The 234,500-nt window shown below is 40.1% G+C and overlaps 7 protein-coding genes across 37 annotated transcripts in view; 3 read left to right on the forward strand and 4 right to left on the reverse strand.

Annotated features, from left to right (window-relative positions):
* The window catches only part of CSTA (cystatin A), a 16,641-nt gene extending 14,216 nt beyond the window's left edge, over positions 1-2,425 (forward strand). Inside the window, exon 3 of the mRNA XM_004036170.5 lies at positions 2,194-2,425. Within this exon, the coding sequence (XP_004036218.1) occupies positions 2,194-2,322 (129 nt within the window). The 3' untranslated portion in view covers positions 2,323-2,425. The remainder of the gene's footprint in view (positions 1-2,193) is intronic.
* A 13,021-nt stretch (positions 2,426-15,446) lies between these two features.
* On the reverse strand, positions 15,447-41,517 carry MIX23 (mitochondrial matrix import factor 23). 9 transcript variants are annotated; one of them, XR_008678680.1, is made up of 6 exons: positions 28,772-28,840; positions 27,465-27,590; positions 23,975-24,121; positions 21,412-21,480; positions 21,183-21,313; positions 18,814-18,875 (listed from the first exon to the last, which is right to left on the reverse strand). XR_008678680.1 is itself a non-coding variant. In XM_004036172.4 (5 exons), exons 1-5 carry the CDS (start codon positions 41,471-41,473, stop codon positions 15,714-15,716), a joined length of 435 nt encoding a protein of 144 aa, XP_004036220.1. In that variant the 5' UTR covers positions 41,474-41,517; the 3' UTR covers positions 15,447-15,713. The 9 variants fall into 9 exon arrangements, 8 of the variants coding, with proteins under 8 accessions (XP_004036220.1, XP_018880308.1, XP_055239763.1 ...); XM_004036172.4 differs by lacking the exons at positions 21,183-21,313; positions 21,412-21,480; positions 28,772-28,840 and adding exons at positions 15,447-15,764; positions 41,423-41,517 and having other exon boundaries at positions 18,816-18,875; XM_019024763.3 differs by lacking the exons at positions 21,183-21,313; positions 21,412-21,480; positions 28,772-28,840 and adding exons at positions 15,447-15,764; positions 41,397-41,480 and having other exon boundaries at positions 18,816-18,875.
* Positions 41,518-42,066: 549 nt separating this feature from the next.
* Positions 42,067-70,478, forward strand: FAM162A (family with sequence similarity 162 member A). Its single transcript, XM_004036175.4, has 5 exons — positions 42,067-42,548; positions 60,986-61,108; positions 62,417-62,522; positions 65,449-65,557; positions 67,893-70,478. The coding sequence occupies exons 1-5, from the start codon at positions 42,515-42,517 to the stop codon at positions 67,983-67,985; spliced, it is 465 nt and encodes a 154-aa protein (XP_004036223.1). The 5' UTR covers positions 42,067-42,514; the 3' UTR covers positions 67,986-70,478.
* Positions 70,479-72,164: 1,686 nt separating this feature from the next.
* Positions 72,165-75,178, reverse strand: WDR5B (WD repeat domain 5B). Its single transcript, XM_055383803.2, has one exon. It carries the CDS (start codon positions 73,678-73,680, stop codon positions 72,688-72,690), a length of 993 nt encoding a protein of 330 aa, XP_055239778.1. The 5' UTR covers positions 73,681-75,178; the 3' UTR covers positions 72,165-72,687.
* A 7,441-nt stretch (positions 75,179-82,619) lies between these two features.
* Positions 82,620-172,360, reverse strand: KPNA1 (karyopherin subunit alpha 1). Of its 6 annotated transcripts, none has more exons than XM_055383801.2 (14): positions 172,264-172,360; positions 153,792-153,925; positions 124,977-125,084; positions 121,613-121,712; positions 118,895-118,989; positions 111,536-111,667; positions 109,751-109,839; positions 109,311-109,410; positions 107,346-107,509; positions 99,815-99,893; positions 94,959-95,084; positions 91,431-91,558; positions 85,327-85,505; positions 82,620-84,964 (listed from the first exon to the last, which is right to left on the reverse strand). In XM_055383801.2, the coding sequence occupies exons 2-14, from the start codon at positions 153,918-153,920 to the stop codon at positions 84,777-84,779; spliced, it is 1,617 nt and encodes a 538-aa protein (XP_055239776.1). In that variant the 5' UTR covers positions 153,921-153,925; positions 172,264-172,360; the 3' UTR covers positions 82,620-84,776. The 6 variants fall into 6 exon arrangements, with proteins under 6 accessions (XP_055239776.1, XP_004036221.1, XP_018879118.1 ...); XM_004036173.5 differs by having other exon boundaries at positions 172,146-172,323; XM_019023573.3 differs by lacking the exon at positions 172,264-172,360 and adding an exon at positions 171,848-171,861.
* Positions 172,361-172,452: 92 nt separating this feature from the next.
* On the forward strand, positions 172,453-232,868 carry DTX3L (deltex E3 ubiquitin ligase 3L). 4 transcript variants are annotated; one of them, XM_055383800.2, is made up of 9 exons: positions 172,453-172,517; positions 183,989-184,076; positions 185,156-185,249; positions 217,592-217,862; positions 220,879-220,995; positions 223,539-223,750; positions 226,152-227,687; positions 228,118-228,335; positions 229,341-232,868. In XM_055383800.2, the coding sequence occupies exons 6-9, from the start codon at positions 223,697-223,699 to the stop codon at positions 229,408-229,410; spliced, it is 1,878 nt and encodes a 625-aa protein (XP_055239775.1). In that variant the 5' UTR covers positions 172,453-172,517; positions 183,989-184,076; positions 185,156-185,249; positions 217,592-217,862; positions 220,879-220,995; positions 223,539-223,696; the 3' UTR covers positions 229,411-232,868. The 4 variants fall into 4 exon arrangements, with proteins under 4 accessions (XP_055239775.1, XP_055239774.1, XP_055239773.1 ...); XM_055383799.2 differs by lacking the exon at positions 220,879-220,995; XM_055383798.2 differs by lacking the exons at positions 172,453-172,517; positions 183,989-184,076; positions 185,156-185,249; positions 217,592-217,862; positions 220,879-220,995 and adding an exon at positions 221,221-221,270.
* PARP9 (poly(ADP-ribose) polymerase family member 9) lies at positions 185,382-222,143 on the reverse strand. 15 transcript variants are annotated; one of them, XM_063704105.1, is made up of 12 exons: positions 221,921-222,143; positions 217,308-217,408; positions 216,136-216,169; positions 212,979-213,814; positions 210,108-210,329; positions 208,254-208,472; positions 202,845-202,902; positions 197,888-198,268; positions 194,420-194,559; positions 193,646-193,820; positions 188,406-188,435; positions 185,382-186,201 (listed from the first exon to the last, which is right to left on the reverse strand). In XM_063704105.1, the coding sequence occupies exons 2-12, from the start codon at positions 217,320-217,322 to the stop codon at positions 185,822-185,824; spliced, it is 2,490 nt and encodes an 829-aa protein (XP_063560175.1). In that variant the 5' UTR covers positions 217,323-217,408; positions 221,921-222,143; the 3' UTR covers positions 185,382-185,821. The 15 variants fall into 15 exon arrangements, with proteins under 15 accessions (XP_063560175.1, XP_063560178.1, XP_063560174.1 ...); XM_063704108.1 differs by having other exon boundaries at positions 217,308-217,411; positions 221,921-222,111; XM_063704104.1 differs by having other exon boundaries at positions 216,028-216,169; positions 217,308-217,411; positions 221,921-221,976.
* Positions 232,869-234,500: the final 1,632 nt, after the last annotated feature.

Below are 234,500 nucleotides of genomic sequence, written 5' to 3' on the forward strand. Positions count from 1 at the left end.
TACTTCGCAGCGTGTTGTGAGGAATAAATAAGCTGGAAATTTATTGAGCACTTACAATTCACGATGCACTATTCTATGAACAGGGCTTGTATTATCTCATTTAATCCTCACAACAAATCTATGAGATAAGTACAATCACTTCTCTTGGGTTACCGACGAAAAAACTGAGCTCCAGGGTGGTGAAGAAACTAAAAAGATCACACAACTATAACAGCAGAGTCAGGATTTGAACCCAGATAGACTGAGCTTAACTACTGGCTGTGCTGCCTCTAATATAAAGCACAAAATAAGAGCTTTTACAAGGTTACACTGGCCTGGCGTGGTGGCTTATACCTGTAATCCGAACACTTTGGGAGGCCAAGGTGGGAGGATAGCTTGAAGCCAGGAGTTTGAGATCATTCTGGGCAACATAGCAAGACCCTGTCTCTACAAAGAAAATGTTTTAATTACCTAGGCATGGTGATGCACACCAGTAGTCCTAGCTACTTGGGAAGCTGAGGTAGGAGGATTACTTGAGCCGAGGCGTTTGAGGTTGCAGTGAGCTGTGATCGCACCACTGCACTGTGAGCCAGGCCTCATTCCCCGATCAGTACCCCCCAAAAATGTTACATTGTAGAGTGAAAAGAATGTAGATGCTAGAGGCTAACAGATCTGGGTTTGAATATTGGCTGTGCCACTGACTAGCTGAGAGATTTATGGAAAATCACTTAATCTCTCCTACTCTGCTTCCACGTCTGTAAAAATTTCATTGCTCCACTTTTCTTCAGGCCTATAATATAGGTTAATATAATCATTTATATAAAATGTTCATCATAGTGTCTGGCTCACAGTAAACATTTCATATATGGCATTTGTTAAAATTAGGATAGGAAGTGACATCAGAAGCACAATAAATATTTTTATAAGACAAAGCATTTATTGTCTCCAGCAAGAACCAAAGTAAAAATTCTTACCATAATTTTCCAGGTCTCAGATTCATGTCCAAACTACTGCTTCTGCTTCAACCTTCATACCAATGACTTCCTAGTAAAACCCCTTAGCTTTTTTTTTTCTTTTCTTCTCCTTTTTGAGACGGAGTTTCACTCTGTCACTCAGGCTGGAGTGCAGTGGCACAATCTCGGCTCTCTGCAACCTCCACCTCCCGGATTCAAGAGATTCTCCTGCTTCAGCCTCCCAAGTAGCTGGGATTACAGATGTGCACCACCACACCCAGCTAATTTTGTATTTTTAGTAGAGACCAGATTTCACCATGTTGGCCAGGTTTGTCTCAAACTCCTGACCTCAGGTGATCCACCCACCTTGGCCTCCCAAAGTGCTGGGATTATAGGCGTGAGCCACAGTGCCCGGCTGGCCCCTTCACTTTAGAAGGGAGGGTGTCCGCGCCCTGGGCTCTGCTCAATCCTACCAGTGGGTGTTTATAAAGTAGGTTCTGATATAGGTATGGGAACGCTGCATCCCAAATTTTCTAGGGCAATTCTGATTTTCTTCTCCCTTATCAGACTGTATGGCAAACAAAATGTCCCAAGTTGAGAGTCAGAAAACAGCATCACCAAAAATATAGGCTATCACTTGTTTTCTTGCTCCATGCATCTTTGAAAATAAAATGCTGTCCTTTGTGCCCAGATTATACTAAAAAAAAATAAATAACAAAATAAACCTAGGACCTATGCCTCTTGCCATGCCATTGGTCTACAATTTTTTTTTTTTTTTTTTTAAGACAGACTCTTGCTCTATCACCCAGGCTGGAGTACAGTGGCATGATCTCGGCTCACTGCAACCTTCTCCTCCTGGGTTCAAGTGATTCTCCTGCCTCAGCCTCTAGAGTAGCTGGGATTACAGGCATGCACCACCATACCCGGCTAATTTTTTGTATTTTTAGTAGAGACGGGATTTCACCGTGCTGGCCAGGCTTGTCTTGAACTCCTGACCTCGTGATCCCCCTGCCTCAGCCTCCCAAAGTGCTAGGATTACAGGTAGGAGCCACGGCACTCAGCCTAGTCTGCTCTTTTTCTCCTAAAATAAGGTGGTGGATTTATGAATACAAAGAGTCTAAGAATGGTGGACTAGGTCTAGCAATGCTGTTCCTCAGCAGCTTTTTGGACAGAAGTCTTTATAGACCTGTGGCTCTCTCACTTGATGTAGACCCATCTGAATGAATCTCCTTTTGCTTTCTCTTTCTTTAATATTTTTCAGGTACGAGCAGGTGATAATAAATATATGCACTTGAAAGTATTCAAAAGTCTTCCCGGACAAAATGAGGACTTGGTACTTACTGGATACCAGGTTGACAAAAACAAGGACGACGAGCTGACGGGCTTTTAGTAGCATGTACCCAAAGTGTTCTGATTCCTTCAACTGGCTACTGAGTCATGATCCTTGCTGATAAATATAACCATCAATAAAGAAGCATTCTTTTCCAAAGAAATTATTTCTTCAATTATTTCTCATTTATTGTATTAAGCAGAAATTACCTTTTCTTTCTCAAAATTAGTGTTATTGCTTTAGAGTATAAACTCCATATAAATTGATGGCAATTGGAAATCTTATAAAAACTAGTCAAGCCTAATGCAACTGGCTAAAGGATAGTACCACCCTTACCCCCACTATAGGCAGGCCGGATCGTGGACTATCAATTCACCAGCCTCCTTGTTCCCTGTGGCTGCTGATAACCCAACATTCCATCTCTACCCTCATACTTCAAAATTAAATCAAGTATTTTACAAAGTGTGTGTGTGTGTGTGTGTATATATATATACTTATTTTTTTTTTTTTTTTTTAGACAGAGTCTTGTTCTGTCACCCAGCCTAGAGTGCAATGGCGCGATCTCGGCTCACTGCAACCTCCGCCTCCCAGGTTTAAGCGATTCTCCCATCTCAGCCTCCGAAGTAGCTGGGATTACAGGCACCTACCACTGCGCCTAGCTAATTTTTGTATTTTTAGTAGAGACAGGGTTTTGCCATGTTGGCCAGGCTGGTTTCGAACTCCTGACCCTAGGTGATCTGCTCACCTTGGCTTCCCAAAGTGCTGGGATTACAGGTGTGAGCCACCGTGCCCAGCCTATATTTTTATTCTGAAACAAACTTAAACATAGAGAAAAGTTGCAAAAAAAAAAAAAACCCACTTTTTTTCCTGGACATTTGAGACTAAGTTACTTACCATGATGCCCCATCATCAACAAATACTTCAGTGTGCATTTCCTACAAACAAGGATATTCTCCTGCAAAACTGAAATACAACCATCAAAATCAGGAAATTGCCAGGTCACAGTGGCTCACGCCTGTAATCCCAGCACTTTGGTAGGCCAAGGCAGCAGGATTGCTTGAGGACAGGAGTTTAAGACAAACCTGGGCAACATAGCGAGACCATTTCTCTACAAAAAGAAATTAGAAATTAGCTGGGCATGATGGTATGCACCTGTAGTCCTAGCTACTTGGGAGGCTGACGTGGGGGGATGGCCTGAGCCCAGGAATTCGAGGCTACAGTGAGCTATACTCATGCCACTGCACTCCAGCCTGGGTGACAAAGAGAGACCGTGTCTCTAAAAAAAAAAAAATTAAAAATAAAATTAAACAATTAAGAAATTAACACTGATACACTGGTAGCATCTAATCCCCAGACACCATTCAAATTACCCCAATTGTCCCAATAATGTCATTTATTACAAAAAGATCCAAGCCAGGTGAGGTGGCAAGCACCTGTAGTCCTAGCTACTCAGGTGGCAGAGGCAGGAGGACCTCTAGAGGCCAGGAGTTCAAGGCTATGGTGTGCAATGATCGTGCCCATGAGTAGCCACTGCATGCCAGCCTGGGCAACATAGCAAGACCCCATCCCAAAAAAAAGATCCAATCCAAAATAACTTGCTCCATTTAATTGCCATTTTCCTCTTATTTAATACCTTTATTGAGACATAAATTGAAACATACAACTTACCCATTTAAAGTGTACAAGTGAATAGTTTTATACCACATTCACAAATGCGTGCAGACCTCACAAAATTTTAGAACATTTTCGTCACCTCAAAAAGAAGTCTCATACCTGTCAGCTCTCACTTCCCCAGCCTCCTCCACACATAAGCAACAACTCAACCCCTAAGCAACAACTAATTTACTGTCTAGATTTGCCTGGTCTGGACATTCATACATGTGGAATTATATAATATGTGGTCCTTTGTAACTGCCTTCCTTCACTTAACATAGTTTTCAAAATTCATCAATGTTGTAGCACGTCTCAGTATTTTATCCTTTTTATGGACAAATATTCCATTTTATCAATATATCACACGTTGTTTATTAACTAATCAGTTGACAGATATTTAAGTTGACAGATATTTAAGTTGCTTTCACCTTTTGACTATCAGGAACACTGCTACTATAAATATTTGTGTACAAGGTTTTGTGTGTACATAGGTTTTCATTTCTCTTGGGTATATACCTAGGAGTAGAATTGCTGGTTCTTACGGTAACTAACTCTATGTTTAATTGTTTGAGAAACTTACAGATGGTTTTCTGAAGTGGTCACACCATTTTACATTCTCACCAACAGTGGATGAGAGTTCCATTTTCTCCATATCCTCACCCACACTTGTTATTATCTGAATTTTTTTAAGGTTAGCCATCTTAGTGGATGTGAAATAATAGCTCATTGTGGTTTTGATTTGTATTTCCCTGATGACTAATGCTATTGAACATCTTTTCATGAGATGATTAGCCATTTGTATTAGGTTGATGCAAAAGTTAGTGTAGTTTTTGCCATTTAAAAATAATAACAAAAAATACAATTACCTGTCTTAGTCCATTTTCTGTTGCTTATAACAGAATATCTGAAACTGGGTACTTTATAAAGAAAATGAGTTTATTTATTACAGTTATGGAGGCTGAGAAGTCCAAAGCTGAGGGCCAGGCACAGTGGCACATGCCTGTAATCCCAGCACTTTGGGAGGCCAAGGTGGGTGGATCACCTGAGGTCAGGAGTTTGAGACCAGTTTGACTAACATGGTGAAATTCCATCTCTACTAAATACAAAAAATTAGCCAGGAGTGGTGGTGCATGCCTGTAATCCCAGCTACTTGGGAGGCTGAGGCAGGAGAATCACTTGAACCCAGGAGGCAGAGGTTGCAGTGAGCTAAGATCGTGCCATTGCACTCCAGCCTGGGCAACAAGTGTGAAACCCTGTCTCAAAAAAAAAGAAGTGCAAAGTTGAGGGACCACATCTGGTGAGAGCCTTCTTGCAGGTGGCGACTCTCTGCAGAGTCCTGTACTGAGGCAGCACATAGCATCATCACATGGCGAGGGGGCTGAGCATGATAGATCAGGTCTCTCTTCCTCTTCTTACAAAGCCACCCGCCCCACTCCCATGATAACCCATTAATCCGTTAATCCATGAATGGATTAAGCCATTCATGAGGGCAGAGCCCTTATTACTCCATCATCTTTTAAGGGCCCCACCTCTCAATAGTACCACATTGGGGATTAAGTTTCAACATCAGTTTTGAAGGAGTCAAATATTCAAACCACAGCATATATTCTGAATACAGGCCCCTTATCTGATATATGATTTGCAAATATTTTCTTCTCATTTTGTGGTTATCTTTTCAATCTCTTGATGGCATTCTCTGAAGCACAACAGTTTTTAATTTTAATGAGGTCCAAATTATCTATTTATCTTTTTGCTCCTCATGCTCTTGGTATCATAACTAAGGATCCTTTGCCAAATCCAAACTCATAGTGATTTACTCCTCTGTTTTCTTCTAAGTGATATCACCTAGAAGACCTAGTGACATACGATATCACCTAGTGACATCGTAGCCATAGTAAAAACTTAATGCAATACATTACTCACATGTTTTTGGTGATGCTGGTGTAAACAAACCTACCTTGCCGCCAGTCATATAAAAGTATAGTGCATACAATTATGTACAGTACAGTACATAACACTTGATAATGATAATAAACAGCTATGTTATTGGCTTATGTATTTACTGTACTATACTTTTTATCATTATTTTAGAATATACTCCTTGTACTTTTTTTTTTTAAGTTAACTGTAAAACAGGCTCTGGCAAATGCTTCGGGGGATATTCTAGAAGAAGGCATTGTTATCGCAGGAGATAACTCTATGTGTGTTATTGTCTCTGAAGACCTCGCAGTGGGATAAGATGTGGAGGTTGAAAATAGTAATATTCGGCCAGGCGCAGTGGTTCACGCCTGTAATCCCATCACTTTGGAAGGCCAAGGCAGGCAGATCACCTGAGTTCGGGAGTTTGAGACCAGCCTGACCAACATGGAGAAACCTGGTCCATACTGAAAATACAAAATTAGCCGGGCATGGTGGCACATGCCTGTAATCCCAGCTACTTGGGAGGCTGAGGCAGGAGAATCACTTGAACCCAGGAGGCTGAGGTTGTGGTGAGCTGAGATCGTGCCACTGCACTCCAGCCTGGGCAACAAGGGCAAAACTCCGTCTCAAAAAAAAAAAAGAAAAGAAAAAAAGAAAATAGTAATATTGATCATCCTGACCCTGTGTAGGTCTAGGCTAATCTCTGTGTTTGTGTCTTCATTTTTAATAAGAATCTCAAAAAGTAAAAATATTAAATATAGAAAAAAGCTTCTAGAATAAGGATATAAAGGAAAAATATTTTTGTACAGCTGTGCAATGTTTCTCTTTTAAGTTAAGTGTTATTATAAGAGCCAAAAAATTTTAAAAGTTTATAAAGTAAAATTTTGCAGTAAGCTAAGGCTAATTTATTGTTGAAGAAAGAAAAAATTTAAAATAAATGTAGTGTAGCCTAAGTGTACAGTGTTTATAAAGTCTACAGGAGTGCACAGTGAGTCTCAGGCCTTCACATTCACTCACCACACACTCACTGACTCACCCAGAGCAGCTTCCACTCCTGCAAGTTCTGTTTATTACACCATTTAAAAATCTTTTATACTGATTTTTACTGTACCCTTCTATGTGTTTTTTGTTTGTTTTTTGCTTTCTTTCTTTTTTTTTTTTTTTTTAGGAGACAGAGTCTCACTTTATTACTCAGGCTGGAGTACAGTGGCATGATCATAGCTCACTGCAACCTCAAACTCCTGGACTCAAGAGATCCTTCTCTTTCAGCCTTCCAAGTACCTTAGACTACAGGCACATGCCACCGTGCCTGGCTGATTTTTTTCCTTTTCTTTCTTTTTTTTTTTTTTTGAGACGGAGTCTCACTCTGTCGCCCAGGCTAGAGTGCAGTGGCGTGGTCTCAGCTCACTGCAAGCTCCACCTCCTGGGTTCACACCATTCTCCTGCCTCAGCCTCCCGAGTAGCTGGGGCTATAGGCGCCCACCACCATACCTGGCCAATTTTTTATATTTTTTAATAGAGACAGGGTTTCACCGTTTTAGCCGGGATGGTCTCGATCTCCTGACCTCGTGATCCACCCGCCTCGGCCTCCCAAAGGGCTGGGATTACAGGCGTGAGCCACCGCGCCGGGCCAATTTTTTTCTTTCTTTTTTTTTTTTTTTTGGTAGAGATAGGGTCTCACTATATTGCCCAGGCTGGTCTCAAACTCCTGGGCTCCTGCCTTGGTATCCCAGAGTGCCTGTTCTATGTTTACATAGATACACAAATACTCACCACTGTGTTATGATTGCGTACTGTACTGTGTTCAGTATGGTAACAGGCTATACAGGTTAGTAGCCTAGGAGCAATAGGCTATACCATATAGCCTAGGTGTATAGTAGTCTGTACAATCTAGGTTTGTGTAAGTATAGTCTATGATGTTTGCACAATGACAAAATTGTTTAATGGCATATTTCTCAGAATGTGTCCCCATTGTTCAGTAACATGTGACTCTACAACAATTCACTGTCCAAAATAAAAGACTTGAACAAATAGATAAACATATCCTGTTGCTGGTTAGGTACACTTCATGTTAAAGAGAACGTAACAATACATAAAAATAAATAGGAAAAAATATCAAGTAATGTGTGCAGGGATTCTTGATCTTGCCTGCATATTAGAGTCTCTTAACTTATAAACTAACACCAAAAATTCCAAGGTAGGGTACCACTGCAGATCGATTAAAAAAGAATCTCTGGAAAATAGTCCAGGTGATTCTGATGTCAACAAGGGTTGAGTGCTACTGTGATATAAAGGGAAAAGGTGTAGTGGAAATACTAGCTGTAATGGAATTAAAAATATATCTTAAAGTATAAAATGTATTACAAAATATTCCACTGAGCCAGGCCAGGCATGGTGGCTCACACCTGTAACCCCAGCACTTTAGGAGGCCGAGGTGGGCAGATCACTTGAGGTCAGGAGTTAAGAGACCAGCCTGGATAACATGGTGAAACCCCATCCTACTAAAAGTACAAAAATTAGATGGGTGTGGTGGTGCATGCTTGTAATCCCAGCTACTCAGGAGGCTGAGGCAGGAACCTCCCCTGAACCCGGGAGGCAGAGGTTGCAGTGAGCTGAGATTGTGCCACTGCACTCCAACCTGGGTGACAGAGCAAGGCTTTTCCCCCAAAAGGAAAAAAAATGTGAGCCAAATTTGTTTAAGCCAGATGGAACAAAAGCAATGTAAAAATATTTTTTTATTTACTAAATGCTGTTGAAATACTGCATTTTATTTTGGAATATAATCAAAAATTTGGATACAAATTTCATATATACCATAACAAATTACAAATTGGTTAAAAAGTGAAAAATTGGAATAATTTAAAAACAACTTTATTGCAGAAGATGACTATTTTTTTTAAAGCTTATTTTAAAGGGTTAGGAAGTGGTGTTTGAATTAGACTTATTCTCCAAGAATTGTTGGGATTCTCAGAGTAATGAGAATAAGAGACCTGCAACTGGATAAACTGCTGATGGAAAGAGTGTTTGGAAGTTTCTTGGTCATTAACAGCTGTTAAAGGAACAAGTTTCCCCTCAAAAAAGACTGATCTTCCCTCAGCAGTACTCTTGCAACCAAAGGAAAAATTACATCTCTGAAATATTTTCCCCACCAAATTTGAAATGGAATCTGGAAGCAAGAATTTGTACTCTCTTGCAAATATTATTTTGCCTGACCCCAAAGGGAGAGACAGAGAATGTACTCTTGCCTTGCAAGGGTGACTCAACCCGTACTCTGGCAGGCACTCCTAGAATTTTCTGCCACAGACTGTGTTTTTGGCACAGTGTGTGGCCACTGGTATTGGGCCAAGTGAAGATTCAGAGGGTATGACCGTGCCCAGGGCTGTGGGCAGGGCTTATTCTGTTCTCTCTGGGAAACAGATTTCCTCCCCTACCTGAGGGAGAGAATCAATCATTATCTGTCTAGTTTCTCATTTGGAGAGTTCCAGAGACCCATCCTGGGCCCTGGAGGCTCAGAGGCTTACCTTGTTGGACTTGAAGTTCAGACGCAGTGACGAGTTTCACCCAAGGAGCTACCCAAGCCCATCCCTGCTGCTCTAAACAATATGAGAAGTATTTCGTGAGGAAAATAATGTGCTAATGTCAGTGGATTATTTAAACAGGGAGATACTGCTTGGACACTGGCTCACTGGGAATGTTTTAGATAGGCTCTTTTGGTTCAAGAGAATTTATTTTATGTAACAGGGATTCTTTATAAAGATGCATTTGCTTAGAAATCTAGAAAATGCCAAATAGCCAGGCTTCATAGAGGAAAGGGGCCCACACAGAACTGGGTCTTATAGCCTGAATCAGAATCCAGGCAGCTCTAAGAACCTGAGGAACTGTGGTAATGGGTTTTTGTTCTAGGGCTCCATCATTAATGGGTCTCAGCTGTTCCCCAAGCAGCTGTCTGTACTTCTCTTTGTGTCTACTTTTCTGCCAGCTTCCGCCGGTGTTCTTTCTTCTACTCTATATAACTCTTCTCTTCCTTGCGGTGTACATCCTTGTTACAGCTTCTGCTTTCTCAGAACATTGAGCTTCCATGGCCCCTGTTGTGCCTTATCACCCTGCTCCTTCAGGCCTTACTTCCCACCGCTCACTACATAATTCTCTCGTATTTCTCAGTTCAAAGCTGTGAAAAATTTGATTGCCCAGATCCTCTTTTTGCCCCAAGTCATGTCATAGGACACTGGCCAACTTAAGGTTTGGCAGTTCTTGGGTGAGCTGCCCAACCTTAGTCTAATCAACCTAATGCAGAATGGGTCAGCTGGGGGCACTCTTTCAGTAGGAGCTGTGGGTCAGTCTTCCTTAGAAAGGGCTCTGATGTGGCAGGCATCTGATCCACATGACAAATGGATGAATGGATGGATAGGTAGATAAAAAGCAGAAACGTATATTAGATAGAGAGAGAGAGAGAGATAGACAGATAGATAAATAGATAGACAGACAGAGATACTTAGATAAATAGACTGATCAGCATATTTGTCCTTAGAGAAGTAGGGAGAGATTGTGGGCTGAACAACTGAGCAAGGGGGGAACGGCATTCACGTGTTGAAATATTTTATTTTATTTTTATTATTATTATTTTTGAGATGGAGTCTTACTCTTTCGCCCGGGCTAGAGTTCAGTGGTGTGATCACGCCTCACTGCAACCTCCGCCTCCTGGGCTCAAGCAATCCTCCCATCTCAGCCTCCGGAGTAGCTGGGACCACAGGCACACACCACCACACCTGGCTAATTTTTTTGTATTGTTGGTAGAGATGGGGTTTCACCATGTTGCCCAGGCTGGCCTTAAACTCCTGAGCTCAAGCAACCTGCCTGCCTTGGCCTCCCAAAGTGTTGAGATTATAGGTGTGAGCCACCGCACCCAGCCAACATGTTGCAATATGTTAAAGAGATCTGATCCCCACCCTTAGGAACCAAGTAATGGACAGGTCCTGGTTGGGCCAGCGATTAATGCTAAGTTTCCTTTTAGAGAAATAAGATAGATTTCTCCCAAATTCTTCCACACAATTCTGCCTATTTCTTCATGTAGGGCTTAGTATTCTCCAGAATTTTCCTATTAGAATCTGCCATAAAGTACTTAGAATGGAGCCTAATTTGTGGTAAGCACTCAGCAAATGAGCGATTATTATTATAATCTTCATTAATTGAACAAATATTTGAGCAGCGTATTACTTGTGGGCTACATTTGGCTGCATGTAATAGAATCCCAAATACAGAGGTTTAACCAAATAGGGTAACCACCCCTGTTACATCCCCAAATGAACAGATAATAACATCTCACATATCTCACCACCTTCATATAATAACAAGTTTGAAGGCAGGTAGCCCAGGGCTGGAATGACAACACACAATTCCTTCTCCTTCTTTCTGTTCAGCCATGTTCAGGCATGGTTTTCGTCTTCATCTTTCGTCTTTGTCACCACATAGGCAAATAGCCCTAATCCTTGTCACTTCTAGCCACCCTAACCACATTCGAGGTAGGAAGAAGGAGGAAAAGAGGAGGAAGGGACAGTTCTCTTCGCACTGTAAACGTTTCTCAAAAATGCCCTAGCCTATCTCATTGGCCAGGATTGTCTGGCTGATACTTGGAGCTGCAGGGGAAGCTGGGCACAATGCTACCCTAAACAAAACCAGGATTCTATTGGTAAGGAAGAGAAAAATGGATATAGGGTAGGAAACTAGCAGTGTCTCATCCAGCTCAGACACTGAGAAGCACAGTGCCAGCCCTCAAAAACGGGTGGAGGAAAGAGATAAGCGAGGAACTGTAATAGTGTGATAAAGATCGTGATGGAGGTGTTATCGTGGATGTGCATAAAAGGGACACGTAACTTGTATTTGAGAGATCAGGAAAGCCTTGCTGAAGGAAATGATAGCTGAGACCTGAAGCATGGTTAGGAGTTGGCCAGGGAAGAGAGAGAATGCACAGATGTTCAGAGGTGAGACTGGGTCTTTTCTTGCAGCACAAAGAAATTTAGTGGGGAACAGAGTGCACCATAGCGAGCAGTGAGGTTGGAGGTGAGCAGAAGACAGAGCATGGACTTCCTAAGCCACTTTAAGGAATTTGTACCTGTCTTCAAGGCACTAAGAAGCCACTGGGGGTGCTTTTTTTTTTTTTTTTTTTTTTTTTTTTGAGACAGAGTCTCAAATCTGTCAAAAATCTGTCGCCTAGGCTGGAGTGCAGTGGCGCGATCTCAGCTCACTGCAACCTCCACCTTCTGGGTTTAAGCAATTCTCCTGCCTCAGCCCCCTGAGTAGCTTGGATTACAGGCGCCTGCCATCACGCCCAGCTAATTTTTGTATTTTTAGTAGAGACTGGGTTTCACCATGTTGGCCAGGCTGGTCTTGAACTCCTGACCTCAAGTGATCCACCCACCTTGGCCTCCCAAAGTGCTGGCATTACAGGCGTAAGCCACTGCGCCCGGCCAGCCACTGGCGGCTTTTAAGCAGGAGAAATTTTGCTTGCTGGTTTTTAAAACTGGAGTGGGAAAATCATTCAATCACAGCAATTATCTTTAAGTTCCAGTAGATTACCTATCCCTTCTTAATGCACCAGGAGATACACAAATGCACCTCAGCCAAGTCCTCTTCCCTTGGACAGGGGTGCCCCCAGCTGGCCATTGCATTCAGAAGCTGGAAGCCATGTTTGTCTAAACCTCTTTAGAGGTTGGGAATTTCCTTCCCAACGTAATTCTGTGGGATAAAATTAGGCTTGTCCTGGAAATGTTACCCCAATCAGGAGTGGTCACTTTCTATCTTCTTTATTCTTCAATGTTTGTGCTCAATAATAAAGATTCTTTTTTAAGGGCCAATCAAGTTCATCAAGGGTATTCTACAAGGCTAAATACACAGAAATCATGAGTAACCTAAGTGATCTCTAATATGTTTGAGTAGATCACCTAACTCTAGATAGAATGTTCATTTTTCTTGATTTAAAAAGGGCTCACACATTTGATTAATCTCCCATTTTACAAGATGACAAGTTTATCACTCCTGGACATTGGCACATTAGCAGGGACTACTATAGCAGCACTGGGTACATTATCACTACATTTCCCAAACTGGTATCTTCAGTGTACAACTTATTATTAAAACAGGATCTTGCTCTGCCACCAAGGCTGGAAGGCAGTGGCACAATCATAGTTCACTGGAGCCTCACCCTCCTGGGTTCAAGAGATCTTCCCGTCTCAGCCTCATGAGTAGCTGGGACTACAGACAAGCACCATTTAACATTTTTTTTTAAGAGACTGGGTCTCACTATGTTGCCTGGGCTGGTCTCGAACTCCTGGGCTCTTGATGTTTCCAACAGCCTCCCAAAGTACTGGGATTGCAGACATGAACCACCACACTTAGTTCGGAGCACAACTTATAAAAGAATGACATATTAGAAAACACCCTTTTTATTACTGCACTTACTTGGTACATTTCAATCTCAAGTTAAAGCAACTTTTCAAAGACAAGAGCATTATATTTTCCAGTCAGCTGAAAACAGTCATTTGCAACCCACTCTCCATCCCATTCCTGATTTCCTTCTCTATTTTTTTCATAGAACTTTATCACATTTTAGCATACCATATAACTTACTACTGTCTTCCTTCACCAAATATAAGCTCTTTAAAACCAGGTATTTTTGTTTTGCTGGGTGATGCAACAATAGTGGTTAATAGTGCCCAGGAAGGCATTTAAATATTTGTTAAAAGAATTTGCAAATGTATCATCATAGGTGTTTCTTCGTATGGCTGTCTTCTGTTCTGCCAAGGAAGGGCCAAACTCATCTGTGAATTTTCGCACCTTCTACTTCTTTTGTGTGTGTGTGAGTTGCTGAATCCTACCTTTCAGGCAACAAAAGCAAATCAACAAATTGTTCTAAGGCAGTAATCACACACAGGACACTTTTTCAGCAGGCAAATCAACTTTCAAAAGCAATGTCATCCATCTTCCTTCATTAGTTGAGGCTTTAAATGCCATTCATCACACTAAACCTATTCATTTATACTGTCACTCCACGCTGCCATCATTGCACATTTTTCATGTTACACTGGAATGATTCAGGCACTCTACTAACATAATTGGATTAGCTAGATGGTATTTTGGCAGACCTGAAATTCTGGAAAGACTGTTAATGAATCCTTTCCAAGGATCTGAATTCCCTCCTGAGCAGCAGAATCAGGGAGATCTTTGTCTTTCTATTCTTGCATCCATCCTTTCAACTCACTTATCTACCCAAAAATTACTTACTCAACTTTATATATAAAGGCATTTTTTACTGCAGACCTCTAGGAAATTTTTGTTGAGACTAGATTATAATCTCCACAAAAAGTGTCTGACCTACAGTAAATGCTCTACGTTTTGTTGAAAGAATGGTGGGCACTTTATATCTTTATCACTCATTTCCAAATGCATAATCTGATGGTGGTCAATGTACACAGGCCCACCAGAGACCTAGCTGGCTAATCTAACTGGGCCAGAGCCAGGTGGCTTGTTTAAATCACTGTGGTGGGCAGAGTCCTAAATTGGCTCCCCAAGATATCCCTCAGACCATGAAACTTGGTGTCTGTGGTTATTACATAATCTGGCAAGAGATTTGCAGATGTAATTATGATTCTCATCAGTTGACTTTGAGTCAAGCAAAAAGATGTGGTAGGCCTAATCACACAAGCCCTTTAAAATCATTTTGTCTGGTTTGTAGCAGAAAGGGAAGTCAGATAGATTCCAAGTATGAGAAGAACTGAATGCACCACGGCCAGCTTAAAGATGGAAGAAGCCATGTGTCAAGAAATGTGGGTAGCTTCCTGGAGCTGAGAGTGGTACCTGACAGTCAGCAAGGAAATGGGGACCTCAGGACCATGATGCAACAATCTGGCAACTCAATGAGCTTAGCAGCAGACTCTTCCCCTAGACTCCAGACCAAAGCCCAGCCTGGGACTCAGCTTGATTTCAGCTTTGAGACCCTAAACAAAAAAAATTCCAGTCAAATCTGCCCATCTGGCCTACAGAACTGTAAGATACTGTTTGTGGTAATTTGTTAAGCAGCAATAGAAAACTAGTAACATAACCACTCCATACTAGAAAGTGTTTTTTTTTGCAAGGACCAAATCCTGTAATTACAGCAGGTTTGTTACTAACTCATTTGCTGTCATGCAAGCTCTTCCCTGCTTTTCCCTTTCCTGAATTTCTGCTTTCCTTTTCCATGACCATGGAAATACTGTCCAGGAAAGAATTCCACCAAAAATTAGTTTTTATATCTGAAAATAAGATCAGTTAAGGTACTAAAAGAAAACTTCTTTGGACATTGTCCAGCTTATAATACTGCCCTTTTATAATCAACCCAGAAAGATAAATCAAGGAATAAACTTATCAATAACCAAAAAGGTCCACATCCATGCCAATAAATTTATAAAAATTAAAAAATACAATACAAATCAGATATTGAAAGTGCATGCAAATTCTCTTATGAGAACTGTCTTACAACCTGACAGGATATTAAAAAAATAAAAACTAAAAATTCAATAAATAAATAAAAAGAGAACTGTCTCAACATAGAAAACAATCAAATAAATATGTACACTGAGTCAGAAAATTATTTTAATAGTTACAAAACTTTTTTTTTTTTTTTTTTTACAGAATCAGTATAAAATAGCAGTTGATTTCTCCATAATTATCAGAATTATTTATACTTGAGGTCTTGGCTAAGTGGGGCTGAAATCAACAAAAGGTCTTGGACTGTTGGCTCAGAAATCATCCTAGAAAGCCCGCCCTGTTGACATCTGTCATGCTTAGCTCTTATGAGATGACCCAGTCCTTAAAAAAAAAAAAAAAAAAAAAAAAAGAATCTCTCTTTATTCATTCTTTGGAGGCTTGAAGTGAATTCGGCAGCGTTCATTAAACACCTAAAATATTGAAACAGAAACAAAAGTCATTGAGTTATCCTGCATAAATCAGGCCTAGAACTAAATTCAATTTAGTAGGCTTCAAAAGGCTATTACCATTTTTGTCCTAAGTCAACAGATTTAGGAAACAGAAGAGTTTCCTCAGCAGTTCAAACTGACTTATGAGGTGCCAAATGCACAGAAGGCCTTGACATCCATTTACAAGACAATTCTAATATTTTAATAAAATTTAAGTTACTTCGGGAAAAAATCATCAAGAGCCAGGTAATTTAGTTACTAGCAAACATTTCAATTTCATATTCTGGACATTTTTAAACAACAACACAAAAATATCTAAAATAAGTTAAATAAAGAATGCTCAATAACTAAATGTCCACATGGAACTGTGTTAAATAAAAATTTGGTATGGTTATTCAATGGAATACATGCAAGGTTAAAAATAATTTATGTTCTGATTTAAAAAGATCTCCAAGATTATCAAGGGAAAAAAACAAAGTGTGAATAGTACAGTTTCACTTGTGTAACAAAGGTAGAAAAATACACACACACATAAAATTAGAAAAGGTGTGAATATCTGAAAGCATATACCATCTTTCAGAGGGAAGGGAAAGTAGGAGGTAGCTGAAGGAGAGGGACAGAAGGCAGAATTTTTACTGTATATTACTATTTTTAAAATTTTTAAAACATTTTTAATATTAAAAAAATTTAAATCATGTCAAAAATTTTAAGTGTCCAATTATAACAATTCTGAAATTGAAAAGAATTTCTTCTCAGAATTTACCCCCATACATCATTAATGTAAAGAACAAATCACTTTTTAGGTTAAAAAAAAACAAACTACCTATGTTGGCTGCCATTGACTATTATAAAAATAAAAGAAAAATCTAAACACAGAGGTTGTGAGGTACTGTTACTCTATTTCTTTTTATTTATTTATTTTTTTGAGACGGAGTTTCGCTCTTGTCGCCCAGGCTGGAGTGCAATGGTGTGATCTCGGCTCACTGCAACCTCCACCTCCTGGGTTCAAGCAATTCTCCCGCCTCAGCCTCCCGAGTAGCTGGGACTACAGGCACCCGCCACCATGCCCAGCTAATTTTTTGTATTTTTAGTAGAGACGGGGTTTCACCCTGTTGGTCAGGCTGGTATCGAACTCCTGACCTCAAGAGACCCACTCACCTCGGCCTCCCAAAGTGCTGGGATTACAGGCGTGAGCCAGTAAAGTGCTGCGCCTGACCTATTATTCAATTTCTTAAGCTGAGTGGTAGATACATGAATATTCATTTTATTAATATTCATTAAATTCTACATGTCACATAATCTTTCACATATGCATCTCACAATTAATAGAAAATATGTAGAAATTATACAGACTCTGTCTAGCCCTTTTGTCTTACAATTCATCTCACCCATTTCCAGCCCCGACATTTCCCTGAAATTCCCAATCAGACAAGAGGGAGGCTTCAGTTTAGTGGCCTTGACACACTGGTTGGGGTGATATATACAACTTGGCTGAGCTTCTCCAAATCCTTTTCCCAAATGATTTCCTATCCACTTCTGCTGGCCCACTGCACCAGAGCACCATGGCTACATTTTCTTCTTTTTAAAACAAGTAGGGGCCTCATCTTCAGTGGAGTGGATAGAACATATTTTCTTTAAAACTAATATTAAATTCAAAATAGTTCACTCTTCCCACTACATTTTACATATATCATAAACTTCTGCACTTGTTTTTTCAAGCCAGATGTTTCATTGTACCCCTTCCCCATCCAATCTCAAGAGTAAACATTATTTTTCCAGAGAATATAAATGGGAAATATTGCCAAATCCTCTCAAGTGACAGACACCTCATCATGTTGGTGGAAAGGGCAGGAATAGGAAACCTTGGCAAAGAGGATAAGATAGAGAAATGTGATAAAGCAAAGAAAGCCAATTTGTATTTTGCAATGTGTTCATGTCTCAGCAAGCTGGTACATTCTGGTTTTGGTTCAGCTAACCTCTCTTATAAGCACACAGTTTAACAACATTCCAGTAGTTAAATTCAAATGATAAAACAGAATTTTCAGTACATTTTCTCAGATTTAATAGATTTTTGCCCTTCATAAATCTTTTAGAGTTTTAGAGAGGGGTAAATGGATATACTTTTTCAGAAAACTAAAGTCAGAGTTTCATGAATTTTGACTATATGTAAGTTTCTGGGATCTGGTCCCTTAATCTAGTTCCTAACAAGAACTATGCAATGATAATAAGGAGCTTGTAAATCTATGAGCAATAAAAAGCCTTATCAGATACCAGTAAAACTACATATAATAACAAGTTTTATGATCAGGTAAGTTAGAAGACAAGCAACCGTATAGGTTACCTAATGATAGGAAAACTTACGGAAAGTAACTGAGCTCAAAAAGGCTAATTTGAACAAATAGCCTCCTTGAAGGTTCTGAGTAGTAACTCTAAATAGCAACCATGCCTGTAATTAGTGTTAGGAGACATAGAGAATGTCTCTAATGCTGTTATGATGGCAGCTCATTCAGTTCTATCATATGCTTATAAAGCTAATTTTGTTTTGTTTTGTTTTGGTTTTTTTTTTGGAGATGGAGTCTCATTCTGTTGCCCAGGCTGGAGTGCAATGGCTTGATCTCAGCTCACTCCAACCTCTGCCTCCTGGGTTCGAGCGATTCTCCTGCCTCAGCCTCCCGAGTAGCTGGGATTACAGGCTCATGCCACCACGCTAATTTTTGTATTTAGTAGACACCTGACTTCAGGTGACCCACCCACCTTGGCCTCCCAAAGTGTTGGGATTACAGGTGTGAGCCACCTCGCCTGGCCCTGTAAAGCTAATTGTTATAAAATGGCTCTAATTAGATGCTAACTGCATCCTGCTCTCCCTACCCTCCCCCCGCCCCCAAAAGGTTACAATCCTCAATTGTAAATGTAAACGAGTGATCTCTACTTTCCTTACAGCCTCAAGGCACTCTTTACTCCCCCTCCCTTGGTTTCCCTTTGCTAGTTCAGTTTCCCTCCTACTTCTTTCCAAACACCAACGTTATTTTATACCTTCCAGCTCCTGTCATTTACCACTTCTTCAACATTCAGTTCTGACTGCATCCATTTCAACTGCAAGAAAAAAAAATTGAAGTTATAAAATTTAAAGAGCAAGAAAAAAATTGAAGTTATAAAATTTAAAGAGCTAAAACCACACTCATGTTTACCCAACAAAACCTGCTACTGCTCTAGTATTTTTGTCTGTTAATGGCAGACTTTGGAAGCTTCTTTGACACAATCAGCTTTCCCCATATCTAATCAATTGCTAATCTCAAACTTTGCTGCATATCCTAATCACCTTGAGAGCTTAAAAAAAAAAATATCCCAAGGCCAGTCAATTCACAGAAGACATACAAAAGGCCAGTAAACATAACAAAATGCCAATCTTACGCCAGTATAAAGAAATGCAAATTAAGCCATAACATGGCAGAATGAATAAGTTTGATAAAACCTAACATTAGTGAAGGTATGTGAAAAGATATACTCATATATTCTTAGTAAGAGTATAAATTGTTACAAATTCTATGGAGGGCAATGTGGCAAGACTCATAGGAAATGTACATTCTCATGTCCTTGAACCCAGTGATTCCAGTTCTAGAGATTGATCATACAACTACAGACTTGCAAAGATAGCACAGAGGAAGAAAAGGACAAGGAAGTGCAAACCTGACCTGAATAGAGAATTAAGAAAAAAAACCCTCAGGGAGGAAAGAGAATATACATGGAAGTGATCTAGAAAGGCATGCGTTTCCTCACACCTTAACCATACAGTCAGAGGTCTCAGGCTAAAAATGCCAAGTCTTTTTAGCTTTCTTTATAACTGCCAACCTAATTACTCCAACAGAAAAGTAGCCAATTCCATTGCCAGGCCCTGAGAGCAGGACTCACCATACTCCCAGTAGCATTTTGTTAGAGGACTTGAAGGGGAAAAAGCTGGCTAGTTCCAGGCAGAAGGCTTGAAAATATTCAGGAAAATGAGGAGAAAAAAGCATGAACTATAGGTTGATGCCAACTAAGAGGTTAACACCAGGATGATTTCCTCAGGCCAAAGTGAAGAACCCAGACCAGATCTGGGAACAAAATGTCAGAAAGCTCAACAAGATCTGGGCAAGCATGAATCTGACACCTAGGCCAAAGACCCTGGCCAACCAGGAGCGCAGTTCAGGCAGGAGGTTTGAGAAATTTGTGGCAACAACGATAAGAATGGAACTTGGGACAGATCCAATGGCTCCTTGCAAACTCCCTTCTTAGATTCAGAACTGGTGTCAACGCGTAGGCCTGTACATATGGCTAGAACTGTGGAACAAGGAGAAGGACTGCATTCTGACAATTAGTCCTGTGCTGTGCAGTAGTAACAAGCCTGAAGAAGCCCACCAATGCAACCTAAGTTCCCATTTTAATCAGCCATACAGACCAAAATCATTAAAGCTCCACTTGTCTGACAAAGCCTGGACTGACTGCCAAAGAAATAATTTCAGTTGAAGAACAGTGTGAAAGTCACTAAGATAGTCTTCAAAACTGCTCTCAAATATTTAAAGGGATACTATGTAGAAAAGGGTTCAGAATTATCCTGGGTAACTCCAGAGAGAAGATTAAGAAGCAGTACTTATATATCATGGGAGCAGAATTTCACAATATGAAAATCTTCGAACATTAGAACTGTCCAAAAGAGAATACACTGACACTGAGACAGGGAATCCTCCCCTGTCACAACACCCTGCCCTTAAGCAGTAGTGAAACAAAAGCTAGAAACCACTGGTTGGTGATATGACAAAGAGGATTAATGCAACAAATATGGAGTCCCAGAGACTCATAAAGGAAAGAAACTGCTACTTTGTTAGCAGCCAATATGCTAGCTCTTACTTACATCCTTGAATCCTCCCCGCACATGCCCCTCAAAAATAAGAAGTTATTAGGTATCAACTCCATTTTACAGATTCAAAATCAGACTTTTCAGAACAATTAATACACAAGGTTACAAAGCCACCAAGGTAGGTGGCATTTATTTCCTCAGAGCTGTCTGCCTTTGGATTATTTTTTAAAATTCTACAACATTGCAGATATTACAGCCAACTTCTAATACAATTTTATCAGTGCTACCAACAAACTGTCACCTTTGAGACAGTTGTCTTTGAGACTGTAGGTCTTCAACAGGTAAACTTAAGGCCACTAACATGTGACAGCAGTTATAGAGGTCCAGCAATGAAGGTGCTTTTTTTGAGTTAAATATTCAGGTAAACTAGTGGGGATTTTTTGACTGGCATCTGTCTATAAATAAAATATACTCACTAAAGTATCTGACTATTAGTCACAACTTAAAGAAACTGACTGAATGCAGGGTCAGAAGAGATGGGTTAAAGTCCCAGTTCTACCACTTACTAGCTTGTGGCTTTGGGGGTGTCAGTTAGTATCTCAAGTATCTCTGAGTCTTTTTCCTCAGATAGAAAATGAAGAGGTAGAGCTGTACCATCTCCAAGAGCTCTCTCTGATTCCATAATCTTCATAGCAAACTTGAAAATTGAAAAAAAAAATTCACGTTTCCTTATTTGCTTATGTACTACCCCATGGTTACCCCCAACCCTATATGTTATCAAGCTAGAAAGCAAACCTCATGCAATTCACTGATTGGTTTCTAAACCCTCCTTGCAGTGGTCATCCTGGTGATTCTATCTGGGCCCTAAAGACACAAGGGCAGATCTCAAGGCTGAGCAAATTGTGTGTCACAATCATTCCCAAACACTCAGTAGAGTTTTGAACTTTGCTCTCCACTAATGAGTCACTCTGTTGTTTGACTTGATCTGCAAACAGTGACTTTTCAGTTTCCAATTTAACAGCCTTTGCCCTGCAGTTTCCTTTGTCAACACCTTCAAGAGCACTGAAATACAAACTCCAAAATTACTAGACTTTCACCAGTTTTATATAAATTATCTATATGCCGGCTGGACACGGTGGCTCATGCCTGTAATCCCAGCAGTTTGGGAAGCTGAGACGGGCAGATCACAAGGTCAGGAGTTCGAGACCAGTCTGGCCAACATGGTGAAACCCTGTCTCTACTAAAAATACAAAAAAAAAATTAGCTGGACGTGGTGGCAGGCACCTGTAACCCCAGCTACTAGGGAGGCTGAGGCAGGAGAATCTCTTGAACCTGGGAGCGGAGGTTTCAGTGAGCCAAGACTGCACCACTGCACTCCAGCCCAGGCGATAGTGTGAGACTCCATCTCAAAAATAAATAAATAAATAAATAATCTATATGCCTTCATGAACAGCAAGGGGAGTAAGATCAACATCACCGCATAAGGTCACTGTCCAAGGGATCCACCAGTGCCTGTGGCATGAGCAGGTATGGAATACAGACCTGATGCAGTAGTCATGAACAAAGAGAGCAGCAAAGACAGTGGCTGAGTCCTGGATCCAGTGAGACATCCTGAATTGGCGGAATGATCGAAAAAGTGCAGCAGCCTGGCCTACTCACCTTGTGTGCAGCCAGCTACAAGGAAAGAGGTTTCTTTTCTTTTCTACTAATAGTTTTCAATAGATGACGAGGTCCCCTTTTCAAAGTTCAGCTACATCTACTAAACAAAGGGCAAACTTCATGACTGTGCAGTATGAAAAGCATGACTCAATCCCACAAGGATCCGTAAGTCACCTATTATGCCATCTTAAAATACAAACATGAAGTCAGGTGTGATGGCTCACACCTATAATCCTAGCACTTTGGGAGGCTGAGGAAGGTGGATCACTTTGAGCTCAGGAGTTTGAGATAAACCTGTGTGACATGGTGAGACTCCATCTCTACCCAAAATACAAAAAATGAGCTGGGTGTGGTGGTTCGCGCCTGTAGTCCCAGCTACTGGGGAGGCCGAGGCAGGATTGCTTGAGCCCCAGAACCAGAGGTTGCAGTAAGCTGAGATTGCAACACTGCACTCCAGCCTAGGTGACAGAGTGAGACCCCGTCTCAAAAAACAACAAAAAAAAAACCATGATTTTGATAATTGTACACTGGTCCTGTAGGAAAAGTCCCTGTTCTTAGAAATAACTAATGAGTTTAAGGGTAAAGTGGTACAATGTGTATAACATAGTCTCAAAATGGTTCATGAAAAAACTGTATTTATGCATACAGGTGTGTGGGGAGACAGGGAGAGGGAGGAAGGCAGGGAAGGATGAAGAGAAGGAGAGAGGGAGGGTGAAGAGAATGAACTGTAAAGCAGGTGGGGCAACATATAAACAATAAGTGAATATAGGTAAAGGGCACATGGGAGTTCCTTACACTATTCTTACAACTTTTTGGTAAGTTTGAAATTATACAAGATAAAAAGTTACCCCCTAAGAGTCCCCTCAAAAGAAAGACAGCAATAAATCCCACATAATAAAATATGCTGTATTTTTCTATTGTTTCCTTGACACGTCACATACAAGTGCTGTAAAGAAACAGTTCTGCTGCATTAACTGTATTCTGAAGCCTACACCCTATCTACATTATAGCTGATTTGGGAAAATAAGGCTTCCTCTGACACATCCCTAGGTAGGTACTTGCTGTTTTCTTAAAAGTAAAAACACTGCAGGGATAGGGGAGGAAATGGGAAAAAGTCATGTCCAAGAAAAAGCCAAAGATCCCTAGCAACTTTTACACAGTAGGGAAATAAATTATAATGAGGTAGAAGTAAATCTGGTTATATTTAAATCATACTATATTTTTATGGCTAACGAGGGTAATATCCTGAAGTTAAATAGTCTATATTACATTTCAGCAGATTTCTACAGAATGAAACTGGAGCTATTTCCAAAATATATTAGAGATGTTTTTCTCAGGTTATGTCTCAAAAGGCAGATACTGTACAGATGTGATTTCCCCAGAATTTCTGATGTGGTACTTCACCTGTAGTGATCCCTTGTCTTTAATAGTGGGAAAGAAACAAAGAAATGAAAATAAATTATGACTGTGCTTATTTTAGACAAAGCTGCTATGCTGCATTTGTTCAAGAAGTGCACATTAATTTACCAATTAATTAACTAAACATAATAAAGCTCACTAAAAATGAAGCACTAATCTCTTGATCATTTTTTTAAGTAACTGCCATATTATATGCCAAAATTTTCATATTAAAAATTTTACTTTGAAGGCTACAGTTGGAAAAACTTTGCCTGAGAAATGTTAATTCTGTTCAACTTACCTTTGTCTGCTCTTTTCTAAGTTGCTTTAATAACGTTAAATCGTCCAAATTCTTTTCTCTCTCTTCTCGGAGGTTTTTTACTACTGCTGAAGTCTGGGCTATACAATTTTTTATGACTCTGTCTCTACTGGCATGAGCTGCCATCAACTAAAAGAACAAAGGAATGAAAGGAGAAAAAAAACTGCATAAATTTATCACATTTTAGTGTTTTTCAAAAAAATCCTTGAGACTATAGAAATTCAATACTTTCTAAAACAATTTCTGACGACTGAAACCATGAAAGAGAAGATTGTGTTGAATCAGCTACCTCATCTAAAAACATAACTGGCAGCATCTCTGAGGGTGGAAGGTATGAGGTCTGGGGCTGTCCTCTTCCTCAATATGCTCCTGGTATTGACTTCGGCTTTCCTTCTGCATTCCCCAAGCTGGGCTATTCTCACTTCAGTTTCCTCTGCCCTACACCACTGACTTTCCCTGTGATTCCATTCATGTGTTCCTCTATTCTACAACCACCCGCACACACCTGGCCACTTAAACGGCTATTCTTCCTCTCTTTGTCCTTTCATATTTTTTCCTGTCTCACATTGTCAACAAGTGAAAGAAATTACAAACTAAGTCATGTATAGAAGATTTCATTACAATAAATAACAAAGAATGCTACCTTTACCTTCGCAAGACAGAGCCCTTTTCAAGATTATAAAATATAAGTATTGATAAGGAAAACTTATATATGAAGCACAGATTAGTGGTTGCATCAATTGTGTGTGCTGATTGAAATTAAGGATGTCTGACAGAACAACTCTTGATAACCTCCATCTTAATGCAACAAATTAATAAAAACAGTTCTCATTTATTTCCCATCTTGATTCTAAAGTATCATGGTCATGTTTCAAACATACTTCCATAATCATAGCCACATTTTGATAATACCCCAAAATCTGCATTTGTTAAACATTGTTTCAAGTTCATAGACTTTATTGTTCAGTATTGATTTTTATGTTTACCATGGGAATAAACAATGTAAAGCTAGAAAAATGTCATAGATTGAAGGGAATATGCTCTAATAAGATCTCATTGAAATTTACAAGTTTTACCTTGAGTATACTCTTGAGATTTGAAATTTCTAAAATGAGTGCTTCATAATAACCTTACTGATCATCTCCTAGGAAGAAGCGTTATTTGAAAAGGCAAATATCCCTTCTTCAGCTATAGAAGGAAGCTGGGTCAGGGATTAAAGTCAGAGTGAACATGAGCAACTTGGATATTTCATAGAGTTCTGCTTCTTGATTGACATAATACTTAAGGGAACTCAGTGGTACTTATTGGTATGGGCACTCTGCTGCAGACTTGATCCCTGGCACAAAGCTACTTGAAAAATTAAGCTTTACTTGATATACATGTTGCTGAATCCTTCCAGGATATAGATACAGAGAAAAACTCAAACACACACACAGGATTTCCAAAACAGAAGAGTTCTAAATTTAGTATGCAAGCTTATCCTGATTCAACAAGGAGATAAAAAACAACAACTTGTGATTCTCACAGGGCCTGTTTAAAAAAAAATGATAGCAGTAGCAGCAAACATTTTTTTGAGACAGGGTCTTGCTCTGTCACTCAGGCTGGACTGCGGTGGTGTGATCTTGGCTCACTGCAACCTCTGCCTTCTGGGCTCAAGCAATCCTCCTGCCTTAGCCTCCCAGGTAGCTGGGACTGTAGGTGCACACCACTACGTCCAGCTAAATTTTTGTATTTTTTGTGGAGATGTGGTTTCGCCATCTCACCCAGGCTTGTCTTGAACTCCTGGACTCAAGTGATCCTCTCACCTCAGCCTCCCAAAGTGTTGGGATTACAGGTGTGAGCCACCGCACCTGGCCAGCAATATTTGTATACAAAACACTTAGTACTGTAAGCACTTTATAATTCAATGCGCCAACAACTCTATGAACTAGGTACTATTATTATACTATTTTACAAATATTAAAACTGAGGCAGACAGCCGGGCATGTTGGCTCACGCCTGTAATCCCAGCACTTTGGGAGGCCAAGGCGGGTGGATCACTTGAGGTCAGCAGTTCGAGACCAGACTGGCCAACAGGGTGAAAACCCTATCTCTACCAAAAAATACAAAAAAAATCAGCCAGGTATGGTAGCGTGTGCCTGTAGTCCCAGCTACTTGGGAGGCTGAGGTGCAAGAATCATTTGAACCCAGGAGGTGGAGGCTGCACTGAGCTGAGATTCTGCCACTGTACTCCAGCCTGGGTGACAAAGTGAGACACTGTCTCAAAAAAAAAAAAAAAAACTGAGGCAGAGGTTATGTGACATAATCAAGGTTACCCAGCTAGGAGGTAGCAGATGTGAGATTAATCTAGATCTAGAGTCCGTATTGTTAATCACTATACTATAAACGTCTAGGTTAACAGGAAGATTGTAAATGGAAACAATTTTATAGCTTATGGAGATTATATGAGTAGTGAGGTGAGAGAGGGAGTATCACCAAAGTGACCATAAATTCCAGTTCTTCAGACAGAGGTACCCAAAGAAAGTGAACTGTCAAACAACCTCATAGCCAATTAGGACTAGGTCCCATCCTGTCGACTCCCAATACTGAATTCTACTCATTAAAGTCCACAATCTTATGATTTTCTCAAAGAAGACTTACCTGCTTATTTAAAATAACATACTTTAACACAGAACAAAAATATCAGTAGTTAATGCTCTGAATTTAACTGACATGGATAAGCTTGTCCAAAACTGATCTGAGAAAGGCAGTTTAGGTTTTAAGGATGCCTTCTTTATGACTATGAATCCAAACAGTAACCTTGTGGTAGAGCTTAAAATAGCAAGTGTCATTTGAACTTTAGCTTCCAAATTACTAAAAGAATATAGGTAAATAAACTATAAAAAAGATTTTGCTGCATCATTATTTCCTTCTGCTTTTGGAGATTAAAAAAGAGAAACAAAGGGGGGCAATGAAAAATATATACTTGAGAAACCAAAGCCTCAGGAAAGGACAATTGATCCACTGGCTTTCCTTCTCTCCCAGCTGCCAAATGCTTCTATTCCCCTTCCTGAGGAGTGAGAAAAAGAAGATTTAAAGGTGTGAAGGGTTTTAATTCCTCCTTGTACCAGCTGCCTGGCTTTTTAGGACTGACATGCTCACAGTCCTTGCTCTTGTTACTGTTTTACTTCACTGTTTCACTCTCCTCCTTTCTTTCCTTTGTACATAGGCCTCCTTGAGTTAAAGGCTACAAAACAACTGCTCCCATTCTTTAGAACCATTTCTTCCCAGGTTTGGTAAGATTTCACAAGCGTAAGGTCACACATTTTCTTTAATGTGTAGTAACCAGATCAAAACTTATATACACCATCAGGTATAGGCAAAGAAAAGATGTCATTCCTTTAGTCACAGTCGAGTTACAAGATAACTGATTTCTTATTCAGCCTGCAAAGAAAGGCATGAAAGAAGCAAAAGACTCAAAAAATACACTTACAGACTCATAAAGTTGTTTACAGGTTTGGCTGGCATCAATTTTCCCTGCAAAGGAAGCTGTTGGAACCGTAGTGTTTAATTCATGTACTATTCTGTCATCAATTGTCCTCATCACCTTGAGTAATTCCTATATGTATTTAAAATAAAAGAATATAACCCAAATGGAAAGTTAGTGATAAAAAATAAGCATTTAAGTAAAAAATAAAGCTCTTGGATATTTTACAATCCTTTAAGTCAGGAGTGAGGAAACCAAGCCAAATACATGCAACCATAAGAAAATGTTCAAGGACGATAGGTAGGTTAAGTAATGGTAATCCTAACCGTGGGCACCAACTCTGTCTCCTTGGCTCAAATGTGATTGTCTTAAGGGTTAAGACTGTTTTACTCATGTTGAAATCCCATTTGCTGGCACGGTGTTTAGCAAACAGTGTATGCTCCTTCCACCTCCAGCATACAGCCAATAAAGTGTACTACTAGTTTTTACTTTTTCTTAGTAACCATAGCTCATATGTTCCAAGGATCCCTCTTACCTCAGAAAGCCTCCAACTCTCAAAAAAAAAAAAAAAAACCAACAGAAAAATAATATCAAAAGGGCAGGGAACTTAAAAAGACTGGTAGTAAGTACCTACACAGCACAACCCCTCCTACCCACATATGATCAGTGTATTTCTTTTCACTTGTCACTAGAGAAAGGCTGGACATCAGCTACATCTCGTCTTCAGTTAAACTCCGGGAGAAGTTTCTGGCAGTATATCTTTCTCTTTCTTTTTAGTTTCTCAAATTTACAAAATATTCAAACAAGAACAACAACAACAACAAAACACAGCCACTTAAAAAGCATCAAGAAAATGGCTGGGCACAGTGGCTCACACCTGTAATCCCAACACTTTAGGAGGCTGAGGCAGGAGTATCACTTGAACCCAGAAATCTGAGACCAGCCTTAATGACAGACATAGTGAGACCCTGTCTCTACAAAAAAAAAAATTTTTTTAATTAGCCAGACATGGTGACTCACGCCTACAATCCTAGCTACCTGGGAGGCTGGGGCAGGAAGATCACTGAACCCAGGAGTACAAGGCTGCAGTGAGCTATGATCACACCACTGTACTCCTGCCTGGGCAATAGTAAGACCCTGTCTCTTAAAAAAAGATCTCTTAAAAAAAGAAAGAACGAATGAAAATAAAACAGAATTATATAATACTAGGAATATACTTATTATTGAAAACATCCAAGTTAATATTCAATATTAATATGTATTAAAAGCAACGTTTGATTCTTTTTCCCTCAATATACTATGCTACTTCTTACCTTTGCCAAACTTAAATCCATGACTGAAACCAACTCCTTTCTTTCCTCGTCCATTTGTTAAAATAAAAATTATTATTATTATTACTTTCATTTTAGAAAAGTTAGAAAAAAACTTTAAATAAAAATCATCCATAGTTAACCATTATCAACATTTTAATATGTCCCTTTGGTCTTTTTTCTACACATACCTATTAATGTTTTTATACAACTGAGGTACTATGTAACATTTTAAAATCTGGCTTCAAGACGTTATATTATGAGCATAATATAATGTTGCTAGAAATGTCTTGAAAGTTTTTTTTTTTTTTGAGACAGGGTCTCACTCTGTTGCTCAGGCTGGAGTGCAGTGGCGCGATCTTGGCTCACTGCAACCTCTGCCTCCTGGGCTCAGGTGATCCTCCCACCTCAGCCCCTCAAATAGCTGCGACCACAGGCATGTGCGATACACCTTGCTAATTTTTTTGGATATTTTTGTAGAGAGAGGGTTTCACTACATGGCCCAGGCTGGTCTTGAACTCCTGGACTCAAGCGATCCACCCGCCTCAGCCTCCCAAAGTGCTGGGATTACAGGCAAAAGCCACCGCACCCAGCCCTGAAGATATTTTAAATAGTTGCGTTTAAGTATTCTATCCTGTTCAAGCACAACTCATTTGGCCACTTTCTCATTAACAAACATTTAGGTTGTTTCCAATTATAAACCATTTAGTCCATTCAATCTAAGTCTGTAGTCTAGATTCTGTTCTATCATTCCACTAATTTTTAATTAGTGAATTTAATGGCCTTTTCTATACCTCAATCTAGAAGTGAAACGGCTTGCAGAAGGCTCATAATTCAGACTAATAAAACACTAGCAAATATCAGGTCTAAAACCAAGTTCATTATCTTCTCGTCCTGTATCTTTCTATTTTTTTTAATAGTATTCTCTGTAAACTGGAATTCTTAAGGAATAATCTCAATGTATTCATTGGGCAACCACCACACATAGTGAAGGATATATGTATTGTGCTTAAGTGGTAAATTCCAAACAAATGATGGCAGTACTATTTGGGGAGTCCAAAAAAAAAAAAAATAGGTAAGTAGAAGACAGGGACCCACCTTGCCACTTTACCTCCTATGACTGGCCTATTTTTTTTTTTTTTTTAAAGCCCCTTTAAATTCTCTTTCAAAACCTTCCTTTTCGCTATCTAAACTGAACTGATCTTCTGAGGCCAAGGGTTAAGTTGTGCCTTTTGGATAGAGGTTTTCTTGGTTATGAAAGCCCTCAGCAATATTTGTCTTTAAATAATGCAGCAGTAAGAGACAGTATCACAGAGCTCATTATTTATTAACTCATTCTTCATACAATTACTGTCATCCCTTAGTATCCATGGGGGTTTGGTTCCAGGTCCTCCTATGGTTAACAAAATCCAAGGATGCTCAAGTCCCTGATATAAAATGGCACAATATTTGTATATAACCTATGCACATCCTTCCATATACTTTAAATAATCTCTAGATTACTTATATCTAATACAATATAAATGCTATGTAAATAGGTGTTAGTTACACTGTATTGTGTAGGGTATGATAACAAGAAAAATGTCTGTACATGTTCAGTATGGATGCAACTTTTTTTTCAACTATCTTCGATCCACGGTTGATTGAATACATGGATGTAAAACCCATAGATGTAGGAGGGCCAACTGTCCTATGTCTAGCATGTGTCAGGCACCATTCAAAACATCAAGGCTACAGTAGCGAATAAAAGAGGTCCTTGCTCTTATAGAGCAAAATTCCTGAAGGGGGAGATAGAAATTAAACAAGTGTCCTATAAACAAGATAATCTCAGATACTAAAAAGTACTATGAAAAAGAAAACAAACTAAGGTGATGAGATGAAGAGTGACTGAGTGGTGCTTGGGGGCTACTTCAGATAAACATCAAAAAAGGCTTTTCTGAGGATGTAACATTTGAGCTAAAATCTAAATGACATGATTGAACCAACGATAGGAACATCTGGGCTGGGGGTGGTGGCTCATGCCTGTAATCCCAGCAATTTGAGAGGCTGAGGCAAGGTAGGAGGATTGCTTGAGCTGAGGAGGTTGAGGCACTGGTGAGCCATGATTGCACCACTGCACTCCAGCCTGGGCAACACAGCGAGACTCTGTCTAAAACAAACAAACAAAAAAACTGGTAGCAGTAGAATTAAGGAGAGGTGGTTGGACTTAGGATATATTTTGAAGATAGAGCTAACAGAAATTGCTGAATTGGTGGTCAGGGACAAGAAAATAAAATAGCATGACTTTCAGGCTTGGGGCCTAAGCATCTAATTGTATGGAAGTGCCATTAACTTATGGTGGGGGGAGACTGGGGAAGGAAGAGAGTTGGAAAGAGTAGGAACATCAAGAGTTGTATTCTGACTCAGGCTATCTGGTGATTACTGTTCATTGTCTGTATGTGGCAATAGTATGGTGTTAGAAAGTTGTAATCTTTTGGAGATATAGACAGAAATTTTACAGAAAAAAATGATATGGTATTTGGGATGACCTCAAAATGATCGGATTAGGGTGGGATAAGTGGTAGTAGCGAACAGATGAAACAAGAGTAGCCATGAATTAGTTAGTTGTTGGAGTTGGGGGATGGGTACATGAGTGTTTGTGGTACAGCCTTCTCCTTTTGTGTTATGTTTAAAATCTTGTATAATAAAACTTTTTTTTTAAAGTTTTGTCATGGCAACAGATATTGGTAAGCATGCAGAGAAAAGGGAACGCTTATACACTGTTGACGGAAATGTAAATTAGTACAACCTCTATGGAATATGTGGAGATTTCTCAGAGAACCAACAACAGAACTACCATTTGACCCAGCAGTCCCACTACTGGGTACTTACCCAAAGGAAAATAAATCATTATATAAAAAACACACCTAGAGGATGGGCGCAGTGGCTCACGCCTGACTTTGGGAGGCCGAGGTGGGTGGATCATGAGGTCAGGAGTTCGAGATCAGCCTGACCAACATGGTGAAACCCCATCTCTACTAAAAATACAAAAATTAGACTGGCATGGTGGCGCGCACCTGTAATCCCAGCTACTTGGGGAGGCTGAGGCAGGAAAATCACTTGAACAAGAGAGGCAGAGGTTGCAGTGAGCCGAGATCATGCCACTGCATTCCAGCCTGCCTGGGCAACAGAGAGAGACTCCGTCTCAAAAAAAAAAAAAAAAAAAAAAGACACCTGTACTTATATGTTGATCACAGCACTATTCACAGCAGCAAGCTAAGTGTCCATCAACGGTTGACTGGATAAAGAAAATATGGTGTACGTATACACACACATATATATAGAATACCATGCAGCCACAGAAAAGAATGAAATCATCCAGGCGTGGTGGCTCACGTCTGTAATCCAGCACTTTGGGAGGCTGAGGTGGGTGGATTACCTGAGGTCAGGAGTTCAAGACCAGCTTGGACAACACGGTGAAACCCCATCTCTACTAAAAATACAAAAAAATAGCTGGGTGTGGTGGTAGGTGCCTGTAATCCTAACTATTTGGGACTCTGAGGCAGGAGAATAGCTTGAACCCAGGAGGTGGAGGTTGCAGTGAACCAAGATTGCACCATTGCACTCCAGCCTGGGAAACAAGAACGAAACTCTGTCTCCAAGTCTCCAAAAAAAGAAGAAAAATTATGAAATCATGTCCTTTGCAGCAACATGGATGGAGCTGGAGGCCATTAAGTGAAATAACTCAAAACAGAAAATCAAATACCAAATGTGCTTGCTTATAAATGGTAGCTAAACAATGGGTACATATAGACATAAAGATGGAAAGAATAGACACTGGGGACTCCAAAGGGCAAGGGTAAGGAGGAAGGTGAGGGGTGAAAAATTACCTGTTGGGTACAATGTTCATAATTTGTGTGATGGGTAAATTAGAGCAGGTGCAGTGGCTCACGCCTGTAATTCCAGCACTTTGGGAGGCTGAGGTGGATGGATCACGAGGTCAGGAGTTTGAGACCAGTTTGGCCATGGCAAAACCCCGTCTTTACCAAAAATACAAAAAATTAGCCGGGCATGGTGGTGCACACCTGTAGTCTCAGCTACTTAGGAGGCTAAGGCAGGAGAATTGCTTGAACCTAGCAGGCAGAGGTTGCAGTGGGCTGAGATCGCGCCACTGTACTCCAGCCTGGGTGACAAAGCGAGACTCCATCTCAAAAAAGAAACCTGTATATGTACCCCCAAATCTAAAATTTTTAAAATTAGAAAAAACAAAAAACAAAAAACAAAGCTCTGTTTTGGACTTGTTAACGTTTGAGATGCCTATTAGATATCTGAGTAGAAGAGTGGAATAGAAAGTAGAGTATGCCAGTCTGACACTGATCGGGGTGGAGTTATATTAATAAACTGATGTTCTTTAAAACCATGAAACTAGAAGAGATCACTGGAGGAGACTGTAGAAAGCGAAGGGGGCCAATGATTAAGGAATTCTTACATCTAAAAGTAAAGGAAAAATTCTGTGATGTCACGGAAGTCAGAAGAAAGGTTTAACGGAGGGATTGGTCATTTGTGTTGAATGTTACTAACTCAAGAATTATATGGGGCCAGGTGTGGTAGCTCACATCTGTAATCCCAGCTCTTCGGTAGATTCAGGCGGGAGGACTGCTTACGGCTAGGAGTTCAAGACCAGCCTGGGCAACACAGTGGGACTCTGTCTCCACAAAAGTAAAAAATTTAGCCAAGCATGGTGGCATGTGCCTGCAGTCCTAGCTACTTGGGATGCTGGGGCAGAAGGATCACTTGAGCCCAGGAGTTCAAGGTTACGGTTACCTATGATGTGCCACTGTCCTCCAGCCTTGGTGACTATGTCTCAAAAAAATTTTAAATGAATAAATAAATGATTATATGAACAGAAATTAAACTTTTAAACTTAGCAGGATGGAAATCATGGGTGACCTTAAAGAGAGCCATATAAATAGAGTGTTTAATGGACTGAAAAGGTAATGTGGCTTAAGTACACAGAGAAAGATAAAACATGGTGTAACATGAGGTCCATTATTAGAGGTCATATGATAGGATTTTAGTCTTTTCTGAGACCCACAGGGAACCAAACATGTGTTTTCTGTTGTGATTAAGGTTACATGATCAGATCTGTGTTCTAAAATGACTGCTTAGATTAAAGTGGACTGCAGAGGAACTAGAGTAGGTGTCAAAAGATCAGTTAGACGACTGCAGCAATCCACGTGAAAGATTACATCGTTTGACATTTCCTGGGGTTTTTATTGACTCTGAACTTTAACCAGTTTTGAGTTTGAACACTTTAGCCCGATTCATCTCCAATAAAACAATTTGGACATACTACTAAATTCCTTACATAGCAATGGGAATCTATCCACATTAACTATGTAATGAGTCCATCAATTTTATTGTCTTACCAGTGGAACCTATGGATTATCAAATAGTCATGTAGTGCTTAATGACAAGGAAACATTCTGAGAAACGTGTCATTGGGTGATTCTGTTGTGTGAACATCATAGAGTGTACTTACACAAACCTAGATGGTATGGCCTACTTACACACTTAGGCTATATAGTATAGATGATTGCTTTTAGGCTACAAACATATACAGCAGGTTACTGTACTGAATGCTGTGGGCAACTGTAACACAGTGATACTTGTGTATCTAAATATATCTACATATGGAAAAGGTGCAGTAAAAATATGGTGTTATAATCTCATGGGACCACCATTGTATATGTAGTCAGTCACTGACTGAAACATCATTATGTGGAGCATGACTGTGTATCAATTTTTCTGTGTGTACTAGAGAATTATCAATATATGATCTAGAGCTTGCCTTTAACATGGCAGACATTAGCCACGTGAGATTATTTAAATTAAAATTAAATGCAATTTAAAATCTAGTTCCTTAATTGCACTAGTCACATTTCAAGTATTCAAGAGCCACCTGTTGCTAGTGGCTATCATATGGAGATAGCATAAATGCAAAACATTTCCACCATCACAGAAAGTCCTACCGGACAGTGCTATATTCTAGAAAATATAATTGACAACCCCTAAACTGATAATGTACTTGTTCAGGAATTGCTGAAAACTGTATGCCATTCTTAAATGTCACAGAAGAGATACCAGAAAAGCTAAAGAGAAAGAAAAAAAGGGAGGTAAAATGATTGGGGAAGGAAACATTGTAGCGAAATAAAGTGTGGGTGATGAAGTAGTAGAGGCATGCCATTTAGTCAATCATTTCAGCTATGAAAAGAAGGAGATTCGAATTTTATTTATAGGAACCTGTTGAGAACAGTGAATGTTCTGTCCAACATAGTGGCCCCTCAGTGTTTTTGTGATGTAATGAGACAGGAAGTGATTTCTTTCAAAATTGAAAAGGGAGAAGGAAAAGAACTGTAAACCGTCTCACCAGGCTCACATTTCTTCACACGGAAAAAAGTGCCAAAGCTGTTAAGGCAACGCCAAGAGGTTCTAGGCAAAAGTTCGGGCTGCCCTCACACACTGTGAGCAAACAAAGGTGAATGAAGGCACAAAAATGCTGCCATTGAATTATATGGATCATCCATAAGGAATTACTGACTACCTACCTGAGGCTTAGCCCCAATGGCATACATCCTGTCCACAGAAATTCACCAAGAAAATACATAGAAGACACCCCTGAACAGAACAGACATCATACACAATAAACTGCAACACCTGTCCACAGAAATAACACAGAAATACACACAGTTCAATGGTTCTCTGAAGGCTGCATCTTGTGTAGAACCCTCATGAGCTTCTAAACATTAAATCATAGCCAAAGATAACTTTATAAATTCTGTAGTACCCCCAGCTTCTTCTATCTTTCATCCTCCTCAAAACAAGAAGAGATCTGACATATCATGAACCTCTCATTGTAGGCTGACTCTGAAATTATGCAGGCGTTTTTCTTGGAATGCATTTTATGTCTTCTCTCTAATTGGTGGGGTAAAAATCTCATCCTCTTGGAAGGCAATTTAGGTATTGAAGAAGTGCCTATATTTAGTAGTGGGCAGGGGTAGAGAAAACTTTCTGTTGCCCCGACAATTATACTATAGTCTATTCCTAAGATTCATTCTCAGGTAAAGTTATTTTATAATTCTACATATTTTTTAGGGTACATAGGGGTGAGGAATAGGAAAGGGGCCATTATATAACTAAAATACACTGTACTCCAAAGAATGATATGGAACTCCCTTAACCTTTCCTCTCCTCTCCCTTTGCCTGATGGTACCCAGAAGTAATGTCATTGGTACTTGACATCAAGGTCCCTTTTACATGATGTTCTTTTCAGACAGATCTGGTTCCTCAAACTCTATTTTTACATCAAAGCTCCCATGGTGCTTCCTCCAAACCAGAAACACAAACTTGTCTACAACTGCCAGAGTCCTCTAACACCCAGCATCCCCAAGGACAGGAATAGAAAGCAGCCCTGTAAGCATAAAAGAAACCATCACTGATGCTAGAAAATAACCTATTTAGTACCTAATTACAATGTGATTCAAAAATCACTTATGTGTCAATGAATATTCCTAATAGAAATACTAATATTTAAACATGCATGTGGAAGTGTTGGGGGGTGGGTAGGATGAAACAGACATGTATGAGGACAATGATAAGAGACATGACAAGAGGCACTTTGGGATTGGATTTTAAAAGGTCTTATATGCCATGTTAAGAAGTTTAGATCTAGTCATATGAACCTAAAACTTAAAAGCATAGCTTAGATTATAAAATTCAGAATATAATAGCATATGCCACAGTATTATGGAGATTAGATTGAAGGGGGAATATAGTAGAGAAAAAAAGTGCCAGAAGATAGGAAGGCCTGTTGCAAAGCTAGTTTCAAAAATGATAGGGGTCTAAACAAAGCCACTGGCAGTAGTGATGAATCTTCCTAAAGCACCTCTTTGATCATCTCACCCCTCTGCACAAAAAGGACTCCCTAACTCACACTTGACACACAAGGCTTTCCACAAATCTGGTTGCAATCTTGTGTAATCCCAATGTGCCCCTGTATAAATAATGTGTTCTAGCAATACTGATTTTCTATTTCCCTTAAATACATAAAACTTTTTTGTCTATTATCCTATTGCCTCTGCCTAGAATACACCTAGTCCCTGCCTGCCTAAGGCCCAACTCAACCATATCTCTTGATTTGTTTCTCTCTAAATTCTTTTAGCATTTTATTCTTTTTTTTCCCAATATTTTCTACATTTTATAGCCATACTTAGATTACGTTCCTTGTTTTATACTCCATCCACTGGGTTTCCGCAAGTGCCAGGAGACTAGTAGGTATCTGTTACGGGTTGAATTGTGTGTCCCCAAAATTCATGAATCCCTAATCCCCAACATGACTGTATCTGGAGATAGGGCCTTGAGGTATGTAATAAAGGTTAAACAGAGGTCATAAGGGTGGGCCCTAATCCGATAGAACTGATGTCCCTATAAGAGGAGGAAGAGATAGTCTGGGCGCCATGGCTCACACCTGTAATCCCAGCATTTCGGGAGGCTGAGAGGGGTGCGGATCACCTGAGGTCTGGAGTTTGGAACCAGCCTGGTCAACATGGTGAAACCCCATCTCTACTAAAAATACAAAAATTAACCGGGCATGGTGGTGGGCGCCTGTAATCCCAGCTACTCAGGAGGAGAATCGCTTCAACTCGGGAGGTGGAGGTTGGAGTGAGCCAAGATTGTGCCACTGCACTCCAGCCTGGGGGATAGAGCAAGACTCTGTCTCAAAAACAAAAAAAAAGCCTCTCCCTCTTCCCCTCCCCCTCCCTCTCCCTCTCCCCACGGTCTCCCTCTCCCCACGGTCTCCCTCTCCACGGTCTCCCTCTGATGCCGAGCCGAGGCTGGACTGTACTGCTGCCATCTCGGCTCACTGCAACCTCCCTGCCTGATTCTCCTGCCTCAGCCTGCCGAGTGCCTGCGATTGCAGGCGCGCGCCGCCACGCCTGACTGGTTTTCGTATTTTTTTGGTGGAGACGGGGTTTCGCTGTGTTGGCCGGGCTGGTCTCCAGCTCCTAACCGTGAGTGATCCGCCAGCCTCGGCCTCCCGAGGTGCCGGGATTGCAGACGGAGTCTGGCTCACTCAGTGCTCAATGGTGCCCAGGCTGGAGTGCAGTGGCGTGATCTCGGCTCGCTACAACCTCCACCTCCCAGCCGCCTGCCTTGGCCTTCCAAAGTGCTGAGAGTGCAGCCTCTGCCCGGCCGCCACCCTGTCTGGGAAGTGAGGAGTGTCTCTGCCTGGCCGCCCATCGTCTGGGACGTGAGGAGCCCCTCTGCCTGGCTGCCCAGTCTGGAAAGTGAGGAGCGTCTCTGCCCGGCCATCCCATCTAGGAAGTGAGGAGCGTCTCTGCCCGGCCGCCCATCGTCTGAGATGTGGGGAGCACCTCTGCCCCGCCGCCCCGTCTGGGATGTGAGGAGCGCCTCTGCCCGGCCGCGACCCCGTCTGGGAGGTAAGGAGCGTCTCTGCCCGGCTGCCCCGTCTGAGAAGTGAGGAGCCCCTCCACCCGGCAACCGCCCCGTCTGAGAAGTGAGGAGCCCCTCCGCCCGGCAGCTGCCCCGTCCGAGAAGTGAGGAGCCCCTCCACCCGGCAGCCACCCCGTCTGGGAAGTGAGGAGCATCTCCGCCCCGCAGCCACCCCATCCGGGAGGGAGGTGGGGGGGTCAGCCCCCTGCCCGGCCAGCCGCCCCGTCCGGGAGGTGAGGGGCGCCTCTGCCCAGCCACCCCTATTGGGAAGCGAGAAGCCCCTCTGCCCAGCCAGCCGCCCCGTCCGGGAGGGAGGTGGGGGGGTCAGCCCCCCGCCCGGCCAGCCGCCCCGTCCGGGAGGTGAGGGGCGCCTCTGCCCGGCCGCCCCTACTGGGAAGTGAGGAGCCCCTCTGTCCGGCCAGCCACCCGGTCCAGGAGGGATGTGGGGGGGGTCAGTCCCCCGCCCGGCCAGCCGCCTCGTCCGGGAGGGAGGTGGGGGGGTCAGCCCCCCACCCGGCCAGCCGCCCCGTCCGGGAGGTGAGGGGCGCCTCTGCCCAGCCGCTCCTACTGGGAAGTGAGGAGCCCCTCTGCCCGGCCAGCCGCCCCGTCCCGGAGGGAGGTGGGGGGGTCAGCCCCCCGCCCGGCCAGCCGCCCCGTCCGGGAGGGAGGTGGGGGGGTCAGCCCCCCACCCGGCCAGCCGCCCCGTCCGGGAGGTGAGGGGCGCCTCTGCCCGGCCGCTCCTACTGGGAAGTGAGGAGCCCCTCTGCCCGGCCAGCCGCCCCGTCCCGGAGGGAGGTGAGGGGGTCAGCCCCCCGCCCGGCCAGCCGCCCCGTCCGGGAGGAGAGGGGCGCCTCTGCCCGGCCGCTCCTACTGGGAAGTGAGGAGCCCCTCTGCCCGGCCAGCCGCCCCGTCCAGGGGGGGGGGGGGTCAGCCACCCGCCTGGCCAGCTGCCCCGTCCGGGAGGAGAGGGGCGCCTCTGCCCAGCCACCCCTACTGGGAAGTGAGGAGCCCCTCTGCCCAGCCACCACCCCGTCTGGGAGGTGTACCCAACAGCTCATTGAGAATGGGCCATGATGACAATGGCGGTTTTGTGGAATAGAAGCGAGGGAAAGGTGAGGAAAAGATTGAGAAATCGGATGGTTGCGGTGTCTGTGTAGAAAGAAGTAGACATGGGAGACTTCATTTTGTTCTGTACTAAGAGAAATTCTTCTGCCTTGGGATCCTGTTATCTGTGACCTTACCCCCAACCCTGTGCTCTCTGGGTTAAATGGATTAAGGGCGGTGTAAGATGTGCTTTGTTAAACAGATGCTTGAAGGCAGCATGCTCGTTAAGAGTCATCATCACTCCCTAATCTCAAGTACCCAGGGACACAAACACCGTGGAAGGCCGCAGGGTCCTCTGCCTAGGAAAACTAGAGACCTTTGTTCACTTGTTTATCTGCTGACCTTCCCTCCACTATTGTCCTATGACCCTGCCAAATCCCCCTCTGGGAGAAACACCCAAGAATGATCAATTAAAAAATATATATATATTAAATGTGAAATATATATAAAAAAAGATACTTTATATTGTTTGCACTGTCTTCATAATTTGGAGGTTTTTTTACACTTACAATGCTTCTCAATTCAGACTAGGCACACTTCAAGTGCTTGGTACACACATGGCTATATTGGCTGCCATTTTGGACAGCACAGATCTATTGCTCTTTGAAGATATGCAATAAAAAAGAAAAAAAAAAAGAAGAGGAAGAGATAGCAGAGATCCTTCTCCTTCCAGGTGCAGGCACAGAGAAGAGATAGTGACATAAAGAAGACATGGTGAGAAAGCAGCCATTTACAAGCCAGGAAGAGAAGCCTTACTATAACTAATTCTGATGGCACTCTTCTTCCCCCCTTAAATCAAACTGTATAGCCTAGAAACTGATGGCAGCTTAATCTTGGACTTCTAGTCTCCAGAACTGTGAAAAAATAAATCTCTATTGTTTAAGCCACCTAGTCTGTGGTATTTTGTTATGGCAGCCCTAGCGGACTAATACAGTATCTAATAAATTCTTGAATGCATGCTAAAATGGGATTCTAGGCACTCGATTTTAAACATTCTTTTCTGTATTTTATTTCAACTTGGAAATAGGATATTTTATAGAAGTACTAAATCTAATTTTTATAATGAAAAGATAAGAGTTGCAAAAATTTTAAACACTTTAGGCCGGGCATGGTGACTCACGCCTGTAATCCCAACACTTTGGGAGGACGAGGCAAGAGGATTATTTGGTGAGACACTGTCTCTACAAAATCTTTTAAAAAATTACCCCGGCATGGTGACACGTGCCTGTAGTCCTAGCCACAGGGAGGCTGAGGCAGTATTCAAGAATACCACTACCTTCAAACCGTTCAAAGTACAAAGCTTACTACAGATAGGTCAATTTTTCAGTATCTTCGGTTAGTTAATAATGCAATACATATTTAAGATCATGATTTTGGAATTCAACTTTGTAACTAAACAGAAGCACATTTATGACGGAATTGGAACAGATAACTTTAATGGCAACTTGGTCAAAACCAGATCCCTATTCTTGCATTCAGGTGTTAATAATCAGCCCTAGGTCTCTCATATTTGAACATAAAAAGGCAGAACCTTTAAATATTACATCTTCTCTAATGGGCAATGACAGTAGAGCAGGTACTATAATTAATCCTCCCTCCAAGCTTCCATACGTCTTGTCCCACAAAAATAGTAAATTGCACCAAGTATTTGTTTTATCAACTAAACAGCTCTTCTTCACCGTCTCTCCCACAAAAACTCTACTTACAAAAGTAGGAGAGGAATGGCAGAAGCTGGAAACTGAGTTCAGGGAACTGCTACAAGATTGTTACAATCCTTATCCACACATCCCGAGCTTTACCACCGCAGATTACCCAGAGCTTCCCAGTCAAGGCCGGAGAGCCGCGGAGAGAACTATGACCCCCCTCCTCCCTCCTCCTACAGAGCAGCCTCGCTCCCTAAGGCCAAACCCGCGCCCCCCATGACCTCCAATGGCTCGAGAAAAGAGCTTTGAATTGCCCGCTTTTTCCAAAGCTGGTTCATACTCCCTAGCAAAGCAGGGAATAGGGTCTGGGGACAAAAGGAGGCACATGCCTGCCACATGAGGAAAACCCCATCACCTGGAACTCGGCGAACTCCTCACAGTTCACACCGCCACTGGGCGCCGCCATATTGGACAAACACGAGGACCCCGCTGCAGGCCAATCACCGCGGAGCAAAGGTGACCGCGGAGCCGCCTGACAAAAAATATAGTACGAGGGGAATCCTTAGGAAAGCTGAGTGCAAGGCTTGACTTCAACGTGGTCCGCATCCACCTCGAAACCTGTCACCCTGCTGTCCCAACCCTTTTAACATGTCCTGCTGGAACTGGGCCAGATACATGGATCAAAGATTGTCAGACCTTGAAGGGACTGTTTACTCCAATCCCATCTTTTCACAAAAGGGAAACAATTTCCTTGTGGTTCCCCTACCAGGTCGTTGAAGGAAATCTAGGCAAGTGAGGCCTTTCTAATACCTCTCACTCCAGTGCCTAACCTCCTCCCCCGACCCTGGAGCAGAGGGGTCTTTGTTAAGAATTTGGGACCACTAAGAAACGTCAAGAAAAAACGGCATTTCTGGCAGTGTGGGTGGGTATGAGTAAAGTGTTTAGGATGGAGATGATCAAATGTTTTTAGAAAATAGGTAAATAGAAAACAAATTGAAAACATACATGTTAATTTCTCAGATTAGCCTGAGGGATGCTCCAACAAGAGATAGGGCCACTGAGCAGAGTCCAATTATGTGTTTTCTGATAAAACCGTATGTTCATTGAAAACACTGGAAGAGCGGCATACTGGAATACTGGTTTATCTGGTGTATTTCGGGAGTTTACAGATCACGAAAGTTGCACATTTCCTTTCTATTTCACACAGGTACTCCCATGGGTACATATCCGCTAGGGCAAGGGCCCACGGCGCCACACTCCACAGGACCATTTCCGAGGCTGGCTCAGGACGCGGCGCCAGGGGCACTAGGCAGGCGCGGCGGGTCTCCAGCGCGTGGCGCACGTCCTGCACGCCCCGCACTGGCGCAGGCCTGTACAACGCGTCGCGCACGCCCCGCCCCCCGGCGCCGCCTGCGTCCTTCCCACTCCAACGCTGGGTGACATTGAGCTCACCAGCGCCACCGTCCCCGGCGAAGTTCTGCGCTGGTCGGCGGAGTAGTAGGTGGCCATGGGGAGCCTCAGCGGTCTGCGCCTGGCAGCAGGTGAGACGCCGGTCGGGATATGGGAGGTAGGGGAGCTGGCCCGGCCGCTGCGGGTGGGGGAATCCTGAAGCCTTCCTGGGCCCCGGAGTGGCTCCATTCCATGACGCACTTTCTCGGTTCCTCGGAATCCTACCTACTTAGTAGCCATGTGGGAGGGAACTAGGTGAGCAGCTGCTGATAGACATTGGAGACTGCCCGTGAATTACCCTCATCTCCATCCACCCAGCTCCCACCAACTTAACTGCCCATGTGCCTACCCTTCTCCCCACCCCCGTCCTCAGCCTCCCCTGAGCTCAGTCTGTAAAGCATCTACTATCCCTAGACCTCCCCTTAGCCCATGCATTCAGCTTTCCACCGTAACCTCCCCTATCTATTGCTCTCCTTGAGTCTTCCCTCTTCCCCTGCTCCTTCCTCTCTGGAGTTTATCCCAGAAAACCTCCAGTCTGAAGTTTCCCCACTCATGAAATGTCTGATTAGGCCAAGGATTTAGGTCTTAGAGATTAATAATAATTGTTTTTTTAAAATGGAGGATACATTACTTTTAAACACTTATACAATTAATTGATTCGAATTTCTTGGAGGAAAGTGTGTAATTGAAGGATCTGCAGTTTGTTTTGGTGGTAGACATTTGTGTGATGACTATTTTGGACTTAGGTAATGAAAGCTTAATTCTTTTTTTTTGGGAGAACCAACAGAACCTTGGCATAGTAGGGGTTGAGAAATCAGGGGGCTTGCATTTTGACTCTTTTCTAGGTACCAGAGATCTTTTGTTCAATGACACGTACTACATTATTAAAAAGTTGTTAATTCAATTTTTAAAGGAAAAATAGCCCCAAACTTGGCTGTTCAAATAATATAAATGTATATTGTAAATGTAAATGAAGTAATGCAAAAAAAAAGAGTGAATGTTGCATAGTTTCACAAGTTTGATACATAACCTTCCCCGCCTCAAGATTATCCTTTACACAGCTTATCTGGTGTTCCAGTGGAGAATGGACTGGAAAACATGTCTCAAACTAGAGAGTATTATTATATTTACTTCCTTTAAAAGCAAACACTTCTTCCACTAAAATCCTCAATACTATGATTTCATTGATTTTGTCAGTTTTGTTGAACTAATTCACCTAAAATATCTTCTGTACATCCTATTAACATTATGAAGCTTTTCAACAAGGCAAGTGAAAGGATCATTCCTCTGTAAAAAAGTTAAAATGGAATGCATGAAAAGAACTTTGACATCTTGGAACTACTTTGACATCTTTGAACTAATACTGAGTATATTGTAAGTAGTTCATATTCTTGTTTTGAGAATATATTTATGCATCTTGCATAAATTTATTTTTGCATCTCTGCAAACTTCTGATATGTAAAAACTTCACTATTGACCACTTAACCAAAGCAGAATTCCTTGAGTGATTTAAGAACAATTTATTTTACTTCAGATATAAAATTTTTAATAGCACACTAAGGATGTTATATGAGCAGCTCTCTCCATATGATCTTCCACGAATGTCTGATGCTTTGTGAGCAACTCCGCAACAACCTATACTGCCTTTCACCCACTTCATAGCTAAACACTTTCATATACATTATTTTGTTGGATGGATTTCTCATAGCAGCCCTCTCAGGTAAGTCTTATTCCTCCCACACTTTATAAATGAAGAAACATAGGTCAGAGATGACTTGTCCAGGATCTCTTTGCGAGAAAATGTTAGAGCCAGGAGAGGGTACCCTTTAATTCTGGAATTTTTGTGCTTTTTGCTGTTGTTCAAGCTGTTCACTCAGGGGCTGTGCGTGTGTGAATTTGTCATGACTAATTGGATCTCATTAATCTGAAACGGAAGAGTCATGAAATGCAGATTTAGTTCTGAAATGAAAGTACACCTTCATGTGCAAATGGCTTTTCAAGAAAGAAGACTGCTTTAATAAGCAGCCTTAGCCAAAGGAATGAAAGATCAAATAGAAATGTAGGCTCAGTGTGGTGGCTCACACCTGCTATCCCAGCACTTTGGGAGGCTGATACTGGAGGATTGCTTGAGACCAGAAGTTTGAGACCAGCCTGGCTAACTTAGCAAGACCCTGTCTCTACAAAAAAAACTTTTAAAAATTAGCTGGGCATGGTGGCTCAAACCCATAGTCTCAGCTACTCAGGAGGCTGAGGCAAGAGGATCACTTGAGCCCAGAAGTTTGAGGCTGCATTGAGCTATAATACGATCATGCTACCACATTCCAGTCTGGACAACAGAGTGAGACCCTGTCTAAAAAAAAAAAAAAAAAAGAAAGAAAGAAAAGAAGCATAATCTAGGCATACCTTACTTATCCAGAATATTTGGAATAAGATTCTCTAGGTAAGTGAAATTTCAGATGATCAAAACTTAACCTTATAAATGATGGACCTTTACTTTTGTTTCTGTTGGAAATCTTTGGTATACTCCCTTAGCAAACAATATAGCAAACATAATATAGGCTTTTATGAGCTCGAATTTGTTGTTTTGTAGATGTAGTTGTAGATACAGATCGGGGTTGTTAACTTGTGGTACTGGACACTTCCACATTTGAGAGGTCCTGTGAACTTCTCAAATTTTTATGATTGTATACCATTTTTGAGAGAGAGGGTCCATATTTTATATCTGCTACTCAGAGCAGTTCATGCTCTTTAAGTTAAAAAGCACTGATACAGATGATTAGGAACTAAATGGCCATTTACCCACACTACGCTGGGTTTCATAAGGGTAAACACTGGATCTGTGTTGTTTTTACTCAGTCCTTACCACTTATTGGTGTTCAGCTCATAGTAGACAGGTAATACATATTTTTTGGATGAAGGATGCTAGGAAATATCTTGGAACATTCTGCAAATGTAAGGTGAGTTTTCACACCTGTTTTCTCCTGAAAGAATAAAATAGATATAACTTTTAGGATATTGTATCTTTCCACAGAATGATTATTAGTTCAAAGGAATGGAATGACGTTACAAGAATGTTTCTTACTGAAAGAAAGTTTTGCTGCCCTAAACTCTGTTGACTGGTCAGATTTGAAAATGAATTTGTTACCGTCATTGTTACCAATGTAATGGACTATGGGCTGCCTTCCTTTTAGTTTAACCCACATCTCAGAGCATTAGAGTAGAGAGGTATCTTAGAAGTCAGGTAATTTAGTCCTCTAATTTTTACAGATGAGGAAACTTAAGGGCCAAGAAGGGAATCACCTTGCCAAGGATCACACAGGTACAGACCTGGGACATAGCCAATATCCCCTGGCTCCCATTCTGATTTTATTTCTACCACATTCTGCTACCTTATTCTTTTTGTTTGTTCTTGCTAACCAGACCTAAATGAGAAGGTACCCATTTTAACTACCCCCACCTTTGGTTTTGCTTATTGCTCCTTTCCAGGTCTTACTAAGTATTTATTGAGTACACAATGGATGACCTGTGTGTATACTGTGAAGGCTCTAAAATGAATGGACTGCCCCACTCCTAGGGCTGATTTATTACAATGAACAAACAAACATATATAATATACCATTGGCTTCAAGAATTCTGAGGTTCTTGAAGGCTCCATTGAAATAAAGGGGTGTGAGAGTGATGTGAGCACATGTAGGGGCGGTAATGAGTTGTGAGCACATGTAGGGGTGGTAATGAGTCTGAAAAAGGATACGAGAGAGGAAAGATTACCTTAGGGATTTTGATCAGGAGGTAATAGGAGGTGAAGTGTAGTGTTTGGAGATGTTTGAACCAAATGAATTTGGACCAAAAAAACCTTTTAGCAGGAGAAGTAACACAAGAAACATTTCTGGAAAATTAACACAGCAACTACATACCAGTTGAATTGCTGCTACCTATGAAGATATTACAGTAACTGATGTGTGAGGTGATGATGGAAATAACGAATATATTTAGGAAGTGTCTTGAAGAAAGGATGAGTTTGGAGATACTGAGTAAGGAAATACTTAAAGACAAGTTTTTTAATGTTGAGGACTACAGAAGTATTGCCTCATTGTCAGAAATAAGAAAGTTGGAAAAATAATCAGAAACGCCATCAAAGATTTGTATTAGTTTGGCAGAGAAGATGGTGCATTATTGAGTAGGTTTAGGTGGCACTGAGTTATAGGTTGTGAGAGGTTGAAGACCTGAGGGCAAAGGAAGAGTAAAGTTATGGAGATAAAGATATGGGAGCAATTAGTCTGGAGTTGATTTTTAAAACAGAATGGAGGAGTCCTTCCAGAGAGTAGTAGCACAGAATAGAAGCAAGGACTAAGCCTTGGAGGTGTGACATGGTGTAAATAATAGGAACTGGGAAAGAAGACATGAAAGAAGATTGGTCATAGAGGTTGGAGATGAAGTGAGAGAATTTGGTGGTACAATGTAAGGAGGCATTGAATCCTTGTAGAAAGATGAGATCAGTCGAATCAAATGGCCACAAAAATGGGAAGAGTAGAGTCAGAAGGGCTAATGATGAGAATCTAAAAAAATGTATTCATGACCGGGCGCAGTGGCTCAAGCTTGTAATCCCAGCATTTTGGGAGGCCGAGGTGGGCGGATCACGAGGTCAGGAGATCGAGACCATCCTGGCTAACACGGTGAAACCCTGTCTCTACTAAAAACACAAAAAATTAGCCGGGCGTGGTGGTGGGTGCCTGTAGTCCCAGCTACTCAGGAGGCTGAGGCAGGAGAATGGCGTGAAGCCGGGAGGCAGAGCTTGCAGTGAGCTGAGATCACACCACTGCACTCCAGCCTGGGCAACAGAGCAAGACTCCGTCTCAAAAAAAAAAAAATGTATTCATATGACTAGAAAGAGGTCACTAATGTTGGTAGAGTAATTTTAGTAAAATGATTGGAGAAGGAAACATTGTAGCAAAATAAAGTGTGGGTGGTGAAGTGAAGCAGTAGATACATGCCATTTATTCAATCATTTGAGCTATGAAAAAGAGGAAATAAGAATTTTATTAATAGGACCTGTTGAGAACAAGTGAATGCTTTGTCCAACATAGTGGACCTTCAGTGTTATTGTAGAGTAATAAGACAGAATTCTCATTAACTACTAGTAGAAGTTACTGGAGAAGTAGTCAGCCTTTCTGGAAAGTAGTATAGATGGATAGATAGATAGATGGAAACTTAAAGGGGTTCATACCCTTTTACCCTTCACTTCCAGGATTTTATTCCAAGGAAATAATCAGAAATACCATCAAAGATGTATGTAGAGAACTGTTCATTGAAACATTACTTATAACACTGAAAAATTGGAAAGAAATAAAGTTGTAGGGAATTACTACATTCAGATTATAGCTGTGTGTTGGGTTTTATACAGCTATTAAAAGTATTAATATCTTGGAAAGTATTTGTGACATAGCAAGATACAGTATTATCTGATTATGAAAAATGTATATGTTTTATGTAAGTATAGGAAAGGTCTGAAAAGAAATATTAATGCACCAAGTTGTTATCCCTAAGTGCTATGATTATGAGTGCTTTTATTTTTCTTCACATCTTTTTTCAACTTCCAAATTTTCTGTAATGAGCAAGTGTTACTTTTATCATTTAAAGTTTGTTTTACTAAAAGCTTTTTACATAATAACATGGTGTATAACAACTTGGTGGTACAAAGGTTTTTACATAGTGAGACCCGATCTCTACAAAACAAATTTTTTTAATTAGCTAGACATGGTGGCATCTGCCTGTGGTCCCAACTACTCCAGAAGATGATACAGGAGGATCGCTTGAGCCCAGGAGTTCAAAGTTAGAGTGAGCTATGATCGCTCCACTGCCCTTTACCCTAGGTGACAAAGTGAGACCTTGTCTCTAAAAAAAAAAAATAAGTTTCTTAGTTTTGATTTTAAAGATGGGGGAGATAACATTTGGCAGGAAAAAGGCAGTGGAAAGTAAGGATAAGTTTGGTACGACATCCCTCAGCAGAGGGATTACTACTTAAGAATAAAGGAAGACTGGTATTTCTCCAAGCCTGCAGGGAAGGATGAGAAAACGGATATAGGGAGTCTGTTTCTGTCACAAAGCCCAGGTCAACAGCTAAGGCCTAGAGAGTTTCAGATAGACAGTCTGGGGAGTGGGTTGTAATATTGATTCTCTGATTCCCAGAGAGTTATATCTCCAGTCACATCACCTATGGTTTTCTCCAAGAGGACCTTGAAAGATTCTGAGAAAGAAAAAGCATCCCTACCTTTCCTCACTGTCTATCATGGGGTTGGAAAGGATATTTATGGAAAGGAGGGGACTACCAGGAGAGAAGCCGGTACTTCAACCAGCCTCATCCTGGCTGACCACTATAGCCTCCAGCTACCAATGATATTTCTAAGGCACTGGTTTTCAGATTATGGGTCCCCCATAGCAGAAGTTTCACCATTACCTGGGCAATTGTTAGAAGTGCACATTCTCAGGTTCTGTCCATACTTACTGTATCAGTTGGGTCCAGTAATCTGTTTCACAGGGTCCCCCAGGTGATTTCGATAGATAAAAAAGTTAAGAACCTTTACTCTTAAGATTAGCCGTTTGCCACCCAGAGCCTTAGAGACAGCTGTGAGGCTTCATCTTAACTTCCTGCTAGGGCCCTGGAGACACAGAACTGGTCAGCCAGGGACAAGCTGTTAAGTCCAGCTAGAGGGTTAAAGGGCTGTTTTTCTTTTGGTTTGTATGTTTTTAATCGTGATCCACCAGAGGATGGAAAATTTCTGGCTTGGACGTCTGGTCAATATATTCTGTCTCTTTGAGAGAAAACGAAGGTCTTAGTAATGATATTAAAGCTTGTTTATGCTTTCATGTTGTTATAATTGCAAAATAAAAACCAAGACCACATCAAATACTTCAGACATTTTTTAGTGATAACTTTTTTACATTTTAAATTTTATTTTATTTTATTTTATTTTTGAGAGAAGGTCTGGCATTATCGCCCAGGCTGAAGTGCAGTGGCATGATCTCAGCTCTCTGCAACCTCTGCCTCCAGGGCTCAAGCCACCCTCCTGCCTCAGCCTCCTGAGTAGCTGGGACCACAGGCACATGCCACTGCACCCAGCTAGTTTTTGTATTTTTTGTAGAGGTGGGGTTTCACTATGTAGTGATAACATTTTTAAAAATATTTTTTAAGCAAGACCTCATCTTTAAAAAAATATTTTTACATTAGTCTATTATTCTAATATCTATAATAAGATAATATTTGTGTATGTTTTAATCAGCATTTATACTGTAGGGAGGTAAAAGTTATTAGCATACAATATGAAGTTGTAGTAAGAAAAAGTTGGGAGATACAGTCTGATCTAGGTGAACCTCTCATGTCTCCAAGTCCCTACCCTCCGTGACTACCTCAGTACCTCTCTCACATCAAATTCTACTTGTCTTCCCATTATTCATTCTGTTCTGGCCATACTGGCCTCCTCTTTATGGGCTCTAGAATCTTTTAGGGTCTTTGCATTTATAATTCTTTCTGTTTGGAATATTCTTCCACCAGATAGCTGCATAGCTAGCCCTTGCTTCCCTTCAAGAGTGACATTCTCACAGAGGACTTCCTAACTACTCTATGTAAAATTTCATACACAGCCCATTCCAAACACATACTTCATGTCCCCATTGTTTATTTTTTTCTCTCTGGCACTTAGTATCTAACATATGTATAACTTTCTCCCCAGTAGAATGCAAGTTCTATTGGCACAGATTTTTATCTTTTTTGTATATTGCCTAAAACAATGCCTGGCACATAGGAAGTACTTTGTTGAATGAATTACTCCAACATACATCGATGTCACTGATAGTAGGTATACATGTTAGCATTTTTTGCTTTATTATTTCTCAAACTGAGCTAGCCGAGAGGCGGTTTGTCTTCTGTTCTCCTAAACTGCCTTTGTTCTATAATTAGGAGGGATGGGAAAGGACAGCTGTCTTAGGAAATAATTATTGATTCTTTTTCTGTTTAAAGAGCAGAGTCCTTCTAGCTTGCTGCCGGTTAACCTTGTTCCTTTTGTAAGTGCCTGCCAAAGGAGGAATGGGATAGCATTGTGTGAGATGGGGCCTTGTAGGTCACATTAAACCAGTGGTTCTCTGGGGAGATGAAAAAGTCCTGGAGATGGATAGTAGTAATAGTTGCACAGCAGTGTAAATGTACTTAATGCCACTGAATTGTACACTTAAAATAATTAAAATGGTAAATTTTATGTTATGTATATTTAACCACGTCTTAGGGGAGAGAAAAGCCTAGGTTCTCAAAGTATAGTCCAGAACCAGCAGTAGCAGTATCACCTAGGAACTTGTTAGAAATGCAAATTCCCAGCCTCCATTCCAGAACTGTGGATGCAGAAACTGGAGGTAGACAGCCTCATGATTTGTATTTTAACAAGGCATTCCTCTGATTCACGCTAAACACTAAAACACGAAAATTTGAGGATCACAGGATTTAATAATTGTGTCTTAATCCTGAGTGCTATGAAAATCTATTGAAGAGTTTCATAGACTTTTCCCATGGCCTCATAACTGCATAATTACCTTTGTCAGAAATCCTGACCACATTAGGGGTAAAATTGAAAAGTGTTCTAGAAGTTTTATCAAAGTTAATGTTTTACATAATATTTCAAAAAAAAAAATAAACTTAACAGTTAGAGAGCCTGCTGTGTTTCAAGCATCTTACCAGATGCTCCCATATTTGGTTTTCCATTTAACCCTCAAATCAACTTTGGTACAAGAAACACTGCATTATCCACATTTTAAATGAGGAAACAAGCTAAAAGCAGTTAATTTATCTCCTTTCCACTAGGTGGCACTGATGTTGTGTTTACCAGATCCAGGCAAAGCTTTCTGGGATTTATAGCCCTAGAAAACGAAATAAATGAGGCCTTTTATGAAAAAGACCGTGTGCCAGGTAACCACAAATAGAGATTCCAACTTCTGTTGTGTCGAGAGTAAGGACCTCTGAAAATCCATTTTTACCTAAAAGTAATGATAACACTGCCAGAAGTTGGCAGAAGCAACTTTTCCAGAACTCTGGAAAATTACCAGGCATTTGTGACAATCTGAGGAGCATTTATCCAAAAAAAAAAAAGACTGAAATCGTGGTAGGACAGCAAGTCTTGTGGAGTTTTAACTTGCTTTATTCCTGTCTTCTTTCAGCTTCACAATAGCCTTGAAAACCAACAGCCTCACAAATCACAGTTACTTTGAAAACCAGCAGCCTTGCAGGCACTGAAGAAGGCAGAATGGGTTTAAGAGTTCTCCAAAACTTCCAGCTGCAGAGAATCGTTACTATTTGACTTGTCTGACAGTTCGCTAGAAACCCCACTCACAGGGCTTATCTTTTTTCACCTGACTTGGAGTTTATTCACTGCAAACAGTGTTTTCCCTGGTGCATTTGTTGAAAATAATCAGCAGCACTTGTTTGACATAACATGGAGTGAGTAACAGCTGGGTCAAACAAGAAGCTGGGGAATGAGATGTCCATCCTGACATCTGGAAAGCTCTGACATATTTCTAGAATGTAATATGTGTAAGGTTGGACACGTTTTCCAGGAAAAACCTGAGAGGTCTCTAAGCTCTCACTTCACATTTAGTCTCTGTCCAAGCACGAATGGAAGGTGTGTTAGGCCAGTCTCGCATTGCTAAAAAGAAATACCTACGACTAGGTAATTTATAAAGAAAAGCAGTTTAATTGGCTCATCGTTCTTCAGGCTGTACAGGAAACATGATACTGGCATTTGTCCAGTTTCTAGGGAGGCCTTAGGAAACTTACAATCATGGTGGAAGGCGAAGGGGGAGCTGGCATGTCACATGTCCAGAGCAAGAGCAAGAGAGATCAGGGAGGTGCCACACACTTTTAAACGACCAGATCTCATAAGAACTCACTATCACGAGGACAGCACCAAGAAGGACGGTGCTAAACTATTCATGAGAAATCCACCCCCATGATCCACTCACTTCCCACCAGGCCACACCTCCAACACTGGGGGTTACATTTCAACATGAGATTTGGGTGGGGGTACAGATCCAAACTATATGAGAAGGCTAAGGCAGTGTTGCAAACTGCCTGCCTGAGGGTAGAAGACATGCCCCAACATGCACACACAGCCCATAGGCAAACACTTAATAAACTTAAAGGCATTTATTAGTCTCTCCAGTTACTAGCTGACCGCTAAGATAACCAGACAGACCTCTGTGGCCAAACACACAAAGGATACAAGGAGAGACTATGAACAACTCTATGCCAAAAATTACATAAACCAGATGAAATGGACACACTTTTAGAAAAAGAAAAATTATCAAAACTAAGTCAAGAAAAAATAAAATATCTGAAAAGTCCTGTAACAGGAGATTGAACTAGTGATTTTAAAACTTCCTGCAAAGAAAAAGTCCAGGCCCAGATGGCTTCAATTGTGCATTCTACCAAACATTTAAAGAAAAAAATAGAATTAATCTTTCACAAATTCTTCCAAAATACAAAAGAGGAGGGATCACTTCCCAATACATTTGATGAGGCCACATTATCCTCATACCAAACCCCTCCCAAAAAAATCTTAAGAAAACTATAGACCCATATATATCCCTTAGGAATATTGATGCAGAAATCCTCAAGAACTGCTACAAAATGAATCCAGTGACATGAAAAATTATAGACTGATCAAGTGGGATGTATGCTAAAAATGTAAGGTTAGGACTCCTGACTCAACATCATTCACCATGTTAATAGAATAAAGGAAAAAAACACATAACCACATCAGTAAACACAGAAAAAGCATTTGACAAAATGCAACTCCTCTTCATTATAAAAACACTCAGAAACTATGAATAGAAAGGAACTTCCTCAACCTGATAAAGGGCATTAAATGAAAAACCCACAACTAACATCTGACTTAATGGTGAAAGGCTGAATGCATTTCCCCCATGACATGACAAGGATGTCCATTTTCAACAGACATTTCTGTTCAACACTGTACTTACTGGAGGTTCTCGTTAGGGAATTTAGGCAGGAAAAACAATAAGTGGCAAAAGAAGTAAAACTATATTCCCAGATAACATGATCATGTATATAGAAAATCCTAAGGAATACACACACACATACCCTATTAGACTAAATGTTGAACAGTTTTGCAGTATGCAAGATAAATGGGCAATAAATAATGCAAACATGAAGAAAATTCCATTTATAATAGCATCAAAAAGAACAACGAAGTTTAAAACATACTCTGGAAATTGCAAAAACACTACTGAAAGAAATTAAAGAAGACCCAAATAAATGGAAAGACATCCCATGTTCATGGTTTGAGAGACTTAATATTTTTAAGATGGAAGAATTCCTCAAATTGATCTACGGATTCAACACAATCCCCAACAAAATCCCAGCTGGGGTCTTTGCAGAGATTGACAAGCTGATCCTCAAATTCATACAGAAATTTAGAAATTTAAGGGACCCTGAGTAGGCAAACTAATCTTTAAAAAGAAAAGCCAAGTTGGATGACTTATACTTCCTGATTAAAAACTTAACTACAAAGCTGTAATAATTAAGACAGTGTGGTGCTGGCATAAGGACAGACATTTAGATCAGTGGAATAGAATTGATAGTCCAGAAATATACTCTCATATTTACAGTCAATTGATTTTCTGTATTGCGCTAAAACAACTCAGTGCGGAAAAGAACAGTCTTTTAAACAAGTGGTGCTGGGAGAACTGGATATTTACATGCCAAAGAATGAATTTGGATCCTTTCCACAGAAAGTATACTAGTATAACTCAAAATGGATTACGGACCTAAATGTTAGAGCTAAAACTATAAAATTCTTAGAATATAGGAGTAAATCTTTGTGATATCGTATATGGCACCAAAACCTCAAGCAATAAAAGAAAAGATGGATAAACTGGACCTCACCCAAATTAAATTTTTTTGTACTTCAAAGGACATCATCAAGATAGTGAAAAGATACTCATGGAGTGGGAGACTATATTTGCAAAGTACATATCAGATAAGGAAAGAACTCTTACAACTCAAAAATAAAAAGACATAACCCTACTTAAAAAAAAATAGGCAGAGGACCTAAATAGATGTTTCTCCAGAGAAGATATGCAAATGGCCAATTAGTACATGAAAAGATCCTCATTATTACTCATTAGATAAATGTAACTTAAGACTACAATGAGATACCACTTCATACCTACTGGGACAGTTATAATCAAAAAGAATAACAAATGTGGGTATGGATGTGAAGAAATTGGAACCCTCATATATGGAAATGTGAAATGTTACAGCCACTTGGAAAATGGTCTTGTAATTCCTTAAATGATTAAATGGAGAGTTATATCACCCAGTTGTTTCACCCCTTAGTATATACCCCACAAATGAAAATACATGTTCCTCAAAAACTTGTACACAAATGTTTATAACAGCATTATTCATAATAGCCAAAAAGTGGAAACCACCTAAATGTCCATTAGTTGACTAATGTGTAAACAAACTCTGGTATAGTGGAATAAAATTTGTCAATAAAAAGGAATCAAGTGCTGACAAATGCTACAACATGGATGAACCTTGAAAATATAAGTAAAAGAAGACAGTCATAAAAGGCCACATGTATGATTCCATTTATATAAAATGTCCAGAATATGCAAATCCATAGAGACTGAAAGTAAATTAGTGACTTTCTAGGGTTGGGGGAAGGAGGAAACGGAATGACTGCTAATGTATTCAGGATTTCTTTCTGGGGTGATGAATGTCTTCTGGAATTAGTAGTGATCAATACACAACTTAGTGAATATATGAAAACCACTGAATTTAACACTTTAAAAGTGAGTTTTATGGTAGGGAATTATGTATCAATAAAAGTATTATTTTAAAAATCTTAACAACCATGAACATATTTTCATGAGAAGTCCACAGTAGTGTCTTTTAAATTGTTATGTTCAAAAAAATTTTTTTTTAAACAGCAAGAGGGAAAAGTAAGGAAATGATGCTTTTCACCATCATTGGGAAAACCGCCTCTGTAACCATATTTTACTCCTACTGCCTCTCTCACCTCCCCTTATTGCTCCAAACTCTGAGGCTGCAAGACACCGAAGTGGGAGTTTGGAACTTCCAAGGCACAGTCTTTTTATCTATTAGCAAATTCATTTTTAACCACAAAGGGCTGAGGGCACACTCTTACTGCATTCAATACAAGTCTTGGACATTCCATTTCTGTCATCTAGAGCATCATATAGTGGCAAAGCCCTAGTCAGGTTTATCTCTGGTGCCTTTCCAGCTTTCATTTCTGTTCCACTCCTCCACATCCTAGGGACTCAGGGGCTCTTAGGTGTCTTCTGATTCTCAGGAGCCTATACCAGACCTGGCCTCATCTGCACCACAATCCCAAGATCAGAATTACTCTCCTTTTCTCCCACCTGATCAAAACTATTTCTGGTTGTCTCTGCTTCTGATTTTAATTAATTAAAATTATTCATGCTAAAGCTGAAGGTAAGAATTGCTAATCAAAACTAATTTCTTAAATGTATTTATTTTATGAAGGTATTTCCTAGCTTTGTTCACTGAAAAGGCAAAAACAGTGACAAACTGAAAAAAAATGAGCCCCCACTAAGGAGTCTCTAAAAACATTTCTTTAAAAGAACCACAGCCCATTGGGAGGAATGTGTGATTCCAAGTCGGGCAGAAAACATTTAAAATCAGTCTGGAATATCTTGTTAGAAAGAGAGCTATCAATGACCACTGAGGATGTGTTGAAAGGACTCGGGAGCCAACTTAGAAGGGTTCCCAATGGGATTAAAAGGAACAACTGAAACAGTCTAGAGCACATCACGTGTAAAAATGCAACGTAAGGAAGTGCAAGAAAACCAATTTGTTCATTTTAAAACTGACAAAGGGAAAGAATCCAGCATTTATTCCACATTTTCTGCATGGCTTATGCCTTAAGATAACCAAATAGTTAATGTGAAAGGGGAGAATACCACCATTTTGCAATCCCTAATGAAATAAATGGATCTAGGTAATAATCACCATTGTCTGCTAAAAAAAAAATAGATGAAAGGTTGATGGGGAACTTTCTAAAAGGTGAATCAGACTGATAGCATGTACTGAACAATCTTAATATGAAAAGAGACAAAATTGGCATATGCCTATTGATGTGGCATAATAAGACAGACACAATACCACCTATGACATTCTTGCTAAAAGATCTAATCTAAATCTTTCAAGCCTCAAAAATCTGTTTACAAGGAATAGAGGAGTTTGGAGAATATGTTGGACAACACCATGTGGGTGTGATAAGCAAAATCTAAAATTGAGGGACACTATAGGACTAAAGACTGGTTTCTTTAACAAATTATTTTAAAAAGTAAGAGGGGAGACCTATAGATTTAAAGAAACTCAGGAAGCATCAGCCATATTCAGTTTGTGCACCTATTTTGAATAAGCCAACTGTAAAAAAAAAAATGAGCCTATCAGAAATTTCATCTTAATAGGATTTGATCATAATATACTGATAATAAGGAACATTTAAAAATTATATTAGTATTTCAGATATGATTTTGAAATACATACTGAAGTATTTGTGGATGAACTAATATAATATTTGGGATTTGCTTTAAAACAATCTAGTAAGGGGTAGATAGTAGATGCAGTTTAGGTTAAACGATATTTTAAAAATTTTTTAAGTTCAGGGCTACATGTGCAGGTTTGTTATATAGGTAAACTTATGTCACAGAGGTTTGCTGTACAGTTTATTTTGTCACCCAGGCACTAAGCCTAGCACCCATTAGTTATCTTTTCTGATCTTCTCCTCCCTACCACCCACAACCCTCAGGTAGGCCCCAATGTTTGTTGTTCCCTTCTGTTTGTCCATGTGTTCTCATTATTTAGCTCCCACTTATAAATGAGAACATGCAGTATTTGGTTTTCTGTTCCTGTGTTAGTTTGCTAAGGATAATGAATGACCTCCAGCTCCATCTGTGTTCCTACAGAGGACATGCTCTCATTCTTTTTTTATGGCCGTGTAGTATTCCATGGTGTATATGTACCACGTTTTCTTATTTTATTTATTTATTTTTTGAGACACAGTCTCACTCTTGCCCAGGTTGGAGTGCACTGTCATGATCTAGGCTCACTGCAACCTTCGGCTCCAGGGTTCAAGTGAGCAATTCTCATGCCTCAGCTACCCAAGTAGCTGGGATTACAGGCATGCACCACTGGGCCCAGCCTAAAGAAAAGACCACATTTTCTTTAACCAGTCTGCCATTGATGGACATTTAGGTTGATTCATGTCTTTACTGTTGTGGATAGTGCTGCAGTGAACATACACATTCATGTGTCTTTATGATAGAACATTTATATTCCTTTGGAGATATACCCAGTAATGGCATTGCTGGGTCTAATGGTAGTTCTGTTTTTAGGTCTTTGAGGAATCGCCGTACTTCTTTCCACAATGGTTGAACTAATTTATACTCCCATCAACAGCATCTAAGTGTTCCTTTTTCTCTGAAACCTCACCACAGCATCCCTTATTTTTTGACTTTTTAATAGCCATTCTGGCCAGGCGCGGTGGCTCATGCCTATAATCCCAGCACTTTGGGAGGCTGAGGCAGTCGGATCACCTGAGGTCAGGAGTTCAAGACCAGCCTGGCCAACATGGTAAAACCCCGTATCTACTAAAAATACAGAAATTAGGCAGGCGTGGTGGCAGACGCCTGTAATCCCAGCTACTCGGAAGGCTGAAGCAGGAGAATCGCTTGTACCTGGGAGGTGGAGGTTGCAGTGAGCTGAGACCACACCATTGCACTCCAGCCTGGGCAACAAGAGCAAAACTAAATAGCAAAGGCTTGGAACCAACCCAAATGCCCATCAGTGATAGAGTGGATAAAGAAAATGTAGCACATACACACCATGGAATACTATGCAGCCATAAAAAGGATGAGTTCATGTCCCTTGCAGGGACATGGATGAAGCTGGAAACCATCATTCTCAGCAAACTAACACAGGAACAGAAAACCAAACACTGCATGTTCTCACTCTTAAGTGGGAGCTAAACAATGAGAATACATGGACACAGGGAGGGAAACATCACACACCAGGGCCTGTCAGGGGGTGGGGGTTTAGGGGAGGGATAGCACTGGGAGAAATAGCTAATGTAGATGATGAGTTGATGGGTGCAGCAAACCACCATGGCATGTGTATACCTGTGTAACAAACCTGCATGTTCTGCACATGTATCCTAGAACTTAATAAATAAATAAATAAATAAAAAAGACTGAGAATGGCCGAGCACGGTGGCTCACACCTGTAATCCTAGCACTTTGGGAGGCTGAGGCAGGCGGATCACCTGAGGTCAGGAGTTTGAGACTAGCCTGACCAACATGGAGAAACCCCGTCTCTACTAAAAATATGAAAAAATTAGCTGGGCATGGTGGCAGGCACCTGTATTCCCAGCTACGTGGGAGGCTGAGGCAGGAGAATCACTTGAACCTGGGAGACAGAGGTTGCGGTGAGCCGAGATTGCCGCCACTGCACTCCAGCCTGGGCACCAAGAGCGAAACTCCATCTCAAAACAAAAAAAAAAAGACTGAGAATATAGTTACTATATAGAGATGTTCATTGGGGAGAAAGTCAATAGAGTCTTGAATATTCTCGTGATGTGCAGAATAATTGTGTAGAGATTATTTTAAATCATAAATACATCTTATATCTTAATATCTTAAATATGTTTTTTCCATATATACTTAAGATATTTCTATGAAAATGTCTTATCCTAATATTTGCCAACAAGAGTCTTGTGTGACCTTTTGAAAGTTGAGTAATAACTGTAATGCTGCTTTGCTTATTTTTCATAAAACAGTGATTTTCTTTAATATATCTGAAAATGCATTTTTCATTTATTTTTTCTTCTTATTATATGTATATATCAAGTGTGGCATTTGAGAGTCTGTTGATAAAATTTACAAAAGTAGAATTACAATTTTATGTTAATGATGAAAGAATGACTTATAATATTCACCTGATTGTATCTCTTATTTTGTGTGCTTTTGTTAAACATATGTCGATTTATTTTACCAACATTATTATATAGACAGAGAACTCCTTTTCTTTCAGGTTAGTTCATGTGATCCTGGTTAATGGAACATAAGTGAGATTTTATGGGTGACAGGGAGAGAGATCAGGCTTGACTTGAGAGCACGTGGGAAAAGAAGGGGGCTATCTCTTCACAAAGATTTAAGTATCTCATAAGAACTGTTTGCCAGTGCAATTATGAGTAAGTGTATTTGTGCCTAATTTTTATTTTTTAAAAGCTCAGGTGATTATAATTTCATCTGTGAAATGTTGGAAGTATAGTCTGATTAAAATAGTATATATCTAAAAAAAAAAATAACAGCCATTCTGGCTGGTTGTGAGATGGTATTGCATTGTGGTTTTGATTTGCATTTCTCTAGTGAGTGATGTTACTTTTTTTTCTGTATGCCTGTTGGCTGCACGTATGTCTTCTTTTGAAAAGTGTCTGCTCACGTCCTTTGCCCACCTTCTAATGGGCTGGTGTTTTTTTTCTTGATAATTTGTTTAAGTTCCTTATAGAGCTGGATATAGACCTTTGTCAGATGCATAGTTTGCAAAAATTTTGTCTCATTCTATAAGTTGTCTGTTTACTCTGTTGATAGTTTCTTTTGCTGTGCAGAACCTGTTTAGTTTCTGCACAGTAAAAGTTAAATTTATTAGATCCCATTTGTCCATTTTTGCTTTTGTTGCAGTTGCTTTTGGCATCTTCATCATGAAATCTTTGCCCATTCCTATGTCCAGAATGGTATTGCCTATTGTCTTCCAGGGTTTTTATAGAGGTTAAATGATATTTATTAGCCATATAGCGATCATTGTTGAAAATGGGTGATGAGTATATAGGGGTTCGTAATGCTACTATCTGTGCTTTCAGTTTAAATTTTTAAAATAAACTATATATATTATATATATAGTTTTAAAGTTATATGTAGTTCAAAACTACATCTAAAATTGATTTCTAATTAAGGACTTGTGGCTTGCAAGGAGCAAGGCTTTCTAGAGTCACTCGCTGACCACTGCAGCCCCCTAACCAGTTTATCAGCATCATATTGGCAACTTGGTGACCTAGTTTATCACTTTTGGGAGGTTACTAATCTTTACTTAAACAGCCCTGATGCCATAATACATAATATTGCCACCAGAGCCATTGTTATGATAAGACACATGTGGGAAGTACTTATTTAAAATTTACAGCTGATAACATTTTTATGTTGTAAATTCCTAATTTCCTAATCAATAAAACATTTATATTTTAAAACAGCATCAAGCATAGCACTTTAAATATAGTATGTGTATCTTACATATAGTAAATTCATTTCCTAAATGAACTAACTTTTATAAATGAAACGTAACTTGCGGGTATTTCTTATTTTGAGAAAACATCACATTTTCTTTCTTTCTTTCTTTGAAACATTTTTCTCTCTTTTTTAGGAAGCTGTTTTAGGTTATGTGAAAGAGATGTTTCCTCATCTCTAAGGCTTACCAGAAGCTCTGATTTGAAGAGAATAAATGGATTTTGCACAAAACCACAGGAAAGTCCCGGAGCTCCATCCCGTAAGTTTTTATTCTTTCTATTTATGGAGTTGGTAGCTCCCAAAGAGTAGGAAAACTTGGAATCAAAAGAACCCAAAAGAGAAGAGGTTCCTATATCATACCCTTCCATGTAGAGAGAACACATTGTGTTCACATTGTGCATGTGCACATGACCAATATGAGCACAACGTGGGAGGCCTGATGGAGGCCCATGTTCCTACATCATGCAACGCGGGAGGCCTGAGGGAGGCCCATGTTCCGACATCATACCTCCCATGTTTTACTCATATGCAGGCCCATCTTCCTACATCACACTTCTCATGTTTTACTCATACGTAGGCCCATGTTCCTACAGCAGACCTCCCATGTTGTACTAATATTGGTCATGGGCACATGCACAGTGGTTTCTTCATTTTCATCTTCTTGCCTGTAGGGTTGGACTGGAGCTTTGTGTGGGAGAATGGATGCACCAAAGTAAACAGTAGTCCAGAAATTATGTTTTAAAGAACTCCAAAGATGAACCAAATTAAGATATTATGCGTTAGGTAAAATATCAGCAGGGCCTTCTCCTTATCACCCTCACTGGCTCTCCCTTTGCACTGATTTTTATCTCTATTCCCGACTTATTAATGAAATGACTCAGATGGCATATATTCCCTTCAGACTCAACAAATCTTTAAGTAGTATTCATGCTCTTTCCTTCCCCAACTGGGTCTTTTCCCGTCTTCTTTTAGTTACAATACTGCTGTTGTCTTAGTCATCCAAGTTTGAGGTTCTTCGTGACTCCTTCCTCTTTGTCTTAACCAGTCTCCACATTCTTTCAGTCATCCTCAGACTGACTTCATCTCTCTTTCCACTGCTACAACTCTGGTTCAGAGAATATCCGCTCACTGTGGTATTACAGGCTCCCATTTGGACTTTTTGCCCACTCTACCCTGTCCCCCTTTTCTGTCTCCATCCATTGTACAGATAAGCCTTCCTAAAACATTAGTTTCTTCCTTGTTTCAAAATGTACGGTAGTTCCCAATCAAGTCTAAACCCCTTAGCCTGACATTCAAGATCTGGTAAAATCTGATTGTACCTTACAAATTTTGTCTTAGTCTACTGAAGTCAGACAAGCTCCTCACCGTTCCCTTGGGATTTTATAATCTTATTTGGAAAATGAAGCATCCTAAGAAATTCCATTCAAATAAAGTTCTAATTAACTTGAGGTTTCTCAGTGTTTCTGTTTAGTGACTAGTTAAAAAGCACTAATACCATTTTTCTGTTGTTAAATTTGAGAGTTATAATCTCAAACACATAAAATTTCTTTTCTGGTTTTTCTCATAGGCACTTACAACAGAGTGCCTTTACACAAACCTACGGATTGGCAGAAAAAGATCCTCATATGGTCAGGTCGCTTCAAAAAGGAAGATGAAATCCCAGAGACTGTCTCGTGAGTGCTGAATTTAGTATTACAAGCAGCTTTCATTTCTCACTCATCTAAGGGAAAAGCAATGCCTCTGAGTTCCAACTGTTTAAAACTTTTCAACCAAATTTGAAAACATTTTTCACTTTTCCAAATGTTTTATCTTTAGTAAGTACTTGGAATATAAACAATGCTAGAAAACCTGTGTCTTATCATTGTTATGTTACATAGTGACTGGTGAAGAACTGTCAGGTACTCTGAAGTCAATTGATTATTTGATTTCATCCCCTGGCTACAGAAGTGTGACTTTTTTAAAGTTTGTTTTTAATCTAGATATATAAATTAAGTACCATTGACAATGACTGTATTCCCCCAAATCCACTTAAGTACTCAACCTTAGGCGTAAAAGTATTTAATTGCAATATTCTGGAATTCAAGAAAGAGTGCTTCCTGTCACCAACTTCCTTAAACCTAAGGGAAGGGATCTTGGCTGGGATCTTGGAACTTTTTCGGAGTTTGTAGATGATGAGTGCAGGTTACTCCAACCCAGTTTCTTAACTCAGTACTATTGATATTTGGGGCTTGATAATGCTTTGTGGCAGGGGGGTGTCCTATTTGTTGGAAGATGTTTGGCAGCATCCCCGGCTTCTGCCCCCTAGATGCCCGTAGCATTGCGGCAGTGCTGACAACCAGAAATGTCTCCAGACACTGCCAAATGTCCAAGGGGCACGAGCGGGTGGGAATCTCCCCTCGTTGAGAACCAGTGCCCTAGCCTCATGTTAAAGACCCTGACTGGCTGGCATCTTGGCTAAAAAGAGATTCTGAGAAATAGATGTCATCTCCTCTGTGAGGCATCATCCTATTCAGGGACAGGGACTTCAGACAAAGCTCGTGGAAGTTCCCTGTCAGCAAGAAACTATTCCTGGATCTTCTGGTCTCTGGTTTCAAGTCATGATTGAAAAAGATCTGAGCTCATTCAGGATTTCTTTCCCAGGGAAATATGTAGTATTTACTTTCTGTTTACAACAGCTTTAATAGAGCTTTTCTGCTTCTGCCAGTCAAATTGATAGCACATTACTTTAACTAGAATTATTTCAGCAGGAAAGCCCTGGTTTTTCTTAGCTCAAGTCATGTATTCTTCTGGGAAATAAGAGAATACTGGAAATAACAGTGACATCAGGTTCTTGCCTATGCCCTAATTCTTCCTATACCAGCAGAAAATAAGCTGGTATACACCACACCCATGGCCTTAACAGATGCTGTATAGGCTTTGCTATAGAACACCTTCCTCAGTCTGCCTAATAGTTGGTTCCAAGATCCCCTCAGGCCCAAAATACTATCTCACGAATCACTCTGGAAGGGTCTTTTCTGGGCCTGGGCAGCCATTTATCCTTGTGCTGGTAGCTCTGAACAGGCACTGCTTAACTTGCCCATTCCTATTACTCCCTATGGAATGGATTACTTTTCATGAGGATCGTGGCACTTCAAATCCCATAAAATACCGTCAACATGGGAAGTCAGTTTGTGGTTAGTGGAATCTCAGGTGCTCCTAACTGACCAATTTGACAGTCCTTAGCAGTTGTCTTGGGTTCCTGCCAGCCTGCAGGCCCAGCTTAAGTGCCTGGAGAACCCCGTCCCCATGCTGCCTCACAGGTCCCAGCTCCTACATCACATCATACATGGCTTCATCATCTTCCTCCTAACACCTGCAACATCCCAGACTCTTTGCCTCCTTCCAAGCATTTTTAAAGTACTCCCCTCCCCAATTTTAAAAGTAATATATGTTAACTATCTCAGGGGAAAGAAAGCACTTCAATCCCATCATCTAGAGATAATCACTTCCTATTTACACATCTACTGAGAAGGCCATAAGTTAATCCTGGGCCCCATAAGGGCTCCACATCCCCTGCCTTGAGGTTCTGCCAGACACCGAGGTAACAGAATCGTGACCACCAGGTGTGGCAATGCATGCCTATAGCCCCGGCTGCTCAGGAGGCTGAGGCAGGAGGATCGCTTCAGTCTAAGATTTTGAGTCCAGCCTGGGCAACATGGTGAGACCCCATCTCTTTAAATAAAGTAAATTAAAAATAGAACCATGACTCACTGCCTACTTGCAAAATCACCAAGGTAGATTGGCCTTTAGACTCTTCTATATTAAGCCTCTTAGCTTTCACACAAGAATGATGAACCAACCATCAACTTTTTTTTAAGGCACATGGGTCTGTATTCAGTAGATAGGTTAGAAGAGCTGCACTTTGGCACTTGCCAGAGACCACAGCATCAAGTTCACTGTCACTCAATTTTAGCAAAACATTTGTTTAAAAAGATAAATATTAAGGAGCATTGCTTAAAGGATCTTCCTACTATTTTAGATATTCTCAAATCTATTCTGGGTTCAAGACAGAGAGCAAAAAGCTGGGTATATGGAGCACATTGGTTAACTTTCTCCAATGTTTGATCATTCTGAATTGTGCTTTGTGTTGAAACATATGAAGCTTATTGTAGTATCTGTTGTCAAGATGTTTTCAGACGATGACTAGATCACATAATGTCTTCTTAAGAACCTCAGGGAGAAATGACTGTTTCACTTCTAGCATTTATAGGCTGCTTGGAAACCTGAGAGCCAAAATTGGGGTCCACCATAGCAAGTGTAGATTAATATGCCTTGCCCATTTTTTTTTTTTTTGGCTTTGTTCTTGACTTCTCTTTTTTCTTCTTTTGTACTTAATTGTGTGCTATCTTGTATTTTATATAGAAATGAGTTACAAAAAATGCCTCATCCTCCCCAAAGTCCTGTGAGATCTCTAGGCCCTTTTTAAAGAGATCTCTAGGTCTCCCTATTTATATTTATAGACACTACTACATTTTGAATTTATACACAGCCTTTTATCCTGCGCAACTTCAGAAAGAGAAAAGTTAATAACTTTCTCTCATGATCTCATTATATTACTAGGTTGGAGATGCTTGATGCTGCAAAGAACAAGATGCGAGTGAAGATCAGCTATCTAATGATTGCCCTGACGGTGGTAGGATGCATCTTCATGGTTATTGAGGGCAAGAAGGTGAGAAGGGGTTTCTTCTCTATCCAGTATGTATGTTCTCCACCAAGAACCTAGAATAAATCAGGGATTGACCCTTGTATTTACCCTCTGAGAAGAGGAGGCTACTTTCTACATTACATGAGAAAAGATAAGCAAAAAAATAAGACATATTGGGAACAAGCCTGGAATATCATCCTTGGGGATAGATAGCAAATCCTAACTTTGGTGTGGTGAAGAAGGACTAAATTCATTTTGTGTAATGTAAATTTAAAAAGTGTTTCTGATGACAGATGTCATAATGTAAATTAAGAAATAGGACACTGGCATATTTAATCACCCACTGCATATTTCCAGAGTGCTCTTGGTACCCAAGTGTATTTACCCTCACCATAACTGCCTTCAGCATGGTGAGCTTTCTTAGCGGGGTTCTTTATTTGAAGCTCAGCCAGACAGGGCCATGTGTCTAAGGACCACAGCTCCTAAGCAGTACATAGGAATACAAGTCCAGAAATCTTTAGCACAGATTATAATTAATAGCTATCACTAATTGAACACTCACTGCATTCCAGGTACTTTTCTAGCTGGTATCTCATCTGAACCTCACAAAAACACTGTAAGATAAGTATTATTAGGACCTGATTTATAGATGAGGAAAACTATAGCTTAGAAAGCTTTAGTAACTTGCCTAAGGCCACACATCTCCTTAATGACGAGTCACAATGTGAACCTAGACCCGATTCAGGTAATAGGAAAATTCCTCCCATTTATTGAGTGCTTATTATGTAACAGGCACTGTTAAGCTCACTTAATCACCTCCATAACCCTAAGAGGTAAATAGTTTTCCCAAACTCACACAGCTAACAAGTGGCAAGATAAAAATTTAGACCCAAGTTTGCAGGTTACCAAACCTCATACTATACTATCTTGCTATTAAGCTATAGTTATTTTTATATTCAGCAGCTTTGGTCAAATTCTTCTTTTAATACCATGTATAATTCTATATATCACAGCTTCCATGTGGAAAGTGATGTCTTACAACTACTTTAAGATACTAAAAAGGTCCTTCTACACACCCACTCTTAACTGACTTTCTTATCCTCAGTAATTGCAGAGTAAAAGGAAATGTACTTTTGGCTGTCTTCAGTCTTGCAGTTAAATGGAAATACTGACCATTTTAGGCTGACCTCATGGGAGTACGAAGGGACAAATGTGCTGAGCTGGGTGGAGTTCTCTTGAAAACTCTGTTCCCACCCCACTTCATTTTTTCTTGTCTCCCTCTTTGACCTCTCATGCATAGTTCTCAGATTAAAACTAGCAGAAACATGTGGACAGGACTGTGAGCTTCTAGGATTCTGAGAAATTTGCATTGCTTTTGTATACTCGATTGTACCAGCTGAGTTTAAATACTCCAGAAGCAAATTATTCACCTGGAATCTCTTCTAGCATCATCCAGGGGTATATGCTGTGTATTTTAGAGAGTTCTTCTCCTGTTCTTTACCATAAAATTGTAACATTTTAGTTTTATGGAATTTCTATTTCCATAAATACTACTGGAATGGAGAACTTTTGAACTTAATGTGATTTGGAAGAGAAAAATTAGCCATTGTATATTTTGCTGTCACCATCAACTTCCCTTTCTCCCCCCCCGCCACATACCCAATTCTTTTACATATGAAATTACACAGATAGAAGGAAATATCAGCTTAGGGTGCTAGTTTCATTATTTGGTATAAAAGTGTTGAAACTGGCCTGTATGTAAGCTTCATAGAAATCTGACCGTTTACATGGAGGGAAACAAGGGAAGAGGACGGTTGCCTCCCCCACTCAAAGGATGGAATTGTAGTACAGATACTTGTGGAAATCATCAATGGTAGTATTTGGGTAAAGTCTGGGATTCCCAAAGCTGAATGTTTTTGGTAAAAGAGAAGTGAGGAACTAGAAGGATCTGAGTATGCAGATAAGTTGGGGAAGGAGAAATGGCAGCAACAGAGAAAAGTGAAAGAAGAAAAACGGGATAGAAATGGCAGTGAGAAGGTATTTAGTATAAAAGAGAAGTGGGGTGGAATGAGAAGAAAGTATAAGAGAAAAGGAGAGGATAAAGACTGAAAGAAAGGGGCCAGAAGGGAAGAAAAAGAAGAGGTGTGGCACTTCTTACTTATGCTTGAATGGATGAGCTGCTGTTCTTGGAAGCGTACAAGGAAGTTGAAGCACATAGAGGAAACTGCTGTGCTCAGTGTCCAAGCAGCAGAGGACTCTATGCCTCCATGCCTCTGTTAACCTGCTGTCATCAGTGCAAGGTAAAGACATCCTCCCCGACCAGCATACAAATCACCTGTTCAAATCTGTTTTGCTTTAGGCTGCCCAAAGACACAAGACTTTAACAAGCTTGAACTTAGAAAAGAAAGCTCGTCTGAAAGAGGAAGCAGCTATGAAGGCCAAAACAGAGTAGCAGAGGTATCTGTGTTGGCTGGATTTTGAAAATCCAGGAATTATGTTATAATGTGCCTGTATTAAAAAGGATGTGGTATGAGGATCCATTTCATAAAGTATGATTTGCCCAAACCTGTACCATTTCCGTATTTCTGCTGTAGAAGTAGAAATAAATTTTCTTAAATAATGACTGTGTTTTATTGTCTTGATCCAAGTAAAGTGTAGCCTCTCAGCCTTTTGGAGAAAAATGAAACAATTTATTTCAACTTGAATACCAACTGTTTAGAGAAGCAGGTACCGTATCTTACTTCTCTTCCCATTATCAAAGTAACCTCTCCACAGGCAAACTCATTTTGAAGAGATAAGGAAGGCTAGTTAAGTATATGGCCCAGGTGCAGCTTGGAGGGCCAGCCTTCTCAAATGTCCTGGTGTACTGGTGGGGAGGCTGCCCCCTAATAGAGCAAGCGCTGAGAAGCAGCCAGACCACATTCTATAATCTTTGAACATGCTGGCAGATGGAGGCTTTTAGGAGAATAGTTTTTTAAACATACTGACAAGGTCCAGCCAGGAATTTCTAAGGACTTAGAAATCCCAGCATCATGGAGTTGCTTGGGGTCAACACAAGTCACCTCTCAGCTTCATGCCTTAGAATTCTCAACTGGCTGTTTTCCTACCACCTGAGAAACTAAATTTCTCAATTACAAAAATCTCATGTATTATTACTGTTAGAAGTATTTGCACCTCATATATATCTCATTTACAGTTTGACCTTGGGATATCGAGTTGTCTCATATTTAGGTATGAATACAGGTTTCTATTTTAAACATTGATTCTCACATGCTTCTTCATTATTCATGGATGACAAGTCATTATAGTAGTCCCCTCTTATCCACGGCTTTGTTTTCTGTGGTTTCAGTTACCTGAGGTCTGAAAATATTAAATGGAAAATTCCTATAACAATGCATAAGTTATAGATTACATACCATTCAGTGTAGCATGATGAAATCTCTTGCCAATCTGTTCCATCCACCTGGGATGTGAATCATCCCTCTGTCTGGTGTATTCACACTGTATGTGCTAGCCGTCTCTGTTACCAGATCAGCTGTCGTGGAATCAGTGCTAGTGTTCAGGTAACTCTTATTTAATAATTGCCTCAAAGTGCATTGTGCTGTGCCTAATTTATAAAATAAATGGTATCATAGGTATGTATGTATACGAAAAACATAGTATATGCAGGGTTGGGTACTATCCACAGTTTCAGGCATCTACTGGGGGGTCTTGGAATATATCCCCAGAGGGTAAGGGGTGACTACTATATACAGCCATGCCAACATACTGGTTCTGAGAGTTGTAAGAGAGATTAAAAATACATGCAGCTGTTTGGGCACTTTCTTCCCAAATGAAATACCCAGTAAAATGTAACATACTACCTATAGCTTGATAATCTATCTGAGGATGTTTATGATGTCTGTCTATATACTTTATTTTAATTTGGCCTTAGCTTCTTTGTAGGTATCAAGTTATCACTTGCAAATTTATTTTCAAAAAGCATAGTTTCTTGTACGTTTTAGAAGATTCGTTTTTCTTATTTTGGGACACCTACACCAATGTTTTAAATATGGATACATTTTAATGCAGAACTTCTTTTAAAAATAATCCTCTTCATAGAGCAATACAACAAAAATGTGTTGTATCTTGGAGATTTACATTATAAATGTAGTAACATTTATGAGCTTAAGTTTAATGAAACCTTTTTTTTGAGACAGTCTTGCTCTGTCGCCCAGGCTAGAGTGCAGGGCATGATCTCACCTCACTGCAACCTCCGTCTCCCGGGTTCAAGCAATTCTCGTGCCTCAGCCTCCTCAGTAACTGGCATTATAGGTGTGCACCACCACACCTGGCTAATTTTTGTATTTTTCATAAAGACGGGGGTTTCACCATGTTGGCCAGGCTGGACTCAAACTCCTGACCTCAGGTGATCCGCCTCCCTCGGCCTCCCAAAGTGCTGGGATTACAGGCATGAGCCATGGTGCCTGGCCAAACGTTTTTATTACAAATATTACATTAAACTAAAGCTCACAACTGTTACTATGCATCATGAATTAACAGTCATTTCTCATTTGTGTCATTCTCCTATTTGATAACATATAGTGACTATCTCTTTATGGGTTAAATATCAGTTTCTTGGCCAGAATTCAAGATCTGCCCCTAACTAATCCTACTTCTCCCAGTACCCTTACAGCACTCCTAGCCTACTAGTAACTCTGATATCTCATAGTCCTCAGATTCATCAAGCAAACGAAATTGAATGAGCACTACTATAAGGTACCACAAACTACAAAAGAAGACAGTTTTGCCCATGTTGCTTTCAGTTAAATTGTGCTATTTTTTGCTTAATTTCTAGATTTTTTTTGCGTGTTTATCATGTCTCCATAGGTAAAGTGGGCAGAAATCTTTTTCTACTTTACATTTCCTGTAAGTGCTGTTTGAATAAAGTTAATGTGTGAGGTTACGGTTACTTTTTATTTTTAATCAACATGATAGTTTTGGGAATTTATTACTAAAATTTATCAAAGCAGGCAAGGAATGAAGTTGTATCCTTCACTGTCAAACATTACTTGAGTCCCTTTACTACACAAAAAAGCCAAAGAATACAAGAATACAGAGACATACTTCCTGATTCCACAGAACTCATAATCTGGAAGCACAGCCCATGAAAGCATTTCAGTACAAACTGGTAAATAATAGGGACAGGAAAACCTAACTCAGCTGTCAGCTGTGGTTGCAGGCAGGCCGGCAGTGGATGGTTCCTTCAGTGATTTCTGAACTGAATTTGAAGCATGGGCAGGAATTAGTAGGTCAGACACAGAACAAAAGAAGAGCAGTCTTCATCAGACATTTAGCTTGCCTGAAAATCACAAGCACAATCAAAAGGTAGTGAAAGGTCCTTGAGAAACACCATTTATAATGTTGTTTTGGTTTTTGAAATTTTTAGACTCTTAGAATGAACCTAACCTTGGCGTATTTTTCCGGTTTTTTTTCTATGGACCATTTCATATCCCATCACACAGAATATTACCAAAAGTGTGCAGGTAGCATCTGGCATGTCTCTCCAATCCTCCACCACCATCCCAGGCTTATGCACTTGTTCATCTGATCTCCCAAACCAGAAACCCTGGAATTATTCCAAATTCCCTTGCTGCCCTCTTTTAATCAATCATCCTGTCCTGTCAACTTTACTTCTAAATATTTCTCAAATACACTGATCCTCTAGGATAGTCACTGAGAGGAATGAGAAGTTGTCCAGTGACAGACAAATGAAATCATTAATAGGCCTCAAGATTAGAAGTCAGTTTTCAAAGAAGACATACAAGTGGCCAACAAACACACACAAAAAAATGCTCAACATCACTAATCATCAGAGGAATACAAAATATAACCACAATGAGATACTCTCTTAAACCAGTTAGAATGGCTATTATTAAAAAGTCAAAAAATGGCTGGGTACAGTGGCTCATGCCTGTAATCCCAGCACTTTGGGAGGCTGAGGCAGGTGGATCACTTGAGGCCAGGAGTTCAAGACCAGCCTCGAACATGGTGAAACCCTGTCTCTACTAAAAATACAAACATTAGCCAGGCATGGTGGCACGCCTGTAATCCTAGCTACCTGGGATGTTGAGACATGAGAACTGCTTGAACCCGGGAGGCAGAGGTTGCAGTGAGCCAAGATTGTGCCACTGCACTCCAGCCTGGGCACCAGAGACTCTGTCTCAAAAAGAGTCATGGCAAAGATGCAGAGTAAAGGCACAGCTTATACACTGTTGGGAGGAATGTACATTTTATAACCTCTGGAAAACAGTATGGAGATTTTCCAACTAAAAACTACCATTCGATCCAGCAATCCCACTAGTAGGTATCTACCCAAAGAAAATTATATTTTAAAATCACCTGCACTGTTTATCGCAGCACTATTCATAATAGTGCTGTTTATCGCAGTACTATTCGTAATAGCAAAGTTATGGAACCAACCTAAGGGTCCATCAAGAGATGACTGGATAAAGAAAATGTGGTGTATATACTTATATACATATCCAGATGACTGGATAAAGAAATGTGGTGTATATACTTATATACATACACATACACATATATGCATACACACACACACACATACACACCACAGAATACTACTCAGCCATAAAAAAAGAATGAAATCTTATCTTTTGCAACAACATGGATGGACCTGGAGGCCATTAAGTGAAGTAATGATACAGAAAGTCAAAAACCACATGTTCTCACAAGTGGGAGATAAACAATGTGTACACCTGGACATGGAGAGCAGAATCATAGACACTAGAGCCTTCAAAGGTGGGAGTGGGGTGAGAGATGGGAAAGTATTTACTAGGTACAATGTATACTATTTGGGTGAGGGTATACTACGCCCAGATTTCACCACTATGCAATATATCCCTGTAATAAAAGTGACATAGATATAAATCCATAAAAATTACAAAAAGTTGCTCAAAAAAGATTGGTAGTCAGAAGCTGAATTCTAGATGTGCTTTTTCAACTATCTCATTTTGTAAATGTAGTGTATGAATCTCAAAATTTAACAATAGACAATTTTTAAAATACCAAACTGCCAAAATTAAAAGAAACCACCTTTTTAAATATCCAAGTTTTTTGGCCAACTTGGCTCTACTACTTGATTTTCAAAGGGATTAGTGGTTACTCATCCACAGTTTAATTGTTTTGTCATTTTCTAATGCTGCTGATGCGATGAGGTTTTCTGTAGGATGACAAGCTGCTGAGATCACAACATCTGTATGGCCTTGTAATTTCTGCACAATCTCTTTAGTCTGAAGGTTCCAAATGTAAACCAGGTTATCCTCGGAACCAGACACAATCCACTTTCCACCAGTAACCGAAAAATTGGCAAATATGCAATATTTCTCATTCTTATGACCAGTGTATGTTTTCAGGCACCTGCCTCTGCTATAATCCCATAGTTTAAGAGTGTTGTCCAAAGTTGCAGTGAGAATGTATTTACCATTTGGGGAAAATTTTACAAAAGAGACAGGAGGGTTATCGTCATCAACGAGCGTTTTTAAACACTGACCTGATGCAGCATCCCAGATTCTACAGAGGCCATCATAGCTACCTGACACTATCAAGGACCCACTACAATTAAAATGAACAGCAGAAACTGGGTCAGAATGAGCAGACAAAGTCTTGAGACACTTTCCTGTTTTCACCTCCCATATTTTTACAGTCTCATCAAAAGATCCCGAGATTATTAGGTTGGATGGCGGATTGAAGTTACAACAAAAGACATAATTACTGTGCCCCTTCAGTGTTTTCAAACATTTTCCAGATCTCACATCCCATAATTTTAGAGTTTTATCATCTGAGGCAGAAACAAGACGACTGGAATCTGATGACCAGGCAACATCCGATATTTCCAAATTATGACCGTAGAGTGTTTTCTCATATTTTCCATCATATGCTCCCCAAATTATGATTAGCCTATCAGCAGAAGAACTTGCTAGCCATTCTCCATTAGGACTAAACTTAACTGATGACACTGCTTCCCTGTGTCCCACGAGAGTACATCTGAGAGCATAGTTTGGGTTTTCAGGCACTTCCTTGCTCTGATTGGCCGATGAGGAGAGGGCCAACTGTGCTTTGGCGTCTCCTGACTCCTTGGTTGCCATGGCTCTGAAGCTCCAAGTTAGCAGGTGTACTAGGCGTTCAGCCCTGAACCAGGCAGTCCAGTACTTTGGCTTTCTGCCCAGCAAAATGAAGATAAACGCACAGGATTTTAAAATGTACAGTTTTGAAAGCTTAAAGTTTCTGGACAGTCTTTAAACTGTGAGATAGACGGAATCAGCAGCACGGCTTGGACTTCAGGTTTTCATCTTTTTGTTAAGTACTTGAGAAGTACTGTTAGAAGGATCCTGTGCGCTGTCAGCAAGTAGGACACAAATGTTCGGCATTCCGTTAATACGTAAAGCCTTCAAAGCAGGGGCGACGCGAGGGGCACTCTCTACAGAAAGTATTCTTTCACCGCCGCCCCCTCCCCAGGTCGAAATGTTTCAGAATGCTGAGCAGCCCTACCAGTCAGGTTAGGTACTTGAAGATGAATGAACCGCCGCTTTTAGCGGATTTCAGAAGCTAAAAGCCTACGAAGCCACCGAAACTGGAAACTCTGGCCTGTCTGCTACTTTTGCACGCACCAGCAGGTGTGCACTGCCGCGTCAATCTCCAACAAAGCCGGAAAAGCAGCCTGGCGCATGTGCAAAGGAAGTCCCTCCTACCACTACCGAGCAGAGATGACCAATGGGAGACGGCCATCTGCGCCTGCGTAAAAAAAGTCGCCAATGTTCATTTCCGGTCTTTTTCGACCCGCCCTTCAAATGCGAAAGCGACTGCCTTCTTGGGTGAGTGCATTAGCTGGGTAGGGTGTGTCCCGGACCTGACTGGAATGGATAGTGTGGGAAGCAGTGGATCGTTGTTTCAAAAACCATTTCTTTTTGGAAATTGTCACAGAGAAGGACTAGATTTGCTGATGCCTACCTTAGCTGCAGGCTTAGGCCCACACTTGACGCGTAAGCTGCCTAAACGGCAGCTAACGTAGATCCACCCAGACGCCGGAAACGGGGGAAGCTCCTGCTTTGCATGGGTTCCGCTCCCTCCTGTTTGTTGTGGTGTGGAGCCTGGTGGCATGTGTGGCGATGGAGTCACGGGGCGGGTGACAGAATTTATGCCAGATTGTAAAATTCCTGGTTTAAGTTTCCCCTGTAAAAGCTTCATCAGGGTTAAGAAACGTGTCTGTTGAGGTCCTTTAAAAGCCGGTGCTCTGCTGGGAGTAACGAGCAAACGTTTGTTTTAGCATCTACGGCTTAAGCTTCCATAGAGAAGTCGGGATCTCAAAGTTGCTTGAAACAGAAAAGGACAAAGAGGTTGGTGGAATAGGGTAACGGATAAGGTTACTCTTAAGGAGGCTTTAGAGAGCTTTCCCCAGTTTTAGGAGATGATTAATGGTCATGAAAGTCTGTAAAATATACATGCTATTGAAGTTGCAACGAAAGACATAATTACTGCAGTGTTTTCAAACATTTTCCAGATCTCACATTCCATAATTTTAGAGTTTTATCATCTGAGGCAGAAACAAGACGACTGGAATCTGATGACCAGGCAGACTTTTAAACAATAGGTTTACCAAAAAACTGGAAGCCCTACTAGTTTCTCCAACCTGTTGTTGCTCAATAAAGAGTGCCCGAGGCCGAGCACTCAGCCTGTAATCCCAGCACTTTGGGAGGCCCAGTCGGGCGGGACACTTTAGGTCAGGTGTTCGAGACCAGCCTGGCCAACATGGCGCAAGCAATACTGCTAAAAATACAAAAATTAGCTGCGCGTGATGGCGCACGCCTGTAGTCCCAGCTACTCAGGAGGCTGAGGTGGGAGAATCGCATGAACCAGGAGGTGGAGGGTGCAGTAAGCTGAGATTCCACCAGTGCACTCCAGCCTGGGCAACAGTGAGACTCCGTCTCAAAAAAAAAAAAAAAAAAAAAAGAGTGCCCAAGAAAAGCAGAAAAAGCGTGGCTTAAAAGATTTTACTGGTGGCTGGTCACGATGCAAATGTCTCATCAGCGTCAAGAATTTAAAAGCACTTGGAAACAATGGGTATCCTATTGTATACTTATTAGGGATAATTGAAAGTCTTGGCCTTTATAAGGCACAACAGGCACCGTTAGGTCACCTGTAATAAACCGACTGTAGTTAAAATACCATTACTTTAAGACCCTACCAGTCTAGGGGGAAATTTAAATAAGAATTGGACAAATACTTTAGTCTTAGCTGGTGCATATTAACTGTATAAACACAGTGAGGTAGTCCTGAGAATGAAGACTCTAAAATGGTTTAGAGTATTTATTTCTATACCTTAAATTACAACTGTTTTTAGCTATTAAGGTCTCCATGGACCTCCCCTTGTTAACACTTTTAGAATTTTTTTTTCCTTCAGCATATCTTAAAGTTCAGTTCTAACTAAACCCTGCTGCTGCTTTTCTCTTCCCATTAGCCTGGATTAGTGATTTTTGCTGAGAAGTTTAGAAACTGCACCAATTGAAAACTATTTCCATTTTTATTAACTCAATAAAAGGTAACGTAAAAGTCCCTTGGAGCACAGGAGCAGAGTTTAATCATTGTTTCAAATAATTTAAATCTGCATTTTCCAGTAACTGTTGTATGCACTAGAAGAGTAAAATTTAAGAATCGTGAACACTTGACATGAAGGCTAGGATAGGGTATTAGTGCTGGAATATATTTAGCCCACCACAGCTATCACAAGCAAGAGAGAGGGGGGGACACAATAAAGGATGTGTTGATAGGAAGATCTGGAAGTTATTTTTCTTCAGATTTTCCCAAAATCTGAAGAAATTCCTATTAACAAAATCCATTTCTTGATGTCTGGGATTTGTTTACAAATAGCATTAGGAACATATGCAAACAAAATCAAGGCTATGAATATAACTTTTTTTTTTTTTTTTGAGACAGAGTTTCGCTCTTGTTGCCCAGGCTGGAGTGCAATGGCGCGATCTCAGCTCACTGCAATCTCCACCTCCCGGGTTCAAGCGATTCTCCTGCCTCAGTCTCCCGGGTAACTGGGATTACAGGCATGCGCCACCATGCCCGGCTAATTTTGTATTTTTAGTAGAGTCAGGGTTTCTCCATGTTGGCCAGGCTGGTCTTGAACTCCCGACCTCAGGTGATCCGCCCGCCTCGGCCTCCCAAAGTGCTGGGATTACAGGCGTGAGCCACCGCGCCCGGCGAATATAACTAGTTATGTTCTATTGTTTATTCATTCATGTTCTGATATTAACATGTAGTCCTAACATTGTAGTCCTTAGGAAATTAGAACTAAGATTTTCAGTTTACTTGCTTGAGAGGAGCAGCGACATTTCGGTGCAGGAGCACCGAATACTGATACAGGTAAATCCGAAGTGGCAGAATAGAGATTTGCATTTTGGGTTCCTTATTTATTCATTTATGAGACGGAGTTTTGCTGAATACTGATAAATGTAGGTAAATCCAAAGTGGCAGAATAAGAGATACGCATTTTGGGTTTCTTATTTACTTATTAATTTATTTATGAGACGGAGTTTTGCCCTTGTCGCCCAGGCTGGAGTGCAGTGGTGCCATCTCAGTTCACTGCAGCGTTGCCAGGGCTCAGGCGATCCTCCCACTGGCACCCGCCACCATGCCCGGCTAGTTTTTAAAATACCTTGTTGGTTGGGCACGATGGCTCACGCCTGTAATCCCAGCACTTTGGGAGGCCAAGGCGGGTGGATCACCTGAGGTCAGGAGTTCTAGACCAGCCTGGCCAACATGGTAAAGCCCATTCTCAACTAAAAATACAAAAATTAGCCGGGCGTGGTGGCAGGCGCCTGTAATCCCAGCTACTCAGGGGGCTGAGGCAGGAGAATCGCTTGAACCCAGGAGGCGGAGGTTGCAGTGAGCCAAGATTGTGCCATCACACTCTAGCCTGAGGGACAAGAGTGAGACTTCATCTCAAAAAAAAAAAAAAAAAAAAAAAACCACCCTTTGTAGAGACAGAGTTTCACTACATTGCCCGGGTTGACCAAGCAAAATTTCTTACATGGTCTCATTAACAGTTTCTATTTCTGCTGCCCTTAATCTTTACCATCTAAGTGCTTTGGAAGTTTCCTCCCTACAGAAATCAGCTAGATTTCTTTAAATTTCCCATAGACATCTTAGAAATCAAAGTCTCTTATCTTAATATAGTTCAAAGGTGTGTTTCCCTTGCCCCTCAGTATGGTAAATATCTAAACAGATGTGTTGCCACAAATGGGGCAATTTTTAAATTTAAAAACAATTTTTTTTTTGTATGTGTGCTGGACCAAACCGTGGCACGGGAGTGATTCCCACATTAAGGAATGTCTCAACTTCCTTCATAGCCAATTCTTGACTACCAAATCCAGTCTCAATATCAAGCATTAATAGAACTATGTATATACCTAGTTGCTTAAGACCATTAGCCAATGTATGAAAATCTAGTTGGGCTTTATAAATATGGAGTGGCCACATAACATTATCTAAACTGGGACATTTTTAAAAGTGAAAGGGGGCAGTAAAATAATTCACAGGTGTTAGCTGATCTCCAAATGTAAACTGGGGCTGTGCCTAGCAGACACTACTTTGGACTTCCCAAGAGGACACTCCTCATAATCATAACTTAATCTTGCAACCATTCCACACTCTGGTAGTTTACACCTCAGCCTGCCCAGGTCTCTCCCAAACCTGGTACTGTTCTCACCACCCATTATGGTCTTTTGCGTTTCTGTTTTCTCCTTACCCATCACTGTATCTTAATAATGCCGGGCCCAAGTGGTGGGTAAAGCAGTGATCCTTATTGAGGACTCCCAGCGGACTCCATTGGCCTTCTGCAGGTTAAGTGGATATGAATAAGAATGAGTAATTTTACTTTCTGCAAAAAACACAGAAATGACTGTATATTAATTTAAAATTAGAGAAAACAATGACTCCTTCAAAATGCAAGTGAAATGGGGCAACAATCATTCAAGCTATCTTTAATAAACTTGTAAACCCAGTGATTTTTTTTTTTTTGAGACGGAGTCTTGCTCTGTCAGCCAGGTTGGAGTGCAGTGGTGCAATCTCGGCTCACTGCAACCTCCACCTCCCGGATTCAAGCGATTCTCCTGCCTCGACCTCTTGAGTAGCTGGGATTGCAAGCTTGTAGTACGATGGCTGGCTAATTTTTTTTTTTTTTTTTTAGTAGAGACAGGGTGTCGCCATGTTTGCCAGGCTGGCCTCGAACTCCTGACCTCAAGTGATTTGCCTGCCTTGGCTTCCCAAAGTGCTGGGATTACAGGCATGAGCCACCACGTCCGGACATAAACCCAGTAATTTTGTACGATTTATAAAACAATGTAGTCTGCAGGAACTAAGGCTATGTTTTGCCTCAAATGTTTTTTGTTTTCAGAATAAAATACTTGGTCAGTGGAATCTCTTCAACAAAATAGAAGAGAAGCAGTCATGGAGTGAAGAAATAAATCATCTTTGTTTCTACTCATCTGTCACTTATGCGATACATACAATATGTAAAAAGGAAAAATCCCTGTTTAATAGCCTAAGGCAACCAGCAGCTTCCACATTGGTTGGATATTAATAAATTTTTTTCTTTACTGTAAAATATACCCATCAGCTTTTTTTTTTTTTTTTTTTGACATGGAGTCTTGCACTGTCGCCCAGGCTGGAGTGCAGTGGCGCAATCTCCACCCACTGCAAGCTCTGCCTCCTGGGTTCACACCATTCTCCTGCCTCAGCCTCCCAAGTAGCTGGGACTACAGGCGCCCGCCACTACACCCGGCTAATTTTTTGTACTTTTAGTAGAGACGAGGTTTCACCATATTAGCCAGGATGGTCTCGATCTCCTGACCTCATGATCCACCTGCCTCAGCCTCCCAAAGTGCTGGGATTACAGGCGTGAGCCACCGTGCCTGGCCACTAGCTTTTCTAAGACACTTTGTTTTTAAATACCAGACCTCTGCTATGACAGTGTTTGATTGTGTAAACTTCAGATCAAATCATGTCTTCTGAAAAGTAACTGCATATAAAACACACGTTGAGACATTTGCTTAAGATGTTAATCCTGGTTTCAAGTAACAGCATAAGGGAATTCCTTTGAATTTTCTTTTATCAAGCACCCTTTACTAACATCACAAAGATGCATGCATATTCCTTCATTTAGTATTTATTGAATGTCTACTATGTGCAAGGCACTCACCCATGGCCTGACAGACCACATTCAAGTACAAAGAATCATTAGAGTCATTCCAAATCTAAGTGTCAGAACACTTTGAAGCAGGATGTAGAGTGGTCAGAATGACTTGAGGTAAAGCAGAAACACTCAACAACCAGTACATTAAAAGGTGATTTTAATTTTTGACATTCCTTGGGATGATATTCCTTTAGGAAGAAGTAGACTGTGTTAAATTCGCATCCATGGCACTGCTTCCTGAGGCAGTAATTCTTCAAAGCCTTTCCTTCTGTGTCAATACTTTCCACATTTATGCGTTTGAATGGATCCATGTGTTTAGCCATTATTTTACTAAACACGAAATCATTTGCACAAAAAAAAGAAAAAAAAACCTATTACCATACTTGTCTGGTCATACAGAATTTTAGCACCACAGAAGAGGAAAGATGTTTGGCCCGAGAGGGCCTACACTCCAGTCTGTGTAACCTAAAAGCAACTTAAGCCTGATTTCGTCATTTTCAGGGTGCCGATGGTGAGCAAGAGTCAGGAAGAATGGTCTAACAAAAAAGGCTGGCCCAGCTGTGGTTGCCAAGTCTAGTTCTGGGAGTTCCTGGGCACGGAACTACTGCGTGGCCACTGCTTTCTTCAAGACACAGAATTTGCAGGGCTCTTCCCCTCCCTTGGACAGCCATCTAAGTGTTGTAACCTTGGGGCAAAGTAATTTCTCTTAAGTCTTCACTTTGTCATCTATAATATAGCGACAATTATCAAAGAACATTTGGAAGATTACATGAGAAAAAAGGAAAGCCCTTAGCCAGGTATCTGGTGTACAACAGATGATCAAATAAAGACATGTTACCTTAATTTGACCTACAGGGAAAACACTCTGGGACTTCGTTTACCCTTAGTTGAAAAACAGAACGGAACACTACTTTTCTTTCTTCTTACCCCAAGCTTCCAGATGTATTTTATGTCCAGTAGCAGTTTGATATTTTAAATTAGCATATAAATATTTGCTTTATCAGATATTCTGATGTCCTGGTATCCATTGTTATAACCTGTATATAACCTGTAATCCTGAAGTGCTGGGATTACAGGCATGAGCCACCACATCCGGCCATAAACCCAGTAATTTTGTACGACAGATAAAACATTTTATGGAATATTCTTTATGATAGCCAACTTACTGTAGTAGTCACATCTGACCTTTGATAATTTTTTAAAATTAACTTCTGATGACAGGAAAAGATAGACCAAAATATTTCCCAATCTGGCAGATATATACTTAATCTGTTCAGCTCACAACAGAGAGAAATGGTCATATTGAGATGGATAAAAATTCAGATTTGAGACTTCCATGTATATAGGCATACCTGTGTCTGCAAATGAGCACATTTTGGAATGTAGGAGTTAGCATACAGTATGAAAGTTGAAAGCAAACAATGCTGGTTTCTAAAAGTGGATCCCTTTTCTTCACTGAACATCATCCTTAGACACCACAATTTCCAATATACTTAAAAACCATCAGCCCCTAAAAAGTTATAACGATTTGCCTATTGATATAAAAATTTTCACAAAACTAGCAAGAAAGAAAAACCCCTTGACTCCAGGAAAACCTTTTCATAATGCATCCCCCAAGTTGGGGGATTAAATCGCTGAAATGTTTATTTAGCACTAGAGAAGTAAATTCAAAGTTGCCTGTGGGTAGACATACAATAGGAGAATTGGCTGACAAAGTTTGGTTTATAAAATATACTTACATATTGTTTCTTAGGCAAAAATCGGCAGCAATCTGGAATAATTGATTTTTTATGAGATTAATTGCCAATCTTTTTATCTGTGACGATAATGCCAAAAATGACTCAGAGCCAATAACCTTCATCTGTCATATGGAAGAAACAATCCTAGGGCAATAGTTTTTTCAGAAGCGGAACTGACAAAGATAAGCGTTTAAAAGGGTCTTGATCAATTAGTTACAGGAACATGAAAGAAAGTGTTCCACAGAGAACTGTGTCTCCTAAAATCTCTTTCTTCTATCATCTACCTTACCCAGAATTTCTCAATCCAACCACATCTACCTGCTGGTCCATCAGATACCAGATGCCTTTACATCCAAAATTCTCTTAATGCTTTTTTTCCCCCACCAAAGTTCTCATTATAAATAATATAGATTGGAAGTTTGGAGGATGGAGGGGAATAAAAAGGAAAAGTAAAACAAAGTCACTTTCCCCAATCCATATATAAAACTACAAAAGAGTTTTCCTGTATTGAAATTAACATGCTTTTGTAATGAGCAGTGCCTTAGTGGTAGGGTATTCAGTGAATTTAAACTAAGTTAAGAGAATCTGACAGGCAAAGAACTAAAAACAGGATTTACAGTTACCCCTTAAAATGTCATTTCTGTTACCAAAAAGGCTGCTTCAGTACCAAGTTCCAACACATCTGAGTTATGCTACTTCACTTTTAGCCAATTCCAACTTTGATACTAAGAGAAAATCATTTTATTGTTAAAGAAACAAAAAAAAATTTAGATCTTATAGTTCATGAACTTCTAGGACAAGATAAATTCCTCTGTTTTAGACACAAAATAGATCACGTCAGTTAAATAGACTTTGTTTTAATTCACTCACTGAAACATCTCCAACTGCTAGCAAAAATTCCGAATGTCTGAATGCACACTACTCTTCCTAATGTGGGGAGACAACTGTGTGCTTTGTATCTTTCCCACTCAAATTGACTTATAAAATGAAATTATTTTAACTATCCAATGGAAGGTACATAATTTAAAACATCCTATAGAAATGACATGTTACTAGTAATTTACAATTTTAAAAAACAGCCACAAAAAAGTCAAAGCTAAAAACAAGATTTTTACTATGAATCAGTGCTTCTATTATCCTTCTGAAAGAAGTTATATTTTAATGTGATGTAAAGGCAACATTGAAATTTCTTCTTTAAATTAACCACCTAATTTATCCCTAAAATTACAAAGAATCAGTCTTTTACAGGTCAAGTGCAGTAAACTAAAATGTTCTCTCAGCACAAAGCAGCACTAGAAAAAGTAACAGTTATAGATGGGAGTTGACTAGTTTTGCAGTGGCTGCGCCATCAATAACAGACATCAGACGGTATCCATCCCAGAGCACAGACACTACTACAGACTAGATGCGAAGAATGCGTCACACTCTTGGCTGATAAATGTCCTTTGTCTTTGACTCTTTCTAGTTTGAATGAAGTGGATTTTTTAAAAGTTTAAATCAGGTCACGTAAGTTGGCTGCTTAAATAACATCATGATGAGGTATGAAAAGCTCTGAATATCCCTTACATTCAGCAGGATTTACCAGAGATGTATAATAGCTTGTCAGGGGCAACTTCCAAATAGTTTTTACACTTTGGGGTTATAATGAATTCTAGAAGAGGACAAGTCTAAAAAGGTTTAAAAGGGTATGCTCTGAAACAGAGGTGAGCAACCTTTTCCTTCAGAATTCACTTTGAACAGCACATCAACAAAAAAATCTTCTCTGGTAGTGTATCCCAACATTGAGTCAAGATGGCCAACTAGCACCGAGAAGTCGTATTGAACTCATTTGCAGTTCTCTTGGCAATTAAGCGTATTTTTTCATTCCAGTCCAAGCACAAATGTGGATCACTGAACACAGTACTGGAAGCGCCATTTGCAGGTACAGATTGCAGTCATCATTAAATGAGCCAGAAGGCAGATACTGTTTTTATTTTGTGTGGGGGGAGGGGGAAGTGGCACAGTACTAGCAGGAGATGAAATAAAATGATTAGGAAACAATGAGGTTATAAGATCACTGTTCTTATTTGGGTTAAGCAGGTCATGTTGAGAAGATGGTTATTTCTTTCAGATAAGGATGCTACATTAAAGGAATCGTGTGCAGCATGAAAAGATTAGAACTGAGCTGCACCTAAGAAAAAAATCCCAAAGTTACTTTCAAAAGTATGTGTTATCTGCCAGTCACAGAGGGGAAAAGCACCTAGGGTGAACTCCAATTTTTTAATGAGGACCTTGATCAGGACCACAAAGCCTGAAACATTTATTTTAATGCAGAAACACAGCCCCTAGTTACACTGATTGCATTTGGGAAAATTTGAGGGTTTTTTCTTCCTTAGTTTTTTTTATTAAATTACAGGATATGGTTTTCGATTACTAAGTATTCGAAATCCTCATACCAGCAACAGAAATGAACCACTTCCAAATTCTAAGACACAAAAGACCAAAGAGAAGCAAAAGCAATACAAATTAATATGTGTCCCTCTCCTTTCTGCTCTAAGGGAATCTACAAACCAGTATCACATTTAGGAGTCAAAGTGTTAATTCTTCAGCATTCCTGACAACTAGAAAGCACATTCACTGAAGGCTGAAGGTGAGGGAGTGGATGGTTTAACTTTAATATCTGAAGAATGGCGCCAATAGAGGAAAGAAAACCATCCAATCTCAGTAAGGATTAATGCAAATCTGGCTAGAAAAAGCCACCAGGTAATCCAAGGGTTCACTGTGGAAGAACTCATGAAAAGTACTCTGAAGTATACACAACAGGTCTAAACATCTCCCTTGTCGTAAGTAGTTGTGTAAAATTCAAGATAAAGATTTAGTCTCATCTTTTAATGTCAGTTTTTTCCGCCATGTTAAAGGGAATGAGGAGGAGTCCTCTTTTATTCCCCCACAAGAAAAAGGGAGCCACATTAATATGTGTATATTCCCATAACTCTAATGTAAGTGCGGATCTCCAAAGCCTAGGGATTTTTCCATAAAAGAGAGTGGGCCGTTCTGGTTACCCTTTTATTAGAAGGGTATTCCACCACAGAGAGCCGGAGGTTTTCCAGATGTGTGTAAGAGAGCAGGTGCGCAAGGCAAGCAAATGAGCGCAAACAGTATTATGGAAAACATTTGAGAAGTTAGCTCCATGAGGACTGTGGGCTCCACAAGAGGACTCGACTGGGTAGCCTGGTCTGACACAGGAACGTGAAAGCAGAGTATTGCTTCAAAGCTGGAAACCTTCCATAGGAGCCTCACACTGTTGGAAGATGTACTGCTGCTGGTTAAGGTCAACCTGGGGTGCAATGCTGCTGTCTTCATCTTCGGTCCCGAAGTAATGCTCAATAAGATCAAAAGCCTTTTGGTAGATCTCCTGGTTTTCATGACTCTGTAAGAACTCAATTTTATCCAGACCTAAAATGAAGAATAAAGGAAAATCTTTATTGAAAACTGCAATAATTATTGGAAATTCCATAACTATATATTCCTAAACTATATTTTGTCATATATCTCTGTTCTTGATGTAAAGAAAGATTATTTGTATCTCATAAGTATTTTATAATAGCACAGAAATGACTGCTGGGATTACATCTGAAAGCTAGTATTATAAACTGACATCTTAAATACATATGCAAGTAATATCCAGTCTGCAGAAGTAGCAATTTCCTAACAGTCCTCTTTTCATCCAGTGCCTAGCAGTAGGATTGTTTTTACTGAACTCTATCTATGACCCAATTCATTCTTGGCCATAAACTTCTTCAACCAAAGCATCTTACCATAAGCTTCTTCAATCAAAGCACAGTAAGGGTTAATGCCAGTGCCATTCCTTTTGGCTTCCTGTTCTCCAAGCCTCAGGATATTTTCCAAGCCATTTAGGGCAACCTGTACAATCTTAGAGTCCATGACCGTGAGGAGATCACAGAGCGGCTTGATACAACCAAGTTCTACTAGGTACCTAAATACAAAGAATAATGTAGTCAAACAAAACTTTTATAATTTTGTTAAACTTATGAAATTAGTGAGCGAGTCATCCTCAACTTCACTGCAGAGACTTAAAAAAAAAAAAAACAAAAAACAAGCACTCTTTCAACCATACAAGCTCTACCTTTTCACAAAACAAAAACAAAAAACCCTCTAAATAAATTATCCCAAACCAGTTCTCTGGCACCTTTCTCCATTCTTTTCTCTTCACAATTTATGCATTCCAAAAACAGGAATACTCACTTATTAATACCTTGAAATGAGCGACTCATCAAAATAGTATAGGTTTGAGTAATTTCATCTTTGTTTCCATAGATAGCCACACCTCTCAAACATGACACTCTTGGTGCTAAAAGCCAGCACAAGCCTGATAGGCCAAATCTTTCAAAGATGATTAGAATTTTAGTAAAGTAAGTTGTGGGAAGAATAAACAAATGTCAGAGGATTCTAGAACTGGTATTTTTCCTTTAATTCAAGCAGAATGTATAACCGTATGTAATCAAGATTAATCATACTTGAACTTCAGAGACATGATTACTGTATCACATTCACAGTAAATAGTCATGTCGTTTTTTATCATTCTGGTTTCTCAAGTTGAGTACAGAGAGGCAGGGATAATGAATCCAGTTGCATTATGTGAATGTTTGGTAAGGTCATTTTGAAACTTACTGCTAGTGCTAATCTCTTTCTCACATACTGCTTTTTTGTGTGGGGGAGGAAGAATTCAAAAATATATAAAAATAAATCTCTAGCCAAACAAGAAAAAAGGAGAAAAGACAAAATTACTAATATCATGAAAAAGAATCATCACTTGATCTCATGGATATTAAAAGGATAATAAAGGAATACTACAAACAACTCTATGCTCACACATTTGATCATTCAGATGATAAAATGAAAAATTTCTTGAAAGACACAAACCACCAAAACTCAATCATGGAGAAATGAATGATGTGAACAGGCTTACATGTATTAAATAAATTGAATCATTAATAACTTCCCAGAATAGAAAACATCAGGATGAGGGTTTCACACTGGTGAATTCTGGCAAACATTTACGGACAAAACGATACTAGTATTCTACCATCTCTTCCAGAAAACAAACAGTGGGGATACTTCTTAACTCAATCTTTGAGGCCAGCACTTCCCCAATACCAAAATTAAATAAAAACATTATAAGAAAGGAAAATTACAGACTAATATGTCTCATGAACATGAATACAAAAATCCTCAACAAAACATTATCAAATCAAATCCAAGAATGTATACAAAGAATTATATACCAAGTGGATTTATTCCAAATATGCCAGGCTGATCCATCATTTTAAAAAAATGAATCAATGTAATCAACTTACGATCATTTCAACGGATGCAAAAAAGCATTTAACAAAATCTAATACCTATTCATGATAAAAACTCAGCAAACAGGCCAGGCGTGGTGACTCAAGCCTGTAATCCCAACTCTTTGGGAGGCCAACGCGGGTGGATCACCTGAGGTCAGGAGTTCAAGACTAGCCTGGCCCACATGGTGAAACTCCGTCTCTATTAAAAATATAAAAATTAGCCAGATATGGCGGCGGGCACCTGTATTCCCAGCTACTTGGGAGGCTGAGGCAGAATTGCTTGAACCCAGGAGGCGGAGGTTGCAGGAGCCGAGACCGTGCCACTGCACTCCAGCCTGGGCGAAAGAGCGAAACTCTGTCTCAAAAAAAAAAAAGAATCTCATTTACATCAGCATCAAAAAAGTGTAAATCTAATAAATATGTACAACAGGATATATATGAGGAAAACTACAAAACTGATTATCTAAAAAAAAAAATGGAGAAATATTCCATGCTCATGGACAAAACTCAATATTGTTAAGATGGCAATTTTTCCCAACTTGATCTATAGATTCAATGTGATACTCCCAAACAAAATCCCAGCAAGTTAATAGATACCAGCAAACTGATTCTAAAGTTTATATGGGAAGGCAAAAGGCCCAGAATAGTCAATACAATACTGAAGAACAAAGTTGGAGGAATGACATTATCAACTTACTATAATCTAATCAAGACAGTGTGGTATTGGTGAAAGAACAAACAAAAAACCAGTGGAACAAAATAGAGGGCCCAGACATTCACAATACTTGAATGTTTGTTCCCCTGATGGTATCCTAGATGCCATTTAGGCTTTCTTTTTTAATTCTTTTTTTCATTCATTCATTCATTCATTCATTCATTCATTCATGTCTGACTGGGTTATTTCAAAAGACCTATCTTTAAGTTTAGTAATTCTTTCTTCTGCTTGATCTGATCCACTGTTGAAGATCTCAACTGTATTTTTATTTCATTCATTAAATTCTTCAGTGCTGGGAATCCTTTTTTATATGTTGTTATTGCTTTTTTAATTGTGTGGTGGTAGGATGGTAGGAGATGCTCATAACTTTTGTTTTGTAAATCTGTATTCTTTGATTTAACCCACCACCACTATTACTGCCATCATTCACAGATTCACCAAAAATTGGATAATAATTATCATACTTGTTTTTATTAATCTTTCTTACATTTATGTATAGCTGACATCTGTTTCAATGTTTAATATTAGAAGGTTTTTGGGTCTATATTTTGAAGGTTGGTGATGTTTCCTTGACCAGAAATATCACGTAGTAACTCAACTGATTTATATTAATTAGCCTATGATAAAATTGGTTTTGATATATACAATGTTTCTCTTAAAGTCAAAGTTTCCTGGAACCTATCAATGACATTAAGTGAGGACTTCCTATACTGTACTACGTGTGTGTGTGTGTGTGTGTGTGTGTGTGTGTGTGTGTGTGTGTGGTTTCTCAGATAAACTGTGTGTTTGTGTGTTTGGTTTCTCAGATAAACTGCAAATTCATGCACAGACCCGCACAAAAAGAATAGAAAGCCCAGAAACACACCCACACAAAAACAGTCAACTGATCTTTAACAGAAGAGCAAAGGCAATTAAGTGGAGAAGGGATTCCACCTTTTCAACAGTGCTAAAACTACTGAACATCCATACAGAAAAATAATGAACCTAGACACAGGCCTTACTTTGTGTCACTCGTGAGCTTAGACAGGCCAAGTCTTCCCAATACCCAAGACTGAGGCTTTCATCCCAGTATTCACCAGTCGATTACTTAATCATCCTTGTGAAAGAACGACCTATAGCAAGACTGACCTGCCACCTCCAAAAACACTGCATTCTCTCACTTTTCCTCATGCTATTCTCCCCTCCAAATTTGCCAAATCTCTATACAAATAGTAAGTTTCACTTCTTTGATGAATCTTTCTCTAATTTCAGTTAATAATCCTTATCCCTCATTAAGAACATGTGTTATATATGTATTAACATTTGATTATATTCAACCTAAAATTCTAGATATTTCCTAAAACATTCTTTTTTATCTTTTGAGACAGAGTCTCTCACTCTGTCTCCGAGGGTGGAGTGCAGTGGCACGATCTTGTCTCACTGCAACCAACCTCTGCCTCCTGGGTTCAAGCCATTTTCCCACCTCAGCCTCCCAAGTAGCTGGAACTACAGGAGAACACCAACACGCCCAGCTAATTTTTGTAGAGACAAGTTTTCTCCATGTTGGCTAGGCTGGTCTCGAACTCCTGACCTCAAGTGATTTGCCTGCCTTGTCCTCCCAAAGTGCTGGAATTACAGACGTGAGCCACCACGCCCGGCCAAGATATTTCCTAAAATATTCTAATTGTTTCTTGCATCCAAATCTGGTATCTGCCACAAGAATAAGCAGAAGCCAGATAGATGTCTTTTATAAGTGATAAAGTCAGTTTGTTTTTTGTAATTTGGACTGTAATATTTTTGTGACATTCTTTCAAGATAACTCTTCATGTGGGGAAGAAGAAACTGCTAGGAGATTGATAATTAATTTTATTATAAATAGCTATGCTGAATTTTAAAAAGGGACAGTAGCAATTCTACGCTTCTCTAACAGAGCAAAATACTCCTGAATACTTTCTCATGAAAAATGGCATAATAAAATATATATGTTTATGGTTTATTTCTTCTTCTTTTTTTTTTTTTTGAAACGGAGTCTCACTCTGTCACCCAGGCTGGAGTGCAGTGGCATGATCTCAGCTCACTGCAACCTCTGCCTCCCGGGTTCAAGCGATTCTCCAGTCTCAGCCCCGCAAGTAGCTGGGATTACGGGTGCACGCCACCACACCTGGCTAATTTTTGTACTTTTAGTAGAGACGGGGTTTCACCCTGTTGGCCAGGCTGGTCTCAAACTCCTGACCTTGTGATCCGCCTGCCTTGGCCTCCCAAAGTGGTGGGATTACAGGCGTGAGCCGCCACACCCGGCCTGGCTTATTTCAATTAAGAAAATATATTTACTATAAAATGTAGAGACAATAATTATAAATGTGAATTTGAACATAAAGCTTATTCAAATAACTATAGTACTTCATTATTTTTACCATCTGGTGACAGCATAATTAAAATCATAGTACTCTAGAATCAGAATTTTGGAGGTTGGAAAAAACCTACAAGACAAATGTGCTTCTGTCTCCCTGAAATAACCTGCCCATGATGAACTTCACCAAAATAGCTACTGCATATGTTAATCTGTTTGTAATTTTATTCTTTCAGGTACATATTTCTTATTTTCTCTACCTGATAAATTTCTGTACTTTGTTACGACTATTTTTATTTTTTAATTCCAAACAGAACACTCAAAACTAGCATCTGATGAATGCCTACATTCAGTCCACAAAGCAACAATGTAAGCAGTAGCTATGTTTATCTGATATTACGTATGAGTAAGGAGTTAATGCTTTAGCACTCATTTGAAACCATCTTTCCCTAATTTTGGATTCCCCATAAAGTTAAGACTGGCTGAGTCTAGGCTCCATTTTTCTCTTCATCATTACTTTTTTTCCCTATCTGAAATACGAGATGTCCTGAATTTTGCATTTAATTATATGATGCTCCTTTGAAGAACTGATTCCCATCCATATTTATGTTTTCTTCCACTCATTAAGCTTATAAGCTGCTCATCGGGCATGATGGCTCACACCTGTAATTCCAGCACTTTGGGAGGCCGAGGCGGGTGGATCGCCTGAGCTCCAGAATTCAAGATCAGCCTGGCCAACAGGAGAAAACTCCGTTTCTACTAAAAATACAAAAATTAGCTGGGTGTGGTGGCACTCACCTGTAATCCTAGCTACTAGGGAGGCTGAGGCAGGAGAATCGCTTGAACCCAGGAGGTGGAGGTTGCAGTGAGCCGAGACAGTGCCACTGCACTCCAGCCTGGGCAACAGAGAGAGACTCCATCTCAATCAATCAGTCAATCACTAAGCTGCTACCAAGGGAGCCATTTAAGTCTTGAGCTGCTACAGCTCCTCCCTTTAACAAGAATACCATAGTACTTAAGAAGATACCTGCCTCTACTAAATTTGGCACTTTATTCTCAGACATACCACTCTTTCAATTCTGATCCAATTCTACTATCAAGACATCTAAACTAAAAAGGGCAAGAGTGAGTTATTAAACTTGGGCTCTAAGTTCTACAAGTAACCTATATTACCCAAGATATTTCTGACAAGTAGCTCCAGAGTAGGTTGAAGCAAGGATTTCTATTGCCTCAAGCCTCGACTATGCCTACTTCTTATATCCCAGGATTGTTTTTCAGCAAAAAGAAATGGGAGAGATATAAAGAATTAAATACACATCTAATTATGACACCAAGGACAATTTCCTAAGGACTGGAACTAAACATTCTTATTTGGTAAGATCGTCTCTCACTTACTTTTCCCCTCAAAGGCAGCTAATCTTTTACTCTAGGTAATATGTGGGAGGTTATAAGGTGATAGACACAATAATAATTTTTCTTTAACTTACAATATGCTGCCTGATTGGTACTTACTTGATCTGTTCAGCTGATCCTCCAGAAGTTGCATTTGTGATGGCCCAAGCTGCTTCTTTTCTTGTCCGAAATTCAGCAGTTTGTAAAATACTAATGAGGGCTGGGAAAATGTTGGCATCTATCACAGTCTAAAAGTAAAGAAAAACTTAAATGGAAAAAACTGAGATTTATAAAAATATTCATGATACTAATTATAATTTCTAAGCTAGTTTGACTATTAACACCCCTTCTCCTGTCAGAAATAAATTGAAAAGAGTTATGTCATTATCTCTAACCTTTTTTTTTCTTTTTTGAGATGGAGTCTCACTCTGTTGCCCAGGCTGGAGTGCAGTGGTGCAATCTCAGCTCACTGCAGCTTCCACCTCCTGGGTTCAAGTGATTCTCCTGCCTCAGCCTCCCAGGTAGCTGGGACTACAGGTGCACACCACCAAGCTCGGCTAATTTTTGTACTTTTAGTAGAGACGGGGCTTCACCATGTTGGCCAGGCTGGCCTTGAACTCCTGACCTCAGGTGATCCACCCACCTCGGCCTCCCAAAGTGCAGGGATTACAGGTGTGAGCCACCGCACCCGGCCTATCCCTAGTCCTTATTCTGTCTTGGTATCACTGAAAACATCTTCCCTGGAGTTTATGATCTTATAATCTCCAATTTTCTCTGAGTTCTTTTCTCTTTTACTTTCCTCTTTTGTTCTGCCCATAGTAACAAATTTTAAGAGCTCAATTTTCTGCTCCTCTGCTATTCCATTCTCTGATAGCATGTGAACTTCCATGTGCGAAAACTCTCTAGTCCTCACTTCTCACTGGAGCATCAGCCCAGGGTAGCCAGCAGTTTACGTTAGGTCTGCTAGTCACCTCAAACACATCATCTGCCCGCTATATCAAGTTTCCTTTTAAACCTCTCTAGTTCACAAACGCTATTAATTTACATTCTCAATTTTTAAAATCCTGAGTCCATCTTTTTCCTTTCCTTTGGCATTGCCATGCTATTTTCCCAGCCACCACCTCCCAGATTACCAAAATAAGACTTATAGTTGGATGGAGTACTTTTACTCAATCCCATTCATGTACTAACACTAAAGTAGCCTTCCCAAAATTACTTTCTCCCTGTTTCTTCCTGGCTCAAGTACCTAACATGGGTTTATATCATTTCCTACATTAAGAAACTGAGAAGTTCTGCATAAAAAAGCCTGGTGGTGACAGGCAATCAAATACAGATGAAATCACCTCATATGAATGCTATAGATTGTTATAGCTATTAATCTCAGTTCCTAATTCAGCATTTTGGGGACAAAATGCTTTCGTGGTCAAAAACTCTTATTATACCTGTGAAGGACGTCAACAAAGTTTGACTAAGTTGATTAGTGGAAAGACACCTAATCCCGGTCCTGTCATTTTACTAGAGGTGCTCTTGAGCAAATCATTTTAATTCCATGAGCCGTTTCATCTTTTTATTCAAATTTTTTATTGACAAATAATAATCGTATGTATTTATGGGATACAATGTAATGGATGCTTCACTACACATACACAAACACACACACACACACAAAATTGTGGTAAATGAAAACCTCGGATTAGATGACCTCTCTGTTTCCATTCATCTCCAACGCCCTCTATGTCTCTGTTACATCTTTTCCTACCCATTGTTCCATCCTTGAACATTGCCCAGGCTGAACACTTTGGCGCACTGCTTGTCGTCCACTTGAGTTACTCTCCCACCAATACAAAGACAAAAGTAAAAACCAAGTAACTATTTAAAGAAAAATGGGTATCCAAAAATTCATCAAAAATTTGAGGCAATCTACATGGGTCCACTGGAAAAATAAGTATCTTACTTGGAAAGAGTTAAAGCCAATCATGTTCAGCATAAAGCCCATCAAAACATTTTGAAAATACAAGACATTATTTGTTGCAGGAAGTCAGGGACCCCGAATGGAGGGACCATGAAGCCATGGCAGAAGGACATAAATTGTGAAGATTTCATGGACATTTATTAGTTCCCCAAAATTAATACTTTTATCATTTCTTACACCTGTCTTTACTGCAATCTCTGAACATAAACTGTGAAGATTTCATGGACATTTATCACCTCCCCAATCAATACTCTTATAATTTCCTATGCCTATCTTTACTTTAATCTCTTAATCCCGTCATCTTTGTTAAGCTGAGGATGTATGTCGCCTCAGGACCCTGTGATGACTGCATTGACTGCACAAGTTGTTCATAAAGCATGTGTGTTTAAACAATATGAAATCTGGGCACCTTGAAAAAAGAAGAGGATAACAGCGATGTTCAGGGAACAAGGGAGATAACCATCAGGTCTGACTGCCTGAGAGCTATGCAGAACAGAGCTATTATTTCTCTTCTTACAAAAGTGAATAGGGGAAATATCACTGAATTCTTTTTCTCAGCAAGGAACAGCCCTGAGAAAGAGAATGTGTTCATAGGGGGAGGTCTCTAAAATGGCCACTCTGGGACTGTCTGTCTTATATGGTTGCAGATAAGGGATGAAATAAACCCCGGTCTCCCTTAGCGCTCCCAGGCCTATTAGGACGAGGAAATTCCCACCTAGTAAATTTTAGTCAGACTGGTTGTCTGTTCTCAAACCCTGTCTCCTGATAAGATGTTATCAATGACAATGCATGCCTGAAACTTCATTAGCAATTTTAATTTCGCCCCATGCTCTGCCATTTGCCTTGTGATATTTTATTGCCTTGTGAAGCATGTGATCTCTGTGACCCACAACCTATTCGTACACTCCCTCCCCTTTGAAAACCACTAATAAAAACCTGCTGGTTTTGCGGCTTGGGGGGCATCACGGAACCTGCTGACACGTGATGTCTCCCCCGGACAGCCAGCTTTAAAATTTCTCTCTTTTGTACTCTTTCCCTTTATTTCTCAGACTGGCTGACACTTAGGGAAAATAGAAAAGAACCTACATGAAACACTGGAGGTGGTTCCCCTGATAACTATTTCTTGGATCTTGATGAAACATCAAATATTAACGGCAACAGAAAAAATGAAGGCTTAAGTGTAAATTTCAAAAGACTTAACATCTATAAGCTAGGATAAAGTAAAAAGCTGACTATGAAATAAGACAACAACATTGAAAGTGGTCTTCAAAGCAATAATGAAAACAATATACGTTTTGTTTTGAGATGGAGTCTTGCTCTGTCACCCAGGATGGAGTACAGTGGCACAATCTCGGCTCACTACAACCTCTACCTCCAGGGTTCAAGTAATTCTCCTCCCTCAGCCTCCCGTGTAGCTGGGACTACAGGCACCTGCCACTGCGACTGGCTAATTTTTTTGTATTTTTAGTAGAGACAAGGTTTCATCATGTTGACCAGGATGGTCTTGAACTCCTGACCTCAAGTGATCCACGGGCCTCAGCCTCCCAGAGTGCTGGGATTACAGGCAGGAGCCACCGCACCCAGCCAAAAACAAATGTGTTTTAAAGGGTGACTGAGAAAAAAACCTTACTTTTCAATAAAAATACTGAAAGAAAAGTTAGGTCCTATGAGGTTACCTGGATCTGTGCCCTATTTCCAGCTGTAATATTAGATATCGTCCAACATGCTTCCTTTTTGATAGATTCCTTTGGGCTACTCAGCAAATGCAATAAACTCTGCAGAGCTGAGCAATTCAGAATTACCTAAAAGAAAAAGTTTGAAAATTTTACTTATTGTATTGTTCTAAATATCAATGTTTAACTTAAGGAACATATTTTATGAAAGACATAACATCTCCCCTTGAAATTTTATAAATAAGTAACTTTATACAGGTAAAAAAAAGTATTCACTGTTAATAAGAATTAGTTTCTAAGAGTATCAGTACGGTTTCATTGTACACATTCACAACTGCTAAACCGTACTTAATAAGATACAATAATGTTACTATTGTAATTACAAAAGCATTACTCATTCACCTTCCCATCCCAATAGTGTAAGTCTTCTGAATGGGTAAATATATCAAGTGGCCAGAAAAGTCAGGAGTCTCAGATTTGTAGGTCCTCTGATAACACATTACTTGGTAGTCAATGAACGAATACGTACTTAATGAGGTATATTAGATGCTTTATAGGATACAAAGATAAAAAAGATATGACCTCAGCTATCAGTTTATAAAGGTGAAGGAGGTAACACAAATACACATGAAGAAGGAGACCTACTCTACTAGAAACTAAAATAAAAGTTTGATTAAAATAGTATACGGCAGATTTAAGAATCATTAAACAGAGAACAAAGATCTATTCTAGAAACAAATGCAGCTATTTATAAAGTTTATAATAAGTTAATCCTTTCTTCCAATGACTTGTGGCTATGACAGAACTGGAATAAAAAGCTAAACAGATTAAAGACAATTTTTTCAAAATCAGTTCTTAACCCTGATATGGTTTGGATCTGTGTCCCCACCCAAATCACATGTCGAATTGTAATCCCCAAGGTTGGAGGTGGGGCCTGGTAGGAGGTGACTGGATCATGGGGGATGGATCCTTCAAGAATGGTTAGCACCATCCCCATGGTTCCGTTCTAGTATGTAGCACCTTCTCCTACTCTTTGCTCCTGCTCACGTCACATAAGACATGCCTGCTTTCTCTTCATCTTCCACCATAACTTTTAAGTTTCCTGAGACCTCCCCAGAAGCAGAAGCTACTATATGCGTCCTGTATGGCCTACAAAAACATGAGCCAATTAAACCTCTTTTCTTTATAAACTACTCAGTCTTCGGTATTTCTTTTTTGTTTTTTTTTTTGAGACAGAGTTTCGCTCCTGTTGCCCAGGCTGAAGCACAATGGCGCAATCTCTGCTCACCGCAACCTCCGCCTCCTGGGTTTAAGTAATTCTCCTTCCTCAGCCTCCTGAGTAGCTGGGATTACAGGCATGCGCCACCACGCCCGGCTAATTTTGTATTTTTAGTAGAGACAGGGTTTCTCCATGTTGGTCAGGCTGGTCTTGAACTCCCGACTTCATGTGATCCACCTACCTCAGCCTCCCAAAGTGCTGGGATTACAGGCAGGAGCCACCGCGCTCAGCCAGGTATTTCTTTATAGCAATAAAATAACACACTAATATAAACCCTAAGTCACCAAAATAAATTTGCAACTACTTAAGAGTAAATATTTTTAAAAGGAATCATAAAGCAGAATATTAGAAAATAGCTGACTTGGGGATGGTAAAAGACTGTATGTATGAGCATAAAAATAAAGAAATTATAGGGGAAAATAAAAATTTCATGAAACATGTTTTCATGTCAAAAATCGTAACAGATTTTAAATGTACACCATCCAATGTGAAAAATATTTGCAACAAATGAGAGGGTTGCTATGTGTAAACTGAAAAGAGAAACTAAAATTTTAATAGAAAATTATCTCCTAAGTAATGAAAGAAATGCAAATTAAAATGAAGTCTTTTATGCCTATTAAATAGGCAACAGGATTTCATTAGCAAAAAGAGGGACTGACACTGCACATAAGCTAGAAATGAAAAAATGCAGAGACAAGCTATTACAAAGTACCGTAAGAACAGACTACTGAGGCTATTTTATTTTAAGAAACATAGTCTCGTTCTATCACTAAGGCTGGAGTGTGGTGGCATGATCATATCTCACTGCAACCTCAAACTCCTGGGTGCAAGCAATCCTCCTGCCTCAGCCTCCTGAGTAGAGTAGGTAGGACTACAGTTACATGCCATCATGCTCAGCTAATTAAAAAAAAAATGTTTTTAGAGATGGGGTCTTGCTATATTGCATGGGCTGGTTTGGAACTCCTGGGCTCAGGCAATTCTCTCACCTCAGCCTCTCAAAAAGCTAGGAATACAAGCATGAGCCAGCATACCTGGCCATGATGAGGCTATTACAAAAGAGTTCTATGCCCCAAAAATAATAGGCTAGAAAGAAGAACGAGACTAAAATCTTAAGGAGAAATTCCTTTGAATCTTTCAAGTTTCTTTATCTTACAGGCACTTAAGCAGCTTATTGTTTCTAGAGGAAGATAATGCAAATAACATTACTTTAGGAAAGATTCAGCTGTTATTAGGGGGAATAAATTGAGAAGAGTAACTGCTTAGGACAGTCGGAGGATGGATGGGTACAGCAAAAACCTGTGTGTGTGACAAGGACCAAAAGAATGTAATTTGATGGGGATCTAGTAACAATAAGAATCAAGAAGACCCAGCAACTTGCTATACAAACTATAAGGGAGGGAGACACCACATGTGACTGCAAAGTTTCATGTTTAGGTAAATAGAATAGTTATATCATTACCTGAAATAGGAAAAATAAAAACTTGGAACTTGCTTTGTGGGGGAAAGAAGATATAATGTGAGACAAACGTGAGATATGCAAGCAGAAATATGTAAGAGACTACTGCAGATACAGGACTGAAACTTGAGATAGGTCAGAACTAGATGTATAGATTCAGAACTTCACTGCATTCAATAAATATTCTTTAAGTCCCTATATATTGTGCCAGAAATTATTAGATTTACAGAGGCACAGAAATAAACACTGACATAATCCACCTCTAGAATCTTAAAATCTAGTAATTAGTTACAATACAATGTGATTAATATTCTGATGGATAAAGAAAAAAAAATAAGTACCTAACTTAAGAGTTTACGGTCAAACAGGGCTTCTCAGAGAAAATAATGTTAATACCAAGACTTGAAGAACAAGAAAACATGAGGAGCAGAGAATGTGGATATGTGTGAGGTGGCAGTCAGAGCAAGGGGTAGCAGTGGAGACACATGTTCCAGGCAGAGGGAATAAAGCATGCGTTAAAACTCAGAGCTGAGAGTGGCCACAGCCAATTCAAGGAACAAATATGGCAAAAGCATACAGCATATGGAGGTGGGTGAGGGACAGAAAGATACTGATAGGGTTCAAAAATTCAGAGGGTATAAAAGACTCTATAGTTGTTAAAAGCCTCTTTCCCCTTCTTGTATCCCAGCCAACCAGTTCCCCTCAAAGACAACCAACATTTTCAGTTCCCTGTATATCCTTCCAGAGAAATTTTATGCACATATAGTCAAACATATATTCTTTTCTTCTCCTATTCTCTTCTGAAGTGTCTGAACTAAGCCCTGCAAAGGATGAATAGAGACAGAACAACAGGACTTAGTAACTGATGATGGAGTTGGAGGAGAGGAAAGAATCAAGCTGATGTCCAGGTTTCAGGGGAACTGATGGTGCCATTCACTGATACAGGGAACATAAGCAGAGGTTCAGGTAATGCAAGGGGAAATGAGTTCCCTTGTGTACAGAATATATTTAAAGTAAATACATTACAGTTAGAAGACACCTGAGAGAACAAATCTAATCTCCTTAATTTTAAAGATTAGAAAAGGCATTAAACGTATTGCTGAAAGTCAGAACTGGTGAAGAAAACGCTAAGGCTAAAACCCAATTCCCAATTCTGAATCCATGCACACAAGGGTAATCACTGACATTATAAATAAGATCTATGAATGAGGCAGAAGGATTGCCCCGTGGAAGATGTCCACAAAATGAGACAAGAGGAAAAGGAGCTTGCTAGGGAGAAATAAATGGTCAATGAGGCAGAAGAACTAAAAGACTTCAACATCACAACACAGCTGAGATTTCAGGAAGAAATATGGCTAGAACAATGCACTGTGAATGGTGTGTCTTGATACAGAAGTTGAATAGAGTAGATGGTGACATTAGAAAGTCGGAGGGAAGAATCTTCCTCACACAGGGGACTTACCATGTACAAAAGGAGAGAGCTATCAGAGAAGGTGATATTGACATGAAAAAGACAGAGAAAAGATGCTACTAGAGGATTCTGATGCCCATGAGAACTATTTCAAATAGGAGTGAAGAAAAACAAATCTGCCTGACCAAAAAATAGTCACTATCATAGGACAACCCCAAACTACTACAAGTCAGAGATACTAAAGGTATTGAGAGTAGATGCCTAAACCAACTTTTTTTTTTTCTTTGAGCCGGAGTCTCACTCTGTTGCCCAGGCTGGAGTGCAGTGGTGCGATCTCGGCTCACTGCAACCTCTACCTCCTGGGTTCAAGCGATTCTTCTACCTCAGCCTCCCAAGTAGCTGGAACTACAGGCACATGCAACCACGCCCGGCTAATTTTTTGTATTTTTAGTAGAGATGAGGTTTCACCATGTTGCCCAGGCTGGTGTCGAACTCCTGAGCTCAGGCAATCCGCCCGCCTCAGTCTCCCAAAGTGCTGGGATTACAGGTGTGAGCGAAAGCCCCCAGCCCAACATTTTTAAACATTGGTATAACAGAGTATCAAGTTTCCCTAATACTATGGAGTAAAATACGATAATAGATAATAGAAACATGATCATGAAGTTCAATATACTGTTTTTAAAGGAAAAAAGAAAGTTACCACTTCTTCATACCTGTGTCTGAATATCATCCCCTGTGACAATGTTTCCCACAGCTCGCAAAGCAGGAGAAACCACTTTATAATCATTATGCCTGCAAAAACAAAAAGTAATGTTATAGCAAACAGTTCTATCCTTAGTTTCATTTCCTTCCAAGACCAAAATTAAAAAACAAAAAAATCGTGATAGAATTTTAGAGCAGAAATGTACCCACGGGGCTAATTAAGGGAACGCCACTTATCATGATGATGGAATGTCTGGTGTTCCCTAGAACTGTCTTTCCCCTTATTTTAGTACATTTGGAAAAAACTACCAATCTTTCCTAGGAATCTTTCCCAGGTATTCCATCACCGGGATTCCAACTTTTCCCTCTCATTCTTTAATATAGGTTTCATTTCCTCTTTACTGGCTTTTGTATGGTTGCTGAGATAATTGAGAGCAATAATTAACATTTACGCAACATTTTTAAGTTTTATAAATTGTCTTAATTTTCAGACGTAAAAGTGACACATCAACAGCTGAACTAACTTGAAAATGCAAGTCAGGAGTCACACTCTAAATACAAAGGTCTTTCAACTAAACCTACTAAACAAGCTGCCTTACTGGTCCAAAAACCACTCCACAAAGCCATATATATATATTTGAAGACAGATATTAAGTCCTTATTTCTAGCTAAATTAAGTCAGTATCTTTTGATTTTCCTTAAGGGTCCTATTTTTCCCTCCACTTTAATGAGACCGATCACTCCTCTAAAAACTAAGCCAGTTCCTTCAAATTTAACATGTGATGATTAAAAAGAAATGGCTGGGTTCCGTTCCAAGATAGCTGAATAGGAACAGCTCTGGTCTGCAGCTACCAGAGTGATCGACGCAGAAGACGGGTGATTTCTGCATTTCCAACTGAGGTACCTGATTCATCTCACTGGGACTGGTTGGACAGTGGGTGCAGCCCACGGAGGGCGAGGTGAAGCACGACAGGGCATCGCCTCACCCAGGAAGCGCAATGGGTCAGGGGATTTTCCTTTCCTAGCCAAGGGAAGCTGTGACAGACTGTACATGGAAAATCGGTACACACCCGCCCAAATACTGTGCTTTTCCCACAGTCTTAGCAAATGGCAGACAAGGAGATTGCTCTCCCATGCCTGGCTCAGCGGGTCCCATGCCCATGCAGCCTTGCTCACTGCTAGCGCAGCAGTTGGAAATCAACCTGCAAGGCTGCAGCCTGGCGGGGGGAGGGGCATCTACCATTGCTGGGGCTTGAGTAGGTAAACAAAGCAGCCAGAAAGCTCGAAATGGGTGGAGCCCACCACACCTCAGCAAGGCCTACTATCTCTATACACTCCACCTCTGGGGGCAGGGCATAGGCTGAACAAAAGGCAGCAGACAACTTCTGCAGATGTAAACGTCCCTGTCTGACAGCTCTGAAGAGAGCAGTGGTTCTCCCAGCATAGTGTTTGAGCTCTGAGAATGGATACACTGCCTCCTCAAGTGGGTCCCTGAACCCCGTGTAGCCTACTGGGGGAACCAGCCCCCAATATTTCAATGTAGGTTCTTTTCTATTTTCTCTAAGTGTTGACCGGTCTAAGAAATAAAGAGAAAGAGTACAAAAGAGAGAAATTTTACACCTGAGTCTCCGGGGGTGACATCACATGTCGGCAGGTTCCGTGATGCCCCCAAGCCACAAAACCAGCAAGATTTTATTAGCGATTTTCAAAGGGGAGGGAGTGTACGAATAGGGTGTGGGTCACAGAGATCACATGCTTCAAAAGGCAATAAAATATCACAAGGAAAATGGGGGCAGAGCAAGATCACAAGGCCAGGGCGAGATTAGAACTGCTGATGAGGTTTCATGTCCCACTGTACACCCATTGTCACTGATAAACATCTTAACAGGAAACAGTGTTTTCTAGAGCAGAAAACCGGTCTGACTAGAATTCACCAGGCTGGAATTTCCTAATCCTAGCAAGCCTGAGGGCACTGAAGGAGACCAGGGCGTATTTTATGCCTTATCTTCAACTGCAAAAGACAGACACCCCCAGAGCAGCCATTTTAGAGGCCGCCCCCTGGGAATGCATTCTTTTCCCAGGGCTGTTCCTTGCTGAGAAAAAGAACTGAGCGCTATTTCTCCTATTCGCTTTTGCAAGAAGAGAAATATGACTCTGTTCTGCCTGGCCCCGCAGGCAGTCAGACCTTATGGTTATCTCCCTTGTTCCCTGAAAATCACTGTTATCTTGTTCTTTTAGAATGCCCAGATTTCATATTGTTCAAACACACGCTTCACAAACAATTTGTACACATAATGCAATCATCACAGGACCCTGAGGCAACATACATCCTCAGCTTATGAAGATGACAGGATTAAGAGATTAAAGACAGGCATAGGAAATTATAAGAGTATTGATTGGGGAAGTGATAAATGTCCATGAAATCCTCACGATTTATGTTCAGAGACTGCAGTAAAGACAGGCATAAGAAATTATAAAAGTATTAATTTGGGGAACTAATAAATGTCCATGAAATATTTACAATTTATGTCCTTCTGCCATGGCTTCAGCCGGTCCTTCCGTTCAGGGTCCCTGACTTCCCGCCTAACTGGGAGACACCTCCAAGTAGGGGCCGAGAGACACCTCATACAGGCGGGTGCCCCTCTGGGATGAAGCTTCCAGAGAAAATATCAGGCAGCAATATTTGCTGTTCTGCAATATTTGCTGTTCTGTGGCCTCTGCTGGTAATCCAGGAAAACAGGGTCTGGAGCGGACCTCCAGCAAACTCCAACAGACCTGCAGCTGAGGGAACTGACTGTTAGAAGGAAAACGAATAAGCAGAAAGGAACAGCATCAACATCAACAAAAAGGACATCCACACCAAAACCTCATCTGTAGGTCACCAATATCGAAGACCAAAGGTAGATAAAACCACAAAGATGGGGAGAAACCAGAGCAGAAAAACTGAAAATTCTAAAAACCAGAGCACCTGTTTTCCTCCAAAGGATCGCAGCTTCTCGCCAGCAACGGAACAAAGCTGGACGGAGAATAACTTTGACAAGTTGACAGAAGTAGGCTTCAGAAGGTCGGTAATAACAAACTTCTCCGAGCTAAAGGAGCATGTTCTAACCCATTGCAAGGAAGCTAAAAACCTTGAACAAAGGTTAGACCAACAGCTAACTAGAATAAACAGTGTAGAGAAGAGCTTAAAAGACCTGATGGAGCTGAAAACCATGGCATAAGAACTTCGTGACGTATGCACAAGCTTCAATAGCCGATTCAATCAAGTGGAAGAAAGGATATCAGTGATTGAAGATCAAATTAATGAAATAAAGTGTGAAGACAAGATTAGAGAAAAAAGAGTAAAAAGAAAAGAGTTTTCAACCAAGAATGTCATATCCAGCCAAACTAAGCTTCATAAGTGAAGGAGAAATAAAATCCTTTACAGACAAGCAAATGCTGACAGAGTTTGTCACCACCAGGCCTGCCTTGCAAGAGCTCCTGAAGGAAGCACTAAACATGGAAAGGAACAACCGGTACCAGCTACTGCAAAAACATGCCAAATTGTAAAGACCATCAATGCTAGGAAGAAACTGCATCAATTAACGGGCAAATTAACCAGCTAACATCATAATGATAAAATGAAATTCACACATAACAATAATAACCTTAATTGTAAATGGGTTAAATGCCCCAATTAAAAGACACAGACTGACAAATTGGATAAAGAGTCAAGACCCATCAGTGTGCTATATTCAGGAGACCCATCTCACGTGCAGAGACACACATAGGCTCAAAATAAAGGGATGGAGGAAGAGCTACAAGGCACATGGAAAGCAAAAAAAAAGCAGGGGTTGCAATCCTAGTCTCTGATAAAACAAACTTTAAACCAACAAAGATCAAAAGAGACAAAGAAAGCCATTACATAATGGTAAAGGGATCAATTCAAAAAGAAGAGCTAACTATCCTAAATATATATGCACCCAATACAGGAGGAGCACCCAGATTCATAAAGCAAGTCCTTGGAGACCTACAAAGAGACTTACACTCCCACGCAACAATAATGGGAGACTTTAACACCCCACTGTCAATATTAGACAGATCAACACGACAGAAGGTTAACAAGGATATCCAGGACTTGAACTCAGCTCTGCAGCAAGTGGACCTAATAGACATCTACAGAACTCTCCACCCCAAATCAACAAAATATACACTCTTCTCAGCACCACATTGTACTTATTCTAAAACCGACCACATAATTGGAAGTAAAACACTGCTCAGCAAATGTAAAAGAACAGAAATCACAACAAACTGTCTTTCAGACCAGAGTGCAATCAAATTAGAACTCAGGATTAAGAAACTCACTCGAAACCGCACAACTACATGGAAACTGAACAACCTGATCCTGAATGACTACTGGGTAAATAACGAAATGAAGGCAGAAATTAAAAGACGTTCTTTGAAACCAATGAGAACAAAGACACAACATACCAGAATCTCTGGGACACATTTAAAGCAGTGTGTAGAGGGAAATTTATAGCACTAAATGCCCACAAGAGAAAGCAGGAAAGATCTAAAATCGACACCCAACATCACCATTAAAAGAACTAGAGAAGCAAGAGCAAACAAATTCAAAAGCTAGCAGAAGGCAAGAAATAACTAAGATCAGAGCAGAACTGAAAGAGATACAGACACAAAAAACCCTTCAAAAAAATAAATGAATCCAGGAGCTGGTTTTTTGAAAAGATCAACAAAATTGATAGACCGCTAGCAAGACTAATAAAGAAAAGAGAAAAGAATCAAATAGATGCAATAAAAAATGATAAAGGGGATATCACCACCGATCCCACAGAAATACAAACTACCATCAGAGAATACTATCAACACCTCTACACAAATAAACTAGAAAATGCAGAAGAAATGGATAAATTCCTGGACACATACACCCTCCCAAGACTAAACCAGGAAGAAGTTGAATCCTTGAATAGACCAATAACAGGCTCTGAAATTGAGGCAGTAATTAATAGCCTACCAACCAAAAAAAGCCGAGGACCAGATGGATTCACAGCCAAGTTCTACCAGAGGTACAAAGAGGAGCTGGTACCATTCCTTCTGAAACTATTCCAATCAATAGAAAAAGAGGGAATCCTACCTAACTCATTTTATGAGGCCAGCATCATCCTGATACCAAAGCCTGGCAAAGACACAACAAAAAAGAAAATTTTAGACCAATATCCCTGATGAACACTGATGTGAAAATCCTCAATAAAATACTGGCAAACCGAATCCAGCAGCATGTCAAAAAGCTTATCCACCATGATCAAGTTGGCTTCATCCCTGGGATGCAAGGCTGGTTCAACATATGCAAATCAATAAATGTAATCCATCACATAAATAGAACCAACGACAAAAACTACATGATTATCTCAACAGATGCAGAAAACGCCTTTGACAAAATTCAACAGCCCTTCATGCTAAAAACTCTCAATAAACTAGGTATTGATGGACCATATCTCAAAATAATAAGAGCTATTTATGACTAACCCACAGCCAATATCATACTGAATGGGCAAAAACTGGAAGCATTCCCTTTGAAAACCGGCACAAGACAAGGATGCCCTCTCTCAGCACTCCTATTCAACACAGCACTGGAAGTTCTGGCCAGGGCAATCAGTTAAGAGAAAGAAATAAAGGGTATTCAATTAGGAAAAGAGGAAGTCAAACTGTCCCTGTTTGCAGATGACATGATTGTATATTTAGAAAACCCCATTGTCTCAGCCCCAAATCTACTTAAGCTGATAAGCAACTTCAGCAAAGTCTCAGGATACAAAATCAATGTGCAAAAATCACAAGCATTCCTATGACAAAGGGCTAATATCCAGAATCTACAAAGTACTTAAACTAATTTACAAGAAAAAAACAACCCCCTCAAAAAGTGGGCAAAGGATATGAACAGACACTTCTCAAAAGAAGACTTTTATGCAGCCAACAGACACATGAAAAAATGCTCATCATCACTGGTCATCAGAGAAATGCAAATCAAAACCACAATGAGATACTATCTCACGTCATCATTAAAAAGTCAGGAAACAAGAGATGCTGGAGAGGATGTGGAGAAATAGGAACGCTTTTACACTGTTGGTGAGAGTGTAAATTAGTTCAACCATTGTGGAAGACAGTGTGGCGATTCCTCAAGGATCTAGAACTAGAAATACCATTTGACCCAGCCATCCCACTACTGGGTATATACCCAGAGGATTATAAATCATGCTACTACAAAGACACATCCATGTTTATTGCGGCACTATTCACAATAGCAAAGACTTGGAACCAACCCAAATGTCCATCAGTGATAGACTGGATTAAGAAAATGTGGTACATATACACCATGGAATACTATGCAGCCATAAAAAAGGATGAGTTCATATCCTTTGCAGGGACGTGGATGAAGCTGGAAACGATCATTCTGAGCAAACTATCACAAGGACAGAAAACCAAACACTGCATGTTCTCACTCATAGGTGGGAATTGAACAACGAGAACACTTGGACACAGGGTGGGGAACATCACACACTGGGGCCTGTCGTGGAGTTGGGGGCAGGGGGAGGGATAGCATTAAGAGAAATACCTAATGTAAATGATGAGTTAATTGGTGCAGCAAATCAACATGGCACATGTATACCTATGCAACAAACCTGCATGTTGTGTACATTTACCCTAGGACTTAAAGTATAATTTTTAAAAAAGAAAAAAAAAAGAAATAGCTAAAATATATAGTAGTCTAGTGACTAAAGAATACAAAGGATTACTTCCCAGATTTTGAATGATGTACTTCAGACTCCTGCAGCATCATACTGCCATTAATTCACATTAGCACTACATTACTGATCTGCATCCAGTCTGTACCCTGCTATAATCCCAGAGTTTTGTATTTTGTATTAATACATTATAACTATCTAATCTATTCCAAATGTCATGTTTGAGACAATGTCTCTTTGCATCTACTTTGTACTTTAACTCCCATACCTTGTAACTGTACCATTTCTCCATTATGTTATCACTTTCATTTTTTTCTTCTGTAGTATCTAAAAATTTGATTAATACAGTCTCAAATTATTTATGTCACGAGTAAATCTTCAACTCCGTTATCAAAAGCATCACAGAGATGATAAAGCAAAATAAGACTGAATTTCTGATACTTGTCTAAAATAAGCTGTAAATGAGACAGACAGATAAGGAATGACTATTTTAGTGGCAGTATGCCTTCTGATGTCCGGTGGTTGATCTCAGGCCATCCAGTATGAGCCTGGAACTACACATATCAGAGTTTTCCCAATGTTTCTGCTAAAGGCCTGCTAACAGCAGAGGACTAAGAGGTTCTCTATAAGCCTCAATAAAACAAGACAAACAGATCTGACATCAAAATAAACAAGTAACAAAAACAGTAGCCCAAAGCACAATAAATCAATTATCATGTACAATCAATTAATATTTAAGTATTAGCAGCTAGAAAACTAGTACCAAGGGAAAGAAAGTGGACACACTTTCTAAAAGATATCTTACATCAGCAGTTCCACAAGTCTCCTACATACTCCCGCATCAATGACCGCTTGAATTTTATCATTGGGTCCATCTGATAGATATGAGAGGGCCCAGCAGGCATCAGCCAGTACATCAGTGTCACTGACAAACAGCAACCAGGAAAGCACATTCAGACATGGAGAAACCTGTAAAAGGAAAATGATGATTATGAAATTCAATAGACTAAAAGCCAGAAGTGAGGTGAGATACTCAAGAAGGCAACCAGGCATATACTTGGTGACTTCTAGGGTGATTTACACTTCTAAAGATGAAGCAGCAAGTACCTAAGTGGCATTTCCATCTTTGGCAATGTTGTCAGTGATCTTGCACTAATCTGTAGTCAAAGCCCAAGGAAAATAATTTCAGAGAGCAAAGTTTTATATACATCAATTCTTGGAGTGAGACTCCCTATCAAAACACATTCTTTGTGGACTAAACAGGTAAAGGAACTTTCACAAATGTGAAAACTAGGAAATTCTGTATTTTAGATACTTTGTGAAAGACCAAAAATGCTAAGGTTTTGTTCAGTGAAAAATGATTCCAAATTAAAAACAACTACAAAAATACCCATTTATTTTAATATCCAGAATCTGCAAGAAATTCAAATCAGCAAGAAAAAAAACAATCCCATCAAAAAGTGGGCTAAGGACATGAACAGACAATTCTCAAAAGAAGATATACAAATAGCCAACAAACATATTAAAAAATGCAGCCGGGCGTGGTGGCTCACGCCTGTAATCCCAGCACTTTGGGAGGCTGAGGTGGGTGGATCACCTGAGGTCTGGAGTTCAAGACCAACCTGGCCAACATGGTGAAACCCCGTCTCTACTAAAAATACAAAAATTAGCCGGGCGTGGTGGTATGCGCCTGTAATCCCAGCTACTCGGGAGGCTGAGGCAGGAGAATCACTTGAACCTAGGAGGCGGAGGTTGCAGTGTGCCAAGACCACACCACTGCACTTCAGCCTGGGCAACAAGAGCAAAACTCCATCTCAAAAAACCAAAAAACAAAAAAATAGATGTTGGCATGAATGTGGTGAAAAGGGAACACTTTTACACTGTTGCTGGGAATGTAAACCAGTATAACCACTATGGAAAACAGTGTGGAGATTCCTTAAAGAACTAAAAGTATATCCACCATTTGATGCACCAGTCCCATTCCTGGGTATCTACCCAGAGGAAAAGAGGTCATTATACGAAAAAGATACTTGTATACGCAGGTTTATAGCAACACAATTCACAATTGCAAACACACGGAACCAGCCCAAATGCCCATCAATCAACAAGTAGATAAAGTCACTCAGGACTGGAAAACCAAACATCAGATGTTCTCATTCATAAGTGGGAGCTAAGCTATGAGGACGCAAAAGCGTAAGAATGATACAATGGACTTTGGGGACTCAGGGAGAAAGGGTCGGAGGTGGGTGAGAGATAAAGGACTACACACTGGGTACAGCGTACACTGCTTGGGTGTTGGGTGCACCAAAATCTCAGAAATCACCACTGAACAAGTAACTCATGTACCTAAACACCACCTGTTCCCCAAAAACCTATTGGAAAAAAAAAAAAAAGAATCTCATGGACTCCCAAAGAACTCACAGACCACACTTTGAGAACCATTGTTTTAAGAGAACTGAAAGGATAGTCTCCTAATACAGTATACTAATGTATGAAGCCTAATTTCAACAAGCTTTACAAATTCTTCCTTCATGCTATGCTTTATTTGCAGTCCCATCGTAAATGTGCACCTTCAAGCTATGCTCTAAATTTGCTTTTTAAATAATAAAGAGAACCAACAAAAACAACAACAACCCTGTTTCTCCAAAAACAGATAAATTCTAACATTTTAAATTTTAACAAAAATTATCTTCCTGTTCACCTTACCATTGGTCGCAGTATTCTTTTAATTGTATTTTTTCTGCCAATGTCCCAAAAGCATAGTCCTTACCTTTGCAAATTCTGGAGGTGGACTTTTCCCTCTACAGAGATTAGACAAAGCCCATACTGCATTCCGGGTCATGGTCAGGCGGTTTTGCTTTGAAAATAACCTAAAAGCACGATGGTACAATGGTAAACTATGTAACAGACAGTGATTATCTGATGACATAAATACTAAATAATAATACTTTTGATAAAGAGATGTCTTCAGATAGCTTTTCTCCAGAACATTAAAACTTCATTAATTCTGATGCAAGTAATTCAGAATTCAGAATTTTGGCACGGAAAAAGATAGGGTGCTTGAGGAAATGATCTAAACAAGAAAATATCTGGAATTAAAAATAACACTAGAAAATCCAAAATGATTTCCAAACATGTAATCCTTTCTGAGGAATCTCTTACATTTTTATTCTCAAAAGAAAAAAAAGGAAGAAGGAAGAAGAAACTTACTGCAAAAGAGGGGGAAGGATATTGCAGTCTAAGACATAGTCCCTGCACATGGTACTATCTCCAGCAATGTTGCCAAGAGCCCAGACTGCCTGTGAAAGAATCATTCATTAATAAAGGTTACATAGTTTAATTCCCTCATAATTCTTTCAGATGCCAGTATATCACAATAACACGTTCATCAGAGAGTCAAATGAAATAGTTGTAGGATTGGGGGAGGAAGATAAATAATATCCTAAAGTGTACAACAAACAGAAGGTATTCGGTTTATTAAAGGAAAGAACTAATTCATTTTTGGTTTTGTTTTTTGATACAGAATCTCGCTCTGTCACCCAGTATGGAGTGCAACACAGTGAAACTCCATCTCTACTAAAAATACAAAATTAGCCGGGTGTGGTGGCAGGCGCCTGTAATCCCAGCTGCTTGAGAGGCTGAGGCATGAGAACTGCTTGAACCTGAGAGGCCAAGGTTGCAGTGAGCCGAGATTGAGCCAATGCACTCCAGCCTGGGTGACAGGGACGGACGGAAGGAGGGAAGGAGGGAAGGAAGGGAGGGAGGGAGGGAGGGTAGGGAGGGAAGGAAGGGAAGGAGGAGGGAGGAAGGGAGGGAGGGAGGGAAGGAGGGAGCAAGAGAAGGAGGGAAGGAGGGAGGGAGGGAGAGACGGAGAGAGGGAGGGAAGGAGGGAAGGAGAGACGGAAGGAAGGAAAGACGGAGAGAAGGAGAGATGGAGAGACGGAGAGAAAGAAAGACGGAAAGATGGAGAGACAGAAAGAGAGAGACAGAAAGACAGAAAAAAAGAAAGAGTATTTTCTTGCTTACATAAGAAAACAGTGAACAAAAAGAAACTTGTTTTCTGTACTTTGCTGCACAAAAGTGGCAAAGACTAGCCACTTTCTTTTTTTTTTTTGAGATAGGTCTCGCTCTGTTACCGAGGCTGGAGTGCGGTGGTGTGATATCGGCTCACTGCAGCCTCAGCCTCCTGGAGCTCAAGTGAACCCTCCCACCTCAGCCTCTCAAGCAGCTGGGACAACAGGCGTGTGCCACCATGCCCACCTACTTTATTTTCTGTAGAGACTGGGTTTCGCCATGTTGCCCTGGCTGGTCTCGAGCTCCTGGGCTCAAGCAAGCTGCCCACCTCAGCCTCCCAAGTGCTGGAATTACAGGCAGGAACCACAGCACCTGGCCTACTTTCAACACTTGAAATTTCTACAAGAAAAAACCTCTATTAGTAACTGCTTACATGGCTAAAAAAGTACATATACAGGGCTTAAAGAATGTCAGGTTTGGAAGGGGAGGATTATTTTATGTGTCTAAGAGAAATTCTGCCTACAGTCACTAAGAAATTTTCTATTTGGTTAAGACTAAATTTCTAGAACACTCCTTTGTGACAATCCATAGATTACCAAAGCCAACTGGTGAAACTCAGCCCCTTATTATGTTGGGAAATTTTTTGTTTGTTTGTTTGTTTGTTTTTTGAGACAAAGTCTTGCTCTTGTCATCCAGGCTGGAGTGCAATGACGCGATCTCGGCTCACTGCAACCTCCACCTCTCGGGTTCAAGCAATTCTCCTGCCTCAGCCTCCCAAGTAGCTGGGATTACAGACACGTACCACCATGCCCGGCTAATTTTTGTATTTTTAGTAGAGACGGGATTTCAGCATGTTGGCTAGGCTGGTCTCGAACTCCTCGTGATCCACCCACCTTGGCCTCCCAAAATGGGATTACAGGCGTGAGCGACGTGCCCAGCCAAAAAATTTCTTTCACCTGCTTCTTTTTGTTTCATTTTTACCTGTTCCTGGACATCTTCAAACTCTGAGCTGAGCAACTCTATGAAGATGGGCACAGCTCCTGCCTGAATCACAATCCGGGTCTGAAGAGAATTTCCTGAAGCAATATTTGTCAGTACCCAAGCTGATTCAAACTATAAAGATAAAAATAATTTTCATTATCTTTTTAGAATGTAAAAGTTTGTTTACTTATAACAGTAACATTTTCTGTACATGAAAAAAAGATTCTGAGATCATTATTTGCACATAACCTATCAGTTGAGTACTATATTAACTTTAAAAGAAGAATATCCAGAAGAAATACCTCAACCTAGAAGAATATTCAGGGTGTCTAAAATTTCAGTTCAAGAAAGAGTAAACATGACACCATAAAAAGAATGAGAGAGTGTTACATATGCTGATATGGAATGATCTCCCAAGATATAAATGAAAACAAAATGCAGTGTACATTAATATGGCATTATACCATATTTTCTAAAAGCGTTAAAAAGGAATATATGCATTAATTTACTTATTGCACAGATTATCTTCAGAATGAGTTAGAGGAAACTAAATACTTGTTGCCTGCATAGAAAGGTGATGGTAACTAGGGAATAAGGATGAAAAAGACACTTTTCACTGGAAAGCTTTATGTGCCTTTTAGCCTGTACCATGTATGTTATCTAATAAAAAAGATTTAAAAACTTCTGTAGAATGGGCAAAGTAAAATGGGGAGAGAATGTTAGTGTGAAACATAAAATACAGGCACAGTGAAAAAAGGCAAAAGGTATCAAATGATAAGTAGGTGAAAGGAGTTAACAGCACATAATGAAAAGAAATGACAACCTCAAAGAATAAGAGCTTCCAATAAATGAGAGAGCTCCAAACCAAAATACAGAGACAGGACTTTTTGGGCATTCTTAATAGGGAGGGAAAAATGAAGGTAAACTGACTAAAGGTTGATATATAGCATTACAGCACTGGTAAACAGAAGATATAAAGGAAATTATGGCCAACAAAAAATAGAGCATACTACTAAAATGTATCTCTAACACTAACTTGACTCTTTAGCTTAATATTGAGAAATCCAATAATGAACTCTTTTCTATTTAGTTAAGAGTTCTTAATTACATTTCAGGTTGTTTCTTCCACCATTCTGTCTTCTATTTAATAAAGCACATACACAGAAAAAAAGAAAAATTCCATGGCATGTCCTTTAAATCAGAGAAAATAACAAGTCATCATCAAATGACCTGTGATTCTTCTAAGCTTCCAGATTAACTAAAAGGTAGCTGTCAGGTAGAAAACTAAATTCATTAATCTTTGGGAATAGAGGAAGACAGGAAAATGGGCCATCTGATCAAATCACGTTCAAAGCTATGTTAATGATAGAAAATTCATAGCAGAAGACACATAACCAATGGATGTTCCAAAGAAAACTATAAAAGTGACATACATGAGTGAGGTAAGGTGGTTTAGTAGCAGCAGGGAGGCCCAGAGTAGGAGTACTTCGGTTAAAGAGCCCGTATCTGGTCCCTTTTTGTTACAACAAAAATTCTGGGGACTTACAGATTAAACCCCAGATATCATGAAATAAAAATTCTTCCCATATTCATCTCTATGATTAAATTACTAATGAAAGCAACACTCAGACCCTTTCAGTACGTCTGAATTAAAACTTGACATTTGTACCGTACTTTATATTTTCTTTTTTTCTCTTTTTTGAGACGGAGTCTCACTCTTGTTGTCCAGGCTGGAGTGCAATGGCGCGTTCTCGGCTCACTGCAACCTCCACCTCCCGGATTCAAGTGATTCTTCTGCCTCAGCCTCCCAAGTAGCTGGGATTACAGGCATGTGCCACCACGCCCGGCTAATTTTTATATTTTTAGTAGAGACGAGGTTTCATCATGTTCGTCAGGCTGGTCTTGAACTCCTGATTTCAAGTCATCCTCCCATCTAGGCCTCCCAAAGTGCTGGGATTACAAGCATGAGCCACCGCACCCGGCCACTTTATATTTTCAAAGTACTATTCACATACTCGCAGATGATCCCTCCAACAACCCAGAGATGTAAAGTATCTGGCTTTTCTTGTGTACAAATGAGGAAACTATCTGAAAAAAAAATCCAACAATCTGACTAATGACTCGAGTAATGTTACACAGTCAAAGACAAGGACTAAGTTACAGCCTCCTAATCTAATACATTATGAAGCCCAGTCATAGTTTCCTGAAACGTAATGCTGACCCAGAAATATTTCATTTGCTTGTAGTTTGGATATCTAGTTCAAGAAATTTTAAATAACAGTATGCCAGATTATTTATACTAAAAAAGAAAAAACAAGTTCACCTAAGATGTAGTTTCTTTTGCTTACTAGGAAAGTTAATTTGTAAACCAGAGTCATATGATGTAAGTATAAAAGCAAACTGTCCCACCACAAGGCAGGCTCAAAGTTCAATAAACAGTCACCAGATACTGCAAACATAAAGTCAAATAAATGAAAACTGTAAGGAAAAGCAATCTGGAAAAAAAATAAGATCAGAATACACACCATCTGTATACAAGAAAAAGATTACAGTGAGATTTGGATGCAAAAGAAATTATAATAATAACCTGGGTATACAGGGATATAGTACAGAGTTATTGGTGAGAAAAAATTACTTAGAATTCTAATTGGTGCCAGCGTTCAAACTGCTATTTTGAGTTTAGCACCAAAGAGCTCAGGGGAAATGAGGGAGAATTCCAGAAGCTACACAAGTTAATAAAATAGAGAAGCAAAACAATTCAAGTGACAATGACTAAGAAAATGAAAAATGAATAACAGCCTGAATACAGATGGTAAAAAAGAGAAATTATTACATCTTAGCAAAAGAATAACATGCCAGTTATGCTTATCACTAAGTAGTACACAATGATGATAACCTCTCAATGCAATTCAGGAATGAAAATCAAGAACAGTTTTGCTATTATTGGGGACAGAAGTAGATGGGTAACTGTAACAAGAGGACCACTGAAAATACAACTATATTCATGCATTAATAAGGCAATAAAACACACACACACAGGGTGCTGATTACTTTGCTGTTTTCACTTTGTGAAAGCTAATCAAGCTGTATTTGTGAAATTTTCTACACCCATCTATACATGTGTGATATGTATGTATGTTTATGCAGGTATCCACATATGTATGAGAGGAGGGAGTAAAAAACAGAATTTCCCTGAGTATAAGCCTCTGTTAATGTTAGAAGAAGTAACTGCTAAACGTATTTAAGTATATGTTTTTAAAAAATTAGATGTACTTTAAACTACATAACTTCCCTTTCATCATAGTCTGTACTTTAAAGCTGTATTCCACTGAGATTTGCCATCTATTTTTTTGTTTTTTCTAAATGTTTCAGCCTTGGGTACTAGATGAGAATTTAACATGAAATAGTTGTGAAATGGGAAAGCCTAGAATTGATGGCAAACACATATGCATAAAGTTATGATAGAAACAGCCAAAAAAATTAATTAAAGTAAGCAACCCTGTTACCAGGAAATCATTAACCTGGAAAAAAAAAAATCTAAGAAATGGTATTGCCTGAAGTAACAAATGGTGGCCAAATAAAATCTTCACTTCTTTTGTTGTTTTAAACTACTATATTCTTAATATCCAAGAATGGCATCATACAAGGAAACAAGCTATCATGCAGCTGTAACTACTTATAAATTTTAATTCCACTCATTATTTTTCACTCTCCTGAACTGACTAAATAAGGCTACAACTGAAATCTGCACACTGAAGGTTTGATGTTTTCTCTCTTCCCTTTCTTAGTCTCTACCTTCTGGCGCTCAGTTCCTTAAATAAGGAAAATGAGAATCCAAAGCTGAAGTACTTCTGACCTCCTATCAAGTTTCCCACTCCAGGTTGAGGTACGCCTGGTTCCCTTTCTCCATTTGGATCAGGACTCTGTTGCTGGCCACTTTGCCGGTTCCACTCTGGTTCCTAGCAAATGCCAGGCTCACCTGGAGAGCAAGTGAAAAGAAAGGCTCACATCAGAAAAATAAACCCAGATAGCAAACTCTGCAGAGAACAGTGCCTGAGTCATCTGAGCAACTTTCCAGGAAAGGCAGAGAGATCAATGAAGATGGGAAAAGACACAGGAGGATGAAGGCTTACTGCAGTTTATCACATTAAGCTTTTAGAGGGGACAAGAAAGGCAGAAAAGGGGAAACTAAGCCAATGTAATTCAAATTTACAACTTTTCAAGGATTATCTGTCCAATATTTGGAAATAGAAGGCAATATATTTATTTCTAGCTATTTTTATAAACTTCTGTAAGAAAGTTTGGGAATGCCACATCTCAGCATTGCAAAGGACAGTACAAAGATACTGGGCCTGGACTCAAAGAAGCAAAAAAGTAGGCTCACAGACCATGCCATAAACCAGACCAGTCTCACGACAAGGGCTCAAGTCTATCTGAGACCTAGATGTCACTGAGCTTGAGAATGCGCTTAGCTAAAAGCCATTGTCTGCTTCCAAAATCCTAGATTTCACCCATGTTCACCTTCAGCACCTGGGTAGCAATGCTCAAAGCAGGCACTTTTATCTCCCTGGTTTGAGGTACCTTACTGACTTGGGAAGCCAGAAAGAACATAAAAAGACCCTTCACTAGGATTCACAGTTATCTATGGAATGAAGAAATTAAGTTTGTCCACAAGATTTATTAGTGAGCTGAGCCATCAAATTTCCTCTTGGCACCACATACCATGACTCTCCTTCTGGAAGAGAAATGACAAAAGCCCTATTCCAAAAGTGCATTATTCAAGTTCTAGTAAGCAGGTAAGAGTATCAGGGATAGCTTACATCTGTGTGCTCTCCAAGAAGGCAGAGGAAGGAGTAACCTCCAAGCTTCCCAGAGCATGTCTGATTATTTGAAAGCATGGCAGATCATCAAGTCTCCTGGCTTTAAGGTCTCTCTCGATATACTTGCCCCCTTGCTTCTGAGGCGGTCAAAGGTCCCCACTAGTCACAGTGGAGAGAGAACACCACGGTGTCCTTAAATGTGCACATAAAAAAGCTAGAGATGGCCCTTAGATAACAAACAGTTGGTTATTTGTCAGAGTTAGGACAGCTAAGACTATCCTCATAAAATCATGAGGTTATCACTTCCGGAGGAATCATTTTGCAATATTTCAGCCTAATTATTAGTTTGCACAAGGGTGGAATCTGGGAGTTTACATAGAAGCAAATTAGAGATTTCTGAAGGCTTTCATCTTCAGATGTGTTAAAATACAAGTTCCAAGATTACACAGTAATGAATTAAAAAAAGATGTAGAATGTCTTAGCCAGAAGAGGGTACTGTCGGAGAATGTACTTGCACTTTTTAAGGAGTGCAAGGGAATGCAGAGATGGGGAAAGATCCATTTCTCCGACTTTTTTCATTTTAGATCTGAAAGGTTATATACCATCTATATTTAATGCATAAAAGAACTACCACCTAATAAAAACCGCCAGATCAAGGAGTAAATTCAGTATCTCTCATCTACTCTCATTCCCAGAGACAGGAAAGAAACACTTTTTTCAGCATGAACAAAATAATTTTCCCTACCTCCCTCTTCCTACAAAGCATTTCAAATGATAAACTGCAGTAAGGTTCCTCATTTGGTCCCTCTGGTTCTCGGCAGGTTGCTTAGGGGATCAGGCTCTGTTCTCTGCAGTGTTGGTTGTCTGGATTTCCTTTTATCCTGAGAAGAGTCTCTCTTCCCTTGCTCTCAGGGTGAACGTGATTATTTTTCAGGTGTCTGATGATCCTGGCCTTACATGGGGACCAGAATTACAATCCAGGAGGCAGCTAGCAAAACAGAACCTTAATTCAAATGACCATGGGAACTGGTAAGTGTCAAACTGGAGAAGAAAAACTGATGTGACATTGAAGTACTCTACCTTTTCTGGATTTCTTGTTTTTCCTCTGGAAGGAACTCATCACCGCAACAAAGAGTGTAAAACAAAGAGAAAGAAGGGATAGGAGGAAAGGAGAGAAAACATCAAGGCAAATCATCAAGTTGTGTGAATAATCTATAATGGTGTAGACAGTAAGGAACCTGGGGACAGGAGCTATCACTTAACAAAAATGCCCCAGTGTCTACATGGCTCCAGCCTTAGAGTAAAGAACAGTACACAAGGGACGGGGGATATCTTTGATTAACTAGTTTTTGGCAAATATTTACGTAGAAAGATAATCCCATTTTGTGATCAACTTGGTACCTAACCAATTTTTATAGTTGCATAGTCTCAGGGCCCAAGCCTTTGAGATTAGATCCTACAGGTGAGAATTTAGGGATCACATATATTTGTTACTAATAAAGGCACTGACTCAGTTGGTTACTCCAGGGAAGTTTACTAAAAAATCATCAGTTTCTAAAAACCCAACTTTATCCGGGGGAAAAAAAAATAGTAGTTTAGAATTTCTAGATAACTAGGATGAGTGTCAGCTGACTGTTGGTTTCTTTTCTTATGAAAATTATTGAATCCTTGGCTGGGAGCAGTGGCTCACACCTGTAATCCCAGCACTTTGGGAGGCCAAGCAGCTGGATCACTTGAGGTCAGGAGTTTGAGACCAGCCTGGCCAACATGGCAAAACCTCATCTCTACTAAAAATACAAGAATTAGCTGGATATGGTGGCGGCTGCCTGTAATCCCAGCTTCGTGGGAGGCTGAGGCAGGAGAATCACTTCAATCTGGGAGATAGAATTTGCAGTGAGCTGAGATCTTGCCACTGCACTCCAGCATGGGCGACAGAGCAAAACTCCGTCTCAAGAAAAAGAAGGAAAAAAAAAAAAAGAAAATTCTGAATCCAGAGATTACAAAATTTCCTCTTGGAATCCCTTATACAGTATAGTACTGAAAGCCTAAATTGACACAGCAATAAGTACACAGATTCCTGACAAGGTTATCTCCTTATCGGCTTTTTGTGGGGTGGAGGAAGAATTAATTAGGAACAGATTTGGGAATTAATAAGACTCTGATCTAGCCCATGTTACACCATCCTGAGAAAGCCACCAAGTATCATCTAAAACCCCCTCAAAACCAAATTTTATGTAGCCCACACATAAGTTCCTGGCTGTAATGGCTCCTCTGCTGTAAACATTTCCCTATTAGAGAAGTATTATCCACAATCATAAAACATTTTAAATGATTAAAAATGATAATAATAATAAAGAGTATAACGAAGGCCTACATGTTAACAAAGCTATGAAAGCAGCTTGCAATGTAGTTGTCAGGAATATCATTATGAACAAACTTAATTCTTCATACAGATAAAAATTAGTAACAAATTTGTGTACAAAATAAAAATTTTCAAAAGAAATTAAGTTATGAGGCAATAAATAAAAATTATTCGCACCTGCAGTGTACAATTCTCTTTTCGTTTGAGGAACTCCACAAACCTGGCCACTACTCCTGGTGTGCTGATAACTTCATCAATAGGAGGGTTAGGTTCTGTTTCCCCATAAAATAAAAGAAAAAAAAAAATCCTTTGATTTCAATGCAAGAACTTAACAGCTCAAAACTTCTTAACATCCCTCCCTCCATTTACCATCTCTCATGCTGGAAATCTACCTAAAACAAATGAAATGTCAAATTGGGTTTATCACTTTGAGGATAGGGTAGTCTGAAATGTTTCACAATGAAGACAAGTCTCAATATGAGAATAAAGGATGGGAAAAATTCTTAAAAATTAAATTACTGCCTCCACTTTTTAGAAAACCTAAAAAGCAGAGGCCAAAAAATCCCTCAAAAGACCATTGTTAAGTGTTCTGGTATACCTCCATCTAGCCTGTTTCCTGTACATGAGTTTTAAGTCTAACTGCTCTTGTCTGTTGTAAATCGTCTTAAGGAATTGCATTACAAGATTCTCAGTAGGCCTGCAGAATTTAATTTTGTACCTGTAGGAGCTGGCAAGAATTCACGAAGATTGACTTGCCAACTTAGTCTCACTTTCATTCATGGTAATACAGTATCCTATAAATGATGTCACTCAATAAAAACTTATAAGGCAAATAGGAGGGAAATGTCATAGACAATCAGATTAATAACTTCAGCCAGAGACTGACAAAGTTACTGACAATATGCGTGTGGCAATGCCAGAAAAATGGCAATTAGATCACAATACTACTAGGGAGATTCTTACCCAAGTCAATGGCCTTACTGAAAGAGGTGACTAATGGTTCAATGTTCATTTGGAAAGGACTCTAATGACATGTCATTTACCTGGTTCAACATTTCTATTAACCACTCAGGTAAACACAAAAAAACAAATTTGATGATTACAATAAACTAGTTAATATGCTGAGTTACAGAAATAACACAGAAAAAGAACAATAAGAATAGGCAACAACAACAACAACAAAAAACAAAGCAAAGTTCAGCATCTAAATTTTTTAAATGGCAATTTTTAAAAATCTACATGACTTCACAAACAAAACCTAACAGTTCGTGAATAAAAGCACTAGGGAGTTTAGTTTGCTGAAAATTCAATAAAATATTACTATGCCATGACTATCAAAATAACTAGCTACCTCGGACTACATTATCAAAATAGACACTCTTAGGGCAAAGAAGGTAACCTCTCACCATACCCTACATTAATAACAACACATCTGAAATATTGGATTCTAGTTATCACATTTTTAAGAGGTATGCTGGCAAACCAGAATACATGCAGGAAGGTAGCAGAATGGTGAAAGCCCTTAAAAAAAAAAAAAAAAAAAGCACGTTACAGAAGAAAACCATTAAGCTTAGCATGTTGAAAGAGATAAGACTTTTTTAAAAGGGGTGAGGAAGTATACATTTCCTTCAAATATTTTTAATAAGCGGTCTGCAAAAGACAGTATTTTTTTGTCAGAGTAGTAGTTTTTTATTCCACTTAACCTCAAGGGATATATTAAATTTTTTTTAATCACTAATGACTCTAAACAACCATAACTTAATACTGGGGGGTTTAAGTATTTACTACCAACGTTATAATCGGGTTCAGAATTCTTTTTACTTGCCCAGGTTGATAACAAATATCAGATTCCATTCTACACTAATTATATCAAGAAAAGTAATTACCAGCCGGGTGCGGTGGCTCATGCCTGTAATCCCAGCATTTTGGGAGGCAGAGGCAGACAGATCATGATAGGAGATCGAGATCATCCTGGCCAACATGGTGAAACCCCATCTCTACTAAAAATACAAAAAAGGCCGAGCGCGGTGGTTCACGCCTGTAATCCCAGCACTTTGGGAGGCCGAGGCGGGCGGATCACAAGGTCAGGAGATCAAGACCATCCTGGCTAACACAGTGAAACACCATCTCTACTAAAAATACAAAAAATTAGCTGGGCACGGTGGCGGGTGCCTGTAGTCCCAACTACTCGGGAGGCTGAGGCAGGAGAATGGCATGAACCCGGGAGGCGGAGCTTGCAGTGAGCCGAGATAGCGCCACTGTACTCCAGCCTCGGCGACAGAGTGAGACTCCATCTCAAAAAAAAAAAAAAAAATACAAAAATTAGCTGGGCATGGTGGCGTGTAACTGTAATCCCAGCTACTCGGGAGACTGAGGCAGGAAAATCGCTTGAACCAGGGAGTCGGAGGTTGCAGTGAGCCGAGATCGCGCCCAGCCTGCACTCCAGACTGGCAACAGAGCCGTCTTAAAAAAAAAAAAAAAAAAAGGTAATCACCCTGCCCACCAGTAAATCCATTCCTAGCTTTCAGTGGTAAATTGCTAACATTAAAATCAACAATCGTAACTCTTTCAAGGAGTATTTTTAAAGTCACTCTATAAAAAAAAGTCAGTCTCTCAATTTGAATTAACATGATACTGACTACTATTCACTATAAGGTCTTTTATAAAATAACCCAAAAATGAAAATAATTCTGCTTTCTGATCCTGGTGAGATCCCACAAATAAATAGGAAACTTAAAATTTAGGCATGGTTCACAATTACATATATGTCTGTATTTTTTTTCTTTTATTGATAAATATACTCCAACACAAATTACCTGTGGTATGAAAAACAGACTATGGGAAAGTAATTTTGTAGAGAGATGAAAAAATATACTGAACATATTCATAGCTCACCTTTTGAAAGCAGCTTCCTGAATTTCTGTGTTGCTGAAAGCTGTTGCTCTGGGCTTTTGGAAAATATCATTTCAATCATGTCAGAAGTGATGACACCACCCTGCGATCACAAACAAAAAGAACATATAATAAATTATCACCCTTAATTCAAAGGAAACAAAGACAACAGATATCATGGCCAAGTTATTAAGTTAATCATACTTCCCCAGAAGTTACATAAAGGTAGGACAATCTTTACATATAGAAATGTGTAAGATTATTAATAATATAATGAAGCCAAATTCTTTGTCTATCATTAAAAAGCTCACAGTAGAAAGTAATCTTACTAGTCAATAATAAGACAAGGAGCTTACTGCTCTTCCCCTCCTTGCTCATCACATAGCTGGCTATTCTTTCTTATCAAAATTAAATGTTAAGTTTTAAAAGATGGCTTTTCAAGACCTCCAAGCCTAAAGTAGCCACTCTATCTCTATCACAACACCGTATTTCAATCGTATGCCCCAGCCCTTATTACACTCCCAGATATTTTTCTGTGTTCCTCCAGTATACTGTAACTTCCTTGTAAGCCGAAAACCCTGTCTGTCTTACTCTATCACTAAGGGCTGGTGTACTGTAAATGCTCTGCAATATTTATTGAGTGAGTATATAGAGTGGTCCTGTATAAATCTAGCCACTGCCAAATTCAACAGCTGACTCTTAAACTTATTTAAAATTTCTTTCTTGTTTTATTAAAACTTTCCAGTTTCCCACTACCTTCTTGCTTTATTAGAATGTTTCCATTTCCCACCCTAACTCATCCCCCGTATTAGCAGTTAATTTTCTTCTCAGGGTCATATTTCAGAAAGAAACAAAGTTCTTATTTCATGAAGGGTAGCGGTCAACAAGATGAATTGTGAAGAAAGCTGCACTAAGCTGTAAATGCTGGATGACTGGTAAGCAATACCTAAGAATCCTCATAGGGGAATATATGACGCATTCTACTCAAGAATCAGAAAAGTAACTATTTTCAAAATTGCACGACTGATTCCTAAATCAAGGTTTCTATATGATTTGTTGTAAGTATGTTTGCATAAACACATTCATATATATATATATACACACATTAAGCAAATATCTTTTTCTTCCCTCTCTCATCCTCTTATAGCAAGCTGTACTGACTTTACATTACACTATTTAAGTACTGTTAACTTTACATTGTAATATTTAAGTCACAGGCTATCAAGGACAGGAGTGAACATCACCCAAAGATTTTGCATCCTCTTCTGCAGAAGGAGTTAGTACAGATGTGCCTCAACTTACAATGAATGGGGTTATGCCCCACTAAACCCATCATAAGTTGAAAATATTAAGTAAAAAATACACTTAATACACCTAACCTACCAAACTTCATTGCCTAGCCTAGCCTACCTTAAACATGCTCAGAACACATACATTAGCCTACAGCTGAACAAATGATCTAACACAAAGCCTATTTTATAATAAAGTGGTTGACTATCTCATGTAATTTACTTAATACTGTACTGAAAATGAGAAACAGAGTGACTGTATGGGTATTCAAAATACAGTTCCTACTGATTGCACATTGCTTTCACACCACTGTAAAGTTGAAAAATCCTGACTTGAACCCTCCTAAGTCAAGAACCATCCATACATTTTTAGTTGCACAAAAGAAAGTTGTGATCCGGCCGGGTGCGGTGGCTCACACCTGTAATCCCAACACTTTGGGAAGCCAAGGCAGGTGGATCACGATGAGGAGTTCAAGACCAACCTGGCCAATATGGTGAAACCCTGTCTCTACTAAAACTACAAAAAACTAGCTGGGGGTAGTGGCGCACGCCTGTAGTCCAAGTTGGCCTCATCCAATCAGTTGAAACCCTTAAGAGCAAAGACTAGGTTTTCTGAAGAAAAAGGGATTCAACAACATCAACTCTTAACCTGAATTTATAGTGGGCCAGTGTACCCTACAGATTTCACACTTGCCAGCTCCCAAAGACACGAGCCACTTTCTTAAACTAAATTTCTTTCTCTCATTGGTTCTGTTTCGCTGGAGAACCCTAATACAATCCACAAAACACTTTATATTCACTTAACACTCTCTTCTTAAAAAAATTGGAAAGACTGGCTTTCTGAAGGGCCTAGAAACTTTCATCACAAAATGATGGCATTGGCTATGTCTGTATGAATTCCAAAGGAAATAATACTACCCTCCCAACTCTCAAAGAAAGCTGGTTCATGTAAACTGGAGATCTATGAAATGAAATAAAAATAAAAACTACAAAATACTATGAATCGTATGCCACCATTTACCAAAAAAAAAGGTGGGGGAGAGGAGAACATTTTAATATACAAAAGTTCTCAGAAAGAATAAGTAAGAATTTAGTAATACTAGTTGCCAATGGAGAAAAATACTAGGTGGCTAAGCGGAAGAAAGATTTTTCTTCATTTTTTTTAATTGTACTTTTTCTGTTACTACAAACAACAGTACCTTTTAGGAGATAATTTTCTTTTTAAAAAAACTGTGTGTATACATATATATATATATATATATGTACACATATATAACCTATTTTTAAAATTACGTAATTACAATACTCTAGAAATCTAGATAGGTCTAATCCATACAAATAAAGCATGACTTTTATCTCCTCATGTTAACTTCAAAAAAGTAACAAAATGGTTTACAACAGAAAAACCCAACAGTTCTGATGTGGAATCAAGTTTTTAAATCATACAAACAGGTCAATCTTGTAAATCAATAAAAAATCATTATTTTCTTTAAAGTATCTCTTATGGCTGGGTGTGATGGCTCAAGCTTGTAATTCTAGCACTTTGGGAGGCCAAGGCAAAAGGATCACTTGAGGCCAGGAGTTCACCTGGGCAACACAGTGAGATCCTGTCTCCACAAAAAATTTAAAAATTTGCCAGTCATGGTGGCACATGGCTGTAGTCCCAGCTATTTGGGAGGCTAAAGAAGGAGGATCACTTAAGCCCAGGAGTTCGAGGTTGCAGTGACCTACGATTGCGCCACTGCACTCCAACCTGGGCAACACAGCAAGACCCTGTCTCTAAAACATACATAAATAAATAAATAAATAAGGTATCTATTCTTATTCAACTTTTAAAGAGTAATTTTATCTTATAATTAGCTTTATAAGTTTTTAGAGCAGAATTAATCTTTATAATTTAACTGCACTTTATCCAAAATATAATAAACATTTAATGAACCATGAGATTAAGCATATTCTTTTTAAAAATGAAATGCCAAGTACTTTTTGTAGCCATCTAACCTTTTTTTAAAACTCAAAAGGAAATCTACATCTCATATCTTCATCACAAAAACACTGAAAAGAGTTCATTATCTTACTGGTGCCATCTCCATGTTATTAATCTGAGCCTCATGAAAGCCTCCATCTGACATAACTTCTTCTTCTGTTTCTTCTTCTGCTGTAGCAACATTTCTCCGCTTGAATAACTGAAATATAAAAGATTGGTAGCAATGTAAATGTAAATTCTAACACAAGGGAGTTCAACATTCAAATACTAGGCACCCCATTCAAAGTGGAGTCTTTGAAAATCATTTTTAAAATTCTAAAGCTGTCGGCTTTTACTGATGAGTAACCATTTCAGATTTCTCCATAGTCTTATAATCAAATATAATTAACTATTACAACATGCTATAAACAACACTTGATAACGTAAAACTTACTAAGAGAGGTCTGACACTACATGACATTTAAAAAAAAAAGGTTGGAAAAAGGAGCTGGGTCATGCTTGGCCATTTTCCTCATCCCTTTATGTAAAGTATACATCAGGACAGTCCTAACAACGTACCAAGGAAAATGAAAATAAAAACTATGTTCAAATGACTTAATACTTCCCTCCTAATCTCCAAAGATGGTGGACTGTGGCTTCTGACCTTCCCAACCTATCCAGCAACCAGTGGCAACAAATGATGACTGCTTAAGCACTACCTTTAAAGCAGCTCCGTTAATTTGTATAGGCAAAGGAGACTAGTTCTCTCCAAAGTCAGCCAACGAGGGTGATTACCATTATATCCTTATGAATCCTGGGCAGCACATTTATTCATCAAGCCATGATGGAGTAACAGTAACTTACCCTCTCTCACCCTGAACAACTAAAAACAGACAAAATACATAAAATAATGTTTCAGCCATTGGACAACAAAAAACCACAGAGTAGTGATATCTCAGAAAGAAAAACCCAAGATAAACCCCAATACTGCCTCAGATTACTATGCAGACAGTTCCAGGCTGCAGTGCAGGAAAGGTAAACTCAACCAGAGTTTAGATGCTCCTTGGATTTGAGAAAACACAGTTCAGAGCTGAGAAGGCCGAGAGACCTAAAATTCATAACGCAGAGTACAACACAAAAAGAACACCCAAGATCTACAGGAGGTTCCCTCTGAGATTTAACTTAATACTAATCAGCACATAATCATATTCTTTCAGAAGACAGAAGCAGAGACAGTACTTCTCAACTCATTCTAGGAGATCAGCATCACTCTAATACCAAAACCAGCTACCGAAGGCCTATTTAACAGTAGTTTCTTTTACCCAGTACATGTCCAGCTATCAAGAAAAAATTACAAGGCATACTAAAATATAAAAAACACATTTTGAAGCAACAGAGCAAGTATCAGAACCAGATTCAGCCACGGCAGTGATGTTGAGATTATCGGACCAAGAATTTAAAACTACGATTAATATGCTAAGGGCTTTAAATGGATAAAGTGGACAGCACACAAGAACAGATAGGCAATGTAAGGAGAGAGATGGAAATTCTAAAAAATAACTAAAAAGAAATGCAAGAGATCAACAACAACAGAAATGAAGAATGCCTTTGATCGACTTTTTAGTAAACAAGACACAGCTAAGGAAATAATCTCTGAGCTTAAGGAAATCTCATTCGAAATCTTTAAAACTGAAAAGAAAACAGAAAAAGGACTGACAAAAATAGAACAGAGTATCTATGAACTGAAACAACTACAAATGGTATAATAAACATGGAATGGAACTATTAGGAGGAGAGGAAAAAACAAAAGAAATATTTGACACAATAATGACTGAGAATTTCCCCCAAATTAGTATCAGACACCAAACTGTAGCAGGCCATGTCTCATTAATGCAGGGCTCCATAACAACTGTTTCAGTACTGACTGACTGGTTAAGTTAAATATTAAAAGCTAAAAAAAGCCAGTGCCCTTATACAAAGGCTGGAATGTAACAAAAGCCCACCAAGAGTTTTGCCTAGGCCTTTCCTGGGCCTTAAAGCATAACAAAGAAATTCCCCAGGCCTCCACAAACAAGTTTATTGGATGTCTGAGAGAACTCCCCAAACCTCCACGAACAGGAGACAAGATAAGGGTAATCACCCCAGCACCTGGATTAAGTAAATTTACTGAGACTCCAGAGGAAGGTCTTCAAGACTCAGACCTTAGTTACAGATTAAAAGAAGTTTAATCACTTATGTCTTTAGATGAATACACACTTACACGTAGACGTATAGCTTAAAAGGTATATAATATCTGGAAAACTTTGTAATTTCGAGTTGGTCTGGCAATAATTTCTAGGCCTTCTCCCCGTAACCAGTTACAAAAATAAAAACTCTCTTCCTCCCCAGTTCATCTGCATCTCGTTATTGGGCCATGAGAAATAGCAGCCCAACCCTCAGTTTGGTCTGGGAACAAAACCACAGGAAGCCCAGAGAACACCAAGCTGGACAAAGGCCAAAAAAATCCCACTACACCTAGGGATATCATTTTCAAACAACAGAAAATCAGAAATAAAGGAAAAACAATCCTAAAAGACAAGGGTAAAAACACTGTACTTAACACATGAATAAAGATAAGAATGATAACCACACATGCCAGAAGAAAGTGAAGTGAAATATTTGAAGTGTTGAGAGAGAAAACCACCAACCTAGAAACTCTGAACCTTGCAAAATCATCCTTCAAAAGTGAAGAGACAAAAATAAAGATTTTTTTCAGAATACTAAGGAAATTTATTGTCAGTAGACCTGCTTTGCAAGAAATGTTAAACGAAATTCTTTGGCAAAAAGGAAATGATACAGGTCAGAAACTTGGATCTACATAAAGGAAGAACATCAAAGAATGAATAAGTGAATGTAAAATTAAAACATCTTAAAAATTGATTTAGCAGGTAAAATTTTGTTTAAAATAGCAACAATGCATTTGATTATGTAAGCTAATGTGTATATACATAAGATTACAAACATTTCTGTATAAGCTAAATGAGTAGGCGGGGCACAGTGGCTCACACCTGTACTCCCAGGCCTTTGGGAGGAGGAGGCGGGTGGATCACGAGGTCAGGAGATTGAGACTATCTGGGCTAACACAGTGAAACCCCATCTCTACTAAAAATACAAAAAATTAGCCGGGCGTGGCGGCGGGCGCCTGTAGTCCCAGCTACCCGGGAGGCTGAGGCAGGAGAATGGCGTGAACCCAGGGGGTGGAGCTTGCAGTGAGCCAATATCGCACCACTGCACTCCAGCCTGGGAAGCAGAGTAAGACTCTGTCTCAAAAATAAATAAATAAATAAATAAATAAAAATTTTTTTAAAAAGTTAAATGAGTAACAGCAATGATACAAGGAATGGAAGGGAGAAACAGGACTATCTTATAGCAAGATACACTACCTGTTAAAAAGGTATAGTGTTATTTTAAAGCAGATTTGAGGTAGTTGTAAATATACATTTACAATCTAGGACATTCTAGGACAACCACTAAGCAAAGTAAAAAAGTACAATTGATATGCTAAGAAAGAACAGAAAATGGAAATCATATAAAATGCTCAATTAAAACCACAAAGGCAGAAAAAGAGTGAAAGACAAAACTAGAAACAAAAAAACAAGGCTAACAAATAGAAATCAGTAACAAATATGGTAAATATCAATCCAACTATCTTTGCAATCCCTTTGACTGTCAATAGTCTAAGTGCACCAATTAAAAGAGATTGTCAGATACATCTTGGAGTCATCCTATTCAGGGGTGAGGGAACTGGAGTATTATTTATATATCATCTTCCATCATTGGTTCAAGGTTGTTGGGGAATGTTAACTTCCTAGTACCTGCAACTTGTCACACAGATGCAAAATTGGAATTCAGTGGCCACAGAAAGTCCTCAGGTAAAGAAATGCAGGTTCTGACATATAAGCTGGGCCTGCATACAATGCAGGGGTGAGAGTAAGGGCAGGAAATGGAAGAGGTCAGCTATAAAATACCTTTATATTTGTCAACATAATCACTCTACACCTTTATATTTAGTCCCGCAATTCCTTGAAAGTTCGCAGTATGTCCCAAAATGCAAACTGTTTTGCTTATACAATGTTCTCCTTCACTGATTTTAATTTGACAGTTAAGTTAATATTCAGTTCAATATTCTAAATAAATCGGCATTTTGGCAAAAAATAAAGACTAAAAGAGACTGTCAAAGTGGATCACAAAACAAGAACCGACTGGATGTGGTTTACAAGAAACCCACTTTAAATAAAAACACAGATTAAAAGTAAATAGATGGAGAAATATATATCATATTAACACCAATTCAAAGAAAGCAGAGTTGGCCAGGCGTGGTGGCTCATGCCTGTAATCCCAGCACTTTGGGAGGCCAAGGCAGGCAGATCACACAAGGCCAAGAGTTCAAGACGAGCCTGGCCAACATAGCAAAACCCCATCTCTACTAAAAATACAAAAATTAGCCAGGCATGGTGGTACATGTCTTGGGAGACAGAGATTGCAGTGAGCCGAGATCGCGCCCCTGCACTCCAGCCTGGGCCACAGAGCGAGACTCTGTCTCAAAAAAAGAAAGCAGAGTTGTCTGTAATAATTTCAGACACAGCAGATAAGGCAAGTTATCAAGGATAACTTTTACCAAGGATAAAAATAAGGATAAAAAGACATAACAATGCTTAGCGTGTATAAGCCTAACAACAAAGTGTCTGTGTAGGCAAAAACTGACAGAATTGCAAAGAGAAATAAATGAATTCACTATTATAGTTGGACACTTCAACACCTCTCAATCAGAAACGGACAGATGAAGCAGGGAGAAAACCAGTAAGGACATAATTGAACTCAACATTAATCAACTGGATATAATGAACATTCACAGATTATGTCACAGAAGAAATAACAGAATATACATTTTTACACTCATAGGATATTCATCAAGATAGACCACATTCTGGGCCATAAAACAAACCTTAACACATTCAAAAGAACAAGTTATAAAATGTCTCCTCTCAGGTCACAATAAAATTAAATTACAAATCAATAACAGAAATTTAATAAAAAAAAAAAACCCCAAGTACTTGGAGATTAAACAACACACTTCTAATAACACATAGGTCAAAAAAGAGATCTCAAGAGAAATTTTAAAATATTTTGAGCTAAATGAAAATAAAGACACAACTTATCAAAATCTATGGGATGACGTGAAAGCAGTGCTTAGAGGGAAATTCATAGCATTGAATGCATTTACCAGAAAAGACAAAAGATCTAAAATCACCTAATCAATCACCTTAAAAAAACAGAAAAAGAAGCAGCGAATTAAATCCAAAGTTAGCAGAAGAATAAAAACAAGAGCAGATATCAATGTAACTGAAAACAGGAAATCAGAGAAAAATCAATGAAAAAACCAAAAGCTGGTTCTTTGAAAAGACCAATTAAATCATAAACCTCTAGCCAAGTGGACTAACAAAAAGACAGAGGACACAAACTCCTAATATCAGAAATCAAAGAAAGAAAATCACTACAAATCTCATGAACATTAAAAGGACAATAAAATAATACTGGCCAGGCACAGTATACTGGCTCACACCTGTAATCCCAGCACTTTGGGAGGCTGAGGCAGGCAGGTCACTTGAAGTCAGGAGTTCAAGACCAGTCTGGCCAACGCGGCGAAACCCCATTTCCACTAAAAATATGAAAATTAGCCAGGTGTGGTGGCAGGCGCCTGTAATCCCAGCAACTCAGGAGGCTGAGGCACCAGAATCACCTGGACCCGGGAGGCAGAGGTTGCAGTGAGCCAAGATTGCACCACTACACTTCAGCCTGGGTAACAGCAAGACTCTGTCTCAAAAAAATAAAAATAAAAAAAGAATACTATGAACAATTATATTTCCACAAATTTGACCACCTAGATAAAATGAACCACTTCCCTGAAAGCCACAAACTACCAAAACTCACACAAGAAACAATCTGAATAGGCCTGTGTTAAAGAAACTGAACCAATCAACCTTCCAAAACAGAAAACACCAGGACCAGATGGGTTTGCTGGTGAATTTTATAAAGCATTTAGGAAAGAAATTATACCCATTCTGTACCATCTCCTACACAAGATAGAAGCAGAAGGAATACTTCCTAACTCATTCAGTAGAGGCCAACATCAGAGTATTCCAAAACTTGACAACACACATTATAAGAAAACTACAGACCAACATTTTTTATGAACACAGGTGCAAAATCCTCAACAAAACATTAGCAAAACAAACCCAACAATGTATAAAACGAATCATCTACCATGATCAAGTGGGATTTATCCCAGGTGTAAATTACTGGTCCAACATTTGAAAATCATTAATAAAATCCATCACATCAACAGACTAAGGAAGAAAAATCACACAACCATATCAATAGATGCAGAAGAAGCATATGAAAAAAAATCCAACACCCATTCACGATTTTAAAAATTCTCATTCCACAACTTGACAAGGAATATCCAGAAAAAACCTACAGCTAACATCATACTTAAATGGTATGAAACTAGAAGCTTCTCTGCTACGATCAGGAGCAAGACAAGGAGATTTCCTCTCACCACTCCTTTTCAACATTGTATTGCGAGTCCTAATGAATGCAGTAAGACAAGAAAAGGGAAAAAGGCATGCTGATGGGAACAGAAGAAATAAAACCATCTTTTTTTCTCTGATGACATAGTCGTCCACATGGAGCATTCAAAATAATCAAGAAAAAAACCTCTGGAACTAATAAGCAATTATAGCAAGGTTACATGATAGAAGGTTAATATACAAAATTCAACTGCTTTCCTATACACCAGCAATGAATAAAGGGAATTTGAAATTAAAAAGTGTCATTTACATTATACTCCCCAAAAAACAGAATACTTAGGTATGAATCTAACAAAACATATACGAGATTTCTATGAGGAAAACTACAAAACTCTGATGAAACAAATCAAAGACCTAAATAACTGGAGAGGTATTATTCCTATCTATATAGAAAGACTCAACATTGGCAAGATGTCAGTGCTTCCCAACTAGACCTACAGATTCAATGCAATTACAATCCCAGAAAGTTATTTTCTATCACCAAGATGATTCTAAAATGTATATGGAAAGGAAAAAGATCCAAAATAGCCAACAAAATATTGAAGGAAAAGGACAAAGTTAGAGGAATGACTCTACCCAACTTCAAGATTTATTGTAAGCAAGACAGCATGGTATTGGCAAAAGACTAGACAAACAGATTAATGAAACAGAATAGAGAGCCCAGAAATAGACCTCATAAATCTAGTACAATGATCTTCAACAAAGAAACGGATAAAATACAATGGTGCAAAGGTAGTCTTTTCAATAAACAGTGCTGGAGTTCAACGAAACACTAACAAAATTCAACAGCACATTAAAAAGATCATTCAATATGAACATGTAGGATTTACCTCAGGGATACAAGGATGGTTCAACATACGCAAATCTATGAATGTGAATCACATTAACAGAATGAAGGACAAAAACCTATGATCATCTCAATAGATGCAGAAAAAGCATGAGTCAAATTTCAACATCCTTTCATAAAAACTCTCAACAAATTAGGTATAGAAAGAATTTACCTCCACACAATAAAGGCCATATATGACAAACCAACAGTTAGCATCATACTAAACAGTGAAAAGTTGAAAGCTTTTCCTCTAAGATCAGAAACAAGACAAGGATGCCCACTCTTGCCATCTTCACTCAACATGGTGTTGGAAGTCCTAGCCAGAGCAATCAGGCAAGAGAAAGAAATAAAAGGCATCTAAATTAAAAAGGAAGAAATGAAATTGTCCCTGATTGCTGAAGACATATCTTACATGGAAAGAACTCTGAAGACTCTGCCAATAAACTGTTAGAAATAATACATGGATTCAGGAAAGTTGTAGGATATAAAATCAATAAACAAAAATGTGTAGCATTTCCATACACTAACAACAAACTATCTGAAAAAGAAATTAAGAAAACAATCCCATTTACAATGGCTACAAAAATAAAATAAAATACTTAGGAATAAATTTAGCCAAAGAGGTGAAAGACCTGTACATTAAAAACTACATAAAACACAGATGAAACAAATTGAAATAAATGAATGGAAAGATATTCTTATGTTCATGAATTAGAAGAACAGTATTAACATGTTCATACTAACCAAAGCTATCTACAGATTCAATGTAACCTCTATCAAAATTCCAATGACATTTCTCACAGAAATTTTTTAAAATCCTAAAATTCATATGGACCTACAAAAGACCCCAAATAGCCAAAGCAATCTTGAGCAAAAATGAACAGAGGAGGAGGCTTCACACTGACTGATTTCAAAATACAATTGACCCTTAAATGACACAGGCGTTAGGGAAGCCAATCCCCTACGCAGTCAAAAACCTACATATAACTTTTAACTCCCCCACAGCCTAACTACAAATACGCTACCATTGACTGGAAGCCTTATCAATGACTTAAACACTAAATTAACACATTTTGCATGACATATGTATTATATGCTGTATTTTTTACAATAAAGTAAGCTACAGAAAAGAAAATGTTATTTAGAAAATCATAAGGAAGAGAAAATATAGTTACAATTCATAAAGTGGAAGTGGATCATCATAAAGGCCTTCATCTTCTCATCTTCAAGTTGAGTAAGCTGAGGAGGAGGGAAGAGGAAGGGTTGGTCTTGCTGTCTCAGAAGTGGCAAAGGCAGGGGAAAATCTGCATATAAGTGGACCCAAGCAGTTCAAGACCTTATTCAAGGGTCAACTGTATGCTACACACTATAGTAATCAAAACAGCAAGGTCTTGGCATGAAAACGAACACATAGAGCAATGGAATAGAATAAACAGCCCAGAAATAAATCCATGCATTTATGATTAATTGATTTTTCTACAAAGGTGCCAAGAACACACAATAGGGGAAGAACAATCTCTTCAATAAATGGGGCTCAAAAAATTAGATATCCATGTGCACAAGAAAGAAACTGAACCTTTATCCCACACCATAAACAAAAATTAATTCAATATGCATTAAAGACTGAAACTAAGGCCTGAAACTGTAAAACATAGGGAAAAAGCTTCTTGACACTGGTCTAGACAATGATTTTTTGGATGGAACCCCAAAAGCACAGGCAACAAAAGCAGGGCGACAAATGGGGTTACAACAAACTTTTTAAAAAGCACAGCAGAGGAATCAAAAGAGTGAAGAGATAATTTATGCAATAGAAGAAAATATTTGCAAACCGTACATCAGATAAGGGGTTAATATCCAAAATATATAAGGAACTCAAAAATAACTCAATAGTAAGAAAACAACCTGATTTTAAAATAGGGAAATAACTTAGTCATTTCTCAAAAAGAAGACATAAAATGGCCAATAGGTATATGAAAAAAATGCTCATCATCACTCATCACCAGGGAAATACAAATTGAAGCCATAATGAGGTATTACCTCATACCTGTTAGAATGACAATCATCAAAAAGACAAAAGATAACATATTGGCGAGGATGCTGAGGAAAGGAAACCCTTGCACATCGCTGGTGGAAATGTAATTTATTATAGCCAGTATGAAAAACAGTATGGAGGCTCCACAAAAAAAAAAAAAAAAAAACTAAAAAAAGAATTACCATATGATCCAGCAATCCCACTACTGGGCATATATCCAAAGGAAAGGAAGTCAGTATGTCAAAGAGATATCTGCACTCCCAGGTTCACTGTAACATTATTCACAATAGCCAAGATATGGAATCAACCTAAGTGTCCATCTCAGATGAATGGAGCAAAAAAGAAAAAAGTGTGGTCTATATACACAACAGACCGATGTTCTTAAAAATGAAAGAAATCCTATCATTTGCAACAACATGGATGAACCTGGAGGATATTATGTTAAGGAAATAAGACCGATACAGAAAGACCACATAAGCATCTCACTTTTATGTGGAATCTAAAAAAGCCAAACTCACAGAAGTAGAGAGTATAATGGTTGTTAATAAGTGTGGAGGGTTGGGGACAGGAAAGGCTGGAGAGATGTTGGTGAAGGGATACAAAATTTCAGTTAGGAAGAGTAAGTTCAAGAGATCTATTGTACAACATGGTGACTATAGTTCATAACAGTATATTGTACATTTGAAAACTGTTAAGACAACAGATTAGCCAGGCATGATGGCTCACACCTGAAATCCCAGCAATTTGGAAGGCTGAGGACGGAGGATCATTTGAGACCAGGAGTTCAAGACTCACCTGGGCAACATAGCAAGACCCTGCCTCTACAAAAAAGCAAAAAATTAGCTGGGCAGGGTGGCACTGGCCTGTAGTCCCAGCTACTCAAAAGGCTAAGGTGGGAGCTCCAGGCTACGGTGACCCACAATCACACCACTGCACTCCAGCCTGGGTGACAGAGTAAGACCTTGTCTCAAAAAAAAACAAATCCTGCTGAGACTGTAGATTTTAAGTGTGCTTAACACAAAATGATAGGTATATGAGATGATCTGTATATTAATTTGCTTTAGCCATTCTACAATACATCATATTTCAAAACATCATGTTGTACACCATAAATATATAAAATTTTATTTGCCATTTGAAATATCTGTATCAAAAAAAAAAAAAATGTCCAGGCTGGGTGCAATGGCTCACGCCTGAAATCCCAGCACTTCGGGTGGTCAAGGCGGGGGGATCACGATGTCAGGAGATTGAGACCATCCTGGCCAACATGGTGAAACCCCATCTCTAATAAAAATACAAAAATTAGCTGGGCGTGGTGGCAAGTGCCTGTAATGCCAGCTACTTGGGAGGCTGAGGCAGGAGAACTACTTGAACCAGGGAGTCAGAGGTTGCAGTAAGCCAAGATGGCACCACTGCACTCCAGCCTGGCAACAGAGCAAGATGCTGTCTCAAAAAAAAAAAAAAGGAAAAAGAAAAAGAAAAAAAGGTCCAAAGAGGGGAAATGGTGCTGGAACAACTGGGCACACACAGGCAAAAAAACAAATCTAAACCACAGGCCTTACATCCTTCGTTCACAAAAATTAACCCAAAACTAATCACAGACCTAAATGTAATAAAAAACTAGGCCACGCACATTGGCTCACACCTGTAATCCCAGCACTTTGGGAGGCTGAGGTGGGTGGATCACCTGAGGTCAGGAGTTCAAGACCAGCCTGACCAACATGGTGAAACCCCATCTCTATTAATACAAAAATTTAATCGCAGCACTTGGGGAGACTGAGGCGGGCAGATCACAAGGTCAGGAGTTCAAGACCACCAGCCTGGCCAACATGGGGAAACCCCATCTCTACTAAAAATACAAAAATTAGCTGGACATGTTGGCGCATGTCTGTAATCCCAGCTACTCAGGAGGCTGAGGCAGGAGAATTGCTTGAACTGGGACCCAGGAGGCGGAAGTTGCAGTGAGCCAAGATCGCGCCACTGCACTCCAGCCTCGGCTACAGAGCGAAGCTTCATCTCAAAAAAAAAAAAAAAAAATTAGCCAGGCATGATAGAAGGCACTTGTAATCCCAGCTACTCTGGAGCTGAGGCAGGAGAATCGCTTGAATCCAGGAGGCGGAGGTTGCAATGAGCCAAGATTGTGCCATTGCTCTCCAGCCTGGGCAACAAGAGCAAAACCTCGTCTCAAAAAAAAAAAAAAAGAACTAAAAAACTCCTAAAAGGTAATACAGGGGAAACGCTAGAGTTCCTAGGATTGGTAATGATATTTTAGATACAACACCAAAGGCATGATCCATGAAATAATTGATAAGCTCAACTTCGTTAAAATTAAAACATTCTGCTCTGTGAAAGACACTACCAAGAGAATGAAAAGACAAGCCACAGACTGGGAAGAAATATCTGCAAAATATCTAATGAAAGACTGGTATCCAAAATATATAAAAAACTTAACAAGAAAACAAACAACCCACTTAAAAATGGGCCAAAGACCTTTATAGACACTTCATTAAAGAAGATATACAGATGGCAAACAAGCATATGAAGAGGTAACCCATATTATATGTTATCAGGGAAACGCAAACTAAATGAGATACCACTACCCACCTATCAGAATGGCCAAAATCCAAAACCACTGCTAACACCAAATGCTGGCAAGGCTGTGGAATAGGAACTCATATTCATTGCCGGTAGAAAAGGCAAAATGGTACAGCCACTTTGGAAGACAGTTTAGCAGTTTGTTACAAAATTAAACATACTCAGCCAGGCACGGTGGCTCATGCCTGTAATCCCAGCACTTTGGGAGGCCAACGCAGGTGGATCGCCTGAGGTCAGGAGTTCAAGACCAGCCTGAGCAACATGGTGAAACCCTGTCTCTACTAAAAATACAAAAATTAGCTGGGAGTGGTGGTAGGCGCCTGTAATCCCAGCTACTCGGGAGGCTGAGGCAGGAGAATCACTTGAACCCAGGAGGCAGAGGCTGCAGTGAACCGAAATCATGCCACTGCACTCTAGCCTAGGTGACAGAACAAGACTCTGTCTCAACAACAACAAAAAAAAATTAACTCTTCCATAGGATCAGCAACAATACTCCTTTGTATTCATCAAAAAAAACTGAAAGCTTATATCTATACAAAATCCTGCCCACAAATGTATATAGGAGTTTTATCCATAACTGTCAAAACTCAGAAGCAACCCAGATGTCTTTCAGCAGGTAAATGGATAAACTATGGTGCATCCAGACAATGGAATATTAGTCAGCATTAAAAAGAAATGAGCTATGAAGCCGTGGAAAGACATGAAAGAACATTAAATACATATTATTAAGTGAAAGAGGCCAATCTGAAAAGGCATACACATTGTACGATTCCAACTATACGACATTCTGGAAAAGGCAAAACTATGGAGACAGTAAAAAGATCAGTAGTTGTTGTAGGAGGTTGGGGAAAAGAGGGACAAATAGGTGGAGCACAGAATTTTAGCGCAGGGAATCTACTCTGTGTGATATCAAACCCACAGAATGCACAACACCAGGAATGAATCTTAATATAAACTATAGACTTTGGGTGACAATGATGTGTCAATGTAGGTTCATTAATTATAGCAAATGCTGGCATGGGGGATGCTGACAATGCCGGAGGCTATGCATGTGTGGGGGCAGAGAGTATATAAGAAATCTCTGTACTATCTGTTCAGTTTGGAGGGGAACCAAAAACTGCTAAAAAAAAAAAAAATTAATTAAGGTCTTTATAAAAATAGTGAAATAAACTTTTTTCAGACACATACAAACTGAATGAATTCATCATAACAGACCAGTCCTGTAAGAAAATGTTAAAGGATGTTCCTTAGATAGAAGGAAACTAACACCAGATGAAACACAGATCTACAAAAAGGAATAAAGACCATCAGAAACAGTAATAATGTGGTACAATTTTTTTTAAACTTTTCTCATTTAAAAAAAAAAGTATTTAAAAAAAACCATTGAGGCCAGGCACAGTGCCTCACACCTGCAACCCTAGTGCTTTGGGAGGCTGAAGCAGGAGGATCACTTGAGGCCAGGAGTTTGAGACCAGCCTGGACAATACAGTGAGACTCTGTGTCTACAAAAAATAATAAAAAATTAGCTAGGCATGGTGGCGTGTGCCTGTAGTCCTAGCTACTTGGGAGGATGAGGTGGAAGGATCACTTGACCCTGGGAGCTCAAAGCTGCAGTGAACCATAATGGCACCACTGCACTCCAGCCTAGGCAATAGAGGGAGACCCTGCCTCAAAAAAGATAACAAGTGTTCCAAGAATGTGGAGAAACTGAAGCCTTCAAACATTGCTAATAAAAATGTAAAATGGTACAGCTTTTGTAGAAAACAGGTTGGCAGTTCCACAAAATATTAAATGTAGATTTACCACATAATCCAGCAATTCCACTCTCAGTATACTGTACTAAGTGCTGTACTTAGCATACTGTATAAGTACATACATAGAAATAAAAACATACATCCACACAAAAACTTGTATGTGTTCACAGAAACATTATTCACAGTAGTAAAAAAAAAAAGTTAATCCAAATGTCCAACAACTGAGTCAATAAACAAAAAGTGGTATATCTGCACAATGGAATATTTAGTGAGAAAAGGGAATGAAGAACCAATACATGTTACAACATGGATCAATCTTTAACACACTCTACTAAGTTAAAGAAACCAATCACAAAAGACCACATATACTGTATGATTCCACTTATATGAAATGTCCAGAATAGGCAAATCTATAGAGACAGAAAGTAGATAAGGGTTGAGGGGTGCTAAGCGGGGAGCAGAGGGAATGGAGAGTGACTGCTAATGGGCATAAGGGGTTTTTTAGCGGGTGACTAAAATGTTCTAAAATTGGTTGTGGTGAAGTACTGGAACTCTATGAATATACTAAAAACCACTGAATTACACACTTCAAGTGGGTGAATTGTACAGCATGTGAATTATATCTCAATGAAACTGTTTTAAAGCCAATGCTAGCTAACAGAAGGCTGAAGTGACTGTATTGTAATGTCAGACAAGTTGGTTCAAGATAAATAATATATCAGAAAGTAGGTAATTTCATAATGATCAAGGAGTCAACTCATCAAGAAGATGTAAGAACTCTAAACATTTATACATCTATTCAACTAGGAACAGAAGAGAACTTCCTTAACGTCATATAACATTTTGCGCTCAATGAAATTTTTTTTTAAGGTTTTAAAGAAACTCTTCTAAAAAAGTTTTTCTTTAGCATACTGTATAAGAACATACATAGAAATAAAAACTTTTTAAAAAGAGAGAGAACTTCCTTAATCTCATAAAATACACACATGCATCACTTAACAAGAGTCTGAGAAATACATCACACGACTTCATCATTGTGTGAACATCACAGATTGTCGTTACACAAACCTAGATGGAATAGCTACTACACGCCTAGGCGATATGATATGCCCTATTGCTCCTAGGCTACAAACTTGTACAGCACGTTACTGTACTGAACACCGGAGGCGATTTTAACCCAAAGGTAAAAATCTGCATATCAAAACATAGAAAAGGTACAGTAAAAATATGGTAATTATAATCTTATGGGACCACATCATATATGTGGTCCATAGCTGATGGAAACATAGTTATATAGTACATGACTATATATGAAAAACCTGTCATTAACATCACAGGTAATGAAAGACCCACTACTTTTCATCTAAGGTCAGGAATAAAACAGATAGGTCTGTTTTTATTATTTTCATTCAACACTGCACCATTAAGTTCTAGTCAGTACAACCAAACAAGTTAAAGAAATAAAAGTCATCCAGATAAGAATGGAAAATAAGGAAACTTTTATCTGTAGATGGCATGATTGCCTATGTAAAAAACCCAATGGAATCTATAACAAAGGGACTAGAACTAACAAGTGAGTTCAGCAAGCTTTAGGAGATCAATATACAAAATTAAATTGCATTTCTACATATTAACAATGAACAACTGAAATCTAAAAAATAACAATTACAACAGCATCAATAAAAATGAAATACTTAGGGAAAAATCTGACAAAAGATAAAAATCTGTAAGACCTATACACCAAAAACTACAAATTGCTAAGAGAATGTAAAGATGACCTAACCCCCGCAGCAGGTCTCAGTAGCTGGTAGAGACTGGGGAGGACGGGATGGGACGGGACGGGACGGGACAGCAATAGCCAGGCAGCCTAGCTTCACCAAGGCTCTCGCGCCTCCCCACCACCAAAATATCCAAGAGGAAGGAAGGTCAGCTCAGCTGAAGGGATAGTGAAGGAAGAGCCCAGGTAGAGACCCGGCACAGTTCTCAGCTAACTCTGCTCCTACAAAAGTGGACAGGAAACCAAAAAAGGCAGCAGGAAACGATACATCTTCAGACAAAACAAAAGTGAAAAGGAAAGCAGAGAAAATACACCACAGTGGCAAACCAAGAAACTAAAGATTTACCTACAGAAAACAGAGAAACTAAACTGAGAAAGTCAGAGGAAAAAAAAGCCAAGTGTGATTAATATCACATACCTTGTCTTATGAGTCATTCCTGTTTCCCTTCTTGTACTATCCACAGGAATTTTCTGTTTTTTTTTTGTTGTTGTTGTTTTGTTTTGTTTTGTTTTTTAAATTGGAGTTTCACTCTTGTTGCCGAGGCTGGAGTACAATGGTATGGTCTAGGCTCACTACAACCTCCACCTCCCAGGTTCAAGCAATCCTTCTGCTTCAGCCTCCCAAGTAGCTGGGATTACAGGCGCCCACTACCACACCTGGCTGATTTTTGTATTTTTAGTAGAAACGGGGCTTCAACATATTGGCCAGGCTGGTCTTGAACTCCTGACCTCAGCTGATCCACCCGCCTCAGCCTCCCAAAGTGCTGGGATTACAGGTGTGAGCCACCGTGCCCAGCCCAGAGGAATATTTTCATAAACTATTTTGTAAATATACGTTTTCTAGTAGCTCTAGAAACATTTTTAAAAGGAGGGAATCCCACCTCATCCCATTTTTTAAGTGTAAATGCTTTTTTTAAGAGGAGAAATCATTTGCTGGTTGTTTATTTTTTGGTACAACCAGAAAATAGTGTGGGATACTGAATTATGGGAGGCTCTGACATTCCATAGATGAGGGATTAGTTTTTATATCCTACAATACAAAGTATACAAAATGGCAATATGGAATCACAGTCCTGCATTTAATGTCTTGAATATTTTAAATTACTTCTATTCCTATGTTGTTTTTTAGCAGAATTGTTTCCTAAAGAAAACCACTCCTTGATCATGGCTCTCCCTATCAGAATTGTGCATACTCTGTAAAATCTTCAGTCATGGTAGTGCTGTTTTACTAATAACTTTGTTAATGTACTGCAAAAGATTGAAAATTTGAATATGTAGTATATATGCTATTAAACTGTGAATTGGTGGGATGTATGTAGTAACTTAACATTTTAAGATACTGGTACTTGAGAGCCTCTTAAAAATTTGCCTCCAGATTTTAAGCTGGAAACTCACTGGAACAACTGTTTAAAAAAGAATTACAATACACAGCTTTTTAGATTTTCGGTACATAAGAACTGTGTACAAATTGAAATGTCTGTATACTGATCCTCAACACAACCAATAAAATCTCAATTATAAAAAATAAACATGACCGGGCACAGTGGCTCACGCCTGTAATTCCAGCACTTTGGGAGGCCGAGGCAGGCAGATCACCTAAGACCAGCCTGGCCAATATGGTGAAACCTCATCTCTACTAAAAATTCAAAAATTAGCTGGCATGGTGGCGGGCGCCTATAATCCCAGCTGCTTGGGAGGCTGAAGCAGGAGAATTGTTTGAGCAAGAGAAGCAGAAGTTGCAGTGAGCTGAGATCGCACCACTGCACTCCAGCCTGGGAGACAGAGTGAGACTCCGTCTCAAAAAAAAAATAAAATAATAAAATAAAATAAAGGAAAGCAAAGGAAAGGAAGAAAGAAAGATGACATAAATAAATGAAGATACTGTGCTCATGGGTCAGAGGACTCAAGACTGTTAACAGTATCAATTCTCCAAACTGATTTATAGATTAAACATAATCCCAATCAAATTCCCAGCAGGCTTTCATGTACAAACTGAATAGCTGATTCTAAAGTTCATATAAATGTGAAGGACCTACAATAACCAAAACAACGTTTTACTTTTTTTAAGGGATGAGATCTCGCTTTGATGCCCAGGCTGGAGTGCAGGGGCACAATCATACCTCACTGCTGCCTCGAATTTCTGGGCTCAAGCAATCCTCCCACCTCGGCCTCTTGAGTATCTGGGACTATAGGTGCATGCTAATTAGTTTTGTTGTTGTTGCTGTTGTTGTTGTTTTGTTCTTTCTGTAGAGACAGTGTCTCGCCACCTTACCCAGGCTGGTCTCAAACTCCTGTGCTTAAGCAATCTTCCCGCCTCAGCCTCCCAAAGTGCTGAGATTACAGGCATGAGTCACTGCACCCAGACCAAAACAATTTTGAAAAAGAAAAAGTTGGAGCTCTAACACTACCTGATTTGAAACTAATCTTAAGGCTACAGTTACCAGCCAGCATGGTATTTAAGCTAGATAAATAGACCAATAGAACAAAGTAGAGGTCCAGAAACAGACCTATACAGATATGGTCAACGGTAAGTGTTTCCAAGGAAATTCAATAGGGGAAATAATCTTTACAATAAATGACACCTGAATGACTGGATAGCCATATGCCAAAAAAAAAAAAAAAAAAAAAGAACCCTTAACATGTACCTCACATCAGATATACATGCTTGTTATTTAAAATGTTACTTTTGTAAATGAAAAGGCAAGCCACTGACTGGGAGAAAATATGTGTAAAACACGTATCTAGCAAAAGACGTATCTAGAAGACAATCGACTCAGTTAAAAAATTTAACTGGAAAGGAATTTTTTTTTTAACAGACTTCACTAAAGTAGATACACAGCAAATAAGCCCATGAAAAGATGCTCACTGGTGATCTATTGTATAGCATAGTGACTACAGTTAATAATAATGTATTATATAAGTCAAAATTGCTGAAAGAGTGAATATTAAATGTTCGCACCACAAAGAAGTACATAAGATGATAAATACACACAATTATTATTTGCCAATTAAAAATAAACTTTTTTAAAAAAGAAAAGATGCTTACAACTTTATTAGGTGAATGAAAACTGAAACCATCATGGAGTACTTCTACATACTCCTCAGAATAGCTAAAATAGAAAAGACCGACCACACCAAATGTTAACAATGATGTGTAGCAACTCAAACTCTTGTACACTGCTCATGGGAAGGTAAAATAGTACAACCCATTTTGGCAAACAGTTGACAGCTCCTAAGTATACACCAGCTATACAACCCAGCCATATCACTTCTAGACACTTACCTGAGGGAAAAGAAAAGTTATATCCACACAAAAAGCTGTCCATGAGTGTTCCTAACAATTTTATTTGTAATCACCAAAAACTGGAAATAATCCAAATTTCCATCAACAAGTGAATGGATAAACCAGTTGTTGTTTATCCATACAACAGCATACTATTCAATTATAAAATGGAATGAACAATTCATACATAAAACAATAAGTGAATACCAAAATGATTAAACTGTGTGAAACTAGAAAGAAAAAGAATACACGTTGCATAATTCCATTTATGGTAACTGATCAGCGGTAACAGAAAATAGATCGGAGGAAAGAGGTAGAGAAAAATGTACTAAAAAGGTGCACTAGGAAACCTCTGGGTGAGATGAATATGTTCACAACTTAATTATGGTGATGGTTTTCACAGACTGTCAACCAGACTGTCATAAACCTATTTTTGAAAGTATCTATGTTAAATTCTGTGCATTCTTTTTTTTTTGAGACGGAGTCTCGCTCTGTCGCCCAGGCTGGAGTGCAGTGGCGCGATCTCAGCTCACTGCAAGCTCCACCTCCCAAGTTCACGCCATTCTCCTGCCTCAGCCTCCCAAGTAGCTGGGACTACAGGCAACGCCACCACGCCCGGCTAATTTTTTATATTTTTAGTAGTGTCGGGGTTTCACCGTGTTAGCCAGGATAGTCTTGATCTCCTGGCCTCGTTATCCACCCGCCTCAGCCTCCCAAAGTGCTGGGATTACAATTCTGTACATTCTTAATGATATTAAAGCACACACTATTTCATCCCTTTGGAGGATGCTAAGAAACCAACTCATTATTCTGAAAACAAATACAGGAAGAGAATCAAGCATTTCTCTGTCCTGTGTGAACTGTAGCTAAGGGAAAGGTCTTCTTTTGAGTGACCTTCCAGCGAATAAAAGCAGAAGGAATGATCACTGTAACCTCTATAAAAGTAATGGATCTAGGCAGGGACCATCAAAGACTGCTAAAACTTGAGGTAAAAAGCTGTCGGGGCTCTTTATAATGACAGATCAGGCTGACAAAACCAGAATGTAAGGATTAGTCAAGTAACCAAATTAAAAAATTGGCAAAACACCAGACATTTCTCCAAAGACATACAAATGCCAACAAGCATACGAAAAGATGCTCAACATCACTTATCATTAGACAAATGGAAATCAAAACTACCATAAAATAAAACGTGTACCCACTATGAAAAACAGTAGGGAGGCTCTTGAAATATTAAAAATGAAATTATCATTATGATCTAGACATCCCACTTACATGTATATGTCCAAAAGAATTCAAAACAGAATATCAAAAGAGATATTTGCACACTCATGCTCATTGCAGCATTATTCACATGGGCCAGGAGGTGGAAGCAGCCCAAATGTCCATCAATAGATGAATAAGGAAAATGTGGTAATACATACAACGAATTATTATTCAGCCTTAAAGAAAAAGGGATCCTGTCACAAGCTACAATACAGATGAACCTTGAAGTCATTATGCTGAGTGAAATAAGTCAGTTACAAGAGGACAAATATTGTATGAGTCTACTTATACGAGATATCTAGAGAAATCAAAATCATGGAAACAGAAAGTAGAATGCCAGTTATCAGAAGCTGGGAAAGGAGAAATGAGGAATACTTGTTTAATGTGGCATAGAATTTCAATTCTGCAAGATGAAAAAGTTCTAGATATATGTTATATAACAATGTGAATATTGTTAACACTACTGAACTGTACACTTAAAAATGGGTAAGAGGAAAAATTTTGTTTTCACCAATTATTAATAAAAATTTTTTAAAACAATTAAGAGACAGCACCAAATACAATGTATGACTTACTTTCTAAGAAACAAACATAAGATTTTGTGACAATGTAGAAAATCTGAATGTTGACTAGATGCTTAATATTAAAAAACTAACTTTTTAAAGTATGATAACACTATTCTGAATGACCTTCCAGCTAATAAAAGCAGAAGAAATGATCCCTGTAACTCCTATAAAAGTAATGGATCTAGGAAGGGACCATCAACAAAGACTGCTAAAATTTGAGGTGAAAAGCTGACGGCGCTCTTTGATGATTTTTAAGTTTAAAAATCTTTATCCGGGACTGGGCACAGTGGCTCACTCCTGTAATGCCAGCACTTTGGGAAGCCAAGGCAGGAGGACTGCTTGAGGCCAGGAGTTTGAGACCAGCCTGGGCAACATAGTGAGACCCCATCTCTACAAGAACATTTTTTAATCAGCCAGATGTAGTGGTGCGTGCCTGTAGCCCCAGCTACCAGGGAGGCTGAGGTGAATCACTTTGAGCCTGGGAGGTTGAGGCTATAGTGAGTTGTAATCACACCACTACACTCTAGCCTGCATGGGCAACAGAATGAGACCCTGTCTCCAGAAAAGAAAAAAAGAATCTTTATTCTGTAGAGATACATACTGAAGTATTTACAGATAAAATAATTTGATAGCTGGGATTTGCTCAAGTAATCCAGGACATTATTTTACTTCTGTCTCAGTGCAACGTCTGGGGGTGAAGACTTCTTTGGTTGACAGTTTCCTTAAACGCTTCTCCACTGTCTTCTGGCTTGTATTGTTTACAATGAGAACTGTGATGTCATCCTTATCTCTGTGCCTCTGCATATAACATGTCTTTACTCTGGGCGTTTTTAAGAGTTTCCTTTTAAGTTTGGGTTTGAGCAGTTTGGCTATGATGTGCCATGATGTAGTTTTCTTCATCTTTCTTGTGATGGGGATTCACTTAGTTCCTTCAATCAGTGGATTTACAGTTCTTCATTATAAAAGGTTTTCGGCCATTACTTCTTTAAATATTTTTTCTCTTCCACCCTCTCTTTTCCTTTAGGGACTCCAATTGTCTGTATTTAGGTTTCTTGAAGTTGTCCCATAACTCACTTGTGGGTTTTTTTGCCCTCGTGTGTGTGTGTGTGTGTGCGTGCGTGCGTGTGTGTGTGTGTGTGTGTGTCAGGGCCGGGCGGGGGTGGGTTCTTTTACCTCTTTTTCATTCTTGATGGTTTCTATTCCTATGCCCAGAAGTTCACTAATCTTTTCTTCTGCAATCTTTAATTTGCAATTAATCCCATTTGTGAATTTCTCATCTTGGACATCACAGTTTTTATCTCCAGGAGTTCAAATTGAGTCTTTTTATACCTTTTTACTTTGGTTTTTTTTTTTTTTTTTTTTTAAGAGGGTCTCACTCTGTCACTCAGGCTGGAGCACAGTGGCACAGTCATAGCTCAATGAAGCCTCAAACTCCAGGGCTCAAGCCATCCTCCCACCTCAACCTTGGGACTTAGGACTATAGCGTGCGCCACTATGCCCGGCTAAGTTTTTTATTTATTTATCTTTTGGTAGACTCGTTATGTTGCTCCTGGGCTCAAGCGATCCTCCCACCTCAGCCTCCCAAAGCACTGGGATTATAGGTGTGAACCACCATGCCTGGCAGAGTCTTTTTTTTATCTTCCATGTCTCTAACTTTTTGAACATATGGAATATGGTATGGTTATAATAACCATTTATATTTTATTACCTGATAACTCTAACATCTTTATCAGTTGAGTCAGTTTCAACTGATCATTCTCCCCATTACAGTTGTGTTTTCCTGCTTTTTTGTATATGTCACAATCTTTGGATGCCAGACAATGTCAATTTTACCTCGTGTACTGGATATTTTTGTATTCCTATAAACATTCTTGAGCTCCACTTCGGTACACAGCTAAGTTATATGGAAACTGTTTGATCCTTTTGGACCTTGCTTTCATTTGTCAGGTTAAGTCTGGAGCAGTACTAAGTATACAGCTCATTAATCTCCACTACTGAGGCAAGGCTCTCCTGAATACTCTACCTAATCCCTCATGAATTATGAGTTTCTCCAGTCCAGCTAGTGGGATAGGCACTGTTTCCAGCCCTGTGTAAGTACCAGGCACTGTTCCGTCTAATCCTTTAAAATGATATTTTCTCTAACCTTGGGTAGTTTCCTCAAACACATGTGCTAATCAGCATTCTGCTGAATATTTGAGGAAAGCCTTTGAAGATTTTCAGGCTTCACTCAATATACAGGTCTCTCTTCTTTGATATTCCATCCTACGAAACTCTATTTGCCTGGTCTTCACAGACTCTGAGCTCTGCCTCAACGCAGCGAGGCTGTGGGCTCTGCCTTAGCGCCTCTTTCTATGTTTACAACTAGAAAGCTGAGATAATCACAGGATTTATCTCATTTGTTTCCCATCTTTAGAGATCACTATCTTCCACTGCCTAATGCCTAGTGTCTTGAACTGCTGTTTTCATGTATTTTATCTGTTTATTCCTGGTTCCTTCAGGTAGGAAGGTAAATCCTCGTCCTAATACTCCATTTTGGCCAGAAGCAGAAGTCTTTATAACCTTTTCTGATACTCAAAATACCCTATTTTTACCCAATGGGAGCTAGGAGCTAGTTCAAGTTAGCACTGAGTCTTTTCAAAAAAACTCCAGTGGTCTCAGAAAACTTCTTTGCTTTATAAAATATTCCCTATCTTTAACCAAGAACCAGTTATTTTTGCAAGGAACCTGGTTCCTTTGAGAAAAAATTCTAAATACCTCAGAATGCCAGTGCTCACTGCAAAAAGGTAATTTGCTATTTCTAGGCCTTCTCAGGACAGAGCTGGTGTTTTGTTTTATTAAAGAAAATATATCATAAATTCCCAGTGATATTACCAATTCAAACTTACTTAACTTCTTTAATTTTCTTATTTACTTATTTTCTTAAACTAAAAGTATCAGGTTTCTAATATTAATATAAATATGAATTTCCTTTATTCATACACAAATGTATATATAGTTTCATAACTACCAATTTTATATGATTACCAAAAGCAAGTGAAGATTCATTTATACTTCTTTTTTATCCTTAAGATATAAACTAGCAGAGGAAATTAGTCAGATTACCATAGTTTAAAGGTATACTAAAATAATTCTTCTCTGTGTGGCTTAGCCACAAGCATGACAAACCAGGTCACTTGTTTCCTTCTTTTTAATTTGAGCATTTCTTCTCTCATTTTAATTTTGTTTTACAGTTATTTAAAACATTTACATGATTCCAAAATCATACCCAGTCACTAATATTACATCTACTGGTACTGCAGTTTATATGCACAGGCAGTTTGGTACAGCGGGATGCTGTTAGTGATCTTTAAGTACTACAGGTCATGAAAAACATGACTGCTCGTCCAATATTTGACTTAGAACAGCAAAGCTATGTCAACAGTATTCAAAACTGCTAGAAAAAAAATTAGCAACAGAAAATATTTTTAAAATGTACAACCACTTTCAAGATATGTTAAATGTTATTAATGCAGTGATAAAAACTGTAGCGGCCGTTGGTTAAACAGGTGAAATCAAAGGGCAAACTGACGAACATGCAACTAATACTACTAGCCAAAAGAAGCACAAACAAACACTGGTTTGATAAAAGTGGAAGAATGAGATTGATTAACATATTAAATTTGTCAAAGACAATTTATAATGCAGTAAAAGGTTGGAAAACATGCAAGTTATGCAACTACTCAAATGAAAACGTCTCAGCATGATGGACAACTGTGAAAATCTTTAAAACGACATTAAATGAAATAATCCCAAAAAGGTAATAGAGGTCATACAGAATAAGAGATGTACCACGGTATCCAAATAGCTATAATCAATATCATTTAATCGTTAGTAGTTATAAGAGGTGAGCTAAGCATGCAAAGCAATGCTTTGACCATCACATTTTAACTATGCTTTCTTTCCAATCCTGCTCTGCAAAACAAACACAAGATTTGTGTCACAGCGTGCCAGTACAACTTTTATCAGGTGGACCTAATGCTGCACAATCCTGTAGAAAGAACACTAATTCAGATGTGAAAAGATCTTGGTTCTACTTATCTGCTATGTAATCTTGGCCAAATCATTCAAACTCAAAATTTTGGTATAAAATAGAAACATGGTTTGTATCTGCACTGTCCTACAGAAATATAATGAAAGCCACAAATGAAATTTTAAAAATTTCTAGTAGCCATTTAAAAAAGGAAATAAAAGATAAAATTAATTTTAATATTTTATTTAACCCATGTCTAGAATATTTCAGTATAAAAATTGAGATTTCATTTTTTCATATGGAATCTTCAACATCCAATGTAAATTTTACACTTACATGTCTCAATTTGAATTAGCCACATATTAAATGCTCAATAGCTAACTGTAGCTAGTGACTATCTCATATTGGACAGCATAGCTCAACCATTTTCAAACGTTTCATGGGGGAACAGAAGCAGCAGGAGACTCAACTCAGAGCCTCAAAGCTCCACAGAACATAATTTTAACATTGCTGGTCTAGATTATTGCAAAGGTTCTTTCCAGAGAAAAAGGCTGTTATTCTTTATGGCAATGGTCATTTACACTGAACTGCTGTAACCACTTAGCTGAGCTTCAGATAAAGGACCAGTAATGCTATGAATTTATTTTCTATCCATTTCAGTGTTTTTATATACATATGCTTTATCTTGTCCATAAGCAGATACTTAAAGACATTCACAATTATTGTGTAACTATAACATATCAGAAAATAATAACCTACCTCAGAGTTTGGTTGAGATGATTAGAGAGGTTAATTCATTAAGTGCTTAAAATAGTACCTGACATAACAAACACTCAACAGTTAACTGTTATCATCAATACTTCATCATTAATCCACTACACTATTCTAGAACTGTCCAGCTCTATTCACAACAGGATTAAAACATATTATAGCTTTTCTTCCCAAGGTCAATAAAATTTTCATGCCAGTTGTAAACTAATCAACATAATAATCTACCTTATACAATGAGACATACAGATTAAAAATAGTAGAATCAGGCCTTCCCATACTTTTAGTCTCAGAAATACTACCCCACAATGATAAAAGGGACAAGAAAAAAAAAACCAGTATGTGTAGCTCCCAGCCATATCTATGACAATGGAAAAACAGATTGAGAAAAGATATACGAGTTAGAGTGGAGGAAGATCAAACCTAAGAGCCTATGGAGGGATATACTGTTGAGAAGCAAGCCCACAAACCACACAGAGCCTTGGAAAGCCTCAGGAATTTTTCTTAATTGAGGTATAACGGAAAGCTGTGGTGAGGCAGCAGACTGAAACAAGGGCACGGTTTGAAAAAGAGAAAATTAAGAAAACCAGCCTAGTAAATCCAACATTTGATTAACAGGATATGAGGAAGGAAGGAGCTTCTCAATGAATTAACACAGGAAAATTCCCAAGAACATAGTCTTATACTGAAAGTGCCCTCCTTTACCCTATCACCACACTGGCTAAATTTTATATTTTTAGTAGAGACGGGATTTCACCATCTTGGCCAGGCTGGTCTCGAACTCCTGATCTCAGATGATCTGCCCACCCTGGCCTCCCAAAGTGCTGGGATTACAGGCATGAGCCACCCCGCCCAGCCTCATTATAGTTTTAACTTTTATTTATTTGATAATTAGTGATGTCGACCCTTTTTTCATGGCCACTTGTATGTTCTTCTTTTGAGAAGTATCTTTTCATGTCCTGTGCCCACGTTTTAATGGAGTTGTTTTTTTCTTGTTGTTTGAGTTCCTTGTAGATTCTGAACATTAGAACTTTGTCAGATAGTGTTAACAAATACTTTCTCCCATTCTGTAGGTTGTCTGTTAAATACATTATTGCTTTTGCTGTGCAGAAGCTTTTTAGTTTAAGTCCCATTTATCTATTTTTGGTTTTGTTTCCTTTTGAGGACTTAATCATAAATTCTTTGCTTAGACCAATGTCCAGAAGAGTTTCTCCCACGTTTTCTTCTAGGATTTTTATAGTTTCAGGTTATACATTTAATTATTGAATCCATCTTGAGTTAATTTTTGTATAAGGTAGGGGTACAGTTTCATTCTTTTGCACACAGCTCTCCAATTTTCCCAGCACTATTCATTGAATAGGGTATCCTTTCCCCAGTATATACTTTTGCCAACTTTGTCAAAGATCAGTTGGTTGACAGAATGGGGCTTTATTTCTGGACTCTCTATTCCATTCCATTGACTTATAGGTCTACTTTTATACCAGTACTGTGCTGTTTTCAATTACTATAACCTTGTAGTATAATTTTACATCAGGTAATGTGATACCTCCAGCTTTATACTTTGCTTAAGATGGCTTTGGCAATTGGGGCTCTTTTTTGGTTCTGTATGAATCCTAGGATTGTTTTTTCTTATTCTGTGAAGAATGACACTGGTAATTGGACAGAAATTGCACTGAATCTGTAGATTGCTTTCGGTAGTATATAAATTTTATAATGAAGTTTAATTACATGAAATCAGTAGTCACCAAGAAGAAACAGAATAAAATGAACATCGTGTTAATCAAAGAGTGCCACTGCTACACCTTCAAATGGTGTTATGCCAAATACGATCCCTAGACTGGTGGTTATATTCAGACCTATACCTGGGTTCACATGTATCATACATGTATTCCACTTAAATATATGAATATAAATATATAATCATGCTGTTAAGATTTCTGAGAATAAAAGGAAAGGAAATTCCTGTAATCCCAGCACTTTGGGAGGCTGAGGCAGGCGGATCACGAGGACAAGAGATCAAGACCATCCTGGCCAAGATGGTGAAACCCTGTCTCTACTAAAAATACAAAAATTAGCTGGGTGTGGTGGCACGCGCCTGTAGTCCCAGCTACTCAGGAGGCTGAGACAGGAGAATCGCTTGAACCTGGGAGGTGGAGGTTGCAGCGAGCCAAGATCACACCACCATACTCCAGCCTGGCCACAGAGCGAGACTCTGTCTCAAACAAACCAAAAAAAAAAAAAAAAAAAAAGAAAAGAAAAGGAAATTCACCCAAAAAACAGAACTAATTTAAAAGCTCTGTGAAAGAAAAGGATCCATTTTCAGTTCAAAAAATAAATAAGAGAAAATTAAGTGGATACATTCAAAGATGATAAAGCAGGTCAAGAACTCATAACTTAATTTGCTGCACTCAATATAAAGTCTATTACAATATTACAAAGTACCTTTGCCAATAATAAAGTGCTTGATTCATACAACTCTAACAAATAAAATACTGAGGTTGTAATGTACTGTTGGACTTCACCTAACTGGATTATCTAATGCAGTGTTTCATAAAATGTGTTTTGAGAATATTTCACTATAACTGCAAAATATTTATAATAGAATATCTTATTTCTCAAGCATGAAGGTTCTAATTCATCTGCCTTTATGGAATTTCTATAGTGAGGGTCAAATGGTCCTTCAGGCTCCAAAGTCTCTCCTTAGCAAAAAAAAAAAAAAAAAAAAAAATCACTTAAGCCTTATGTCTTTTCATTTTTTTGCCGAACGTAACAGATCATTTGTCAACAGCATTTTCAAAGGAAGGCTTAAAAAGAAAAATCAATGTTCTAAATGTCTTTATGAATAATACAGAATTAATCTGGAATAAAAAGACATTCTGTGAATGAAATTTTACTTTAAAATGTTAGATAACAAAGAAATGTAAAGACAAACACGAAGCAAGTGTAGCAAACTGTTGACAATTACTGAATCCAAAGGACTGGTTTATGTATGAGGTTTATTCTTTCTTTTTGTGTATATTTTTACATTTCCAATTTTAAGTTTACAATGAACAGCAACACTTTAGTGGTCACTTGTGAATTCATTAACAAACATACATCAAAAAAATCTTAAAGAAGAAAGTTGCACCCTTAGAAAACTAAAATACACTAAACACAAATAGGTGAAAATATTGAATAGTGTAGTTATGCTGAGAAAATGAGAACCTGAGAGACTTCCCCATTCTTGCATACCACTTTTCAGTACCTCCTCATCCCCACTCCAAAAAAGTGTTGATTTTACAGGGGAGAAGGGGAAAACACACACACACACACACACACACACACACACACACACAAACTTTGCTAAAATGAAGGTAGTTTCAGGCTTAAAATGGAACATTAAATTCTTTAAAAGAAATGAATAAAGGTAAAGGATTTACCTGCTCTTCTCTTTTCTGCTTTCGTAACTGCAGTCCTTCTTCCTCCCTCCTCCTGCGCATCTCATCGGGATTCAGAGATTTGTTCTTGTAACTTTTCAGGCGAAAGTTCTCTTTTCCTGGGGTGGTCATGATTTCTACAATACAAGTGGGGAGAGAACAAATGAGTTTACTGCGAAGAGCTCTGTTATTCTAAGAGCTCAGTCTTTTAAACATATACATGCCCAGACATATCCCAAAGGGACATCAGAAATGGCTACTTCCCCTCCCCCACTCCTGTCTTTTTTGAGACAAGGTCTTGCTCTGTCCACCTGAACTGGAGTACAGTGGTGCAATCATAGCTCACTGTAGCCTCAAATTCCTGGGTTCAAGCAATCCTCCCACTTCAGTTTCCTGAGTAGCTGGGACCACAGGTGCATGCCACCATGCCCAGAGAATTTTTTTATTTTTTGTAGAGACAGGGTCTGATCATGTTGCCCAGGCTGGTCTTGAACTCCTAGCCTCAAGTGATCCCCCCACCTTGGCCTCTCAAAGGGCTGGGATTTCAGGCGTGAGCCACTGCACCTGGCCAGGTTACTTTAACAGTTTTATTAAAATGTGCTATTCAACAGTTTTTAGTGTATTTACAGCTTGTACAACCTTCATCATAGTGAATTTTGGGACATTTTAATCACCTCAAAAAGAAATCCTGTATTGTTTAAGCTATCATCCCTATTCTGGACATTTCACATGAACAGAACAGAATCATATAATATGCAGTATTTTGTGACTGGTTTCTTTCACTTAGCATGTTTTCAAGGTTCATCCATGTTGTAGCATATATCAGTACTTCATTTCTTTTTATGGCTGAATAATATTCCATTCTATATATATACCCAATTCTATTTTATCCATTCGTCAGCTGATGGACATTTGGAATGTTTCCACCTTTCAGCTATTATGAATAACACTTCTACAACATTTGTGGTCAAGTTTTACACAGATATGTTTTAATTTCTCTGGGTTATATACCTAAAATTGCTAGGTCATATGGTAACTATGTTTAATTGCTTAAGAAACTGCTCAACTGTTTTTCCAAAGTGGCTGTGCCATTTTATATTCCCCTCAGCAGCATATGAGGCTTGCAGTATCTCCACATCCTTGCCAGCACTTTGCTATTAAAACTTTCACTGAAACCATCCTAGTGGGTGTGAGTGGCAACTCATTGTGGTTTTGGTTTGCAATCCCCTGATGACTAATGAGATAGAGCAACTTTTCACATATGTATTTGGTAACTGTGTATCTCCCATTAAAATGAAGTCTATTCAGTGCCTTCACCCATTTTTAAATTAGGTTGTCCTTTCATTATTGAGTTGTAAGAGTTCTTTTTACATTCTAGATAAAGGTCCCTTATCAGATATGCTTTTCAAATATAATCTATAGATTGTCTTTTCACTTTCTTGGTGTCCTTTGAAACACAAAAGTTTTAATTTTGATGAAGTCCAAATTAATCTGTTTTTTGCTGTTGTTGTTGTTGTTCATGCTTTCGGTGTCATATCCAAGAATCCTTAACCTTGTGTTTCTTTCCAAGAGTTTTAACTGTTACATTTAAGTCTGTGATTCATTTTGAGTTAATTTTTCTTTGTAACATGGTATGAGAGTCCAACCTCATTTTTTTGCATGTGTCTATCCAGCTGTCCCAACAATACTTGTTGAAAAGACTCCTCTTTCTCCACAGAATGGTCTTGGCACCTGCTATAGACTGAATGTGTGTCTCACCCAAAATTCATATGTTAAATCCTAACTCCCAATGTGATAGTGTTTGAAGGTGAAGCCTTTGGGAGATGATTAGCCCTTAGTGGTAGAGTCCATATGAATAGGATTAAAGCCCTTAAAAAGAGACCCCCCAAAGAGTTTGCTTGCTCCTTCAGCCATGTGAGGACACAGAGAAAAGATAAGGCATCTGTAAACAAGGAAGCGGGCTCTCACCAGACACTGAATCTGCCAGTGCCTTGATCTTGGACTTCCCAGCATCCAGAACTGTGAGAAACAAATTTCTATTGTCTGTTAGCCACCTAGTCTCCGGTATTTCATTACAGCAACCCAAACAGACCATGACAGCACCTTGTTGACAACCAGCTGACTATATACATATATATAGTTTAATTTCTTGACATTCAATTCTATTCCACTGATCTATATGTGTATCCCTGTGTCAGCCCCACACTGTCTTGGTTGCCATTGCTTCAAAATAAGTTTTGAACTCAAAAAATGTCAGTCTTCTTACTTTTTTGGTTCTTTTTTCAAGATTGTTTTGGCTATAATCGATCCCTTGCAATTCCATATGAACTTTAGAATCAGTTTGTCAATTTCTATGAAGAAGTCAGCTATGATTCTGATAAGAGACTGCACTGTCTGCAGATCAGTTTGGGAAATACCGGCACCTTAATGTTAAATCTTCCACTTATTTAAGATAGGAGCTCTATTTAGATCTTAATTTCTGTCTATAATGTAATGTAGCTTTCAGAATATGTTTTATACTTTTGTTAAATTCATTCCTAAGTATTTAATTTTTATGCCATTGGAAATGAAATTGTTTTAATTCTCAGACTGTTCACAAATCTAGAAAAATATAACTGATTTTTGTATACTGATCTTGTATTTTACAATCCTGCTGAACTTGTTTAATTGGTGCTAATGCTTTATTTGATACACATCACGTCATCTACAAACAGATAGCTTTACTTCTCCCTTTCCAATTTTAATGTCTTTTACTTCTTTTTCTTGTCTAACTTCCCTGGCTAGAGCCTCCAACACAATGTTGAATAGAAATACAGCAGACACCCCTGTCTTATGCTAGACCTTAGAATGAAAGCAGTCTTTTACATTAAGCATGATGTTACCTTTGGATTTTCTGTAAAGGGACTTTTATCGGGCTGAGAAGTTCCCTCTTATTCCTAGTTGACTGTTTTATAATTAAAGAGTGTCAGATTCTGTCAAATGCTTTTTCTGTGTCTATTGATATCACAACGTGATTTTTTTTTCTTTTTTCTTTTTTTTTAACAGACAAGGGACGGGTAGAGTGGCTCATGTCTGTAATTCTAGCATTTTGGGAGGTTAAGGCGGGAGTATCACTTGAAGCCAGGAGTTCAAGATCTGACTGGGCAACATGGTGAGACTCCATCTCTACAAAAAATTTAAAAAATAAAAATCAGACAGGCTGGTGGTGTGCACCTGTAGTTCCAGGTACTCAGGAGGCTGAAGCAGCAGGATGGCTTGAGCCCAGCAGTTGCAGGCTGCAGTGAGCCATGATCACACCACTGTACTCCAGCCTGGGTGACAGTGAAACCCTGTCTCTTCAAGAAAAAAAAAAAAAAAAAAAAAGAGAGACGGGTTTATATTTTCTTGTGATGTCTTTGTCTGGCTTTGGTATCAGAGTGATACCGCCTTCATAAAATGAGTTGGAAAGTATTCCCCAGGAAGATTTTGTCAAGATTATATTATTTCTTTAAATGTTTGGTAAAATTCAGCAGTAAAGCCACATGGGCCTAGGCTGTTTCTTTGCGGGCAGTTCTGTGACTACTAATTCAATGTCTTCACATGTTATAGGTCTATTCAGATTGTCTGTTCCTCTTATTGAGTCAGTTTTGGTAGTTTTTGTCTTTCCAAAAATTTGTGCACTTCATGTAAACCATTTTATTTACTGGGATACAACTGTTTTTTTTTTGTTGTTGTTGTTGTTTTGAGATGGAGTCTCACTCTGTTGCCCAGGCTGGAGTGCAGCGGCATAATCTCGGCTCACTGCAACTTCTGTCTCTCAGGTTCAAGCCATTCTCCTGCCTCAGCCTCCTGAGTAGCTGGGATTACAGGCATGCACCACCATGCCTGGCTACTTTTTGTATTTTTAGTAGAGACAGCGTTTCACCATGTTGGCCAGGCTGGACTCACACTCCTGACCTCAGAAGATCCACCCGCCTCTGCCTCCCAAAGTGCTGGGATTACAGGCATGAGCTACCTTGCCCAGCCACAACTGTTAACAGTATTTCTTTATAACCTTACTAATTTTTACAAGGTCACTAGTAACGTCCCCTCTTTCATTTCTAATTTTTTTTTCCCCCAGATACTCTCTCTCTGTGTTGCCCGGGCTGGAGAGTACAGTGGCACAATCATGGCTCACTGTAGCATCAACCTCCCAGCTCAACCAATCCTCCCACCTCAAGCAATCCTCCCACCTCAGCCTCCCAAGTATCTGGGACTACAGGTGCATGCCCAGATTATTATTATGTATTGGGCGGGGGGGCTAGAGGGATAGAGATACGGTCTCACCATGTGGGCAACTGGTCTCGAACTCCTGGGCTCAAGTGATCCTCCTGTCTTGGCCTCTCAAAGTGCTGGGATTACAAGCATATGCCACTGTGCCCAGGAAATCTGAAAAATGTTGAGTTTTTCTCAATCTAGCTAAAAGTTTGTCAATTTTATTCATCTTTAATGCTCTCTATTGTTTTCCTATTCTCTATGTCATTAATTTTCACTCTACTCTTTATTTGCTTCCTTCTGCTTGCTTTAGGTTTATTCTGCTCTTCTTACCTCAGTCACTTAAAGTGGAAAGTTAGGTTACTGATTTGAGATCTTTCTTCTTTTCTTTCTTTTTTTTTTTTTTTTTTGAGACAGAGTCTCACTCTATTGCCCAGGCTGAAGGGCAGTGGCATGATCTCGGCTCACTGCAATCTCTGCCTCCCAGGTTCAAGTGATTCTCCTGCCTCAGCCTTCCAAGTAGCTAGGGTAACAGGCGACTACCATCACACCCAGCTAATTTTTGTATTTTTAGTAGAGACGAGGTTTCACCATGTTGGCCAGGCTGGTCTCCAACTCCTGACCTCAAGTGATCCACCCACCTCCGCCTCCTGAAGTGCTGGGATTACAGGTGTAAGCCACCACGCCCAGCATCCTTTCTTCTTTAACAAAGGCATTCACAACTAAGTTTCCCTTTAAGCACTGCTTTAGCTGTATCCCTAAGTATTCCTACATGATGTCTTCATTTTCATTTATCCCAAAGTGTTTTCTGATTTCCTTTTTGATTTCTTCATGGACCCATCAGTTATTTAGGAGTATGTTCTTTAACTTACACATTATTTGTGAGTTTCTCAAATTTCCTCCTGTTACTGATCTAATTTCTTTCCACTGTGATCAAAGAACAGGATTTGTATTAATTTAATCCTTTTAAATTTATCTAGCTTGTTTTGTAGCCCAGCAAAATGCACACATAACACTTGCTATCCTGGAAAACACGTATTTCCAGGATATACATATTTCTATTTGAAAATACATATTTTTGACTGCTGCTGGCTGGTAGTGTGGTCTATACATGTCCGTTAGGTCTAGTGGGTTTATTGTACTGATTCCTTCTTGACCTTCCACCAAGTTGTTCTGTCCTCTACTGAAAGTGGGGTACTAAAGCCTCCAACTCTTATTACTGAATTCTCTGTTTCTGTCAGTTTTTGCTTCTCTCATTCATTTACTGCATATATCCTAGGACCATTTCCAGAGGCTTTCCATGGTTGTTTTTGAAATACTTTACCCTAAGTTTACTGGGCAGTGGGTCAGCAGAGCTCCTTATTATGCTAAAAGCTGCATAAATAATTACTTATATGAACATGATTTTGATGCAAACCTGGGTTGAGAATCACTAATTTATAACATGCTACCACACCTTCTATTTTATTTGGATCTCTTAACAAACCTTTATGGCAAAAAATATCATTCTCACCTTTTACAGGTAAGGAATCAGAAGGCTCACAGAGTGACTTGGCCGGGGTTACACACTAAATACAAGATAGAGCTAGGATATGAACACAGGTCTCATTATACACCCAGTGATCTACTGATAGAGACTGAACTGTGCCGTCCCCTCAAAACTCTTATGTTGACACCCCAACCACCAGTGTGACTTGTATTTCGTTATAGTGCCTTTTAGGAGGCAGAGTTAAATGAGGTCATGAGGGTCCCACCCTGATAAGACTGGTGTCGTTATAAGAGAATGAGACACTAGAGACTTCTCTGAGAGATACAGAGAAAGGCTACATAAGACAAGAATGCAGCTGTCTGCAAGCAAAAGAGTGCCCAGAAATCAACTCTGCTGGCACCTTGATCTTGAATTCTAGCCTTCAGAACTGTGAGAAAATAAATTTCTGCTTAAGCCACCCAGTCTGCAGTATTTTGTTATGGTAGCCTGAGCAGATTAATATGTCTACTCAGTGGAAATCTGGCAGAAACTTTATCAGACTAAAAGGTGGGTGTAATATGGATGAGAACTTGTGAATAATTCCAAGGGAATCATATTTAAAGGTGATGAAAAATGATATAAAGAAGAGTGTTGGTTTCCTGAAGCAGGCAGCATTTTAGCTATGAAATATCACAATATGGCACAATAATAGCGGTGTTGCAATGATGTCCCAAATTCAAAATCTGAGTGGGACGCGGTAGCTCACGTCTGTATTCCCAGCACTTTGGGAGGCAAAGGTGGGAGGATCACTTGAGCCGAGTTTTGTAGCGACCCTGTCTCCACAAAAAATACAAAAAAATTAGACAGGCATGGTGGCAGGACCTGTGGTCCCAGCTATTTGGGAGGCTGAGATGCGAGCATCACTTGAGCCTGGGAGGTCAAGGCTGCAGTGAGCCAAGATCGCACCACTGAGCAAAATCCCATCTCAAAACAAAAAAAAAGATTCGTTAAGTTTCAGTTTCAGGTCAAAAAAAGAAAAAAGCCAACAGTAAACTCCAACAAAACCAAAAACCTAAAATTAGACTTAAGGAAGTAACTTAGAGGTCTGTATTCAATGTGGAGTTGTAAGGGTAAGCAATTAAAACCAGCGTTGGAAGCATGCATACATATATATATATATGTGTATGTGTGTGTATATATATGTATATATATAAAGAAAATAAATGATAAATAAGGCAAAAGATAAACAATTGAGAAATGTCAATGAAGGCATATAGGAAGTCTCGTGCACTTCTTAAAACGTTTTTGTAGTTTGAAATGATTCCAAACTTTTTAAAAAATCTAAAAGAAATGTTACGCAAAAATTAAATATTCACCTGCTTTTTTATTAAAGTGTCATAGGCAGCAAGTTGAATAAATGAAGCCTAGCCTTCCAGAAGTCCCATGTTCAAATTTGCTTTGCAGACCAATGACATACAGAAGACAGTAGACTTCTGTGAGCCTGTTTCCTCATCTGTACAATGGACATAATGATACCTCATAAGGTGAAGAACATGTAAAAGCATACTTCCCACTGTCTGGCCCTTGTATAGTTTATACTTGGGAGTTACTGAAATGGTCATTATTTTCTCTCTTTTGAACTATTAAATATGGTGAATTATATTAATAGACTTCCTAATACCAAATGATCCTGTTTCTTTGGATAAACACACTTGGTGATTGTGTATATTACCCCTTTCCAATTCTATTTGTTATATTTGTCACACTGAGAGCTGTTTGAAAAAAAACACGGGTATGATTCCAATTATATGACATTCTGGAAGAGGTAAAACCAGAAACAAACAAACAAACAAAAAACCCAGTGGCTGCTGGGTGTTTTGGGGGAAGGCAGGATGAATAGGTGGAACACAGAAGAATTCTAGGGCACGAAAACTATTCTGTATGATACAATAGTAGTTAATGCATGCTATTACACATTTGTCAAAACCCAAAGAATGTACAACACTAAGAATGAACCATAATGTAAACCATGGACTTAGGGTGAGGATGATGTGCCAATGTTGGTTCATCAATTGTTTTAGCTTGATCAGGCTGCTGTAACAAAACACCATCAACTGGGTGTCTTACAAACAACAGAAATTTATTTCTCACAGTTCTGGAGGCTGGAAAGTCCAAATCAAGACCCTGGCTGATTCAGTATCTGGTGAGGACCCACCTCCTGGTTCACAGATGACCATTTTTTTCACTGTGTATTCACATAGCAGAAGGGGCTAAGGAGCTCTCTGTGATCTCGTGCAAGGGCACTAATTCCATTCATGAGGGCTCCATTTTCATCACCCAAAGGCCTCATCTTCAAACACCACCATACTGGAGATTGGGTTCAACACATGAATCGTAAGGGGACATAAACATTCAGTCTACAGCATTACTTGTAACAAATGAGCCATTCTGGAGCTTGTGCAATGCTGATGGTGGGAGAATCTATATTCATGTGGGGGCAAGGGGTTGACAGAAACCCTGTACTTTCCATTCAATTTTGCTATGAACCCAAAACTGCTCTAAGAAACAGTCTGTCTGTATGTGTGTGTGTGTGCGTGCGTGTGTTTGCGCACACACATGTATGTGTGTATTTAGACTCCCCACCCCAAGAGGGGACAACCAACCTCATTTATGGATACTGGTGAGATTTTTAAGTTTCACTCCTTTCACTCTATTACTTCAATGGATGTATTTAGACTTTGGGTGAGAGAGAGAGAGATTTTTTAAAACATAAATATCTCATCAGTATCCATAAATGAGATTGGTTGCCCCCTCTTAGGATGGAGAGGGGATTACATTTGTTCTGTTGGGAGAGACTCTTTTTTTTTTTTAAACATAAGCCTCAAATGTCCCTCTAAAGAGTCTAATTAATGTGTCTGAAGCAGACAGACACCTCTGGGTTTTTCTTCCTTTTAAGATCCCCAAGTGGGCCAGGCACAGTGGCTCACACCAGTAATCCCATCACTTTGGGAGGCCAAGGGGCAGGCGGATCACTTGAGGTCAGGAGTTCGAGACCAGCCTGGCCAACATGGTGAAACCCCACCTCTACTAAAAATACAAAAATTAGCCAGCATAGTGGCATGCACCTGTGAGTCCAGCTACTTGGGAGGATGAGGCACAAGTATGGCTTGAACCCGGGAGGCAGAAGTTGCAGTAAGCCAGGATTGTACCACTGCATGCCTCAAAAAAAAAAAATCCAAGCAAATTCTGATATGCATCTGCAGTTGAAAATCACTATAGTAGAGCAAAAGTTTTATTTTAAAACAATGTAAAATACAGTTGAAAATGAAGGCTGAAGTTGGACTGAAGATAGCTTTGATAGGAAAGAAAGGAAATAAATCTCTATGTCTGTAATAAGAGAAATAACAAAGTAATTGTATGAGAAAATTAGTTTATCCTAAGCAAATATTTTTAGGTGTTATCACCTAGGCTACTAATTAAAAATTGTAAGTTACTTTTCAAAGTACCCTCTCAGGAATCAGAAGCCTTCAAAATTAAAGCCATTATACCTAAATTTCCTCTTGTTTTCTAAAGAAATAAAGCCAAAGAAGCAATAAACTTAAAAACAAGATGCAATACTGGTGGTGAAATAGAAACACACTCTTTCAAAGAGAGATCCCCCCACTTTTTCCTTCATGTCTACTTACTCAATTATCAAATTTTGCTTATTCTATCCAAAGTCTTTGATTTTATCTGATCCGATCTATTCCCACTGCCACCAGCCTGGCTCAAGTCTGTGTCAACTGACACCTAGATAATTACAACAGCTCTAAACCAGCATTCTTAACCTCAGACTCTTTGCTCCTCAATTCATCCTACACAGCCCTCAGATTAATCTCAATACCCTTTTCACTGTATCACTTCAATGGATAAGGAACTACAATGTTTTTAACCACTTCTTAGAACAAGTCTAAACGTCTTGGTCCTGCAAGATCCTTTTGTCTGGATTCATTCAATACCATTCTCCACCACTCTAAACCCAAAACAATGAGTGTAGATCTTTTTATATTTTTATTATATTCAAGATGTTATATATTCAGTGCACTGGGTCAGCCCACCTAATCAGTAAATCTCAAACACATTCTAAATGTTCTGAATATTTAAAATCCATAATACTCTTGTGGAACAACTTGAAATGCTAATATACTTAATTCTACCATATAAATCAGGCATAATTTTATTAGAAAGTATATGATATGCATTTACTATTAAAAACCAAAACTACAAGAAAGTATGACTACAAAAAAGTTATGAATTTAAATAAGTGGAGTATAAGTATAAAGTGTTCAGTTCACTTGAAAATATAAATTATTGATGTTAACAGCTTCTAGTCAAACGATAGTAGGTCCGTTTAAAATATTTTAATAGAAATTAGAAAAGAAAATTAAAATTTGAAATATCCTACCCATTCTTTTCCTATAAGATAATTAAGGAGTAGCTCTATTTTTATTAACAGCATTTCAGTGTTCAATGAAAGCAAAGTTTGAAAAACCCTTCAATAAAGCTTTTCCTGTGAGAAGTCAATGTGGCAGACATATGATTCACAGGTGTTCATCTCTGGCCTCATCTTATAGCTCTAACCAATAATCCAATGGCAATACATATTTTCTTTCACAGCCCAGTTTCAAATGTTTTCCTTTGAGAGGTTTATCATAACCTTTGCCCCAAATTCTGAGCCCCAACTCCCAGTATCTATAGGTTCCCAAGCTGGGAAGTTCTCCAAAGACATTCTCAATATCAAAACACTTAAAGGAAAATATCTGTCAAGGATCTGGAGAACTCAAACCCTGAATTCAATAATTCCACTTTTGGAATGTACATAAAGGAAACAAAACTAGTAGTATGTGTAAGACTGTTCACTGCAGTGTGATTATTCTAGTGAAAAATTGTAAAAAACCTAAAAGTTCCAATATGAGGGCTTGGTTAAAGGAAATGTTCACAATATATTGAGAAAACAGAACACTAACATGAAAAATCTGAATGCTGGGAACAAAAACCCAACCTACACTATTCTCTATACTTTCGAAAAATATTTCGTAACTTAAGAAATCAGAATATAGCTGGGCGCAGTGGTTCACACCTGTAATCCCAGCACTTTGGGAGGCCAAGACGGGCGGATCACCAGAGGTCAGGAGTTCGAGACCAGCCTGGCCAACACGGGGAAACCCCATTTCTATTAAAAATACAAAAATTAGCCAGGCGTGGTGGCGGGCGCTTGCAATCCCAGATACTCGGGAGGTTGAGGCAGGAGAATCACTTGAACCCAGAAGGCAGAGGTTGCAGTGAGCTGAGATTGCGCCATTGCACTCCAGCCTGGGCGACAGAGCAAGACTCCATCTCAAAAAAAAAAAGAAAAAAGAAAAGAAATCAGCATATAAAATTTGAATATGGAAATATTATTTTATCTTCCAAATTTTCTGTGATAAGCAATATACTAATTATACAAGAAAAAACTTTCAAAAAGTAGAGCTGAAAGCATATGTTTACTATGATAAAGCTTATCAACCTACCTAAAACACTGAATTTCTATACTTTTCACTACTATTTTTTCAACTGAGTATGCTGTTATTTCATCAGAAGTTCTGATCTTTATGGTCTTTATGAAGGAGAAAAATTATCTCTTATCAAAAGTTGAATGATTTTTTTGGGGGGTTTAAAAAAAAAAAGACAAATCTTTCCAGAAGATGACATAAAGGGTTCGTTCCCTCAGTAGTAAAAAAATTTTTAATTGCAAAAACTTGCCTTCATTCAATTCATATCCATTAATGAATTTAATAACCACTGTAATATACCTGTTTTAAGAACACTTATGAGGGTCTTCAAATTTCAAATTAGGAATTAGCACATATAGAATGCACTTTTCTTCCCATATCATATTAACTCAAAGCCAGAAATTCAATTTTAATCTTCAATAGGCACACAGTGGTCATTCAAATGCTGTGAAAAAATGAACAGATGAGAAAACAAAGAGTTTATGTAAAGAAATAAAATGGTGGACATGGTAGAATACTAAAATTATAAAGAAATTTTTTTTTCAAATAAATGAACCAGAACCACGGCATAAAGAGAATAGTTAAGGAAAAGAATCAGAGATGGTGTCAAAACCTAAAAGAAGCCATAAAATAGACAAATTATATGTCACTAGCAAAGTGGAAAACTCTGAAGCCTAACCTGCAAACGAAGAAGTCAATAAGAAACAAGCTGATTCACACTACCTACCCACAAACAGGAGGCTTCAGACAGATCATCCAGGTACTATCCCTCCTTAAGGTAGTGAGGACTTGGGCTCAAAATCAGAAGGTTTGTTGAAAGTCTACAAAACAGCCATCACATGCCCAGATTTCCTCCTACACTCTTCACAACCAGACAACCATCCTTCAGTAATCCCTTCAAATGGGTGCTCCAATGCAGGTGAGGGTGGGGGTGAGGTGCCTTATTGATAACAGAATTACATGAGCACAACAGTAAAAACCCAAGCTCCTTTTCTAAAATGAGTTCTCAAAACATGGCAGCCAGACATACATTCTCCTGGCAAGAGACTGGAGACTCTCAGGGAAACTGACTAGCCCAAGAGAAACAAACCTATGAGTATATGCCCTCCACCCACCACAAAAAAAATGGCCACCAGCTACTCTCTCCACCCTTCAACAAGCCACACTTAATAGAGCTTCCAATTCAGTTTTTGGCACTTCATTCTTAAATATGAATGGACAGCCACAAGACTACGAGACATCTGGGGAAAGCCTCAATAAAGAAAAGACAACAATGGTAACAAAATTTTTAAAACTATCATTAATATCCCCAGAAAGAATACAGCATCTATGAAACAACGCAAATATACTATAAAATAAGAATGAGAGGCTGGACGCAGTAGCTCACGCCTGTAATCCCAGCACTTTGGGAAGCCGAGGAGGGTGGATCACTTGAAGTCAGGAGTTCAAGACCAGCCTGGCCAACATGGTGAAACCCCGTCTCTACTAAAAATACAAAAATTAGCCAGGCGTAGTGGCGGGCCCCTGTAATCCCAGCTACTCGTGAGGCTGAGTCAGGACAATGGCTTGAGCCCAGGAGGCAGAGGTTGCAGTGAGCCAAGATCATGCCACTGCACTCACTTGGGCAACTGAGCAAGACTATCAAACAAAAAAAAAAGAAAGTTAGATAAAACCAAGTAAAGGCAAAGATGTGAGCAAAAAAGAACTCTCAAGCACTCAAGTAGGCACATAAACTAATTCTCCCACTCTATGCCCAAGGAATCACAATCTTGGGTATATATCCTAGAGAACTTCTATACAGGTCCGTAATAATGTACAAGTAAGAGTATATATAACACAGGATATTTGAAATAGCAGAAAGGCAACTCAGGGGTCAATTCCTAGGGAATGAAAAGTAAAATGTGGTAGATCTGCATTACAGAATTCTACATTAGACACAACTATACATAGTTACAACAAAACAGAAAGATCCCCAAATCAATGTTGAATAAAAAAGAAAAAGACCTTTGCAAGGTCTATAACACAATACCTAAACATACACAGCTCCACTACATATTTTACAATGTTTCATATATAATCAAGGAATGTACCAACCACAGTGTTATACGAAGAGGTAACAGAAGTAGGGTTCAGAAATTTAAGATAAAAATTTAAAGGACCTGAGAAGCACAATTCATTCTAAAATTCTTTTTGCCTAACATCCAAATAATAATAAAAACTTCCGAGAACTAAAGGACATGAACTCCCAGCTTATAAAGGTCCATGGAATGCCCTTAAACAAAAAAATACCCATACCTAGACACATCATCATGGAATTTTGAGGGTTAAAAATATCCTAAAAGCTTCTAGAGACTGGGGTAAAGGAAGATCACATACAAAGAAAGAATCACATTGGCTCTGGATTTCAAGAGTAACCCTGGAAGAAAGAAAACAATAGAACTATGACTTGCAAACTTGAAGTAGAAGTTACTTTCAACTCGGAATTTTATACCCAGACAAATTATTGATCAAATGCGAAGGAAGAATAAAGATTTTTTTCAGTCATGTAAGATATCAGGAAGTTTTTGTTTTCCATGTATCCTTTCTCAGAAAGCTACTAAAAAATGTACTCCAAGGAAATAAGTAAACCAAGAAAGAAAATACAGGAAACAGTAAACAGGTGAACCAGTACAAAAGAGGGCAAAGAAGTTTAAGGATGATGAAAAGAGAAGTCCCTGGATAACAACTATGAAATAGGCCTAGAAAGTAACCAGTCCTAATTGCATTAAGAGGTTCCAGGTTAGCTGTCTCAGGAAATGAAGCAAACAACAACAAAAAATACTAACTTGTAGAAAAACAAAAATTTATTAAGAGAAGAAATGATATCACAGTACTCTACATGGGTCAGCTGTGAACATTTATAGAGTTACAATATTGTAAACACTAAATATTGGTTTAGTAGACACACCTGTGATAACTATATTTGGAGGATGGTAGAGACAGTGTGTGCAAATGGCAGGTGAGGTGAATATATATGTGAAACACTAAGGAACATCTTGCTTAGAAGAAAGCCAATAATATCCATAATTGATATATCATGAAATAGCAATAAAAGCAAGTCACTGTATTTATAAATATGAAAGAAACACAAGAGGAAACAGCTAGAAGAAAGAAAATGGTAGCTTTTCAAGTGCAGAGGCTGGGACAGGGAACAGCTGCTTTTCAGGTATTCTAATTTCAAAATTTTATTTTTTTAATGTTGATAAAACAAGGAACTTGAACAATCTCACGACGGTTATATTAGATCTTCAGTATTATTTCATGGTGTTAAACTACATCTAGTTTGTTCTGCCAAAGAGACTGAACGGCTAAAACCAATCTTTAACAATCAATGTGAACACAGTACAAACAGCCCTATTTGAATCCCAACTCCACTACTTTGTGAAGTAAGGCAAGTTACCCAATCACCTTGCACACGTAATCACCTCCTCAAAATGGTGTTGCAAGAACAAGTAAGTGAAAGCACCTGATGCAGAACCTGACCCATCAATAGATGTCAGAGTACTTTCAGCGGGTCTTTCTGTTCCCTAGCTGACCCCAAGCTGCCTATTCTGACCCCAACCTGCCTTGTTGCTCACAGAGTATATAGGCACTCATGGACTCAGCAGATATCCCTCCTCACGCTGGAAAAACAATCATGATGAGTAAGCGGACTTATCTTTGTATATGAAGGGCAGCATTATTCTTGTTAATATGAAGGAGATTATCTCCATTATCCACATTCTGGATTACTGCCTGCTTTCAAGAACCGTCCCAATTAGTCTACAACACTTGGAGAGAACCATTTTTTCATGTTGTTTTGTAGGTCTGTAACATCTTTAAAAAAAAGAAAGAAAGAAAGAAAGAAACGTACATTCCCACAGTCTTCATCCCTACTCTTCCAATGTACAACCTCAAAATTTTCTAATGCAGGCCCTATCTGGCCCTCAGTTGGCCTCAGGCCATCTCCTCCTGCTTACTGCAGCAAAAGACAGAAATCAGCCCAAATCAGCTAATTTAACTGTTTACCATTTCCAATGTTTTCTTCCCTATTATGGCTAAATTCATAACACCATGCAAAGTACAAAGATACCTTAAAACAAAACAAGGAGTTATCTTTATCACTAGGTCAGTCATCTTTACTTGCAAGACCAATCAAAGGTCTTAATTGATTTTATACACAGTATTCATACATCTAAAAACAATCTGGTAGACTTAAAAGCACAGACATCATAAATCATTAAAACTCTATTTTATCATTAATTCAACGAACACTGTGCTAAAACACTGAAGATGCAAAGAATAAGATATAATCCTATTCTCAAATGTAAAGGGAAAAGGGAAAAGGACCATCGAGAGCAACAGAGAATAAAGAAAATAATGCAGGAAACAACTGACAGCAATTCCAGGTTACGTATAAAATAATTCTTAACATAGTTGAGACTAAAGAAAATTATAAAAATTGAACACAGCTCTGAGCCTCCTGACAGTCAAAAGTATAGAGAAACAGGATGGCTTACAAAACAAAAATAATCTAATAAAACCAATCATTAGTTTAAAAAAAAAAAAGCTTAATACTGGGGTCTTAGGAAGAATTTGTCTCTAAGGTCTGTATTTTATAGGAACCAATACATAAATTAGAAATTTCTTCATTAGATATTAATGAAGAAAAGATGTTTTTAATGGCCCCTTTTGGTAAGTATCAGCTCTAGATAAGATGTGTATTAAATCATAGTTCTGTGAAGAAACTTCTACGAGAACCACCTTATAAAGTAACATAATGCGGCTGGGCATGGTGGCTCATGCCTGTAATCCTAGAACTTCGGGAGGCCGAGGAGGGCGGATTGCGTGAGCTCAGGAGTTCGAGACCAGCCTGGGCAAGACGGTGAAACCCCCGTCTCTACTAAAATACAAAAAATTAGCCGAGTGTGGCTGCATGCCCCTGTAGTCCCAGCTACTCAGGCAGTCTCAGGCAGGAGAACTGCTTGAACCAGGGAGGCAGAGGCTGCAGTAAGCCGAGATCGCGTCACTGCCCAGCCTGGGCAACAGAGCAAGTATCCAAAAAAATAAATAAATAAAATAAAAAATACCATAATGCAAGTATAGTGATTTCAGGTGATACCTTTCTAATTTAGTTTATTCTAGGTTTTCATAAATGTATGTTTTGTTGCCCTACAGGACTGTAAACTCCTCAAGGCTTATGTTGTCTGCTTCCATCTGAACTGCCTTTACTATTTAGTAGAGTGCTTTACAGTTGCTACTCAACTATAATAACTGATAAAATGTTATGCAGTCAATATTTGTAGTATTAGCTTTCCCTGCTACACTATAAATTCCATGAGAACAGGGACAGTGAGTTTTGATCGCGACTATATCCCCCCAAGTCTAGAAGATCACTCTATAAGTATTCGCTGATTGAACCGATTAAATAAAGAAAACAACGAAAAAGTATGAAAGGAGAGAAATAATTTAAATGGCAGTAACTTTGGGTTCTAAGGTTGTTCTCAACAAGAACTGGAAGACCTTAGGTAAGTTACTTAACATTTGATTGTCAATGCTTTCATCTGTAAAATAGAAAAATTAACAGATACTTCAGATTCAAATGTTTTTAATATATGTAAAGCATTTAACACAATACCTGAAAAAAGAACTCAATAAATGTTAATTCCTTTACTTTCTCTTACGTCTCATCTATCCATAAAAGTGTCTTCCAAGAATATTTCAGTAAAAATACAACAGAACTCATTCTTACTTTGCTTTGAAAAATTAAATTTTCATCTCTTTCATCTTTAAAAAGGAGGGAAAAATAACTTGTGTACTGCTTTCAAAATATTACAAATACAAAAGCTAGTTAAGACAAAAACAATGTCGAGAATGAGCCTTGCTGGTGGCATCCGCCTGTAGTTCCAGCTATTAGGGAGGATGCCTTGAGGCCAGGAGTTCCAGATCAGCCCGGGAAACAAAGCAAGACTCCATCTCTTAAGAAAAAAAAAAAAAACAGAAGGGGGGAAATCACTTCATCTACTAATAGAGATTTTTAAGCAACCGTTTATTTAAGAAAAAAGGGTGAAATTCAAGTTAATATTACTTGACAGTACGTTTCAGAAAAAAAAAAAATACTCTGCAGCGCTGGGTGTGGTTGCTCAAGACTAGTCCCAGCTACTCGGGAGGCTGAGGCAAGAGGACAGTTTGAGATCAGGAGTCGGAGTACAGCCTGGGCAATATAGCGAGACCCCATCTCTTTAAAATACAAACAAAAATTCGGCAATCGTTTGTTCTGAGTTGAAACCTTAAAAATCAAATATTTTGAACGCTTTCATTTAAAAGTGGAACACGACCCAATCCTAAAACATTACTTCATGACGACTTCCTCGACTCCAGTCATCCTTCAGTTTTCTCCTCCCGTTTTGAGCTTAATCCGATACCTCGCTGCTTCCCTCGCATCGCACACGCGGCGTGCAGACCAAGTTCTGTCATTCCTATAATTACCACACCCCCGATCAGCCGCTCCAGGCCCATGTTGTTATGACATCGGTAAACTGCAGCCGGCCGTCCCCACCCCCCTCTTCCCCCACCTCCCTCCGGGCCGCCGGCTCCGACCCGGTCTGTAACTTGTGAATTCCCAAGACCGTCCCTTCTCGCCAGGGTTAGAATTTTTACACGCCACCCCTGCTCCTTCCTGCTTCTGTCACAGCGCTCTGCGCGGCCCACCCCCGCCTCCCGCCCGCCGCCCGGCCGCGGCGCAGGCTCCGCGATCGCCTCCTCTCCGCCCGCTGCCTCGGCGCCCCGCAGTCCCCGGCGCCGCTTACAGCCCCGCCGCCGCGCCACGCCGCCCCGCTCCGCCTCGCCTCGACCGGCGTTCCCGATGGCGATCACACCAGGGCTCCCCACCCCCACCCTCTCCTCCGCCGGCCGTGCGGCCGTTAGGACAGCCGGGCCCGTGACGCACGGACGCGGCGCGAGCGTCCGGCCCAGGAACCCCGGCTCTAGGCCCTGCCGGCGCCCGCCCTCGCCCCAGGGCCTCTCTTGAGTCCCTCCGGGACTGCCCGGATCTGCCGGCGGGAGGGGGAGGGGGAGGGGCCGGGGCCGCAAGGCCCCAGCACTCACCAGACTCAAGGCAACCGATCCCGGTGCCACCGCTGAAGTGAGCCCCTCGCTCGCCCGCCCGCCGTGCCGCTCCCGCGCACAACCTCGAAGAGCTGGCCCGCGCCTCGGCGGTGCTCACCAGGCCTCGCTCCCCGCCGCCTCGCACCGAGCAGCGAGACTCAGCTCAGCCGGCGTTCGCAGTGCGCCTGCGTGCGGGGGCCGGCCCGAGCGCCTACGCGCGCCCCTCCGGCGCTTGCCGCAGAGGCTGCCGGGAGACGTAGTCTTGTAACGCTCTCTCGCCGGACATTCCTAACGGTTAGCGCCCAGCCTGTGAAGAGTCGGGGGTCGGGGAGGGGGTCTCGCTAAGAAGGAGGTTTGCAGACCATGGCAAAGGTTGGAGAAAGTTATATGTACAAACCTGTCTTTGCTAAGCTCTTCCAGGGCGGATCGATGCTCACCTCTGTATAGCTTCTAAGTACCTAATACGCGTTGATGGAATGAATGATGGAATGATTGAAGGCTGAGGGAGTATTACAAAATTAGTAGGTCAGCGCCTCGTGTCTAAAGGGCTCACATGCAGCATGAATGCAGGAAGCTTCTGGACATTCCTTTTTTAGTTATCTCCCATCCCCTTTGCTTGATAACATATGAGTAGTATCAAAAATAATTAAGGGCCGGGCGCGGTGGCTCACACCAGTAATCCCAGCACCTTGGGAGGCCGAGGCGGGTGGATCACTTGAGGCCAGGAGTTTGAGACTAGCCTGGGCAACATGGCGAAACCCCGTCTCTACTAAAAATACAAATATTAGCCGGGGGTGGTGACGGGCGCCTGAAGTCCCAGCTACTCGGGAGGCTGAGGTGGGAGAATCACCTGAGCCCGGGGTTGACGGTGAGACTGCAGTGAGCCGAGATCGCGCCACTACACTCCAGCCTGGGCAACCGGAGTGAGACCCTGCCTCAAAAATAATAATAATAATAACAATAATAATAATAATAATGAAACTACATGAAACACATACTCGTTTTACTCTCAAGTGCTCTCAAACGAAAACTTGGAGCAAATGATTGTTAATGTTAAATTTGATGGAATTCTTTGGGGGAGCAAATGGAGTAGTGGCTTCAAAAGAAGAAAAACTGAAGCCAGCCTAGCAGGGGTCACGGAATAGTAGACAGATTTAAAACACATGCCAAGAAGCAAGGTGAAAGAGATGAGGTAGATTAATACATTTATAAATGCCCCAGGGAAGAGGAGAGGAGAGAGGACCACTCTACCTGAATCCTAGGTTATGCAATGTTCATTTGTCCTGGACTTCTCTCTGCTGCATCAGCATTCTCCCGCTGATGTTGTGTTTACTAAGATCAGAGTTGAGTTTGAGCAAGGGGGCTGGGGAAAGGGAAGGTGTATTCAACAGGAGAGACTTAAGGGCAAGTTTGCCTGACCACAGCTAGACTGAAGACAGATCACCTTATTCCAATAAGGAACTAAGACTGATTATTCAGAGCCGGTCTTCAGTCTTTGGGAAAGCTAATTTATTTCCGGTTCACCCTTATTCCTAGCTAGTCCTTGATGGTCCCATCCAAAAGTCTGGGGTATTTACTAGGGCCTCTTCTCTTTGGTGGGCCTTCTAAGCCCCATGAGACAGCCATAAGCTCTGCTCCCTGTTTCAGCCACTGCTTTCAGAGTCAGCAATCACCTTAGCTTTGGAAAAATAATGGCAAATATCAGGCTCACCTCTGGTGGCTTCCTTTTTCTTCCAGATCTTGCACTCACAAATTCTCACTTCCTTGGTAGCTCTTCAGTACATTAACGTTTTTATATTTTGTTCAGTTGTTCTCTGTAGTGGAAAGGTTGATTGAAAACAACAGTAGGCCATTGCTGGAAGTTGAATTCCTATGTATGTTACTTTTACAAAAATGTTATCATACCGTACATGGTGTTTTATAAGCTACTGTCTCTCTGACAATATCATTTTATATTTTGAGAAATTTGAATGTATAGAACAGTATTTTTTACTATCATAAACAATGCTGCTGTGAACATTCTTGTACATCTCTACTGTGTATAGGGAAACTGCTAGATCCTAGGACATTGCATCTTTAACCTTACTATATGTATCAGGCAGAAATCTAAGATAGCCCCCATAATCTCTGGTCCCTGGTGTTGCCTATATAATCTCCACCCCTTGAGTGTAGGTGGGACCTTTGACTTACTTCTAGCCAACAGAATATGGCAAAGGTGATAGAATGTCACTCCCATGATTCCGTTTCAATATATAAGACTGTCTTTCCAGACTGGAGCTAGAGATTTGCTGGCCTTGAAGAAGCAAGCTGTCATGTTGCGAACTGCCTATGGAGAAAACTAAATGGCAGGGAACTGCAGACGGCTTCTAGAACTTGAGCGCAGCCTGCTGCCGACAACCAGTAAGAAGCCAGGGCCCTCAGTCACACAACCACAAGGAAATGAATTCTGCCAACAACCTGAGAGGTCGCCTCCAGATGAGAAGACAGCCTGACTTAAACCTTGATAACAGTTTTGTGAGACCCTGAGCAAAGAAAACAGATAAACTGTGCCTAGACTCCTGGTCTACAGAAACTGTGAGATAATAAATGTGTCTTAAGATACTATGTTTATGGTAATTTATTATACAATAGAAAACTAATACACTAGACATTGCTGGATTATTTCATAAAGTGATTGTACCAATTTGTACTCTAGAAACGGTATATAAGATACTCTTCACTTGCTAACAGTTAGAAATGTCTGGCTTTTTAAATTTTTGCCAATCTAACATATAAATTACTTGAACATAAAAACATGAAAAATAGATATTTACTTAGAATTATGCATTCTGTTGTATTTCTTTTCTGTTGCATAAATGCAATTAAATAAAATAGCAGGCTGGGAACAGTGGCTCATGCCTGTAATCCCAGCACTTTGGGAGGCTGAGGCAGGAGGATCACTTGAACCCAGGAGTTCCAGACCAGCCTGGGCAACATAGCAAGACCCCCATCTCAACACACAAAAAAATTAGTCGGGCATGGTGAGTCGCGCCTGTAGTCCCAGCTATTCAGGAGACTGAGGTGGGAGGATCACTTGAGACCAGGAGTTTGAGCACACCACTGCACTTCAGCGTGGGTGGCAGAGCAAGATGTTGTCTCAAAAAAAAAAAAAAAAAAGCAACTAGTAGTAATAAATAGACTAATTAAGCAAATAATATGTATGAGAAAAATGCAACAATTTCATAAGGTTTCTTTCTTTCCTCTGGTATAGCAATTTAGCTCTATTGCATATTTGAATTTTGTAGGCTATATCATCCTATATTCTTGAGATAAATAAGTGTAAGAATTTTTTAAAGAATGTATACAATAGAACTAATGAAATAGATATTACCTATATTAAATAAAAAATAATGACATATTTCTTTCTGTCCCATGATAGCTTGAGATATTTTTATTCTTTCTGTTTCCTTTTCCATTAGTACTTTTCTGAACTACTTGGGATCTTTAGGACATTTTTCTTTTCTTTTGTGTGATAGTAAAACTGAATACAGTCAAACATAAAACTAATTTTGACTTGCAGCTTTGCTCCTCTGCCTACATTACACTGCTTCTGTTCTCAAAGTAATAACATAAAGCTAAATATTCTGTAAACAAAATTGTTGGAGCACAAAATACTTAGGATTTTATTTACTAGCACAGCACATTTTTAAACTTGTAGGAATTCGTTTCCAGCTCTCCGAAAGGTCCATCCACTTTGTATATTCAGGTAAACCTGCTGTTTGTCTATCAATCATGTCCTTTGCATCTATAAATTAACCATGTAGGCTTTCCATATGTGAAATGACTATCATTTTTAAACACTCTGAAGCACATTGGATGTCATCCTCAGTTAAACCTCATTTCCCCAGAGAAAATGGTTTATGTACTTCTAACTCTTCAGCAAAACAACAACAAAAAAATTGAGCTTATAAAATTGACGTTAGATTTCAAGTAAGTTTACAGCTGTAGTAAAGAAATCCAGAAAGTTCTGTTTAATTTGCCTTTTTCTGGAGACTTTTTAAAAAAGTTCTGAAACAATCTTATTTCCAGAAAGTTGGCCTATTTTTCTTTGTTGGAGTTTTTATCGCAACCTACACATAACATTGAACAACTCAAGTCAGTGAGTTTATCCTTGTAGTCTCCTTATGGCCTCTTCGAGGATTATCAGACAGTTTCAGAGAACCAGCAGGTTTATTTCTGTTTTATTATAAACCTTCTCTCCATTCTCATCTTCGGTGTATTTACAAATTGAAGCAGACCATGCTGTTTTGTTCCACACTCAGATATTTTATGGCAAGCCAACATTTTAACATCTTTTCTGTGGCCAGCTTCAGTGATAGCCACCTTATAGACACATGTTTAAGGAAGCTATCTCCTTCCATTTCTATAAAGTCAAAAATTTCATTAAGTGCTTCTGTACATTTCGAGGAAATTGAAATGACCAAAAACTTTCATTATCAAAGCCTCCATATCTCAGGTAAGCAAATCACAGCTCTCTTTTAGCATTGTTTAGCAGATGAGATCCTTTCATTTTATTTGGTGAGAAGTTAAGAGACTGAATAGAATTCGTCAAAATTATCATTTACATCAAAAGCAGATAAATGAGCCAAGCCTAGTTTGTATTTGGCCAAGACATGATACCCTTTGTTTTGTGTTTCTGTGATTTTGTGAAAATCTTAATAGACATCAAGGTGACAATTTGAAACTTCAGTTTTCAAGTCAAATTACCTAAGAACTAGAGGGAACACTTTTTTTTTTTTTTTTTTTTTTTTTGATATGGAGTCTTGCTCTGTCACCCAGGCTGGAGTGCAGTGGCATTATCTCAGCTTACTGCAGCCTCCACCTCCCAGATTCAAGTGATTCTCCTGACTCAGCCGCCCGAGTAGCTGGAACTACAGGTGTGCACCACCACACCTGGCTAATTTTTTTGTATTTTTAGTAGGGATGGGGTTTTGCTATGTTGGCCAGGCTGGTCTCAAACTCCTGGCCTCAAGTGATCCACTTGTTTGCCTTGGACTCCCAAAGTCTTGGGATTACAGGCATTAGCCACCACACCCAGCAAAGGGAACACTTTCTGAATCAGGAAATGTAACTTTACATAGTTTCATAGAGTGATGCAACAATGGATTATAATTACTGTGAACTGTACATCATGGTTGCCAACATCAGTGGGCAGGAAAATAATAACAGTGACTACATAAGGTGAATAATCTATGCTATATCCATTAAACACTAAAAAGGAGTATTGCTTTCAGCCCCTATTTTTTTGGCTGTCATAGGAGTTTTGCACTTTTCATCCCAACCTCCATACCCATCACAGAAAAACAGGATTTTTTGTGTCCTGGGAGGGTTTCCCATGACATGGGAATTTTAGTGCTAAAATCTGGGAAGTCAAGCAAATGGGGACAGCTGGTAACTCTTCCTCACATCTCCTTCATCAGACTAGTGACCCATTCCCCTACGTACTGTGAGAGGGGCTTGTAACTCTACTGCCCCACTTCTCTAAAGAATTGCCCTAGGTCTAACAGGAGCCACCTTGCTAGAAGGGTTCCACTCCCCAGAGAGGGCAGACCTAGGCCAAAAACTGTAGCAGGGTTCAAACGGCCAGCCCCTGCTGCAGAGGGCTACTTCTAATTATATAATTTGTAGGCCCACCATGCGAGGTGGCTCACGCCAGCACTTTGGGAGGCCGAGGCGGGCAGATCATTGAGGTCAGGAGTTCGAGACCAGCCTGGCTAACATGGTAAAACCCCGTCTCTACTAAAAATACAAAAATTAGCCAGGCGTGGTGGAGCACACCTGTAGTCCTATCTACTCGGGAGGCTGAGGCAGGAGAATCACTTGAACCCAGGAGGCAGAGGTTGCAGTGAGCCGAAATCGTGCCACTGCACTCCAGCCTGGGCAACAGCGTGAGACTCCATCTCAAAAAAAAAAAAAAAAAAAAAAAAAAGAGAATTTGTGCTCTAGAATTTCCCCTTAGAATTAGACTAAAGCTAGTCTTCAGCTGAGACTATTAATATATTGTTGCTAACTTTTTCCCCTGCCCTGTGCTGTCTCCATTATTCCCATATTCCTGAGAGTACTCCCCCTAAAAATAATTAAACATGAATTCCCATCTCAGGTTCTGCTTCTAGGGAAACATCACCTAGGACAAGATCCAAACCTATTCTCTTCCATTTCCTTAACCAGTTGTCCAAGACCATTTATTGAGATTGGTGCACTAAATTCCAAGTGATCTGCAATTTTACCTCAGTCATTCACACACACACACACACACACACACACACACACACACACACAGCTCCATATTAAGAAATGTATGCATAGAGTCATATGATACTCAGAAAATAAACAGAACCAGTGAGCAAACCGGGCACGGTGGCTCACGTCTGCAATCCCAGCACTTTGGGAGGCCAAGGCAGATGGATCTCTTGAGGCCAGGAGTTTGAGACCAGCCTGGCCAGCATGGTGAAACCCCATCTCTACTAAAAATTAAAAATTTAGCTGGGCATGGTAGTGGGTGCCTGTAATCCCAGCTACTCAGGAAGCTGAGGCATGAGAATCCCTTGAACCTGGGAGGCGGAGGTTGCAGTGAGCCGAGATCATGCCACTACACTCCAGCCTGGGCAACAGAGCAAGACTCCACCTCAAAAAAAAAAAAAAAAAACCAGTAAGCAAAAACACAAGTACCAGGCCAGGCTTGGTGACTCACACCTGTAATCCCAGCACTATGGGAGGCTGAGGCAGGAGGATCACTTGAGGCCAGGAGTTCAAGATCAGCCTGGGCAACAACATGGTGAGACCCCATCTTCTACAAAAATAAAAAAATAAAAAACAACAAAAAACAACTTTTTAAATACAAACACCAAATAGCAGTTTCAACTTTAGTATGAAAAAGTGGGCCGGGCTTGGTGGCTCACGTCTGTAATCCCAGCACTTTGGAAGGCCGAGGTGAGCGGTTCACAAGGTCAAGAGATCAAGACCATCTTGAATCCCAGCACTTTGGAAGGCCGAGGTGAGCGGTTCACAAGGTCAAGAGATCAAGACCATCTTGGCCAACATGGTGAAACCTTGTCTCTACTAAAAATACAGAAATTAGCTGGGTGTGGTAGCGCATGGCTGTAGTCCCAGCTACTCAGGAGGCTGAGGCAGGAGAATTGCTTGAACCCACGAGTCAGAGGTTGCAGTGAGCTGAGATCGTACCACTGCACTCCAGCCTGGTGACAGAGCGAGACTCCATCTCAAAAAAAAAAAAAAAAAAAGACAAAGAAAAAGTGAATAAGGATTCAGTTGTATTCTTGGTCACATAAATTCTAACTTTTAAGTGGTACTTAGCTTCTAATTGCAAATATTTGCTGGAAATTTTTTAATGTACCCTAAAAATATTGATACCACGCAACCTGCAGTGTGAAAAGGTATTTAATAAATATTGCAGAATATTTATACATATTTATATAATTGATACATTATATGTAAACTTGAGCAACACATGTATCTTGAATATATACATAAATATAGATATATACATCATATATGTGTGTATATATACACATCTATATGATATATATACACATATGATATATAGTATCTATATATGAGATATGTATATGTGATATATATGATATATATAATATATATACACATATGTATGTTCTTATATATACACAAATTTAACAGAGTTTGCTTGACCAAAGAATGATTCATGAATCAGGCAGCACTCAGAACCAGGAGAGGTTCCAAGAGCTCTACCCAGCAATGTGGGCAGGCAGTATTTATAGAAAGGAAAAGAGTGACATACAGAAACAACCTGATTGGTTATAGCTCAGCATTTACCTTTTCTGGGCATGATATGATGGGGCATTTGCCTTACATGAATGTTATAATGAGTTGGCGGCCTGTGATTGTCTGAGACTCAGCTACTTGTTAAAAGAATAGATGCTTAGCCAGGTGCAGTAGCTCATGCCTGTAATCCCAGCACTTTGGGAGGCCGAGGTGGGCAGATCACCTGAGGTCAGGAGTTTAAGACCAGCCTGACCAACATGGTGAAACCCCATCTGTACTAAAAATACAAAATTAGCCGGGTGTGGTGGTGCATCCCTGTAATCCCAGCTACTTGGGAGGATGAGGCAGAAGAACTGCTTGAACCTGGGAGGTAGAGGTTGCAGTGAGCCGAGATCACACCATTGCACTCCAGCCTGGGCAACAAGAGTGAAACTCTGTCTCAAAAAAAAAAAAAAAACCAACCAAGAACCAAGAATATACTATTAAATTAGGTTGCAGTTTGCTATGTATGAGGCAGCTTTAGGCCAAACTTAAAGTGTAAGTTATTACACTTACTGTTTCACAGGTATAGGAATGCAATTGATTTACGTATAACTTATATTTAGAACCTTGATGCATGCTTTTATTAATTCTAATAATTTGTATCTAGATTTTCTTGAATTTTCTTTTTTTCTTTTTTTCAGAAAGAGTCTCTGTCGCCCAGGCTGGAATGCAGTGGTGTGATCTCGGCTCACTGCAACCTCCACCTCCTGGGGTCAAGTGAATCTCATGTCTCAGCCTCCCAAGTAGCTGGGATTTAACAGGCACACACCACCATGCCCAGCTAATTTTTGTATTTTCAGTAGAGATAGGGTTTCACCATGTTGGCCAAGACTGGTCTCGAACTCCTGGCTTCTGGTGATCCGCCCACCTCGGCCTCCCAAAGTGCTGGGATTGTGCTGGCTCCCAAAGGCATGAGCCACCATGCCTGGCTTGAATTTTCTATAAACAATCATCTTCTCTATGATCAATGACATTTTTATTTCTCCATTTTTACTTGTCCTTCCTTTCTCCCTTTCTTCCTTTCTTCCTTCCTTCCTTTCCTCCCTCCCTCCTTCCTTCCTTTCTCACTCTCTCTTTCTTTTTCTTTTTTTTTGAGACGGAGGTGTCCAGGCTTCAGTGCAGTGGCGCGATCCCGGCTCACTGCAAGCTCCGCCTCCCGGGTTCACACCATTCTCCTACCTCAGACTACAGCCGCCCGCCACAACCCCAGGCTAATTTTTTTGTATTTTTAGTAGAGAAGAGGTTTCACCGTGTTAGCCAGGATGGTCTCGATCTCCTGACCTCGTGATCCGCCGGCCTCGGCCTCCCAAAGTGCTGGGATTACGAGTGTGAGCCACCACGCCCGTCCGTCTTTTCTTTCTTATTATGTTGGACAGGACCTCTAATTGATTGTTGATGAGTAGTAATAGAAAGTAATAGGAAGCATTTATTGTCTCATTCATTATTTCATAGGGAATCATTCTAATGTTTAATCATGAAATACTTGTTTTTGGTAGCTATCCTTTAATGAATTGTCTAGCAGGTGATTTTTCTCTAAATATTGAGATGAGCACAACCTTTAATATATTTATATGGTGAGTTACACTAATTGATTTTTGAAAGTTAAATTATCCTTGCATTTCTGAGGTAAACCCAAGTTGACTATGATTTACTTATTTACACAGAGCCAAATTATAATTGTTAATATTTTCTTTAGAATTTGTACATCTACTTACATAATTTAATTCATCTATAATTTTTTATCTTATACTGTTTTCTATTTTTTGGTATCAAGGTTATACTTGCCCTAAAAAATTTGTCGGGGAGTGTTCCCTCTATTTCTGTTCTCTAGAAGATTTTATTTAAGATTGGAATACTCTGTTCTTTGAATATGTTGTAGACTTCACTAATAAAGTCAAAATCATCTTAGCCTGTTGTATTTACCTGTTTGCTTGGTAGGTAAATTTTTAAATACCAATTCAATTTATTTAACAGATATTAGAAAATTCAGGATTTCTAGTTCTTCAATCAATTTTGGTAAATTATATTTTTCTAAGAAAGTCTACATTTTGTCCAAATTTTGAATTAGCACAAAACTGTTTCTAGTTACTACTTTTAGATCTCTAGTGTGTCTTGGTTACATTCTTCTATTATTAACAATTTCTATTTGTACCTTTTCTTATATTTTCTTGATCAGTCTTACCAAGGGTTTGTCTGTTTCTTTAATCTTTACCAAAAAACAGCTATTCATTTTATTGTTCTCTGCATTGGATATTGTTTCTATTTCATTATTTTCTGTTTATATTTTCTTTCTTCAAGTTTGTTCTGATTTTCTTTTCTTACCTTAAGTTAGATGTCTGCCTAGCTCATTGATTTATTCCTTTATTTTTCTTAATATAACCCTTAAGCTTAGAAAGAATTTAAGCACTATTTTAGCTTTATGTCACAAGCTGTGGTAGTAATATTTTCATTATCATTCGGTTCTAAATATTTTCTATTTTGTTATGTTTTCACAACCCATAGGATATTATTTTGAAGGTTATATCTAATTTCCAAACAGATTTATTTTAAGCTATTTTAAAAATTGAATTATATGTTAATTGCATAATGGATGATGGCCAGAGAACGTAGACCAACTGAGAATATCTTTAAAACTGTTGAATTTAGTGATTTCTTATCTAGGGTCTTTGGCAAAAAGTAAATAAATAAAAAGAAAATCGTTAAATTTGGAATATGGTCAATATACATAACTGTTCAGTGTCTATTTAAGAGGACTATATATTCTCTCATTGTTGAGTGGGGAATTCTATACATATAAATCAAATAAAAATTGTGTAACTCAATTCTATATTCTCACTATTTTTTTTTTTTTTACTGGGTCATCTACAAGTTACTGAGAGAGCTGTTAAATCATTATGATAGTGGATTTGTCCCCTTTGCCTATAATTCTGCCAGGTTTTGCTAATAATCCTTTTCAACTTAACATCTATTTTGTCTGATTTTATTTTATTTTATTTTATCTTTTGGAGACAGGGCCTCAATTTGTCGCCCAGGCTGAAGTGCAGTGGTGTGATTTCGGCTCACTGCAGGCTCCACCTCCTGGGCTCAAGTGTTCCTCCTGCCTCAGCCTCCCAAGTAGGTGGTACTGAATATAAGTTCAGCTAATTGTAGAATTCTAGGCTAACAGTTAACTTCTGTCAGCCCTTTGGAAATATACTAACGTCTTCAGACTTTCATTGTTGCTATTGAAAAGTGTATTCATTTTTTTATGGCTGTCACAAATTATCATGACTTTACTGGATTAAAAGAGCACAAATTTATTGTTTCAAAGTTCTGTAGGTCAAAAGTCAGGAATGGATCTCACTGGGCTAAAATCAAGGTGTTGGTCAGCTGGCTTTATTCCTTTCTGAGGGCTCTTGAGTTTGTTTCCTTGCTCATGCAGATGTTGGAAGAATTCAGTTCCATGCAGTTAAAGGACTGAGGTATGTTTCCTCACTGGTTGTCAACTGGGAGCTACCCTTTACTCTTAGAAGCTCCTTTCTGATCCTTGCACATAGCCTCCTACATCTCAGGATCAAATTCTTCCCATGCTGCCATCTCTTTGACCCAGCTAGTAAGCATTCTCTACTTTTAAATACTTTAGTGATTAGATTGGGCCCACCTGGATAATCCTGGCTAATCTTCCCATCTGAAGGGTAACCTTAATTACTTCTGCAGAGTCCCTTTTGCCATGTAAGGTAACATATTCATAAATTTAGGGGATTAAGGTGTAAACATCTTTGCAGGGTGTGGGGAGGACATTATTCTGCCAAACAAAGAAATGGGCTGTCAGTCTAATTGTCTTTCCTTTGTAGATGATTTGGCTGTTCTCTCTAGCTGCTTTTAAGATCTGGCTGTTTCTTGGAATGTATTTCTTATTTATCCTTGTGAACACTGACTCTCCTCCATTCTCTTTTAAAATTCCTACTAAGCACAAACTAGATCTTTCTTCACTCTTTCTTTCTCTCTTTCTTTCTTAACAGGGTCTTGCTCTGTCACCCAGGCTGGAGTGCAGTTGCTCTATCATGACTCACTGCAGCCTCAAATGCTTGGACGCGAGCAATCCTTCAGGTAATTTGTGTGTGTGTGTGTGTGTGTCTGTCTCTGTGTGTGTGTGTGTGTGTGTGTGTGTGTGTAGACGGAGGTCTCACTATGTTGCCTAGGCTGGTCTCAAACTCCTGGCCTCAAGTGATCTTCTCACTTTGGCCTCCCAAAGTGTTGGGATTATAGGAGTGAGCCACTACGCCTTGCCAGCTAGATCTTTCAAATCTGTCCTCTCACGCTCAGCTCAGCTCTGCACCACAGGCCTCAAGCGTGTGTGGATGCTTCAGCACCCAGGTCCAAGCCTCATACCTACAGATGGTCATCTATTGGCTATTCTTGATGCAGACTTTGGCACAGTCCACCCTCAGGAGGAGGGATGCAAGAAAGAGACCTGATCAAGCCCTGGAAGTAGACTCAGAGCTGTTAGGGCAGGAAATTTTGGGGCTCTGCATTCCTAGTGGGTGATTTAGGAATGAAGAGTGTGGGGTCCAGATGAATCCAATCTTTTGGCCCTGCGGACTCCTCACCTTGTGAGCATGGGCACAACCGGAGGAAGGCTAGAATGAGACCCTCTTAAGTAAGGAGCCTAAGGCAGGGGGCCTCTCAATCCAGGGGTACAAGGCAGATCCCCTTACTCAGATCCAAGGGCAGTGCCATATGAGACAACAAGCACAAAGAGGGAGAATGCTAGTAAGGTAAGGCAAGGAAGAGGAGGAAGTGTTCTGTGCAAGAGGTTGAGGATGTGAGGTCAGGAAAGTTTGGAAGTACAGAGAAATATGGATTTAAAAGTAGGCAAGAGATGCATGGTGAAATTAGCTGGCCTCTACATTGCAAGTAGAACTGTGTAGTCAACTTTGGGCATAGTTACAGCAGATTCAGCCTTTATAAAGGCTATTCTTTCTACCTAAACAACTCTTCTGACTGCTCCTGATTTGCTACATCCCTTATGTTCTCAGCTTGAATTTCACTTGCTTTAGGAGGCCTTGCTCCAAGCCCCTGATTAATCTATCCCTCTCCCTCTTCAATTTTTCCATAAACTCTGTAGTTCTCTTTTTGTTATATCTAATCACACTTGTTAAGTTGTCCATGCCTTTTTGATTATTCAGGCTAAAAGGTTTATGAAGACATTTGTCTTGTCCGGCATCATATCCTGGGACCCACAAAGTGACTGAAATACATCTGGTGGTCAATATATATTTGGTGAGTTGATAATATGTCCTCATGGTGTTTGAGTGGCATTGCTTGATGTAGCTGAATCCAAATAGAATATCAGCTTTTTTATGTCCTTCCACTTCAAATTGTTTCATTTTACACATAATTTTTCAGAGCCAGTTAATCAGACAAAGATGATTTATTTTCATACCTAAAGCACTTTATAATATTCTCTGGAAAATCTAAAATCATTCTGTTATCCTAATATTTTTATACTATCATCATTTTAGAAAATAAAAGGCCTGGGTTATATACTAGAAAAATTTCTTCATTATATGCAAAATATTTATCTCCTCTAGTAAAGGAGATTAAAGAACAACTGCAAGAGGAAGGAAGGTCCTGAAAGTGTTTCATTTGGTATCTACCTACCCCAACCCCAAGACATAAAGACAGATAAAGGCACTAAGATGCTAGTATGTGGCTAGTCCTTTCAATAACCCAGTCAGTCCATACAGATAACCCATGGGATATATTCAAGCCACTCTTTGAGCCATCGATGGTCATTATTTGGTTAGTTCACCCAAGGTAAGGCCATACCAACTGTTAAAATGATGTAGAGATTAATCAACGGGGCTGCCACTTGTGAATCCCCTCCAAGGATGCTGTGCAAAGGGTCTCATTGGTCCTGATGAGTAATCTTGTGACTGTACATATTCCTGGGTGCATGTCCACAAATACTGAGGTATAGCCTGCATGCCACTAAAAATAACAAAGGTTTCAGGGCTGGAGACATTGTCAACCACACTGTCATGACCATCTATAGCTCCAGGACTCAGTGGTGGGGCAACAATATTTAACGGATGTCCCTGGCAGAAGAAGCCTGTGAGTACTTCAGCCTCAAACACATAGATCAGCTTATCTGCAGCAGAGATTTTCTTGGCCTTCTCTGCCAGGTTTTTGAGGTTCTTGGTGAAGTATATGCCAGCTCCGTATTTTGGATCTGATAAAGGAAAAAATAAAATAAAAAGATTATTATAATCTGGTAAATAATATTGCTGATTTGGGTACTAATATCTATTCTTTCTTTAGTCTTCCAAATAATCACTTCCTCCTGATTCTGAGTTCCTGTGTCTATAGCAAAGACACTCAAAATTGTTCCTTGAAACAAATTATCACTGACACCATCAACATCATAATAACTTACATTCAAATATACCATTAGGGCTGGGCACAGTGGCTCACACCTGTAATCCCTGCACTTTGGGAGGCTGAGGCAAGTGGAACACCTGAGGTCAGAAGTCTGGCCAACATGATGATACCCCATCTCTACTAAAAATACAAAAATTTAGCCAGGTGTGGTGGCAGGCACCTGCAATCCCAGCTACTCAGGAGGCTGAGGCAGGAGAATCACTTGAACCCAGGAGTCGGAGGTTGTAGTGAGCCAAGATCGCACCACTGCACTCCAACCTGGGCAATAAGAGCGAAACTCTTAAAAAAAAAAAAAAAAAAAGAACCATTAGTGTTCATAGAGAAGTTAATGGTTTTCAAAGTATTGCACATTGATTAGATTAAATTACCTGTGATTTGGGTAGTAACTCCACGTAAAAGACAAAGATCTGAGATTCAAAGAACTTAGATTCAAGTCAGTATTATCAACTAAGTAGCTGACAAAGCATAACAAAAGGAAGGTTCTGTTTCCCTTAGAACATTGTCTGACTTCGCCGGGCGCGGTGGCTCACGCCTGTAATCCCAGCACTTTGGTAGGCCGAGGCGGGCGGATCACGAGGTCAGGAGATGGACACCATCCTGGCTAACACGGTGAAACCCCGTCTCTACTAAAAAAACATACAAAAAAATTAGCCGGGCGCAGTCGGGGGCGCCTGTAGTCCCAGCTACTCCCGGGGCTGAGGCAGGAGAATGGCATGAACCCGGGAGGCGGAGCTTGCAGTGAGCCGAGGTTGCGCCACTTGCACTCCAGCCTGGGCGACACAGCGAGACTCCGTCTCAAAAAAAAAAAAAAAAAAAAAAAAAAAAAAATTGTCTGACTTCTACATGCTACAAATAGGGATATTTCCAGAACTCTCAAGAAGATGGTTTGAAAATAGCATCTAATAAGAGAAGACAGAGTGCCTCCTAACCTCATGAACAGCATTACAAGAAAAATATGTCTTCTGGGCCCGGTGGTACACACCTGTAATCCCAGCACTTTGGGAGGCCAAAGTGGGTGGATCGCTTAAGCCCAGTATGGGCAACATGGCAAAACCCTATCCCCACAAAGAATACAAAAATTAACCAGGCACGGTGGTGCACACCTGTAATCATAGCTACTCAGGAGGCTGAAGTGGGAGGACTGATTGAACTCAGGAGGTTGAGGTTGCAGTGAGCTGTGATCGTGCCACTGCACTCCAACCTGGGTGACAAAGCAAGGCCCTGTCTCAAAAAAAAAAAAAAAAAAAAAAGGAAAGAAAAAGAAAAATATGTCAAGGGGAATGTGGAGTATATAAAATGACAGTGTGCATACTTCATTGTCTAGGAAAAGCACTCCTGGATTTGGAAGGACAGAGGCATTCTAGTCACCAGGAGGGTATTGTGTACTCTCCATGGGTTGGCACAATACCTCATGAAGAATCTCCACGTGCATGTTATCTAGGTCCATGCTCACCAGGCAACTTTCCACCCATCAGGCACTCTGGGGACTGTGATACTAAGGAAGATATGCCCTATTCCCACCACTAGAAATGAGTACTCTCCATTCTGACACATTGTCTGTGATCTGTATTATCTTCTTTGAGGTATTAAAAACACTCAGGAGGCTGAGGGCCAAATTCTGGATCTCGAACTAATCCCTGTTCAATGCCCTTTCTGACCTCACTTAGAGGGAAAAAAATTATATCTTCTTTGATGCCATATTATCCTTCCTTCCTTTCCTTTTTCCCTTTCATTTCTTGCCTCTCTTTCTTTATGTGGGATGTAACCAAACACTTTTAGGCTCAAGAGCAGCACTAAACAACAGAAACGTACTACGAGTCACACATGTGGTTTAAAACTTCCAGGCTGAGTGGCTCATGTCTGTAATCCCAGCACTTTGGGAGGCCAAGGCAGGAGGATTGGTGGAGGTCAGGAGTTTGAGACTAGCCTGGGCAACACAGTGAGACCCAATCTCTACCAAAAATAAAAAAATTAGTCAGGTATTGTGCCACTCACCTGGATTCCCAGCTACTCTAGTAGCCACATCTTCAAACATTTAAAAAAAAAAAGATGAAATTAACATTTTTATTTAAGCCATTCAAGATGTTATTTTAACATGTAATCTATATTTTGAAAAGTATTAGATATTTTACATTCTTTTGTAGTAGGTCTTTGAAATCCGGTGTGTATTTTACACTTACAGCATCTTTCAATTTAGACCGGCCACATTTCAAGTGCTCAATAGCCGCATGTAGCTAGCGGCTACAATATTGAACAGTGCAGCTCTGGAAATTTAAAAGTGAGTAAGATATGATCCCTATTCTCAACATTTCACAAAGGGAAGTCTCATCATGTAAACAGATAACATATAGTACAATTTATGTGGCAAGGTAATATTTTGAGATAAAAATCAAAGATTTTCTTTCCCGGGAGTTTCTTCTTGCTCTTTGTTCTTCCACCTATATTGAGTCCTTGCTACTTCTTATTAAGGGCGAAAAGGATAAAGATGAGAACAAAGTCTATATATAAATATATGTATAGTTTTTTGAGAACTGCCTGCTGGGTGCAGTGGCTCACATCTGTAATCCCAGCACTTCAGGAGGCCGAGGCGGGTGGATCACGAGGTCAGGAGTTCGAGACCAGCCTGGCCAACATGGTGAAACCCCGTATAACTGTATGTATACAATTGTATGTATCTATATGTTTGTGTTTATGAGTACATATATATATATATATGTAATTATTTTTAATTCACAGAAGAGAGTATGGTCTTGAAATTCTGGCTTTCACAGTTAGCTTTTCTGAGAGTAAAAGGGCTTTTTGAACCAAAAGCTAAAAACCAGAAGGATTCAGAGCATGGGTTGTTTTTCTTATTATTATTTTATTTTGTTTACCATAAATGACAGAGCAGAGAGCAATGCAAAATATTCTAAGAACATTTTTCTCATTTCAAGACAAATGAAAGTTCTTTCTTCCAGCTGGTGGGAAGAGAAGTATCAGAAGTGATGTGACTAGAGCTCTTGGGGGAGCTTGGGAAAGGGCTCCCTCCACTACCCCCACTCCCTTGAGAGCCCTGGGAGTCAAGAGGGGGTAGAACAATGGAAATCTCGGAATAAGAACAACTGGAGGGACTCACAGAGCAGACAGGACCCTGGCCTGACTCTGGTGGGTGCAGTCCCTCATCCAGCTTCATCACCTGAGTGGAGAGTGGCAATGGCTGGAGAAGTCTCTGGAGCAGGTGAGGACCACTACCCAAGACCCTGCATTCAGCTTGGAGGATGAACATGCTCAAAAATTTCCTGTGTGGCAGGAGGAACACAGACATGGCCTGGAAAGGAATTTCTTCAGCATGGAAAAGACATAGAGTGGCCTGTGCAGACACTACCTGAGTGTGAAAGGCACAGGAGACTGCTAATGACCAAAGCTCAGGTGGTTTATCAAGCAGAGGACAATGGGAGCCATAAGCCAGACAACCCTCCCCACAATGCCTCTCCCAGCATAGACAAAAGAGGAGAAAAGGGGCAAACATTGCAGGAACTGAGTTTCAATCTTGAAGGGACTATGAAAACTCTGAAAATGACTGAGTTCACCTTGAACTGTCAAGATTCAAATTTTCCACATCTGTGGATATGGGGAACATGAGAGTTGGGTAAAGTTCCATTATAGAGCCATAAAGGAAATGAGTTCTATGCCTGAGTTTTGTAGGACTACAGATTTTAGTACTTATTAAAGTTATAGATGTCATAACAAAGGAATGGAGGTATGCAGGAGCACAGAGGAGGAAGATACTTACTAGGCCTGCAGGCCTGCAGGAAAGATGCCAACCAGGAGATGCCATTTGTACTATGTCTTAAAGAATAGGGGTTTGTAGCACTGAAAAGGGCAAGGAGGGAAGTCATTCCACAGACAACAGGATAGAGGCATGAAAGTAAACAGCATGTTTAGGGAACTCTAAAAAGTTAATGGCTGCAGTCTTGAGGAACATAGTGGGTGATGACTGCTGAAATAATGTGGGAGCTAGGGCCTTATATTCTCCGCTAAGGAGTTTGGGCTTTTATCCCGTAGGCAACTGGGAATACAGATATTAAGCAAGAATGTAATTTTTAGCGTGATAATTCTGGTGGTAAAGGATAGATTAGGTAGGGGTGTGTTTTGTGGCAAGGAGAGGACCTAGTAATAATCTAGGTCTGAAGGAAGATTAACTAAGGCAGTAGGAACAGAGAGGTGAAACTGGGCTGAGATCTTCATGAGAATGAATCACTAGGACTGGGTGAATGCCTGGGTATAAGGGTGAGGGAAAAGGAGGAATGGAGGATGATAATGTTTCAGGCTTAGGAAACCTGGTAGGTAGATGGTGATGATATTAACCAGGTTAGGGAGAATCAGCAAACAAAGGGCATATTTCTTAGGGAAAATCACGGCCAAGAAAAGGGATCAATTTGAGGTACCTATGGGACATCTGGGTAAAGATGTCAAAAAGAGAGTGAGACATATGAACCTGCAGGTCAGGAGAGAGGTAGGGAGTTAAGAGTTGGAAATTCCTAAGTCATCATCATTGAGGTAGGAGTTGAGGCCATGGGAACAGGTGCCATCACCAAGGGGGACATTGTAGAGGAAAAAAGAGAGAAGATAAAGAATGGGCAACAGGTGAACTCGTGAGATTATAAATTGTAAGGGCAAGAACTCTATGGTTTTTTATTTACGCTCTATTTCTAGTACTCCTAGCACAGGGCCTGATTCATAGAATGTGCTTAATAAATACCTGTGGAACAAATGAATCAACCCAATAAGAAACTGCATGTGTAGATGCCTTCTTGCACTCAACCAAGTCCTACATGCAAGAGATTTATTCAGAACTGGCTGGAATGCAAACATAAATAGCAAAAAGAAAATAAAGGTTTGTTAACAGAAGTTCTGTCTCCTTTGCCTGTGGGTGGCCATCTAAATTGACTGAGAGTCCTATAATTTGGAATATTGCACGGCTGAAAAAGCTAAGAGCTTTTGTACTCCAAATAACAACAGCTTCAGTGGTAGCAAGATTGGTATCTCCTGGGCTTGTCTGGCACCTTCTGTTAAGAGTTCTCACTAGCCTACAGAGATGAGTCAATTGGTGCAGGTCACATTATGGGTCATGTCTGAATTGCCTCAAGGCAGTGGCTGTTAAGCTAAGGGACAGGGAGAAGGGCAGAGCACACAGACAGCAGGTAAGAGCCCAAAATCTTGAGTTGAAAGACTATATGGAGACAAGATCTGTGGTTAGGTTATAAAGACATAAACTTAACCAGAAGAAATTAGGCCTCGTGCCCACTGAATTTTTAAAGGAACTGTATTGCTGAAGAAACCACAAGCCTGGTTGCAACAGCCTGAGCACATTCTAGCCTGTGAGAAAATCCATGGCTCCCTGATAGGCAATGAACCTGGAAATAGCCAAGGGCCACAATATATAAGGAAGATTTTCCCAGAGTGCAAAATAAAGGTTTTACAACATGGAATAGGGAGTCCTCTCTATACGTGTTCAGCAGCATGTAGATAAGTGGTGTGAACCAGTGGCTGTTGTGTGTTTTGCTTCTCCCCTTTCAACATGAGAGTTTTCATTGCAGTTTTCCCGCTCCTTTTTATATCACTATATAATGAGTATGTTGGGGGCAGTATCTTGCCTTTAAGCTTTAAGAGAGAACTGCCTGCTGGGCATGGTGGCTCATACCTGTAAGCCCAACACTTTGGGAGGCTGAGGTGGATGGATCACGAGTAGCTGGAGATCAGCCTGGCCAACATGATGAAACCTCGTCTCTACTAAAAAAAATACAAAAATTAACTGCACGTGGTGGCACATGCCTGTAATCCCAGCTACCTGGGAGGCTGAGGCAGGAGAACTGTTTGAATCTCGGAGGCGGAGGTTGCAGTGAGCCGAGATGGTGCCACTGCACTCCAGCCTGAGTGACAGAGCAAGACTCCGTCTCAGAAAAATAAATAAATAAATAAATAAAGAGAGAACTGCCTGAACTTGAGCTGATGATGAGTCTGGCTAACACCCTGGGACCATATTCCTTGGGAGGATAGTGGGTGTCTTAGATGTTTTAGTAAGAAAGATGTGTATAGATGTTGGGTAGGCAAGTAGCAGAGTCTGTCACAGGACTGAAAAGAGAATACTCACTAGATTTGGAAAATAAGAGCACAGCGATGATCTTAATGAAAGTAATTTAAGTAGAAGTAGTGGGTGGGGATTGCAGAGAAGCCAGCTTTAGGAGCAAATGGAAATTATAGATTTTTTAAGACTTTGCTAATGAAGGGACTATACTGATCATCACTTTCCTGGTTGCCCCAAAAGGCTTCTTGGTGGGGATTCATTTCTCTATTTTTATCCCCAGTAATTGTCTATGTTCAACATTTACCCCAAGTTTTGCCTATGTTCTCTCCAGAACAAAGAAAAGATGATTTCTAGAGCCTTTGCATCCTAGAAGCCAAGTCTATTGGAATTGACTCCTCAGCAAGGATCATGCTACATATGTTGAAAGATAAAGATCAAGAGCCACATATTTAATAGACCAAGCAAAATCAAGCCACCCCGCTAAGTACCTCTCCATAATTTTTACTAAATTTATTTTCCTCTTTTGGAGAGAACTAAAGCCAGAAATCTTCATTAGTGACTGAGGAGTAGAGGGGGCAATATAGGAATTATATATGCAATGTTTTTGTACATCTGAAAAGAGACATGGGAGTTACACATAGAACTCCTATGGATGAAGAGGATCTTAAGATGTTATGCACTTCACCTGCCAAATGATACCTAATTCATTCACTAGCAGGCTATAGGAAACAAAGGGATAAAAGAGAAAAGACCAACTTTCTTAAATTTAGGAAAATGCCCTTTTAATTAAGGGATGAGGATGGTTCAGTGCTGTTGGTAATAATTTTGTTGAGATAAGTAAGGCAAAAAAAAAAAAAAAAAGCCTCAACGTGTTCTCTGCGGATAGGACACAGAAACACATAAAGGAGAAAAACAGTGAACCGTAGTTCTTACTGCTCACACTTTTCATCAATGTAAAATGCATCAGCAACAAAAGATACAAAGGAAAAGTAAAAAATACCACTCTTTCCAAAATACTTTGTGACCTGGGTCATCATTTGTGACCTCTAAATCACAGTCACAAATGATCCCTTCCCCACAACAACAAATGCTATCAGTGGAAGAATCTACTGATGTCAGCTCACCAAATTCCACAGAGTAGCCCCAATGATGAGGCATTGACACCTACCGCAAGGTACCGAGTACATTCTTTGAAAGCCAACTCTGCATACCACATTGCAGAACTGGTATGGGACTTGCTGAAACAGCCTATGGCTCACAGGTTGCCTGTGCGGTTTTTCTTCCATCATTTTCTTCTTTCTTTGAAAGGCAGCCATAAGAACCTCATTGTCTATCTTCTCCACCTAGAACCATAGAAAAGAGAGACTGAAAGACTGAAAAAGTGGCTAGAGAACCGCTCTTTAAATTGCCTGTTATACTGCTTCAAAAATAAAGGAGCTTATGTGCATAATACTACTTTGCATGCAATTCGCTTTTCATACAAAGTTGCAAAAGAGTCTCTCCTCCCTCTAATCCTCTCCTATTTTGATTCATTCTTCAAAATTCCCTGCCCCTTCTCTAATAAATTCCTTTAACAAAAATTCACTGACCTAGACATAGTCTCTGCCCTCTTAAGCTCATAGTTTAGTGAGATAGAAAAATAGGTAAACAATTATAACACAGTGTGATAAATGCTATCCCACTTCTTTTATTTTGCTCAAAGATGGGCTTCCTGGATCTGGAATCTTTGCTTCTGTGTGTCCTGATGTCATTTCTACCTCCCGATTCCAACTATATCCCTCGTGCCTGCCCTGCCCTGCTCTCTTTTCAGTCTTACTGACCTAGGATTCCAAGTCCATGAGCAGCCAGCTTAGAATCATCAGCAGGTGAGCTTTTCCTTTGGCTACAGAAACAAGTTAATTAATAACAAAATGAGCCAAATCCTCCCCTTTGTTAGGTATACCTTTAGAACCTGCAAACCACATTTTTCAAACTGTTTCTTTTGATCTAGAAGCTCTTGAGTTGGAGGCACAGGACATTTCAGAAATGTGATATTTTCTTTCATTTCGTCTTGGGTTTTTTGTTGCTGAATAGTCCACTGTCCTAAAAATGAGTAACACAAAAACTTTACTTCAATGCTCTGAGAGAGGAGAAAAGAAATTTAACGAAACAAATTCTAGAAATTTAGAGGAAGGGATTAGCCAGTTTAAATTGTGTGCCTCATGTGTTTAGGACATGTAAGGAGAGCTATAATACTACGAGCGGTCAGGATAAAATAAAGGGGTAATAAATTTGTCTTTGGATGATTTGAATCATGAGGCTAAGGGGATGTGAGTAAAAGGAGCATAATATATACTTGCTTCTCCACAATCAATGCTGTAATGATGAGAAATAATTGTGTTGCTCATAGGAAATGTTTTTATTTCTAGCCCCAATGCCTATCAGCAAAAACAGACAGGCATTAGAAAATATTAAGTAAGGAATGATGGGAAATGACATGACATTTGTAAAACACTTCAAAATTTTCAGTTTCCTTCCTTATTTGATCATTATAGCACCACCACGTAATAATTAACACAATTTTACAAATAAAGAAATTGAAGTTCAAATAAGTAACTTGCCCCATATCACACACCTAGTAAGTAAAGAACTAAGATTACAAACCTGGCTTTCACCAATGCTTTTTTGTAAGTGACAAGGCAAAATACTTGGAACATGTATCGCTCATATACCACCCAATGAAGAAGAGCAAAATTTGGAGATTAAGAGTCTATGATGTCTTGTTTTTCCTCCCTTCCTCCTTTCTCCTCCTCCCATTTCCCTCCCTCCCTCTCCTTCCTTCCTTACTTCCTTCTTTCCTTCCTTCCTTCCTTCTTCCTTCCTTTTTTTCCTCCCATCCTTGTTTTCAACCTGTTTTTGTCTAAGGGAGCTCCTTACTGGACTAAATATACAGATGGACAAATGAAAACCAAAAAAGACTTGTTTTCTCTTGGTTTATTTTTAGTTTGACTTAAGACCAAGTATACTAAAATGACCTAATCCCTGGTTCATTATCTAATTGAATGGGCTCAATTTAACCACAAAAAGCAGGTGACGAATTGAGGGGAACTCACTAGAGAGCCAAGTTGTAAATCTGAGAAAGTAGGAGGGACAAAACTCCGTAGCAGAGGAGTTGCAAAGCCCAGAAACTTCAACAGAAGACTGTAAATTAACTTTGGGGAGCAATAGCTCATATTTATAAGGTGTAATATTAGAGTTCAGTTTACTTGAGTTCAACAAACATTTGCCAAGCTCCTCCTACATGTCAGGCACTGGGCTGGGCATTGGGGACCCAAAGATCACAAACTTCTGCCGTTGGAAATGCCTACCAGGAAGGATTAAAAGAGTGGCATAAAAGAGAGGCCATGCCTAACTTTGATTTAAAAAATAAAATTATTGTTCTGATGGATATTTGATATTCCTTATAATGATAACTCATCTCAAAATTATCCATTTTGTTAATTAAGATCTTAATCTGATTAAGACAGGGCAGGTTTGCCTGAACCTCTAAGGCTTCTATGGAATAATATGCTTAGTCCTCAACTACCAAAAGTGCCATCTTGCGGCAGAACAAGGGACTTACATGACTCAAAATTGTCAATAGCTGGGAGCATTGGCCCACCTTACGATTTCAGTTAATTTAAAGCAATGCCACACACACACACACATACACACACACAAACAAAATAATGCCACAAGTTTTATAGGAGATCCATGTTTCTTTGTATCCTGTTCCTCTAAGCTGGCACTGGTGTCAGTTTCAATACCTACATTCACTATGTTTCAAAAACTAAGTGAAAATCATAATCTTGGTTCTTATGCTTGTATATTCTTTTTATCCATGTTTTTTTTGCCACTGTGTTTTCTGTGGGATGTGAATACAACATTTATGGCGAACTCTCACTCACTCTAATCATTTATTCCTGCATTATTTTTACAAACACATGGTGAAAATAAGGTGTCCTTTGAAATTTTGCCTCTGAATTTTTGTACCTCTTACTAAATCCATTCTCCACATTATAACCAATGATCTTTCTAAAAACACAATGATCTTTCTAAAATTCTTTAAGGTTCCCTATTTGTTTCAAGAAACTCTCTGTACTCTTTCATGTGATTTATAAGGTCTTGCATAATCCAGGCCTTGCGACAATCTTATTTCTTGACGTTTTCTTTCTTTGCCTAACTTCTACCTATTATCCAGTTCTCCATTTATGACACCTGTGATAAGCCCTTCCCTGACTTCCCAAGTCTGGGTTAGGTGCCTCTCTGCAGTGCTCCCAGAGCACTTTCGCTCTCCTCTATCATCACTAATCTGTGTGCTCGTCAAGGTCCCCCATTAGACTTTGAGCAGGAACAATATCTATCTTGTTTATTGCTGTAGTCCTTGCACCTAGCACAATGCATCATGGGTGCAATATGCATTAGTTGAATGATATCTATATCTATCTCTATCTCTATCTCCCAAGATGGCATTTCTTTCTTTCTTTCTTTCTTTTTTTTGAGACAGAGTTTCGCTTTTGTTGCCCAGGCTGGAGTGCAATGGCTTGATCTTGGTTCACTGCAACCTCCGCCTCCTGGGTTCAAGTGATTCTCCTGCCGCAGCCTCCTGAGTAGCTGGGATTACAAGCATGGGCCACCATGCCCAGCTAATTTTTTTTGTATTTTTAGTAGAGACAGAGTTTCTCCATGTTGGTCAGGTTGGTCTTGAACTCCCGACCACAGGTGATGCGCCCACCTCGACCTCCCAAAGTGCCGGGATTACAGGCGTGAGCCACCGTGCCCAGCCCCGAGATGGCATTTCAATAGTATAATTTCCTAGTTAGCTCTAGGGCTCTGTTAAAAGGATCTCTCCAGATCCAATCCCACATGTATCCTGATGAGTTTAGTCCCACTGAATGGGAGATACTTGAGTGTACCTCACATTACCAATGTATAACTTCATTGGCGAGAGGGCTCAAGGTAAGTAATTTTAGGGTTCCTAATGCTGTCAGTAACAAATAAATACAATAAAACTTGATAAAAGAAATAAGTTAATCAGATGGAATGTGTCTACACTTGAGTGCTGCATCTGAAGAATTAGAAATGTACACTTTTCCCCATGGCTTGGGCTTGAGTTTTACCACTGCCAAAATTCCACGTAATTGCCTCTTAGACAATCAAGGTTATTACGAGTAAATAAAATTGTGTTTGTGTATGTGTTCACAAATAACCCTGATTGTCAAAAGAGAGCAAAAAAATAGCTCACAAAGGCTTATGATCTAACAAACAACCAGAATGTTTGATCCCTCCTCTCTCCTTCTGTCTCTTACCCACATCCATACATACACGCTCACACCCAAAAGAAGAAACAATGGGGAGAATTTACTTTCTAATTTAATAGAAAGTTACTCACCCAACAAGCGCCAAAGGCCTCGCTCCTTTTTCCTTGCTGTTTCCTCCTGTACTTTACAAAGCATATCTTCAATGTTCATAACCACCTCAACGAGGTCAGCCTGGGCTCCTTCAATCTCTAACTCTGTCCTTCCTGGGCTGATAATTTCTGTGATGGAGACACTTGAAGTTTTCTGAAGCTGAGACAAAATGTCATGTTCCTTTCTCCCAAGGTACAGAATATGATTATTCTCAATGATGTGGTGGTTCTGGAGACTCAGGATTCTTTGGATCCATGCGTGGGCCTCATACATCTCTTCCATGTTGAATCCCATCAGATTGATGGCAGGAGATCTAGCTTCAAGCCCATTTTCTCTTTTCTCCTCTCTGGTTGACTGGGGGACTGAAATGACTATAATAAGCAACCATGGAAGACTAGCGGTTTTTGCGTTTTTGTTTTTTTTTTGAGACGGAGTCTCTCTCTGTCTCACAGGCTGGAGTGCAGTGCTGCGATCTCAGCTCACTGCAAGCTCCGCCTCCCGGGTTCACGCCATTCTGCTGCCTCAGCCTCCCGAGTAGCTGGGACTACAGGCGCCCGCCGCCACGCCCGGCTAATTTTTTGTATTTTTAGTGGAGATGGGGTTTCACCGTGTTAGCCAGGATGGTCTCGATCTCCTGACCTTGTGATCTGCCTGCCTTGGCCTCCCCCAGTGCCAGGATTACAGGCGTGAGCCAACGTGCCCGGCCGACTAATGGGTTTTAAAACAGTGCAGAACAAAACACCATGGCCAGTGTTTTACCCCTATGATATTGTCACCACTGTCAGCAGTAGCAGCTTCAATTAAGTACCTATCTCTGAAAGCTGCATTGGGTATGAAGGAAATCTACCTGTATCGTTTACAGCCTCCTTGGGAACACAGAGTTTAGCTTGTAATGGATTAGCTTTATCGTCTCTTGCCTCTGCTATGTTGCATTTGGCAGTTCACAGATGAGTTCACCTTGTGATCTCACCCTGGATGTTAACTAAGTATTATTTCCTGCTGAATAGGATTTTCCTTAACCTCTTGCTACTAGTTCTAAAATCAAACATCTCTGAAAGACACAGAGCTGGAAGAGTCAAAATTATTTTTTAAAAAACAAACATGAATCTCTGATTTTAAGAATAATACATATTTATTATTTAAAAATTGGGAAATTATCGACATATAATGGAAAGAAGAAATACCTGTAATTCCACTACTCAGGATTCCTCACAACCTTATGAGAAAGATACTAGTAGTTGTCCCATCTCACCAACAAGGAAACTGATTCACAGAGTCATTAAGTAACTTGCCCATGGCTATAGGACTAGTTAGTGGTGGCCATGAAGCTAGTAGGTATGGGCATCTGACTCCAGTGCTCCCACATATGCCTCCCAGTGAGTAATATCTGAACAGCAGTGGAAATTTGCATCTTTCTCCTGAGATCTCAGTTGTGTGGTACAGGAGCTACAAAAGAAGTATAAGGACAGACCTAGAAGTAAGATGGGGAGGATGGCCTTCCTCTGAGTAAAGATAAAAAAGACAAAAGCCAAGGTTTTAGACAACAGTAAGAAGTAACCCAGGTTTTATATTGGAGGCATACTTTTTTTTAAACCCTTGTTCTGTCTAGGAGATTATATTATTTTTTAGGAGAAAATAAAAACAATGCATAGTGATATTGCATTTATCCATTATTATCAAGAGAAACTTCTTTTTCTTCTTCTTCTTCTTCCTCTTCTTCCTTTCTCCTCTCCCTCCCCCTCCCCCTTTCTTCTCCTCCTCCTCCTTCTACTACTTCTTTTTTTTTTTTTTTTTAGACACAGGGTGTCACTATGCTGGTCTTGACCTCCTGGCCTCAAGCAATACACCCACCTTGGCCTCCCAAAGCACTGGGACTACAGGCATGAGTCAGCATGCCTGGCCAATAATCATAATAATAATAATAATAATTTTTTTTTTGAGACGGAGTCTCGCTCTGTTGCCCAGGCTGGAGTGCAGTGGTGCAATCTTGGCTCACTGCAAGCTCCGCCTCCCGGGTTCACACCAGGCTGTCGCCCAGGCTGGAGTGTAGTGGCGCAATCTCGGCTCACTGCAGCCTCCACCTCCTGGGTTCAGACGATTCTCCTGCTGCAGCCTCCCAAGTAGCTGGGATTACAGGCGCCCACCACCACACCCAGCTAATTTTTGTACTTTTAGTAGAGACGGGGTTTCACCATGTTGGCCAGGCTGGTCTCGAACTCCTGACCTCGTGATCTGCTCGCCTCAGCCTCCCAAAGTGCTGGGATTACAGGCGTGAGCCACTGCACCCGGCCAATAATTATTATTCTAACTTTAGTATATGTGCTGGCAAAGCGAGCACTATTCTTCTAGATAAGTAAATTGTTCGGATCACTAAAGGATAACTCTTCTAGCACCAAAATACACTGAATTTTAACTCTGAGTTATCTATTTATTTTTTTGAGACCAAGTCTCCCTCTGTTGCCCAAGCTGGAGTGCAGTGGCACAATCTCAGCTCACTGCAACCTCCGCCTCCTGGGTTCAAGCGATTCTCCTGTCTCAGCCTCCTGAGTAGTTGGGATTACAGGCACACGCCACCATGCCTGGCTAATTCTTTTTTGTATTTTTAGTAGAGATAAGGTTTCACCATGTTGGCCAAACTGGTCTCGAACTCCTGACCTCACGTGATCCACTTGCCTTGGCCTCCCAAAGTGCTGGGATTACAGGCATGAGCCACTGTGCCCGGCTGAATTAAATATTTCTAATGATAACGTACCACCTCTCTGCCTTCCTAAATAGTTTTTTGTTTGTTTGTTTGTTTTTTGGTTTTTTTTGAGACAGTTTCCCTCTTGTTGCTCAGGCTGGAGTGCAATGGCGCAATCTTGGCTCACCGCAATCTCCACCTCCCATGTTTAAGCGATTCTCCTGCCTCAGCCTCCCGAGTAGCTGGGATTACAGACATGTGCCACCATGCCCGGCTAATTTTGTATTTTTAGCAGAGATGGGATTTCTCCATGTTAGCCAGGCTGGTCTCGAACTCCCGACCTCAGGTGATCTGCCTGCCTCAGCCTCCCAAAGTGCTGGGATTACAGGCGTAAGCCACCGTGCCCGGCCCTTCCTAAATAGTTTAACCTTTCCTTGATAATCTGAGATCATCATCATTAATCATTTTGTTTATTTGTCACCCAGGCTGGAGTGCAGTGGCACAATCATGGCTCACTGCAGCCTTGACCTCCCCAGGCTTAGGTGATCCTCCCATCTCAGCCTCCCAAGTAGCTGGGACTATAGGTATGCACCACCACACCTGGCTAATTTTTGTATTTTTTGTAGAGATGGGTTTTAACATGTTGCCCAGGCTGGTCTCGAACTCCTGACCTCAAGTGATCCACCTGCCCTGGCCTCCCAAAGTGCTGGGATTACAGGCTTGAGCCGCCATGTCCCTTGATTAATCATCTCTATGTTAATTATTGTCCTGTGCTATATAATTCGTTTACAGATGTCCGAAAGAATTACTGAATTAAATGGTGACATTTGCCGCCATTATTCAGATTAATGACATACAGACCTTTTTATGTTCCTTTTTTATGTTATCCTCACCTAAAACTCCTCTTATGTACCCACCATGGATTCCCTGTGGTTCCCCAAACATGCACTGGATTTCTTTGCTCCTGTGGGTTTTTTCTACCTTGGATGCCCCACCCTACCCTCTCTGGACATTGGAAATCTTGCCATGCTCAAAGCCCAGCTTAGAACCATCTCATTCATGAAGCCATTCTTGATCTTTTCCAGTCAAAAGGAATCCCTTTCTCCTCTTAGCTAACTGGGGAGTTTGTCTATCTTCCCAGTCATTATTTATTGCCTGGCATTTGTTTAATGCTTTCAATTTATAGAACACTTTTACATACATAATCTATTATCCTCACAACATCTGTTATTATCATCATTATACAGATAAATAAACAGGATCATAAAAGGCACAGTTCCAGGCCAGAACTGTTAATGCTCTCCTTCCTTACTTACAGCACTGCCAGGCCACTGAACATTCCATCTCAGTCCACCCAAACTCCACTAAAAGAATGACGTTATATGCCTGTAATCCCAACATTTTGGGAGGTGGAGGCAGGCAGATCACTTGAACCCAGGAGTTTAAGACCAGTCTGGGCAACATGGCGAAACCCCGTCTCTACCAAAAAAAAAAATTAAATAAAATAATAAAATAAATTAGCTGGGTGTGGTGGCATGTGCCTGTAGTCCAAGATACTTGGAAGACTTAGGTGGGAGGATGGCTTGAGCCTGTGAAGCAGAGGATGCAGTGAGCTGAGATCACGCCACTGCACTCCAGCCAGAGTGACAGAGTCAGAACTTGTCTCAAAAAGAAAAGAAAATATGCTCAGCATCAAAATTGACTAGGGAGCATTCAAAATAGATATGCTTGGCCCAGACCCAGAGTCCCTGAATCAGCATCTGTAGAGTTGGGACAAATACGTATTTTGGGGGTTTTGCGTTTGTTTTTTAAAGTTTCCATCATGATCCCAGTGATTACTTGGGTTTGAGTAACACTGAGTTAACCCATTTATCTGGCATTACTGAGATGTGTTTTCCATAATTACAGTAAGTAACCCTATTTAGATGTTCAGAGCAGAAAGAGTGACTGAATGCCAGTTTATGGAAGCCAGAACTTTTCCTTGGGAAAAAATTATAGATATCTATTTATGAATCAACCACCCACATCTTGGATTATCCACTGCAACTCAACCTTCCTCTGTTCATATCATGAAACTGGACCAAGCAAGAAAAGAATCATGATCAGGGTATAAAGTAGGCAGGTATCCAAGCAGGACCACAATGCAATACGTTTGGCTTATTTATTCTTCTTCTCCCCTCCGTTAGTTCAGATGATCAAGAATAGAATGAGCCAATGGTGGGCGACACTACTTATTGGCCTGTGAATTTCTTACTCACCACTGTAATTGTTCAAACTCAGCATCTTGGACCTCTTTGCCATTTCAGAACTGAAAGCCTACAAGAAGCAAAACAGAGCAGAGAGTCATAAGCAGGGCTGATAGCCATTGTCATCAAAGTCTCCCTCTCTGCACACACAGCACTTGACTTCATCCACTCTGTCAGTCCCATTCCTACTACCACAAATCTAAAGCAGCCTTTAGGAAAGTCCCAGAGAAGAGGACCTCAGTCTATTAGAACACGGAAAGAATAAGCATAGGAAAAATGGAGATGAAATCAAAATCTGGTATAAATAAAGAAGACTATACATTCCAAGACAAAATATAACCGTGCATTCATTCAACAGATTTTAATGCCCTGCTTGTGCTAAACTAAAGCTGTGGATATGTCACGGAAGAAGAAAACTATAGGTAACTAATAAAACACAAATTCATTTAAAAAATGGTATACACACCAAACTTGGTCTGTAAATTGAATAATAAAATAATCTGTTTTATATAAGTTAATTCCTATAGAGTGCTTAAAATTGTTCCTGGCTTGTAGTAAACATTAAGTACATGGTAGCTATTGTAATTGTTATTATATGAAAGTTTATAGACAAAGATTTGTGCATATTGCAACACAGATCCATTAACATAATGTCTACTAGAAATAACACATCTCACTTAGCTTTTGGAGCCATAGTATTCACTGTCTTCCTTGTTCAAAGTAGATACAATTGGCAATACAGATGGTCCTGACTTACAATGGTTTGATTTAGGACTTTTAGGCTTTATTGATGGTGCAGAAGTGATATACATTCAGTGGAAACTGTACTTGGAATTTTTAATCTTGAGCTTTTCCCAGGCTGTTGACGTGTAGTAAGATGCTCTTTTGCGATGCTGGGAGGCGGCAGCAAGCCAAGCTCTCAGTCAGCCACGTGACCACAAGAGTAAACACTGTATTCAATAAGTTACATGAGATACGCAACACTTTATAAAGTAGGCTTGCGTTAGATGATTTTTCCCAACTATAGGCAAATGTAAGTGTTCTGAACATGTTTAAGGTAGGATAGGCTAAGCTATAATGTTTGGTAGGTTAGGTGTATTAAATGCATTTATCTCACTACAACTTATTTAGGAAGAAAATACACGCTTATTAGAAGGCTTATTAGAAGATGTATACATTATGTCTGCACACATACCTCCATGTGGATATAGTGTAGTGTTAATGCTGAAAAGAGCCTGAAGGAATGGTCAACATTCACTTTTAATGTAAATTACTGTGTAAAATAATCCTCTTGTTTGAGTTACAAAACTGAAAGATGTATCATTCTCTGTGTTTCTGTTTAATGGTTCAGAACAAGGCTTTGAGGGCAGACAGACACCAAGGTTGATCTTGGTTTGGCCATGTAACTAGCTGTGTGCATATTAACCTCTGGGTTATGTTTTTGGATTTGTAAAATGGAGACGACAACAGTGGCTTCATCGAAAGATTAAGGGGAGAAGGAAATGAGACACCTTCTTAGCACAGTGCCTGACAGACACAATACATGGCACTATATATATATATACACACATACACACACATATACATACACACACATATATACACACACACACACATATATATATACATATTTTTTTTTCTTTTTTTTTTTTGAGATGGCCCTGGCTGGAGTGCAGTGGTGCAATCTCGGGTCACTGCAACCTCTGTCTCCCTGGTTCAAGTGATTCTCCTGCCTCAGCCTCCCAAGGAGCTGGGATTACAGGCACGTACCACCATGCCCTTCTAAGTTTTGTATTTTTAGTAGAGCTGGGGTTTCACCATGTTGGCCAGGCTGGTCTCCAATTCCTGACCTCAGGTGATCCGCCCAGCTCAGCCTCCCAAAGGGCTGGGATTATAGGCATGAGCCACCGAGCCCAGCCCCCTACGGCACTATTTTTATTATTAGTCCCTGGGGGAGCACTCAGACCATGGTTGATCTTTCCATTTTTCTTAAACTGTCATGCACATTTTTGTTTATATGTTGGAGAGAATGAACCTTCTTTTCTAGATGTGGTTAATTCCTCTTGTATGAAAATGGTGCTTCATAAAGTTCAGGGGCCGGGCACGGTGGCTCACGTCTGTAATCCCAGAATTTTGGGAGGCTGAGGTGGGAGGATTACTTGAGTCCAGGAGTTTGAGATTGGCCTGGGCAACATAGTGAGACCCCACTTCCACAAAAAATAAAAGTATTAGCCAGGCATGGTGGCGCATGCCTGTAGGTCCAACTAATCAGGAGGCTGAGATGGGAGGATTGCTTGAGCCTGGGAGGTTGAGGCTTCAGGGAGTTATGATCACACCACTGCACTCCAGCCCAGGCAACAGAGCGACATCCTGTCTCAAAAAAAAGGAAATTAAAAAAAGAAATAGTTCAGGGAGGTGATCAGGCCACCTATCTGGGCTTAGAGATAATCCTCTGCATGGGAAACTGATGAACTTCATCTGAAGGACAGGATTATTCATTTTATCAGAAGGTGAGCTACTTCCTTGGGTCATGCACCACCATCTCACCAGTTAGCTGTGGGTGAGGCGCAGTGGGATACTGGAGCTGGCATACAATGACTCAAGACAGCTTGCTGTGACCATCTCTTCTAAATCTGTTTTCAGTGATGTCATATCAACAGCTTGAAAGCAGCCACAGAAATCAGCAAATGCTACAAATCTCCCCGTGTTTAATTGGGCAGCAGAAGGAATAAGAACTTTTATACTTGCTCCAAGAAAGAGCAAGCTGGAACAAGTATAAATTCATTTCTGTATAGGCAGAGATAAAATGGCAACCATGCACATAGAGCAGGCCAAGAGGTGGGAATATGAGCAGTCAGAGAACTAATGTTTGCAGCCACTCTCTGCAAGGCAAACCTTGCAAGACCCTCTATATCCAAAATCCAGACACGTGCCGAGAAGTCTCACTAAAACTCGGATGTTGCTGTTGGCAGAATCAGAAACCTATATCTTGAAAACCTATTTTAGGTTGCTGTATCTTATTTCCTTTCCTTTTTATTCTTCCATAACATCATTAAAGTCTTTCTCAAAAATGCCAGCTAAGTGAGAATAAAGCAGAGATGGTCGGTACTTTAAAGGCAGAACAGCACTGCAATATATACTAATTATGCTGAAAATATCACAGTTTATTCACATGCGAGGAACTCAGCTTGATCTGTCCACCCAAACAAAAAGCTGAGATGAAGTGCACTCAGACACATAAGACAAGCTCCCCTCCAACACATGGACCCCAAATGTGTTAGACCACGGCTGATTTCCTTCCGAGGTCACCTACAGATGAGCTAAAAAAGAATGGGTTGAATTTGAGGGCAGTACTGGAGACACGGAAAAACTAGCCAGGCATACCACTGCTGTTAAAGAAATTGGAAAGAAAAGATAAACAATTCACTGATTTTAGTAACAATTCAGCACTCAGTGAACTATAGCTCATTACAGTTGATGTAACAGCTAACCTTCTACTCTGTGCTAGGTACTATTCTAAGTGTTTTACAGGTATTAACTCATTTTTTTTTTTTTTTGAGACGGAGTTTCACTCTTGTTGCCCAAGCCCGGGTGCAATGATGCGATCTCAGCTCACTCCAACCTCCGCCTCCTGGGTTCAAGAGATTCTCCTGCCTCAGCCTCCCAAGTAGCTGGGATTACAGGTGTGTGCCACCACGCCTGGCTAATTTTTTGTATTTTTAGTAGAAACGGGGTTTCATCATGTTAGCTAGACTGGTCTCAAACTCCTGACCTCAGATGATCCGCCTGCCTCAGCCTCCCAAAGTGCTGGGATTACAGGCGTGAGCCACCTCACCCACCTGTATTAACTCATTTCATCTTCACAACAGCTCCATAAGATGGTAATCAGTATCCCTCTTTTAAGGATGAGGAAACTGAGGCACAGATAAGTAAACTAACTTGCCCAAGGTTATATAGCCAGCGAGAGGCAAAGCTGAGACTGATGGGGATTTTAGAGGGAAAACTGATTGAGGAGGAGAAGACAGGCCAGGCATATTGGCTCACACCTATTATCCCAGAGCTTTGGGAGGCTGAGATGGGAAGATCACTTGAGCCCAGGAGCTCAAGACCAGATTGGGCAACATAGTAAGACTGCTTTTCTACAAAAAATTTAAAAATTAGCCAGGCATGGTAGCATGTGCCTGTAGTGCCTGCTACTCAAGAGGCTGGAGTGGGAGGATCATTTGAGCCCAGGAGTTCAAGACTGCAGTGAGCTATGATTGTGCCACTGCACTCCAGCCTGGGCAACAGAGCAAGACCACATCTGTTTAAAAAAAAAAAAAAGAGAGAGAGAGAGAAGACAAAGAATTTGCCTTAAATACACTGGATTTGAGATGACGGTCAGAGATCCAAGTGGAAATGAGAGAGGATTGGCTAAGAAGACAGGACTTCACAGAAGTTGTAAGAACAGTTGTGTTCTTGAAGGGAGAGAGATGAGAGAGGGGCAAGGACCCCACACTGAAACTAGAGGGTTGCTTACCTTTAAGGAGCAGAGGGAAGAATAAGTGCTATTAAAAGAAAAGACAGAAGCTAGGTAGTGGGTAAACATGGCTTCTTCGTTTTTTGTTTTGTTTTTGAGATGGAGTTTCACTCTTGTTGCTCAGGCTGGAGTACAATGGCGTGATCTCGGCTCACCACAATCTCCGCCTCCCAGGTTCAAGCTATTCTCTTGCCTCAGCCTCCCTAGTAGCTGGGATTAAAGGCATGTGCCGCCACACCCAGCTAATTTTGTATTTTTAGTAGAGACAGGGTTTCTCCATGTTGGTCAGGTTGGTCTAGAACTCCCGACCTCAGGTGATCCGCCTGCCTCGGCCTCCCAGAGTGCTGGGATTACAGGTGTGAGCCACTGTGTCTTGCCAAACATGGCTTCTATAATGACATGTTTTACTAGGCCAGAGTTGGACAATCTGTAAAAATTTTTTTTTTTTTTTTTTTTTTTGAGACGGAGTCTTGCTTTGTCGCCCAGGCTGGAGTGCAGTGGCGCGATCTCGGCTCACTGCAAGCTCCACCTCCCGGGTTCACGCCATTCTCCTGCCTCAGCCTCCTGAGTAGCTGGGACTACAGGCGCCCACTACCACGCCCGGCTAATTTTTTTTTGTATTTTTAGTAGAGACGGGGTTTCACCGTGTTAGCCAGGATGGTCTCGATCTCCTGACCTCGTGATCCGCCCACCTCGGCCTCCCAAAGTGCTGGGATTACAGGCGTGAGCCACCGCGCCCGGCCAATCTGTAAAAATTAAACTTCACCAAGTTAGAACACCACCACACTGTACAGCACCTAGCCCTGCATCCCCTGCATCTTACATTGCAGATACTAAACAGATGTTGCTGAATGAATGAACAAATGAATGAACTGTAGGACATTTCTAAGATATTAACTTACCTTATATATCTCCAAATCTGTTGGAAAGATCACAAATTTTACAGTTAACTGGTGTTTTACATGGTCTTTGGCAAATGTTAAAACTTCATCAAACAAAATCTCTGCTGCTGTTTCCTTCTTTATTTCCATGTTTCCAGTCCCAAGGGCAGGAAAGGAAATGGAAGTTATATTTTGCTCAATGCATTTTTCCAAACACTCCTTCATTGCATGTTTTAATATCTGCAGGAAAACACAAATTTAAGATCAGCATTTGAGTCAAGAACAAGACTCCACTTACCCCTTGATCCTGCCCATATTTTACAATGTCCACCTTCACTCTCCCTCAGGGTTCCTGTCCCTGCCTCCTCAGATGACAGGAAAGGTCCCACTCCAGAGGGAACCCATTATGGTATAAGGTTAGATGGTGAGAAACTGAAGCAATAGAGTGGCCATCTTGTACTATTCAGGACATGTGGGCACTAGAATTTCTCCCAGTTTATATAGCCTTACCCAACCCCCCAGGTCAGAGAGCCAACCATCTGTTTACCCCATTCACCTGCCCCTTCCAGGTCAACGTCAAGAGCTCTTGAATTTTCATAAAGGAGATCGAGATTAAAATAAGAAAGCAGCACTTATTCAATGTCATTAAGATCTATCATGTAATTTCTCTTGGAGAAATGCTAATATTTTTGGCAGATTTAAATTTCTACCAACTGTTAACATCAAAGTAATACAGGAACGTTGCCTATGGAAGGACTTTGGAAAACTGAGGGATAGAAGGAGACTAGAGGACCAGTTTGGGATTAGAGAGCTCTCAAGAAGGGACCAGAAATGGTGAAGAAGAAAGATAGACAAAGGCAGAGAAGGGGATTAAGTTTCCCTCTTTTCACCATCTGAGTGGGTTCCTCCTATTCTTTAATGCTTTTATTTTATTTTATTTTATTTTATTTTATTTTATTTTATATTTTATTTTTTGAGACAGAGTCTCACTCTGTCATCCAGGCTAGAGGGCAGTGGCGTGATCTCGGCTCACTGCAACCTCTGCCTCCTGAGTTCATTAATGCTTGTATTTTATGTGCCTCAGTGGAGAGTGGGCTAGACAGCCAGGTTCCACTGCAGGCACGGGTGGGAAGAGACCTCAGGTAATAGATTTGATTGGGATGATGCTGGAGGGGGAACCCCAGCTGCTCCAGGAATATAACACATGGAGGGACATGAGAGGCTGAATCCCTTGCCTACTTAGGAAAAGGCCAACGAGGTCACTGGGTATGTTGGGGTGAACCAGTGTTCAGACTGAGGGAATACTAGTTTCAGTGTCTATCTGCAGTATGCCTACTTAAAATTTAGACATGGGTTAGGTAACATTTTAAACTTCTTTGTTGTTTTGTTTGTTTTTTGAGACAGTCTCTGTCACCCAGGCTAGAGTGCAGCAGTGTGATCACAGCTCACTGCAGCCTCAGTCTCCTGGGCTCAAGTGATCCTCCTACCTCAGCCTCCCGAGTAGCTGGGACTACAGGTGTGCACCACCACACCTGGCTAATTTTTTTTTTCTTTTTGGTAGAGATGGGGGTCTTGCTATGTTGCTTAGGCTGGTCTCAGACTCCTGGGCTCAAGTGATCCTCCCACCTTGGCCTCCCAAAGCGCTGGACTCACAGGCATGAGCCACTGCGACAGACCTAAATCAAACTTCTTAAGATAACTTATGGCAACTGTACCTGTTCAGTATTTCTGGTACTCCCAGGTGTGCTAAAAATTGAGAACTATACCACTTGACAAAATATTTCATGAATGTAATAAAATGATGGAAATTTGTTTAAAAAAAAAAGACTGTATAGACTATGGAGCTAAATAAAGCCACATTTATTTTAAACTTACCCGAGGTTTAGGAAATTCTGAATGCCACAGTACATGGTATATATATTTACAGAACAAGTTAAATCCTTTTGTGACCAGTATCAACTGGGACCGTTGAAACTGTTTAGCCTTTGTGGCAAGAAATTCTGATTTCATTTCAACTCCTGCTTGTTGTAGAATTGACTTTGCCACAGGTCCAACTGTAATATCATGTGGGTTTACAGAATTAACAATTACATCTGCCTGAAAAGGGAAGAAAGGGTAGGATTCATTGTTAAATTCCTTCTTTTTAAATGACTAATTTAAATCTTTACTTCCCTGAAGAGCTTTGAAAAATACTCTTTGAAGATCCTAAATTCTAAAAAATTTCATTAATAATGAATAGAAACTCGTATTTCCAAAGAGTGATTATTTGATTGCCATGAATGAAGCCGAATTACATAATTCAGAAATTATGTAAATGTATGGATGATATAATTTTCATTGCAAACATCTGTTTGCCCCTTGCTGGATTACCTTACCAGATGGCTAGATTCTGAGTATTCCCTGTGATTTGTTTTAAGCTCTGTCGATAAATGGTTTCATCTCTGCCCGACCACCATGACTTTTTGCTATTTCGTCGTGGGTTTTTGTTTTGTCTCGTTTTAAATAGGAAATAAAATTTCTTGGAGAATTTCCACCCTCTAATGTTTTTATGGTTTAAGGTATAAGAAACTTAACAAGGTTAAAGAAACTCCAAATGGGACAAAAAGGTCTTCAATGAAAAGTAGGTCCCCTTCTTGGTCAGGTTCCCAGACCCCCCACTCACCCACCCATCTTATGTGCAACCAAGTTCTTCATCTCTCTCTTCAGAAATAGACTGTACATATACATGAGCTGTACTTTAGATAACATCATCTCCTAGTTAACCCTCAGAGCTGTGCTAAAAATGATAGTGTCCTTCCTTCCCCCATGCCCAGATTCCCCTAATCATTCTATTGACTTTGGCTCCCTTTCAGGGTAACTCAGGTATTTCTTCGATGATGTTAATGAATGCTTCATTTTGAAAGCACAATTAGAATTTGCAATTTGGGGGCACCAACACCCTTTAAAAATTGTAATGTTCCTAATGTTGCTGGCAATAAATATACCTTAAAAAATTCAGTTAAAGGGATAAGTTACTCAACTAGGATGCTTCCATTTTAGTTTTAAATTTGTGTGTTAATGACTTCTCAAATATTTCATTTCATGAACTCCCCTCAGTCTTCTCTCTAATTGTCTTATAGGCAATAAGTGTTATTGGTTTGTTTGTTTTACCAGTGTCTAAGACTATTTGATTGTGGTCATGAGAGTCTTAAGTGTGACATCACTGATCCAGAAGAAAAAAAAAGAATATAGCCTTATATTCATTCTCACCCTCTGTTGTGGTGCCTTCTCCCTCCTGCCCCCTCCACTTATTTATCTTTAATTTGCTGAACCCTTAGATGCATGCCCAGACCAGGCCTTGAGGCTATAGGGATGAATAAGCCAAGATCTCCATCTTTAAGGTGCTCTCCGTCTAGCAGGGGAGCTGCACTGACTCAGAAATACCTAGGTTCACCGCTACCCTGACTCCTTCCCCTTCCCTGCCAGCATCCTCACCTTTGTGCCCAGTGACCCCCAGCTAAATGCTTAGTTGCACCTTGCATTCTCCACAGCCCCTGGCAGAGTTATATTCTGTGTATAAACACACAGACTATGACTTAGAGCTCCACCTGTGTCTCCTAACTGTAGTCAAGCCCATTATTTTCTGTCAATTCCTCTGCATCTCTCTGATCAAGTCACTCTGACCACCCAGAAAGCTTCCCCTCCTGCCAATCATACCCATCGAAACTTGAGATCAGATTCAAAACTCATACCTTCTGAAGCAATCTTTCTTGGTCCACTATACTCCACTCTTGTCACAAATTTACATACTCTTAAGTATTATTTTTGTTTACTATTGATAGGTTGCTTCAGAAATGTTGAGATGGTTTTTCTCCCCAGAGAGATTTTTCAAATAAAGAATATTTTTATAATAAAGAATATAATTGATTTTAGGTTCCCTGGGATCAAAGATTGTTCTAATTCCTCCAGGTGCCTAAGATAATAGCAACAGCAATAATAATGATAAATACTTATTACGTGCCAAGCACTGCTCTAAGCATTTTATGTATATTGATCCCAGCTCTAAGATATAAATGCTATTATTATCCTCATTGTACAAATGAGGAAACTGAAGAACAAAAGATAAAGTAACTTGCTTTGGGTTACCCAGTTAATAAATAGCAAAGCTGGTATTCAAATCCAGATGGCCTGGCACTGAATGGTATATTATTATTATTATTATTTTTAGAGTCAAAGTCAAAGTCTTGCTCTGTTGCCCTGGCAGGAATCACTGCAGCCTTGAACTCATGGGCTCAAGTGCGCCTCCTGCCTTAGTCTCCCAAAGTAGTTGGGACTACAGATGTGCATCACCATGCCCTGATAATTTTTTTTTTTTTTTTTTTTGAGATAGGGTCTTGCTATGTTCCTCAGGCTGGTCTTGAACACCTGGGCTCAAGTGATCCTCCTGTCTCGACCTCCCAAAGTGCTGGGATTATAGGCATGAGCCACCATGACCAGCCTATTTTAAAAAAAACTTAAATTAAAATTTTTTAAAGAGATGGGGTCTGGGTATGTTGCCTAGGCTGGCCTCCAACTCCTGGGCTCAAATGGTCCTCTAACCTCAGGCTCTCAAGTAGCTGGGTTACAGGCATGTACCACTGCATCTGGCTCATATTCTTAATCCAAACAAGATGGTTTCTACATAGTGTTGCATGGTGTACACTCAAAAATTATTTAATTTTCAGGGATCACCTGTGCCAGTGCAAGAGAATAGAAACAAAGACTTACCGTCTGCCATTCAATGTGGCCCTGGACAATCTGGAGGGTCAGGTTGTTCACGACCATTGCATTGAAAGAAGGGGTGGTTTCTTGTCCCAGCTCACTCTTCCCTAGGATGAATTCTGAAGCAGCTTTAAAGGCAGCAACAGTAGGGTCCTCATTGCTCACCAGGTGAATTTCTTTCAAATTACTCATCATTGGCTTCCCTTGCAAACTAACCCGGATAGTCTCTACAATAGTCTTTGTACACAAATTCAGAGGGAACTGAAAAATCCCAGAGCTCAAGGCTGGAATTGCTACTGTCTTAATGTGAGTATTTTTATAGATGACATAATTCAGAATACTTACAATGGCCCTCTGCAGCTTTCCAGTACATCCCTGTTTATCCCATTCCATCCACCGAGGCCCAACAGCATGGATGATCTGTTTGCAGGGAAGCCTCCCTGCTCCCGTGACAGCTATCTCACCAGCTGATACTTTACCATATCTGGCAACAAACTGTTTGCTCTCTTCTTGGATTTCAAATCCACCAGCTTTTACCAGGGCCAGGGCCAGGCCTCCCCCATGCAGAAGATCTTCATTGGCTGCATTCACCACAGCATCGACAGCATGTGTGGTGAGGTCATCTTTCCAGACTGATAACTCTATCCTAGGAGTCAGCATTTTTCTGAACACTTGCAGAGATTTGCTGTTGCCTTCCTGAACTGGAGAGACCAGGGTAGAGATACAGCCAAACTTATTCTGGAGGACTTCACACAGCTGACGCTCATTATTTTTTAAAATTTTGAAGTCATTGTGGTTAATGGGAATTTGACAACTATAGTTTTCTCCAAGAGCACCAGTCTCTGGAAAAGAAGAGAAGATTAAAAAAAAAAAAAAAAAAAAAAAAAAAAAAAAAAGCACGGTTTGAAAGGTTGTAATCCCACTTCATACCAGGAGACTGTGTTTCCTATGTGCAAAAGAGAGATGAACTTCATGTAGTGCTCTTCATGATTCTTCTTCTCAACTACACATATAATTAGACCAAGGACATCTAAGAGTTTTCAATGGTCGGTCACCCATAAAGTGCATAGTCTTGTGCCTGGCATATATTAAGTACTCCATAAGTGGTAGCTACTATGATGCAGTGATGATGGTAGGAAAACCATGTATATGGGGGCTTGTGAATTTTTAAAAATATATATAAAAGTGGCGAGCTTAGAAAGACCCATGCTTAGGGCACAGGTATTGGAAGGGACTTAATTATGAGCCAAAATAGGCAGAGGTTTTATAACTTTTTTGCTTTTGTCAGCATCTAAGTTTGTGTTTTCTTAAGAGCAGACCCTGAGACAAAGATTTGAATGTAAGTAGTTTATTTGGGAGGTGATCCTAGGAAATACTAGGGCCTTGGAGTGGGGAGGGCAGGATGGGAAAGTAAGACAAATGAACAAAGCACGTGTAACTAGGCAGATGGAACTTAACTCTACTGGGAAACAGTGTAGATCTTGTGCCTCAGGGTTATACCACTGGAGGGGTAGTAACCACAGGAGCTGGGATATTTATCCAACTTCTTTTTCTTTTGAGACAGGGTCTCACTGTGTTGCTCAGGCTGCAGTGTAGTGATGCAGTCTTGGCTCACTGCAACCTCTGCCTCCTATGCTCAAGCCATCCTCCCACCTCAGCCTCCTGAGTAGCTGGGGCTACAGGCTCACAGCACTACACCCACACCATCGTGTCCAGCTAATTTCCGTATTTTTTTCTGTAGAGATGGGGTTTCACCATATTGCCTAGGCTGGTCTCAAACTCCTGATTTCAAGCAATCTGCCCACCTGGGCCGATTGAAATAAGGTAGTATACCTGTTATCAATTGACGGTATGCCCCAGTTTAGCTGGCATTTTTTCCCCTTTCTCAGAGGCATTTCTCAGAGTGCTCCAAAAGATTCAAGCAATCTGCCCACCTGGGTGGCTTCAAAAAGGCCACCATGCCTGGCCTACCCAACTTCTATTGGTCATTGATTGAGGCAGTTCCCTGGTGAGGAGGAGTAGGGGAGACATTGGACCAGCCAATGAGTGGAGCACTGATACTGTCTGCTTCAGTTCAGTAAATAATTCTTTATGATATTCTAGTCTGGCACAATTTTGGTGAAATTAAAACTAATTGACTAAAAATTATTTACCGTATGTGGCAGACAAGAAGATGTGCTACTCAGATCTCCCTGCAATTGGCTATGAAGTGGGAAATACAGTTAGCTGACAGCCTCCAGCTGTTAGCCCCTCAGGGTTCATCTCAGCTTTCAGCCAAGGTCATGCTATTCTCAGGGCAGCCTCCATCAGTAGCTGAGCAAGGCCATTCATGCCCAACGTGGGACACCTCTAACAGTCAATCTCAGGCTTGCAGAGACTGTCAGGTTTTTATTACAGTCTGATGGCTAGTCTGCCCAGTCTGGCTTCCTCTCTTTACCTTTCACAGTGAATTTTTTGCACTTCTAATTCCATCTCAAATTCTGCTTCCTGGAGGACCCAGCTTGGGACACTGTATTTCATGGTGTCTAAGATATTGTTGTTACACTGCCTCTGAGAAACAGAAAAAACTGCCAACTAAACTGGGGCATACCATCAATTGATAACAGGTACACTACCTTATTTCAGTAATGTTAAAATGTGAAAAAAAATGTGCATCCTAAAATAGATAAAATGTGATAATTACTTTTATTTTGCTTCAACTCCCATTTCTAATCTGAGTCTCCTAGAAAGACCTCTTGTGGCCTCAATTACCCAAACGAAGCCGAAATTGGGTAGTCAGGCCCTATTGGCCTGAGCTTTGGTTGAAAATCTTTAATGGGGGACCCCTGGAATTAGGCAAGAACTATTTAGCTTGTATAGCACTCGTTGAGCAAGGAGATAATCAGTTGGCCACCCCATCTGGTCAATTCAGCCGTAGGCTGTCATTAAAAGAGTCTCACATTTATAGGCAAAGGAGAGGAATGGTGTAGGCCTTGAGAGAACATGCCTGCTGGTTGGTGCCACACCAACTCTGAAGCATGTGCGGGGGTCCCCACAAGGGTCTGCAGTCACGCACCTGAGCACTTGTAGGGGAGACATTCTCCTTCTGTATTCCCCTTTCTCCACTGAGGAAAGATCTGAGCAAAGACTTTCTGAAACAAAAGTGAGAGCGAGGTAATCCTACCTGATTTTTCATTGTAAGCTGCTGCTCCGGCCACCTGTGAAAAATGAGAATGGCTTTCTTAAAAAATGGAAGTGGAAGGACTACAGCTTATTGATAACAAATACACCCTAGTAAACACAATGCAATGGAAATCCGGCTCAAAGCACTGTGTTTGGGAGGGCGGGAAGCATGTGTTTTTTTAAATCTGCATGCCCGCAACACTTAAAATACTAAATGTGCCAGCAAACATTGGCCCTATGTCATTTCCCTAGGGGCCGATGCATTTCTTTTTTTAAATTTAATTTTATTGTTTTTCGAGACAAGGTTTCACTCTGTCACCCAGGCTGGAGTGCAGTGGTGTGATCACAGTTCACTGCAGCCTTGAACTCCTGGGCTGAAGCAATCCTCCCATCTCAGTCTCCTGAATAGCTGGGACTACAGGCATGCACCACCATGCCCAGCTAATTGTTTTTACTTTTTAAGAGATGAGCGGAGTCTTGCTATGTTGACCAGGCTGGTCTCGAACTACTGATTTCAAGTGATCCTTCTGGCTTCAGCCTCTGTAGTAACTGGGATTATAGGCGCCAGCCACCGCCAATACATCTCAGTGCATCTCATTCTAATTCAGAATGAGATGAGGGTTAGAGATCAACACTTTAAAAGGCCCAAAAGTCACAGACCAAAATGACCCCAAACTCTCAGATAGACTCCAATCTCCAAAAGCTCATGGGGTTTCTCTAGACAGAAGACCTGGGGACATGAGCCTCATCAGCTCTGTCTCTCATCCATCAGCAAGGATCCACTTTCAATTGCCTTTGTCATGGTACAAGCCTTAATGTGGAATTTTCAAGTTTAGTAAATGACTTCTAATCTGATCTTTCTCTGTTCCCTTCTTTTCATTCATCCTCTATTACTCTCCTTACCCCAACCCGAAAAAGCAGAATCACTAAATGAGCTGAGAATTAAAATGATTCTGAAAAATCATCCAGCTTCAAGTTGACACTATTTATTAGATTAGCATATTCTTGATTCCCCATTTCTCAAGAAGGGAGAAAGGAGAAAACTTTATTGAGCTATTAAAAGCAGATGAGGATGTCAACTGTTAGTGAACACCCCAGATTTCTTGCTGTTATATAAAGAAGTATTCATGTGCTGATCAAGGTTCATGACGTATACACATTTATGCTTTTTACCATGGAAAAGTCCATCCTCCAGGTCCCCGGGGGAGTCTTTAAATGTTTATTCCCTTTTGCACTTCAAAGCATAGACTGTAGTTTCCAGATATGGTGGCCCACTTCTAGGAATGAATTAGAAAAGATGCAATAAACATTAGCCAGAATCTTAGGAAATTCGGTAAGAATATACTGTAGGAGGACTGAACATGATTTCTGATCTTGGTGAGTTCTTAATTTCCTTGATAACAATGTACACATTGTTTTGCTGTTGTTGTTACTGTTTGCCTTCTACCCTTTCCAAGAGAGGTTCCAGTGGAAATCATAATGGCAGTTCAGAGAAGGGAAAATGCTCTACGACCTGGAACAGGAAAAGCTATATGGAGGAGTTGAGACTACAGCCTGGTCATGAAGGATGCAGGAGGTTTTTACATATTTAGAAGAAGAGGATGATAACAAAGTGGTGAGACTGAGAACAGCATTCAAAGAACAGTAAAGAAGACCGAGCTTATGAGTGAGTGAAGCCCACTGGAGAGTGTTTGAAGAAAGAGGAAATGCCACTCGAGCCTGTGAGGGGTGTGTATTATTGAATTTGTGATAAACATCCTTGACCTAATGATAGGGGTATATCTGGTTAAAAGTCAGAAAATCTGGGAAAAAATACTTTGTTATGATTTTCCATCTAATAGGAATTAAAGATTATGAATTTTTAGAAGAGTGATGATGAAAATGCTTAAAGATACAGTTGCCCACACTTGTTGCTATATTTAGGCCTCGAAATGATTTCTTTGTTTTTGTTTGTTTGTTTGTTTGTTTGTTTTTTGAGTTGGAGTCTCACTCTGTCCCCTAGGGATGCAGTGGCTCGATCTTGGCTCACTGCAGGCTCCGCCTCCCGGGTTCACGCCATTCTCCTGCCTCAGCCTCCCGAGTAGCTGGGACTACAGGCGCCTGCCACCACGCCCAGCTAATTTTTTGTATTTTTAGTAGAGATGAGGTTTCACCGTGTTAGCCAGCACAGTCTCAATCTCCTGACCTCGTGATCTACCCGTCTCGGCCTCCCAAAGTGCTGGGATTACAGGCGTGAGCGACCGCACCTGGTCGAAACGATTTCTAATGTCTTTGCAATAGAAACATTTTGTACAACCATCTACAGCATCAGAGCACTATTCTTACTCACCAAGGGAAAGCAGCAGGTCTAGTACAATCCTTTGCATTCTAAAATGCAAAGACAAGATGCATTTTTTGCCTCCAGAGGGCACTGCTGTTTTCAAAAATGAAGGATGACTTCATCTGCTTTGGCCATGGGCTTTTGCTTTAAATGTTGCACCTGTTTCTGTCTTCAGGCCAAGTTTTACAGGCCTATGGATAGCCAAACAAGGAGCATAGTGCTCTAAGCATTCCATTTCTTCCGTTTTAAAAACAGAAAAGCCTTCCCAACTTTCCATCACTGGTTCCTACTGTGTTTCCTTCTCTTCATAAGCAGCCAAACTTCTGGAATGAGTAGTGGACTCTCCTTCTGTCCACCTGCCCACTCAGCCTACTATAACCTGGCTCCCTGCCTCATTCCCAGCACCCTTTTGAAACTGCCAGTGACCAGGCATGGCGGCTCACACCTGTAACCCCAGCACTTTGGGAGGCAGAGGCAGGCAGATTGCTTGAGCTCAGGAGTTCGAGACCAACCTGGGCAACATGGCAAGACCTCATCTCTACTAAAAATACAAAAAGTTAGCTGGCCATGTTGGTGCATGCCTATAGTCCCAGCTACTTGGGAGGCTGAGATGGGAGGATCACTTGGTGGGAAGTTCAGGCTGTAGTGAGCTGTGATCGTGCCACTGCACTCCAGCCTGGGCAAGAGGAATGAGACCCTGTCTCAAAAAAAAGAAGAGAAACTGCTCATCAGAATCCCTCATGTGGTTAATGCCAATGGATTATCTTCTATCCATCTTTACTGGACCACTTTCTATAGTATTTCACTCTTTCATTCCTGAAATTCTGCTTTCCTGGCTTCTCCTATGCCATCTTCCCTTGGTTCTTTTATTACCCTTCGCTTTGCCTTTACAGGCCTTTTCCCTGCGTTCACTTCCACCATCCCCCTCTTAATTGTTTGCCCCAGGATTCTGTCTAAAGCGTTTTTCATCTCATTCTACATACTCTCCAGGAGTGATCTCATCCACTTCCGTGGCTTCAACTCACCAACTGCAAATATGACTCTTATATCTGCAGTTCTAGGCCATGGCTCTCCTGAGCCCCATTTTTCAACTCCACCTGGAGGTCTCACAGTCCCCTCAAATTAGCCTCTGCAAAAGTAGACCTCTTATCTCCTGGTCCCCAATCCTCCATCCCACCCCCACCAAATCCATACTTTATCTCCTGGATTCTACAGCTCAGTAAATGATAATACCATTTACGTACTCAAATCAGAAATCTAGGAACTTTCCCTGAGTCTTTTTTGTCTCATATCTGGGACCTGACAAACTAAATCACTTTCAAATATGCCCCTTCCTTCCTCGCCCACTGACACTGCCTCACTTCAGGGTCTCAGCACCTTTTGCCTGAGCTGTGGCAATATACTCTTTTCTTTTCTTTTCTTTGAGACGGAGTCTTACTCTGTCACCCAGGCTGTGGCGCGATCTTGGCTCACTGGAAGCTCCGCCTCCCGGGTTCACGCCATTCTGCTGCCTCAGCCTCCCTAGTAGCTGGGAGTACAGGCACCCACCACCACGCCCAGCTAATTTTTTTTTTTTTTTTGTATTTTTTTTAGTAGAGACGGGGGTTCACCGTGTTAGCCAGGATGGTCTCGATCTCCTGACCTCATGATCCGCCTGCCTTGGCCTCCCAAAGTGCTGGGATTACAGGCGTGAGCCACTGCACCCAGCCAGCAATATACTCTTTTCAAAGATTTAAATGTACCTAGTTTGACATTTTATTGTTTGAATAGGTATTACATTTACATGGTTCAAATTTAGAAAATGTAAAAGGTTTCCTCCTGTCTCCGCTGCTAAATTCCCTGTCCAGAGTCAATCAGCGCTTCTCCTGTATTCTTCCAGTGGCATTTTTTACACGAAAGGTAGTAGCTTATACACACACTTCTGCATCTTATTTTTTCCACATAATGTATCCTAGAGATCTTTTCATGTTAGCACATGGAGAGCTTTTTCATTTTTCCTACTGCCCATTGTATTCCATTGTATAGATATACTATTATTATTAAACCGCTAGTCCCCCTATTTATGGGCATTAAAGAGTTCCCTATCTTTTGCTATTGTAAACAAGGCTGTAAAGAACATCTTTGTACACAGGTCACTTCACACAGGGGCTAATATATCAATGGGACAAATTCCTAGAAATGGAACTCCAGAACCAAAAAGTATATGCAGTTGTAATTCTGACAGTATTGCCAAATTGTTCACAGTAAAGACTGGCCCATTTCCAGTCTTACCAGCCATGTGCAAAAACCTTATCTCGGGCCTCTCTGCCGCAACTCATCCCTGCCTGCTTGTAAATGTGTCCTCCACACGGTTGTCAGCACCATATTTCTAAAATGCAAATCTGGCAAGTCACTTTCTTGCTTTCCCTGCTTACAACCCTTCAGGTCATCTTCACTGCTCTTCAAGGCTTTTCACCATCTAAATATGTCCTGTCCAGGGTGGACTAACAGCCTCACATAGCTACTGAGGCTACATGTGGCCAGTCTGAATCGAGATGTGATGTAAGTATAAGAAAAACACTGGGTTGCAAAGACGTGGTATGATAAAAAGAACGTAAAAATCTCATTACATGCTGAAATGATTAAGTTTTGGATATGTCAAGCTAAATAACATCATTACAATTAATTTCATCTGTTTCTTTATCCTTTAAAAATATCCTAAAAATCATTAAAATTAATTTCATCTGTTTCTTTATCCTTTAAAAAATATGACTGCAAAAATTTTAGAATGAACCTACTGGCTCCCATTGTATTTCTGCTGGACAGTGCTCATCTAGGTAGGCCCTCCCTCCCTCATCCCCTCACCCATCTCCTCTCCTCCCAGGCCCCAGGCCCACTCTGTGCTTCAGACCACAGTGGTCCCTAAGCCTCAGGTGCTTTTCCCCCCCAATCCTGTCTTCCCCATCTCGCCGCCACACTCAATTTATTAAGATTCTGCTTGAAACTTCCCCTTGGAGGCCTTGGAGAAGTTTTGCTCCTTGGTTCACAGGTCCGCCTCCCCTCACCAGCCCTTGACATCAGGGCCTTGCTCTGTTCTTTGGGCAGCAAGAAACAATTCAGTGCTGTTGGTTAAATCAAGCAATGGAGGAGAAAAGCCCGCAGAAGCCCGTCTAAAGGGTAGAGTTGGAGGGAGGGAAGGGGTAACAGGTCACAATTACCAGATGAACACATTCAAATTTTCAAAAATGGCTAAGTTTAACATGGATTCAGAATGTGAATTACTTTTTAGGATCAAATAATAGTGATAACAGCAGTAAGAGTTACAAAGAATAAGAAACACAGGAGAAACTTACTTTCTTTGTATAGTCTACTCACAAGGGAGGCCTGGCCCTGGGACCCGGGTCCGCGCCCGTCCCCCCTCTCCCCGCCCACCTCGAGCCTGCAGGAGAGCGGACCCCGAGGGCCCAGAGGCACCGGACCTACTCACCCCGCAGGCCGCTCTCCTCGGTGCGGGCAGCACAGGGAGGAGGGGGAAGCGGCTCTGCCGGGAACAGGGAGGGACCTCCAGGGAAGCGAAACTGAAACTTTGCGCCCGGTCGGCAGGGCGGGCCGCGCCTTTACGGCCCAGCTGCCTCCCGGAGCCCCCGCGCCCTCCCGACGCGCAGAGCCATGGCCTCCCACCTGAGCCCGCCGTCCCCGCTCCTCGTGCGGGTGTACAAGTCCGGCCCCCGAGTACGAAGGAAGCTGGAGAGCTACTTCCAGAGCTCTAAGTCCTCGGGCGGCGGGGAGTGCACGGTCAGCACCCAGGAACACGAAGCCCCGGGCACCTTCCGGGTGGAGTTCAGTGAAAGGGCAGGTGAGCTTCGGGCGGCCAGGCTGCGAAAGCCCTCTGGGGGCCCGGCCCCCGGGTTTCCAGGCGGACCCAGTACCAGCTGACCTAGGGGAGAGGGCAGGAGAATGTATGTCACTGTGCGGTGGCGGACAGGGACGGGGCCCTGCTGCCAAGAGACTCACTGAGACAGTGAACACTCGGTGGAGGATGGGGCCTCACATGTGCCCGGTGCGGGTCTGGCTGATGGCGCCTTAGTGTGGATGCTTTCCATATCCTCATTCTAACTTAATTTCTCAGCTGTCATCTTCCTTCCCCCAGATGCCTGCCAGCTGCTGTCCTTGTCATTCAGGGATTCCACTTTTATGTTTTAAATAATGGTTCCATTGTTCCATCCATGAACAAAAGGATGTTCCATTTTGTGTTTTTGAGGATTACAAAAGTGATATATGCTCACTATAGAAATAAGAGAAAAGAGTAAAAAACAACCTGAAGATAAACAATGTGACCATTTGGTGTATTTCCTTCCTGCCTTTTTTTATGAATGGCAGCAAACACAGGTGTATTTACAAAATTCGGAGTCTGCACTTTTGATTCCTGCTGTTGTCACTTACCTGTATAATGAGTATTGAAATGGGAGACTGGGCCGGGTGCGGTGGCTCACGCCTGTAATCCTAGCACTTTGGAGGCCGAGGTTGGTGGATCACCTGAGGCCAGGAGTTCGAGACCAGCCTGGCCAACATGGGGAAATTCCGTCTCTACTAATAATACAAAAATTACCCGGGCATGGTGGTGCGCACCTGTAATCCAAGCTACTCTGGAGGCTGAGGCAGGAGAATCGCTGGAACTCGGGAGGCAGAGAGGTTGCAGTGAGACGAGGTCCTACCATTGCACTCCAGCCTGGGTGACAGAGTGAGACTCCGTCTAAAAAAAAAAAAAAAAAAAAAAAAAGAAGGAAGGAAGGGAGGGAGGGAGGGAAAGAAGGAAGAAGGAAAGGGGAGACTGGAGACAGTTTCAGAAACATGATGTTTAATCGGTGGACAATGTTCCATTGTCATTAAGCTTTCACTTCTATAGTAAAACTTAATCCGCACACTTTAGAGCTCTTAATAGCTCCCCGACTTTCTCCATCGCCAACCCACCATTCCAGGATGCAGGGAGCAGCCTTACTGGGAGGTGCTGGGGCAGAGTACAGACACAGGAATGAGAGGATTACTTGAAATCTCTCCCATTTTTATGTGTGTGTGTGTGTGTGTGTTTAATGTCTCCGCTGAAGCTAAGGAGAGAGTGTTGAAAAAAGGAGAGCACCAAATACTTGTTGACGAAAAACCTGTGCCCATTTTCCTGGTACCCACTGAAAATTCAATAAAGAAGAACACGAGACCTCAAATTTCTTCACTGACACAATCACAAGCAGAAACACCGTCTGGTGATATGCATCAACATGAAGGACATATTCCTAATGCTGTGGATTCCTGTCTCCAAAAGGTGAGTATTGAAAGAAGGAGCTGGCTGTGCCTGCGCCTCCTCTCTAGTCACCAGCCTCATGTATTATTGATCCAACACCCATGTGCTGGGCACGTACATGGGAGCCAGGCACTGTTTTAGGCACTGGACACAGAGATGAATACAACAGACAAGGTCCCTGCTCTCAGGCAGCTTATACTGGGGGCCAGGTCATGCACGGAAAGACAGTAGGCAAGTAAACAAAATAAATAAAACCATTTTATTTATTTGGAGAGAAACAGGGCCAGGGCAAGCAAGGGGAAGATGGGGGTGGTGTCACTTCTTTTTTTTCCCCCCAAGACAGAGTCTCACTTTATCGCCCAGGCTGGAGTACAGTGGCACAATCATGGCTCACTGCAGAGTTGACCTCCTGGGCTCAAGGGATCCTCTCACCTCAGTCTCCTGAGTAGCTAGGACTATAGGCGCCACTACACCCAGCCAATTTTTTTTTTTTTTTTTGTAGAAACAGGGTCTCACTATGTTGCCCAGGCTGTTCTCAAATTCCTGGATTCAAGCGATCTGCCCGCCTTGGCCTCCCAAAGTGCTGGGATTACAGTCATGAATTACTGCACCTGGCCTGGTGCTACTTCTAACCAGAAATCAGAGACAACTTGACTGAGGAGGTGACGTTTGGCCTGAAACTTGAATGATGACAAGATTCATTCAACAATAGATATCCACTGCCTACTGTGTTCCAGGCACTGTTATAAGAGCTGGGGAGGCAGCCAGGAACATGGCAGACTCGGCTTCCAGGGACGGCACCTTCTAGTGAGAGAAACAGACAATATTAGTAAACAATAGATATATAATAAAATGTCTGCCAGTCATACCTGCTAGGAAGAAGAATAAGTGACAGACAGTGACAGAACCACCATTTAAAATAGGATGTCTGGAAAAACCTCAAGTGAGGTGACATCTCTAGCCAAGTGGATTTCTGGGCGGAAAGTGTCCTAGAGGGAAGCATAGGTGCAAAGTCCCCAAGAGCTGACATTCTGAGGCCCAGAAGCTTTAAGGAAGCCAGTGTGGTGGAGAGGGCAGTGAGCAATGGAGAGAGGTGCTAGGAACTCGGGAAGGTACCCAGAAGACAGGCCTTTGGGGCTGAAGGTAAGGATTTTGGATTTTTAACTTAAAATGTTAGGGGATTCATCAGATAGTTTTGAGCCAGGGGAGAGGGCGATCTGGTTTATATTTCTAAAGGGTCACTCTGGCTGCTGTTGGAAAACTGAATGTAGAAAGGGGATAGAATGGAGAGTTAGAGCCTGGTTAGGAGGGGTTGCAGTGCGCCAGGTGAAAGATGATAATGGCATGCACTTTGGTGGCCTTGATGGAGGTGTGAGAAATGGCTGGATTCAGGAAACATTTTGAAGACCTAGAGGAAGGATCTTAACATGCAAAGTCCTTGAGAAGGAACAAAACATTAGGAATTTTGCTTTTATATTACATTCAATTGGTCTCTGTCCTTTTTATCTTAACCTGGCGTGTCTTATATTTGAGCTTCTAAAGGCCAGGGTTTAGAAGGGTCCACAACTTTGCATGCAGTCGAGTGTTTAGTTGAAACAAGAATAAAGGAGGAAGAGTGAAGAAGAGAAAAAATAGTAATAGGAAAAGCCATTGCCCTCAGTTTTATGGCTCCCTTCCAAGTTCACAAACTTTTGTGAGGGCCACAACAACTTGCCCAGAGAGCACAGGTGCCTTCCCTTGACTGCTGTTCCCAAGATCAAACAGCTAGTGGCAGTTGTAGAACACGGATCTCTTGGCCATGGAGCTTTTAGAAATGCTCATGCCCAGGCTCCACTGCAGATTAGTTAACATCAGAATCTCTGGGGATGTGCTTGGGCTTTGGCTGGTTTGTTTTTCCCTGAATTCGCCAGGTGAGTCTTATATGCAGACAGGGCTGAGAACCTCTGGGATGTAGCGTGCTGTATCCTCTAAAAAGGATTTGAGACCAGGCACGGTGGCACATGTCTGTAATCCCAGCACTTTGGGAGGCTGAGGTGGGTGGATCACCTGAGGTCGGGAGTTCCAGGCTAGCCTGACCAACATGGAGAAACCTCGTCTCTACTAAAGATACAAAATTAGCCGGGCGTGGTGGCACATGCCTATAATCCCAGCTACTCAGGAGGCTGAGGCAGGAGAATTGCTTGAACCCGGGAGGCGGAGGTTGCAGTGAGCTGAGATCGCGCCATTGCACTCCAGCCTGGGTAACAAGAGTGAAACTCAATCTTGAAATAAATAAATAAATAATAGGATTTGAAAGAGGTTGCCCCCACTTGGGAAAGATGTAGTGGTTGTTTCTCTAGTCTCTATGCATTCTCCTGAAGAGAAGATGGTAGGCCTGCATGCTGAGAGGTTTTATTTGTTCCTGTTCCTTTTAAAATTTCAGATCTTTCTTACTGTAACAGCTGACCTGAACTGTAACCTGTTCTCCAAAGAGCAGAGGGCATACATAACCACACTGTGCCCTAGTATCAGAAAAATGGAAGGTCATGATGGAATTGAGAAGGTGTGTGGTGACTTCCAAGACATTGAAAGAATACATCAATTTTTGAGTGAGCAGTTCCTGGAAAGTGAGCAGAAACAACAATTTTCCCCTTCAATGACAGAGAGGAAGCCACTCAGTCAGCAGGAGAGGGACAGCTGCATTTCTCCTTCTGAACCAGAAACCAAGGCAGAACAAAAAAGCAACTATTTTGAAGTTCCCTTGCCTTACTTTGAATACTTTAAATATATCTGTCCTGATAAAATCAACTCAATAGAGAAAAGATTTGGTGTAAACATTGAAATCCAGGAGAGTTCTCCAAATATGGTCTGTTTAGATTTCACCTCAAGTAAATCAGGTGACCTGGAAGCAGCTCGTGAGTCTTTTGCTAGTGAATTTCAGAAGAACACAGAACCTCTGAAGCAAGAATGTGTCTCTTTAGCAGACAGTAAGCAGGCAAATAAATTCAAACAGGAATTGAATCACCAGTTTACAAAGCTCCTTATAAAGGAGAAAGGAGGCGAATTAACTCTCCTTGGGACCCAAGATGACGTTTCAGCTGCCAAACAAAAAATCTCTGAAGCTTTTGTCAAGATACCTGTGAAACTATTTGCTGCCAATTACATGATGAATGTAATTGAGGTTGATAGTGCCCACTATAAACTTTTAGAAACTGAATTACTACAGGAGATATCAGAGATCGAAAAAAGGTATGACATTTGCAGCAAGGTTTCTGAGAAAGGTCAGAAAACCTTCATTCTGTTTGAATCCAAGGACAAGCAGGTAGATCTATCTGTGCATGCTTATGCAAGTTTCATCGATGCCTTTCAACATGCCTCATGTCAGTTGATGAGAGAAGTTCTTTTACTGAAATATTTGGGCAAGGAGAGAAAGCACTTACATCAGACTAAGTTTGCTGATGACTTTAGAAAAAGACATCCAAATGTACACTTTGTGCTAAATCAAGAGTCAATGACTTTGACCGGTTTGCCAAATCACCTTGCAAAGGCGAAGCAGTATGTTCTAAAAGGAGGAGGAATGTCTTCATTGGCTGGAAAGAAATTGAAAGAGGGTCATGAAACACCAATGGACATTGATAGCGATGATTCCAAAGCAGCTTCTCCGCCACTCAAGGGCTCTGTGAGTTCTGAGGCCTCAGAACTGGACAAGAAGGAAAAGGGCATCTGTGTCATCTGTATGGACACCATTAGTAACAAAAAAGTGCTACCAAAGTGCAAGCATGAATTCTGCGCCCCTTGTATCAACAAAGCCATGTCATATAAGCCAATCTGTCCCACATGCCAGACTTCCTATGGTATTCAGAAAGGAAATCAGCCAGAGGGAAGCATGGTTTTCACTGTTTCCAGAGACTCACTTCCAGGTTATGAGTCCTTTGGCACCATTGTGATTACTTATTCTATGAAAGCAGGCATACAAACAGTAAGTATTTCTGAAGTCCATGGGTTTCCTGCCACTATGCTACGATTACCAGGGCAAAAGAGACTGTCCTATTGCCTATTAGACAATAGATTTCCCAAGGAATTATCTCTAGGGTCATGTGCAAGGGATTGAAATAGTGGTAAAGGTCACAATGTTTGCTGGTAATTCAAATACCTTTTGTGTCTATTTCTTAAGACAGAGAAAGGGTGGGTGGAGATTTTATCTTGAGATGGGGGTATCAGGAAGGTGGACAGTGTTTCCAGCATGAATTCAAGGAAAGAGGAGAAATATGAGTTATTGGGAATATGAGCATAACTTCCATACCTTTCTTGCTTTTGATTTGCTTTATCTGCAAATGAACACATCTATACCTATAGTAAAAATTAGACAGGGCACTCTTTTCACATGACATTTTCTTGTTCTCACACAGGAAGAACACCCAAACCCAGGAAAGAGATACCCTGGAATACAGCGAACTGCATACTTGCCTGATAATGAGGAAGGAAGGAAGGTTTTGAAACTGCTTTGTAGGGCCTTTGACCAAAAGCTGATTTTTACAGTGGGGTACTCTCGCGTATTAGGAGTCTCAGATGTCATCACTTGGAATGATATTCACCACAAAACATCCCGGTTTGGAGGACCAGAAATGTGAGATCCTTTTGGGATGTAATGGCTGCTCAACAGAGTATAGGGATTATGAAATATGGCAATTTCTGGATGTGGATATAAGTAGACTCTATAGCAGTGGAATTGGTATTTTGAGAGATGCTAATCGGGGATGGTAATCTCAAAGACAGAAAGATTGGTCCCCATCAACTTCTACCCTGCCAGCTATAAAGTACTATGGAGTTATTTAAATTTTGCACCAAAGGACAGGGGGGTTTTGAATCCAAGATGAATACTATATAAGCTGATTTAATTTGAGGCTTTGTGTCTATTTGAAGGCTAGATGCTAGGAATGTTACTTTGCTTTCTTTTAAGGTCACCTTTCTTTTTCCCCCCTTCCCCCACCAGTCCACAGAGAACCTGAAATCACTTGGTCAATAATATTCTAGAAAAAGTCTAAGTTGTGAGGAGACTATTGGTAGAAACTGTATTATACAAAATCCAATTGTTCTTTATGAAACCCAAATAAGATTCCTCAGACCCTTGGCACTAAAGAAAAAATATATACCCTGAGACTTTTTCAAAACCTTAAATTTGAAAATCCTACTAGCATGTGATTACAATGCCCCCATAAAACACAGTATATTATTATATTTTTAGGAGAGTCACTACTTACCATAAACTGAAAAATTTTAAGAATTAACATAGACATGAAGCCTCAAAGTAAATCAACGTATTACTATTCATCTTGGATTCTCAAACCCCCTGCCCTTTGATGCGAAATGTAATAACTACATCATATTAATACTTTGTAGTTGGCAGGGTAGAAGCCAGGTTGAAAGGCAGATGTTGGCCAGACAGCTAGGCTCACTCGCTAGCTAAATGACTTGCATCTGCGAATTTAAAAGTCATGATACGTCATCCACCTTCAGGATTACTTGTGAATGTTTGCAACACTGGATATTAATTAAATCCTTAAATGCTGGATATCTATTGCACATATCCGAACAATTTGTGGTGACACTAAAGGAATTTTTGTTTCTTCAGGTATGGCTATCCTGATCCTTCTTACCTGAAACGTGTCAAAGAGGAGCTGAAAGCCAAAGGAATTGAGTAAGAAAACTGCTGGAAGATGTCTTAAATCAAGCTTTCAAAAAAATATATTTTAGGAGGCTGATTTAATGCCAGTCTAAATCCTTATGTAGAAAGGACTTTGAAATTTTTCTTCTCAAGAAATGGTTTGTATAAGAATAACAATCTGCTAGTCTGTCATTTCTGGAGTGATACTTTTTTTTTTTGAGACGGAGTCTGCTCTGTCGCTCGCGCTGGAGTGCAGTGGCATGATCTCGGCTCACTGCAAGCTCCGCCTCCCAGGTTCACGCCATTCTCCTACCTCAGCCTCTCGAGTAGCTGGGACTACAGGCGCCCACCACCATGCCCGGCTAATTTTTGTTTTTGTATTTTTAGTAGAGACAGGGTTTCACTGTGTTAGCCAGGATGGTCTCGATCTCCTGACCTCGTGATCCGCCCGCCTCGGCCTTCCAAAGTGTTGGGATTATAGGCGTGAGCCACCGTGCCCAGCCCTGGAGTGATACTTTTTATGGAAGACAAAAGCCCCCCAAATCTGTGTAAAATCTGCTGCAAAGGTGTCATCCCTCTTGTGTCATCACTGGGGTTAGAGGGGGGTCTGAAATCATCTTCTGTGTCCTTCAGTTGGACTCTCAGCTGCCAATTGATCTCTTTTTCATTGCCATCTCTGGGGTGGTTCTTTGGTTTTTTGTGTGTTTTCCCCTTCGTCTCTATCTGTGAAAGTGAAATTCTATTGTAAATGGGAGGAAAAAGGGTTGGTTGTGAAAAATTAAAGACCCATATTCTGCTTTCTTACTCATGGTAAGAAAAGTGGCCATCAGTAGAGATTGGGCAAGCATTGGTAATAAATGGAATAAGACTATTATTATTATTATTTGAGATGGAGTCTCGCTCTGTCACCCAGGCTGGAATGCAGTGGTGTGATCTTGGCTCACTGCAACCTACACTTCCCGGGTTCAAGCGATTCTCCTGCCTCAGCCTCCTGAGTAGCTGGGATTACATGTGTGTGCCTCCACACCCGGCTAATTTTTTGTATTTTTAGTAGAGACAGGGTTTTGCCATGTTGGCCAGGCTGGTTTCAAACTCCTGAGCTCAAACGATCCTCCTGCCTTGGCCTCCCAAAGTGCTGGAATTACAGGCATAAGCCACCACACCCACCCAAGACTATCATTTTTAATGACCAAGAGCCTAGTATATAGTTGGTGCCTGTCTTAGTCTGTTCGTGTTGCTATAAAAGAACACCTGAGACTGGGTAATTGATAAAGAAAAAGGTTTGTTTGGCTCACAATTTTGCTGGCTAGAAGGTTGGGCATCCGGTGAAAGCCACAGGCTGCTTCCATTCATAGCAAAGGGCAGCCAGTGTGTGCAGAAATCAAATGACAGACAGGAAGTGAGAGAGAGGTGTGGGGGAGGTGCCAGGCTCTTTTTAACAAGCAGTTCTTCAGGAACTAAGAGTGAGTCACTCCCATGAGAACAGCACCAAGCCATTCATGGGGGAATCTGCCCCCATGACCCAGACCCCTCCCGTTAGGCTTCACCTCCAACACCGAGGATCAAATTTCAACATGAGATTTGGAGGAGGTCAAACAAACTAAACTATAGCAGTGTTTCATAAAATTGTTTGCCTGACTCAGGTTGCTAGTAAGCCAGCAGAGGGATATTTGCCTCCTAAATCTTTGGCAGAGGCAGGAGTAAGGAAGCCATTTCTGGAGTCCTCGCTACTAATTTGGAAAACTCAGCTTCTTTCTTTCATTGCTTTTTCCCTTAAGAGACAAGTCCTTACTATATTGCCCTGTCTCTCAAGGGAAGACATCAAGACTGGACTTGAACTCCTGGGCTCAAGCCATCCCCCAACCTTGGCCTCTCGAGTAGATGGGATTATAGGCACGTGCCACGGTGCCTGACTTGAGTTTCTTATTCTAGAACACTTGGAGCCTGAACTCTGACCAGGCCCCTCACTTGAGCCTTTGCTTTCTGTTCCTTGTAAACTGCCATATTGGGTGCACTTGCCCTGCCACAGTAATGCTACATATTTCTGAGCATTGTTTTTCTCTAGATAATTTTATATTTTTGAGTATACCCCACTTCCAAGTGTTTTTTGTTTTGTTTTGCTTTGTTTTTGTTGTTGTTGTTGTTTTGAGACAGGGTCTCACTGTGTCCCCCAGGCTGGAGTGCAGTGGCACAATGACGACTCACTGCAGCCTCAACCTCCTGGGGCCAAGTGATCCTCCCACCTCAGCCTCTCAGGTGGCTGGGACCACAGACGTGCACCACCATGCCTGGCTTTTTTTTTTTTTTTTTTGGTCGAGATGGGGTGTCCCTGTGTTGCCCAGACTGGTCTTGAACTCCTGGGCTCAAGGGATCCTCCTGCCTTGGGCTCCCAAAGTGTTGGGATTACAGGCATGAGTGACCATGCCTAGCTCACTTCCAGGTTTAACAGACAAAATAAACTTACTCTAGTTTCCATCTATATCATTTTATAATAACCGTAGCCCACATTGTAGTAGTTTTTCAGCTCTTTACTAAGTCCCACCAATTCATGTTTTCACCCTTAAAATCTTTCTCACTGATACTCTCTCTGGACAGAAAAAAGGTGAAATAAGCCTACTATAAGGAATATATGACATGCTAAATTTTATTTTTAAATGGTTCTTCAAGTCAGATTAAAGTAATAATAGCAAATTATGTGATTATCCATGTCCCAGCCTCTCTCCAAAAAAATAGTAAACAAGATGTCTTCTTCTTTTCCCAAAGATACACATACACACATGCACAAATTTTTTATCAGATAATAATAGCTAATATTTAATGAGTACTTACCTTAGTTTGTCCCCTTTACAACAGCTTTACATCTGTGTGATTGATACAGTTCATATTCCCATTTTATAACTGAGAAAACTGGTGCACAGAGAGGATAAGCGACTTGCCAAAGGTCACACAGTTAATAAGTGGAAATGCTGGGATATGAACCAGGTAGTCTGCCCCCATAGCTCTGCCCCCCAGAGCTGTACTGTCTCCCATGAGGGTACTTCTCCACGGAGCAGGCTGAGGCGATCCCTTTATTCTGGGCTTCTCTTGGAAATGGATTCCCACACAGTACTCACAGCAAATTTCCCCAGAGGAAATCCTATTTGAAGAACTTAAAAACTCAGAATCTTTTTCTTTGTCCAGAGAGTTGAGGAAGCTTAAGCTAAATGATACATGTTCTTTAAAAAAATCAGATTATAAATTTAGTTTTTGGTGATTCATTAAATTCTTTACCATTATAGTTATTTTCTAGCTATTCATCTTTTAGCTAAATTTGTTCCAAAGACGCAAAAGTTTGGTTTCTACTAAGTTCTGGATTCTGGATGGGAGATTGCACTGTGTGTGACATGCAAATTTCATGGTGTGGGAGATTGCAGAGCATTTAGGTTACTGCTTTTACTCTTTGGAAGCTGTTATCATCTGTATCTGCTTTAAATAAAGTTAAAGATTTGGAACAAATTGTGTTCTTTCCCTTGCTTCTTTTTTTTTTCCTTTAGATTGAGATTCTGGGTGTTTCCTACAACACACACAGCATACAGTTGTATAACATGTGCATGGAGATCTTTGGTTGATTTTGTGTGTAGCTGCTTCCTAAATATGATCACAGTACAACTTAACTACTCTTGACTTCACTGCTGTTACTTTTGGCTGTAAAAATCACATTTCTCAGTATTTTTTCCTTATAACACATAGGTTATAAAGATAAAAGTAGGCTGCAGATATCATCTCTTCTCTCCTGGAGAAAGTATATACAATACCCTATCAAACTATATTTGCCCCCTCCTTGCTTCTTGAGTTTCTGTTTCACCTCTCCAACATTGGTGCTGAAGTACCCAGACAGGTCATTGAGCACTATTAGATCAGGGGCAACCTTCTCTCCAAAGAAAAAATAAAATAAAAGAATAATACATATTTGATGCTTCCCTGAAAATAGCATCAAAGTAATCATTAGGAGAAAAATAAGATCTTTATTGGACTTCCTTACACTTACCGTAATAGTTTAGGGTTTACAAAAATTATCCAGGCATGGTGGTACACATCTGTAATCCCAGCTATTCCGGAGGCTGAGGCATGAGAATCGCTTGAACCCAGGAGGCAGAGGTTGCAGTAGGCTGGGATCAGGCCACTGCACTCCAGCCTGGGCAACAGAGCGAGACTCTGTCTCAAAAAAAAAAAAAAAAGTTTAGTACTGTTTTTGGTTTGATTTCCATACAGAAGTTAGGTGCTATGTCCTTTTTTATCGATTGGGTCATTTTTATTGATCAGATCTAAAACATAGAGCTTGATGCAAAGATTAAGATATTAATAATTTTGGAGGTCCAAGCCCAAGGACAAACAAAAAGAGAAGTGAGGCAAAGTAAGATGTAATGTAACGCGGTGCTAGGGGTTATCACCCTGGTTACTGCTTCACAATGAACCTGATGTTGCTGGTCTGGGAATTACATTTAGAGATCCACTGGCCTAGAAAATAGAGTTTAAACTCAGCAGCATGGCCGTTAGCGATTGCTCATGCCACTTTGCATACTTTGTGTTCCTTCCTCACCACCAAGTCCCTAGGGTTCAGTCACACCAGACTACAAGATTTTCCAAAGCACAGTCTATGCTTTCATTCATGTGATCTTTGTTCTGTGTAATCCACCCCCATCCCTGCTCTCTGCATGACAGATGATGAAAAAGGGAACTCTGAAGAGAGAGAGGGAGAGACACACCTCATTCTCATTCTTCACCTCATTTTCCTCTTAGAAAGTCCCCTACTCATCATCCAAGGTCTTACTGAAATGCCACTACTATAGAAACTTTTCTCCAATCTTGTCTCTAAATTACAACGAACCACTGATTTCTGTTATCCTAATACTTTACATGTATCTCAATGCAAATATGATACCAAAACCTTTTACCCTGCTCTCTGCCTTGGAGGTGGTACTGAGGGCTGACCTCTAAGTACCGCATCAGCTCCATTCTCTGATTACTCATTGGGTTCTGCAGTGGGAGGTACCAGCACGAGACTGGAAGGCACACGGAGAGAGTACTTGGGATGCTTATACTCCCCTGGCTGTCTTCCGAAAGCAGTCATGGGTTCTACCTGCTGGC

This window comes from Gorilla gorilla, chromosome 2 (genome assembly GCF_029281585.2).
Source record: "Gorilla gorilla gorilla isolate KB3781 chromosome 2, NHGRI_mGorGor1-v2.1_pri, whole genome shotgun sequence".
Taxonomy (NCBI): domain Eukaryota; kingdom Metazoa; phylum Chordata; class Mammalia; order Primates; family Hominidae; genus Gorilla; species Gorilla gorilla.

Bases quoted from the DNA above. Each gene is read 5' to 3' on its own strand.
- DTX3L (XM_004036177.5), top strand. From the start codon at position 222,103: ATGGCCTCCCACCTGAGCCCGCCGTCCCCGCTCCTCGTGCGGGTGTAC. The intron at 223,751-226,151 runs GTGAGTATTGAA...TTAAAATTTCAG, and splicing joins TGGATTCCTGTCTCCAAAAG to ATCTTTCTTACTGTAACAGC. The intron at 228,336-229,340 runs GTGAGATCCTTT...TTGTTTCTTCAG, and splicing joins CGGTTTGGAGGACCAGAAAT to GTATGGCTATCCTGATCCTT.
- KPNA1 (XM_055383801.2), bottom strand. From the start codon at position 153,920: ATGACCACCCCAGGAAAAGAGAACTTTCGCCTGAAAAGTTACAAGAAC. The intron at 125,085-153,791 runs GTAAATCCTTTA...TTTATATTTCAG, and splicing joins AGCAGAAAAGAGAAGAGCAG to TTATTCAAGCGGAGAAATGT. The intron at 107,510-109,310 runs GTAAGGACTATG...TTCCTTTTACAG, and splicing joins CACCTCCAGAATTTGCAAAG to GTTTCTCCATGTCTGAATGT.
- MIX23 (XM_055383786.1), bottom strand. From the start codon at position 28,825: ATGGACGAGGAAAGAAAGGAGTTGGTTTCAGTCATGGATTTAAGTTTG. The intron at 27,591-28,771 runs GTAAGAAGTAGC...AAATACATATAG, and splicing joins TGGATTTAAGTTTGGCAAAG to GAATTACTCAAGGTGATGAG. The intron at 24,122-27,464 runs GTAAGTGTATTT...TTGTTCTTTTAG, and splicing joins GTAAACAACTTTATGAGTCT to TTGATGGCAGCTCATGCCAG.
- WDR5B (XM_055383803.2), bottom strand. From the start codon at position 73,680: ATGGCAACCAAGGAGTCAGGAGACGCCAAAGCACAGTTGGCCCTCTCC.
- PARP9 (XM_063704104.1), bottom strand. The intron at 194,560-197,887 runs GTGAGTAACTTT...ACTCATTTTTAG, and splicing joins AGGCCTTTGGCGCTTGTTGG to GACAGTGGACTATTCAGCAA. The intron at 193,821-194,419 runs GTATACCTAACA...CTATGGTTCTAG, and splicing joins GTGGTTTGCAGGTTCTAAAG to GTGGAGAAGATAGACAATGA.
- FAM162A (XM_004036175.4), top strand. From the start codon at position 42,515: ATGGGGAGCCTCAGCGGTCTGCGCCTGGCAGCAG. The intron at 61,109-62,416 runs GTAAGTTTTTAT...TTTTTCTCATAG, and splicing joins AAGTCCCGGAGCTCCATCCC to GCACTTACAACAGAGTGCCT. The intron at 62,523-65,448 runs GTGAGTGCTGAA...TTATATTACTAG, and splicing joins GAAATCCCAGAGACTGTCTC to GTTGGAGATGCTTGATGCTG.